This window comes from Salvelinus namaycush, chromosome 3 (assembly GCF_016432855.1).
Source record: "Salvelinus namaycush isolate Seneca chromosome 3, SaNama_1.0, whole genome shotgun sequence".
Lineage (NCBI taxonomy): Eukaryota > Metazoa > Chordata > Actinopteri > Salmoniformes > Salmonidae > Salvelinus > Salvelinus namaycush.
Window position 1 is genome coordinate 36,793,691 of NC_052309.1, and position 232,815 is coordinate 37,026,505.

General features: G+C 43.3%; 7 protein-coding genes across 9 annotated transcripts in view; 2 read left to right on the forward strand and 5 right to left on the reverse strand.

Moving 5' to 3' along the window:
- The window catches only part of ddx10 (DEAD (Asp-Glu-Ala-Asp) box polypeptide 10), a 72,911-nt gene extending 65,380 nt beyond the window's left edge, over positions 1-7,531 (reverse strand). For both annotated transcript variants that reach the window (XM_038976794.1, XM_038976784.1), the window contains exons 1-9: positions 7,222-7,531; positions 6,295-6,355; positions 6,066-6,196; positions 5,773-5,931; positions 5,503-5,623; positions 5,094-5,283; positions 2,577-2,703; positions 2,309-2,471; positions 1,161-1,245 (exon numbers count right to left, since the gene is read on the reverse strand). In XM_038976794.1, coding sequence (XP_038832722.1) covers positions 1,161-1,245; positions 2,309-2,471; positions 2,577-2,703; positions 5,094-5,283; positions 5,503-5,623; positions 5,773-5,931; positions 6,066-6,196; positions 6,295-6,355; positions 7,222-7,437 — 1,253 coding nt within the window. In that variant the 5' untranslated portion in view covers positions 7,438-7,531. The remainder of the gene's footprint in view (positions 1-1,160; positions 1,246-2,308; positions 2,472-2,576; positions 2,704-5,093; positions 5,284-5,502; positions 5,624-5,772; positions 5,932-6,065; positions 6,197-6,294; positions 6,356-7,221) is intronic.
- Positions 7,532-7,738: 207 nt separating this feature from the next.
- Positions 7,739-18,009, reverse strand: zw10 (zw10 kinetochore protein). Its single transcript, XM_038976810.1, has 15 exons — positions 17,838-18,009; positions 13,946-14,080; positions 13,719-13,820; positions 13,266-13,503; positions 12,630-12,782; positions 12,198-12,392; positions 11,754-11,905; positions 11,044-11,226; positions 10,540-10,769; positions 10,334-10,405; positions 10,073-10,242; positions 9,741-9,871; positions 9,109-9,240; positions 8,776-8,978; positions 7,739-8,627 (listed from the first exon to the last, which is right to left on the reverse strand). The coding sequence occupies exons 1-15, from the start codon at positions 17,940-17,942 to the stop codon at positions 8,501-8,503; spliced, it is 2,328 nt and encodes a 775-aa protein (XP_038832738.1). The 5' UTR covers positions 17,943-18,009; the 3' UTR covers positions 7,739-8,500.
- A 3,504-nt stretch (positions 18,010-21,513) lies between these two features.
- Positions 21,514-24,185, reverse strand: LOC120043863 (G protein-activated inward rectifier potassium channel 4-like). The gene is made up of 3 exons (XM_038988467.1): positions 24,075-24,185; positions 21,862-22,651; positions 21,514-21,710 (listed from the first exon to the last, which is right to left on the reverse strand). The coding sequence occupies exons 1-3, from the start codon at positions 24,183-24,185 to the stop codon at positions 21,514-21,516; spliced, it is 1,098 nt and encodes a 365-aa protein (XP_038844395.1).
- A 3,413-nt stretch (positions 24,186-27,598) lies between these two features.
- LOC120043864 (ubiquitin carboxyl-terminal hydrolase 28-like) lies at positions 27,599-44,536 on the reverse strand. Its single transcript, XM_038988469.1, has 18 exons — positions 44,473-44,536; positions 44,055-44,203; positions 41,898-42,025; positions 40,149-40,244; positions 39,586-39,807; positions 38,994-39,178; positions 38,481-38,551; positions 37,966-38,194; positions 35,951-36,319; positions 35,557-35,711; positions 33,635-33,979; positions 31,758-31,853; positions 30,777-30,955; positions 30,471-30,549; positions 29,527-29,606; positions 29,149-29,272; positions 28,596-28,794; positions 27,599-28,326 (listed from the first exon to the last, which is right to left on the reverse strand). Exons 1-18 carry the CDS (start codon positions 44,519-44,521, stop codon positions 28,151-28,153), a joined length of 2,931 nt encoding a protein of 976 aa, XP_038844397.1. The 5' UTR covers positions 44,522-44,536; the 3' UTR covers positions 27,599-28,150.
- Positions 44,537-56,502: 11,966 nt separating this feature from the next.
- Positions 56,503-61,616, forward strand: htr3b (5-hydroxytryptamine (serotonin) receptor 3B). Its single transcript, XM_038988470.1, has 8 exons — positions 56,503-56,697; positions 56,956-57,000; positions 57,998-58,107; positions 58,889-59,058; positions 59,358-59,515; positions 60,300-60,510; positions 60,728-60,937; positions 61,351-61,616. The coding sequence occupies exons 1-8, from the start codon at positions 56,503-56,505 to the stop codon at positions 61,614-61,616; spliced, it is 1,365 nt and encodes a 454-aa protein (XP_038844398.1).
- A 1,884-nt stretch (positions 61,617-63,500) lies between these two features.
- htr3a (5-hydroxytryptamine (serotonin) receptor 3A) lies at positions 63,501-69,888 on the forward strand. The gene is made up of 9 exons (XM_038988471.1): positions 63,501-63,570; positions 63,731-63,894; positions 64,004-64,048; positions 64,272-64,381; positions 64,654-64,823; positions 65,651-65,811; positions 66,697-66,907; positions 68,919-69,155; positions 69,575-69,888. Exons 1-9 carry the CDS (start codon positions 63,501-63,503, stop codon positions 69,886-69,888), a joined length of 1,482 nt encoding a protein of 493 aa, XP_038844399.1.
- A 5,622-nt stretch (positions 69,889-75,510) lies between these two features.
- Positions 75,511-200,590, reverse strand: LOC120031185 (zinc finger and BTB domain-containing protein 16-A-like). Of its 2 annotated transcripts, none has more exons than XM_038976830.1 (7): positions 200,489-200,590; positions 196,050-197,380; positions 147,371-147,468; positions 121,528-121,614; positions 89,651-89,821; positions 83,164-83,331; positions 75,511-80,701 (listed from the first exon to the last, which is right to left on the reverse strand). In XM_038976830.1, the coding sequence occupies exons 2-7, from the start codon at positions 197,285-197,287 to the stop codon at positions 80,472-80,474; spliced, it is 1,992 nt and encodes a 663-aa protein (XP_038832758.1). In that variant the 5' UTR covers positions 197,288-197,380; positions 200,489-200,590; the 3' UTR covers positions 75,511-80,471. The 2 variants fall into 2 exon arrangements, with proteins under 2 accessions (XP_038832758.1, XP_038832752.1); XM_038976824.1 differs by having other exon boundaries at positions 83,164-83,334.
- Between the last annotated feature and the right edge of the window lie 32,225 nt (positions 200,591-232,815).

The following is a 232,815-nucleotide window of genomic DNA, read 5'->3' on the forward strand; positions in this document are numbered from 1 at the left end:
CACTCCAACAGCAGCAGGATCCTGAAAGCCTACAAACATATACAACTGGCTGATTGCAATAAGCCTAGAAAGGATTACCCTTCAGTCCTGTCACGCCACACAAAAGAACCGACACGCAAGAGCTTTGTCAAGGGGTGCAGCAACACAAAAGCAAAAAAAGAGAGAAGAGCTGCACAGAGGTTTTAGCAGCTCACTAATCACCGTGGCAGCGCAGCGGCTCGAAGCACATCCTGTCTGCTTAAGATGCACATTGCTGCTGTCGGAAAGTGTGCTGCACAGAGCTCCGTAGAAGCAAAGCACACTAATGTCCGTTGTTTTCCTGTCTCAGACACACACTCCCTCTCATTTTCACACTGCTGCAATTACCGGGTGTTACCGGTGAGAGATCACACACAGCCCCATGAGTCAGCACTGCAGTTGGGCAAACATGGCCAAAGCTGAGAGATATTCCCCTCACTACTCTACTGCTCCCAAGTGTTATCCAAAGGAAGTTCAGTGTACACAACACTTCAGTTCCAAAAAATACTGTATCAACCTGAGCAAGTTCAGAATCAACATAGCTGGATGCAAGTTCTCTGCTCAAGCTATTTTTTCTCTCTATCAGCACTGCAATGGTACCAACTCACCATTGTACTAGCAGAGAACAATACCACACAGCATCATATGTCACCACAGTAGGTAGCTCTGGATTTTGGAACACATTTGAAAGCCAGTCTGATAAAACGTGTGTCTATAATGACTGTGTGAGGCTGTAGGCTTCAGGGAGAGGTAGTATGAGAGGTGGAACATACAACAACACTGCCATCTAGTGAGTAGGTCAACCAACTGTTGAGAGGAGAGATTGTGAGATGATGCGATAGGATAATGGCTTAACTATGAAGGAACCTTCAACTGTTGCACACTGTACAATAGCTGTAATGGTGGCTTGTTGTGGGCACATTTGTGTAAATGGCAGTGTCCCTGTAAGATTCAGTAGTACTACACGGTGATAACTTCACTCTAGTACTACTGTTGGAGAAACACAGTATTTCCAGGAGGTATGTATAGACTCACTCTGCGTATACAATGAAAACATGCCCTTAAAGGAGACGATGCATAGACTGCAAACACACAGTCAATGTCTTTCCTTTTACTCTAGGTCCAGTTAAGGGGGTTATTACCTGGCGGTTCGTCCCACTCTGTGGATGTATGTGTTGGCGTCCTCTGGACAGTCAAACTGCAACACCCAGTTCACGGCAGGGAAGTCTACAAAGTGGGAGGAGAAAACGGAATGATTATTGTTCACCACAAGCAACAACCTTTTGGCTCTAGTGTCAGAGCAGTACATATTTATCTCATTTTAGGGTTTGTGTTTGATCCAGCCAGTCTGTAGAGTATCATCTCTGTCCCTATTAACTAGAGAGATCCAGCCAGTCTGTAGAGTATCATCTCTGTCCCTATTAACTAGAGAGATCCAGCCAGTCTGTAGAGTAGCATCTCTGTCCCTATTAACTAGAGAGATCCAGCCAGTCTGTAGAGTAGCATCTCTGTCCCTATTAACTAGAGAGATCCAGCCAGTCTGTAGAGTAGCATCTCTGTCCCTACTGACTAGAGAGATCCAGCCAGTCTGTAGAGTAGCATCTCTGTCCCTACTGACTAGAGAGATCCAGCCAGTCTGTAGAGTAGCATCTCTGTCCCTACTGACTAGAGAGATCCAGCCAGTCTGTAGAGTATCATCTCTGTCCCTATTGACTAGAGAGATCCAGCCAGTCTGTAGAGTATCATCTCTGTCCCTATTGACTAGAGAGATCCAGCCAGTCTGTAGAGTATCATCTCTGTCCCTATTGACTAGAGAGATCCAGCCAGTCTGTAGAGTATCATCTCTGTCCCTATTGACTAGAGAGATCCAGCCAGTCTGTAGAGTATCATCTCTGTCCCTATTAACTAGAGAGATCCAGCCAGTCTGTAGAGTATCATCTCTGTCCCTATTGACTAGAGAGATCCAGCCAGTCTGTAGAGTATCATCTCTGTCCCTATTAACTAGAGAGATCCAGCCAGTCTGTAGAGTAGCATCTCTGTCCCTATTGACTAGAGATATCCAGCCAGTCTGTAGAGTAGCATCTCTGTCCCTATTAACTAGAGAGATCCAGCCAGTCTGTAGAGTAGCATCTCTGTCCCTACTGACTAGAGAGATCCAGCCAGTCTGTAGAGTAGCATCTCTGTCCCTACTGACTAGAGAGATCCAGCCAGTCTGTAGAGTAGCATCTCTGTCCCTTCTGACTAGAGAGATCCAGCCAGTCTGTAGAGTAGGCTGCTGATGTGTTAGTACCTAGGCCTCTGGCTGCAATGTCTGTGGCGAAGAGCACAGCGTTCTTCTTCTTGATGAAGTCATTGTAGACCTCCACCCTCTTCATCTGCTGTTGCTTCCCATGCAGGGCCAGGATGGGCATGCCTGGACGCAGCCGACAGAACACCCGGAACAGGTATTGCACCTACGGAGGGAGAGAGAGGCGTCATGTTTGCAGCCAAGACAACGACTAGACCGTGAAGCGCTAAGCCTAATGGAGGAACGTTTGCAAAAACTAGCGAAGCCTCGCCTCTTTGCAACAGGCGAAGAAGACGATGACTTTCTTCTGCAGGTGGCTCCTGATGAAGGAGAAGAGCATGTTGACTTTCTGGTGCAGCTCACACACAACGTAGTTCTGCTCCAGCGTGGCCGGCGTACTGCATGGGGACACAGAAACATGTAGTCTTTTAATTGGTCTCTTTCAGGTTGTTTGTGTTATACTTCAACTTGTTGCTACTGAGGACAGAGAACTACGGAATTGTGTGCCTTAAAAGAAAGTTTAAAGCTGGGGTTGCATTTGATTGTACAGCAGACCTGGGTTCAAAAAGGCAAGAATTTAAATAATTTCAAAAACTTCAGTTGTGCTTGACTGAACTTGCCTTTTGCAATGAGCCAATAGGAAAGTCCCAAAAGTGCAAACCTCACCCACGGCAACCTGGCACTCCAGGCAGGCTAAAGCAAACTCACAAGTATTTGAATTTTCAAATAGTAGGCTATATCCAAGGCATGTCTGTTGTGCAGTGCTCCTGCTTTGCTCCTAACAGGTTTCAGGTCAAATGTGGTTTAAAACACTGACGTGCACTGAAGAGCCCTGATAAGGCTGCATCAGAGGAAGCAAAGAGTTCTCTTTCATCTCTCCCGTACAACAAAACAGCTTCAACATCGAGGACAAAGCCATAAAAGCATAAACACTAAACCAGCCTATCAGCAAAGACTCATCGAAAAAGAAATGCAGCTGGAGCAAAAAGCAGGAGCATAAAACAAGAGTAATATGACTTTAAAAAAGTGTCAGCTGGTGCCTCTAAACCTGAATTGAAGTTGCTGACATTTAGATAAAAACAGTCTATGTTAACGGTCGACCCAATTAGCATGCGAGCCTGAAAGTGGGAGAGAATCCACCCTATTAAATCAGCACCTGGCTGCACAGTGGCATGTCATTATTTAGTAGTGCTAAAGACTTCAGAGCCTCCATGACAGCACTCGTATTTGTAGCATTTACCGGCCCACTTTTACCTCCCCTGAATTCATACCACATACTGGATGTCAGTTTGTCCAAACACACGACATGACCAAAAGTATGTGGACACCTGCTCGATTAACATCTCATTCCAAAATCATGGGCATTAATATGGAGTTGGTCCCCCCTTTCTTGCTATAACAGCCTCCACTCTTCTGGGAAGGCTTTCCACTAGCTGTTGGAACATTGCTGCGGGGACTCGCTTCCATTCAGCCACGAGCATTAGTGAGGTCGGGCACTGATGTTGGGCGATTAGGTCTGGCTCGAAGTAGGCGGTCCAATTTATCCCGAAAGTGTTCGATGAGGTTGCGGTTAGGTCTCTGTTCAGGCCAGTCAAGTTCTTCCACACCGATCTCGACAAACCATTTCTGTATGGACCTCGATTTGTGCACGGGGGCATTGTCACGCTGAAACAGTAAAATGGCCTTCCCCAAACTGTTGCCACAAATGTGGAAGCACAGAATCGTCTAGAACATCATTCTATGGTGTAAAGTTAAGATTTCCCTTCAGTGGAATTAAGGGACTTAGCCCGGACCATAAAAACAGCCCCAGACCATTATTCCTCCACCAAACTTTACAGTTGGTACTAGGCATTGGGATAGGTAGCGTTCTCCTGGCATCCGCCAAACCCAGATTAGTCCATCGGACTGCCAGATGGTGAGGCGCGATTCATCACTCAAGATAACAATGCCCCAGACAATTTCCAATGCCCCAGAGTTCATTGTAGGCGAGCTTTACACCACTCAAGCGTACACTTGGCATTGAGCATGGTGATCTTAGGCTTGTGTGCGGCTGCTCGGCCATTGAAACCCATTTCATGAAGCTCCCGACGAACAGTTCTTGTGCTGATGTTGCTTCCAGAGGCAGTTTGGAACTCGGTAGTGATGTTGCAACCGAGGACAGGCAATTTTTACGCGTAAGCACTCAGCGATCCCGTTCTGTGAGCTTGTGTGGCCTACCACTTCACAGCTGAGCCGTTGTTGATCCTAGAAGTTTCCACTACACAACAACAGCACTTACAGTTGACTGGGCCAGCAGGGCAGAAATTTGACGAACTGACTTGCTGGAAAGGTGGCATCCTATGACAGTGACTCGTTGAAAGTCACTGAGAGCTTAAATAAGGCCATTCTACTGCCAACATTTGTCTATGGAGATTGCGTGGCTGTGTGATTGATTGTACACAACTGTCAGCAACGGGTGTGGCTGAAATAGCAAAATCCACTAATTTGAAGGGGTGTCCACACACACTATATATACAAAAGTATAAGCAATCAATGTAAGCTCCCTGCAATCGCTGAGTAATAACATTCACATGACCTACCAGTGGCTTAGGAGACTAACTGAAATCCCAACAGAATTCAGACATCACCCTGCACAATCATTTTTAACTGAGATATCATGTTTAATTTCCAGAGTTCATAGAAATCCAAGTGATGTTAACACCAACTGACAGATTTGTAAATGCTAAGAGTCTATAGACACAGGACTATAGTGGCGTTGTTGTTGTGTGTGATATAATAGAGCCCCTACCTGAACTTGGCCTTCTCGTGCACCCAGACGTACTCTGGGTCTTTGAGGCTGAGGCGGGCCAGGTCTTTCACTGACTTGGTCTGTGTGGCTGAGAACAGCAGTGTCTGACGGGTCTTGGGGAGGTTCTCCACTATGGCGTTGATAGTGTCAGCAAAACCCATGTCCAAGATACGATCCGCCTCATCCAAAACTAAAAATAATTAAAATCACATGATGTCAACCACGTCAGAAATCCATCATTTTTACCAACGATCTGACTACAGATCAAAACAAACAGAGCTACTAAAGCAAAGTTGTTTAACATTAACAGTAAGAATGTAAAATGCCCATAAACAACTTTTAGCTCATACCACAGTGAAACTATTTTTATGACGGCCTAGTAGCTAAGGGGTAACTCTGCCGTATGTACCTAGCATGTGCAGATCGGAGGCGTGGAACGCAGCAGTCTCGTCCATGTGCTGGAGCAGGCGTCCTGGCGTGCAGATGATGATGTTGGTGCGGTGGATCTTCTCAGACTCATTTTTCAGGTCCTACAAAAAAAAAACATACCACAGAGATTACACTCTGGAATCCAACATAATAACCGGGCACAAACCTTTCATTTCAAACAACACCAACAGGTGTCAAAACCAACATGAAATGAACTGCCAATACCGGCACTTGAAAGTAAATAAAGTACCTTTCCGCCAATGATGAGGCCGGCAGAGAAATCGTGGTTCTTGCCCACTTTACGGAGTACTTCGAAGGTCTGATAGGCCAGCTCTCGTGTCGGGGAGATGACGAGGGCCCCCAGGCCATCCATGGCTGTCCACTGCTGACGATACAAACACTCCAATACCTGGAAATAACACCAACACGTGTGAACAGCAATGACACATCAATAGCCCCAAATAATGAATGCACACTGCATCTGCCTTCATATCAGCTCGCAATATTGCACAGACATACAGTAGAAAACAATTGGGTACTCACAGGAATGATAAAGGCCAGTGTTTTTCCAGAGCCAGTCTTTGCAGCACCCAGAACATCTTTACCTTGCAACGCAAAGCCAATGGTCTGTCTCTGTATTTCTGTGGGCTGACGATACTGTGCTTCCATCAGACCTGGAGTAAACAACAAAACTGTCAATGGCATAACAATGGCATGTTGGTCCATATTGCATGGCACAGTCAAGGTCATTTCATAACCAATTGATATTTACCTCGCAGGGTATTCTTTGAGATGGGGAAATCTGAAAACCTCTCAGCATCCTTGGCATTTATCTAGATGACAAAGGTGTTAGTTTATCACACACACACACACACCCTGAAGAGTAATATGATGAAATCATTGTCAAGAGAAATAATTTAGCTAGCATTACAATAGAAACGTTATCTAGCCTAGGACATCGTAAAATGTCTTACGGGACAGGAGATTGCTTTGATTAGACTGAAAACGTGATAGCTTATTTGCAGTCCTAGTAGTACCGTTTGTGGCGATACTTTCCATTGCCTGTACAGCATAGCCATGCAGATTTACATAGAAAAAACCTAAACGTCACTTGTCAGTCATCAATATTGAACACAATTATTTGGGCGGCAGGTAGCCAAGTGGTTAGATCGAATCCCCGAGCAGACAAGGTAAAAACATCTGTCGTTCTGCCCCTGAACAAGGCAGTTACGGAGATAGGCCGTAATTGTACATAAGAATTTGTTCCTAACTGACTTGCCTAGTTAAATAAAAATAAATAACTTAAGGAATGTACACAAGACAGAAGTACATGCACGCGATTCATAACATTAGTCTAGCATGTGTTTACATGGATGGTTTTGCGCATGTGATAGAAATTATAACAGTAACGTTACTGGCAGTACATATCTTTGGTAACGTTACTGGCACTCAAAAATCGAGCAAATAATTTCCTGTGGATATTTTACCTCAAATTTCGAACAGCTAAAGGACCAACCGCACAGACAACCACTAAATTGTATTTTACTCAACATTCCGACCTGTGAAGAAACTTGCGTTTTTACAGTGCTTTGTTTCAGACTAATGTCATACCATGAATTGGTATCGGTCTGATTTATTAGGCAATTATCTAGCCATCTAGCCTCGCCCAACTTCGCAGGCTAAAACAAACGTTGCTTACCTCGTTATATTTGTTGACAAGCCTTTGAATACCTTCTTTCTCCACCTGCCATTCAGGTTTCCTTTTCTGTCTTTTCTCTTGTTTAACTCGTGTTTTCGTCTTGTTGTATTTCTTCTTCCATCGCTCGAAGTTCTTCACAGGATCAATAGTGTCGGTTGGGTTTTTCTTTCCCATTTTTTTATTGGAGGACACGTTTGGTCGTTTGCCCTTCTCCATGGTTAAATAAATCAATTCAAGGATGTTTTAAAAATGAATATTTGGTGGTTCAGCTAAACCGCATGTAAACGCTGGCGCACAAGCATGTAGACGCATAAATATGACGTCAACGCAAACCGGAAATTTCCACATGGGACGTAGTTCAACGAAAACTGGGGTTTATTTATTACGCCGGAAACAGTTTACGCCAAACGCTGTTGAATTCCATTTTTTTCTTAAACGGAAGTTGTAGTTCAGTCGTGTCTCTTCAAAAAAAATATGAGTCTGGAATAAATTGAAAGGAACGCAGACTTCACTCCACTTCAGAGCATGGAATAATCAATAATTTATAGATACTATTTGGATTGGAATTACAATGAGTAGAAACCATCAAATGTAAATTTACTACAACTTCCACTGACTAACACAACAGTTTGTCACGCTGATGAGCGTTGAGTAAATTATTTGTTGCAACATTTTTGCAACAGACGAAAAGTGTTTCAACTTAATCAGCATAATGAATACTACCCTAGTTTGTTGAATTTGATAGGAAAGTATAATTTATCGCATAACTAAAATATACATGAACTGATAGATGTACCGGTTGCTCCATGTAGCTACCAGCACTTCAACCATATTCCTGCATTATCAACTAGTAATGTAATTTCTAAGTACACTACAAAATAATTCCAAGCTAGAAACATAAATAGTAAACATTTGGATTATCATGGTTGAAGAGACATGTAGAAATGTCCCATCTGATCTTTTCAGTTCACATAGTGCTCATTCAGAATGCAGTTTCAGGTACAAATAACTTTATGAAATATTGGAGAAAGAAAACAGTTTCATGAAAGGCAATAGCCCTAGCCTTTTGCAGTAATGTGGTAGAGCTTGTCCTCATTGCATTAATGGCTTTGCTGAAAGTAGAAGCGTTATTGCAATTTTAAAACAGCAATTTATATGCCACAGTTATCGTATACAATGGCATATATTGCATTTAAGTTCACAACTAGGCATTAAGATATTAATGAACACTTTTTGCTGTAAAGGAAAGTGCTGCGCATATTCGGGTCATCTGTTGGAATCAAGAGTCTTTGATTTTGCTGAGAGCCACCGCCCGCCTCTCAGTGTTCTGGAACAAAGCTCGGATCAGGCTCTTCATCTCGGAACTACAGAACTCCAGTGCCAGAGGCCCTTTGCCCTCGGCCCACCTTCAGACAGGAAACAAAGACAAGTCAGAGTACTCAGTGGTATACCAATAAAACAACGACAACCACAATTCCAAAAGTGTACACATTTTTTTATTATGATGAAAATGAAATCGCTTTAATGGTGATTTGAGAAGCTCCTTTTTTGTACCTGTCGACTATCTCCTGCAGGTTAGCTCGCAGCACTATGACCAGCTCCTTGAAGGCGATCCACTTTGTCACGTACACGGATACCTCCTCCTGGTACTTCTTGTTCTTGCTCTCCTCAGGCAGAGGAATGAACACCAGGGGTCCTTCTTCGATAATAGTCTGACAGAGGATGTGTAGGTGCTCCCCATCTTCAGTGGAGATGTCCTAGAGGAGCAAATTGCATAGAAACCATAGGATGAGGGAGACCACTCATTCAACCAAGATGAACAATATGTGCCCTCTGTAAAATCATGGTGAAAACAAGCCACATTATCAAATAAGAACCTGCCCTCACCTCCAGCGTCATGATTTTGGCAATCAGCTCTGAGATGGCAGTGTTGAGTAGAGTCCCCATGGCTTTACAGTATATGTTGACTGGTAGAACGTCTTGCCAGACTGTGCCCAGCCTCTTCAGCTGATGGATGACCTGCAAATGAAACAAGTCATTTTCAGTGATGGAACAGTGACCACATCCTGTAAGAATTGTAACTGTGCATTTGATACAAGCCAAGCATTTCTAACTTTTGATCTGAAGCTTAAAGGGAGAATTCAGCCAAAAGTTGTTAGGGGCAAATTCCTCTTACCTTGAGTTGTCTTGTAGGCCAGTAGTGACAACATCCACAATAATCCGTTGTTTACTTTTGCCACAGGCATGAGTTAGTATAATTAGCATTGTCCCAACAATTGATGGCCTCCTGCTATGCTAATCATGCTTCCTTCAAAGTTTGACCAAAACATACATTTCCCCTGAACTATCCCTTTAACTGATGCTTAACTCACCATTCTAGAATGTCTGGCTGATAGTTGCCATTTGAGACAACTTCTTTGAAAATACTGGAGATCTAATGCCATATTTGTGGCTACAGTCATCATATGGACAATTGTAGATCTCTTTCAGCTATATTGCTGGTTCACTTGAACACCGACCTGCCTGACGGCCTTGCTGGCTGCGGAGTAGTTCTCCTCGTCATCCAGGTTGGAGAAGTTGCGTGCAGTGGAGAGACGCTCCAGCATCTCTGCTCTCTGGACATTCAGCTGGGCCAGGAAGCACTGAGCGCCTGGGGAACACAGCTAGAGTCAGATAGCTAGAAATGTACATTCTCCTTTCACCAAAACCGGAGTTGGGATGTCTCAAATCTCCCTGGTCTCATCATCCTTTTTGGAAATAAAAACAACAGCAGTTCAACCACCACAAAAGCCCATCAAGAGTGTAGCCATTCTAATGCTGGGCAAGCCATGGGACACGCTCATTCTCTTACCCAGTTTCCTGAAGCCGGGCACCAGGTCCACGAAGGTGGCAGCGCCTTCGCTGAGGGGGTCAGGCAGGTGTGGCCTGAACTGGTGCCCGAGGGTGAGCAGGTGGTGGGCGATGTACATGCAGTTGTTGTGCTGGATGGCTGCCAGGTTGGGGAACTTGAGTAGGTTCCCTCTGGAGAGCAGAGACACAGAGAGAAGTCAGTGAGACAGACGGTCTCGGGGGGGAAATGCTAATATAGTAGAAATTAACTGAATATACTCACTTATGGTATGTAGGCACAACATCATAGAACAGCTGGAATATATTCCGCACCGTGAAGAACAGTTGGGTAGCACTTCGAGGGACAAATGAGGGGGGAAAAAAGTAAAGTGTCATCTTCGCAAAACTAAAAACTTCAGGGAAACACTGGGCCAAAGCTGAAGAGTTAATATTATGTCATCATGTGCAGTGGGTAACATGAGAGCGTACCATTGGCTAGAGCTGCCCACGGCCTCGGACAGCGTGTGCAGGGCCAGCTCCATCAGCTGCTGCACCGACTCGCTGATGCGACACACAGGCAGGCACAGAGTCAGTGCACCCAGCTGCTTCTCGTTCTCCAACTGGGGCGCCTCAAGCTTCTTGGCCTTCTGCTTGCCCTTGTTGTCTCCAGAGCCTGGGCTGGGCAGCTTGGGGACCGAGAGCTTAGAATCTGGTGTGATCTGTTGGCAGGAAGTGATGTTAGAAGTACAGTCAAGTCCATCCTCTGTGCATTTACCTGCAGTGCAAGATGCAAAGCAGTTCACCTGTCCTAGTTGTGTTTATTTTCTCTGGGTATCTGTAGGTTCTGATTTAGTGCATAAATTCACATGTTGCAGTGGCAAGAAACCACATACTGTACATCGGGAGTCATCTGTGTGGCTATTGACTGTGTACCTAATAAATAGAAACCACACAGATAAGACCATGGATAGACTGTAGGAGAACATCACACACTTTGACGGTGTTGTGCATCTCAGAAGTCATCAGCTTGCGTGCCGCCACAATCACGTCTTTGCATTTCTTGCTGGCAAAGTGGCAGTTGATGTCCCGGGCGTACTTGAGCAGCTCGGTGGCATCTCCTCTGAGGTACTGCATCTCCTTCAGGGACTTCTCAAACTCCTCAGTCTCTTTGATCACCTGGGGGTGAGAAAGTACAGGGTGGTATGAATGACAAAATGAAAAGTGTCCTTTCTAGCACGTCTTTGCAGCTAATGTTCTTTACATAGTCTATATCAAGTTATTCATTTGAAAAATATAGTTATTTGTATCTCTTTGATAAAACCAACAGGAACAAACTGCATTGCTTCATCAATTCTGACCTTTTACATGGCAAAATGCAAAGATTGTCTAATTTGTCACATATCTGCTGACGAGGGGAAAAAAGTTTGTTGACGTGTGGCTTGATTGAACCATTTTATGCAGTAAATGTGGAGATTGGTTGAAATGGCAAGCCCTCTTTTTGTACTGCTGTAATGGGTTAGTTTTATGTAATAATATTGCGAGGATTTTGCTATTTTATGTGGAAAGTGTGGTCATTGGTCAAATTTACAAGCCTTTGCATAATATGCGGGGAATTGTTGATTTTGCTAGAAAAATTCTGATCTCAGAATCCTGGAGACTGATAAGGGTCTATTCGGAGTACTTGGTTAGCCTTTGATACATACCACACTGTACTGTTCAAGCTGACTGCTATTGGTTGGGATGGAGTGCAGGAGGCACTCATGGATGATGCAGTGAGACATCTCCTGCCATACCAGGTCTCCCAGTATGACAGACACTTTTCTCTCGCCAACTGATACATCTGCAACGGATACGTCTGCAAAGCAAAACAAAAGAGACGCATCGTTATAGTGCCAATGGCACGGCTCTAAAATGGCGGCTGGCATATCAACTCGTTTCATATTTGCTGTGACCAAAGGATATTCTTTTGTTAAATTGAAACTCAATAATCCTTCTAAACAAGAGACCATGGGCCAGTTTCCCAGATACAGATTAAGCCTAGTCTTGGGACTAAAAAGCATGACCAATGGAGATTCTCCATTGAAATACTGTAGCTTTTTAGTCTCGGACTAGGCTTAATCTGTGTGTGGGAAACCAGGAGTGCCTACCTAGCAGGTGTGTGTGTAGGGTCTTGAGTACCACCAGGACTTTGGTGTAGACCTGCGAGGGACTTGGGTGCTCCTCGGAGGTCTCGGCACACTGGAGAGAGAGTATGGTGCCCTCGCCTTGCTGCTCAGACACCTCCACATTCAGAGAGGGGTACGTGATCAGGGGCTTCAGCAGGTACTTCAGCAGCACCTGGCCTAGAGCGGAGAGAGGCTGGCTGTCTCATGATGGACTAACAGGATGCTATGGAAGCAGCCTCACAGTGTATGTACAGAACAGAGGCGGTCCACATTATTAAAACTCAATAGTCCGATTAATACAAACAGAAAATAATCCTTATTCAAATAATAGGGGGTATTTCACAAGGTGGTTTCAACTTCAATAAAATGTGGTCAGCTTTACAGTAAAAAAATTGATTGGCCACTGGGTCTTACTGAAGAGTTTGATCTTGTGTTGAAGTTCCCCTTGGATGGCCAGGGCCTGGAGGACACAGGAAAGCAAAGGGGGAGGGCTCTGCTGGGGCTCCTTGGTCCCGCCTAGGGTCAGCTGGAGCTCCATCTTCAGGAACGACTTCATCCCCGTCGACTCTGAGGACAGATGGACACACAATCAGTGTCTGTGGTGGCATAACACGGTACCACTGTTCACCTGAGTTAACATGAATCAAGCAGGGCTGGGAATTGCCAGGGACCTCAAGACACGATATTATCCCAATAGTTAGGTGCCGATACGATATGTATTTCGATTCGATATTGTGATTTTATTGTGATTCGATGTTCCAAACATATTGCTCACCATATGTCTACTGTATAGGGACAAGAGAGCCATGAGAAACCAGTTTTGATCAGTCATGGAAATAAATGACTGGCTTCTTATTTAAAAAGAAGATGGAGAACAAGCTATGCAGGTACAGCCAACTAACGAAAAAATTATATTGGATATTGTCGAAACGATACTATATAATCGCATATAATCACATCGCATGGTCAATAAATTAAGCCGTGTGCTTAAGAGGCCAAGCATCAGACCAGCCCCCCCCCCCCCACAATGCCTGGAAGAGTCTTTTTTACCTTTGGAAGGAGGCAGTTTCCAGACAGCCAGTCTCTTCCACTCATCCCCCAGATGGTAGATGAGGTTCTCCCTCTGGACAGTGAGCTCTGAGCTGAGGGCTCTCAGCAGGGGCAGCTCAGAGCCTTTCCATGCCTTCAGAGCGTCTGCACTGTGCCGGGCCTTTTCTAACTGCTTGGCCGAAATGACATAATTCTTCTCCAGTAGGGCTTTGTGAAACTCCTCCATTGCAATGTGAAACTAAATCGACAACAGAAAAACATGTAAATATGCTTTGACATTTACCAATATTATTGATGATCATCCCAAATTCGTGTCTCGGGCCAGGTACACAAGGACAGAACCCAAGTGCTAAATCTGTGCATTATTATAAATAACATTCAGTTTAAACAGGGCCATGTGTAGATATCAGTGGGGACCAGGTTAGAGTTACAGTTGGGAGGGATGTAGGCTACCTCTTCTAGGTGCCTGAGCATGGAAATGACAGTAGTGTTTCTCTCCAGCTGCTGCTTCAGCTTGGCATGTTCAGTCACAGCTGTATGTAGATTATTCTGCACCTGTATACACACACACACAGTCAACAGTAGATCTCTGCCAACTGTCAATCAAATAAACACCTCCAAAAACACAAGGCGAACCATGACCATGACACAATGACCCATGAGTAGTTAGTGAAGCTTACCTCTGTCTCAATGCAGCTTTTGAGGATGTCAATTTCTTTAGAGACCTCTTCGGCCTGTCCCATAAGTGCCTCTGCCCCCTGCATGCTAGGTAGGAACTCATTGTACCTCTTGTTAATAATGTCACATACCTCTTCCTATGGGAGAAACGCAGATGGTGAGATTGAGGGAAAGAATCAAAGCGTAAGGCAAAGACGAGAAGAGTCAAAGCTATACAACATTGCATAAATATACCCCTGGTAAAAAGAGGCACAATACATTATTTTTCCATTTGGGCAGAGTACGTAGGCACGACCATGACATGTCATTCAACACTGAACAGTGGTGTCTAGGTAGAATGGTCACAAGTGATCAAAAGTTGTATAATGTGCAAGAGTAAACTAGTAACCTAGCTTCTTACTAAGCTAACTTGTTCAGAACACAGGCGCTAGCATAGCTAGCTAGGTAGGTACAGCTACTTCTGACATGATCCTCATCTGTAACGTTATAGCTACTAGTTTGTAGCTAGCTAGTAACTTTAGTGTAGTCAACTAGACGTGTGTCGTGAACAACATTAGCGTGAGCAACAGTGGAATCGGTGGTTCGCCTTCAAAATAAAAGCTGGTGTTGAGGATATATTGGCACGGGTGTTACGCTCGAGACAAATAATGATTTACATTTTCATTAAAATTATTTTGATTAATTTATCCATAATATTTAATCTTTCCACAAGATATAGTCCCGACACAAATCTAGGGTTGCTACCCAAGCCGGCTGGTCGTTGGTTCTTTCAGTTCGGTTGCCAGAGACATGACCCAGTCTTTTTCTTCTGTATCTATGGATGCGACCCAGTTGTTCGTTCTAAATGTTCCATTGCCATACTTGCTGCCAACATTCTTATCCCACCTTGCTTGCTAGCTAGCCAACTACGACTAACTTACAGTCACGTCAAAACAGTGCAGCCCGAATAACAGCAAAGTAGCTGTACTTGCGTTTGTTAAAAGCTGTTTTCTATTGACATTTATTTTGATATATCCATAACAATGAGCTAATGATGCCCGATTTCGCCTGGCAAAGAAAATGTGCTCTCTCGTCAGGACAGTGTTGTTCAGAGGATCTGTCTAGCCAACACAATCACTTCAAACTGAAGTTGGAAAGACAGCAAACTAGCTGCATTTAAATGTGTTTGTATTGTAATGAAACAGGCAGGGAGCAGGCCTCGAACCCTCGACCTTCTAGCCCAAAGTCCAGCGAGCTATCGACTGTGCCCCAAAAGCATGCTCAAGCTGCAGAGTCGATATCCGCGTTTATAAACCCAGGGTCGTTACAGTATATATCCCTAAAAAAATTGCCAGCTGATTCATGATTTCAACGCTGAGAAAAGCTGCCTGTCTGTCTCGTCCGGACACGTTCATTACTATGGGACAGCTGGAGATCGAATTTCAATATTGAAACAATGTTGCAAATGTCAGAGACTGACAGCAAGGTTTATATAAATCTCCGCTATTGAAAATCAAATGCTAGTCTAAAAGAAATGGGAGATAATGTCTAGATGCTTTCTATAGTGGAGATCAAGTTCATAAATTGCCTGGCTGGGCTGATGAGACAACGCATTGCCCAGTGAGATGGAAGAGAGTAAAAAAATGTCATAGTTTTAGCTGGTGGTAACTTGTGGAATAGACACTGGATGGAATGCAGTTATAATCAATCAGCATCCAGTATTAGACCCACCGTTGTATAATGCTAAACAAGTAGGGTTTGGCTTGGTTATTCAAATGGTCGTTAGTTCGATTACTTTAGTGTATACATTTTTTGGAAGGAAAAACAATAGGACTATTTTAACAATTTAGCTTTGTCTAAAATGAAATAAAAGTATATATGTGACATTGCTACATAACCTACAAGAATAGGCCATGACGTACCACATTCTAATAAAACAGTTTGACAGTTTTTATGAGTACAACTCAACAAGCGTGTGCCTTGTTGTTATTGTCGGTCAATCATAGTGGTGAGGTTGGATATTTAATTTTAGTAGTAAATAGAGAGAGAAAAAATATGGGTTTAAGTTGGCTGACGGAGTAGGCTACAATTATCCACCAACAGGTAGGCTGTTTTTTAATATGAATGGAGTTGTTGTAGACAAGGACGGGGAATGCAGCAAAATAGCCTCAATTAGCTAGCCTTGCTACGTTAGCTGGATAACTTAGCTAGCTACTGCTCTGCATTTCAGGAATCAAAGTAGCAAGTAACCCTGGTGCACTGTTAAATTATTTACCCATTTAAACAATTTGTTTTTGGATGAAAGCTGTTTTTGTAATGCCCTCAATGGCTTTCATGTGTTTCAAACATGAGCTTGTCCGAGGTGTGATTCCTCGACTCTTTGCCCGTCGAGTCCCGGTGTCAACTCCCATTTCTGTGTGTCAAGCTTCTGTATTTTTGCAACGGAGGTAACTAGTTGCCATAGTCTACTTCGAGTGGGTGGCTGTTGATGTCCTAGGTCAGGGTTCTCCAACCCTGTTCATGAGAGCTACCTTCCTGTAGGTTTTTTGCTCCAACCCGTTGTAACTAACCTGATTCAGTTTATCAACCAGCTAATTTTTGAATCAGATGAGCTAGATTATGGTTGGAGTGAAAACCTACATGATGGTAGTTATCCACGAACAGGGTTGGAGAGCCCTGTCCTAGGCAAATAATCAAAGCAAGGCATCCGCTAAACGTTTTGGAAATGACAAATACACTTTCTCATCCACAAAACGCATCTCAAGTGCAAATATGGTTCAGCAGCATTGTTATTAGGAAGGACCTACCATGTATCGATAAAATAGTGATTATGATCACACTTCAATTTAAATATTATGGGGACACCTATACATTTGGCAGCCAATTACGAGTTACCAGTGTAGTCTAGAGAGGACATTGAAATATATTCACGCATACAATAAAACCCAGGCTTCTGTCATAAGAGTCAATCCAACTTGAAAAAATTAATGACGGGGCAGTTTGGAAAAACTGAATCCTGTGTGAATCGTCCTCTGGAATAACACACATATTTGGATAACAATTACAAAACCAACCTCTCTAGTAATAGCCTACCCATCTGAATAGGGCTATAATATGGCAAATAATAGGCTTATCTGCGTAGAAAAATATTATAGTTCCTACACATCACCTATAGTCAAAATAGGCCTTTTATAGGCTAAGTTAATGAGCAACATCGTGCTCATGTCAGTACTCTAAAACGCAAACGTAGTCTTACGAGTAGGATTCTGCAATAATGACGTGGAGTGTATATGTGTGCGCATTCATTTTAGCGTGTTTTGGGAGTCGAGCAGGAGTTGACAGCAACCACAGTAGTCGGAGTTGACTGTGCACGACTACGGAAGTGTTGGACTGGATGACAGTTTCTATCCATTGCAGCGCTGCGATTGGTTTCCAAATATTCTGGGGCGGGGCTTAGCGAAGGGTCAATTGTGGCATGATTCGATTATTTTTATACGTTTGCATCGGTTTCAATGGGGACTTTTATTTTGAAGACAACCCGCCGATTCCAGAATTTCCACTATGTTGTTCGCGCTAATGTAATGTTGTTCACCACACAATGGGACACCTAGCTGCCACCAATAAGGCTGTTGGCATCTAGCTAACGATAGTTAGCAATTGGCTAGCAGCTAACGTTAGTTAGCTAGGCTAACATTAGTTACTTAAGACAGCCAATCGGGGTAGTTAGCTAGATGAGGCTAGCTAGCATAGCAATTTAGCAAGACTGTTTCGAACGATGAAACCAAAAGTTTTAAACGAGTTCGAACGATAAAATCACATGTTATATACAATGAGCTAGATAGCTTTGTGTTAAAGTTAGCCGAATGTTTTGATTATTTCGCGGGCTAGGTAACGTTAGCTAAATCGCTTGCTTACCTTAGTTTCTTCAACTTTCCGTGACAGCTTGCTTATTTTACCATTGAGATCTTCTTTTTCAAGTTTACCAGAACTAGCAAGGACTTCTGTCACGAAAGATGCCATAGTTGGAGAACAGCTGGCTGGCTTGCACCAAAATCCTTCAGGGCTGTGTGCAGGTTGAAGAAGCCCGCTCACAATAACCAATCAAATCTGCGTTCCACTTCGTTATACGCCCAGCCTAGACGAGGGTTTCCCAAACTCGGTCCTGTCCTGTTGTCCCCCCCCCCAGGATTCACGTTTTTTTTGCCCTAGCACTCCACAGCCGACTGAAATAACCAACTCATTATCAAGCTTTGATTATTTATTTTTTTCAATTGGGGGGGGGGTGTAAAGGCTGTTCTGAGGGCAAAAAGGGCTTAGTAGAATGCACAAGGTGCAATTTCGAAATTGGGTAGTGCATCTTCAGTTTTCCTGTTGTCATGTTAGTCATTACATACCCATCTATAACTTGTCAGAAATGTCCAGATCAACTAGCCCATGTCAGCGAATGTTTTTTTTTAACCTAGGTTTTGTTGTAATGTTTGATTTACTCGAATACACAGACATGGCAAAATTTATAGAATTGCAAGAAAATGAGCTTTAAAACTGCAAAAATGTCTCCAACAAGAGGGATGTGAACAGTTTGTGTCATGAACAGTGCTTGTGCCCATAGAAATACACACGCACGAGATTCCTCAATGCTGGAAGGGGGGCCTGAGTGAAGAAGTTTAGGAACCCCTTGTCTAGACTAGGGCAGAAATATTTCCAAAACTTCAACTACCAAATAATGCTTCCCCTTATGTGAAAGGACTAATATCATGACTTGAGAGTGGAAATGCATTTTGAGTAGAAGTTATACTGAACCAAAAAAGCAATACTGAACAATACCATGGTCCATAGCATGTCAAGTTACAGTATGTACAGTAACATTTACCTTTATTTAACTAGGCAAGTCAGTTAAGAACAAATTCTTATTTTTAATGACGGCCTAGGAACTTGTTCAGGGGCAGAACAACAGATTTTTACCTTGTCAGCTCGGGGATTTGATCTGGCAACCTATCAGTTACTAGTCCAACGCTCGAACCACTAGGCTACCTGCCGCCCCAACATCATGGTATTGTTCAGTTATTTGTTGGTAAGACAACTGACAATGTTGCTACGTGCAACAAAAATAGGAAATTGGAGGGCTGCTGGTCTGATCCCAGCTATGAATCACTACTGTTGTGCCCTTGAGCAAGGCAAAATGGCTGTCCATCCAGAGGCCATCTCCAAGGCAAATGGCTCTCCAACCAGGGGTGCTGCACCATGACTGACTGACCCTGTGCATGTCGGGACTGGGAGTGTTAGAAAAAAAGAGTATGTTCGAATCAAATTGACAATAAATGATCTATTCTAATCTATTGATAAATCAGCAACTACAGTAGATAATTGGAGTAGAGTTGTACTCTCAAAGGGAGGGCCATTTATGTGATAAAAGCAGCGTTTGGCGTATTTCACAACTTTTTCTTGGATATACAGAGCTGGAACCTATTATAAACTATAAATCACGAGTCCCTTTATGTGAAAGGACAAAAATCCAAGTTTAATGTGTCAAAAGGCAACCATATTTGAAAACTCTGTGGGAGAACACATTTCAAGGCACTGTATAGGACTGATATGTGTAATGCATTTGCATCAAGGATAGAGTACATATAATATAGAAACAGATTAACGACACTGACATCCTTCAAATGTATCACATTTTGAATCATAATGGCCATATCACTACATCATCATGCATTCATAATCACCATGAAAATACACTTGACTACAAATAAGGAACACAATATTTGTGCAGTACTTAGCACATTGTGATTTAAAACAAACAGACTGAAGATGTAACAAGCATTCAAAACAACAAAACTGACAAAAACAAGAGGGGAGCAGGAGCAACCCCTGTAGTGATTGGCGCCATAATTCTATGATTTAGGAGGTAGCAGTTAACACATAACTACAACTATCCATTATAAACCATAAACTAGACACACAGATAAATAAACAGTATTGTAAACTAACAAAGCATGGAGTCATGGCTGCATACTCATTTCTACACTTAACCAGGATTGGATAACTTCTTTGTAAATCACCCACATGAATGCTGTCACTCAACAAAGTTCAAATTCTGGTTAAGGGTGTACAGTGTATTCGGAAATTATTCAGACCCCTTCCCTTTTTCTACATTTTGTTACGTTATAGCATTATTCTAAAATTGATTAAATAAAAAGAAATCATCCATCTACACACAATACCCCATGACAGAGCGAAAACAGGTTTTTAGAAATTTTTGCAAATGTATTAAAAATAAAACACAACTATTCAGACCCTTTGCTATGAGACTCGAAATTGAGCTCAGGTGCATCCTGTTTCCATTGATCATCCTTGAGATGTTTCTATAACTTGGTTGGAGTCCACCCGCGACATGATTTGTAAAGGCACACACCTGTCTATATAAGTTCCCACAGTTGACATTGCATGTCAGAGCAAAAACCAAGCCATGAAATCAAAGGAATTGTGCGTAGAGCTCCGAGACAGGATTGTGTCGAAGGCACAGATCTAGGGAAGGGTACCAAAACCTTTCTGCAGCATTGAAGGTCCCCAAGAACACAGTGGCCTCCATCATTCTTAAAGTTAAGAATTGGATAACACCAATACTCTTCCTGGAGCTGGCCGCCCGGCCAAACTGAGCAATCAGGGGAGAAGGGCCTTGAAAACCAAGATTAAACTCTTTGGCCTGAATGCCAAGCGTCACGTCTGGAAGAAACATGGCACCATCCCTACAGTGAAGCATGGTGGTGGCAGCATTATGCTGTGGGGATGTTTTTCAGCAGCAGGGACTGGGAGACTAGTCAGGATCGAGGGAAAGATGAACGGTGCAAAGTACAGAGAGATCATTGATGAAAACCTGCTCCATACCTCTCAGGACCTCAGACTGGGGTGAAGGTTCACCTTCCAACAGGACAACGACCCTAAGCACACAGCCAAGACAACTCAGGAGTGGCTTCGGGACAAGTCTCTGAATGTCCTTGAGTGGCCCAGCTAGAGCCCGAACTTGAACCCGATCGAACATCTCTGGAGATACCTGAAAATAGCTATGCTGCGACGCTCTCCATCCAACCTGACAGAGCTTGAGAGGATCCGCAGAGAAAAATGAGAGGATCCGCAGAGAAAAATGGGAGAAACTCCCCAAATACAGGTGTGCCAAGCTTGTAGCGTCATACCCAAGAAGACTCTAGGCTGTAATCTTTTGGCTACTTCAACAAAGTACTGAGTAAAGGGTCTGAATACTTATGTAAATGTGATATTTACAAATTTACCCAAAAAACTTTTGCTTTGTCATTATGGGGTAGTGTGTGTAGATTGAGGGAAAACATTTTAAAAATAAATTTTAGAATAAGGCTGTTACGTAACAAAATGTGGAAAAAGTCAAGGGGTCTGAATACTTTCCGAACGCACTGTAGATTAGCATGTCAATGTGTAATTCTTGGAGAATGTTTGTCCACAATATTAGAGACAACAGGAAAGTTCATTTTAAGGAGGGAAACCTAGGCATTCACAAGTATGGGCCTTGAAATTCCATTAATACAAGGGCTGTTTGCTCAGTGTGTATAGTCCTGATCTAAAATAGGACCTCGTCTTCTTTTTCATCACTCTTCTCTTTAGCACTAAGGGTGAGGGTATGTACTGGGAAGGTTTTATCAAATACACTATGGTCCACCCGGTAAGACCCTTTTTCCAGAGACATGCAGGATTCAAATCTGTGGCCCCACAGAATCTCCTCCTCAGTATAGGAGGTTCTGGCTTGGCATGTCATACCTACAACACAAAGGAGACAGCACAGCAAGGCAATTATGAAACGTTTAATCTTTACACATCTAGCTCTTATGCTACAGTCACAGACATGAAGACATTAAAACTTGTTCAAATGATTTTAGATATCACATTCTAACATTCAAAGCCAACCAACCTGATGCCTCCACGATTCCCTCCAGAATGATGATGATCTCAAATCTCTCCCTTGTCAGACGCTCAGCCCCTATTTCCCAGAAGGGACTGCTTTCATTGATGACATGGGTGATGGTCTGAGGCTCGACCAACAGAAGCCTGTCTCCTCCGGTATCGTAGCCCAGGTTGATCTCGGACTGCTCCAGCGGTATGAACTCCCCTTCCTTGGTCTGTCTGGACTTAATAAGCTTGGCTCGAATCTTGGCGTCCACCATGTGACTCGCCCTCAGGTCTCCAATGCGGAAGAGAAGGCAGAGTTTCTCATCACGCTCCGATATGACACAGTGTTTGCTGAAGATCAGAGTCTGGGCCCTTTTCTGAGGCCTGGAGATTTTGACGAACATGCAGCCGACCATGAGGGCGTCAATGATTGAGCCAATGATAGACTGGGCCATGAGGAGAACCACTCCCTCCATGCAGTTGGCCGTCACCAATCTGGAGCCGTAGCCAATGGTCCTCTGGCTCTCCACCGACAGAAGCAGGGCGGAGATGAAACTGTCCACGTTCTCGAAGCACGGCTGCCATTGCGGGTCGTGGACGTGGGCCACGTCGTCCCGCAGCCAGGCGTCTAGGAAATAGATCTCTGCGAAGGCCACCCACGTAACAATGTAGCACATGGTAAAGACAAAGAGGAACCAGCGGTACTTCAGGTCCACCAGAGTGGTGAAGATGTCCGAGAGGAAACGGCTCTTGTCCTCGATGGGGCCCAGGTTCACTTGGCACTTCCCGTCTTTGGTGACGTAGCGTTGACGCTGCTTGTTGGCGGTACCGTAATTTGACCTCCCTTCACCTAGAAGTTTGCAGCGCGGCTTGTGGGGCTTGTTCTCACCACTTGTGCCTTGGTTGGGGCTATGGGTGCTATCAAAGGGGCCATCAGAAGGAGCGCCTGAGTACCACCTGGAGCTGAAGCGCTTGAGGTGGCGTCTGCGGTGAGCATGGTGAGCAGTGGCAGGCTCCTCTGGCTCCTCAGTGGGAATGATGTACTGGCCGGTGTCTACCTCCCGGCTGATCAATCCTGCAACAACCCTATGGGGGGCTGGGCTCTTGGGATGTGACTGGGGGGATGCAGAGGGGACTGGGTGGGGTGGGAGAGCTGGGATGTTATTTGTGCTGGGGAAGAGAGAGGCTCTTCTGGAGTGGAGCATCTTCACGGCCATGTTGGTTTTTGCTACAACCTAAAAACAAATATACATATACTGTATATTAATTGACTGACTCGTACATTACATACATGATCTACAATGTATTTGTGATGGAAACAGAGTGTCCAGTGTACACACAACCCACTGAACAATATCCCAAAACACAAATGAACGAAATTGACTCTGCAATAGGTACCTTCTTTGGATATGGGGTAAAGCGCGTTGACTCTGGGGGTGGTCTAGGGAGATATGCCAGGAGATGTCTGGCTGTGAGAACCTTTGCTGGGGGAATGGAGTTCCTGCGAGGGGCAATTCTCATAGGACTCCTGTAGTCTCCATTATGGGGCTCGTGTAATGTCACCCTGCTGCACATCATGGTGGAAACCATCACAGAGACTACTGTAGATTCCTGTGCTCTGTGTGGCAGCTGAGCTGCCGAGGGCTCAAGAAGTTGATTTCGTGTTCCTGTTGAAGCAATAGAATCTGATTGAGAGGTGTCACACAAATAACCACCACTACAGAGGAAAGAGGAGACTAAATTAAACTCTTCCACCAGGCAATACTGGTTGAACTTACCTCCTTCTGTCCTGATAATTTACAGTCATACGCTGTATGTCAAAGTTGAGGAATTGCTAGAACGTTAAATCCAGCTGTGGGTCAGTGGGTGTATGACAGATCTCTGATACGGAGGGACTTCTTCCACCAGATGGTTACCTCTCCCTCAGTATAATTTCTTACATCATTCCTCCCCCTCTCATCCCACCCCGATGACCTTTCAGATCATTCTAATGTGACGTGCGTTGTGTGATATCATCGGTCTCTGCTGGATCTAATTAAACATCCAGGATTATGACTAATCCCTTTAAATTAATCTGGGAACAACCAAGTAGCATGGTGATGGATTTTGAGGAGATTACGGTCTTACTCTTAGTTACGAGGGTTTAGGTAATTGTTTTTCCCCAGATGTGGTCAAATAAACCCTGGGCAAGTCTCTATTATTTCTTGTGGTCACTGTTACTGTTTGTGTTGTCACTCTCTCCTCTACTGGTCCGCCAAACAGCTCGTAGCAGCAGACGTGCTGCGCTGCGTGTAGGATTTTGGAACACGTCAATATCGACTCTGACTCCAGAATGCAGTAGACCATGAACTGCCCAAGGCATTGTAATCAACAGCGCAAATTAAGGCTTGCACTCCAAATGATGTAGAGGAAAATCTAGAGATGTATAATAAACCCTTATCTGTAGAATAGTTGAGATGCTACATTTATGATGTGTCGCTAACATCTTCTTCATAAGTGTTGATTTTACACGGATGGGGCTTCACCAATTCTGAGATGTGTGGCCCATTACTAAAAGTTACATAATACTGTAAAAAAAAAAATAACTTTGCTTTTTTTAGTTGTAACCTTACAACAACCTCCATATAACCAGACCAACACGAGAAGGAATTAGCTAGAACAACCAGGGAAACTATAAAAATACAAACAGAGGAGGAAAGTAGAGGATGGAGGTATGTATGTCTGTACATTAAGGAGAGTCATCACAACTGCCAAAAGAAAAAAACAACCAACTAAACCATACCTGAATAGAGATGCTAGTATTTGTTCTCAGTTTCAGATCATCTTCCACATGAGATATAACGAGCAGCTATCAACAAAAAAAAGAAGCAGGATATCTTTTTGAGTGGTAAAGCTGGTGCTGTGGTGCCTCTCCGGTGATGTCAAGGCGAACTGGCAGGGCGCCTGCTGTCCAGCTGCGGACCAGAATTCCATTATCTTGGCCTTGATGGATTTCGCCTTTGCGTTGTCTTGCTGAAATGTTCTTACTCTTTCAAATGACTGCTTGATACACACAGGATACATTGTGGGCTAGGTTAGGAATGCTCTGTTGCATGTGTACCTAAGTTATATAGGTATGCACGTCAGCTTTGAAATATGTTTTGCACATCGTTAATGTAGACATTAGGCCGATACCGATGTTGGCATTTTTAGCTAATATCGCCGATTCCGACATGTTCACCAATATATCTGCATCCCTAAAATAAAGGTTACATGTAATCAGTTACATGTAAGGGATGACAAAAAACGGCAACTGTAATCTTTTACCAGCTAAAATATTGTAATCAGATTATAAATACTTTTGAAAAACTAGATCACTTTTAAATTCAGAAAGGATGTTTGTGGGAAAAAATCTTTGACACTTCTCAGTTCTCTCAATGACTATCAAATCAGCATTGAAAAAAAGGCACAACTTTAAGTTTGTTCCACCTGAGAGAGTCTGACCACAATCAGAGACCACTATGATGACACACCAAATGGGTTTGATGGATCGCAGGAAAAGAGCATGAATAGACTTTTGTAGGCTACAGTCCAAGCTATGTCTTCCAAAAGATTATCCAACTTGAATAAATGCTTGGAGGTAAGGATGACAGCAGTGGTGTAGTCTACGGGGATACGGATATCACTTATTATTGATATCTACTGGAAACATGGCCGAAAACAAACAGTGTAGCTATTCCCTCCGCAAGGCAATCAAACAAGCTAAGCGTCAGTATAGAGACAAAGTAGAATTGCAATTCAACAGCTCAGACACAAGAGGTATGTGTCAGGGTCAACAGTCAATCACAGATTACAAAAAGAAAACCAGCCCCGTCGCGGACCAGGATGTCTTGCTCCCAGACAGACTACATAACTTATTTGCTCGCTTTGAGGACAATACAGTGCCACTGACACGGCCCGCTACCAAAACCTGCGGACTCTCCTTCACTGCAGCCGACGTGAGTAAAACATTTAAACGTGTTAACCCTCGCAAGGCTGCAGGCCCAGATGGCATCCCCAGCCGCGTCCTCAGAGCATGCGCAGACCAGCTGGCTGGTGTGTTTACGGACATATTCAATCAATCCTTATCCCAGTCTGCTGTTCCCACATGCTTCAAGAGGGCCACCATTGTTCCTGTTCCCAAGAAAGCTAAGGTAACTGAGCTAAACGACTACCGCCCCGTAGCACTCACTTCCGTCATCATAAAGTGCTTTGAGAGACTAGTCAAGGACCATATCACCTCCACCCTACCTGACACCCTAGACCCACTCCAATTTGCTTACCGCCCCAATAGGTCCACAGACGACACAATCGCAACCACACTGCACACTGCCCTAACCCATCTGGACAAGAGGAATACCTATGAGAATGCTGTTCATCGACTACAGCTCAGCATTTAACACCATAGTACCCTCCAAACTCGTCATCAAGCTCGAGACCCTGGGTCTCGACCCCGCACGGTGCAACTGGGTACTGGACTTCCTGACGGGCCGCCCCCAGGTGGTGAGGGTACCCCGCTGATCCGCTGATCCTCAACACTGGGGCCCCACAAGGGTACGTTCTGAGCCCTCTCCTGTACGCCCTGTTCACCCACGACTGCGTGGCCATGCATGCCTCCAACTCAATCACCAAGTTTGCGGACGACACTACAGTGGTAGGCTTGATTACCAACAACGACGAGACGGCCTACAGGGAGGAGGTGAGGGCCCTCGGAGTGTGGTGTCAGGAAAATAACCTCACACTCAACGTCAACAAAACAAAGGAGATGATTGTGGACTTCAGGAAACAGAGGGAGCACCCCCCTATCCACATCGACGGGACAGTAGTGGAGAGGGTAGTAAGTTAAGTTCCTCGGCGTACACACCACGGACAAACTGAATTGGTCCACCCACACAGACAGAGTTGTGAAGGCGGCGCAGCAGCGCCTCTTCAACCTCAGGAGGCTGAAGAAATTCGGGTTGTCACCAAAAGCACTCACAAACTTGAAATGAACTAAGCTCATGAGGCATTTATACAACTTTCACACTCAAAATATTTCTCCAATGTTTGTAAACATTATAAATGTAAACAAACACTGCCTCATAACATGGTTAAAACAAGCAAGATAACGCTGGAGTGGCTTCGGGACAAGTCTCTGAATGTCCTTGAGTGGCCCAGCCAGAGCCCGGACTTGAATCCAATCGAACATCTCTGGAGAGATCTGAAAATAGCTGCAGCAACTCTCCCCATCCAACCTGACAGAGCTTGAGAGGATCTGCAGAGAAGAATGGAAGAAACTCCCAAATAAAGGTGTGCCAAGCTTGTAGCGTTATACCCAAGAAGACTCAAGGTTGTAATCGCTGCCAAAGGTCCTTCAACAAAGTACTGAGTAAAGGACTGAATACTTATGTAAATGTGATATCAGTTTTTATTTGTAATACATTTACAAAAAATAAATAAACGTTTTTTGCTATGCCATTATGGGCTATTGTGTGTAAATTGATGAGGGAAATAAACGATTTAACAAAATGTGGAAAAAGTCAAGGTCTGAATACTTTCCGAATGCACTGTACAATACATACTGTACGTTTTAAGTTGGATGCTAGATCCAATGTACAGTGTTCATTCAATTATTGACAGTGTTTTCTCTGTGTGTGGAAGGGTGACGAGGGGTGTTATAAGGTGAAAGACAGAAATATAGATTGAAAAATGGGTCAGGCACAAAAGAAGACTTGAGAGCAAATCAAGGAGAAAAGAAGAACAGAAAGTTTGAAAGTTTATTGAGCGTCAATACAGTTTTCAAGAAGTGGAAAACAGGAGTGGAAGGAAAGGCTTACATATATAAACAGGAAAATACAAAACAAGACAAAGGAAGCTGAATTTCTAAACACCTAAATCTTCAAGAGCCTGTTGTTCACTGCAATCCTAATGTATCATGGTACATGTAAAATATCTAACAAACAATAAAAAATACTCTTATTTCTTGTGTTTTCACTTTCTTAAAACATACCTAAATAGGTTCAAAGCAATACCTTATTAATGTATAATAAAGACATTTCTCTCTCCTCTTGATGTGTCTGAGTATCATATGACCATATAAACTCTGCCTCAAGTCACTCAGAATCTACTTACTGTTCTGATTTAGAAAAATATGGCAAAAGCACATTAAAAGGTAATATAAAAAAACTACTTTGCACTACTATGCAAAAATCCAGTGTTTGTCAACTCTACATGAGGATAAAACATTAGCGATCGTCGGCTAGCGTACCTGTCCTGACCATTAATCTCAGAAGCTGACCTCTGACCCCTTGGTCTTACTTGACAGAGACCACGGAGGTGTTGGTGATAGACTCCATGATGGCGGCCAGGCGGCTGCACAGGTCGTGGGGCACTTTGGAGCGCACCGTTGGTGGATCTTTTAAGACCACCCTCTCTGTTGAGCAGTCCAGAACCCTGGGCAGAAACTCACCCAGCTTTAACTGTAGGGAGTCTGAGAATGAGAGGAAGGGGGGAGAGGAAGAGAAAAACAGAGCTTCCATAAGAGGAGTAAAATACAGTTAAGATGTGTGATAAATTAGATGAGGAAAATGTGCTACAGAGAGATTTAAAAAAAAATTATAAGCCTTATAATAACGCAATTATACCTCTCAGTAAAGTGTTACTGAAATCTGCAAATGACAGCAGTGTTGATGTAGATAAACATTTAGCACAGCTTGGATAAAGCCCAGTAAGAACCTCTTCCCCTCCCTCTGTCCTCACCATCCAGGTCCACTTCCAGGTAGGAGCACCAGTGGCTGCGGATAGCCTCCATTGTGTCCAGGTCCTCCTGGCTGACCATGTCCGGCCGGCTCATCAGGTGCATGCAGGGGATAACCGCCTCGTTCATGATGATCAGGCCCTCCTCCACGCCGCTCACCTCGCCGCTCCTGAACAGGGTGGCCGCATTGTCATTCAATTCCTAAGAAGAGGGCAGAAGGGGGAGGGACAGGGGATATGCATATGCAGTGTCACTACAGAGTCTTTTTGGATAAGAGCATATGCAAAATGACCAAACTATAGCCAAATAAAAATGTCTAGAGATAAGTGGTCTATATACAGACAAAGTGTTAATATACTATATAGCAGGGCTATTTAACTCCAGCCCTGTGAAACTTTCACTCACACTGAAGTTTACCCTTCTTATTCTCCATTTTATTAACCTTTAATACATCTTGATTTTTATATTCCCAACTGACAATATCAGTCTCATGTCCCAAATCTTTTCAAACCAGGTCTTTCACAGTGATGCATCTGCATCATCAGTAGCACTCACTTTGAGACATCTCCTCCTGTAAAGTGCAATAAGTGACTGCTCCACTCCTCTCTTCTCCCCTCTTCTCAGTAGCATGGTGTTGTCTTTGTAGGCGTGGTTGAGGTAATTCAGCGCCTCGCTCACCCTGGTGGAACACAATGATATCACGCCACGTCAGCCAGTCAGCCCACTGATGACATCACATCAGACAGTCAGCCCACTCACTCACTCACTCACTCACTCACTCACTCACTCACTCACTCACTCACTCACTCACTCACTCACTCACTCACTCACTCACTCACTCACTCACTCACTCACTCACTCACTCACTCACTCAAACCACCATACAGGCTGATCACGTAGGGGCAGAGCCCCGGTCGCCATGACAACACCTACTTTCCATGCTGGTACTGTTCCAAGCCCGTCAGCAGGTAGACAAACACTGTCCGGAACAGGCTGTAGTCATCATGCCATTGCTGAGGAGAAGAGCACACAGACACAATCAATGCAAGTTTGGTCTGATTTCCAATGGAGAAAAAAGCCTACCTAGAGTCTTGGTATAAATCCATCCATCAAGGCCTGTGTAATGTAGGTTTATGCTCAAATAAGCATTTTATAGTGTTTAGCTCAAATTATCCACATGTGTAATGACACAAAGCAACCAGTAATCACTGATCATCTTAGATTATGTATGATTGTTGGAACAAACTGCTTAACAGTGGGGACAACATTTTGGAACATCACAGGTAATGATCATTCATACTATATTCAACCATTTTTATGCCAGTAAAAATGTGTATGCTGGCGACATGATGATCGGTGCCTGGCTGCCAATTTTCAACTAAAAATGAACTCCAATAACCAGAAAAATATTAAATCTACTTTTTGCACAGAGTGAGAAGTTCCCGCGCCATTATAGCGAGAAGTTCCCGCGCCATTATAGCTGCCGGACATCTTGCATTTTCCAAAATCTTTGCTTGAAGTAGTCATTTCTAAGCTCCGCAGCCACATGTAGAAGAATGACAGCGTGTCACACAGTGTGACTCAAACAACACAAACAAAGATCTATACACATGCCAGAGGCATTTCTTACTCGGTACAAAAAGTGGATTTAATATTTTTCGGAATATTCTCTAGTTATCCGAGTTCCACCTGCAACTGAAAGACAAATGCCTTCCAAATCAAGAATAAAGAAAGTATCAGCAGTAAAGGTTGGTTGAAAGTAAGTTTACTATGCTTTCAATAGACCATCTGATCAACCTCCAGTACAAGCTAGCTTAGCTATGCTGCTGGAGGTTGGATCTAGATTGGCTAAGGGAAACCTAGCTATTGACACATACCATATATTCCTCCATATCCATATCCTCTGGCTTGATGAGGCGTAGTTTGGCGCGGGCCTCTCTCATGATACTGATGGACCTACACAGGAAGTGATGATTTGCCCCACAGAAATATACTTATGAATAATACTGTCAACTTGATGATAATGTTCATGAAATGCTTTTTAATTGTTCAACAAATAATTGTAAAAATAGCAGCAACAAGCTGAATTGCATGTACAACTTACAATGAAATGACAAAACATGAACACATTTTAGTTTTTAAATATACATTTCATTGCATGTCAGAGAGGGGTGCTGACTGACCTGTCGTCGAAGCTGAGGTTGCGGTCGGTGAAGCCATCCAGCAGGGTCCTCTCGATGACGCGATTGGGCGCCTGGTTCTGGAAGAAGTAGACCAGGGCATGGTGCAGGCGTGGGTCCTGCTGGGCAGTGGTCTCCTCCTGGGACAACTCAAACAGACGGGAGTACTCCTCCTGGAACGCCTGAGGAGAGGGGTGTGAGAGATGTTAGAGCCCACTGGGCATAGACGTCATCTCAACGTATAGTTTTGATTTAAATTTGGTTGAGTTGTCAACTCATCCAGTGTTATATAATGGCCTTTTTCCCTCCATTCAGATTACTACCTCTCACTTTTGGTTATTTGAAAATGAAATTATCTCCAAAATATCGCTATTTTTATATAACAAGCAATAGAAAGTTGGTTGCATTTTCAGTTTAATCCACCAGAAAAAGACAGAACAAATATTACAACAAATATTATGGTTAAACTGAAATATACTAATTGATAAAAAAACATTTTTGAAAAACATTTATAAAAATTGTATAATCTTCGTAAACTATATCATAAATAGGACTGGTGGAGTTATGTCACACATGCAGTTAACAAAAAAATGTCTTCTCTATCCAAAATTACAAACAACTAATTGCAGCATTACCACAAAAATGAGGAAGGCAAGTGGAAAGGGGAGAAGGTAAGGAACTTGTCTGTCGGCCCTGCATTAAAGGCCAGAATTGGCTAAAGAAAATTGTGAGAAATAAAAAAGAATACCAGTTTCATTTAAGGACCAAACAATTGACAGCTGCGCCATACAGGTTGCAAAAGATTTGATGTACCGATTCCATGGCACATGGTTTATGAACTGTAAAATATACTGTCCGTGAAATTATGTCTGCCAAGACTCTATCTCTCCCCTTTATGTACATACATATGTCTCTACAAGAGGAGACTGACAGAATATTTACAAGTATAGCATGGTAGAAGGACATAGACACAAACTACTTTACCTTGATGAGGCCAGCCTCAGGGCCTTCATTGTCAAATGCCTGTCTGGCTTTGGCTATGGCCATAATGATTCCCTGCATAGCTGGAGTGAGCATCCTCTGAAACACAGAACCACAGAGAAGTACAAAGAATGGGCATTAGAGCGAGGCCATGCACAAATAAACTACTATAGCAATGATGCACCTTTCAGGGAGTCATGTATGCTGTATCCATTAATTGGATTGATGCAAACAATCATATTATAATTTGAAGCAACAATCAAAAGAGTGGCATGGCCCAAAATGTATCCAAATGATTTTCTAACCAATAATCAATAGAAGTCATCGACCACGGAACAGCATGCTTTCAATGTATTGGAGTTGGATTTATATATGTACAGTGCCTTCGGAAGGTATTCAGACCCCTTGACTTTTTCAACATTGTTACATTACACCCTTGTTCTAAAATGGATTAAATAAAAAATATTCCTCAGCAATCTACACACAATACCCCATAATGACAAAGCGAAAACAGGTTTTTATATATTTTTAAACTGTCTTAAATATTAAAAAAACAGAAATACATTATTTACATAAGTATTCAGACCCTTTGCTATGAGACTAAATTTAGCTCGGGTACATCCTGTTTCCATTGATCATCCTTGAGATGTTTCTACAACTTGATTAGAGTCCACCTGTGCTAAATTCAATTAATTGGACATGATTTGGAAAGGCACACCTGTCTATATAGGGTCCCACAGTTGACAGTACATGTCAGAGCAAAAACCAAACCATGAGGTCCAAGAAATTGTCCGTAGAGCTCTGAGACAGGATTGTGTGGAGGCACAGATCTGGTGAAGGGCAACAAAACATTTCTGCAGCATTGAAGGTCCCCAAGAACAAAGTGGCCTCCATCATTCTTAAATGGAAGAAGTTTGGAACCACCAAGACTCTTCCTAGAGCTGGCCGCCAGGCCAAACTGAGCAATCAGGGGAGAAGGGCCTTTATGGTTGTCCAGAAGGACAACCATCTCTGCAGCACTCCACCAATCAGGCCGTTATGGTAGAGCGGCCAGACGGAAGCCACTCCTCAGTAAAAGGTACATGGCAGCCCGCTTGGAGTTTGCCAAAAGGCACCTAAAGACTCAGACCATGAGAAACAAGATTCTCTGGTCTGATGAAGCCAAGATTGAACTCTTTGGCCTGAATGCCAAGTGTCACATCTGGAGGAAACCTGGCATCATCCCTACGGTGAAGCATGGTGGTGGCAGTATCATGCTGTTGGGAGGTTTTTCAGCTGCAGGGACTGGAGACTAGTCAGGATCGAGGCAAAGATGAACAGAGCAAAGTACAGAGAGGAATCTTGACGATAACCTGCTCCAGAGTGCTCACAACCTCAGACTGGGGAGAAGGTTCACCTTCCAACGGGACAACGACCCTAAGCACAAGTGACAAGACAATGCAGGAGTGGCTTCGGGACAAGTCTCTGAATGTCCTTGAGTGGCCCAGCCAGAGCCCGGACTTGAACCCGATCTAACATCTATGGAGAGACCTGAAAACAGCTGTGCAGCGACGCTCCCCATCAAATCTGACAGAGCTTGAGAGGATCTGCAGAGGAGAATGGGAGAAACTCCCCAAATACAGGTGTGCCAAGCTTGTAGCGTCATACCCAAGAAGACTTGATGCTGTAATCATTGCCAAAGGTGTTTCAACAAAGTACTATGTAAAAGGTCTGAATACTTATGTAAATTTAATATTTCAAAAAAAATGTTTAACTGTTTTTGCTTTTCATTATGAGGTATAGTGTGTAGATTGACTAGGGGAATGTGGAAAAGTCAAGGGGTCTGAATACTATCTTAAGGCAGTGTATTTATTTAAATTACGTATGGAGCGACTCTCTACCTCTTCATTGTAGCCGTCATTGTCAGCCTGCACCAGGATCCTGCCCACGTTGGGGATCTCCACCTCCGACACCACGATCTCTGGTTGCTGCTGCCGGCGTCTGGTCGCCGGCGGGGCGTCCTGACCATCCTCGCCGTCTGCCTGGGTGTCGGGTGCTGCCGCAGCTTCCGCCCCTGCCTCTCTGACCCCAGTCTCGCTGTCGGTCTCAGAGGTGAACTCTGTGGAGGGGTCAGGGGTCACAGCTGCAGTCTGGGCCTGGCCATTCATCTCTGCTGCAGGGCTGGGAGACTGTGGTGGGGGGAGCTGCTGGGCATATGAAGTTGACATTAAGTTAGATAGATCAAGTTAGCTGGTTAATGCCAAGTCTAAGGCATATAGAGACCTAACATGCATACTTGTCTGGTACTTGTCTGATAATAAAAAAAGGTGTCACCTCTCCCAAACAAAAATTATTATGCTTACACAATAAAAAGCTTAATTGCAGCATATATAATTTAAATTAAATAAAATGATTTTTCTGACTGTATCCCCTTTTGATTGACAAACTGAGTCGTAAAATGTACATTTACTGTGCATTAACATAGTTGGATTATTAAAATAATGGAATGACCATAAACAAAACCAAAAGCACTTCACTACATTGGGATCCATTCAGGACTATATACATTGACCACTAGAGGTCGCATCTACACCATTTATGAATAAGTTTGCCGTTTGCGCAGGCAGGTAGTCTGTCCGGCAAGCAATGGAATGTGACACACGCCAAGCGGATTAAAGTTATATTTAACATAAGGCGGGTAAAATCTAGACATAACATTCAGATACTGATACTACTTGGACAACTTTCTACCAAAAATTAGACAACACAGAGCAACCGCAATATCACGATGGATCCTTGTCAACAGGGAATACACCCATTCTGTTTCATACACATTTCACAAAATTCTGCTGTTACGCAATGTTGACAACAGCCACATCATCAGCATTCACACCAGCATTCTCATAACATTTCACAGGCCTGAAAAAGAGCATCGGTCCAAGCAATCAACCAACCTACGGCTTGGCGGCAGGTAGCCTAGTGGTTAGAGAGTTGGGCCAGTAACCGAAAGGTTGCTGGATCGAATCCCCGAGCTGACAAGGTAAAAATCTGTCGTTCTGCCCCTGAGCAAACCCACTGTTCCCCGGGCGCCAAAGACGTGGATGTCGATTATGGCAGCCCCCCGCACCTAGGGATCCCCCTTTCCCTTGTAATACGCCAGAACTCTCTCCAACCAACCGTATAGTAAGAGAAATAAAAAGCTCCTGTTCTACTTAGACTGGCCACAGCTCCTGTGTCCTCTTGACAGTGTCCGCAAGAACCCCCAGTGGTAAACCAACTGACTGTGTGGAATGCTGCTGGGATGACCGGGGGAGGGGTGCGCAGTGACTGACTGCTAAGGCCATATCGCCTCCAGGGAGGATGTGGGGAAAGGCACTTTGGCCAAACAGTTGGAAGATAATGGGGTATACTAACTACAGAAGCTGTTTAGTCACAACACATCTAGCATGAAAATGGCATACTGAAACAAAAATTAAGCTCACAAGTACAATCTCACAAAAGACGAGAGTGCCGGAGGTTAGCCTAGTGGTAAACACAGCTGCCTTTGGACTACACATAGCCACTGTCTAAAAGATAAACAATAACTCTGAGAATAACACACTCCTCCTTCTTTCTTATATGTTGTTTATATAAAACTGAACCCATGGGTCACCCTAATGTCATGACTCGCTCCAAAAACATGCAGAAGCTATCACTATGCAACAGGGTAGTAAGAGATATAGGCCTAGGTCTATATGTGTACGTGGCCTAGATAAGAGTATGTGACCGATATTCAATTGGTGCTCAGATGACAACCCCAGACCCCTCTTTTCACCCTGCCCACTTGACTGTGTTCCTGCCCCTCCTTGTCCTCGCTGGTATGTTGGCAGGGCTCTGGCGTGACAGTGACAGCCTGGTGGTCGCTCTCCTCTGGGCTGCTGCCAGCGTTCTCCAGGGACACAGGTACTGGGGACTGGGGCTGGCTTGTTGGGACAGGCTCTGAAACAGTACAAGGACCATGAATGGAACAGGCAACAATAGTCAGAACAGATCTGAAATATTTGCTAGTGCTTAATTGAACAATTGAATTGAATACATTTGATACATTTTATGAAGAGGGAAATTGATTAGTCCCCATCGGTAGACAGACAGGGACAATAGGGCTTGGCCAAATGTGGTGACCATATCATTCAGTATCTGACTAAAAGACAAGGACAAAAACCAACAAACACCGCCACCCTCAAAGAGCATTATCATGTAACCCTGCCATATAAATTGATGTCCAGACTGACTTTCAGATTCCACTGCCGGTTTAACAGCCGACTCTGCCTCTGGTTCCTGTCCCTGCTCCCCAGTGGGTTCCTGGGCAGGTCCAGGTTGGGGGACTGGTTCTGCTGCCTCGTCTTTTTTTTTACTGGGAACACGAGTGGAGGTGGAGGCTGCTGTGGGAGCGGCCGGATCCTGCTGTGGCGGCTGGTAAAACTGCTCTTCCCACTCCCTGAGCTCTTGCTGGAACCAGCGGTTGTCCTCGCGCACGTAGCGCCCGAGGTTGGGTGGCAGAGAGTCCATGCCCTGCATGACCTGGCCCGTCTCGTCATCTGTGTCTTCTGTGGACAGAAATATCATAAATATAAACAACATCACAATGAGCTAACTGTTCACATTCAATAGAAACATAAACTAAGCAGCATATCCTGAAAAGACAAGCAAAACACACTAAAAAACATTATGGAAAAAAACACCTGTTCAGGCTATGAATTGGATATTCATGAATGTATTTATTTATACATCCTGAGCAACAGTTACAGTGTGCACAGATATAGCAGGTATACAGTATAGGTGTGGCCAGATATACAGGGCATTCAGACAGTATTCAGACCCCTGGACTTTTTCCACATTTTGTTACATTACAGCCTTATTCTAAAATTGATAATAAAAAATGTAAAAAATCCTCATAAATCTAAACACAACACCCCATAATGACAAAGCAAATTTCTTTTAGATTTAATTGTAAATATATATCTATATATATAAATAATATATCACATTTACATAAGTATTCAGACCCTTCGCTCAATACTTTGTTGAAGCACTTTTGGCAGTGGTTACAGCCTCGAGTCTTCTTGGGTATGAAGTTACAAGGTTGGCACACCTGTATTTGGGGAGTTACACATTCTTCGCTGCAGATCCTCTCAAGCTCTGTCGGGTTGGATGGGGAGCGTTGCTGCACAGCTATTTTCAGGTCTCTCCAGAGATGTTCGATCGGGTTCAAGTCCGGGCTCTAGCTGGGCCACTCAAGGACATTCAGAGACTTGTCCCGAAGCCACTCCTGCCATTGTCTTGGCTGTGTGCTTAGGGTCGTTGTCCTGTTGGAAGGTGAACCTTCACCCCAGTCGGAGGTCCTGAACAGGTTTTTATCAAGATTTCTCTCTGTACTTTGCTCTGTTCATCTTTGCCTCGACCCTGACTCCCAGTCCCTGCCGCTGAAAAACATCCATACAGCATGATACTGCCACCACCATGCTTCACCGTAGGGATGGTGCCAGGTTTCCTCCAGACTTGATGCTGGGCATTCAGGCCAAAGAGTTCAATCTTAGTTTCATCAGATCAGAGAATCTTGTTTCTCATGGTCTGAGATTCTTTAGGTTCCTTTTACTGAGGAGGGGTTTCCTTCTGGCCACTAGCACTCTATATCTGTTTTTTATTTTTTAATACATTTGCAAACATTTCTAAACCTGTTTTTGCTTCAACATTATAGGGTATTGTGTGTAGATTGCTGAAGATTTTTTTTATTTAATACATTTTAGAATAAGGCTGTAACAAAATGTGGGAAAAGTCAAGGGGTCTGAATACTTTCCGAAGGCGCCATATATAAACAGCACTGTGACATGTCGACTTGCACATGTTGACACACAAACATTTCCGACATTGCAGTCCAAAGTCATTTAGCTGAGCATGACTGGCCTCATGTTTTTGGTCCCTGGCATACATCGCTAGTTCAGTTTGTGGTCATACACACATCCTTCAAAAATGAAGGTGCTGGCCTAAGGAAGGATACCTGAAGAGAACAGAAAGGCCTGCACACTGAATTTGCTCCCAATTACCACCTTTATTGACAACGTTTCGATCCAACACGGATCTTCTTCAGGTCAAACGGACTGAGTGCTCACTTCACAATATACTGTACATAAAAATGTTCACCTTGCAAACATAACTCGTTTCTCAGGAGAATGGGGAGGAGGGATACAGGTACCTGCAATTAGGTGAGGCAGCCTGTCGTCGATATACATGAGGCAGTAGGCGCTGGCGTTGGTCATGCCTCCGTACGAGTCCCTGACCAGCTCCTCCCAGGAGGACTCGCTGACGATGACGTCGTTGTACTTCATCCAGCACTGGTTGCTGTGGTCGTAGATATAGGCCCAGTAGTGGCCAGCCAAGGCTTGGCCCTCGTGGACGAGGACAGCGTGAAGCCTGTACGGAACCTTCACACACATCAAAACAAGAGAAACTTTCTGTATTGGCATGTGCACACATCAAACAAGAGATTAGGACTAGAAAAGTAAAGTTTTAGCACAAACCGTGAATCATTATAGTCTCTTGTGACAGAGCGGTAACATAATGCCAAATCGAGTACCTGACAAGATTTGGTTCTGGGTTCCGAGATGAACCATTATGCAATGCTTGTGACACATGTTCAATCTAACAAAGTTCTATTAGTGTATCACATGCTTTAACCTGACATGGACTGTCAGATAGATGGGAACTTACCTGACACAGACGGTTATCCGAGTACATGCCCTCCAGCGCTTGGCTGACCCTGTCGATGCTGGCCTTTAGCTCTGAGCACCGAGACACAGACACACAGATCAATGCAGTGCACCTGGGGCCGGGCCAGACACACACACACACTCTAGAGTAGACACTCTGGGATAAGTGACTGACAGCTAGGGTAGGCTGTCTGCTCATGATATACATCCAAATGAAGAATTATCACAAGATATGTACAGCAAATGAGTATTACCACATATAGCATCAAATCATGTTTAAACAGGTAAACATGCCCTCATGGAAGAGAATCTCGCAATCACTACAGAGCTATCACAGAAATGAAGTGCTATTTGCATGTGAAAATGTCACAGGATGTAGAAGATCCATTGTTCACACTTTGCCCGTGCTATGCATATCTTACCGAGAGTGGCTGTAATAGACAACAAAACATTTCAACTTGAACCCAATTGCAGAGAGGTTATCATTAGTGAATCCAGGTGTAAGTGACCGTACCGTTCATGTTGTTCTCCATCTCTGTCCTCCAGCGCTGCAGGCAGGTCTTGACGAAGCGCAGCTCCTCCTCCGTCACACTGTGGGGGGCGGGGTGAGGTGGGGCGTCCATGGGGGGTCTGCACTGGGTGAAGGGCTTGTAGATGGGCATCCTCTGGCTAAATGAGGGCTTCTGCTGACAGGTGGAGCTGTCGGACGGGCCTGCGTCTCCTGGCTCATGACACTGACTGAGGAGACCCACAGAGGAAAGGCAAGATGTCAACAAATGGGGTTGGCATACAGTGAAAACAGAGTGGGTGATGTACATAGGCTAACAGGTAAAACATTACAGGGGTGATTTGGTAAATCTCATATCTGAAATCATTTTAATATTTCCCATCATTTTTTACTAGGAGTTTCAAATGTATTCATTGATTTTCAATTATCCCCTGAATTGACTGACTTCACATTGACATTCTAGGTAGGAACACATCAAAGTGTTTACTCTGTGACTACAGCTGGCACTACAGTTACATTGACTAATAAGGAGTACCGGTAAGTCGTGACAGGACTAGATATCGTGTAAGCACTAGAAACTTTCACATGCACACATAGCCTTGACAATTGAGACAGTTGTCCCAGAGGTCCTTGCCTGGTATCGTCAGGGTTGGCATCTGTGTGCTGGGGGTTGCTGCTGGGGGGAGTGGGGGAAGAGGCAGCCAGCCTCGTGTCTTCAGCAGGGGACACACTGGTGGGCTTAGTGCAGGCGAACTCCAACATGTACTGTAACATGTCTGCCAGGGGATAGTTTGTCGGCCCGGAGCCATAGTTTCTGTAGCTGGAAACAGAAGGAGACAAAAAGTTGAACTCATGGTAAATTGGTGACAAACAGATTTCATCAAAAAAACATGTCAGTCATGATTCACGAGCAGGACATTTCCTACGTGAATCAAAATACTCATATTAGAGAAACACTGTGTGTACGTCAGTTTTTCTACTAACTCATGGTTTATTCACTCTCAGTGGACACATTTGGAGGTATCCATCCTGGTGCAGTCATCAGTGAATTCAATAAAAAATGATTAGCTAAAAGAGCACAGTTGTCCTCCAAAATGTGTATTGGCGTGTACCTGATGTGTCACACTGCTTTACAAACAGTAAACTCAATAGTAAACTCACCATTCCAGTTTCTGCTGCAGGACCGTGAGATGCTCCTTCAGGCGCTTCACCTCTCCTCTCCTGTTGTGGGTATTCTCATTGTTCTTGTGAAGGTATCTGTTTGCATACAGTAAACTTAGTTTACCACAACAAGAGTTTATTTGACTCTGATTCCCCAATTACAGTATCACCATTACAATGCAATACAATTCTCAGTCTACTGTAAATGCATGCTGATACTCAATATATATTGAAGAGTTTCTATCCAAAACGCTATATTTCCATTTTCAGAAACGATGGTAAATGAGCTTTTATTTAAATGATATATGAAAGAGATTGGTGTGTTTTTTCACTATCTAATCATGGCATGAGGTTGTTCAATGACAGTTATGAATTTGTTTAAAATCTAATCACTTGATGGTTTAATTTCAGAGAAACATGTTTTTGCAAAACGCTATATATTCCGCCTCACTCTCAGAAAAATAAAGTAGTACTGCTAGGTTTTACACAGTCAAATGTAACAAATAACTACTTAAAAAAAATATAAAGAACTTGATAAATGACATCAATAATTAAACAAATAAAATAATAATCAATATAATAATATGAGATCTGTTTGTAAAACACTGACATTTTAGTCATTTAGCAGATGCTCTTATTCAGAGTGACTTACAGTTAGTGCATTCATCTTAAAGATAGCGAGGTGAAACAACCTCCATACAGTATATCACATACCGTGGCATTTTGGAAATAAACTCTTCATATGAATATATATGTTTAGATACATATTATAACACATATACACTACCGATCAAAAGTTTTAGAACACCCACTCATTCAAGGGTTTTTCTTTATATTTACTATTTTCTACATTGTTGAATAATAGTGAAGACATCAAAACTTTTAAATATCACATATGGAATAATGTAGTGTTAAACAAATCAAAATAGAGTTTCAATATAAAGCCATCCTTTGCCTTGATGACGGATTTGCACACTATTGGCATTCTCTCAACCAGCTTCATGAGGTAGTCTCCTGGAATGCATTTCAATTAACAGGTGTGCCTTGTTAAAAGTTAATTTGTGTAATTTCTTTCCTTCTTAATGCGTTTGAGCCAATCTACAATAGTTTGAGCCTGTGTTGTGACAAGGTAGGGGTGATATACAGAAGATAGCCCTATTTGGAAAAAGACCAAGTCCATATTATGTCAAGAACACCTCAAATAAGCAAAGAGAAACGACAATCCATCATTACTTTAAGACATGAAGGTCAGTCAATACGGAAAATTTCAAAAACATTGAACGTTTCTTCAAGTGCAGTCGCAAAAACCATCAAGCGCTATGATGAATCTGGCTCTCATGAGGACCACCACAGGAATGGAAGACCCAGAGTTACCTCTGCTGCAGAGGATAAGATCATTAGAGTTACCAGCCTCAGAAATTGCAGCCCAAATAAATGCTTCACAGAGTTCAAGTAACAGACACATCTCAAAATCAACTGTTCAGAGGACACTGCGTGAATCAGGCTTCCATGGTCGAATTACTGCAAAGAAACCACTACAAAAGGACACCAATAATAAGAAGAGACTTGCTTGGGCCAAGAAATATGAGCAATGGACATTAGACCGGTGGGAATCTGTCGTTTGGTCTGATGAGTCCAAATTTGAGATTTTTGGTTCAAACCGCAGTGTCTTTGTGAGATGTTCTAAAACTTTTGACGGGTAGTGTACACAGTTTTAGCTTTTTCACAAATGAATATCAAGCAGCTCACCTGTCCATATAAATGATTTGTGGGAACTCCAGTTTCTTGTGAATCTTCTCTGGGCGTCCTAACGACTGGTTGAACTCAAACCTGGACAGTTCAAAGGTCAACACTGGTGGTAACTTTGAGAACCATCTCTGGAATAGAGAGAATTCCCATCCACATGAATATTCCCATATACTGTACATTTCTATGTATATCTACACTACCATTCAAAAGTTTGGGGTCACTTAGAAATGTCTCTGTTTTTGAAAGAATTATTTTTTAAATTGTCCATTAAAATAACATCAAATTGATCAGAAATACAGCGTAGACATTGTTAATGTTGTAAATTACTATTGTAGCTGGAAACGGCAGATTTTTTATGGAATATGTACATAGGCGTACTGAGTAGAGGTCGACCGATTATGATTTTTCAACGTCGATACCGATTATTGGAGGACCAAAAAAAGCCGATACCGATTAATCGGCCGATTTTTAAAATGTATTTGTAATAATGACAAATACAACAATACTGAATGAACACTTATTTTAACTTAATATAATACATCAATGAAATCAATTTAGCCTCAAATAAATAATGAAACATGTTCAATTTGGTTTAAATAATGCAAAAACAAAGTGTTGGAGAAGAAAGTAACAGTGCAATATGTGCCATGTAAAAAAGCTTCCTTGCTCAGAACATGAGAACATATGAAAGCTGGTGGTTCCTTTAAACATGAGTCTTCAATATTCCTAGGTAAGAAGTTTTAGGTTGTAGTTATTATAGGAATTATAGGACTATTTCTCTCTATATGATCTGTATTTCATATACCTTTGACTATTGGATGTTCTTATAGGCACTTTAGTATTGCCAGTGTAACAGTATAGCTTCCTGGGCTCGAACCAGGAACACATCGACAACAGCCACCCTCGAAGCAGCGTTACCCATTATCAGCAACCATCACTCCTGTGTTCCAATGGCACGTTGTGTTAGCTAATCCAAGTTTATTATTTTAAAAGGTTAATTGATCATTAGAAAACCCTTTTGCAATTATGTTAGCACAGCTGAAAATTGTTGTGCTGATTAAGGAAGCAATAAAACTTTCCTTCTTTAGACTAGTTAAGTATCTGGAGCATCAGCATTTGTGGGTTTGATTACAGGCTCAAAATGGACAGAAACAAAGACCTTTCTTCTGAAACTCGTCAGTCTATTCTTGTTCAGAGAAATTATAGCTATTCCATGCGACTCCGAGATGCTGGCCTTCTAGGCAGAGTTCCTCTGTCCAGTGTCTGTGTTCTTTTGCCCATCTTAATATTTTATTTTATTTTTATTGGCCAGTCTGAGATATGGCTTTTTCTTTGCAACTCTACCTAGAAGGCCAGCATCCCGGAGTCGCTTCTTCACTGTTGACGTTGAGACTGGTGTTTTGCGGGTACTATTTAATGAAGCTGCCAGTTGAGGACTTGTGAGGTGTTTGTTTCTCAAACTAGGCACTCTAATGTACTTGTCCTCTTGCTCATTTGTGCACTGGGGCCTCCCACTCCTCTTTCTATTCTGTTAGAGCCAGTTTGCGCTGTTCTGTGAAGGGAGTAGTACACAGCGTTGTACGAGATCTTCAGTTTCTTGGCAATTTCTCGCACGGAATAGCCTTCATTTCTCAGAACAAGAATAGACTGGCCATTTTGAGCCTGTAATCGAAACCACAAATGCTGATGCTCCAGATACTCAACTAGTCTAAAGAAGGCCAGTTGTATTGCTTCTTTAATCAGGACAACCGTTTTCAGCTGTGCTAACATAATTGCAAAAGGATTTTCTAATGATCAATTAGCCTTTTAAAATGATAAACTTGGATTAGCTAACACAACGTGCCATTGGAACACAGGAGTGATGGTTGCTGATAATGGGCCTCTGTAAGCCTATGTAGATATTCCATTTTAAAAAATCTGCCGTTTCCAGCTACAATAGTCATTTACAACCTTAACAATGTCTACACTGTATTTCTTATCAATTTTATGTTATTTTAAATGGGCTTTGTTTTGTTGCTTTTCTTTCAAAAACAAGGACATTTCTAAGTGACCCCAAACTTTTGAACAGTAGTGTATATTACATTAACATTTAGATTTGGCTTAAAACTCACAACAACATTCAAAGTAAACATAAAGCTAGGAATTTGGTATGCTCACCTTGCTGCCAGATGAAATGGTTTGATCCGGATGGAGGGCTTCAATCTCCCCCTCTACCATGGCACCTTCCAAACATTCCTCCAAGTTGTTGAAACCGTTCACTTGTAAGGGGTACTGGCCAAACTGCTCGATGTTGGATAAGGTCTTACCTAAACATGGTCAAACATCAATATGAATTGACAGAAAAAATACTGATGGCATAAGAAGGGTGAGGAGTTTTCTTCACGATGGGACCACAGGAAAATCTCTGGGGCCTAGTTAAAGGCTATATCAGGTTATGACAAAAGTCATAGCCCTTGATATGGAAAAGAGTCATAGCCTAATAACTTGAGTTTTTCCTGATCAGCTCATGTGATCAGGAAATACTTGAGGCTCCATAGTATGTATAACCAAAATTAAATGTCCATTCTATCCTTACCCTTATGTGTTCTCTCTGCCACAAATGTCCCATAGAAAAGCTGAACCATTGGATTTTCTTTTTTATCTTCCAGGCTGCTGAAGATAAGATGTCACGTTCAAGCAACTCAATATCTGATGTACTGTACTTCAATACAGAGATAATACCGATACAGGATTTTATGGAATGTCAATGTCACATACACTAGTTGAACCAACTACAACAACAACAATACTGTAGCTATGGCATCTTAGTTAGCTATGACAATATGTACTTTAAGTGCTCTCGTACAGCGCTGCCTGTTAGGGATCAAATCCTTGACTTACTTTCCATTGGCAGCCAGCTGAAAGGCATCTTCAAGCCAGTCAAGGAGTTTGTGGGTGAACTCACTCACATCCTAGAATGAACACGTATATACAGTAGTTGTTGTAAAGTCGTGGCAATGACCCAAGTGTGTGTGTGTGTACGCATTGACACAAGTTTGTGTGTGCGCGTGCATGTACCTGTTGGGCCTCAGTGTGTACCTGTTGGGCCTCACTGGATCTGAAAGCCTCTCTCAAAAGCTCGACGGCAGCAGACGGGTCCACAAACCTGCGAGTGGAGCCCACCATGAGAGCAAAGAGACAGCGCAGCTCCTGCATGAAGGCTATGTTCCTCTTGTCCTGAGAACACAGGCATATGTTAGGCTTCTCTCACTTCACAGAGCTGCAATGGAAAACCTGCATAACACTTTACAGTTTTCAACAATATCTCTACATGCAAAGGGGTTGTTCAGCCCAACTTTCATGAGCAAATATAAACTCTTAAAAATGTATATACATTTGTATAACATTTGTTTATACCATGTACACTGTTTATAAATGGTATATCAATGCTTATTCAAGGAAGTTAGTACCAGCCAGCCCTCCACTGACTCTTCAGTCTCTGGGATCCAAAGGTTCCCTACTCTATTCCTCGGGGCTCCTGGCCCTCCATTGGACACTCACCGAGTGGCTCTTACACTTCTCCAGGATTCGCTCAGACAGGCAGTAGTTGAGTACCAATCTGCGGAACACGGGCAGGTGGAACAGGGACTGAAATAACAAAATGAGATTGGTCACCTTTCCTTAACACCGTCTTTTCATTTGTAAAATGTAACTGTCGAGGATACTTAAGGAGGTTTTAACACACAAGAGTCACAGTTAAGCAAACAAAAGAAAATGCCACTGAGAATAATATAACTGTTTTGTGTGATATGGGGAGATGGTGATTTTCCTCTCATAACAAGACAAATCAATGTGATTGTTTTCTATTTATATAAATTAGTGACATGATGCTTCCTTGATGCTGGGGAGCTGTAGTATGTTTTATTGCTAAGTCTTAACTCTGTGTAACATATACAACACAAAATAATGGAGCATTACGTGCAGTTTCGAAGCGACAACAATATACCAGAGTTTTTGATCGCATTATGCCTATGTGTCTTCTCAACTTTCTCGTTTCCCAGAAACCCAATTACAGCTTATCACAATCTTACTGGAAAGCGTACCACACCAGATACCACAGAAATATGAGTACACAGCCACATGGAGGTCATTTAGTGAGTCTCAATCAAACTTTCTATGACCAAATTGTGATGAAAATAGTCAAAAAAAAGCGCAAACAAGCACAATCAACAGAAAATGTCATCCGGGTTTGCTAAAGAAAAGGTTGGATTTAGAATGCAACTATTTCAAACAACTTCCCAGCCACTCAAAATGTGTGCATTCCTTCCTATCCCTTGATGATATTCCTATCCCCTGATGATATTTCCTCTGGGTTTTTAGTGCTTTTTCGATGTGACCCATATCTGAATGAAATTAAGACAAATGAGCATTCCCATTCGGCCTAATCTACCGATATAAACTAATTTCAGTCCAGGCTACAGAGTTCATCGCCTGCTCTATCATCACAACACTGCACTATTTAATTACCCTTGCAGTCTATCAATATCAATGAAGGCTTGAATTTCAGCGGGGCCACCTGATAGGCCCAGCTAAATTCAGTCTGGAATGGACACTTAATAGTATTAGAGCAGCAAGAAGCTTCTGCGTCAGGAAAGTAAAAACCCCACCACTGCACCTCATCTTTCCCCATCCTCCTGGTATTACCGATAACTCAATTAGCACAATATGGCTTGATTGTGTGGCAACTGGTTGAAAATAGATGTTCTGAAATGTTTGGTTTCAGTTGAGAGAGCAGGGGGAGAAGTCAGGTAATATCTCTTGACAGAAGTCAACATCATTCAGCGAATTGGACACAAACAAACGTGTTAGGGGCCTTCTCTCCTAGTTGTAATATTTTGAACCAAGTCACACGAAAAGTTTTGAAAGGTTTCAGAAAACAGAGAGAAGTTGTACACATGACCACCACATAAACACCACTTAGGAGGTGGTGGAGAAAGTCAAGGTCGTATTACAGAGACCAGAGGAGTCCTAGAGATTCTGCAGACCAACACAAAATTAAAATACAACCTTTACTGTACGATATCAACCTTGGTAATTGTCTCAAGAGGCTTCAAATGAAGGTTGACAATTACCAACTCCCCAAAGTTCCAAACTTGACAACCATATAACCTTTACATAATGCAAATGCTTGTTAACAGCCAAGGGAAGAAGCTCATAGGAAACAAAAACAGGTGTGTAAGAGAGAGACAGAGACCGAAAGAGAGAGTCACAGCCAGGGCCGACTGGTGATATAACAGGTGGGCCTAAATGGCACAGCATTAAGATCCACAGCACAAACCCAGAATTTTCCACTAAAATTGTTATCCTGTTCATATTGGGGTTCTCATCTCACTGGCACAATTCTCTTTTACTTGTGCATATATTTTGTGTATATTTTGCAGTGCAAGCTCGAGAGCAGACTCTCTTAATAACTTTTTGTGAATACTGTGTGTTATCTCACCTGTATGACGGCACTGAACCAGCAGGTGTTGCCCATGTTGTGGATGCCCACAGGCCACTCATCCTGGCGGATCCAGTCTGCAGGGCTGCAGCTCTCTCCCTGGGCCTCGCAGTACTTCCTCTTCACTCGTGCAGCCCTGTCCTCCACACTGGCGTCCAGTGCCCTGGTACACACCAAAACATGTCACTCATCAACTGTAGGCAATGGTCTGATTGAGTTACACCTGGGTTGTGTTCATTGGGCACCAAATGGAAGAAAACTGACTCAAATGGGGAGGGAGTACATGAACTTGTCCAATAAGAAATGCTCATTTTTGTTTTCTGTTACGAAACGTTTTCTGTTGCGTGCCCCTATGAACAGGACCCTGGTATTTCACTGTCATCCTTTTTCGTTTACGTTATTTATTGCTCATACCACTGTGTTCACTTCAGATATGATCACTTTTTAATTGAGAGATTACTTAACTGGTGACTTTGTTCAGCAAGAAAACAGCAAGCTAAGGGGCGATAGTGAGGTACTGGACTACAATACCACTACTATACCTGTTGAGCTCTATCTCCTCAGCCTGGGATTCTTGCAAGCTGAGCTCGATGGCTGTCTGAAGGTCATCTTTAGGTGGAGCCCCTGAGGACATTTTAGAATGAGTCACAACACAAAGCATAGATTTTATGTATTCAACATCAGATATCAGTTTGCATTGGGAAACAAATAATATTTTTTGTTTATCACCAGACCCTCAGCATTTTTCTCCTTTCCTTCCCAAATTCCGGCCTACTTTTCTGGGTCTCCCTGTTGGCTTCTGTGTCTGCGGTCTCCTCAGTCCCCTGGCCCTCCTCTGGAGGCTGTGTGGTCAGCAGTCCAACAGCATGGCTGATGTCCCCCTGGCTGACCTGGTATCAGAGAGTGGGCATTACAATGGGACCTTTCCAAGAACTATAGCTCTACCCTGGCCTTGTGCCAGTCGGTTTCTGATAACTCTGACTAAAGACATAGCAGCTAAAGCAGAGATAAACCGTCACCTTAAGTTTCACCTCTACGTGACTGAGTCCTTCTAAAGGATCTGTTCCAATGGGGACAGAGAGAAATAGGTTATCTAAAGAGTCATAAGCCTGGTGAGGGAGCCAGCTGATAAAGATGGCCGGGACAATGGACACTATTTTACCATTTAAGCAGGTAAGTCACTGAGAACTCATTTGCAATAACAACCTGAAATCTTCATAGCTCATATGTACAATATGCAGGTTCTCTTTTCAACTAGTTCATACTCATTGACTAATGGTGTAAGCATGACATCTCACAGTTGTAATCTTAGACACTAATTCAGGGGCGTCAAACATATGGTAAACAAAGAGTGTATTCAAGAGCATGTGTTTCAACTGATGGAGGGCACAACACAAAAAAGTGTTTTTAGATAATCTACGTTTAAGGCAAGAAATTATCAAATAGTTTGACAACCCTGTTCATAAGCTTTTAAATGATAACAAACAACTATCTTTTCCAGTGACGAAGACATGGATGTATCATGGTATGGTATGCAAAATGGGTCAACTTTGAGCACATTTACCTCCTGAATGTATTGGCATTCAGGTCCAAAAAGTCACTTTCTGACTACTTCTTCCATGGGCAAACATGTATGGAAAGTTATTTTTAAATCAAAAGGGATGGAGGAAACCTGGCACCATCCCTACGGTGAAGCATGGTGGGGGCAGCGGCAGGGGCTGGGAGACTAGTCAGGATCGAGGAAAAGATGAACAGAGAAAAGTACAGAGAGATCCTTGATGAAAACCTGCTTCAGAGTGCTCAGGACCTCAGACTGGGGTGAAGCTTCACCTTCCAACAGGACAACGACCCTAAGCACACAGCCAAGACAATGCAGGAGTGGCTTCAGGACAAGTCTCAATGTCCTTGAGTGGCCCAGCCAGAGCCCGGACTTGAACCCGATCTAACATCTCTGGAGAGACCTGAAAATAGCTGTGCAGTGACGCTCCCCATCCAACCTGACAGAGCTTGAGAGGATCTGCAGCGAAGAATGTGAGAAACTCCCCAAATACAGGTGTGCCAACCTTGTAACGTCATACCCAAGAAGACTCGAGGCTGTAACCGCTGCCAAAGGTGCTTCAACAAATTACAGAGCAAAGGGTCTGAATACTTATGTAAATGTGATATATATTTTTTTATAAATATATCTACATTCACAAAAAAATATAAAAAACATTTTTTGCTTTGTCATTATGAGGTATTGTGTGTAAACTGATGAGAAAAAAAGCAATTTAATACATTTTAGAATAAGGTTATAACGTGGAATGTGGAAAAAGTCAAGGGGTCTGAATACTTTCCGAATGCACTGTATACAGTACCGGTCAAAAGTTTGGGCACACCTACTCATTCAAGGGTTTTTCTTTACTTTTACTATTTTCTACATTGTAGAATAATAGTGAAGACATTAGAACTATGAAATAACACATATGGAATCATGTAGTAACCAAAAAAGTGTTAAACAAATCAAAATATATTTTAGATTCTTCAAAGTAGCCACCTTTTGCCTTAACAGCTTTGCACACTCTTGGCATTCCCTTCACCTGGAATGCTCTTCCAACAGTCTTGAAGGAGTTTCCACATATGATGAGCACTTTTTGGCTGCTTTTCCTTCACTCTGCGGTTGAACTCATCCCAAACCATCTCAATTGAGTTGAGGTCAGGTGATTGTAGAGGCCAGGTCATCTGATGCAGCACTCTATCACTCTCCTTCTTGGTCAAATAGCCTGGAGGTATGTTGGGTCATTGTCCTGTTGAAAAACAAATGATTGGCCTCCCGGGTGGCGCAGTGGTCTAGGGCACTGCATCGCAGTGCTAACTGCGCCACCAGAGTCTCTGGGTTCGCGCCCAGGCTCTGTCGCAGCCGGCCGCGACCGGGAGGTCCGTGGGGCGACGCACAATTGGCATAGCGTCGTCCGGGTTAGGGAGGGTTTGGCCGGTAGGGATATCCTTGTCTCATCGCGCTCCAGCGACTCCTGTGGCGGGCCGGGCGCAGTGCGCGCCAACCAAGGGGGCCAGGTACACGGTGTTTCCTCCGACACATTGGTGCGGCTGGCTTCCGGGTTGGAGGCGCGCTGTGTTAAGAAGCAGTACGGCTGGTTGGGTTGTGCTTCGGAGGACGCATGGCTTTCGACCTTCGTCTCTCCCGAGCCCGTACGGGAGTTGTAGCGATGAGACAAGGTAGTAATTACTAGCGATTGGATACCACGAAAATTGGGGAGAAAATGGGATAAAATATTTAAAAAAAAAAAAAAAAAAAAAAAAAAGATTGCCCCACTAAGCGCAAACCAGATGGGATGGCATATCACTTCAGAATGCTGTGGTAGCCATGCTGGTTAAGAGTGCCTTGAATTAAAAATTATTTACAGACAGTGTCACCAGCAAAGCACCCCCACACCATTACGCCTCCATGCTTCACGGTGGGAACCACACATGCGGAGATCATCCATTCACCTACTCTGCGTCTCACAAAGACACAGCGGTTTGAACCAAAAATCTCAAATTTGGACTCATCAAACAAAAGGACAGATTTCCACCGGTCTAATGTCCATTTCTCGTGTTTCTTGGCCCAAGCAAATCTCTTCTTCTTATTGGTGGCCTTATTGGTGGCCGTTTCTTTTCAGCAATCTGACAATGAAGGCCTGATTCACGCAGTCTCCTATGAACAGTTGATGTTGAGATGTGTCTGTTACTTGAACTCTGTGAGGGTTTAATTTGTGCTGCAATTTCTGAGGCTCGTAACTCTAATGAACTTATCCTCTTCAGCAGAGGTAACTCTGGGTCTTCCATTCCTGTGGCGGTCCTCATGAGAGCCAGTTTCATCATTGCGCTTGATGGTTTTTGCGACTCCACTTGAAGAAACTTTTAAAGATTTTAAAATGTTTCATATTGACTGACCGTCATGTCTTAAAGTAATGATGGACTGTCATTTCTCTTTGCTTATTTGAGCTGTTCTTGACATAATACGGACTTGGTCTTTTACCAAATAGGGTTATCTTCTGTATACCATCCCTACATTGTCACAACACAACTGATTGTTTCAAACAGAAGGTTTTGGGTAGTCTTTCTGTCAACCCAGAAGATAGTTATCATGATCGCTAACTGGCTCCTCGAAGAGAATGATAGACAAACGCATGCACCACACAGACATACAGGGGCAATATTGCTGGAAATTAATTGGTAGATAACGTTACCTTTGGCTTTTTAAGCCAATTGAGGATATTAGGGGTGGGATAATGTCAATGTGGATTTGATGGTATGCAGAGAATGTGAGCGGAGTGGAGCTGGAGTGGAATGAGGAGCAGATTTTTTTTTATATTGGCCCGTTGGCCTTCACTCCAATTTCGCTTCTTTGCCACTCAGTCACAAGCTTTGGGCATGCTCTGCCCACCATTTTCATTTCCTTTTTAATTAGGCATATTATGTTGTATTTATTTAGCCTATCCCACCACTAAAGTGCAGACTTATTGATACGAGTCGAGAAATAGGTCACACAGCCTGTGTAATTGATAGCAAGACAAAGAATGAGCCCATGCAGCAGCATCGGAGACGTTTTGATTTTTATACAGGATATTGTTAACAAAAGAGTTTGTAACAGTGCTATAGTTGTCTACCAACTGTAAAATGTGAGTCAAAAGTATGTGATCAAACAATCAGAGAAAAAGCAAGTTTTTTTTTTTTATAACAACCACTGCATTTCATCAGCTAGGTCCTTGTTTAATAGCCTACGACATGTTGAAGCTTCTTATGATAGCCTACATCAAAGCCAAATGGTACATAGTCACAAAAGTAGATGGGGTGTTTGTTAAATTAACTTTTTAAACACACAATGAATGGAGGGAATTTGGAGGAGCAGTTCTTTTCCCTGTGACGTCTGACTGATCTTTTGCCAAGCAGGGGAAAGGATTTTGAGCGATGCGCAAAGACCGCTCCATGAGCGATGAGTGAGGTTTCCGACTGGTCCACTCCACTCACATACTCTGATAGTATAGGAGCTTGAAGTATCTGATACTTGAATGATTTGTTTATCACAGTTTGTGGTGGAACGTGAAAAAGACATGCACTTTCAGAATTGTTCGGCGAGCTACTCATAGGCGGGCTAGCTCACAATCCAACTGTTGGAGACCCCTGCTGTGGATAAATCAACTGTCCAGTAGTAGGTGCTGCCCATCCTTAACCATGGAAACGCATGTCTTTAAATTAAAATCTATGTATTTTTCTTATAGTAATTGTCATTGTTTTTTTTTTACAAGTCAACAAATAAAAAACTGTGAAACCTATAAGGAAAGCATTTCTTTTGTAGAGGTTACATTCTCAGATTATACACTTTCTTATAATACTCATAGATGACTCGTTATTCATATATTTTGTCTCACATATATCATACCATATCTTCATAGGGAATTCACCACAATCATGTATTCAATTGTGTATGTAATTTAAGGCATATAAGTCACATAGACAAATACACCATTGACATATAAGAAAAAACATATTCTTACCAGATCCTTATTAGATTTTGTACAAATAATGTTCTTCGGCCATACAAGATTTTTATTTGATTTGTATGATTATTTTCCATATGGGCAGTGCCAGGTTGAGGGAACAAAGAAATATGATTTGTGCGGATTTCATTTCTAGTCCATATTTCGAGGTCAATTTTCAACTGGAGTAGTGTTGTTGGAAGTAAATAGGAGTCTATGTGAGGCTATATATTCCACCACGTACTCTAACCCAATGTTTCCCGAACCGGTCCTGGCCCTGCACATATTTGATCTATTCCAACACTAAAACACCTGATTAGTTGTCTAGTTGAATCAGGTGTGCTAGTGGATTAGATAAAAAATGTAGAACAGCTGAGGGTCACAAGGATCAGTTCGGGAAACATTGCCCAAAACAATTACAAGTACTACATGAATGGGATGGAACCAACTAAAATGTTGCTATGCCCATTGTTTGCCAGTTTGCAAGATCAGATAAGTCTCACATAAGTCCACAGCCTGGTAAATATGTTCAACATCATTCACTCATAGTGTACAGGAGTCATGATCCATTTATACCTAATACAATATAACTTAAAGTATCCTTAACCAGCCATAGCTGAGGTTTTGAAATGATACACCAGAACAGTAGTGGCTAAACAGTTAAAATTATATATATATGTGTGTGTGTCAGCTGAGAGGCATGAGGCTATATAAAGCCCCCCCCCCCAATAGCAGCAGGTGGAAATGTCAGGGTAACAGTGTGGCAGACATATATGGAGAGCTGTGGTCTTGGTCAGCCTCTATTTTGGGCCCTGAAATGATAGCTAGGGTTTAAGTGACAACGGCAGTGGATGTTTTTCCTGACATACACAAAAAGCCACTTGAACCTTTAATTGGGGGGGAGGGGGGGGGGGGGGGGGGGGGGGGGAACACAGTTATGTCAAGCTATAAATGGGGGCTATAAATGGGCTAGAGACATGTTGATTAATTACTAGCCAAATAGTGGACCAACTCACTAAAACTCTATCCCAAATGCCATAAATCTTATCATGTACTTTGTGAAACGTAATGTGTAATTTGCCTGGCCTTGCATTCCACTGTTACAAAATAGAATAAATAACCAATAGATACAGTGAGCAAATTAGTGTGAAACACAACAAATGGGAATTGTTTATGATGAAACATAATGAGTTGAAGCTGGTGGGGTTTTGTTCGGTTAGTAGGACACTAGCAGACTAAACTCCACTCCATGGTGAAGTTCATCATAAACTTTCTTCACCATGGAATGGAGTTTAGTACGCTAGTAGGATACAGGTATATTCCAAAACGATGTGTAGGCTATGCATGTTGTTAGTGCTTTTGACAGACTACCTTTCGCTAATTACAGTTATTGCAAAGATTTATGACAATAACATAACTATTTTTCCACCTGGTTGTTGTGATACGTTGAACGAGACGCCATTTCAAACATATTTGTAGGTCAGACAGAATACTTTGTGACAACAGTTTAGAAACAAATAGAATCTCCCACACTTGAGATAAGTTGAAACAAATGTGTCATTCACTGTTTCACAAAGGAATAAGGTCGTGTCGTGATATTATTTAGTGGCTATCTACACAGAAAATGTAGGATGTATCTCTTTTGGTTAGTTAACGATCTCATGCAAGGTTGAAGTTTTTTGAAATGTCACTTGTTGCATTTTCATTCCACTCCGTTACTTAGTGCTCACCGAATTCGTTGTTTTCCCCATGTTCACTCTGTTGTTCAACTCTCATGGCAGAAAAGGCCGAATGTCTCGTTTATTTCCCCCAAATGCCTACACTTCGGATTTAAAAAAAAGTCCATCTCTCAAACAGCCACACCCAAGCAGAGCTGAGAAGAGGGTATTCGCCTGTCCAAAAAACGGGCGCGCGCAACCAACGTGGGTGCGCGCGGTTACGGCAATGGACAAATATCCTTCAGACAAATTATTGATACATCATTACAAGGATAAATAAACGTTAGCCTAAACTGTTTTGAAGTATGTGCACCTACTGTATAGGCAAGGGGGGGTTCTTCCAAGGAATCTTTAGTTGAAGCTCATTTACTGCATTTCTACTTAATTTTAAAACTCTAAAATGCTATTTGGAGAAGAGAAAAAACAAGCAAAAATGACCCCAGACATAAAAAATGACACCAGACATCATCCCCTTGGCTGCTGTAGCTTCATTCACCTCATTCGACAAGGGACATAACATTCTACAAACTCTACTTTAGTAAATCAATCAGCAGTTATGTAACTAGCCATCTACAGCCATCTTTCACCTCTGCACTGCCTCAATACCAAAGGAGTGGGTCTGCCTCACTCCTTAAAAAAAGTATCAACTTACCATGTTAATAGAAAATCAATACAGATGCCACTCAAACTTTCCCACACAGGTCCATTTACTGTTGAAAGCGAGTAAAGAAGAGACATCTTAAACTATCCAGAATACATTTTAGAACGAAAAGAAACAGAAAGAAAGGAAAATTACTTTGAAGATCATCTGACATTACAACATTTTGAAGGGGAGATTTAGGTGTATAAAACTGATTGGGGATCTGCAACTGGTTGCTCAACATGATATCTATTCTCTGGCTTCTACTAAGCTCAGGTAAGATTTACTCACACAGTTTTCCTCTTCTACAATTAGTTTTGGATTAAATATCCATAATGATGAATTAAATACAAAACATTAAAGACCAGTTTACCAGTCAGTGCTATTAAGAATTGTCTACATGAAACAAGCAACTTTACATTTAAAGATGATTGACATGTTAATGAGACAGTGGACCTAGTAACGGTTTTCAAATACATTTTTAGCTTAAATCTTTACTCTGTCGGAGTGTGTTTTATTATAATGCTATTTGTTATTTTATTGCAAATGTATGACTTAATGCAACCCTTCTTTGAGCTTCCTATCCTGTAAATCCAATTGTATGATCACAGACAGTCCATCCGTTTGAATCTCAGGGTTTTAACCAACTCTGAAACTAGGGTTGCAAAATTCCGATAATTTCCTCAAAATTCCCAGAAATCCTGGCTGGAGGATTCCTGGATTTCCTGTTTATTCCTTCCTGATTCCAGGAATATTCCAACTGGGATTTCTGGAAAACCTGGGAATTTGGGGAAAGTTACTGGAATTTTGCAACCCAATCTGAAAATATGTTTTATTTAATAATAATATGTTTCTTCATTATGTTTAATATACATGTTTTTCATTCTTAGTAGTGGAGTTAACCATTGTGGAGACATGTCACAATGTCTGTAAACATAGCACATTGAATTAATGGTCTTAAATTAACATTTTTGACACAATAATCATGTTGAGAATAGATTAATACCGTACATTTTCAGGTAGACTTTTGTCATATACAAGATGGACAGGGTTTGCGTTTTATTTGATAGAAATAGGGTTGCTCAATTTAGTTAACTTTCCCAGAAATCCCAGTTGGAAGATTCCTGGAAACGGGAGGGAATAAGCAGGAAATTCTGAATGCTCCTACCAGGATTTCTGGAAAACCTGGACATTTTTGAAAAACTATAGAACATTTTGTAACCCTATATATCAATGAGTTGAATTTCATATGATTGATTTACTACTTGACTTCCATTCAGCCCCTCTAGCTGAACAGGTAGCAGATAAACCCAAGAGGTCTGCTCTGAACCAGCTCACCAGGACCCTCCTGCGTAAATACGACTGTGGAGTGAGACCTGTTCAGAACTGGACCAGACCCACACTCATCCACATAGACCTCATACTGCAGTCGGTCCTTGATGTGGTAAAGAAAAATAACTCTATACGGCCTTATCTAAATCCTTCATTATTTAAATATAAAATACAATACAATTACCTGCCATGCTTCTGGTAATATGTAACACAAGAAATGAAAACATTGTCAAAATTATCGATTTTTATTTTTGTGTGAAATGTTAATCTTGTTTCAATAAATACATTTTGACCATTTGTATCTAAACATTTCAATAATCTGCCCAAACAATTTACACACAAAAATATAATACAAATCTACTTTTTACAGGATGGAAAGACCCAGCAAGTAACCACAAGCATTTGGTACCGGCAGGTTGGTATGAATTGTCTTCTTCTATTGGTGTTAATGATAGTCCCAAACGGTTTTGCTTGTCAGCAATCAAGTCTTCAAGATACTGTATGTAACTTTCAAAACATATAAATACGTATTTTGAAAGTTACATATATTAAAAACTTGATTGCTGACAAGCAAAACCGTTTGGTACTATATCAACAATGGACTAATGAAACAAATACCAAAAGATAGTTTTTGGGTGGAATTTTCCTTCAAGGACTGGGGAGTTTTTCAGGATAAAAGAAGAAATGGAATGGAGCTAAGCATAGGCAGAATCCTAGAGGAAAACCTGGTTCAGTCTGCTTTCCATCAGACACAGAGATGAATTCACCTTTCAGCAGGACAATAACCTAAAACACAAGGCCAAATCTACACTTGAGTTGCTTACCAAGAAGACAGTGAATATTCTCAAGTGGTTGAGTCACAGTTTTGACTTAAATTTGATTGAAAATATATGGCAAAACTTGAAAATGGTTGTCTAGCAATGACCAACAACCAATTTGACAGAGCTTGAAGAATTTTGAAAACAATAACGGGCAAATATTGTACAATCCAGGTGTGCAAAGATCTTAGAGACTTACCCAGAAAGACTCACAGCTGTTGTAATCACTGCCAAAGATGACTCTAACATGTATTTGAATACTTACGTAAATTAGATATTTCTGTATTTCATTTTCAATACATTTGCAAACATTTCTAAACACATGTTTTCAGTTTGCTATTATGGGGTAGTGTGTAGATGGGTGAGAGAAAAATTCAGGCTATAACACAAAATAAGTCAAGGGGTATGAATACTTTCTGAAGGCACTGTATAACATGTCTGTCTGGAAGACAGGGAGCCTGCTTCAACAAATGCAACTTCAACCTTGTTTGGCATGCAACAATTGCGTTGTTGAATGCCAAAACAGTCATGCACCCATCTGTCATGTACTTCATATGAATGGTCTTGTGATGCGTTTCCCGTTTGTGATGTCAGATCTGGACCGATGAGTTCCTGGTGTGGGACCCCGAGGAGTTTGACGGGATCACTGAGATCTCCCTGTCCTCTGACGCTATATGGGTGCCCGATCTCATCATCAGTGAATTGTAAGATTTGACACTGTATGTATTCCTGTTCAAATTACATAACATGTCATTGGATTACTCAATACCCTCAGACTCTTCTCAGAAATGTTAAATATTTGGCCTTTTACTTTAAAATGACAGACAAGTGTGCTGACCCTAACATGCTGACCACTCGTGCGTTGAAAAATACATTTACACATACATGTTATTAAATCATTGCATCCAGGCGCTAAAATAGAACTTGGTTCTATTAGTGATGCTTGATGCACTGCAAGTCCCACCTCTCCCATCTCCTCACCCATGTGGGTTATTGAAAGATGAACTGAGGTCCACACTCCAGTCGGTGGTGGTAATGCACCTTAGAGTTGGTTGCCAACCACCATATAAAGTCCAATGAAGAAGAATAAGCCTGAAGGAGGAGGGATTACTAGAAACAAACTCGGTTTACCCTTTTATATGTGGATTAATAGAGTAGAGGACCTTGTGCATTTCAGGCAAAATAACAACCCAATGTTTATATCCCAGGACAAATTGGCTAGCAACAGCAAGCTAGTTAGCTAAATTACCATACATGTTTGCTTTTCGACCTGTCCCCAAATTAATATAGTTGGTTCAGAGTTTGTTTTCATATTTCAACCTGCGTGTCCTGATTGCGTCTGGTGTGGATGGACAAAATTAACATGCACACAATGGCGCACACGCGGTCTGGTCAGCATGTTGGGGTCAGTGTCTCATGTTCAACATACTGTAAGCAGCTGGAACTCCCATCTTACCCATAAGTCTGTGGTCTTCCCCCTGTTAGTGTGGATGTAGGGGAGTCCCCTGCCATCCCCTATGTGTATGTCAACTCGTCCGGGATGGTGAAGAACAACAAACCCATCCAGGTGGTGTCTGCATGTGACCTGGAGCTGTACGCCTTCCCCTTCGATAAGCAGAACTGCACTCTGACTTTCCGCAGCTGGCTTCACTCAGGTTAGCCTAGAGAGATGTAAACATGCTAACGTAGCTACCCAGTCAAATGACTACACATCTGGATCTGCACAGATGGATGACGTGGCAGTAACACACAATTAGAAGTGCAAAATAGTAATGGAATATCTTTTCATAGACAAAATGCATGCATTAGGCTACCATACATACAGTATTTAGTAAATTACAGTAGTTAATCATTTGATATAAATATCAAATCAATAGCAGGTCATATTGACTGAGTGTCATTAAGGCTTGTGTCCTTAAACTCCGTCCCTTGACCTTTACCATTGTGTATGCAGTGAATGAGGTGAACCTGACACTGTGGAGGAGTGCGGAGGAGATCGCAAATGATCAGAAGTCGTTTATGGACGATGGTGAGTGGGAGCTGTTGTCTGTACCCTCCCGCTACTGGCATCTCCGCCTGGACGACAGAGACTACGCCCACATCCAGTTCAACGTGTGTGCCTACCTTTTAACAGTCATTTAAATAATACAAATATGACCTATACGTCTAGTGCCATCTATATCGATTTACACAGCAATGCATATCCAGCCAGTCGGTAAATATAACATATGTGAATAGGTGTGATAGTGGGATTTTCTAAACGGTTTGATGTCTATGCAACAAAAAAGTACACACTTCTCTTGTAGGGAGAATGTGACTGTACAATGACAATTAAAGCAGATTGAGTAGCGACAGTCGTTTTTTCCCCATCCCATCCTCCTTGTCCTCCTGCTGTGAGGAAGTTAAAGGGATCAGCCAGGGCTTCACAGACGGGATTAAGCGCTAATGCTAATAGATGAGGCTGAGGCGCGTCCAGCATGCTGAGAGAGAGAGGCACCATAATGAGGCTGTCTCTGTGGCAGCTGATCAATGGCCGTCTTGTTCTGCCAGAGAAATGGGCTCTTGGCCCTGCGCAGGTGGGTCTGCGAAGATAGGCTAGGCAAGGCTGCTGTTCTACATTCAGCTCAGGAGGGCACTTAATGATGGAGTGTCTATCCAGCAGGGCTGGTTGGGTTACATTTACACTATGGCTCATTGTAAAAGTGGTTGTTGAGGGGATTTGTGTGTTTTTGGGCACCCGGAGGAGAATAGGAGGGTAATACTATCGAATAGAGTTTTCTTGTGGGTTCAGTTGAGGAAAGTGAGTTGAAATCAATCAAAGTCAAATTCGCTCACTCTTTCCCGCTCTCACTTTTTCCCGCTCTCTCTCTTCATCTTGCTCCCCCCCACTGGTCAGGTGTTGATCCGCCGGCGCCCCCTGCTGTACGTGGTGAGTCTGCTCATCCCCAGCATCTTCCTCATGGTGGTGGACATCATCAGCTTCTATCTGCCGCCCAACAGTGGCACCCGTATCACCTTTAAGACCAGCATCCTCCTGGGCTACACTGTCTTCAGGGTCAACCTGATGAACGAGATGCCTGCCACCACCATCAGAACACCACTCATAGGTATCCTACACCAGCTCCTTTCCTCATCTTTGTTTTGAACTTTCTCTAATATTGTTTGACACACCAAGCATGCCATTCATACCCAGCCATGGCCAATGCTTTGTGAAATGTCTTGAGACATATTTATGAAGACATCTTGAGACATGTCTTGGGGAAAAAAGAAGACTTGTCCTTTTCTAACAGATGTTGTTGATGTTTGGTGTTCTCCATCCTACAGGTGTGTTCTTTGCGGTCTGCATGGCGCTGCTTGTGCTGAATTTATCCATCTCCATCTTTGTGGTGAAGCTCCTCCACCACAACGAGAAGGAGGTCAAGGAGATGTCAGTGTCCGCCTGCCTCCTCGACAAGTACGGCTCGTCCAGCCAGACCTTCCTCGAAAGCAACTTCACCTCTGTCAAAACGCTGGTCGACGTGGATCAGTGTGGGGGTGAGAGGGAGGCTGTGTTGTTGAGAAGCTTTGTATTTCTAGGTCATAGGACATAAGAGAGTGACTAGGTATGAGAAACAAACACTTAGCAGGTGGTTGTTTTCCTAACTTATCACAGATTTATTTACCTCAGATTTCTGATTCTCTTTCATTTGTAATGGCCAGCTCTGACACGTTTACATGTTGACAACATCTCTAGCTTCCTCTGTGTTAACATCAAATGAATCATATACATTATACATCTTTACAGTATGTCTACACATACACCTAATCATTTACCTTGATAAGTTTGCGATGTAGCAGCAAAATCTTGTCTTTGGGGAAAAAATAGATCTGTTCTCTTTGGACATTAATTTGTCCAACCCCATCATCACCCTTTATCACCCCACTTACAGTTCATGTTGTCCCTCCAGGCTATGAGTTTGACCTGGCTCCAGAGGAGGACCTACTGTCCCTGAGTGAGCTCCAGGAGAGTGCTCCACAGCTGGAGAGGCTGCTCCAGGAGGTGGTGGCCCTGCGACTTTACCTGCAAGAAGGGGAGAGTGACGATTCGGCCCAGGCCGACTGGGTGGCCCTCTGCTGCAAGGTGGACATCCTTCTTTTCCGAGTCTACCTGCTCATCCTGGTCGTCTACGCCAGCACTCTGCTGTTACTGTGGGCCAGCTGGAGCTCTGCATGAGGAGAGGAGGAATTGTTGTTCAAGTGTTATCGGCATGAGGAGAAAACATTTTATTGCAGAAAAATTAATATTTTTAAGTCTTTTTAGGGTTATTGATGAGGGCGACGTGATCCCTTTTCTCCCCCTTTCTTTTGATACTGTAGCTAGAAGCTATTGAGTGAACACTGTATTCCCATGTACAATTGGAAGATGGTGCCCATAAATCAATATGGGCTGATCTATTAACATATTCCTTCAACTGAAGATCTTCATAAAAAGATATCTTACTCCTATTCTCCGGGCACGTTCCGTAACGTCAATGTGATGTTATTCCACATTAACTTGAATCACCATAATCCCCTGAAACTCGTACCAAATCAATAAAGCACATTCAAAGCTTAGGCAACTGCATTCCCTGTTGGCTCACTGATAGTCATAAAAAGACACATGAGCTACTCATAAAACCCTTGGCTGGGAACAATCTTTGTAAATAGAATTTTCACTTGAACAGCAGACATTTTTCTTTGAGCAGATCACATTACAACCGGTTGTATGGCCACCCCTGAGTTGAGGAGAGAAATGAATAATGGTTATTGTTTGCTGTAATGTTATGTTGTACATTCATACTTGTGATGTAACTTCTTATTCCCCATCATATCAAGCAAGTCCTGTTGCAAGTTTTTTTTAAATCAACTGTGGCTCTTGGTTTGATTGTTTATCCTGTTTTTAGCTGGTGTTATACAGGGATATAGATGTTTTAGAATCATATCAAAGCCTCCAGCCAGTACAGTGAGTAAATGTTTATTGCCAAGAAAATGGCTAATTTGCTCTTAATACACCTGTACGCTTTTAACATAGCCTGCAATGTTAATCCTTAATAAAAGAGACTACATATTTTCAAGTGTTGTTGTGTGTGTCATAAATGGACATTATTTTTCCAATAGTATTATCTCGTCCAATCACATAATAAAAGTCATAAATTCAATGTTGTTGTAGATTTCAGTACATGTTTCCCCTAATTAAAAGCATGAGCTGGCGCACACCCAGAGAAAATGATTTAGTGTAATGTCATTACCCTGAAGAAGGCACAGTGATGCTGAAATGTTGGCGTTTTACCCAATAAATTACTGGGAGTTATATATACGTGTACGACTCTCTATTTTTTTTTATAGCTTACAGTACGTATTTCCCCAACATACACAGTTTAAGATATCAACTGATTTAAATGATAGGCTAACCTAATGAACAAAATGATGTCTAACATCAGTATCAAATGTCAGTTCGGTCTTGTTAGTGAGAGAAGAGAAAACCGATCTGCACTTGACCTCCCATATGCCAATGTTGAGAAGCAAGCTCAAGAGAAAATAGGCCTATAATTTTCTGTATGTTCAGGAAATCAATGTCTTAACGCAGTTGTAGGTTACATACAACTAGATCATAGACTTGGCCTACATCATACTGTGTTTGGAATTTTATAGAGATCAATAATTTCCCCACGGTATGAAAGATATTGAGGATTGAGTTGAAGGAAAAATGCCAATATCCCACATGAAACTTGATCCGGACAGAGACATCTGGCTACACGATCAGATACTGTAAATAGTATGATTGCTCGGAGTTATCTGCTCAGGGTAGGTGGTGACATAACCACCACTGATTCCAATCCCCATCATCAAATTAACGATGGACACACCCTCATATTCATAGTTACATCAGCTGGCTAAACCAGCCTTATCCAGAATTCAGGAAACATAATTGAACTAATATATGATACAGTAGACACTGGGCTACAGTCAACAATCCTGAATATGGGTCTCGGGCGGCGCCAGTTGACCGCTACATCTCAAAGCTGAGCGCTGCTCATTATTGGCAAGCTTAAGGCGGTGAAGTGAAACTTTGGTCACAATGAGAGTTTCAGCACTCTGGACAGCGCTGGTCTTGCTTCTGATTCAAGGCACCGCGAGAGCCTGCACAGGTAAATCATTCCATATAGGCTGTGGCGTTTTTGACGGAGGTTGCTATTTTCTATAGGCTAACACAACATAATAATTGTACAACCCTTAATATGTTGCATTTCAGTGGATAGCATTATGTTTAAATCCGTATGTTGTAACAATGTGTTTTACTGGTTTTAGTCAAGAAACTGAGCAATAATACCGGACGCTTTGCCAATGCCACCTTGGTACGTCTCTCCGAATACTTGAGTGCTGGGTACAAGAAGGGTGTGCGACCCGTGCGTAACTGGCGAAATTGCACAATGGTGGCCATCGACCTTATGGTGTACTCTATCCTCAGTGTGGTATGTCGTATAAATCACATAGTAGAAGAGTTCAGTATACTGAGCTAATAGTGTGTAGCCTTTGTAGATCTTCACTATTTCCTCTGTGTGCTGCTGTGTTTTACAACAGGATGAGAAGAACCAGGTTCTGACAACATATATATGGTACAGGCAGGTAAGACATAACTATTTGTAACAGTAAAATAACTATTTAAACTAATGGATTTTGTTGAAAAAGTTTCCAAGCATTTAAAACATTCCTAAAAATACAGCAGAACTAGTTATAAGCCGTTATACAATACTTATTAATTCATTAATGAATTATTAATACTAGACCATGCTTATTGCGCTTATGCTATAACTCTGTATCAGGAAATAATGCTATAAGTCTTTATCAGGAATGGACAGACGAATTCTTGGTATGGAACCCAGAGGACTTTGATGATGTGAATCAAATGTCCATACCGACTGCGAATGTGTGGGTGCCTGACATACTAATCAACGAGTTGTAAGTAGCCTACAGTGTTTCGTTATTGTGGTGGTAGGACAACGCATGAGGCCATACAGATAACATCATTTTAGTCAAATAAAATTCTGTATAAAAGAGTATAATTTATCTTCTGATGTAAACTGACAAAATTTGATACTTTGATAAAGCATTACAAAAGTAAAGTGTAAAGTGTGAGTTAGCCTACGCTAAAATATTAGTTGTTTGAATCAGCCACAAACATATTTTTCGCATCTTTTTGCTTTGAGTTGTTGTGTTTCGTAATCTCTCAGTGTGGATGTGGGGAAGTCTCCGGACATTCCCTATGTGTACGTGACCCATTATGGACTAGTGCGCAACTACAAGCCTATCCAGGTGGTGACCGCCTGCACTCTCAACATCTACAACTTCCCCTTCGACGTCCAGAACTGCAGCCTGACCTTTCAGAGCTGGCTCCATACCCGTAAGACATGTATTATTTAGTTGTATAGTAATTTGCATGTGAGGTAAGGCTTTTCAACTGCACATACAGCAGTGGTGGGAAAAGTACCCGATTGTCATACTCGAGTAAAAGTAAAGATATCTTAATAGAAAATGACTCAAGTAAAAGTGAATGTCACCCAGTAAAATACTACTTGAGTAAAATACAAAGTATTTGGTTTAAAATATACTTAAGGACCAAAAGTAAATTGAATTGCAAAAAATAGACTTATGTATCAAAAGTAAAAGTATAAATCGTTGCACATTCCTTATATTAAGCAAACCAGACGGCACAATGTTCTTATTTTTTTGTAGTTTATGGATAGCCAGCGGCCGACGCCAACACTTTGAGTCAAGGAAAATGTATGGAGTAAAAACTACATTATTTTCATGTAGTGAAGTAAAAGTAAAAGTTGTCAAAAATATAAATAGTAAAGTACAGATACCCCCCAAAACTACTTAAGTAGTACTTTAAAGTATTTTTACTTAAGTACTGTAGACAACTGCACATAAGTACCAGGTAAGAATGCCCTTTCATGCCCTCACTCAGTCTTAGTCCTCTATTGTTTTGTTACTTCCATCTTGATAGTTTCTGGAATTAGGAAGAACAGATGTAATTTGTCTTCTACTTTTGTTTCAAAATAACCTCAATATAAATGTCTTCTATGTCATCAGTGCCAGATGCTACGTACCATTTTCACCCCGCTAAAAAACGACAAAATAATCTGTGGCAGGGTACAGTTGATAATGTCCATTACATAATATACATTGATCTGAACCCACTGGTCTCTGTCTCCTCTGTGTCTGTAGTTAATGACATTGATCTCAAACTGATGAGGAGCGCAGAGGAACTCAAGGTGGACAAGAGTGTCTTCATGAACCAGGGGGAGTGGGAGCTGCTACATGTCCTGTCTAAATACAAGCGCTTCAGTCTGGACAACATTGACTCCTATGCAGAGATGAAGTTCAATGTGAGTGTGCATAATATAATCATTCATTACCTTGTATATATGTATTCAAGACAGGTTATGGAAATATATTATTTGGCAATGACTGACCTAGTCAAGTAGAAGAATGGTTAGGGTTGCAACATTTTTGTTGCAAAAAACTTTCCCCAAATTCCCAGGTTTTCCATAAATCCTGGTTTTTGTGCTTATTCCCTCCTGATTCCAGGAATCTTCCAACCAGGATTTCTGGAAAACCTGGGAATTTGGGGAAAGTTTTCTTGCAACCCTGTGCGTGATGATTAAATAAATGGCAATAGTTAAAAGAGCACAATATAGGGTTGGCAAAGATCACCACATCAATTTAGCAAGTATCTACACCTGTTAAAATTATATTCAGTATGGTATACTTTTGAATTATTCAAAACCCCCTCAACACCTACATGTACACAATATCTTCGCTTAATCCATTTATTCAAAGCCAACTGAACCTGACAGAAAGGCAAGACCTTCAGTGAGAAGATATACTAGATACTATAATATAGAACTATATGAGGATATTTACTTTGACCTCTACTGCAAGAGGCTTTATTATAACATCTTGAGCTGCATTAAATATGTATTGAGAATGGCTGTTTTTCTTATGCGTCATAAAAAGAAAACAGGCTTACTTTTCTGAAAATTAACAAAAGTATATGACTGAGGATCTATAGGTGATCTATAGAGTCTGCACTCCCACCTCACTTTCAGGGTCATTGCTAGAACTTGTGGGTATATTGTTGTCTACCATCAAAACATTGTTCTGCCAGATATCTGTAACTACTATAGATGTGGAAGTGCGTACATACCTATTCATGACTAATTTATGTTAATTACTGCTCTATTGATGATGATCATGATGAACGTCATCAGGTGGTGATCCGACGCAGACCTCTGTTCTACACTGTGAACCTGCTGCTGCCCAGCATCTTCCTGATGGTGATGGACCTGGTGGGCTTCTATCTCCCTCCGGACAGTGGAGAGAGGGTGTCCTTCAAGATCACACTGCTTCTGGGCTACTCCGTCTTCCTCATCATTGTCTCTGACACGCTGCCCGCCACCGCCATCGGGACGCCGCTCATAGGTCAGATAGAGAAATGCACAGTGGTGCAAAAAGTACCCAATTGTCATACTTGAGTAAAAGCAAGGATATCTTAAAGTCCCAGTGCAGTCAAAAACATGATTTACCTGTGTTTTATATACATTTCCATACTATGAGTTTGGAATAATACCCTGAAATTGTGAAAAGGATGATAATGCCCTTTGAGTGTAAGAGCTGTTTGAAAAGCCTGAAATGTCAGCCTGTTTTGGTGGGAGGACATTTTGGCCTTCCACGATGATATCACCATGCGGTAAATTAGTTATTAGACCAATAAGAAAGAGTTTCAAACCTCTCTGCCAATAACGGCAAATTTTCTGTTTTCCCCACTCAAATTCTTGCTTGAGAATTTGCTCTTAGAAGCTATTTGTTTCTTTTTTACCATTTTAATTGAAAACAATCACAGTAGCTAGGTTTCCATCCAGTTGGAGATTGACTTTCATGCAAATATTCGAAAATCTGCATAAAGAAAATCTGCACATTTTCCCACCAGTGGCGTTTCCACCGAACAAACTTGTGGATAAATCAGTGCGTGATGACGTAGAGCACACAAAATGTAATTTTTCGTTTTCTTGTACCGAATAAAAATCGAAAGTTCAATGTGTTTCCATCGCCTTTTCAACTCAACTGATAGTTTTGTCACAAAAACGGTTGCGTTAAATAGCAAATGTGCCTACTTTGGTGTTACGTACGCTCTAGGCAACAGTTCGCAGATACAGTGCGGTTAGGCTGTGCGGGTAGGCTAGTATACATGATGAGAGTATTATGGATAATAGTGAGAATATTTGTATTTGTCAAATGGCAGTCAAGCATCAATCTTCATGTCACCAGAATAAGACCCTTGATATTTATTGGAAATGAGCATCAAGTTCATCACCTTCCACTTTCACCACCTAGTGAAGTTCATCACTTATTTAAATCTGTAGATTAATAAACTGCATGGTTTCCCCGAGCCATAGTTGGAGGACCACACAACAAATCATCTCGTGACTCCAAGTTTACTTTGGTATAATGGTTATTATGTCAATATTTGCGCATGAAGGCATTTCCACAACCATTTCTCGCATAAGTAATTTTTTACAGACAAAAAGATCCCACCATGTCGGACAAACAAATTATCTGTCTGTATTTAAAAAATTGGACCGAAACTTCCGGTTTCCATCACAGCTGTCCTGATTCTTTTTTTTTACGGTATGACTTTACTCGCATAAAAACTGCAGATGGACACGTGGTTAGTAAGGTACTTCATTGTTAACCAGAAATGATTTGATGTTGAGATAAAAACAGCTGCATTGGAACTTTAATAGAAAATGACTCAAGTGAAAGCCACCCAATAAAATACAACTTGAGTAAAAGTGTAAAATTATTTGGTTTTAAATATACTTAAGCATCAAAAGTAAACGCTATAAATCCTTTCAAATATATTAAGCAAACCAGACGGTATGATTTTCTTGTTTTGTTGTTGTTTACAGATAGCCAGGGGCCCACTCCAACATAATTTACAAATGAAGCATTTGTGTTTAGTGAGTCCGTCATTTCAGAGGCAGTAGGGATGACCACATGTTCTCTAGATAAGTTCATGAATTTGATAATTTCCTCTCCTGCTAAGCATTTGAAATTAAACAAGTACTTTTGGGTGTCAGGGAAAATCTATGGGAGCAAAAAGTACATATTTTCTTTAGAAATGTATTGGGGTAAAAGAAATATATAAAAAAAATATAACTAGTAAAGTACAGATACCACCCCAAAAAATACTTGAGTAGTACTTTGAAGTATTTTTTTACACCACTGGAAATGCAGCTGGTGCATTATTGGCTCAGATTTGTCATTAAGGTTGGGATTGCAAGCTTGAGTAAGTGGTGAAGGACTAATGTTTGTTGGGGCCCTGGTCAAAAGGCCCTGATCAAAAGTAGTGTACTACATAGGGAATAGGATGCAATTTGGGCTGTACATTGCAGTGTGCAGAGGTAATATCGATCTTTCCTTCTCTCTCTAGGTGTATACTTTGTAGTGTGCATGGCCCTGTTGGTGATCAGCCTGACAGAGACGGTGTTGATAGTGCGACTGGTGCATAAGCAGGACCTGCAGCCCCACGTACCCCAGTGGCTCAAACACTTGGTACTGGAGCGGGCCACAGTCCTCCTCTGCATCCGCAACAAACACAGCCTGTGCTCCATGCTGTCCAGGGACTCCGACCATCTGGGCCACTACAAAGAGAACAACATCAGCCCAGGTAATTCATCTACAGGAGGGTTGGGTAGGAAGAAGGGTATGAAAGAAGGGGCAGGAAGGAAGGAAGGGAAGGAGAAAGGAAGGGAGGGAGAGGGACAAGAAAGACCTGGGCAGTAGATCATGGTGAGCTGAAGGATCTAAGGCACTATAGAATTCTCTCTCTCAGCAGTATTCATTGATTGAAAAAAATGCAGCAGCATTACGACACCTATCGTAGAGCGAGAAAAGGATACAAATATACATTTACAGTTTTGTTTTCCCACTTTGGAAATAGTCAATATACGGTAAAATGTCTGTCTTTTTGAGCCAATATATACATTTAGCTCCACAAGCTCAACACAACATTGGATACTCAAAATACAAATAAATCGTGTTATATGACCCCCCCCCCTCACTCTCTCCCTGTGTGACCCCTTGCAGCTCGATGCAACCACCACCACCACCTTCACCACACCTGTGAGAGCGGCCGTGGTGGCGGGGACATCATGGAGCGGGGTCTGGGGGGCCTGTCTGTGGTGCGTGACAACACGCCGCCCGTCATGGACAACATCCTGCAGGAAATCTCATCTATCCGCGGCTTCCTGGAGAAGAGGGACGAGTCCCGGGACATCGCCAAGGAGTGGCTGCAGGTGGGCTACGTGCTGGACGTGCTGCTCTTCAGGGTCTACCTGGTGGCCATGCTGGCCTACAGCATCACCCTGGGGACCCTCTGGTCCGTGTGGCAGTATGCCTGAGGGCCTCACAGTGGAGGAGGGCCTGACGGTGAAGGTGGAGGGCCTTACTGTGGAGAAGGGGACATAGAGGGCTAAAGCGTGCCTGATACAAAGCGTTTTATTGAGGTCGATCTATTCAGTTGAGCCTCATGGTGGAGGTAAAGTAGGGGGTCGTTTGAGTCTGGGGTAATTCTTGGGAGTAGAGGAACGAGGGGAAAGATGATAGATTGGATGATGGTATAGTTTACACTCATTTCCCTTAGCCAGTTGCCCCTTTCTAATACTGTCTATCTTACTGCTCTGTGTATTGTTTGGGTCTTGATTACCTAGGAAAGGCCTAAAGAACTGTTGAAAAAGTTCAGATATTGTATCCTTTGTCAGCGTACAGGTGTATTTATATTTGTTTATTTGGATCCGCAGCTTTTGCAGACACAGCTACTCTTTCCGGGGTCCAGAAAAAACACAACACATGACAAGTAACAAAACACTGATAGACAAGGACAGTCACACACATTTAAAATACAACGAAATACACACAATACAACTACAAAATAAAGTATGCTAGTTTATATGGCACAATATTTCATGCATTATTCACTTTTTTTCAAAATCATCTACTAATGTGCACCAACAGCTGTATTGATGTGAAGGAAACCATATCTTAATAATAGTCGACATGGTGCCATGCACATAAAATAAATAAATATGCCATACCTTAGATTTTGTATGTCCAATAATGTGTAATATAGTTGGGGAGCAATGAGCTCTAAGCATATTTCATAATGTTTTTTTATATCTCTTCAAGCTTTATTTACTTATGGAGGAGAGGTTTTGCGATTTGCTTGCATTTGCTTTTAAATGGCATAGTCTGTATATTCCAAGATCAACTTCACTCCTTCAGTTAAATAGTGTTAATATTGTTAATAAAATATACGAAACATATAACATGCTGTTGATCACATTTAAATAAATAAAGGATATTAACTTGTGCTAAAGTAACTGCAATACTCGTTCACCTGGTGTTCACTCTGACATTATGAAAAGTGTGACTATTAAAGTTAATTGAATTATGTTCCTTATATGCAACATTGCCTTTAAAAGCTGCTTGGTCTACAAGCACGATTGGATTGAATCCCGTCTGTGTCATCATTATATCGGGATACAATGATGACAGACGGGATTCAATCCAATTGCCCTTGTAGGCCAAACAGATTTTAAAGGCAATGTTACCACGTTCTCCCCCTTGCGGAGATCGCATTCAAGGAAAACGCTGCAGATGTCGGCTCAATTGGAAATGACCTTTAACATGTCAAGTGGGCTATAGCGTGGTTTTGAATTGAATCCTGGCCACAGTTTGTTTGTAGCTTTTCCGTTGAAGGTCTGAATTTCCTTAATACGGCCAATGTCCACATTTAAGTGATGGGAGGTGAAAATAAAGTAATTGTCCACTTTATGTGGACATTGTCGGTTAGGGTTTAAGGCGCCATAGAGGTGACTACAATACACCACACTAACCACAGGGTGGCACAGTAGTTCTCTGCCCCGCACTAACCTCCCCCATGCTCTAGTCCAGCGGTGGTATGGGTATTATTAATCCCTCCCAGGGATGGCCCTAGCCCGCAGACTGACACTAATGTACTAATCGTAAAGATTTTGGCCTTACTGGAAAATGCACTCGGCGGGTGTGCCCTGATAGGATAAATGCCATTGACACCCTACATAATTAAAGCCTAAAACTGTTCCACAGTTAATGGTAGCATCGATCCCAATACAATCAATGAGGATCCAGGCTGCAGCAGGGACTGGGTCTGTGCCTGACGGGGCCTTTTAGTTCAGTACTCTGCCTGGCTGGCTGATACAGACAGAGGAAAACGACTCTGTGCTTGTCACTCAATAGACAGTTAAAGATGTACTCATAAAATGGTTTAGGGATACAGTTGGCTGTTTAATTCCCCATGGGGGTTGATTTTTAGCTATAAAGAAGTTTATCAGTGTGAAGCTTGGATAAGAACATCTCTTAAATGTCTGATATGTATAAATTGTGTTTTATTGACTCCTGCTATCACTGTTCTTTATTATGCAATTCTAAAACAAATGACAGTTAACATTCCAAAATGGCAATAAAAAACACAGAAAATCTTATGAGTATTGCCATAAATAAGCATGATCTCAAACTTTTAACAGCTTGTCTATTTTTGGGAAACTAATTCAGCTAAAACCAAATAGGGTGGACTGGGGCTGCACAATTCTGGTAACTATCAATTTTACACAAATCCTGTTGGGAGAATTCCAGATTTCCTGATTATTCCCTCCTGATTCCGGGAATCTTCCAACTGGGATATCTTTCAAACTTTTTTATTTTAAATTTTTTAGAAAGTTAACCAAATGTTTTATCCCTACATCTGACTTTAGCCTACCATCTATACAAATATACGATAGTACACCAAATCAACACTAGAGGGACCTATTACCAGCATTAACCAGTACTACCCCTAAGGAGTTGCAGGAACACACACAGAGGGACAAGTCATTTTTACACCAGTGTTACTAAAACAATGCAACAGGTAAGTTAGTTCATAAGACAACTCCAAATTGCAATGAAGCTATAGACCTCTCGTTCTGTTATCATCTCCATAAAGAAGAACATCTTCTTTAAATAAACTACAAATAAAATCCTGAGATGATGCCAAAACTACAAATTATAAAAATTGAGGCCTCACAATTTTTTGTCATGCATTATAACTTCATATTGTGGCCATTGAACAGAACTTTTTAATCCTCATCCAACACATTCACCAACCAGTTCAGTGACTACAAAATTCATGCAAAACTAGATCTACCACAACAGCAACAACATGAACGACACAGAACAGTTCAGTTCCATGTTGCTCAGGTCGCTTGCTGTATTACAGTAAATTTACAGCGGCGGTCATATTGTTTGGCTCTCTCCTCTCCGAGGCTGGATCAATGCCTGGGGTAGGGGGGAGGTTAACGCCTACAGGCCAGGCTTAGCTGAGAAAACAATCCCAGTGATTTGGACAAGACTGTTTGCCCTCCATTCAACAGACCTACTGTCTGAACCCTTCTCTATCCATTCGATCATATTGGTGTCAAAGAGCACATAAAGATGGGACCCCTGGCCCCACACACACACACACAAAGCCCCGCCCCCTCCCGGGGTCACATGGGCCCAATCAACCAACATCCCCACTCTGCTCTGTTTCTAATAGAGAGCAGAGTGGGGATGTTGGTTGATTGGGCTCATGTGACCCGGGATCAAACCAAACTCATGGTGTCCTGTTCATGAAGGAACATAATCAGCAACAGCTGATCGTTTCCCACTCTGTCCTTCTTTCCCTAAATCACCAAATACCCTTAAAACAACCAAGATAGCCCAACTTGCCACATTGGGTTTGATATGCAGAGGCCGTTGGAGGAGGGAGTGGATAGCAAAAGAGAGGTACCTCATTAGCGGATCCTTCTGAAGGGAAAGGTCAGGGCATGCATATGCTGCCCATATTCCTCAAAGCATGCTGGGAAGGGAGAGGGCTGCCAGCTATAATGGGGAGTCGAAGGAGAACCTCTGGTCTCTTGTTTGCGCCGAAACAGACGGCGAGTTCTCCTGGCTTTATTAACCTGGTTAGGTCAGCTATAAGGAAGTTGAAAGAAGCGCTCACATCTCTGGGAGGAGAAACAATGGTGACCCCTATTATGCAGGTTGCTATAATACTGTAATACTATATATTATAATACCTGTCTAATGAGCACAGCACTTTGAAATAATAATGTTGAAGTGAATGTGATGGTAGTGGTTTGGAAAATAAGGATGTCTAAGTCTGTTCTGTGGTGTTTGGAGTGTCTAGACAAGTTGCTCATCAGTCTGTTGTGGCGCTGCTCTGAGGTGTAATGTTGTCTGTCCAGTTGGCCCACCCAAACCTTTCAAAGCAACGTGGTTCCAAATAAACAGAGTGAGACAGTTGGGGAAGGAAGAACGATAGAAAGAGGAAAATAGAGCGAGATGGTCCTGTATGGCTCAGTTGGTAAAGCATGGCGCTTGCAAATGCCAGGATTGTTGGTTTGATTCCCGGGGCCACCCATACGTAAAATGTATACGCGCATGACTGTTAGTCGCTTTGGATAAAACCGTCCGATAAACGGCATATACATAAAGAACAATATTATATATTCGAGAGAGAGGAAGATGGATAGAAAGTGAGCTGCGTCATAAGGACTAAAGCCCAGCTAGAAAGGGCAGCTCAGTTTGGTTAATGCCATGTTTGTATCTCTTCCTACAAGCAGAAAAGCAGAACCATTTGTGTCTCGCCTCGTTTCCCCTCTAGCAACGATCAGGGCGGCAGGGCGGCAGCAATAATGGCTTGCGCCCTGCATATCTAATGATAGCATTTATGACCTCATAATGGGAGAGGAATATAGGACAGACATGGTTGGTGAGTCAAGCACCGACACGTTCGGTTCCATTTCAACAGACTACTGTCTCTGTTAGAAAATGTCTATCTGGTCATTCAACATGCGGAACACATCCACCCATGGCACTACTGTCTGCTAACTGGTAGATGTATTCCAGACACAACACTGGCCATGTTCTTACTCAAGAGGCTTTTCGCTACAGCTCAACAGCAGGGGATGCTGCTGTGACCAACACAAATGACCTCTTCAGATGCAGTGTAACATGGCTTCGCATCAGCCTCCTGTAGTGGATCATCTAGTCAGTGCTGCACTTAACAGCCCACTCACACTATATCCAACAGAGCTCCGGTAGTGGAGAGCCATTTCAAAGCAGCCACAGGGAATATAGGGACACTAGTCAAAGAAGTGGCAGCTGCGGCATATTACTCAATTTATTGGACTTGATTTAATACCTTCTGCTTCGCAAGGCTTTTCTAGCATTAGGGGACTTAAGTGACTAAAGGCATATAAGACCTGGGCAGTGAGTACAATATGTGTCTTCCCCATCACCAGTGTAATATGGCACTACCTCCGTAGCCCAACTGACTTATTCAAATCACCGTAATTCCAGTTCCTCTGGTGCTCTTAAAGAAATTGACAAAAGGGGTGACTGAGGGGTGAGGATCAAGACCAATATTTTTTTGGTGTGCAGAAAAGTGGGATGTGTAGAAGAGGAGAGAAGTGTTGAATGAGAAAAGCTACTGCATTCAGATGTGAGAGGAGGTGAAGCTGGGCAGAATCTCACGGGGGAAAGTCTATGCATCTTAATTTTTCAGCCGCAGCATCAGTCTTCCAAGAGACTTCATGGTTGTTACCCGTTTACAGAGATGCTTTTGAAAGCCCGGCGGCCGACGCTCTTGGAACTCTCTGGAATGGAAAACAGTGAAAGTGACGACGTACACTCCAAAGCAACACACACACACAGACAGATGCACTCACATACTCACAAACACACAAAAGAGCACACATGTAGACAGCCAGACAGACACTCACAGTTCTGCATAACAAAACATACCTGCAGTATGGCTCTCCAACATGCTGTGTATTCTGTAAACCTGTAATTATTCTTAGCATCAACAACGTATGGTAGGCCCCTGAAGAGTCCACATAGTATATCAGGAATGGGTCACCCAGAAAGAGAAGGGAAGCACCACATTAGAAAACAGGCAGACAAACTCAAGTCGATTTTTTATTTATTTTCTAACTGCAGATTGAAGGTATACAACTGAACATTGTTATTTTTCATATGAGACTCATAAATAAAAATACAAAAAATGTTCACTACAAAACAATCTACTGTTAGTAGGATGTAAAAAATATTATCTTTCACTATCGAAGGCACAAAATGTACTTAGTGACAACATGGAGAAGAAAACCTGCAGCATTTAATCTCTTTTATTTTTTTATTTTTTTTACACTCCATCAGAGAACACTGAAATGTTACAAAGAGATGTGTCTGATCCTAAACTGAAAGAAAAACCACTCTAAATCAACAGACAGATGCTGGGATCCGTGGCACAACTCACACATGGGAAGCAGGATCACAGACACAGCACGTCGCTGGAAAAGACAAAGGACCTTTGCAAAGCTCTAATGCAAATGAAATCATTTTTATACAAATGACAACAAAAAAAGAGAAAAATAAAATAATAATTGGGCACCTTCTAAGATTAGGCTAAGGTTAGGTGCTGAGGTAGACGAAAACTATAACAATTCAAATCATAAAAACACAATTTTCTTAATACAGAGCAACTCGACTGGCACTTGTGCTGTCACAACAAGGAAGAAAGAAACAAAATCACAGACAAGCCAGAGAAAGACAGAGAGAAAGCTTTGTTACATAAAAAGCTTTGTAATGCTTGGTCCGACAGGGCAATTGGTCCTCAGTGCCAATATAAAAAAGACAATGTTTTGGTGCTTTGTTACTCAAACAGTTTAGTTTAGACCTCAAATGGCACATGCATGGCAACACTGCATAAAATGGCTACTCGTTCTAGAACACCACACTGAAACACAGAGTGCCTACTCCAGGGATGCCATGATTTCATACAGCTTTAAAAATATATTTTTTAAATGCAAATTTCGAAAAACAAGTACTTAATCACAGAAAAGTGGTAATGTTAAGCTGGGGCAACACTATGGTTTTGACAAGCTGCCAAAGTGGTTGGAAGGACATCAACTGCTCAGCAAACCTGTTGCTGACAACAAAATATTATCAATGAAAAAACATACTTTGACTTTGATTTCCAAAATGAACAGGCAAATGTCCTTCAGAACAGATTGAAAAAGAAAAATGCATACTATTTCCATGGCCCGGGACTGTTCTGTCATCTTTAAATCTTATACTGACATGCTTCATTGTCTGTATTTTATGGACATTTTTCTTCCTTGCTTTTTGTGCGTAAACGAGTTACATTGCTTTTGAGTGTCAATTACAGACGAAAAACAAAAAACTAAACATCAAAAGGTGGTTTGCCCACTACCAATTTTAGGCTAAAGCAGTCCTAGATGACAGCTCCTTTTTGATTCTAAATCAGAAAATCAGGTCATCTCTATTCGTCATGACATCCCTAGAGTGCTGGAGACACCATTTATTATCTTCTGAAAGTACAGAAACTAAGCAGATATAGATGGACATTTTTGTTGAACAATTTCCATTTTAGGCACAAAGATATTACAGAAACATCAGAGTAACATTGAGGGAAGAACTATATCAATACCAATGTATTTTCTTTCAACATGTCGAGAGAAAAGTAGCAGAGCATTGTTTTTATTTTGTATCTGATCTGATTAGTGCATTTTTCATTAATACACGCACGCGGATACACACTTTCATTTATGCGCACACACACACACACACACACACAAAAAAGTATAAAACATTCAGACAAAAATAAGAGCATGTGATTGAATACCTCTAGTCATTGAAGTGTGATGTGATCGTTTCAGGCTCTCTGGCCTGCCACTCTGAATGGTGACTGAAGTTATTATTATAGTGGATGAAAATTGGACGAGGGAAACCCCTCAGCTCACAGTGTTGGAGAATCAGTGGCAAGACAACCATGGGCCACTATGACCATGTCATCCTTTTTTTGTCACTTCAAGTACAAAAACTAAATGTTGGCAATAAAATTGTGAGTGACGTGTACTAATTGATCGACGGCAGCATCCCAGCCATCCATTTTGAATGATCTCTTTTATTTTTTTTGGCAGATTTAGTCCTTCACCTACAATGCATTGACATCCAGAAAGCAACACTTACTACAACATGTTCACACATACACACACACACACACACACGCACACACACACGTCCAACATTACCAAAGAGGAGCAAGGCAAAAGATTCAAAACCAGAGGAAAAAAACTAGGTAAAAAAAAAAGAAATACAAATATTTGCCCTGCTGAAACTCTCGACAAATGGAAAGGGACTGACACCGAATACAAAAATATCACAATTTTTATATATCAAACTGCCTCTGTTGGCTCTTGTTCAGGAATACACTCCTTTGAGAGAAATTGTTGACCAAGAGGATCTCTTTTTTTCTAACCTTCCTTTCTTCTTTGATTACCACTTGCAGTCCCAATTGTCCAGGGCACACTACATCGCTGTGTACATGACCTTCTTTTTTTCACATTACAAAACTACAATTCTATTCACATATTTTCAAGTTTAATGCTTTTTTAAACTCTCTTATAAGTACTATTTCTTCTTCTACTGCGTTCATCCCTCTTACCCCATACCTTAAAATCTCTTCTCTGCTCTTAAGATTACTGTAAGGGGGGGACGGACGCGGACTGTAAGAGAAGAATAAACACTTGTTTAATTTTCATTTTTTTCTAACAATATCTACCATCTCTTACCCTTTATATAAATGTCACTTACAGATGTGAAAAGACAATAAATCAACACTTGAAAGCATGAGATGAAGTTGCAATGATGCAATAATGCAAAACACACAGAAAATAAATGTGCTTTTGCAAAAATTTAAACAAAACAACTTAGAGGTAGCTTTTAAACAATGACCGACCCCACCAGCTTTTCAACAAGCAAGGTTCATAAAAAAATACCAAGTTTGGTAACAATAATGCACAAAAATACACAACAATAAAAATCTCTTTTCACCGTGGCACTTAATTTTCGCGTACACATTGCTTTGTCACATCTCCCTCGCGTAACAACGCAGCTTTCGGACACACACACACCAAAAAAACAATTAAAAAACAACACAAGAAATAAAAACACAAGCACATGAGGTCACAAAAAAACGAGGTAATTCAAGTACAATGTGCTGAGCTAAATCAAGACATAATAGGAAACAGAGACAAAGCGAAGGAACAAAACCATATATAAAGAGTTGACTTATTCTGTATTCTTACTGGTCGCCCCCTGGGCTGGGCAGGCCATGTCTCGTCCAATCAGTGAAGCCCCCCACCCCCCTCTCCCGCTAATCATTCAGATATGTGATTACCATGGTAACACTGAACTGACAGTGGTGCTCATAATGTCTTCATTATGCTGCCATATGAACAGATATAATGCTTGTCGTAACAGGTTCCGACAACTTATGACAACATATTTTACACTTATGACAACTGATATAGCACTGTTACAATTACGCATGAAACACAATTTTCCACCTGGTGTTACATGTATGGTTTCACGCGACATAACAGTATATATGTCCTGTTATAACAAGTGCCATATCTCCTTATAATTGCATTATGAAGGCATTACGAACACCCCTTGGAGCAATCCACAGCAGCCTTTGTCATTTTGGTCTCCATCACAATGGCATATAGAGATTATGAGATTATTAATGTGAGAAAATAGTTAAATGTTATGAGTCAGTCCATGTACTAAATCTTAGTGTAATTGATGATAATCTGGTTAAACGTATATTAATATCAGTCCAGTATCTATAGCGGGAAAAAAAATGTAACATCCCCAGTTAATGCTGTATAGAGATTTATGGTTTAAGAGATAAAAGAACAGCGGCTTCGCAGCGAGCAAACCCCTCAAAAATATATCTGATATAAACATCAAACAGAGACTGTCGTCGTAATGTGTCTTTACCTGTGCAATGAAGCTATGATAAACTATGATGCGGAGCCAAAGATACCGAGATGAAAAAAGTGACAGTCAAGGTTCGACTCTCGAGAGGCTCCGTTGAAACCCGACCGATATGGGAATATCATCCTCTGTTCATCTCCCTTGCTGTACAAAAGACAACCCTCTGCGTGGGTACGAAGGTGTTGTGCCCCAATCAAATTCAACTTCGCTTCTGCTGATGCAGTACAACAAATGGTGCTATTTTTCCATAGGGCTGGCTGAAATGTGCCACATGGTCTGGCCCTTAGGCTCTGATTCTCGGGGGCTATCTGAATGGCACTACGCCACTATAGGGGTCTAAGTGCTCTGTGCCACCAGGTCTGAATACTCCATTTTGGAGCACTCTGGTAAACAATGGGATGGGTAGGGGCCAACTGCGACATGTTCCTCAAGCAGAACATGACTTGGTGTCCAATCTAATCCAATCAAATCAGGAGGGGATCTGTAGTACTGTGTCATGGAAACGAGAGCATTGACCCACCCAAGTTACAGTAGGATACAATTCCATTCCAGAAAAGGTGAGGGTGTCAAAACTACATTTAGGGATAACCAGTGGTCAAAATGATGGGGAGGTGTGGGTTCAGATAGCCTTTGAGAATCAGTTCAGTTCCAGGTGTGGCTTGGGTGACATCTCTCAAGTCTGTGGGTATACTTAAGGAGAACTCCATCAACGCACCGATGGGTTCTGTGTTAGGCAGTTTGACAACTCGAAACAAAACATACATAGATGTACTGAACGACATATGAATTTTAAGGGGAAATGTCCTCTCGGTCAGAACCACAGTTTTCCTCCGCCTAGCCCAGCCCTTTTCCTCACTGTGTCCACATTTGCCCTCTGCTCATTCGCTCTCTTCGCATTCAAAAACCGCCTGTGCTTCCAGCTCATGGATTTTCTCGCTTGACTTCTTCGCCACAGGCCTCGTCCTCCTCCTCCTTCTCCTCATCCTCCATCCTCCCCTTCCTTCCTCAGCCCCATCCTCCTCCTCTGCCCGTCTTCCTTCCCCCGGGCTGTCGTCTGGAGGCCTCAGACGTAGCAGAGGTACAGGTAGGTCTTCTCTATCCTCCAGTCTGGGGGGACGTCTTCGGGCTTGTGGCCCTTCATGTGCTTCTGCATGGCCGAGAGGCTGGGGCAGTACTCAAGGCAGATGGTGCATTGGTAGGGCGACGCGCCGTTGTGGGTGCGCAGGTGTTTGATCATGGCCGAGTAGTCCCTGGATCGCTGGTGGCACAGCTTGCACTCAAACGGCTTCTCACCTGGGGAGGGTGACGACAACAACAACGTCAACAAGAACAACGTCAGGCTGAGGAAGGGAACTCTATATGACATTGTACACTGAGTGTACAAAACATTAAGAACACCTGCTTTTTCCATGACAGACTGACCAGGTGAATCCAGGTGAAAGCTATGATCCCTTATTGATGTCACTTGTTAAATCCACTTCAATCAGTGTAGATGAAGGGGAGGACAGATTAAAATAGGATTTTTGAGACATGGATTGTGTATGTGTGCAATTCAGAGGTTGAATGGGCAAGACAAAAACATTTACGCGCTTTTTAACGGGGTATGGTAGTACTGCAGGTGCCAAGCGCACCGGTTTGAGTGTGCCAAGAACTGCAACGCTGCTGGGTTTTTCACACACAACAGTTTCCGGTGGGTATTAAGAATGGTCCACCACCCAAAGGACATCCAGCCAACTAGACAACTGTGGGAAGCATTGGAGTCAACATGGGCCAGCATCCCTGTGGAACGCTTTCAACACCTTGTAGAGTCCATGCGCTGACGAATTGAGGCTGTTCTGAGGGCAAAGGGGCGTGTACTGTTTAGTATACATTTACAAGGGAGACTTGAAGTATCAACTATCTTTTAGAGCTTCCTACACTTTTGCTAGCAGGAAGATAAACATATCTAGTGGTCTCAATTAGCAATGACTATCATGTCTATAAAAACCCCACGACCAAATTGAAAAGTGTATGTCATCGTGGATAATGGTATTTCATATAGTGCTGCTGTGCAGAAATGGCTTTAGAATCAATCTCTCAACTGCCCCTATAATGTGCTTTACAAACCAACCCCCTGCATTCAATTATACGGATGTACATTTTGTCACATCTAAATGGCTAACACTTCAATTACAAAAGGACCTATGACATTTTGAAACGCCAAATCACAACTTCAATTTGATTACATTTGAATCTCGGCGGTTCCAAAACCGCTACATTCCTGTGCATGTGATATTCAGGACCAGAACTCCTAAACGTGCAAATGACTAGAGTGATGGCGAGGAATAATCCCCAGCGCTCAATCCGACAGGCGCAAATTAGACATGTAAATGCCGACCTTTACCAATGGCATTTGAAATGAGGTGTCGCATGTGATCGGGGCCGTGAACGACGCCAACGCTCGTGCCACGTTACAGAGAGAGAGGCTTCTTGTTGCTGGCTGCCGATGGATATCTCTCTGATGTGTGTCGCTGCATCTACTCTCATACTTTTCTTTTTTCGACGCATTGGACCTGTCCCCCGTGGGAAGGGGGTCAAGGTTGTGTTTACCCGCCTATGCAAATAGCCACGCCAAGATGACTGTCATTACGGGGCGTGCTGCCTGCAGAGGCCTCACACGTCAGCAGTGTCGACAATAACCACACTGTAAACAGGGTCGCCTCAGATAACCGGGCAATAATGAATTGCAAATGAGGCTTGGTATTGATCTGCAATTGACAGGTGGGACTCGGGAAGGGGGAAGGAGGGTGGGAGGTTGCCAATGTCGATGATTCATCAAGCGGCTCCCTTTTGTGCGCCGTGGCCTTTGACTGTGAGCTTGTCACTAGCTCTTGTTATCTCCAGTGCGCTCCGGCTCACCGCAAACGAAGGCCCCTGGCCCCCACAAAAGGGGAAAGGGGGGTGGGAGAGAAAAAGCCAATTATTTGACAGGCTGCCTTGATAGTGCGGCTTAACAGCTGGCTTATTGAATGGAAGACGGGGGGTGAGTTTTGGTGGGGGGTTGGAGCGGGTAAAGCTTTGGCTCAACAGCAGCCCTCGGAGGGTAGGTTGTGTGTGTGTGTGTGTGTGTGTGTGTGTGTGCCCTCATCGTGGCAACCTGAGAAATCCAGAGTAACAGCACATGTCCCTAATCCTAATGTCTGGGGATGTAAATTCAGCCAACACAAGAGTGACAAGTCCCTGAGACTGACTGACACCTGGTTGACACCTTTATGGAGCTGTAAAGGCCTGGTATCAATTTGGAGGCTCCTCACCAAGGTTCTGTTTCCTGGCCCTTGGAATCATTCATAAAAACAGTCTGCTTATAGTATGCCTTGTAAAAGCAGCAATCTAGTGTACACATTCTACTACACACATTGATCCCAGCCCTTCTTAATGCCCAGTATAACACTATTGAACACATACATTAGATTGCCAATTTTACATACACGTGCCCTCCTTCTGTGTTACAGCACTGAACTCAATCCGTTACGGAGCCGAGGCGGATCTCTAGTGTCTTGACTTAGTGTCCAGTGGGAACTACTGGTAGAAACTATTAGTATAGTACACTAACTCTATTCGTTGAAAGCTCTCCTGTGTATCATAGCTGACATTTTCCCACTGTAACAGAGCTGACATTTTTATCCGTGTTACAAAGCTGACATTCTATTGGCATATTTCCAGTGTAATGGAGTGGATTTTCCTGTCCATTGTGAACCTAACAATGCATACAGTACCTGTGTGCACACGGTAGTGGGTCTCCAGCTGGTGCTTGAGGCTGAACTTCTTCCCACAGCCGTTACATTCGTAGGGCTTTTCCCCGGTGTGGATGCGCTTGTGGCCCTTCAGAGTGCTCTCGTCACGGAAGCAGCTCCCGCAGAACTCGCACTCATATGGATGGTCACCTGCTGAACACGGGGGACAAGGGAAGGGAAAACATTTATTGGAGTCCACTCATATCTTTGTGTTACGGCTGCAAATAGACAAAAAATGTAAATGCCAAAAAATAATTAGACAAATATGTCAATGGACATACAGAAATAATAGAATTACAAGTGGTTTTCTATTCAATGCGAAGATGAATCACGTGACAAATCACACTGAGCTATCAGCGGCAGAACTCAAACATTCTTATTAACACTAACGAGATAGCACCCCTCTTTTTTCCAGTCCACTCTCAAGTTCTCTCTTTTTGTAGGTCAAATTAGAATACTGTACCCTTGCCGCCCTGGTGCCACTCGTGTAATTGGTATTCAGATGTCAATAATCAGGGATATTATGATATGCGGGGGCTCTCTCCAGCGCTCGGCTACTAATTGCTTTCCTGTGTCTGACTAGCAGCCTCCCATACATCATTCGCTCCCCACTACAGATGCGCCACGCTGCCAGGCGTGTAATGTTCTTGATATTTAATGCATTTCACTCAGCCGCTGAAGGTTTAAGTCATCGCCAATGACCTACGCGTTTCATTATCTGGCTGTCCGAGCGGCACCGTGCCTAGGAATAAATTGCATTTCTCGTTATGTACTGTCATGCTCTGGCACCCATCACCCCCGTTAAGAGACAATGTCAATTTCCTCCAGCACGTATTTTCATTGGAGACGCACCCTTAAATGCTATTCACTTTTGGACGTGGCGGCTGTTTGGGGGGGGATGTGACACCCGGCGAGTTTGACGCTTTCGGGTTGAGGGGATCATTTTGAAAGGGAGGGCAGTGACAAAAAATACAGCGAAAAAGTGAGAGATAGAGAGAAAGAGGGAGAATCAAGAGTGGAGGGATGAAGAGAGAAGGGGGAGGGTAAAAATCAATAAAAGTGACAGTCTTTATTTGTCTGCATGAAGTTATCAGTGGCTCCCGCTGTAAGACATTGTGCTCTTTCTAGCGTTTCAGTAGCTGCAGAGATCACAATCCATCACAGAGCGCGGCGGGGCCCGTGCGACGCTACAGGAATAATAATGGAGCTGAGATTCACCTGCCTTTAATTAGAAGCAGGCTGAGCCCCAACCAGACCAATCCGGAGGAGAGCATGCTAATGCTCAGTGCACAGACTACGGAAGGTTATTTACCTTCAAATGCACATAGGCAATGTGTTATAAGTCATACACTACATATATAACTAACACTTCAAAATGTCATTCTTATTAGCAGGGGAGCGGACTTCATTGCTTCCCTCTGAAAAAAGTCAATGTTTGACATGAATAAAAATGCCATAATCACATTGTGTTGTGCAATCCAAATGCCAGGCAGGACTTAATTTTGTCAGGAATCCATTAGCTCCCGGGCACTGGAGATGCAGCATCGTAAATCAGAAGTCTCTCTCTCTCTCTCTTTCAATGCCTGTTGGGATCTAAGACACAATGCCTGGGGTCTAATGACAGCGAGGGGGCACAGATGAGGACCCAGCACACCGAGGCAGAACCGTGGTATGGGAGTGGACCCTTGGGTACCCCGGGCACTGCCACCTGCGTTTCCATGCCCCCTGGGGGTGCTGGCGCGGACAGTGTACCTGCTGCCTCGACACCTGCTGCCTAGCCCCCCTCTCCCCAGGCCCTGGCCAGGGCAGGTTCATTATGCTATAAGCGGCTGTAAATCAGGAGGCTCTGTCACTGCCAGGGCCATCTCTCTCTCTCCTTCTCCCTCTCTAGCCTGGCGCTATCAAACAGCTGCAAACACAAAACACCCTGCTGCAAATGGGCCCCTAGTTAAAAAACAAGCGGCCGCTGCACAACAACGGAATATTAACGAGGGCCTGGGCCGCAGCACGCGTCTGCAAGCACGGATGGGAGGGAGGATGGAGGGAGTGAGGAAGGACAGAGGAGGCTGCCATGACTGCCATCATTATGAGCCCCCATTGTACAACAGTGAGTCTGTGTGTGTGTGTGCAGCCTCTCGTTTCAGGGACAGTGTGATGGAGGGAGAGAGGTGAAGTAAGAGGGAGAGGGATAGACAGCGTATCAAAGAGAATGAAAATGGGGAGGGACAAATGAAGAGAGACAAAGAGGAAGAAGTGAGAGGGAAATAGGGAGGAGAGAGAGAGACTGTGGGGTTAGCCTACCCTTCTCCAGGGAATAAATCATTGGGAGATTGATACACTCACTGTAATAAGCATCATTAAATCGGTTGCCTCTCTCTGTCCTCAATACTGAATCAATGTCAAAACAGTAGGTGACATCAGCGAAGCTGCTTTCTAAAGCAATCAGTTTTCCCGAAACAACCTCTGTATCAAGCATGCTAATACTGTGTATATTGTACTCGCTCTAGTTATTGTGCTTGCAGCTGCGAGGTAGAAGGCAGAAGACATGAGGGAGATGACGATGGTCTTGTTGGAAAAGGGCAGCCAACAGATGGACTTCTTGACTATTGCGCTCTTCCAACAAGTAACCTACTACTGCGTAGTACACACAGAAACATGAACGAGATTATTATATCATCAAAGGGCAAATATATTTAAGAATTGCCAGTTATTTCCATTTTCTGGAAATTAGGACTTATTTTTGGCGACATGCGTCTTGCCGACTTTTTAATCCCTTGACAAAGGCCCCCACATAATATTAAACGGGTGCTTGCGACTGGCTCATTGTAATTTAATACACGCCTACGGAGGATCAGGTTCAAAGCAGCGAGACACTGCTGCCTCACTGCCCGTGTCTGGCTGCAGCTGCCGAGATGGGGATTGGGATGACATTTCAGCAAGTCGTGCGTGGGGACCATCCGCGTGTCCTCTCTCGATGTTTGCAGTGAAAGCAGAGTAGCAGACACACGGGTACAGTATACAGGACCGCCCCGTCTTGTCACTCGCGCTAAAATGCAGCGCCTCGGCTTGTAAATAGGCCGGCTGCGCTCATCTCGCCGCATTCATTTCAATTATTTATCCGTGAGACTGTGAGCTAGATCAGCTCTGACAGTGAGGCTGTTATTTAAGGTCGCAGAGAGAAAAAAAGGGATGCGAGAGAGAGCGGCCATCCTTTGCAAGCGAAATGGGATTCATTTCCATGTTCTCATATTCTGTCAAGGTAACAGGGGCTTCTCCCTGAATCACCTCATCCATCAGGCTATTTCACTCTCCAGCCTTGTCCTATCACAACATATAGTATTAACATGGCCTTTCCTCACTAACAAACCAGCCTTGAGGTAAATAGCAGCTCTGTTTGATCATGGCATATATTCATTCAGCAAATGACCAGATCACCCTGTTTGTTCAGCCAGCCATGCCAATAGTATACTAGCCTACTAGGAAGTAGAAAGTGTCTTTTTGAGCCGGGATAACATGATTCCTTCTAGGAAGAAAACTTGAAGTGGGTTAGATAGGCCTAAATAGGAAACAATGTTCCGCAGTCAGAGCCATGAACATGTTGCCGTGTGACACGTGCTGTTGCCCTGCAGGCTCCACACAGTTTAAACCCAGGTTGACGTTTATTGGGATGAATCCTGTCCTGGCGCCAGGCCTGAGCGATTTCCACTCGATCGGCCACAGCAAACTAAAAATTTCCTATATCGTAAAAATGTATGAAACCAAATTTAGATTTTTTTTTCTTAATACACTGCTCAAAAAAATAAAGGGAACACTTAAACAACACAATGTAACTCCAAGTCAATCACACTTCTGTGAAATCAAACTGTCCACTTAGGAAGCAACACTGATTGACAATAAATTTCACATGCTGTTGTGCAAATGGAATAGACAAAAGGTGGAAATTATAGGCAATTAGCAAGACACCCCCAATAAAGGAGTGATTCTGCAGGTGGTGACCACAGACCACTTCTCAGTTCCTATGCTTCCTGGCTGATGTTTTGGTCATTATTGAATGCTGGCGGTGCTCTCACTCTAGTGGTAGCATGAGACGAAGTCTACAACCCACACAAGTGGCTCAGGTAGTGCAGCTCATCCAGGATGGCACATCAATGCGAGCTGTGGCAAGAAGGTTTGCTGTGTCTGTCAGCGTAGTGTCCAGAGCATGGAGGTGCTACCAGGAGACAGGCCAGTACATCAGGAGACGTGGAGGAGGCCGTAGGAGGGCAACAACCCAGCAGCAGGACCGCTACCTCCACCTTTGTGCAAGGAGGAGCACTGCCAGAGCCCTGCAAAATGACCTCCAGCAGGCCACAAATGTGCATGTGTCAGCATATGGTCTCACAAGGGCTCTGAGGATCTCATCTCGGTACCTAATGGCAGTCAGGCTACCTCTGGCGAGCACATGGAGGGCTGTGCGGCCCCACAAAGAAATGCCACCTCACACCATGACTGACCCACCGCCAAACCGGTCATGCTGGAGGATGTTGCAGGCAGCAGAACGTTCTCCACGGCGTCTCCAGACTCTGTCACGTCTGTCACATGTGCTCATGTGCTCAGTGTGAACCTGCTTTCATCTGTGAAGAGCACAGGGCGCCAGTGGCGAATTTGCCAATCTTGGTGTTCTCTGGCAAATGCCAAACGTCCTGCACGGTGTTGGGCTGTAAGCACAACCCCCACCTGTGGACGTCGGGCCCTCATACCATCCTCATGGAGTCTGTTTCTGACCGTTTGAGCAGACACATGCACATTTGTGGCCTGCTGGAGGTCATTTTGCAGGGCTCTGGCAGTGCTCCTCCTTGCACAAAGGTGGAGGTAGCGGTCCTGCTGCTGGGTTGTTGCCCTCCTACGGCCTCCTCCACGTCTCCTGATGTACTGGCCTGTCTCCTGGTAGCGCCTCCATGCTCTGGACACTACGCTGACAGACACAGCAAACCTTCTTGCCACAGCTCGCATTGATGTGCCATCCTGGATGAGCTGCACTACCTGAGCCACTTGTGTGGGTTGTAGACTCCGTCTCATGCTACCACTAGAGTGAGAGCACCGCCAGCATTCAATAATGACCAAAACATCAGCCAGGAAGCATAGGAACTGAGAAGTGGTCTGTGGTCACCACCTGCAGAATCACTCCTTTATTGGGGGTGTCTTGCTAATTGCCTATAATTTCCACCTTTTGTCTATTCCATTTGCACAACAGCATGTGAAATTTATTGTCAATCAGTGTTGCTTCCTAAGTGGACAGTTTGATTTCACAGAAGTGTGATTGACTTGGAGTTACATTGTGTTGTTTAAGTGTTCCCTTTATTTTTTTGAGCAGTGTATAAAGTTAGGCATAAAGTTAGCAGGGTGGTTAAAGTTAGGGTTAAGGTATAAAATAATATTTTATGACTGTGGCAGTGCCAGCTAGTGACTACCCTACAGAGCTGCCTCCAGTACATGAGTCATCCCAATAAATGCCAACCTGCATCTCTAGACTGATAATACTGCATTGTGTTCTTCTTTCTGTTGGGCTACTGAGCCATCGCTACTTGTCAAATATACTGTCACCCATGTCTGTTAACGGGACAGCTCATCACGCCTTCATAAGAAATATGGATCCCTTTACAGCTGATGACCTGAGGGGATTGTTTTGACAACCTTTTCCCTGTACGTCGTTAGCAAGTCTATGGCTTGCTTTCACCTGGTTTGGGATATATGGTGCCCTACTAGACATAATTGGTTGCCACAACATAGCCAAATTATCTTGTCACATCGTAAAAGTCTAATTATTACCTTTCCCAACATCACAACAATAGCTAGGTTTCCATCCAATTTGACAGATTTTCATGCAAATATTAAAACATCTGTTTAAAAAAATGCAATTTTCACACCAGAGGTTTGTTTCCATCAAACAGACTTGTTGCGGACAAAAAGCAGTGCATGATGACGTAATGCACATAAAAAGCACTTTGTCGTATAACTTTTAATTGACCAAATAGAAAAAGGTAATATGGTTCCATCCATATTTGATCAATATTTTCGCATTAAAGCGTTTCCACCACAATTGCTGCAGAATTAATTTGACACAAAAAGCTCCCCACCATGTCGAACGAACAAATTGTCTATTCACATTTGTGAAATTGTACCGACACTTCCTGTTTCCATAACAGCTGTCGTGATTTTTCCTTTTCACACGACATGACTTTACTCACATAACAAGGTTGGATGGAAACGTGATTATTGCACAAGGTAATGTCGACCAACCTTCCCACAATCGTTCTGCAATGTTGTGTGACGGTGTCCTGTTGTTAGTAGGATAGTCTGAGAAGGAGTTGGAGTTTACTGTTTATTGCAGGGGAACATGAGTGGCCTACAGCTGTGTGTCCTAGTGCTCTAGGATAGATGGGGACTTGACATGGCTGTTACTAAACGGTATTCTGCCACTGCCACTGACCTGTGTGCGAGCGCAGGTGGCGTTTGAGTGCGGTGTGGCTGGGGAAGGTGCGATTGCACTCGCTGCAGATGTAGCTGCGCACGCCGGCGTGGACCTCCATGTGCTGCTGCAGCGCCGGCTGCGTCTGGAAACGCTTCCCGCACAGCAGACAGAAGATGGCCATGTCCAAACCTGAAGGAGAGGGAGGAGAGGGTGAGTTTTCTTTAGTCATTTAGTCTGGTTTATAGATTTACTTGAGCAGGAGATACTTTTGAGCGCAATCTGACAGAATATCACATGTTGACAGTCACGTAGCCAAGTTATACATCATTTCTGGAACAAGTCAAAAAGTAATAAAGGCATCTCTTTGTTCTATGGATTTTCAACATTATTGTTCATTGTACAATGTGGTACATTTCTTGAGATCTGTCTAGTCTTTTTTTAAGGAAAGACGTATCCTAAACCAAAGGAGGTGTCTGTCATTGTAAAACACCACTGGGAAAAGCACAGCAGGCTTGAACATTTCAATTGTGATCCCTTACCACAAGAGGTCAGTACCAAGATGAGAGCAATGACAACCAAGGTGAGCAGTGTGACAACAGACAGGCTAAGGACTGTGTTAGACTGGGTGCCGTCAACACAATGGGATGTGCAATGGCCCTGTTTCTCATGCTTGGTGCACTTTAATATGTCCCTCATAGAACACACTGTGAGGATATGCTTTCACAATCTTTTTAAGCAAACCATTTTTAATCACATAAAAACGTTTGAAGATGTGCTTAATACTTCAGTTGAGTCTCGAGTCCAACAAGTAGCATTCATTTTTCTCCAGCACAGGCAAACAGGAATACAGCAAGCACAAACGTGCACGCACACACTCTCTTCACACTTTTTCAATTACCAGACTGGGGAAAACTCTGGGGAAAGAGTGAGTGTTTAGAGCTCAGCTTCTATTTCATCAGTCAATAACGCATCTTTGGGGCAAAGCTGCCACTAATTTAAAAATCTATGAGGAGCGGCAGCCTCATGTTCATAAACGCACCAGAGACAGCCCTCCCCCTGGATCAATCACTGTCTTGCCTCCACACTCGGGAGAGAACAAGGAGGGGGGGAACAAGAGGGAGCAGGGGGAGAGAGGTAGAAAGGAAAGATGAGGAAAAGGTAGTGAGAGGAAATATCAAGCAGCCATGTGCACGGTGAAGAGATCAATGGGGTAGAGGGAGAGAACAGAGGGAGAAAGAGGGAGAAAAACAACAAGAGAATAAAACAGGGCCTGTCTTTAAATCTTCTCATAGTGAGGCCATAAAGGCACTTCCGTGCTAATAAATACTTCTTCCCCCCAACTTCTTATTCTCCTTCTTCCTCTTCTTCTTCTTTTATCAATGAAAGAGGGGCCATTGATTGGGGCCGATTGTCGCTGGTATCCCGCCAGGACTTGAGGCACTTAAGGTGGCTTGATTGACAGGGCTGCCTCACTCCTTCTCCCTATATCCCTATCCCCCTCTCTGTAATTTAACAACTCAGGGTGCTCTGGAGACAACACAGAGGGCGGAGCATGACCGCTACCTCAGGGCTACCGCACATAAACAATTAATGTCCAAAACTAAGAGTTGAAGTATGAAAATGGTTTGAGTAGTTTTGGGGGCAAACAGAAACAGGGCGATTGAGAGAATGAGAGAAGTGGAAGGGGGAGAGAGAGAGAGAGAGGGGGGGGGGAAGTAGAGGGACGGGAGAGCGAGAGAGAATGAGGGGAAGGTAGGGGGAAGGGACAGAGCGCGAGAGAGAGTGACAGGATGGGGGGAGGGTGGGGTGGGAGGGAAAGCTGTGCAGGAATGTAAGAGGTTAGCATGCCTTTGACCTGGGTATGGGATGAGGTGAGGTCTGGACATGGTGGAAGGAAAAACTAAAACCTCCACGCTGACTGGAGCTCCCATTTAACCCCACCAGATCTGGGTTGAACTACTATTCGAAATAATTTCAAATACTTTAGCTGCGCCCGATTGAGCTTGCGTGTTGCAATGAAACAAATTAAAAAGTCCCAAAAGCACAAACCCCCAAAATACTTTGAGCACTTAATCAAACGCTCAAAGTATGTAGCTTTTTTAATAGTACTTGAACCCAGGTCTGAACCAACTACTCTCATTCCTAACTACTACTAGGATTCCCATTCCCACACAGGAGGTTACCTGATTCCCACCACACAATAATAACACTTCTATGGCCGTAAAACGCAGACCTGTTTAATGCTTTTAAGTGAATGGCACACAGGACTACTGTGTAGGAGAGAGTGTATGCACGCACATGACCGTGTGTATGTAAGTGTGTGTGTGTGTGTGCATTAATCCTGATGGCACTGCTCTTGTAGACTGCCCTTTTACCTCTGATATTCCGTCACACACAGACGCACTAGTTCAGTACAATAACCTGTACTCACTTCTTTGCCTGCGCTTTCCAGCACCACAGTAGTATATGCCCTACAACACATACTGTAGACATTCATACACATTTACATAATGGTGCAGCAGTCTTTCTGAGAAGAACTGTGTTTACCGTGCCATTGTGCAAACCAGATGGCAGCTGCAATCTTGGGGTCAGAGAAAATGTGAGGGTCGTTGCCTCTTCATTAAGACCATACGAGACATGGGTTACAAGTGATCAATATTAACTACAGTATATACTGTACTAATCAAAGTAATTAAAAAGCACTTTCTTTTTCAAAACATACAAGCTTTCAGAGTACTACGTCTGTCATTTTTAAGCGGTTTGCCATTTGATACAGCATTTGAACCCATGACGACTAAATAATAACCAATCCTCTATTCCGCTTGGTAGAAAAGAGGAAAGGACATAAGAGGGCACAGAGAGCGAGACAGAGACAGAAAAAGAAAGAGAGAGAGAGAGAGAGGGGGGGGGGGGATTGAGGAAGAGAGAGCGAGAGGGGTACAGACAGAGGTGAACAGGGCCTCCAGTGTGTCATGGAAGCGCATTTGTGCTGATTAGCGTTAGCTGGAATTAAGTGCTACAAAGTGAGGCAGCCGGTCCAGTCTGAGGGGGTTGGTGTAGGCGATGGGGTGGGGGGGTTAGAAGCAGCAGTGGCAAGGTGAAGGGCTGACGGATGAAGGGAGGCACAGAGATAAAAAAGGAAGGTGGGAGTGGAGGAGAAAAGTAGTTGACCCGGGAGGTCTATTACAGTGTAAAATTGAGTCGGCCCAAAGTGACACCTGAAAAGAGGTGGTGGTGGAGGAAGAGGAGAAGGGGGTCTCACTCCCACTCTGGAATAACTTACCTCCTCTCTCTCGTTCTTACTCTGTCTATTTATTAAGGCCTGGCCACAGTACATTGGGGAGGGGGCTCTACTCTCGTCTGGATGCTAGGCAAGCGGTATCTTAATGGCCCTGGAGTGGCAAGCGCCGTTATTTAAGCAGGGACGGACAGGGCCTTTAATGGAGAGGAATACTCCTGGAGAGCAGGGTGACATGCCCGGGAAAGGTAGGCCTACAGCCAGAGGAGAGAATAGCTACAGGCCTGCATGCTGGTAGTGGTGGTGGGGCTTGATGCTGTCTGCCATGGCCATTCCTCTGTGGAAGGGAAGTGATGTAGGTAGAAGTGCCCTTGTGATGAAAACCAAAGTGATTTAACTGTAGATGAATCCCTATGCTTTTTATGAATTCTGCCAACACCTCTTTCAGAAATAAAATGTCTTATTTTTTGCTTTGCAATAAAACGAAAGTATTACTATCAACAGTTTTACTACGGAGTGTCTAGCTTGCTGTTAGAACATGACAATGTATGAGTCATACAGTAGGTGTGAGCGAGTACTGAAGTCACTGTCAATTAGCTTCTTTCAGCTCAGCCTGGCTCTCTCCCGCTGCTCTGTCTACCACCTCAGCCGTCTGTCTGCTAGCTGGGTTCTCTTTACCTGTTGCTTTTCAATGAGTCGCTGAAACATTCACTGTTGAATCATGGGAATTGTAGGAGAATCGATTATTCAGTAGAGCCACAAAGCCCTGCTTCCACGGTTTGTGTAAGGACTGGACAATGTATCATACGATGGTGTGTGTGTATGTAACAGAGACTGACTGTGTGTAAGAGTAAATTACTGTGTGTGTGTGAGGAAGAGACGGAGAGAGAGCACACACACAAGGTTGTATTTACGTCAACCTTTCTGTCTCATTTAACCCAAACAAAGAGGGAGACGTGAGCCTAATATGATGGAGAGAGACTTTTACGACCGTGTTTCACGGCATATTAAATGCCACTGCTGCACAAACCTGGGTCCACACTTATCTAGTCAAAAACCATTGGTGTGACCAGCATATTACACCAAGTTTGAATAATAACAATAACAACACAGCTGTGATCACCATTACCACTTCGGATGTCCTGGAGCTATGGGCATTGGTCAGGCGTCATTTCGTCACTCATAGGTTGCTTCTCTAGTACCTAGTGCTTGAGGAGGTACTAAAAGTCAACCAGCTGTGTCTGTGTGTAGTGCAGTGTGTGAGAGTGTGAGAGAGAGTTGTCCCTGCCTTCAGAAGAAATCCCCCCCCAAAAAGCTACACTCACAGGCAGACTTGGCTTCGACTGCCATCTACTTTCACATCTTCCCTTGGTGTGAGCTAAACGGCCACGAGCACTAGGTATTTCTAGTCTATGTATCTGAAGCAGTCCTCCTGTTCTTGTCAGTACCACACCTAAATGGATGGTGACTGCTGTCTTGTCCATGGGTGTGTTAGGGTACTAAGCACCACAGGGTTAATGAAGCAGAGAGGTCTAGGGACCTGAACACGGGCGTCAAATCACAGGCCATTAGATCAGGGTTAAGGATCCACAGCCCTGCCTTTTACGCCCTCTTCTCCCTCTCATCAATATGCTCCAGCATTTAGCAGGATCCTGCATGTACAACAACAACGTCTGCCTCTTGACTAGTACTTTCAAAAATAACACGCGCAACAGCAGCAATGGGTGTCGCTGGTAAGAAACGTGTCACACGTGAATTATTCCCCTTGATGAATGAGGAATTAATGTGTAAATAACTACATAAAGTGGGTGTGTGGTGGGGGCGGGCGGGCGGGCTTGAAGAGAAGAGTGTGTGTTTGCGCTGTGAGAGAGGTTGGGCCTGACAGCAGGGGGGGAGTCAGAGGGGGCAGCTGTGGAGGGACAGGTGGGGGTGGCGTGGCGTGAGGGGGCAAGGGTGTGCACCCGGAGAGGGGAGCTCTTGGCAGCCCCTGCTGGGCCCGGGGGGACAATGGGTGCTGGCAGGGTCCGCTGAGGGGGACAATACCGCCAGTGGACTGCCAAGACCCACACCCCGAGCTGCAGTGTTGGGGGATGTAGCTACCAAACATATCATTCCTCCTATTCGACACATTGAAGGTCTTGAAGAGAATGACAAAGGTAGAATCTCCATACCAGTTCAACACAGAGACCCATTTTCTCCACTACGCCCCGTGAGGTGCAACGCCGCATTGAAAGCCTCCATGACCTTTTCACATCCACGGTAACCTGACGCATGGTGAAAACCAACCACTGAGGGGTCTTGTGTCTGAGACAGGCAAAGCGGAAGGAGAGGATAAACACCACCTCTGTCCCTCTTGCCTATAGGGCTCTGGTCAAAAGTAGTGCACAATTTAGGGCTTAGTGTTCCATTTGGGACATACCCTCTGTCTCACCTCAGTCACCCACACAGATCATAGTCATATTTGGACTGTGGGGCTGTGAGGCCTCAGTAGGCGAGGTGGGTCGAGTGGAATCAGTGACCAGAGGGACACTGTGAGGTAAACGCTGTCTACTGTCCAGCTCCCAGCAGCCTCTATCTCTGAGGCCAAACAAGGCACTATGGGGGCACTGGCAACATGCAGCAACACAACAAATGTCACTGAGAAAGGTTAGTGACACACAGAGGTTCTGAACTGTGGAGAGGTAATTGATGCTAATTGATAATATTATTTTTTCCCCTAATGAGAGTACAATGCGCTCATGTACCTTCTGTTGAGTGAGAATTGTTTCTTTCTAAACTCACGTCCGGCGTGAACCGGTTGTGTTAAAGAGCCTGGTATGTGCTCACACGTGCACGCACGCATACGCCTGGAGGAAAAGAGCAGAGCCATCTAATCCCTGAGAGTGGCCTGGCATATCAGAGGCACCAGGCCTGGACCCCGGACAACAGGTCTTGACCGCAATACAGAGAAGAGAGAGGGAAAGAAAGGAGAGCAGAATGGAGAAACACAGAGAGAGAAAGAGAAAAAGAGCGAGCCGCACAGGCTAATTAATTCAAAACGCCTCACTGGCTTTGATAAGAAACGCAAGAAAAGAGCCTCGATTAATTTTTTATTGATCTAACGGGAGAGAGGGTGAGAAAGAGATAGAGGAGGGAGAGAGAGTAAAATAGAGAGACCGAGGATTACATCTACATGCAATTAATAAATATCCATTGTCGGAATATAATGATCTGTGGAATATAGACATCCAATCAAATGATCGGCTGGCTGTATTTACAATCATAAGATATGGTTTCTCTAACACACAATCGAACACGATGTTTATATAATACATACAAGACCTTAAAAGGAACCTGGCGTCGAATAAAACCCTCATTATTCTCCCGAGCTCAAAAACACCACACAGTGTAACCAACAAACCTGGGGAAAATACCGTGTCCTGCATACAAAACACAATTTTCGCAGTGCCGTGCGCCACCATCCATGCCAATAGTGAGTGATAATTCACATCAGAGTGTCATGGAGCGGGCATCGCGAGATGAACCGTTCTCTGGTTAGATTAATACCACCAGATGCAGACTAGATGCAGCTTTCCATGTTGTCTGTTGTCTGTAGCTTGTGAGGTGTGGAGACACTTAGTTGCTTCCATGTTATTTTGTTTTGTTGCTTTTTTGTGCCATTGCTTTTTCTGGGTGCTACGTGTTGCTTGTCCTATGTTGCTCTGAACGGGCTCACTGCTCATTGTTTGTTTGTTTGTATTGTTATTGTAATTGTTTTTAGTAACCTGCCCGGGGACTGCGGGTGAAAATTTGCCGGCTGGCTAAAACCAGCACTTTTACTGAAACGTTGATTAAATATTCACTGTCCCTGTAAAAATGAACTCAAACTCAGATGCCATATTAATTACCCAGAGATACCACACTGCATGGTCAACGAAATGGACATTTGAGCTTCAAGGGAAACATCTCTATTCTGGGAAAATTCATCACTTGGAAATATCTGATGGTCCTCCTCACAAGATACAGTAGGCAAGGTTTTTGATATGTTTATGGTACAGGTTTTTCATATATTTATCAATCAAGAGCCTTAACCAATATTCAGACTGACTGGAAACAGTAAACTGCAGATGTTTGATGTTGACATACCGACTGGGTTTTGTCTGGCATCTATTTAGGAATGTACATAATGGTCTGTTCCGGGCCATACCACCTTCCCTACGTATATGCAAGGGGTGTCACTCTAGTTTAGATGGCGGGCCTCTTGATTAATCTGCCCTGCGCTGCCGAAAAGCTCTTAAAGATCATAAATGGCGTACGGACAGAATTTACAACATCAGCAGGCCGTTCAGCAGAGAAAGAGGTGTTGGGGGGGGGAGACGAAGACAAACAAACAAAGAACGGGCGCCGTGCGCCTTTGTAAGAGAATATAATTTACAGTGCACAGCCGGCCCTTGCCTTTGGTCCTGCGGATAGTTTACAAAGCAGAGGACCGTGCTCGTTCGCCCTCGCTTCCTCACCCCCTCCTCCTCCGACGCCTCTGTCTTCCAATCCCACAAATCCGATTTAATCAGACAACTTGCGCAGTGTGGTTCGAAGTAAGAAAAAGGATAATTAGTAAACAGAGAGCTACTCGGCAGCTTCATTGGCATTCGCACAGAGTTACTGTGTCGCATTTAAAATGCAGTCTGATGAAGTCTACAAAATCAAACCATTTGTTACTCCTATTGAGGAGGCTTCAGGCCAATGGCAATTAAATTGGAATTAGTGCGGGGGAATGAGATACGGCAGATTCATACCAAGGAGGGGGAAACTGTCTGGATGATGTCTGGAGCGTGCTCAAGTTTACAGTGGCCAAGGCTTGGATTGTAAATAATGTGGTTTCCGCTTGATCTCTTTCTCGTTCTCCCTTTCTGCCATGACCGCCTTTGTCACCATACCCCACGTCATTCCTCTTCTTGTTTGCTTTTTTGTCCTTCTGTTTAGGTTCTGAGTAAATTCACCCATGTTTATCATGGTCTTATTTTCTATATACAAATAAACAAGCCCATGAGGAATTATTCCTGAGAAATACACATGCAGGGTACTAAATCCTATGTTGACAGCAATACAGACGCATTACATCATCACACAGGGATGGAACCAGATCAGCAGGCTGCCACTCAGATTTGGGTTGACAGGTTTATCATACTCACTGATAATCATATGAGTCTAGCGCGTGTGTGTGTGTGTGTGTGCACACACTTGAATAGGAATTGGAGCGCATGTGCATGTATGTATTTGTATGTTTTTACTTTGCATGTGAACGCATCTGTGTATCTGCGAACCAAACAGCTTGTGTATACTGTGCATGTGCACGTCTGCTTTGAATGAGAGAGAGCGAGAGCGAGAGCGAGAGCGAGAGAGAGAGCAAGAGAGCAAGAGAGAGAGAGAGAGAGATGCCATTTGCTGTGCCACAGCTGATTGGGCACAGTGGTAATGGGATGGGGCTAACGGTGGGCGAGAGGGAGCACGCTGGCCAGCGAGGGAGGCTGGGGGCGGAGAGGGGACAGAGGGGGGAGCGAGAGATGGGAGATAAATGGAGTGCAAATGATAGGGAACAGCTCCTGCAGTAGAGCTGGCTTCCCCAGTGCTCGCCTCGCCTGGCCGTGGTAACCGGGCCAATGGTTGCCAAGGGTGTCGGTGGTCACAGTCCCCTCATTGGCCACGAGCGACGGGCATTTACAATGTAGGGTGTTGTTCAGGGGGATGGCCAGAAGGGGTCGAGGTGGATGATTGGTCAAAATGAGTGGTTGTAAAGTGTCTGGTCTATCATAAAGGGGGACATCTATACATGTAATCAATGTGATGGGTTTTACATTTATTTCAAGGCCAAATTAAACACATTTTTGTAAAATATGAATATATATTTTTTAACAATTAGACAATTGCACTTGTATATCTTAAATAACTATACTACTTCGTAGTCACTTCTATAACGAAGGTTACATACATACACTGAGTATACAAAATATTAGGAATATGACTGACTGACCAAGTGAATCCAGGTGAAAGCTCTGATCCCTTATTGATGTCACTTGTTAAATCCACTTTAAATCAGCGTAGATGAAGGGGAGGAGACGCGTTAAAGAAGGATTTTTATTGCGACATGGATTGTGCATGTTTGCCATACACAGGGTGAATGGGTAAGACAAAATATTTAAGTGCCTTTGAACGGGGTATGGTAGTAGGTGTCAGGCGCACCGTTTGTATCAAGAACTGCAACACTTACGGGTTTTTCACGCTCAACAGTTTCCTGTGTGTATCAAGAATGGTCCACCACCCAAAGGACAACTCAATATTAGGAAGGTGCTTGGTACAAACTCGCCTGATTCAACTCATTGAGGGCTTGATGATTAGTTGACAAGTTGAATCAGGTGTGCTTGTCCAGGGCTACAAAAAAAGGTGTCATGTTTGAGGGTACTGGAGGACTGGGATTGGGAAACACTGCTGTAGGTTGATGCCAATACCAAAGAACATGACTGGAAATACAAAGGATTTCCAACAATGAAAATAAATGACACCGCTCACTCAGATGACAAACTGCCACAGTGAAAAGAGATTTGCACAGACAAGTCATTTGTATGTCCTGTGGTTTTCCGCTTAAAATGCTAAATTGTCTGTCCCTTTGTTTGCTTACTGATGAAGCTTCACATTTGATCGCATTCCTTTTCCCCCTCTTCTTTTTACACTTACAGGAATTGGAGACCTGCACCTCGTAAATGGTTCCTAGGAAATGTATTCAGTTGACGTAATAGTAAAATTGTAGACTATCCTTTTGTTGGAGAAAACACTGTCAAAAAATATTTTGAAACCAAAAAAAGGATGTATTGTATATCCTTAAAAATGCAATGTGTTATTACAGATTCAATAGAGCAGGGGTTCCCAAACTTGATCCTGGGCCATTACACTCACCCTCCTCCCGGGTGCACATTTTGGTTTGAACCCAAGCACTACACAGCTGATTCAAATAATCAAAGCTTGGTGACGAGTTGGTCATTTGTATCAGCTGTGTAGTGCTAGGGAATAAACTAAAACGTGCCCCTGCATAGAATACAGTGCCTACAAAAGCGATATGTTTAGAATGGGCACCTGTACTTCTCCATGACCCTAGGGGACTGAGGTGTCTTGAGACATCATGTGATCCGAGATCAACTGAGCTCTACATCCCACCATGAGAAACTGATGTAGAGAGTGCGAAAGACAGACAAACGGGAGAAAGCACAAGCATGCTCCAGAGAAATAGAAAGACAAAGGGAAAAAATAAGAGAGAGGGAAAGCAAGACAAATATAGGAACACACTGTCCATAGAGAGAGAGAGAGAGAGACAGACAGAGAGATGTAGGAAACTCCACTCTGAGGGGCAAGTGACAGATCTATCACCTTTCTGTCTGGGAGCCATCCAGTTTGTCTGACTGTGTATATGGGAGTGCCACCAACGTGACAACTCATCGGCCCCCACCGTCTAACACACCCCTCATTTCCTCTCACTGTACCCTCTCACCATCAACCCCAGTGTCTCCAGTCCACACATTAACAATCCTACATTCAATTCTAGATAGTTCAACTACAAACCAACCAATTATTTTCTCCACTTTCAGCCCCTGTAGTGATGTGTGTGATTTTGTACATAGCCCAGTAGCTTCACAACCGATCAGTGGTTCACCCATTCACCCTTCTCCACTACCCCAACACCCCGCAGTGAGAGATTTTGCTGTAATCCATACAAATGAAGGGCTGGGGGACAAAAATCCCCCCTGTTGGTCTCTGCTGTAGTCATTAACAGGTTTCAAGTGCAAGAAAAGCCACATTCCCATTGCTTCTTTTCCCCATTCCATTGCCTTTTTCCCTTGGTATGACTGGTTGATAATGTGGCTGGGAGTGGAGCAGAGCACCCCCCCATCCCTGCATTGGAATTCACTTTCTGCATCTTCCCATGATTTATTCCCAGTGGCCATCTGGACAGTGGACAGACAATGTGGCCAGGGCTCTGAATGACCGGCCGTATTAGTCATAGGCTCTTAGGCTCGACCTCTTACGTCCCTAATCTTTATACTTTTGGTATTTTGCTGTGGCCAAATGACCGGAGCTAGGCCCCCTCCCCTTATCCCTCCCTCCCTTCTCTCTTTTTCTCACTTGGCGCTGACACGGTCTTTCCCAGTGGACAAAAGGCTTTCAGCGCCTCTCTACTGTCACCCCCCTCCCTCCTACTCCTCCCCCTTCAACCTCTAGTCCAATCTGACAGGAACGGGAGTTTGTTTTGTTTTCTGAGACGTCGGGGGAAACAAGAGAAAAGGGGACTAAAGCTGCACGGCTACAAAAAAATGGGGGGTTAGGGTGATGGTGGTGAGCTGGTGTGGGAGGGAGATCCCATGGGTGCAAAAAAAGGTAAAGCTAATCATATCTGAATGCGATGGGAGAAGCATGGCCGAATGACTTATAAAGATAAAGGTATTAGGTATAATAGGGATGGCATGCTTCTCCCCCAGCTTAATGTAGGCCTTTGTGGGTCCTAGGGTGCTACAAGTATCCCTTTTGTTGGCGCTTCGGTTAAGGGCAATGTACATTTCAAACCTCGCGGCCCAGGGAATGAATGCTGCCTCGAGACAACTGGCTAGCCCAAGTGAAAGCTGTGTTTGTATAACTGCAAAAATGCCTAAATAGACAAAGGAACAGTAATCAACGTGCCTTCCATAATTTGGGAGCCCTTGACCGTATGGTGGAGCGCTCTGTTCGCGTGTGAGCGTTTTTGGCGTAAACAACCGAATGAAAATGTGAAATGCAAGGATCATCGGATCCATTTTGTTTGCCATTTGTCTCCAGACTGCAGTTAAAGCGCAAACAGACTTCTTTGTTCCACACACAGGGTCAAATGGAGCACTCAGGGGAAAAAGCCAGCACCTCCCTTGGTCAGACAAACAAAAACTATGTATATGTGATGTCTGATTACTGGAATAGGGGATACAGCACTGCATCTACCAAGCCAATCCATAGGCTCAATACAGCCATGACATTTCATCTTAACAATGGGAACACTCCAAGTGTCTAATATTCAAACTCCATAACCCTGTTGTACTGAACAGCAACAGAGAAAAGGCAAACAAGCTATAGCGAGAGAAAGCAAGATATGGAGTGAGCGAAACAGAGTGCGAGAGTCCGCGTGAGAGAGAGGGAGTGAAACAGACACACAAAGAGCGCAAGCGAGAGATGGAGTGAGTGAAACAGAGAGACCGAGAGAGAATGAGAAAAGAGAGAGGGATGCATTGGTCCGAGCCCCTGCCCTGTCTCTCCCAACAGTTTTCTGTCAACTGTTGGGAGAGACAGGGCAGGGGTTGACCATCTCAATTAGGTCGGGCCATTTTACTAATGATCTCTGAAACATGTTGATTTAGAGAGCGGTACAGCCCTGACCTTGAAGCCAAACAGCAAACAGCACAGCGCTCAACAAGTCTTTGTGAGGGAAGAAAATACTTTATTTATAGATCAGCTGAGTGTCGATCAAGCCGCAGCATCAGGAAGAGGGCCCCTTGGAGGTGGGGTGGGTGGGGGGGCCTGGGGAGCGCTTTTGAAGAACTAATACAGCATTCTGCCTCAATCTCTCCAACCACCCTTTTAATTCCATTAGAAAGGAAATTGATTTGGGTTGGCTCTTAGCGGCCACAGAAGACCAGTAGCTCTCTCGCTCTCTCTCTCTTACACACACACGTACGTAGCGGAGCCTACGCACACACACACTATCAGGTGGAAATGGTCGACGGAAAAACTAAATCATTTAAGTGGGTTAGCCAGGAAGATGTGAATGTATTCGTTATTTTCAAAACTACATTTGGCGTTATGGGACGAAGGCGGAGGAGAGGCAGTCGAGATAGAGCCCAAGGCTTTCAAAGCTGATGTGCGTACATTATCTATAATCAATACGCCTTTAGAGGGACTCGGAAGAAGAAAAAGCATGCGCGCGTACACGCACACAGTCCGTTAAGGGTTCCCTCCTTTCATTTGTGTGAAATCTAATGAATGTACTTCTTCATATTAGTGGAGACACTCATCGTTGTTTATCCCTGGGAGATAACACCTGTCAGTCTGACAAAACGCTGGGAATTCATCTAAAAACAGATGTTACTATCAAAACATCTCATCTACAACCATCCATCTCAAGTCAGCACAGGCCTTCGGCATGAGTGACGTCAGTCTGGCAAGCATTTTGGCTCATAGTGACTGACGAGCTCTATGTATAACTGTAACTAAGAACAAGTCTGACTTTACTTGTCCTTCTACTGTAGGCTATAAAAGTACATCTGGGCCGATATGGACCAAAATACATATTGCAAAATCCATATCGCGATAAATTGACTAAATTGAAGCGATAATGATAAATCGAACGATGTGCACAACAGTTTTTTAAAAATACAAACAAATCCATGACCTCCCGAGTGGTGCAGTGGTCTAAGGCACTGCGACCGGGAAACCTATGGGACTCCTGTGGCGGGCCGGGCGCAGCGGTTGCCAGGTGCACGGTGTTTCCTCCGACACATTGGTGCGGCTGGCTTCCGGATTAAGTGGGCATTGTGTCAAGAAGCAGTGTGGCTTGGTTGGGTTGTGATTCGGAGGACGCACGGCTCTCAACCTTTGCCTCTCCCGAGTCCGTAAGTGAGTTGCAGCGAAGAGACAAGACTGTAACTAAGAATCGGATACCACGAAATTTGGGAGAAAACGGTATAATTTAAAAAATCCACTAGTTTGATGGTTATTGACACCCATATTAGCAAACTTATTTAATTTCAAACTTCACATTTAGCTAGAGAGGATACTAACGATGTCACGACCGTCGTCAGGGTGGAAATGACCGGACCAAGGTGCAGCGTGGTAAGTGTACATTTTCCTTTATTTATGTAAATATGATATGTAATATAATTTTGACTTCATTTCATATCAATTTGATGATTGATCAGAAGTAAGGATCTCAGTTGAGAGTTCATCAGATTGTTGGAAAGGTTTTGAGATATGTTTATTAAAAAAGGATACGTTGTTATTGTTGCATTAAGCTGTGATTTATAATTCATTCAAGGACAACCTTTGCACCTTGAATGGCAAGTAATGGTAATTATAGTATAGAAACCAACAACTGTCCAGAGGCATTAGTCTCAGTATGTGTGTGTGTGTGTGTGTGATCTGAGCGTCAGTAGGGCTAGACGGACAATCATGCTTCCTGCCTATCACGACAATGTGAACAGGCAAGGATCTCATACCAACATACCCACGAGTCTCTCAATGGGCTGCCTAATAGAGACCCGAATTATCATGCATAGCATAACTTGACAAACATAGGCTTGGTGGAAGTGCACTTTAAATCAATATCGCCAGCCAGATTTTATCAGAAATGGTATTATAGCCGATTAAGATCTTCTCTTCACTGTGAAGTTACAAGGCTGTCGACCCCACATTCAAAAGGTAGTTCAATTAGTAATTTGCAGCGCAGAGCGTCTGGCAGCCCAGAGTAAAGAGGCATGTTTCAAAGGGATATCAAAGTGAGCCGAGAGACTCGGCGAGGCAAAGAAACCCTAACAAGAACGTTACAGCTTTGTATCCAAGTGAGCAACAAGTATGGTCCTATAGAACGGATAATGCCATCATAGGCCTGGAGTTCACAGGGGCAGTTTCTGAGAAACCTGTGTATGTAATCCTCATGCATTGCCTACACACTTAAAAAGTGAACATGCACTATATATACAAAAGTATGTGGACACCTCTTCAAATTAGTAGATTCGGCTATTTCAGCCACACTTGTTGCTGACAGGTGTATAAAACCGAGCACACAGCCATGCAATCTCCATAGACAAACATTGGCAGTAGAATGGCATTACTGAAGAGCTTAGTGATTTTCAACATGGCACTGTCATAGGATGCCACCTTTCCAACAAGCCAGTTAGTCGAATTTCTGCCCTGCTAGAGCTGCCCCGGTCAACTGTAAGTGCTGATATTGTGAAATGGAAACGTCTAGGAGCAACAACGGCTCGGCCGTGAAATGGTAGGCCACACAAGCTCACAGAACGGGGTTGCAACACTCTCTACCAAGTTCCAAACTGCCTCTGGAAGCAACGTCAGCACAATAACTGTTGATCGGGAGCTACATGAAATGGGTTTCCATGGCCCGAGCAGCCGCACAAAAGCTTAAACCATGCGCAATGCCAAGCGTCGGCTGGAGTGGTGTAAAGCTCACCGCCAATGGACTCTGGAGCAGTGGAAACGCGTTCTCTGGAGTGATGAATCACGCTTTACCATTTGGCAGTCCGTTGGACGAATCTGGGTTTGGCAGATGCTAGGAAAACACTACCTGCCCGAATGCATAGTGCAAACTGTAAAGTTTGGTGGAGGAGGAATAATGGTATGGGGCTGTTTTTCATTGTTCGCGCTAGGCCCCTTAGTTCCACTGAATGGAAATCTTAACGCTACAGCATACAATGACATTCCAGATGACTTTGTGCTTCCAACTTTGGGGCAACAGTTTGGGGAATACCCTTTCCTACTTTCAGCATGACAATGCCCCCGTGCACAAAGCGAGGTCCATACAGAAATGGTTTGTTGAGATCAGTGTGGAAAAACTTGACTGGCCTGCACAGAGCCCTGACCTCAACCCCATCGAACACATTTGGGATGAATTGGAACGCCGACTGCGAGCCAGGCCTAATGGTCCAACATCAGTGCCCGACCTCACTAATGCTCTTGTGGCTGAATGGAAGCAACATCTAGTAGAAAGCCTTCCCAGAAGAGTGGAGGCTGTTATAGCAGCAAAGGGAGGGCCAAGCTCCATATTAATACCAATGATTTTGGAATGAGATGTTCGATGTGTCCACATCATTTTGGTCATGTAGTGTCTATATAGGCCATGGGCTTCTAAGAATGCCAATGGCAAGTCTGAATGCAGACTACTAGTGACAATGATAAAAGGCACTATAATACATTATAAATACTGTGTCTTCCGATGGTTCATTGATGTGTGCTAATGGATGGAAAATAAGGCCTAAATTAAAATAATTATCTATTATAAGGACCATCATTGTCATTCTCCTGAGGTATGGGATATGTCTGGTGTTGCCCTAGATTGCCTAAAAGCAGATAAACAATCCAATTCAATAAATTGGTCCTGCAGGAGAATTATGAGAGGGAGATTAGTGGGAGATAATCATCTAACTGTAATGATAGCCGCAATTGCACAAAAATGGACAATAAATTCATTTGTGAATTAAAAAATCACAGATAAACTGAAAGGAAAGAGAGGAAAAACCCTACGGATATTGTACTGTCTGCATGCAGTTCACCAAACTGCCTCTGAACACCAGGTGGAGCTCTTCTGACTCGACCACCCCACTGTGTTCGCAGTGCCTCGACTCTCTGCTCCACAAGTGAAGCGAGTGCAGGCAGGGGGAAGACCTCAAATGACCTCACAGAGTTGGAACAGGCTCCAGAAATCCTGGATTTTAATTTTTCCACTTTCCTACAGCTGTAATGTGTGTACAATAAAGATACAGATCAGGGGCTGAAGATTAGCCTATAGAAAGTAGGTTCGGGGAGGGTCAGGAGTTTGTTGCGCTGCACTAAAAGTCACTGAAGGGGATAGGAAAATAACAGATTATTCCAGTCAATGAGTGAGAGTTGCTACTCTACCAAAGCCTCAAAACATAGAGAAATGGGGATAATTGAATCTGCCTTGTATTGGAAACATCGCTCAGACAGCAATATTGGCGAAACAGCTCAAAGCCCAACCTCAGAGATGTGTACAGCAGATATTATGATATCAATGTATTCAGTGTTTTTACAGAGTGACTCAACCACCTAACCTGTCGCTCTGACGTTTCAGTCTCTCCCTCCTACCTTCTCCGTCACCTCTCAGCGAAATGGTATATCGCTATGTGCAGTCACAGTCAGTCAGTGATACCTTGAGAGTCCACTCAGACAACCACAGTGTGGGCATCCCCTCTATCCCCCTCTGCAGTCGGTAGTCTCTTCTCCCTGTGGGCCGTAGATCATCCCCGACAGACCCCAGGAAATTACAGCGTGGAGAGGAGAGGAACTTATCGCGAGGCCAGAGTGGCCGTTATAAATCGCCACACTTTTCAGGGAGTTTGCAGGCACCTTGTAGTAGTGGTCTGCTTGGATAAAAACCCGACACAGACGTACACCATACACCACCATACACCAACATACAGATATGAGCCAAAGGGGCAAATGCAAACCCAGATGCAGTTATGCACAAACACTGACACACATACAAAAAAGTGAGACACCAAAACAGACACTCTGTCCTCACACATTGAAATAAATGTCTCTGAAAGTATTAAACACACATGCATATCAATTAACTGCAAAAGGTTCAGGATAACACAACTTTTTAGAAAAACACAAATTAGAAGGGAATGAGTGAAACGTTTAACTGAATACCTAATCTTTCACTAAAAAGGGAACCTAACCAGTAAGTGGACAGACCTTGCATTCTGGTGTGAACGGTTATTTTTTTAAGACTTGTGCCCTTTCACCTGGCCCCGAGCCCTAGCCTGGGGTTAAAGTATAATCCAGGTCCTGTGACTACAAAGGCTGGCCCCTGAGGGTCAAGGATTGGCACATTTTTTGAATTGCACTGTCATCTTGAGCCCCGACCGACTGCACATCAAAGGATTACATGGCCAGGCCTCTTCCTTCCACTTGTGTTAAGACAGCAAATTGCCAAACCAATTCCGCCTTCTTCTCTAAAGCATTAAATAAATTGGACTTGCTTTTGGAGAGGAACATTTTGCTTGCGTGAGGAGAGTATGATCTCAGAGAACTTTCAGAATAAACCGCTATCAAATTAAATGGAGATCCGACTATTGGAAATTCACAAAGTTTGTTTTGAGATGTTTTATGTCAGCTCTTATCTTTGAAAATATTCATCTTAAAAGACTAAGGCTCAATATCGTTGCTGCTAAAACGTTCCATAACAGTTTTTGTGCTTTTTTAACAAACGCATTTAACGGCCTCGTAACTCAGCCTTAAATTCCACATTTTGTTTTATAGATTTTCTGTCAATACCGTTTAAAAGAAAAGCACCCTTTGAATTTAAGACCAATTCGCTCGGTTTAAGAGCGGCTTAAATTGATGTTCCCCCCTCCCCCATTTTCACAGGGTGAAGAAGAAGATAAAGAAGAAGAGGGAGAAAAAAATGTTTTTTGTGAGGCTTCTCTCCTGGCGCGCAACTGTACAAAAGGAAGCAGATTTGCGGAGGAGATGAACCCTGACCCCTAAGCCGCTGAAAGGTCCACAAAGGCCCAAATACCACCTAATCAATCACATTCCAGGAGCAGTGGTCAGCGGGCCGTGTGGCCGGACTGTAAACGGACACTGGGCCCTGGAAGGGGGCCTCTAGACTGAACCCCCCACCACCACTTCACTCCAGCCCTCGGAATTCCATGGTGGTGGTGGTGGTGGGTGGGTGGGGGGGGGGGGGGGGGGGGGGGGGGGGGGCTGTTTATCTCTCCCTCCTGGCTGGGGGATCAATTGGGGCCAGAGTGGACACACCAACAGGCAGTCATAGTCTAGAAATGAAACTAAACACAGTGAGCCACTAGCTAACACCCTCTAATTTCCCAAGACAAACTGACCAAACTAGACGGACCAGAATTACACTAAACCGAGATAATTAGCCAAACTAACTTAGAGCACAGTCTTCAAATAATTTTTTTTCTCTTACTTTCCCTATTTCTTCTTTGATGCTGTGGATTCCAGATGAAGTAAAAAATAAAAGGAAAAGGAGCAGAGACATATAGGAGTTGAAACTGAACCAAACGAGGCTATATTGAATTAAGAACCCAGATCAAAGGTTTACCAGTAATGACAAGCCCCACAAAATTGCTAATTAAATGTACAGCATTCTAGAGGAATGGATAATCAGGTAGAAGCGCTGACTCACTCACAAAGCCAACACCTGTGCAAATAGACAAAGCCCTTATCCAGCCAGTTTGGAAATCCTAACACCAGAATAACCATCTGACAACATTCTTGACACAGAAAAAACACAATTTCACCTACACACACAGAAAATGTACCCCTCCCCTTCCTTTTCAGGAATTAACACTGAGCCGACTCAGTTTCTGAGCCTTATCTAGCTTTAGCGCCATTTCATTTTGTGGGGTTTCTGTGACTTGTTAAAGGCCTGACCAGGTTCCATCTATCAAAACAATCCTGCTCCTCTGAAATCTTCTATTAACTGATAAGAACCAGGCCCTCCATGGGAGTAATGGGTCCCACCTGAGTTCCCACTTCGCACTGTCATCCGCCATCGAGGGAAAACTAGTCCCTTCCTCTGAGGTACAATGCCTCCACATTCCACTCTTTTTTCTGCTTCCGTTTCTGTCACTGTTTAAAAAAAAAAAAGCAGTCCACAGCATTTCTGTGAGAGATTTAGGCTATGATCCTGAGTCACTCCAGTCACACAGCATTTTGTCAGACTTTGACAAACGCCAGCATACTGTAAGTGACAGCAATACCCATAATTCCGAGTCACAGTAATATGATTTAATAGGAAAAGCACAAGCTCATCTGGCTTGAAGAGTGGCCCATCTCACTGAGTCTATGGGCCTAATGCCAACACAGAGTAGAGATTTACCGAGGTTAAGCCACCATAATCAATATGACACTGTTAAGTGCACTTTGATTGTGCAGTGCACATTGGAGATGGACATTCTACATACCTTGGTGCTCCCCCTGGTTTACAGCCGAGCATTCTCCAAGCCTAAACTGCCTTTTGAATGTCATTGTTCCGGGGACATTAACTTTTATATGATTTGATGAGATGTACAAAGAGAGGATGCGGCGGCCATCTTAATTTGTATTGCTCCTCGCGCCATTAGAGTCCAGTCGATTGGCCGAGGGGAGCTAAGGTTTGTGTAATCACACACACCACACACCATCCTTTCACACAACACAGGTAGCGAGCGACGGTGAGCGGCTAAATTGGCCAGTGTGAAACTCATGTCACTAGGCAACCAGATCTGATGGTTCCTTTGTGCGGGGTGAAAGGTTGGAAGTGCTCACACTAATCTCCCCGCTTCACAATTAAATAACAGAAGAGCCATTTCAAACCCTTCTCCTCTTTCTGTGGCGACAACAAAAAAAGAAAGCAAGTCAACCCCCATCTCTCCTCTACCAATTCCTTCTGTGCTAATCGAAAGGTATTTGCACTGTAAATTAAAAGTGGCCTCTCGCGTCACTGTGTTTTTACACGATGAAGCACTTCTAAAGATGTCCGCAAACGGCTCAAATCTAATTATGCAGGAAAATTTACTCCCAATACTGCTGTGGACAAAAGGGCCTTGGCTATAAAGCCCCCACGCCACAAGGTTAATATGTGGTAGGAATATTTCAAGGTGGGAAACCGAGACAAATAGGAAGACAGCCAGGCTACAGTGTTGTGAATGTTAAATCTGGGGGAGTTAATGCGTGTTGGAGACAGGATGGGCTGCTGGGGTCATATTGTAACGTGCTGAGAGACATCTCTGAGAGCGAGGGGGTTTGGCGTCCAGATTGCCCAGCTTCTCCAGCTTCCTGCTGGCTTTCTTTTACGGAGTGTGAATCGCCGAACCTCCGGGAGTCCATAATCTCCCCTACGAAACGTTTTATTTCCCCCTCCGGACGCGCGCTGCAGTCTCTCGCCAACAATGTGCCATAAAGCCCGCTCGCACTGATGGATTCTCCCCGACTGCTCCGCCAAACGGATTCTGATATCCAAATTTGATGCCAGACCCCCCCCCCCCCCCCCCCTTCTACAACAGGCTCTTCCTTCACTACCCCCAAAACTGTGTTGTTCCCCATGTTCCCGTGGCGATGCCACCACGACACCTTCTAAGCCGTGACCCAGAGGCTAGAGAACGGAGAGGCCCAGTTGGGTACTTCTCACTGGCTGGGGTAGGCAGTGGAAGGAAGCTGTGTCGGTGCACACTCACACACACTGCCCCTCGCATAGACTCCTCAAAATGCACGAGGCACAGTCAATAAACGCACAACTCATTGTGGGAATTTACACTTGGCCTAAAGGCTAAACATTCCTGCCACGGCGGATGATTACTTCTGGGTGTTGGCCTGCCGCCGTCCCACCGCATGGTATCTATCAGGCCGGCTGAGCATCCCTACGCCTGGAAAACTCATTTATATCCTATCAGGGGAAAAAATTTGTTTGGAGAGGGGAGCAGAGAGAAAAAACAGGGAGAAGAAGAAGAGACTGTAGTCTAGGTCTGCACTTGATTTAATTTGGTCACTGATACTGACTCAGACCACTTGTACACTTCTTATTTTGGGAAGTGAGTGAGCGAGATGGAGGAGAAAAAAAAGTTATGTCTAGGAGAGCGGAGAGAAGAGGAGCGTTGAGTTTAAGGCCTTTTAGGGCTGCAGAAGAGGTTGATAGATCCACTATTAAAATATGTATTTGTTTATTTGGATCCCCATTAGCTTTTGCAGAAGCAGCCTCTACTCCTCCTGGGGTCCAGAAAAAACACAACACACTGGTACACTGATAGACAAAGACAGTCACACAAATTTCAAATACAACGATATTCAAACAAAATAAAGAATACAAAAAAAACCTGTGTGTGTTAGAGTGTGTGTGTGTCCCCTCCCAGTCCCCGCCGTTCCAAGAGACGTTTCACCTTTTTTTAAAGGTAATACAGCTGTTTGCTTGAGTAATTGGAGATGGAAGGGAGTGCCATGCGACCATGGCTCTGTATAATACAGTGCGTTGCTGTGAATTCGTTTTGGACTTGGGGACTGTGGAGAGACCCCTGGTGGCATGTATTGTGAGGTATGTATGGGTGTCTGAGCTGAATGTTATTTGATTAGGCAGACAATCTGGAATTTTCATTACAGTAATACTTCTCATAAAAACTAGAAGAAAAGCAGTTCATCTCCTCAACCTGGAAAGACTGGCCTGCATGTTGTTGATGTTAGTTCTGTATATGTGTAACAGGGTTAGTTATGTTTTCACTTGACACTGCAGAAATAGGTATTCGATGTTTATGTATTCCTATTGGTTGGTTGAATTTACATATCAGTAAGGTGTTATGCCATTGGTCATACATGCAGATAGAGGGAGACCGCAAACTGATATTGACAGGCAAGCGGTACAGTAGGTCACGCTCTGAAACGTCTATTTTCATATCTACAATGTACATGTTCTGATGTGTATATATTTATGTTTTAGTCATTTAGACAACTCTTATCCAGAGCGACTTACAGGAGCAATTAGGGTTAAGTGCCTTGCTCAAAGGCATATCAACATTTTTCACCTAGTTGGTTAGGGGATTCGAACCAGCGACCTGCGGTTACTGGCCAAACGCTCTTAACCACTAGACAACGTGTGTGCTACCTGTAAAATATTGTGGGCATCCTGGGATGTGTTTCGTATGTTATTGCAGTAAGAGATGAGTTAGCATGCATGCTCTAATTGTAGTGGTCACATTAGCTCCCTGCTAATTCACTTATTTCCATGCTAACAGACCAATCAAAAATCTACAGCCATCAACATACGGTTGTCCTGCACATCTAATGTGCTTCCTTGTGTCTATTGTCAGGTACTTACGTTTGTTGTATTTTGTACTATTTTTGTCACTGTGATGTTTGATTACAAAAGGACCAGTCTGATATTGACATGCAAGTGAATAAACATCAGTCAACTGGGCTTGCTGGCTGGACAGAGTTACAAAGTACAATCACATCTGTTACACTAGTGACGAGACTTTGCGTCTTTGCTGGACATCTGTTACATTTGCAGTTACGGGCAAGACGTACTGCTCTCTTTTGAGCCAGTTGCAGCTTTACAGGGTCTTCCTTTGTGGGGACAAGACCAGAGCCTGAACAACTAGTACATTTGATGTGTCAAAAAACACAGAACTATTTTTTAGAACAGACATACCTAACCCATCTTCACAACAACTTTGTCAATATGACTTGACTATGATATTTGACCATCCAATGTTATACCAAGGAGTTTATTAATTTTCATTCAACCTTTATTTAACCAGGCAAGTCAGATAAGAACAAATTCTTATTTACAATGACGACCTACCCCAGCCAAACCCTAACCCGGACGACGCTGGGCCAATTGTGCTCCGTCCTATGGGACTCCCAATCACGGCCGGTTGTGATACAGCCTGGAATCGAACCAGGGTCTGTAGTGACACCTCTAGCACTGAGATGAAATGCCTTAGACAACTGCACCACTCGGGAGCAAATGAAAAGTTCAGCTTCCTCAACTTGCTCAATGGTCACACACTTTTTACACAATTCCAGATGAAGTTTAGGTCTTTGAGACTGTTTTGAACCAAATACAATGCTTTTAGTTGTAGATGTATTTAAGTGCATTATTAAATCACCCATTCTGGTACTGACTAACTCCTTATTTAGAATGTCAGTGACCTCACTGGCTTTGGGTGCTGACATGTAGAGAGTGGAATCATCTGCATGCATAGTCATTCTAGCATCTTGTAAGACCGGTGTCAAGTCATTTATAAAAATAGAGAAGGGTAATGGCCCAAGGCAACTGCAATTACACAGATTCTGAATGACAGTCAGCTGAAAGATTTCTTTAACTGCACTTGAGCAAATGTTACCCATGCTGCATAGCACAACTATTTTAACTGGGACAGTGGGAGGTTTGGGTTTCAATGCTTGGCCTATGTCACCTGTTAAACTTCTCCCGCAAAGTCAAATGACCCTGATGTATTCTCACTCGCTTTCAGTCTTTTCACTTATCAAGAGCTTTCACACAGGATGATGACTGAAAAAAGACTGGGCAAAACTAGAGAAGGTGAAAACAAAATGGGAATGGTTGAGTTCTGATGACCAGTAACATCAAAAGGAGATTCTCCTCTTTCAGTCTCCTCTTTCAATCAGAAGGGGGTCGGTCTGGGTGAGCCCATTCTTGTGGTATATTTAGGAGATACAGTATCCCTTCCTCTGAACCCTGTGACCTTCGGTGGGAACTAGGCATCACCTGGGAGGAAGGACCATCAAGGGGACCAATCCCAGCCTCTCTACAGTGACGGACAGTTTAGCCGTCCCATCAACTGTCACTCCAGGTCTCACAAGGACACATCTCAGCATTACACCTGGTGACCTAACAGGGGACAAATACTTTTACATCAGCCATAAGTGTCCTTGCAATTCATAGTGGTTTAAAAGGACACAAAAATCTACATAATACATACACAGTACACTTATGACAACTATGCCTCAATAGGGTACTAAGAAGGGACAAAGACATTTGCTACAAGTGCACTCCAATGTGGTTTACAATACGATATCTGCGTCGACCCTGAGTGCCCTCCAAGGGCATTCAGCAGTCAGACAGACAAATGGGTAATCTGCTGGAGTGAAGGACAGCTTGCTCAATAATGAATGGCTAGTGAAATATTGTGGCTAGCGTCTAGCCATGCTCATCAGCATTACTGCGCACACGATGACCGCAGCAGGGGGGCCTTCATGATGCTAACGCGACAAAAAATGAAACGTTACCCAATAACCTTCAAGTACCTCTAGTTACCATTTCTAGATGGTTTGTGCTGAATAAACGTGGTTAATGTTGGTGTGGTAATACATCTATTTATTCAACCTTGATTTCCACATAAACACACCAGAATTTAAGATCTTTCAGGCAAACAGAAACGCTTCATACCAAGGCTATGTGGGGATCACACGCACACACTATTCATTGTGGCTCTAATGCTCACTGACAACTTAATAACGTCACAATTAACTAAACGCTAAACAGACGCTCCCATTCGCCTAATGTGATTGAGATAATCAACACTTTTGACGTGACCCCTGTGCACCGGTGGCAATGGTCCAATTTAGGAGAGTCACGTGAGAGGGGTGTGTGTGGGGACTGATTGGAAGGCCACCAGTGTGAACATTTTCAGATGTGGGAGAGAAAAACAAAGTGGGGGTGGGAGGGAAAGCAAGAGAAAGAAGGAAAGAGGCCTCATTGCTTATTTTCTCCCTGTGCCATAACACAGGCGTGTTGTCCTCCCTTTTCTCTCGCTCACTGTCCAAACTATTTCTGTCTTGAGAAAGAAACTGTTTACTCTGTGGCCCGGTCGCTGGAGTCACGCCGTGTTCCCACCGGCTAAACCCACTGTTGCCTCTCCAAAATGTTTAGCATATTTTCCCTGTAACACAAGACTTAAAAAGGGAGCGGAGGAAAAGGGGGAGAGAGGGATAGAAAAGGAGGGGTAGTCCCTTCCATTATTTAGGGATTTTCACTGAGGAGCGGTCAGAGGGCTTGTCTATAAACAGGACTACCACCATCTCATGGAAAACACGTTGCTTGGCCTCCCGAGTGTTGCAGTGGTCTAAGGCACTGCATCACAGTGTTAGCTGTGCCACTAGAGATTCTGGGTTCGAGTCCAGGCTCTGTCACGGCCGGCCGCGACCCGGGAGACCCATGGGGCAGCGCACAATTGGCCCAGCGTCGTCCGGGTTAGGGGACGGTTTGGCCGGCAGGGGTGTCCTTGTCCCAATCGTGCACTAGCAACTCCTGTGGTGGGCCGGGTGCAGTGCACGCTTACACGGTCGCCAGGTGCACTGCGTTTCCTCTGACACATTGGTGCGGCTGGCTTCTGGTTTAAGTGGGCATTGTGTCAAGAAGCAGTGCGGCTTTGGATTGTGTTTGAGGATGCACAGCTCTCGCGACCTTTGCCTCTCCCGAGTCCGTACAGGAGTTGCAGCGATGAGACAAGACTAACGATCAATTGGATTACCACGAAATTGGGGAGAAAACAGGGTAAAACCCCCCCACCTTGCTTCGCTTTCAAACTTGGACGAAATCAGATGAGCTTCCAATGCCAGGTGACATTCAGATAATTTGCATGATCGGCAAGAGCGTCCAATTCTAGAGGGGGGCAAAAACTGACAGTGCAGATGTAGATGCATTGATGGCACTCATATTACGTCATCAAGCTCAAAAGTCACATCAGGACATGGAATCTCTCTCCTCCTAGTTCAAACCATTAAGATGGGTCTTGTGTGAGAGGGGTGTGTCTCATGTGAGAGGGGGTGTGTCGTTCAAGCGTGTTGCTAAATGATCAATGTCAGGTGCTATAATGTGATTCCACCAGTGACTTGTGAGGTGGAGATGGAACCCTCCGGAGCTATATGAGAAGTGATATACAGTGCCTTCGGAAAGTATTTAGACCCTTGAATTTTTCATTTTGTTACGTTACAGCCTAATTCTAAAATTGATTAAATAAAACAAATTCAACAGCAATGTACACACAATACCCCATGATGACAAAGTGAAAACAGGTTGAGAATTTTTTGCATTTTTATTTTAAAAAATTAAACAGAAATTCCTTATAAGTATTCAGATCCTTCGCTATGACACTCAAAATTGAGCTCAGGTGTATCTTGTTTCCATTGATCATCCTTGAGATGCTTCTACAACTTGACTGAATTCCACCTGTGGTAAATTCAATTGATTGGACATGATTTGGAAAAGCACACACCTGTCTATATAAGTTCCCACAGTTGACATTGCAGAGCAAAAACCAAGCCATGAGGTCGAAGGAATTGTCCGTAGAGCTCCGAGACAGGATTGTGTCGAGGCACAGATCTGGGGAAGGGTACCAAAACATTTCTGCAGCATTGAAGGTCCCCAAGAACACAGTGGCCTCCATCATTCTTAAATGGAAGAAATTTGGAACCATCAAGACTCTTACTGAGGAGTGGCTCTAGGAAAAGGCACATGACAACCTGCTTGGAGTTTGCCAAAAGGCACCTAAAGACTCTCAGACCATGAGAAACAAAATTCTCTAGTCTGATGAAACAAAGATTGGACTATTTGGCCTGAATGTCTGAAGGAAACCTTGCACCATCCCTACAGTGAAGCATGGTGGTGGCAGCATCATGCTGTGGGGAGGTTTTTCAGCAGCAAGGAGACTAGTCAGGATCGAGGCAAAGATGAACGGAGCAAAGTACAGCGAGATCCTTGATGAAAACCTGCTCCAGAGCACTCACAAGCTCAGACTGGGGCAAAGGTTCACCTTCCAACAGGACAACAACCCTAAGCACACAGCCAAGACAACACAGGAGTGTATTCCGAACAAGTCTCTGAAAGTCCTTGAGTGGCCCAGCCAGAGCCCGGACTTGAACCCGATCGAACATCTCTGGAGAGACCTGAAAATAGCTGTGCAGCAATGCTCCTCATCCAGCCTGACAGAGTTTGAGAAGATCTGCAGAGAAGAATGGGAGAAACTCCCCAAATACAGGTGTGCCAACCTTTTATATATCCTGCCTGGTTGGCCCTGTCCGGGGGTATCGTCAGACGTGGCCACAGTGTCTCCCGACTCCTGTCTCAATGTCCAGTATTTAAGCTGCCACAGTTTGTGTCGGGGGGCTAGGAGTATGACTCCTTGACTCCTTGATGACTCCTTGCTATCCCCAGTGCATGTGGTCGTGCTGCTGCTCCAGTTTCAACTGTTCTGCCTGCGGTTATGGAACCCTGATCTGTATATCGGATGTGGTACCTTGTCCCGGACCTGCTGTTTCTAACTCTGAATGCTCGGCTATGAAAAATCAACTGACATTTACTCCTGAGGTGCTGATCTGTTGCACCCTCTACAACCACTGTGATTATTATTATTTGACCCTGCTGGTCATCTATGAACGTTTGAACATCTTGGCCATGTACTGTTATAATCGCCACCCGGCACAGCCAGAAGAGAACTGGCCACCCCTCAGAGCCTGGTTCGTCTCTAGGTTTCTTCCTAGGTTCTGGCCTTTTTAGGCAGTTTTTCCTAGCCACCGTGCTTCTACACCTGCATTGTTTGCTGTTTGGGGTTTTAGGCTGAGTTTCTGTATAGCACTTTGTGACATCGGCTGATGTAAAAAGGGCTTCATAAATACATTTGATTGATTGAAATTTGATAGTAGTGTCATACCCAAGACGACTCGAGGCTGTAATCGCTACCGAAGGTGCTTCAACAAAGTACTGAGTAAAGGGTCTGAATACTTATGTAAATATGATGTTTCAGTTTTACATTTTTTATAAATTAGCAGACATTTCTTAAAACCTGTTTTTGCTTCGTCATTATGGGTATTGTGTGTAGATTGATGGGGTGGCACAGTGGTCTAGGGCACTGCATCGCAGCGCTAGCTGCGCCACCAGAGACTCTGGGTTCGCGCCCAGGCTCTGTCGCAGCCGGCCGCGACCGGGAGGTCCGTGGGGCGACGCACAATTTGCCTAGCGTCGTCCGGGTTAGGGAGGGTTTGGCCGGTAGGGATATCCTTGTCTCATCGCGCACCAGCGACCCCTGTGGCGGGCCGGGCGCAATGCGCGCTAACCAAGGGAGCCAGGTGCACGGTGTTTCCTCCGACACATTGGTGCGGCTGGCTTCCGGGTTGGAGGCGCGCTGTGTTAAGAAGCAGTGCGGCTTGGTTGGGTTTTGTTTCGGAGGATGCATGGCTTTCGACCTTCGTCTCTCCCGAGCCCGTACGGGAGTTGTAGCGATGAGACAAGATAGTAATTACTAACAATTACTAACAATTACTATTACTACCACGAAAAGGGGGTAAAATTTTTAAAAATAAATAAAAAATAAAATAAAAAAATGAGGTAAGCCAGACCAGGGCAGTGCAGTGGAGTAACCTACTGCGTGAACACATACATTCATGTGTTCATACCGTGCATGTTCTGAGTAATGTACATGCATGCACAGGGATACATACCAAGTAACGCTAAATATAAAGCCTGTTTCACAAGCAGTGTGAGTCTGAACGGTTGAAGAAGCACCGTGGCAGCTGATACTTCTGACGTCAACTGGCCAGAAGGGATGCCACAATAGTGCCCATTGAAAGAGCAGCATTACCCAGAAATGGGCATGACTTCAGGGCCAAATATTGTCATTTGAGAACAACAACCCTTGCTGCCAAGCAGCCGCTCAGATAACATCTGGCTTTGATGGTCAACAATGTTTTCCCCTCCTATGTTTTCCTCTGTCTGGTGTTCGACCCCTGTACAAAAACGTGTTTAATAAAAGTGTTTTATATTTAATTATTATTACAGTCATTACAAAGGAAAATAATAGGTCTCCAATTGCACAATAACTAATATTATCTTTATATAATAATATTTTTTATTTCAAGTCTTTCATCCAATGTTTAGAGTGTACAGCGCACATGTGAAAAACAGACAGTTTGACAGAGTATTTCAGATGCGGGGGGGGGGGGGGGGGGGGTGAAGGCGCTATGACTGCACGAGGGGAACAAGCGAGAACAGGCCTTCGCTCTCTGCCCTTCTGTACGCTCTCTGTCAGCCTGCACTGCCAGCAGGGATCTGAGACCCGGACGTTTACGACGCCACGTAAAACTCTGGTCATCCTAAACACCACCTCCATGTCGACGTTCATTAACTATTTACATAGCGGGTGCGACACAGTCACACAACCACCGGACTGTGGACCGAGGGGGTAGAAGGTGAGTGGAGAGGAAGAAATCTCTAGCTGTTAAGTAACAGTTTGTTTTCTCTGGGGTTGGATGGACACAGCAGCTCTCAGAGGAGCACTTTTCTTACTATGAAAAAGGTGTATATTACATCTCATTGTGAACTTTGTGTCATTCAAACATTTCTGTATAGCAGCATGAGAGTAAACAGAACAGAGTGATTCCTCACTGTTCACTCACCTCTCAATCTCACCTTACATGAGTCATGCTTACTGGAAACGTTGTTCTAAACGGTTTCAAGTATGAATAATCCCCTTCCTGACAGTGTACAGTAAGTTATGTATTGCCACACAGGCATACACAGAACCGCACACAAACAGAATAAGGTGACAACCCATTTTCCAGAGCTAGTAAACTGAGTAAAGCTAAGCATATGGGTGAGCATATTGAGGGATGGAGCCGGCGTATCAGCCTAGCCATGCGTTACAGCACATTTTAAAATATAAGCCTGGCGGGCCTCGAGGGAGACTGGCCTCACTGCTGTTCCAATACCTGGCAGTTAGACAAGTCGTGCTGCCCATTTTTCTAGACCAGACTGGAATGCTATATTTAGAGCTGCCTTCCTTTCTACTGGTATGCCTGTCCAATCATTAGCCTTGTTTAACCCCTCTTCACTCCGGGACCCTCGATTGGTCAAGGCCGCTCCGGAGGCCCCAGCCGCTGTCAAATAGGGGGCCTGCTCAAGTGGGGCTAGCCCTGAGACACGAGTGTCAAAAAATGCGGGGCCAACAAGATTGCTCCGGAAAGTTGTTCAAGTCAGGCTTGGATGAGACGTGTCAATGACTCCATGATACTGGGTGTCACATAGTCCATCCTGATTCTGTTTGGGTATTTTTCTACTGCAGTACACAGAGGAGCTCCCCCCATTTTGAATACAAAACAGAGCATGACTTCCCTGCAGGTTGAGTAACATCAACCTAACAATGGCTAACTCTCAATGAATTAGAGTACAACAAAACTATATCTACTGAAAAAGTTTTCATTTGAGGAAAAAAAGGAAGAGATAAATGTATCACTTGGGAAGACTTTGAGGTTGATATAGTGACAGGAGAACATTGCTTGGATCACATTACCAGTCCATAGTCCTGAAAGAGGATGGCTTGTTGTTTGGCCAGTCACATAAGTGTGGAGTGATAGAATGGCTGTAACCCAGTAAACCGCGGGTCACACACATCAATGCTACACACACCAGAGGTTGTGACCCATCTGACACACTCCGGAGTCCAACATTCACAACACACCTAGTCACCCTTCCCACAGTATCAAGCAGCGGTGGATCAACACACTGTGAGTGGAGGGAAACCCGAGTCGGCCATATATGAGTGAGTGATCTTTGGAATCTGCTGGAAAGACGTCGCCATCCTCATCCTCCTGTCGCTGATACGCTGATTAACAAGACTGGCTTGCCAAGTGAAAGGCACTCCCCCACCGTCCAGTCCCGTACTGATTACCATTGCTTTATTAAAAGGCCTGATATGATCCAGTCCCATCCAGCTAGCCAGTGGACGGTAGGTCCCAGGTCTGGGTGTCTCTTCCCTTCCCCCTCTCTGGCATCCAGGCTGTGTCATCAGGCTGAGGGAGCCCGTGTGCCAGGGAAGATTCCAGACCCTCACCTTCCACTGCGGCGCGAGCCAGCCGGCTTATAACCATAACTCAGGGGGGTTCGGCTTTATGCCAGAAGCCATGCATGTGGATATGTTCACCGCTGGGTCTTTCTGCTTCGGTCAGCGGCAAGCGCCATAATACATCACCTATTGTAAACTCACGGTGGTGTAAAAACAACTAAGACTTAATAATGAGTCAACTATCATTAAGGTCAACTAGCATATGACGTTACTCAATATGCTTCAGACCATTTAGGCACACTAAAATTCATGTTTTTTTGGCCATATTTATAGCCATCAATCGGACCCGTTTCGCCTGAATTGGTTCAAACTTTAAGCTCAAGAGCGTACTGTAGACACTTGCACAACAGACACAGAAATAGATGGTGTACAAGACCATGGTGGGAGTGGAGCAACTGTTTCAAAGAGATCACAATCTCCCTAACACAGAGTGATGGGGGAACATGGCCCGTACATGTGTAAAGCCTTATTGAAGCAGAAGCGGGGGGCTGTGTTCTTACATGTGTGGATCTGTCTGTGAGCCTCCAGAGCATCCTCCTTCTGGAACTGGGCTCCACACTGGTCACAGACAATGGCCTTCTCACCAGCTGCAACACAGGAGAGGAGACAGGAGGGTGTCAAATATGGATGGATGTTTATAGACCGTATGGACAGTATATGAATAGAAAAGGTGTGTACAGCAGTAGTTATATAGGATGACATAATATGGTTCCTACAGTGTAGTTGGCCTAACTGTACTTGCGTAGTACAGCATGTGTGGTAGTACTACATAGCCTTCGGAACAGCCATACCATTTTTGTGTAGTGAAAACATGTATTTAAATTAACAAACTGATACTGCCAAGAGCAGAGCAGTGTGCATGTTTTCTTTTAAAGATATCATAAAAAACAATTCCCACACACCTGCAACAAGCAAACTCAGATGTATAAGTGATGTTCCTATTTTTGAAAATTGGTATTGACATAGTACTAAATATTACATGAGCCATTGTGTCTGAGCAGCTTTATTAGTGCAATATGGGAACATGTGCCAACGTTGGGCCTCTTCGCTTCACACTGCACTTCTTCAATCCAATTCAGTTCAATAAACGTGATTTATTCCCCAGCCAGGGGCAATAACAAAATAATGTTTATTGAATTGAACTGTATGAGTGCAGCATGAGGAGCGGAGGTATTTATCAAAACACAAACAGGGGGTGCTATGGGAGCACGTCAAGGCTCGCTAACTCGCTGTCCTGCTCCACCCAGATATCAAACAGGTGTGTTCGGTGTTCCTGTGTGGTCCTGATCCCAGGACAATGAGAACCCTAAACCAGACCTTGGCTGTTCTGTTCTTGGCATTGTCTCCAAGGGTTACGACACCCTCCGGCGGCAGCAGCAGCAAATCAAAACAGGAAGTTAATTCTCATAACTTTTTTTGGTCTCCGAGATGGAGAGAAACTGGGTGTAGGTTTCGCAACACTATTACAAAACAGCTACACTGTTAGTCTGAGGAAGACAAGTTACACCGAGGCATGATGGACAAGATGGAGTTGTACATTTGCCAGTTACTTATGTAACTTATGGAACTGTTCGAGTTATTGTACTAGACCTTAACTGTCAATTCACACACTCACAGCACAAGGCATTAGTTCCTATAGCCATTTCTTCAACAGAAATATGGACTTCAGTAGAAAAAAAACTTGCCAAAGTAATACCCTTGATTTTCTGCATGTTTTAAGGCAACGTATGGCCAGGGATGTTTAATGCAGAGTTGAACATATGGCACAATTTGTCCGTTAAAAGATACTTAACCTTTGGAGAGGGAACCGTGTTCAGGTGAGATAGACAGAATATCACATTTTAAATTTGCATTAATAAAAATCAGCTCCCCCTGCTTCTTCCAGAGCCCAATGGAGATTATTGGATATTATAGGGTCAGGAGTCTTTCCTGGTTGGGTCACATAGTCTATAACACAGGTAGGCAATTAGATTCAGCTGCTGGACAATTTGAGGATGGTCTGGAGGCAGGAACTTAATTATAATAATTTGTAAAATGACCATAATTAAGGCCAAAAATAGATTATTTTCAAATACAATAATTTCATACCTTGATTACATTGAGACATGATGTTTATTTTATTTGCGGGAATACTTTAAAATTAAAATCCTTTTCAGCTGAATTCTTAGAGATTTGAGTGTCTTTTGACCAAAAATTCAAATACAAAAAAAAAAAAAAAATCTGAAAAATAAATGTATTATTTAGGCCGGTTTTGGCCCGCCGTTCGCCTGTTGCCGACCACTGGTCTAGAAAAACTCCTGGCCCTAGCATTGACTATAATGCTTTTTTGACTGCTAGTTTCATTCAACGTACTGTAACCATGAGCAGTCCTCACTAAAAGGGGCCATGAGCCAATTCAGTCTTTACCTGGGGGGATCCAGCACAGCGCAGGCTTAGTTAACCGGGGCCCCACAAATGGCGCAACACTAACCGCTCCCCAGGGAGGCTGAAGTGTACACCCGGCACATGGACATAAATCCTTAGAGGAAGTGGCGGCGTGACGCCCGTGTCTCTATGTGGACAAAACCTCTGTGGCACCTCATTGGTGTGGGTCATTACTGTCTGAGTGGGGAGGAGGACTGATAGAGGGGTCACAGCACCCAGTCAGCCAGCCACCCAGCTGGCAGGCAGGACCTGTTCAGAGGGCCACTGAAAAACCCTAACCCAAATTAAAGTGATACATTTTCATCCCCTTTCCTACTTATTTTTTTATCAATAGAAGGCATCTCGTAGCCAGACAGAGGAGAGGTGAGAGAAAAACTCATGCCTGGCACAGTGCCCCCCCCCCCCCCCCCTCTCCCCGACCCTCTGCCCCGGGTAGTGCAGTGGAAGCACCAACTCTGCGGCTCAAAATAACTGCCTGCCTCTCCAGAGAGAGAAAGAAAGAAGTGGCTATAAAATAATTGTTCTCTAACAACCCCCGCTTCCTCCCTCCTTGGCCTCCCTCCTTCAAGTTGCCACAACCGGGCCCTAACCTGACATAATGGGCCTTGCACAACTGTTGCTTCGAATAACCCAGGGAAAAGGAGGGGGAGTGGTGGTTTGTGCCACGTGCCACTGAAGGACCCTTTTTGCTTCCTCCTCTGTAATATTGCACAACATATTTTGGCAGCGGGATTTTTGTGTTTCAAAAGAAACAGAACACTTTGTTTATGGCCTTGCGTGGCAGCCGCGGCGAGAGGAAGCTGCCTTCTCCTTAGGGAGATGGGATATGCAAAAAAACACATTTCCAATTCAAACAGGCATATAATACACACTTGTACATGTGTGAAATAGGACAAATATAAGCACCTACCAAATTATTATTATCAAAACAAAGTCACGGCACAGATTGGAGGGAGGTGGGGGGGTAGTGGGGGAACTCGAGCTGAGTGAAGAGTGGTCGCGGTGGGAGGGCTACAGTGTGCGTTTGTGTAAGGGGGGGTTACCCCTGATTGGAAGTGCCAGTAGCCCACCCCACGGTGTGTCTGTGCTAACCCAATCTAACGGAGCTCATCCGCGCCGCACCACACACACAGCCTGCCCTCAATGTGATCGCATAACCATGCCATTCAACGGCACTTCTCAGACAGAAGATGCAGTTTGTTCCTTTTGTGGAGAGGCAGAGAGAGCACGAGAGAGAGAGAGAGAGAGAAAGGGGGCAGATCGAATGAGAGAGAGAGAGGGAGGGATATTCGAGCAGACAAACACAGAAACCAACAAAAACACAGCCTGGCTGTTCGGTGAGCCTACACAAATGGGTTATGCAAGACAGTAAACTGGGTGCAAAAAAAAAAAAAAAATTACACACATCCGTCAGAACAATGAGTACAGACACCGCGCTCTCCTTTTTTCCTCTCTCCCTCTCCTCTCCCTTCAGCGGTAACGAGCTGTGCTGTACAGTTTTATTTACACTACCCTCTTATCAGTCACAGAACAGTACGGAGACTGCCAATTGGAAAGGACAGCCCAGAACTGTGTGTTCCCTCGCTCAAGTAGATGTGTACCGCAGGCAGCACATTTTTTATCAACCAAGACAAAAATCCTGGGCCGCAGCCAGGATTCCTCTCAAAACACACACACACACACAGTGTGTTACGCACACACGAGAGTATTACGCACGCACAGACACAACACACATAGACCAAGGGCACACAGCACTGACTAACAAACATATACAGTAATTTATACAAATAGACATACAGCTACCCATAGACACGTGCAGCACAGACACAGACAGACAGACCCACAGACAAAATACTCGGAATTACACAATTGTGTAAGCAAACACTGTACAGTAGATAAGATAAAACTGTTTTCCCCCTTGCAAATCCTGACCATAAGGACATGGGAGAGCGGTTAGCTGGTTTACAATGATATTGTTATCAGCAGGGGGGAAAACAGAAATAAAAAGAGAAAATCTTCAGGCCACATGACAGTTTTATGGTCTACTGCTCAGAACGAGGATGTCTAGAGACGAGGAAAGCAGACAAATATTGACTTGCCGAATGTGAGGGCGTGTGCGTGCACACAGACACACACCAAAGCAGTCTCTGAATTCAAACCCTCAAAATGGATGCGCTTCAGCACAATCAGTCACCCTTGTTTATTGCTGCTCAATCTCTTAATCCATTTTGCCTGCAAACCAATTTGTCTGTCCAGTAGGTCACAGACAGGCTTTTTTCTTCCTCGCCCTCTCTGTTGCTCGCTCTTTCCTCTGTATAATAAAGCTATTTTCAGTGCTCTTGCCCTGGGGAGACCAGGGGCATCTCAGTCCACATAACGCCCCCCCTCCTGACGTCAGTCAGAGCCTTGTTCAGGCAGTACACTAGTCTGGGCCTCAGCCTTGTCTGGGCCTTTGAAGGCCGGATTGCCTGCCTGCTTGTCTTAGCAGCCACACTAACTCACATCCTCCCTACCAGGACAACTATCCAACCACTCAAGAAACAAAAATAAACAAATCCTTCCAGCCCACCAAACTACTAGGGCCGGGACGATACTAGTATCGTGATACTTGTTAGTAAAGAAACAAAACACGAAGCGGATTTAACTTAGTTCGGAAAACAGCCCAAACGTTGGAAACAAAACATCATTATGTTGTCATCCAGAGTCAATTATTTATTTTCCGAGCTATAGCACACTATATTTTACATACAGCAGGTTTTTGAAAAGCTGTGTGTTCATTTTTGCCATGGAAAAATATTATGATACTGGTATCACAACCCTACAAACTACCTTTCACTCTTTCTCCCCAACACCTTCCCTCTCTCTGCCACAGAGGTGAAAGTTTCCATGTGTTCTCCGGCTTTACCTACTCCCCATTTTTTTCGGAAGGGGGTCGCTGGACGTTCTTAAGTTATGACATGTTGGCGTGTTCCCCCTCGGTCCGGTGCGCTCGGACACAAAGGCCTCTTAAAGCTTTGGGGAGGAAACATGAGCCGGGCCGGGGAGCGGAGAGAGGACCCACTGGGGCTTTGCTGGTGTGAAGTGGCAGGAAATGAGGACGGGACCTCCTGAAGTCAGTCCGGCTGGCTGCCCCTGTTCCCCCTCTGCTCCCTCCAACACAGGGGCCATTCCTCAAGGAAGACTTCCATTCCTCAAGGCAAAGAGGCCTGATTTGAATAGCCTTGGTCTCCACAATAGAGGGAGACCAACTCCTAATGTGGAGGTCAGGCCAGTTTGGGCCAGCTGTCCTCAAAAGCGACCGTTGGAATGACAGAAACAAAATGGCTTGTTAGGGTAAGACAGCTTTCATTTGAATGGTTTGATGAGAGTGGATGCAGTTCTCCCTTTGCACTCAAACCAAGTTAATTGAACCAACACAGACAGGCCACTGGTGCGTAATGCAGGCCTAAATGTACACCAATGTACTGAAAAAGTACCATCCACAGTTCACAAATGGTAGCCATGGTTAGTGGGGGACCGTTTCTATATCAAACATCTCTAGACCCAGAGCTAGTCACCGTGTCACTCCCCTGGCCCGGGAAGGTCATGGAATGTTCCAGGACATAAACACTTCTTTGAACTGTTGGAGCTGAGCGATAACCTTTGGATTTGGGTCTTGGCGAGTGGACGGGAGGCGGCAGATTTTTTCCATATGAACCTGAGAGTCTGACCATGAGGTGAACCCTCGCCCCCCATGACTATTGCAGGACACAGAAAACCCGCTGGATACAGCAATTGACATGTCTTTACAGTGCTGTAAATGCCTTTATTGCTTAGGAGAAATGGATGGAAGGCTGGGGGGAAGTAAGGCGTTTTCGGTTGTCATTTGCCAGCTTTTATATTTGGCCTGGGGAAAAAGATGACTGTGTGAAGCCGGTTCCAACAGATGCCTCTAGATGCCTTTTAACAGTACCAGTCAAAAGTAACGGCCAATGTAAAAGAGTCCAGCCACTAAAAAGCAACCAAAGACAGGGCAACCTGGTATTCAAATGTAACAAAAGACAACAAGCTGTGGCCATAAAAGACATTCATGTGGTGCTGCTGTATTTGAGCCAGTATCGCAAAGTTGGCATGAACAATTGGTTCAGAAGCCGTAGAAATGCTGCACAGTTCCTGACAAATGGGTGCTACAGTGTCTGCAGTGAAACAAAATGGTCACAGGGCTAGAAAGGGGAAACTGAAATGATGGCAGAGCCTGCTGCATACGCGCTCTCTCCACAGGTCAATAACCTGTAAAGATTTAGCATTTAGGGCCCATTATTTCCTGCTTTCAAGTCACACGTTGTCAAAGGAACTACTGGGTTTATTAAGGCCAGAGTAGAGTTAGGATGCCTGGGGGGTGGGGGCAGTAGGCAACAATTACCTCTGGGACAGTAAATGCGACAGGAAAAAGGAGGGAAGACGGACAGAAATGTTTAACAGAAGACTTTAAAAATGCACAAACCCAAGATGGTAATAATCCCTTTTCAATGGGATTGTGAGAGTTTCCGTAATACATTGCCAATAGCAAGGGGACTCTATGTACCTGAAGATTTGTTGGTGACAGCTGAACATCACTAATACAGATTATCCCTTGAAGATGAGAACAGTCTGAAATATGTGGACATCTGAAGTGCCAACTAGGAGCACATGGTCGCAGAGCCAACAGAAACAAACTGCTGATATGGCCAAGCAGAGATAATAGGAAATCCAAAAACCAAAACAACTGGAAATGTGGAAAACATGCAGCGTTTAACTGCACTCAGGTGCACTGATTTACATACTTGTTTATTTCGTTTGCATCCAAAATGATTTTTCACCCAGTTAAAAACGCACATAAAGTTTTATTGCCTACGAGTTCAAACGGAATGTGATATAAATTATACAAATTCCAAAAGTAAAAGTTTTGAGTGAAAATACTTCACCTTAAATAGTCTAAAAACCTTCATCTTTGGCCAAGATGTCTGCCAAATGACAAAAGGAGTTTGCTGCTTGCTCTTTCCATTATGTCATTTGTTTTTCTGAGTGAGGGGGGACTGAGCCATAATATTTCCTAGCAAGAAGTGGAAAAGGGGAAAAAGTAGGGCGAGAGAAAGCGAGAAAAAAGAAAGTCAATTCCATAAACATTTTTTTCTTCACAAAAGTGGACAGCGTGACGGGCCATTAACTTCCTCACTAAAACTTTTTACAATGTCCTGCCACACATTCCAGATCTGCTGCCCTCTTCCTCTGAAGCAGCTCCTAGTCAGTCACTCTGCAGTGCACCACAGGACCCAGATATAGTAACGATAGAACCGACACTCGAGAAGTGACAGGCCATTGGCCGAGAGCCAACAAAGGCCAAGAATCAGCTGGGCAAAAATAGGCCAAGCTGCCACTGTACAGTCCTTTCTATACTGAACAAAAATATAAACATGCAACAATTAACAATTTTACTGAGTTCAGTTCATATAAGGAAATCAGTCAATTGAAATAAATTAATTAGGCACCTAATCTCTAGATTTCATATTACTGGGCAGGGGACCAGCCATGGGTGGGCCTGGCTCCCAAGTGGGTGGGTCTATGCCACTGGGGAGCCAAGCCCAGCCATTCAGAATTGTTTTTTTCCCCACAAAAGGGCTTTATTACAAACAGAAATACTCCTCGGTTTCATCAGCTGTCCAGGTGGCTGGTTTCAGACGATCCCGCAGGTGAAGGGGCGGAAGTAGAGGTCCTGGGCTGGAGTGGTTACACATGGTCTGCGGTTGAGAGGCTAGTTGGACGTACTGCCAATTTCTCCAAAACGACATTGGAGGCAGCTTATGGTAGAGAAATGAACATTCAATTCAACAGCTCTGGTGGACTCCCTCAAAACTTGAGACATCTGTGGCATTGTGTTGTGTGACAAAACAGCATATTTGAGCATCCTTTTATTGTCCCAAGCACAAGGTGCACCTGTTTAATGATCATGCTCTTTAATCAGCTTTTTGATATGCCACACCTGTCAGATGAATAGATTATCTTGGCAAAGGACAGGGATGTAAAAAGAATTGTGCACAACATTTGAGAGAAATAATCATTTTGTGCATATAGAACATTTCTGGGATCTTTTATTTCAGCTCATGAAACATGAGACCAACACTTTACATGTTGCGTTTATATTTATGTTCAGTATAGTTCATCTATAACTACATTTTTGACACCTGAAGGGATAGTATAGTAGCTCCTTTGACTGTGCTCAGACTTGAAAGGCACTACTGGCTAGACGGCTCATCAATTTAACAGAGAGCAGAAGCATCTCCTCTGAGAGGCTTCCTGAGCCCCAAAACGACAGACAGTTTACTCCAGTCAAAAATAGTCCTCCCTCTGCCTGACCACCAAGATTAGTATTCCGGGGCCATTTAATAGTTTGCAACAGTTAGAACATAATATCCACACTCTGCTTTTATGCTGCACCTCCTAGTGGAATTAGTAGCATAAAAGCAAGCCTTGTGTGTCCTGGCTACTTCCAGATGGCTTTGGGAGTGCTTTTATCTTTTTTTCCCCCTCTCTTTCACTTTCTCTCTCTCCCTTTTTTTTCATACATGAAAGCACCGTCTGCGGATCTTTGCTTAGCGGGTTGATTGTCTCTTCATCCCGAAGAAAAAATAAATTCTTAGAGTATTTCAGGAGGGAGTCTCTTCCATAAATGGGATTCATAGCTTTCTAATCTGTGCTGAGAAATTGATCTAAAACTTTCCCAGAGCTATCGTCCAACTTACATAATGCAATAAAGGCCATGCCTTGGAGGATATTTACTTTCATGGCCATTTACGTGGCAAACAAATCACGCTTTCTTTTCCTCGGTTGGCATTGTGGTAGCGTATGACAGAGTTTATTTCCGTCACAAAATGGCCCACAAAGATTAAATCCGACTCGTATATTTTTTAGGGGGGAATGTTGCGACAAGACCAATCTGGCCAATTATGCAAGTGTCGTCAGTGTCATACCATGTTTATAGATTATTTCTTATTTATGAAAATCTACCAAGAACATATTGTATTGATAGTAAGCTTAGGTCTTAAACATAGAACATTTCTGCATACAACAGAATGCTATGTGCTTGATAGCAATGACAACTATGTGCAAAATATAATTTTTACATGGTTAACGGATTGTCACATAATTGAAGGGTGCAGACTCAATGACGTCTGGAATGGTGGTCAGGTCTGACATGGCACATTTCCCTAATACCATTACACAAACACAAAAGCCATGCATTTGCTGTGGTGACAGCTAATAGAAAGACTAAAGTGCATGGTTGTGGGATCATTTTAGGACACGCGACAGTGCTCTCCCACACTCACTGGAACCTGCTTAAACACCCAGACTGCCTCGGTAAAAAAAAAAAAGAAAAAGTTTGCCTGCACTGTCAAACTCGACTGGCCCAGCTCTGCCGGTGCCAACAAATTCCTCTCCTAATTTCAGTCACAGATAAACATTAGATAATCTTATAGCCACTGCAATGTATGATACATGGTTATGTCATTAGAACAACAACGTCAGTGTTCTTCTGCTGAGCCAGATAGAGATTCAGTGGCATTTCATGATAAGGGCTGATTTTTATCCTTCCCAGATTTGTTTTCCTTTTCTGAGAAAATCCTTCTAATTGAGATATTTTGATGCGGGTGTGACGTAGTCTGATTAGTCAGGTCACACGTTCTCTCACTCTGCCCATTTACAATTTACACCAAGGTTGGTCGTACTCTCTCCAGCCAACTCTGTCCTCTGGGTGAGTAGGTTAATCAGTTGGTTATTATTTTTTGATATGTAGTCAACACAGGCAGCCACAGACTCATTAACAGTGATCATTCAGACTGTTTAATATACAGACAGTTCGTCGGACTAACATGTATGGTTACTAACTGAAGCTACAACTAGGCTTGGGCAGTATACTGTACACCAGGGCATTTTTAAATACACAGGGTATGATTTTCAATACAAATGGTTTTGAATATTTGTATGTTTAAATAAACACACATGCACGCACACACGTGCACGCACACTATGTGTAACCCCAGTCAGATGTCCCCCCAGCGTGTGGGTGTGCATGCGTGTCTGCGGCTTTCTGGGCGATGAAAGGGAGTGGGCTCTGGGCCTGACAAAAACACCAATCCATACTGGCCACAGGCTCCTCTCCAATCTATTTCTGCTCAGCTGGTTTTAAATGAAGTTATTATGACTCATTAAAATGCCCGCAAGCTTGTGGAAGTCGGCCAATTACGATTTAAATTTAGCCTCTCTCACAACCAAGCGCGCTCCCCCCACTCCTCCCTCCCCTAACCCCCCTCCAGTACACTTCTCTGGCTCTTTTATTGCATTGCTATCCCTCCCTCCCTCCCTTTTTGCCTGTTCCAACAACACATCACTGCTTTTCAACCACAGATTTACAGCTGGTATCAATTCCTTGATCTTTGAACACAAACAGAACCCAATACACAAACAAGTAATTTCTGCCCGGAGACATGCAAACAAATACACACAACTTCAAAAAGGGGAGACAACTTGAGTTACGTTGTTTCCTTATGCCTGCAGATCCAAAAATGTTACTGTGAATAAAAAATATCTAACAAAAATAGTCGCCCCTCAATTGCATATACTTTCGGCCCAAAACGTTATGCGTGTTGCTGGCTTCCTTGCAAGTATTTTTCTGACTCTAATCATGACTGCTTCACATCACTTCCTGAATATTGACTTCCATGTCTTGTTATTAATGGGACGAGGTTGACATTTAGGGGATCAGTGTTGATGCTATCATTCTATTTCGTAATTCTTTATTGCATTCCTCAGAACTTGCTTAGTGATAAGAATGATTATCTCTACCAATAAAGCAATACATGGCTGTGTCATTCTGACAGATCTATAGTGCCTGCCATTCCCTGTTTGGGCCTTAAGCCCATGTCAAGGATCTTCCACTGAAAAGGGACTCCAAAAATAAAATGCAAACCATGCAATGAAGTTCACCTGATCCTTGTACAGCCCCTTGAGCAACGTTCACCATTCTGGGAATGAGGTGCACTTCTTTTCAAACAGCCCTCCCCAACCCCAACACAGCATGGTGAACCTAACACATGTGTTCTCCCTTGTAGACGTGCTTCTGTGCCTTCTCCCCCTCTCTGAAGTGTGTGTCGAGGTGTATGTGTGTGTTTTCTGCCATATCACTTGTTTCTTTTCAGCATAACAAATTAATCGAAACCCCCCTTTCCTTTCCAGTGAGTGACACCCACCCACCCCCTTTCCTCCCGTCTCTGACAGGAGCTGCTCAGAGGGAGAAAAAAAAAGAATGAACCATATCCAACATTCTATGGGCTGTGTTCTGTTTTAGAAAGGCACACAGTGTACTGTGCAGCTCATAAAACTCTAAAACATCCTCCAGACGCTGCCGCAATCACCCTCCATCAAAACACTCACTGCACTCACCCTCCACACAAAACACACCATCTCGCATACAAAAATAAGAGCCGGCATCGAGCTGAATACCAAATCAGCCCATTAGAGCACAGGGGCACTCGCTACTTAGCAACCAAAGGGATTTAAAGCTGCAATACCCTGACAACAAAGGAGTAAGGGAGTAAGATCAAGGTCTTTTTTCTACATGGGTATTATGGGCTAGTTGGGAGCTTCCTTTTGGGTTTTCTTTTTAGCACCAGAGATGTTTCTTTAACTAGGTGATGGTTAACGGACAAGGCGATTTTGAATATCCTATTGAATCTTATGAATAAGGTGTCTTGTCGCCGAGGTAATTCGATGGGGGCTACTTGTGAAGTTGAAAGTGGTAAAAGCATCGTAAATCATTAAGTATCAATACGACTCAATCTCGTGTTAAGATCTGAAGCCGGGCCATATGTGTTTTGTAGTACTAGACATAATTATATGAACGGTACAATGAACGCCGAGAGAGACTCGTTTAGTAAGAAAAGTCATAAAAACACACAAGGTCAGATATTGAATGACTGGCACTCAAGTACCATATAATAGTAGGTTATTGAAACAGGATCCAATTTAGACAACATTCAGTAGTAATTAGTGGTTTACTATAATGATACAAACACTGTAGCACCTCACCTACTGGGGGAATAGTCTAGAAGCTTAAGAGAATGAAGAGAGATGGCCTTAAGGGACAAGCAAACTAAACTGGGCCATCCAGTTCCGTCATAGTGTAATGACAGATGACTAACAGTCAAAGGCGTCACCTCCCATTGTGTACAGTACAGTCAAATCAAATGTATTTATAAAGCCCTTATTACATCAGCAGATGTCACAAAGTGCTTATACAGAAACCCGGCCTAAAACCCCAAACAGCAAGCAATGTAGATGTAGGCCATCCTTGTCACATACTGTACAGCCTAGATAGACCATCCCTCTTCCAGAGGCTTATAGAGTGCAGCCAGGTAGATACATTGAGTTCTGGCTAAAATGGGGGCAGTTTACTGAAAGAACACTATTTCCTGCAGTCAAGTCTCATTTCAGGTGGATGGAGGTCTTAACTGGTTGCCTCCTGCCTCTGTGTGTGTGTGTGTGTGTGTGTGTGTGTGTGTGTGTGGGGGGGGGGGGGGGGGGGGGGGGGCTGACTGGAAGCGCTTTTTGATGAGGAGAGAAGTTGCCGGACAATTACTGAGGCCATTATAGCCAGGGACCCAATCGTCTCTTCTGGACCTTTGTAATGGAGGCAGATTTATGCCCCAAATAATTCAAGTGTTGTTTTTAAATAGGGGTTTAATGTACATCAACAGGTCAGGGAAAGTATTATGGGTTTAAACCACCAGAGAGGAGTTAGGGCACACGGCCAAACAGAAGCTTGGCCCATTTATCCATGCCGTCTGTCATCCTGTGCTAATGTACTGGAGGGAGGGAGGAGGGGAGGGAGGGAGTGGGGGCGGTGAGCTATGGTGTCAGCTGTTGTGAAAAATATACACGTAAATCACAGGGCATTTTCTTTTCTCCTTTTTCCCCCCAAAACTTTTAATAGAGCTTTTCCTCCACAACCCCCCCCCCCCCCCCCCCCCTCCCTGTCCTGATTCACAAGGCCTTTCACTATTTTGGAATATGTGGCTTGGAAGGCAGTCAAGTTCCATTAATTTCTGGTTTGGGTACAGTATGTTCTTGGACACATCTGCGAGTGATCATAAACACGCTGGAATGCTGGCAGAACATCCAGACCTGCCGGCACAACCATGATGTCATCACTGTGAGGGAAGAGCTGGAGTGGGGCCAAGAAAGCTCCGCCGAGCCGCTCCACTATACTCTACTCCTCGCTCGCTCTCTGTTCTGCTCCCACGGCAGTGAGACAGATGAGAGAGAGAAAGAAAGAAAGAAAAAAAGAGAAAGAAAGAAAGAGAGAAAGAAAGAAAGTGAGGCAGAGAGAGAAAAAGAGCAACACTTTCACCTGGGCTTTTCTCTTCATCCCCCCTACTTTCTCTTTCCCTCTCCCCAGCACTCGTTTTTCTAAATACCTCACATTTTTCAATGTCTTAATGCTTTAGCCATTTATATGGCGCGCACAAAGAAGTGGGAGCAGGTGTCAGTCAGGTGCACTGAGAGTTAACTAGCAGATTATGTCAGGGTTGACATGAGGTGGGCTGCAGGAAAGAGGGGGAGGTCCAAGATCTTGGCTCGTGGCTCCTCTGCTCTGTAATGGCAAACCAATAGAGGTGTGCAGTTTGATATTTAGAGTCAGCTCAAGGTTTTTTAGGTTGCCAGAGTGTTAACTTTTAACACTGTAACCCAAGTAAGGGTTAGAGCAGGAAGACCGACAGAAAAGACAATGCAATACTAACAATGGGAGCAGAAGAATCCCCCCAGGGCTGATACCGTGGGACAAACAGTGAGCCATCGCAGAAATATCTGGCAACCCCAAAAAAGGTGACTGTCCTTCCTGGCTGTGGCTGGCTGGCTAACCGAGTTTGAAACCAGCAAAACAAGCTTTGGAGACATTTTGAAGTGTCAGTGAGGGGGGATAATATGTCAGAGTGAAAATAACAGTACACACACGTAACCTCAGAGTGCAGGAGTCAAGCTGTACTGTCATGTTCCAGCAGACATGACACCCTTTTCCTGATAGTCCACCGGCAGTAATATCCCCCATGTGATCCTGGCTGGGTCTCGCCGTCTGGACGTAATGTGCCTTTGTGTGTCTGTATTAGAGGCAGTGTGTGTTTCTGAGTGCATGCGTGTGTATTTGCGGAGTGTGTGTGTGCGTGGCGAGGGAGGGGGCCTGCTGCCGGACGAGACTACTCCCTAGCCTAGCTCAGACGGCTGAGCTAATGAAGTCAAGCGAGGTCCAGAGCTGGGTCCCCCTGGAGAATAGAGCCCAGACTTAATCAGGCCGGGGCGGCCAGGACGGGCCTGCTAATGACACAGCCCTGGGAGTCTGGACGGCGTGCACACGTGGCCCTGTGTGTGTCTGTCTACTGTATGTAATTTAATCTAGTTTCTGTGTGTGCATGTGTGTGCGCACAGCATGCCTGTCCATTAAAACATTCAATCATCTATCTCAGTACAAGTTCAGTTGGCTTTGCAAGCCAAAGCTCATATAGGGTTTCATTTCTGCTACTTCACAGCCTATACAGTTGGTTAATCTGTGAACTCTTGGCTGTTACTGTAAACAGAGGATTAGAGCTTTTGAATCTAGAAAAGACGTTGAGATAAAAACTTGCTTTGATGGTGCATTATTTCCGCTCACTGAGCCTGAACAGCCATGGTTTGGAGAAGAGGAATAATTACATCATATAAAGCATCCATGTGCTTTACAAAATGTAACTATAAATCATCTAAGTCTGTGGGCCAACTGGTACCAAGACTATTCCACAACACTCTACCAACAGGGATACCAGGGCATCTCACATCACACCTCCCTAAAGGGCCTGAGTTTCTCCCTTCCCTGTTCCCAAACAGCCAAGTCACTGTTCATCCAGGCCACTCTGCCTTCCCCTCGCGGGCTCCCAGGACGCAAACCTTAACTTGGGGAGAAACACAGGCACACGCCACTCCTTTATTGGGCCCACCGAGGCCCACTCATCAGCTTACCGTATCGGTGCTAGACATCCACCAGACTCCTCTTACATTCAACAGTTACCCCCCTCTCTCTGATGGCTCAACCACCGCCACGGCAAACACTAACTGCTCGACAGACAATAATACATTTAAAAATCCCCACTCATAACAAACACTAGAAAAAAAACTGGCACAAGACTCACTGTACATACTGTACCCTCGGCTGTGGCAGGCAGCCCAGACTGGCGAGCTGCCAAGTCCCCGATAAAACAAGCACACAGAGGGAGAGAGAGAGACACAGACAGACAGAGAGAGAGAAAGGGAGAGAGAAGAGAATGTGAGTGAGACAGGCTGCACTTGCGGACTGGAGCAGGGAGGGGAGGGGCAGCGACGGCTGAAAAGGTAAACATCCCCACACAGTACACTGTGCATACCAACAAGCATTCCTCCTCCTCCTCCCTCCCGCCTTCCATCTCTCTTTCACTCTCTGTCTGTATGTCTGAGGCTAGGTGAACGGTGGGGGCTGGTTTTGGGGGGGGGGGGGGGGGGGGGGGGCAGATACAGGGACCTGTGAGCTGTCATTTCAGAGAGAGAGATGATAAAAATCAAGACACGCACTGAGGTCGGGATGGAAAAGAAGTTGAAAGTCTGAGGCAAAAAAAATATCAAAGGGCCTCGGCTCGTCGCTCGTCTCTCCCTAACCGTCGCTGTCTTGATAGAAGCGCCTGTCTGCTTTACGCCAGACCAAAGCTCCAATGAGTCAACACTGACATGTACACAGCACAGGTTGGCATTGTGCGTCAAGCCAGCCAGCCCTGCGAAAGTTTCAGCGCTTGAGCTAAAAATACACTGCCCACATCCTTCACTCACTTTTCATTGTTGAGGGGAATCATTTCTTGCGGTTCTTCCTAGAGTTTCAAATGTGTGTGAAAAGGCAGGCAGACGGTTGTTTGCCATTTCCTTTTTTAGCTTGCCACTCATTGACAACTTCAATGAATTACAGAGTATTTCTGGAGGGTGGCCAAGAATTTGTCAGGTCAGAGTATTTACCTACTCACCTGTTGAAAGCAGTCAGCTTTATCATTCAGTAACAGCTCTGATAATGATTGGACCAATGATCTCCTGAATGACTTGGTTAATTATGATGCTAGACCAGATCTGGACTCAATCAGGATGGGGAAACTAAGGCCAACCAGGTCTGCCTTTACTCTGCAGCCTAGGTGCTAAAGACTTGTTTCCACAGACACCAGGGAGCTAAGCGAGCCATAGTAAAACCCTCTTTTGAAGTCTTCTCCAGTCTTTCTCTGAGGCAAGGAGAAGCGGCTGAGCCCGGGATTACCCGACTCATTTTAAAACTTCCACATTCCCCTAAGGATTGCTTGATTGCACGCACAGTCTTACTGTCGCAGCAGGAGTTGCCTGAGGTGGCAGTGTACAATACAAACTCTGCTGAATTTCAGAGAGATGAAGAAACTCAACGTTGTGTCATGGGATTTTGGCTCCAGGATCTGAGAAACTGGGGAGGCTGGGAGAATGTGTTGGGGTCTCCGACCTGCAGTGTGTTTATTACACTGTTGTAGTCATAAATGTCACAGCCAGCTTTAATACAGACATACTTTTTATTATGGATGTCAAACAAGAGCTGTATTTGTGGTCTTTCCGACTAGCGAATGTGTAGTAGTGGGGATTTGGAAAGGGATTCTAAAATAAACATAATATATTTCCTTAAAGCTGTATTTTTACATGCTGAGTCGTGCACAGAGCCAATTCACCGGCACAGCGTGAGGTGTCATTCATCTCCCCGCCGCAACATGGCGGGAGAGCCACCTCAGCGACAAATCAAAACGTGTGTTGCTACATCCTGGGGTCCCAGACTCCGGCATTAATTGCGTGATACTAATTTGTTTGTTCAAAACCCCTTTGAAATATGACTGAGGGAGAACAAACAACGGTGACATGACATCTCTCATTTACATATAATAGGAGAGAAACGAACAACACTTGACTGACTGACTGTTGTGTTTCCAGTGTGGAAGGAACATCATGTGGTCGTATGTGGAAACATATGTAAATCAAATTAAATGTTATTTGTCACATGCGCCGAATACAACAGGTGTAGGTAAACCTTACAGTGAAATGTTTACTTACAAGCCCTTAACGAACAATGCAGTTTTAAGAAAATATCCCCCCCCAAAAAAGAGTAAGAGATAAGAAAAAATTATAATTAAAGAGCAGCAGTAAATGACAAGTGGGGCTATATAAGGGGGCACCGGTGTCAAGGTAATATGTACATGTAGGTAGAGTTATTAAAGTGACTATGCATAGATAATAACAGTGTAGCAGCAGTGTAGAGAGAGGGGGGGGGAAACAATGCAAATAGTCTGGGTAGCCATTTGATTAGATGTTCAGGAGTCTTACGGCTTGGCTTGGGGGTAGAAGCTGTTTAGAAGCCTCTTGAACCTAGACTTAGCGTGCCGACCTAGACTACCGCTTGAGGGGCAGTAGCAGAGAGAACAGTCTATGACTAGGGTGGCTGGAGTCCCATATGTCGTGTGGGTGGGCAGGAGGTTGGATCAGGCCAACACGTGGAGGGGTAAGGGGAAACCTACACAACAGGGAACCCAGTCCAATGGCTTTTACAGACCGTGTATAAACCATCTGCACTTAAGGCCCTAGGAAGAGAGGAGTCCAATAAAGAAAAAAGCCCAACTGCACTAAGTAGGCCCTGAATCCACAGGCTGTCCGTGGCCAGTGTCAGCCTGGCTGGATCAATAGCTGCTGTGTGTTGAATTACATGGCTTTTAGATGGCTAATGCCATGGCCCAGGCACTAAACCAATGGGGCCAGAATCTCCACTGAATGTTGATTTAAAACCACTGCAGCCCGATGTAAATCCAGAAATATATATCTCATGTTATGGGTCTTTATCAGTTCATTAAATCATATCCGTGAGTACTACACTGAACACAAATATGAACGCAACATGCAAAGTGTTGGTCCCATGTTTCATGAGTTGAAATAAAAGATCCCAAAAATGTTCCACACACACAAAAAGCTTATTTCTCTCCTGTTAGTGATCATTTCTTCTTTGCCAAGATAATCCATCCACCCTACAGGTGTGGCATATCAAGAAGCTGATTAAACAGCATGATCATTGCACCTTGTGCTGGGAACAATAAAAAGCCACTCTATAATTTGCAGTTGTGTCACACAACACAATGCCACAGTTATCTCAAGTTTAGGGAGCGTGCAATTGGCATGCTAATTGCAGAAATGTTCACCAGAGCTGCTGCCAGAGAATGTAATGTTCATTTCTCAACCATGAGCCTCCTCTAATGTAGTTTTAGGGAATTTGGCAGTACGTCCAACTGGCCTCACAACCGCAGACCATGTGTAAGCATGCCAGCCCAGGACCTCCACATCTGGCTTCTTTACCTGTGGGATCATGAGACCAGCCACCCGGACAGCTGATGAAACTGGGGGTTTGCACAACTGAATCATTTCCGCACAAACTGTCAGAAACCGTCCCAGAGAAGCTCATCTGCGTGCTCGTCGTCCTCACCAGGTTCTTGACCTGACTGCAGTTCGGCATTGTAATCGACTTCAGTGGCCAAATTATCAACTTTGATGGCCACTGGCACACTGGAGAAGTGTGCTCGTCACGGATCAATCCAAATTCCAACTGTACCAGGCAGATGGCAGACAGCATGTATGGCATCGTGTGGGCGAGCGGTTTGCTAATGTCAACGTTGTGAACAGAGTGCCCCATGGTGACGGTGGGGTTATGTTATGGGCATGTATAAGCTAAGGAAAATGAACACAATTGGATTTTATTGACGGGAATTTGAATGCGTAGAGATACCTGAGACACATTGTCTTGCCATTCATCCACCACCAAATGTTTTAACATAATGCACAGCCCCATGTCGCAAGAATCTGTACAGAATTCCTGGAAGTTGAAAATGTCCCAGTTCGGGGGTGCGGTTTCAACATGGCTACGTAAAGACATGTTCTGAGGCCTCTCCACTAAGGAGAGGCCTCAGAACTAAGGAGAGGCCTCAGAACTAAGGAGAGGCCTCAGAACTAAGGAGAGGCCTCAGAACTAAGGAGAGGCCTCAGAACTAAGGAGAGGCCTCAGAACTAAGGAGAGGCCTCAGAAGCATAAACGTTTTAACCTTTTAACTATCAAAATGGGGTGGCATTCTTGGACATGTCTGGAACCTGGAAAACAAGATGAAACGGTAAACAAGAAGACACGAAGACTAGTAACAAGATGGCGGATGCTAACGTTATGGAGATGCTAGTCACCATCCACGCAGAAATGGTTACACTACGTTCTGACTTCATGACCAAATTTTGTTCCTTTGTGTCAAGTCTAGGAGCTGAAATTATAACAGAAGTCCAGTCAGATATGGCAACACTACATATAACTATCACGACACAAACCCAAACAATTAAGGATATGGAAACGTTGTTGACTGACATCGATAAGCGGCTTACTGAATTGGAGACCAAAACTGACGCGCTTACATCCGAGAACGTGAAGCTAAAGGTTAGTCTAGATGAAAAGGAAAATCGTTCCCGGACGCAGAACAAACTCAGCAAAAAAAGAAACGCCCTCTCACTGTCAACGGCCCTAGCCCTCACTCCGATCCAACAGGTCCCAGACGTGCTCAATGGGATTGAGATCCAGGCTCCTCGCTGGCCATGGCAGAACACTGACATTCCTGTCTTGCAGGAAATCACTCACAGAACAAGCAGTATGGCTGGTGGCATTGTCATGCTGGAGAGTCATGTCAGGATAAGCCTGCAGGAAGGGTACCACATGAGGGAGGAGGATGTCTTCCCTGTAACACAGAGCGTTGAGATTTGCCTGCAGTGACAACAAGCTCAGTCCGATGATGCTGTGACACACCGCCCCAGACCATGACGGACCGTCCACCTCCAAATCGATCCTGCTCCAGGGTACAGACCTCGGTGTAACGCTCATTCCTTCGACGATAAACGCGAATCCGACCATCACCCCATGTGAGACAAAACCGCGACTCGTCAGTGAAGAGCACTTTTTGCCAGTCCTGTCTGGTCCAGCGACGGTGGGTTTGTGCCCATAGGCGACGTTGTTGCCGGTGATGTTTGGCGAGGACGTGCCTTTACAACAGGCCTACAAGCCCTCAGTCCAGCCGCTCTCAGCCTATTGCAGATAGTCTGAGCACTAATGGAGGGATTGTGTGTTCCTGGTGTAACTTGGGCAGTTGTTGTTGCCATCCTGTACCGGTCTCGCAGGTGTGATGTTCGGATGTACCGATCCTGTGCAGGTGTTGTTACATGTGGTCTGCCACTGCAAGGACGATCAGCTATCCGTCCTGTCTCCCTGTAGCGCTGTCTTAGGCGTCTCACAGTACGGACATTGCAATTTATTGCCCTGGCCACATCTGCAGTCCTCATGCCTCCTTGCAGCATGCCTAAGGCACATTCACACAGATGAGCAGGGACCCTGGGCATCTTTCTTTTGGTGTTTTTCCAGAGTCAGTAGAAAAGCATCTTTAGTGTCCTAAGTTTTCATAACTGTGACCTTAATTGCCTACCGTCTGTAAGCTGTTAGTGTCTTAACGACTGTTCCACAGGTGCATGTTCATTAATTGTTTATGGTTCATTGAACAAGCATGGGAAACAGTGTTTAAACCCTTTACAATGAAGATATGTGAAGTTATTTACATTTTTATGAAATTTCTTTGAAAGACAGGGTCCTGAAAAAGGGATTTCTTTTTTTGCTGAATTTACATGTGGTCGGAATCCCAGAAGGGACGGAAGGGCGCAATCCTATGGAGTTCATGGCCTCTTTTCTGCAAGACGTCCTCGGCAGAGAGACTTTTGACAGGCCTCCAGTCATCGACAGGGAGCATCGCACTCTAGCGGCAAAACCACAGCCCGGTCGCCCACCCAAAGCAATGCTGGTCCGCCTACATTACTTCCAGACCAAAGAGAAAATTATTCAGACATCCCACGAAAGAGGACAGCTGAACTACAATGGCAAGCGGATCCATATCTTCCCAGATTACTCGGCAGACCTGGCAAGACGCAGAGCTGCTTACAAAGATGTGAAAGCCCAACTTCACAAGGCAGGAGTCAGATTTGGGCTGATACACCCGGCTAAACTGAGGATTACTTTCCAGGGAGCTAGCCAAACATTTGACGACCCCCAGTCTGCACTCACCTTCTACCAGAACAATATCCACTCAGCAGCACAGAACCCAGATCCGTGAAGGCTGCTAGGTATGTTATTAGGGTGCACACATGGTCAGCTTATGGATGTGAACGTGACTAACTTTTATTTGCCCTTTTTGGCCAGTCCATGCACTGTATATAGATGGCTGACTACCTCGGGATGGAACCGTCTACCATGCCATACAAAGTAATCGCTAATAAGCGTTAGTGTGTAATGTAACTAAGCTTTTCATTTACAGAACTGAGGTTCTTTTCCATTTTTCCATTAATGAATAAGTCAAAGCCAAATGACGTTCCTGTTAATTTGCTCCTTTAGTTGGGCCTCAAGGTAGGCAAAGGGGCATAATTATTAGTCTATATTCATTTATTTTAGGCATGCGATTTATATTTTTTTAATTTTATTACAGTATATAGGCTAGGCTACATGTGACTATGGTGTGTGTTCAGCACGTGCATATGAGTGCAATAGTGATAATGCTTAGGACAATTTAAAATATTAGGCTATTCATTTTTCATCCACATGTCCATAGATCTATGTTAATTCGCCTTTATTCAACATAGGACAGGGTGAAACTTATATTTTTTCTTAAAAACACTTAATGTGCTTCCTGTTAGTAGTAGATTCATCTGGTTTAGTAGACGTATGGAGAGAGCTAAATCCTAATGTCAGAGACTATACTTTCTACTTTAGACCCCATAATTCATATTCTAGATTGAACTATTTTTTAGGCCCTCTACTTACATGCATATTGTCCAGTCATGTGCTATTGGTTCTATAGTCATTTCTGACCATGCCCCAGTGTATATAGATATTGAAATTGGCAAAACAATCCCCAAAAACAAGATGTCTCTGCTTAACAATGAAGGATTCTGCTCTGTGATCAAAGATAAATTATCACATTACTGTCTCGACAATCAACTCTCTCCTATCTCAGCTGCAACTATCTGGGATGCTGCTAAATAAACTATAAGGGGTCATATCATTTCCCAAGCCTCTACCATCAAGCAGCTTAGAATGGAAAATAGGGAAAAATTGGAGGCTGTAAAGCATTTAGAACTTCTTCATAATCAACCACCAACCCAGGTGAACTGGAATTCACTAGCTTGTGCTAAGGCCAAACTCAATTTAGAGCATACAAAGCATGTAAAAAAAACTGTTGATTTTTACCAAGCAAAAATATTATGAGTTTGGTAACAGTCTGAGCCGTCTACTTGCACACCAACTTAAAAAATAACAGATTGAACGATTGATTAAGTCTATATGGATGGCAGATGGCTCCACTTCTTATGATCCATTGCTTATCAATAATAAGTTTTGCGACTTCTATAAATCTCTTTATACTTCACTATGTACAAGATCGAACAATGAAATTACAAAATATCTGATTAAGATCCCCCCCGAGTGTTGCAGCCGTCTAAGGCACTGCATCTCAGTGAGAGAGGCATCACTACAGACCCTGGTTTGATTCCAGGCTGTATCACAACCGGCAGTGATTGGGAATCCCATAGGGCGGCGCACAATTGGACCAGCACTGTCTGGGTTAGGGTTTGGCCGGGGTAGGTCGTCATTGTAAATAAGAATGTGTTCTTAACTTGCCTAGTTAAATAAATAGATAAATAAATAACACACACAAGTTTGGGGTCACTTAGAAAAGCACCTTTTTTGTCCATTAAAATAACAAATTGATCAGAAATACAGTGTAGACATTGTTAATGTTGTAAATGACCATTGTAGCTGGAAACAGCAAATTTATGGAATATCTACATAGGCGTACAGAGGCCCATTTTCAGCAACCATCATTCCTGTGTTCCAATGGCACGTTGTGTTTGCTAATCCAAGTTTATCATTTTAAAAGGCTAATTGATCATTAGAAAACCCTTTTGCAATTATGTTAGCACAGCTGAAAACTGTTGATCTGATTAAAGAAGCAATAAAACTGGCCTTCTTTAGACTAGTTGAGTATCTGGAGCATCAGCATTTGTGGGATCGATTACAGGCTCAAAATGGCCAGAAACAAATACATTTTTTTCTGAAACTCGTCAGTCTATTCTTGTTCTGAAAAATGAAGGCTATTCCATGCGAGAAATTGTTAAGAAACTGAAGATCTCGTACAACGCTGTGTACTACTCCCTTCAAAGAACAGGGCAAACTGTCTCTAACCAGAATAGAAAAAGGAGTGGGATTTTTCAGTACACAATACACTCTTAGCTTTGAAAGATGCAAGGAGGTATTTGCAGATTCCAGACCATATCCCTCTGGTCACCGATTGCCCTTAATTCAGACCCCCCTCCCCCCAAAAAAGGAGTATTGAACTTCTGGACTGACCTTTCGCCTTTATTTACTCAGGACACTCTTAAATCGTTTCAACAGATAAAAACTGAGTTTGACATTCCCAACAAAAATGTGTTTAAGTACCTACAACTTGGATACTTCATAGAGGGTCAGAAGAAAGTCGATATACTACGTTTTCAAATTACTGAAGGTTGAAAAACTATTTGAGAATCCTACTGTTCGGAGAGTTTTAATCTCCGACATTCTATTTTATTGAACAGAAGTGCTTCATCCTATGACGCGTTGAGGCATGTTTGGGAGAGAGACATTGGACATGCATTTGGTGAGGAAGAATGGGCTTCTAACTGCGAAAGGGTCTACCCCAAATGCACCTCCATAAGCATACAATAACTACATTTCAAATGTTTTCATAGAACCTACTTTACACCTGTCTGCCTTCACAAAATGTTTCCCAATGCATCACAGTTACGTTTCAAATGTAAACAGGATACTGGCACCTTCATGCACATTTTTTTGGTACTGTAGCAGAATCCAGTCTTATTGGAATGATATTCATTTACACATCAAGAAGATTTGCAATTTGCAATTGATCTTTTCCTCTACTTAGATTGTAAATGTTGCGTTTGACCCGGACTCTGAACGTTTGTTCAATACCCTTGTTTACTTAGCCTAAAAATGTATAGTGTTATTATGGTCCACGCCTGATGTACCATCTGCGAGAATGTGTCTTTCTCAAGCTTCTGCTATTATACCCCTAGAGACGCTTACCTTTGATTTACACTAAAGTCTGATACATTTTGGAAAATCTGGTCTCCATTGTGGTCCTATGTAGAAAACCTCCCATAAATGCCCCATGTTATAATTGTGATGTTTGTATATATTTTTTTCTCAATTTTATGACTGCCTTTTTGTGTAATGTTTTGCTGTATCCTTATTCCTTTTATTGCACTTTGTGTGGTTGTCTATGGAAAATAACATTCTCCTAATAAGATGATTACAAAAAAGAAAATGTCCCAGTTCTTCCATGGCCTGCATACTCGCTACATGTCACCATTGAGCATGTTTGGGATGCTCTGGATCAACGTGTACGACAGCGTGTTCCAGTTCCCGACAATATCTAGCAACTTCGCACAGCCATTGAAGAGTAGCAGTACAACATTCCACAGGCCACAATCAACAGCCTGATCAACTCTATGTGAAGGAGAAGTGTAGCGCTGCATGAGGCAAATGGTGGTCACACCAGATACTGACTGGTTTTCTGACCCAAGCCCCTATTGTTTTTTAAAAGGTATTTGCATATCTGTATTCCCAGTCATATGAAATCCATAGATTAGTACCTAATGAATTGATTTCAATTGACTGATTTCTTTATATGAACTGTAAAATTGTTGCGTTTATATTTTTGTTCAGTGTAGTTATCCCATTTCAATATCAAGCCTGTACACAGCCAATACTCGAGTCGATATTCACACAATAATAAGAAATTCCCCTCGACCACGCCCACAAATTAGGAAAAAAACAAAACATTCTATCCCATTAATCCCCAGTGTAAAAGACCCAACTTCGTCGTATATTTTTTGTAAGACAGAAATAACAAAAGATGCCGAGAAGCTGCTGTGGTGTTCAATGTACCATGTAACCAGGTCAAAAATCTCAACCTACGGTTCGCAATGCTCCGACTTAAGGACATAGAGCCTGCGCGAAAAGCACTGTGGCTTCCGGCTACTTGGCGTGAGAAATTGTGGGGACCTGGTGTCCAGGTAGGCTACACGTAGCTATGTATAGTCCGTTTAACTCCACTCACTACTTGCATCTGTATAATCTGTTTTTTGGTGATGTTGGTCTTGGCTAGCTTAATGTTCCGGTTGGTAGCTAGCACTCACATCATGAAAAGGGGCATGAGGGAGGTTCTACAATATTACGTAACGAGAACACTCGGGAGCAGGCGATGTTGAAAAGTAATCTTTAGACATGTACTTTTCTTGAATGAAGTTTTGTAACTGACTTAAACAAACACACAACAAGAAAATTCTAGTTTTTGCTGTGAGCCATTGGGGTAACGTTGGCGTTGTGGTAGGAACCCATGGGTTGTTTTCCACCAAAGCGGACTGGGCCGCAATGTTCTATTCAATACCGACTGGGACTATATCAAATTCTATAAGGTCATGTTCTAATATAGTGTAGAATGTAAACAAAAAAAGTAAAATTGTTTTGCTATGCATTGTTAAAATAGGGTATCACAGTGTATTACACAGTATTAAACACAGGATGAAAAATCTCTACATGTACAGTATTGTTTTTGTAAATACATGCAGTATAGATACACATTCATAGACAAATATCTATACAGACACACAAGTGTTGATTCTTACCTGAGTGAGACAGCAAGTGCATCCTAAGGCGTAGGCTGTCCAGGAAGCGTTTCCCACACAGCTCACATCCATAGGTCTTCATACCGCTGTGCAGCTTCCTGTAAAGACGAGGGAGAAGCGTATCTTCAGGACACTATCTGGATTTTACAGTCAATATCAAAATCAGACAGAGAGATACATTCATGAATGAAACCTGTGAATTGCCATTCAGCTGCATACATCACTGTTCACAGTGTTGCTCACAATGATATCCTTGTATTGTCAAACACTTTGCTTCTCAGATACTGTTAAGACAGCGTCACCGACCATGAATCAGTACATCAAAGCATAACACTAAACGGAGCTCGACCTTATTCCAGCTATAAATCACTAACTGTTATTCCACTGGAGGTGTTATTGTGGCAAGCATGCACGCCTGTCATAGAATTGAAGCACATTGGATGGATTAGGTCCTATAAAGTGGACTATGATTTACACAGAGAGACGTACAAGGGAAGCCGGTTTACAATATGAGCCTTTATTATACCATGCCAGTTTTGAGTCCCCTTGTCAATTCCTATTATTTTGGACCGTTATGGGAATGGCTCCTTTATCGCTCAGTCAAAATGGCCACCACCTGAAGGAAAACGTGTTGGTGCAGGGCTACATGGTTGTGGCCCAGAAGGTCAAGCCTAAACTAAGGGTCACTATTTAATTACACAGAAAAGGAAAATGGGGGTTAGATAACTATGCAACCTTGGACAACCTATGGGAAGATTTCAGTTTGGCGATGTGGTAGGAACCTTGACAACTCAATCTGTTGCAAAATCCTCAAACACCCCAGGGGCAGATCCAAAATTAGCTTTTGTTCAGATGTATCTAAATCTGTTCTGAAGCAATTAAAGGACACAGATTGGCAAACAATTGCCATTTTTGCAGATAGCCTCGCTAAGCCCCTCGAGAACTTCACACACACACACACACACACACACACTGTAGTTTGGCCATGTTATCTTTAAGACATATTGCATCCTTCAAGGAAGAGATAAGCAGATCAAGAATGGCTTGACAGTCCACACACACAGAACGACTTCAAACAATGCCGCGCTTAAGAACACAACGCTCAGAGAGAATACTCAGGTCACCACCCCCCCATAAAATATACAAACATTCACCCCTAGCAGGTATGCCCTTTTATTGTTTTATTGATGTTCTTGCCTAAGTGGGTCTCGCCGGAGCACACTGACCGGCTCAAAGACCGCTGGCAATTTGTTAAAAATGGTAAGCCAAATGTATTTTTATTAGCATGCTTACAGCATTCCAGAATTGTTACCAGAGAAGTAATTATCTCATTGTTTGCACCTCGGCGCCAACTGTTGTACGTCTCAGAATGGGAAACAAAAGACATATGTTCCGGTTCTCACATTTCTATTCGTGCACAATTAAACTAAAGTCACCAAACTGTCGAAAGCTGAGAGAAAATGGTATGTAAAAAAGGATGTGAGTGAGAACTATGCACCAAAATAGTTTTCCTTTTTATGTTCAGGTGAGGAGCGGTTTTGTGTCGAGTGCATTGTACGCCTGAATGAAGTGATAATCAGAGCACTTCAAGCTGAATTGTCTCAGTATCAAATCAGACGACGGAAACAATTGTCTTAGTGTGCGAGTTCTCAGGGAAACAATACCCTTGATAAGGAGATCTGAACTTCGTAAACTTGACACAGCGATCCATCTTCGCGTCTCACAAAAGAGCAGAGGATGTTTGGGGAGTAAAATGACAATTGATTGATGTCATACGCCAAATCAAAATTGATTTACAGCTCCTGCTGCAAACGAGAGCAAGCCATCTGTGACAATGGTGGCAAGAATTATTAAGCAAGGAAGTCTGGTGTGACTTCAATTAAGATTAATTGATGGAAAAACGTTTTGAGGACCGAGTTTAAGGAGGGAGAGTGAAAAATCACAAATCAAAATCAACAAAAGGAAAAGGGGAGGGGGGGCGAGAGAGAGAGTGAGAAAAAGACTAGAAACCTTACAAAATCCTGATGGCTGGTTTAACAAGAGTAGGATTTGTGGAAAGACCTCGGCAAACAAAAGGAAGAATGAGGCAGCAAAGCCCTTTGGCAAGCTGTAAGTAATTAAAAAGGCCTGTAAACGTCTCCAAAAATAAAAGGGCACTTCAAAACGCAATGGCGGGCGAGCGGCTGTGGCAGGAGGGGAGCTGGGAAAAGACCAGGGGTCTGCGCACCTTGGGGACACTGAGTGATGCACACAAACACAACGTCTTAGGCCTTTTGTTGTGGACCCTCAATCTGGCCATTGTCCCCTGGTACAGAAAGCTGATGAAGAGTAGATGGACTTATTAAGGGGACTGCAAGGGGCTGGAGAGAGGGGAGCATGTGTACCGACTCAACCTTATATGCATGGAGGCCAGGGAGGTGTTGGAAACGGGAGACTTCTGTCCATCTGGAGGGGAGAGATAGAGATGGAGCTGAATCTAACAGAGGACTGGCTTGTCTAAAGCAGAGAGGAACCTGATGGTGTTTCTACTAGACAGACAGAGGCAGACAGAATGACAGTGGTTTATAGGGCTCTATATATTTAGCATACTAGGGAATAGTTGCAACATGCTACGTCTAGTCTTCGCTATAGGGCTTAAGGAGTTTTGTGTTTAAAACCAAATTAGGCTGGGCAATTGAGAATGCTCATCCAGGGCTATTGCAATTGTTACGGAATAATCACTATTGTGGCATTTCTATTTGGAAAGCTGAGAATACCTACAGTTGAAGTCAGAAGTTTACATACACCTTAGCCAAATACATTTAAACTCAGTTTATCACAATTCCTGACATTTAATCCTAGTAAAGATTCCCTGTCTTAGGTCAGTTAGGATCACCACTTTATTTTAAGAATGTGAAATGTCAAAATAATAGCAGAGAGAATTATTTATTTCAGCTGTTATTTATTTCATCACATTCCCAGTGGGTCAGAAGTTTACATACACTCAATTAGTATTTGGTAGCATTGCATTTAAATTGTTTAACTTGGGTCAAACATTTCGGGTAGCCTTCCACAAGCTTCCCACAATAAGTTGGGTGAATTTTGGCCCATTCCTCCTGACAGAGCTGGTGTAACGGGGTCAGGTTTGTAGGCTTCCTTGCTCGCACACGCTTTTTCAGTTCTGCCCACAAATTTTCTATAGGATTGAGGTCAGGGCTTTGTGATGGCCACTCCAATACCTTGACCTTGTTGTCCTTAAAACATTTTTGCCACAACTTTGGAAGTATGCTTGGGGTCATTGTCCATTTGGAAGACCCATTTGCGACCAAGCTTTAACTTCCTGACTGATGTCTTGAGATGTTGCTTCAATATATCCTCTGAATTTTCCACCCTCATGATGACATCTATTTTGTGAAGTGCACCAGTCCCTCCTGCAGCAAAGCACCCCCACAACACGATGCTGCCACCCCCGTGCTTCATGGTTGGGATGGTGTTCTTCGGCTTGCGAGCTTCCCCCTTTTTCCTCCAAACATGACGATGGTCATTATGGCCAAACAGTTCTATTTTTGTTTCATCAGACCAGAGGACATTTCTCTAAAAAGTACAATCTTTGTCCCCATGTGGAGTTGCAAACCGTAGTCTGGCTTTTTTATGGCGGTTTTGGAGTGGCTTCTTTGCTGAGCGGCCTTTCAGGTTATGTCGATAAAGGACTCATTTTACTGTGGATATAGATACTTTTGTACCGGTTTCCTCTAGCATCTTCACAAGGTCCTTTGCTGTTCTGGGATTGATTTGCAATTTTCGCAACAAAGTACATTCATCTTTAGGAGACAGCACGCATCTCCTTCCTGAGCGGTATGATGGCTGCGCGGTCCCATGGTGTTCATACTTGCGTACTATTGTTTGTACAGATGAACGTGGTACCTTCAGGCGTTTGGAAATTGCTCCCAAGGATGAACCTGACTTGTGGAGGTCTACAATTTTTCTTCTGAGGTCTTGGCTGATTTCTTTTGATTTTCCCATGATGTCAAGCAAAGAGGCACTGAGTTTGAAGGTAGGCCTTGAAATACATCCACAGGTACACCTCGAACTGACTCAAATTATGTCAATTAGCCTATCAGAAGCTTCTAAAGCCATGACATCATTTTCTGGAATTTTCCAAGCTGTTTAAAGGCACAATGTATGTAAACTTCTGACCCATGACGTTTTTATGCTCTAAAGTAGCGGATCGGACTAACACGTAGATCAAGTTGTAGGGTTTTGTTAATATTTGCTGTGTTCTGTACATGAAAATGTTTAAAATGTGTATTTTGACACGTTTGCCTAATCACTTGTCTTGATAAGAATTATGGATAGTTTTAATGATCTAAGGAAAATAGTTGTATTGAACATTGTCTGGAACTGTGATACAGTGAATTATAAGTGAAATAATCTGTCTGTAAACAATTGTTGGAAGAATTACGTGTGTTATGCACAAAGTAGATGTCCTAACCGACTTGTCAAAACTATAGTTTGTTAACAAGAAATTTGTGGAGTGGTTGAAAAACTAGTTTTAATGACTCCAACCTAAGTGTATGTAAACTTCCAACTTCAACTGTACACAATGTAATGTTATCTGCCCCAAATAAAAAATTGCATGCACCGTAGCATGACAAATGAACACTGCTAAGATTCAAAACTACTTTGAATGAAACCACACCCTCCCGCCGCAAAAAGTTAATGGCAGAGAGCCACACAATGTTAACATTACCATTAACTTTGTGTTTTTTTATGGGAGCATTTCTTTTTACAGCTACTTAATTTTACAGGCGGCAGAAACTCAGAGTGACCCTTGCTGGTGATTTAGCGCAGCGTTAGTCAGCAGCCTGGCAGCCCATCCTTGGGACTTGTGCTAACAGCCTCCTGTCTCGGTGCTGGTGGCAGGTCCATTAGCCTGGATAAAAAGCAGTTGATTTGGGGGTGGGTGGCGGTGGACGGAGGCGGAAAGCCGAAACGACCAAGCAATTATTACAAGTTCCACTTTCTGACCAAAGGAGCTCTGACCCCTCCACCAGATGTATCTGCACAAAAGACCCTCGCCCTCCCGCCACCCTCCCTTTCCTCTCCATGTGTGAACTGTGGCAGCTCCCAGTCCCCTCAGGACTCCCTCCCTCCCTATGTGCACACACACACACACACACACACACACACACACACACACACACACACACACACACACACACACACACACACACACACACACACACACACACACACACACACACACACACACACACACACACCAACCCCCCTCTCTCAGGACATGAGGGGGTGGTAGTGTATGTGTGTGTATACGTGTGTGTGGGGGGGGAGGGGGTTAGGGGGGGCTCGTTTGAAACAGACTGACTGTAGTCATTAAGGAAGCTGACATAAAAAAAACTCTCAAGCCATTTACTCAGTTAATAAGCGACTTTGTCCAGCAGTCAGTTTTGACAACGGCAATAAATAAAAAATGTATGTAAACAAAACATACGCTGAACACCTCATTTCGGCGCTGGAGTGGTGCGCGGGCTCGTAAATCAGGGAAGTGATTGAAACGGGAGTAGATTACAGGCCTGTGTTATTGAGCTGTTACAGCGTGCCTCGTATAAACCTGAACATTTTCACTCGCCAGTGGACCACGTTGGCTCTACATCATAGCCGGGAGTTCTCCTGTCCGGGGACGGCCCTCAACGCAGGGGTCTCTGCTAGATGACGCCATAAAAAAATTAAACTGAAACAAGCTTCAGTAACACCACTAAAACAACTACTCAACTGAACTGCCACAACAACAAAAACAACAGTTTATTCAACCGCTTAACCAAACAGATGACTAATCTAATAATAATCTACGCCTTCAGTATGGAAACATTCTGGAAGTGCATTAAAGATAGCAAGTCCTTCAAATCTTTATATTCCTGGATGGAGTCGACAAAGGCTTTCCTACTATTGCACATCGGCGTGTTAATATTAACGTTACACGTCAGCTCATCAAAACAAAGAGTCCAATCAAAAGAAATGAACCGAATACAAAAAGAAACTTGACTGCTGCGCTTACGCCTTACAGCTACTTCAAAACATCTCTCCGCCGAAACATTGCCCTCCTCCTTTATCGCCTTTCATCTTTCCAATCCTTTTCTATCCTCCTTCTCGACGGCAATCTTAAAACAACTTGAGATGATACTTGGCATACAGGCGAGGGGGCAAATGATGGAGAGAACAGAGGAGAGGAAAAGACGAGACGGCATTGGAAAAGGAGGAGAAAGAGGCACGTGTATAGATTGGGGCAGGGTCACCATAAAATAAATGATAAATTGTAGAGTGAGTGTTTGTCCTCAATGTGCCTGGAAATGGAGAGGCTGAGTGGCCTATCTGGGGGAGCCAGTCCCATTAGTCTCCTTCTCTGGGGGGGTCCCTCACTCGGGGCCCTAAGAAGCACGCACGCCATCCGTCCCATGTGCACACACAGTCAGATTAAGGTATTTGTCAAAAGAGGGGGCCAACAATGTGGCAGAGAGAACAGAGAGGGAGGGAGAGAAAGAGGGAGGAAGAAGGGGAGCTCAAGCTGTCCGTCTATTTGCCTCACTAGCTGCTTTTTAATAGAGATCTCAGTCAGGTGTCGACACCGCTCTGCCAAAACATTTGCATAATGATGATGAATCTTAATTGACAGAGTGGCATTTGCACTTTTTTGAGTTCTTCCACCGAGCTATCCTTTAGTGGTGGCTAAGGTTAGCTGTTCCTTGCCTCATATACACAAGGGGAAAAACAACCATCTATGATATTAAAGAAACCAGACATTGTTGCATCCAGAGGCTGATATAACAACATGTGGGAGGGGGAGCACTTGTGAACAAAACTGTAATAACGCAAGTGACGGCTAGATGACACATCGGTAGATGATCCTAATGCAGCCATAAGTGGCTACGAGATGCCTCTGGCTCTGCCAGCGGTTTTTATTTTGGTATTCTTTCCCCGAGCTCCAGAGCCGTGCGGTGAGGCGAGGGTCTTTTTTCCACAGGCGTTTCCAGCCCATTAGGACCAGGCGAGCCACGCAGATGACGACCATCAGACAGCGTGAGGGGGAGATTGGAGCACGATAATACAAAGGGATAAATAAAAATATAAAAAAAGAGAAAACAGGGATACAGAAAAACAAACAAAACGAACGCCATCACAGCTCGGGCCCTATTTTAATGGCATTCATAAAAACAAATGCCACATCCATTTCTTATTAGCCCAGAGCCGTCCTACACATGTCAATGACTAGCCCCCTTTCCCCCCGCTGCGAGACGTTCATATGAATTCCCAGCCACACTCACACATGCTGCAAGCTACGTGCTAAGCATAGACAAGTAGCAGGCAGGCTGGAAGAGGAGAGGGAAAGAGGAAAAAGAGAGAGAGCCACTGCCTTTCATCCCTGGTACAGAGGCGTTATTTATAATACCCAAAGATTACCACCCCCAAATTTGCCTGGGGGTACAGAGATAGATACAGCAAGACAATATTCTTGAGGTAAAAAGGCAAATATATTAAATTAAATGAATTTACAAGGGAGGGTGGGAGGCTGGGGGGAGCATAATAGCGCGGCATTAAGGGAGATGTCTGTTGAATGTCAAAAGGATATTCATTTCCATAATGGCCCAATGTTATCAATTGAATTATTGCCTGTAATATCAGCGTTAGTGGTCGACTCAAAACCAACCGCACTAATCAATTCCCATTCACACTCTGCCATCATTATCACGGTCTATGTCATCATTACAGACCCAAACCCGTGGCTCTAACATGGCTTCTGCTGGGAGATTGGTTAAATAATCACCGTGTTGACTGGCTCGCTGCTGTTCGGTGCCTCTCGTCGTGAAAGAGAGTGGTTCTCGAGCAGCAGTCCCAGACAGTGGAGGTGTATTGGTGGTGGGGGAGAGCGAGACTGCAGGCGTTGAACAATGCTCAATTATGTCGTCCAGGGGAACGCGACACAGCGCTCCTTTCATTATCCCTGGCTGAAGCCTCTTTTCTGTGTAGTCAACAGGCAGAACTGGAGTATTAGCCACACACATTGGCTCTGTACAGGGCCCCGACTTAGGACCGCCACTCCTAGTAGCCATACCTGGGCAGAGAGACATCGTTTCCGCCTAATCCCAGGCTTTATACCTGTATCTCCGCCAAGCTTAGAAGCTGGGTTCCACCCCATCTTTTTCTCTCAAGAATTTACCTTCTGAAGGTATACTATAGGTTGTTCACCCATAAAATTATTATTTCAGTCAATGTTCATATAAATATGTCGCTCAATAGAGAATTGCATCAGAAAAGCAATAGTCCAAACCCTATGCCTCTACCATGTATGGTTCAAAAGTTAGTTAATTTACTCAGAGAATTTAGCATGATTAGTGAAAAGAACGTCATTACGGCCATGGTCAAAAACTGGTTGCTGTTTAATAGAACTCCGTCACTACTCTGCAGGCAGAATGGCACAAACGTCAAATGTCAACTGACAAGCTAGGTAGTGGCTGCAGGATTGCGTGCGATAACAGGGACTTTTTAAAAATGAAATCTGCAGAATACAAAACAAAGAATTTAGCCAATATACGATGAACAAAAATATAAATGTAACATGCAACAATTTCAAAGATTTACAGTTCATATAAGGAAATTAGTAAATCGAAATAAATTCATTCGGCCCTAATCAATGGATTTCATATGACTGGGAATACAGATATGCATCTGTTGGTCACAGATACCTTAAATAAAAAGGTATGGGTGTGGTTCAGAAAACCAGTCAGTATCTGGTGTGACCACCATTTGCCTCACGCTGTACAACACTTATCTTTCACAGAGTTGCTCAGGCTGTTAATTGTGGCCTGTGGAATGTTGTCCCACTCTTCAATGGCTGTGCGAAGTTGTTGGATATTGGCGGGTACTGGAACACACGTCGATCCAGAGCATACCAAACATACTCAATGGGTGACATGTCTGGTGAGTATGCATGCCATGGAAGAACTGGGACATTTTAAGCTTCCAGGAATTGTGTCCAGATCCTTGCGAAATGGGGTTGTGCATTATCATGTTGAAACATGTGATGGCGGCAGATGAATGGAGCGGCGGATGAATGGCACGACAATGGGCCTCAGGATCTCATCACGCATCTCTGTGCATTCAAATCGCAATCAATAAAATGCAATTGTGTTCATTGTCGTTGACATCAGCAAACCGCTCGCCCACACAATGCCATAGACGCTGTCTGCCATCTGCACGACACAGTTGAAACTGGGATTCCCAGCGGCCATCGAAGGTGAGCATTTTCCTACTGAAGTTGGTTACGATGCCGAACTGCAGTCTGGTCAAGACCCTGGTGAGGACGACGAGCATGCTGATGAGCTTCCCGAGACGGTTTATGACAGTTTGTGCAGAATTTCTTCGGTTGTTGAAACACTCAGTTTCATCAGCTGTCTGGGTGGCTGGTCTCAGACAATCCCACAGGTGAATAAGCATGATGTGGAGGTTCTGGGCTGGCGTGGTTACACGTGTTCTGCGGTTGTGAGGTTGGTTGGACATACTGCCAAATTCTCGAACTACAGTTTATGCGAGAGAAAAGAATATCACATTTTCTGGCAACAGATCTGGTTAACATTCCTGCAGTCAGCATGATAATTGCACGCTCCCTCAAAACTTGAGACAACTGTGGCATTGCGTTGTGTGACAAAACTGCACATTTTAGTGGACCTTTTATTGTCCCCAGCACAAGGTGCACCTGTGTAATGATCACACTGTTTAATCATCTTCTTGATATGCCACACCTGTCAAGTGGATGGATTATTTTGTCAAAAGGGAAATGCTAACTAACAGGGATGTAAACAAATTTGCAGACCAAATTTGAGACATTTCTGGGATCTTTTATTTCAGCTCATGGAACAACACTTTACATGTTGCGTTTATATTTTTGTTCAGTGTATATGTATATACATTACCAGTCAAAAGTTTGGACACCTACTATACTCATTCAAGGGTTTTTCCTTTATTTTTACTATTTTCCACATTGTAGAATAATAGTGAAGACATCAAAACTATGAAATACCACATACGGAATCGTGTAGTAACCAAAAAAGTGTTAAACAAATCAAAATATATTTTAAATGTGAGATTCTTCAAAGTAGCCACCCTTTGCCTTGATGACAGCTTTGCACACTCTTGGCATTTTCTCAACCAGTTTCATGAGGTAGTCACCTGGAATGCATTTCAATTAACAGGTGTGCCTTGTTAAAAGTAAATTTGTGGAATTTCTTTCCTTCCTAATGCGTTTGAGCCAATCAGTTGTGTTGTGACAAGGTAGGGGTGATATACAGAATATGGCCCTATTTGTAAAAGTCCATATAATGGAAAGAACAGCTCAAATAAGCAAAGCGAAACGACAGTCCATCATTACTTTAAGACATGAAGGTCAGTTAATACGGGAACATTTAGAACTTTTAAAGTTTCTTCAAGTGCAGTCGCAAAAACCATCAAGCGCTGTGAGGAAACTGGCTCTCATGAGGACCACCACAGGAAAGGAAGACCCAGAGTTGCCTCTGCTGCAGAGGATAAGTAAGGGTTATTAGCCTCAGAAAGAGAGTTACCAGCCTCAGAAATTGCAGCCCAAATAAATCCTTCAGAGTTCAAGTAACAGACACATCTCAACATCAGTTGTTAAGAAGAGACTGCGTGAATCAGGCCTTAAAGGTCGAATTGCTGCAAAGAAACCAGTAACGGACACCAATAATAAGAGACTTGCTTGGGCCAAGAAACACAAGCAATGGACATTAGACCGGTGGACATCTGTCCTGAGGTCTGAGGAGTCCAAATTGGAGATTTTTAGTTCCATTCACTGTGTCTTTATGAGACGCAGAGTAGATGAACAGATGATATCCGCATGTGTGGTTCCCACAGTGAAGCATGGAGGAGGTGGTGTGATGGTGTGGGGATACTTTGCTGGTGACACCGTCTGTGATTTGATTAGAATTAAAAAAGGCACACTTAACCAGCATGGCTACCACAGCATTCTGCAGCGATAAGCCATCCCATCTGGTTTGCGCTTAGCGGGATTATCATTCGTTTTTAAATAGGACAATGACCCAACACAACACCTCCAGGCTGTGTAAGGGCTAGTTGACCAAGAAGGAGAGTGATGGAGTGCTACATCAGATGATCTGGCCTCCACAAATCACCCAACCTCAACCCAATTCAGATGTTTTGGGTTGAGTTGGACCACAGAGTTGTTCTGGGATTAATTTGCACTTTTCGCAACAAAGTACGTTCATCTCTAGGAGACAGAACTCGTCTCCTTCCTGAGCGGTATGACGGCTGCGTGGTTCCATGGTGTTCATACTTGTGTACTATTGTTTGTACAGATGAACGTGGTACCTTCAGGCATTTGGAAATTGCTCCCAAGGATGAACCAGACTTGTGGAGGTCTACAATTTGTTTTCTGAGGTCTTGGCTGATTTCTTTTGATTTCCCCATGATGTCAAGCAAAGAGGCACTGAATTTTAAGGTAGGCCTTGAAATACATCCACAGGTACACCTCCAATTGACTCAAATGGAGGTCAGAAGCTTCTGAAGCCATGACATCATTTTCTGGAATTTTCCAAGCTGTTTTAAGGCACAGTCAACTTAGTGTATGAAAACTTCTGACCCACTGGAATTGTGATACAGTGAATTATAAGTGAAATAATCTGTCTGTAAACAATTGTTGGAAAAATTACTTGTGTCATGCACAAAGTAGATGTCCTAACCGACTTGCCAAAACTATAGTTTGTTAACAAGAATTTGTGGAGTGGTTGAAAAACGAGTTTTAATGACTCCAACCTAAGTGTATGTAAACTTCCGACTTCAACTGTATATCCTCCCCAAAGAAAATCGGTTCCAATTTTTATGGTGTGATTCGTTCCCTTTACGTCGCCATAGAAACGGCCCCTCAACGTTGATTGACCAGGGTTAGAGCAATAGAAAGCCACTTATCTGGTGACGAAAGTGACGAGGGTATCAAGTTGATTTTGATTGGTCCAAAGAGCGGAAACACCTTCAAAATGTTACCACCTCCCAACACAGAAAATGGAGATACAACCAACAACTGAGCGGTCTAAACTAGCAATGGTCACAACAAACTAATGTTCTTATTTAATCAACACTGTTAAGTACAAGCATATTAAGGTTGTAATATTGTAGAGAACAATCTGATGATTAACTGTGTGTGATTCATAATGACATAGGGCACCCTCTTGAATTTAACCGTATTTTACCACATTCTAGAGCAGTGAGTGAACACCCTATATACTATTTATTTTTGTATTTTATTTAACCTTTATTTAACTAGGTAAGTCAGTTAAGAAAATAATCTTATTTACAATGACGGCCTACCAAAAGGCAAAAGGCATCCTGCGGGGGTCGGGGGCTTGGGATAATTTTTTAAAAGTAAATAAATACAATATAAATATAGGACAAAAAACACATCACAACAAGAGAGACAACACTACATAAAGAGAGACCTAGGACAACAACATAGCAAGGCAGCAATACATGACAACACTGCATGGTAGCAACACAACATAACAACAACAACATAGCAAGGCAGCAATACATGACAACACTGCATGGTAGCAACACAACATGACAACAACAACATAGCAAGGCAGCAATACATGACAACACTGCATGGTAGCAACACAACATGACAACAACAACATAGCAAGGCAGCAATACATGACAACACTGCATGGTAGCAACACAACATGACAACAACAACATAGCAAGGCAGCAATACATGACAACACTGCATGGTAGCAACACAACATAACAACAACAACATAGCAAGGCAGCAATACATGACAACACTGCATGGTAGCAACACAACATGACAACAACAACATAGCAAGGCAGCAATACATGACAACACTGCATGGTAGCAACACAACATGACAACAACAACATAGCAAGGCAGCAATACATGACAACACTGCATGGTAGCAACACAACATGACAACAACAACATAGCAAGGCAGCAATACATGACAACACTGCATGGTAGCAACACAACATGACAACAACAACATAGCAAGGCAGCAATACATGACAACACTGCATGGTAGCAACACAACATGATAACAACAACATAGCAAGGCAGCAATACATGACAACACTGCATGGTAGCAACACAACATGACAACAACAACATAGCAAGGCAGCAATACATGACAACACTGCATGGTAGCAACACAACATGACAACAACAACATAGCAAGGCAGCAATACATGACAACACTGCATGGTAGCAACACAACATAACAACAACAACATAGCAAGGCAGCAATACATGACAACACTGCATGGTAGCAACACAACATAACAACAACATAGCAAGGCAGCAATACATGACAACACTGCATGGTAGCAACACAACATAACAACAACAACATAGCAAGGCAGCAATACATGACAACACTGCATGGTAGCAACACAACATGACAACACTGCATGGTAGCAACACAACATAACAACAACATAGCAAGGCAGCAATACATGACAACACTGCATGGTAGCAACACAACATGAGAACAACAACATAGCAAGGCAGCAATACATGACAACACTGCATGGTAGCAACACAACATAACAACAACAACATAGCAAGGCAGCAATACATGACAACACTGCATGGTAGCAACACAACATAACAACATAGCAAGGCAGCAATACATGACAACACTGCATGGTAGCAACACAACATGACAACAACAACATAGCAAGGCAGCAATACATGACAACACTGCATGGTAGCAACACAACATAACAACAACAACATAGCAAGGCAGCAATACATGACAACACTGCATGGTAGCAACACAACATAACAACAACAACATAGCAAGGCAGCAATACATGACAACACTGCATGGTAGCAACACAACATAACAACAACAACATAGCAAGGCAGCAATACATGACAACACTGCATGGTAGCAACACAACATAACAACAACAACATAGCAAGGCAGCAATACATGACAACACTGCATGGTAGCAACACAACATAACAACAACAACATAGCAAGGCAGCAATACATGACAACACTGCATGGTAGCAACACAACATGACAACAACAACATAGCAAGGCAGCAATACATGACAACACTGCATGGTAGCAACACAACATGACAACAACATAGCAAGGCAGCAATACATGACAACACTGCATGGTAGCAACACAACATGACAACAACAACATAGCAAGGCAGCAATACATGACAACACTGCATGGTAGCAACACAACATAAAAACAACAACATAGCAAGGCAGCAATACATGACAACACTGCATGGTAGCAACACAACATGACAACAACAACATAGCAAGGCAGCAATACATGACAACACTGCATGGTAGCAACACAACATAACAACAACATAGCAAGGCAGCAATACATGACAACACTGCATGGTAGCAACACAACATAACAACAACAACATAGCAAGGCAGCAATACACGGTAGCAACACAACATAACAACAACAACATAGCAAGGCAGCAATACATGACAACACTGCATGGTAGCAACACAACATAACAACAACAACATAGCAAGGCAGCAATACATGACAACACTGCATGGTAGCAACACAACATAACAACAACAACATAGCAAGGCAGCAATACATGACAACACTGCATGGTAGCAACACAACATGACAACAACAAGGCTTGATTCGATTTAATCATAATTGAAAGGATTTTTGAAAGAGAAAAAGTGAACATTCAAATAGTTGCAGTTGTCATTATGAGTACTGGTTGAAAATACATGCGTGAAACAGAGACCTGTGTTCACAAATTAACACCAGGATTTGACATTCCCTGACACATGAGGATAATAGCCTTGTCATTTAATCAAGGCCTCAACGCAGTGGTTCAACACAACGAGATGGAATGAAGAAAACAACGGCATATGCGAGAGATCACACAGACATCTATATCTGCATGCCCACCTGATTTTTGGGCTAAATACTGTAAAATAGCAATGACAGCTATACCCCCCCCCTTTCTGTTTAGTCTCAAAAGCAACCAGAATCTTCCTCGGCGCCCGCCATCTGAAAATAGACGTTGTCTTTTTCTATGTCGCAGTTTGTTATGTTCTTGTTTTCTTCCGTTCCCATTTCTTGATCCTTCAGATCTGAGAGGTTAGTGGCGTGCTAGAGCTAGTGCAGTGCGGCGGGAGCGGGGCCCGAGCTATAAAAAGACCCAGAGTCTTCCCTCTGCCATGCATTATTCATGGGCATCACCTTCCATCAAGTGGTAGAAACCTCAAGGATGTCTAACTTTAGGTTGTGTGTTTGAAAAAGGGGAAGACAAGAGGAGCCAGGCTGAGGCAACGTTCCCTCTGTGCTGCTGATGTGTATAATTTATTCCCGGTTCAGATGACATCAAATACTTGTACCCTCTTGAGTGTTGCAGTTTGCATCTACGATGCTTAAGGGAAAGAGAGAGATGTTTTATCTTCCCTCCCGCTCTCCCTCTCGTCTTTCTAGCTCAGTCGTAACGAGCGCCAGCACCTGTTACATCCATAAAGATGACATTCAACAACAACAACCTGTACAACGCAGCAGAGTGCTCCGAAAAACAAGCTCGCTAAACGGCGAGACAAACTTTTGGGACAGACCTATGGAGCAATCACGAGCAACGTTGTTGTTCAGGCTACGCTATTCCACAGATGCTGTTTATGGTTTGCTACATTCCATTCGGATAGATCAGTTCATATCAGTGTCAGAACCGGTGTATGACACTCACTGTAAACAGTTGTTTGTCTATCGTGTTTTCTGGTGCACCGGAGCGAGAGAGACTAGCGCAGACCAGTATGACAAGGAGGCCATTATTTCAAACTTTTGGCTGCAACTCTCAAAATATTATGCAATGCCTTCTGGATTGATTTACTGTAGACCTCTGTGTAGCCCAGAGTTGAGCGCATTTTAAGAAAGCATATAGCGGGGCAGTGCCGAACTTAATACCACAAAGGCAGCCATTATTTGCAACAAAAAAAGCTGAATGTATCTTAAGAGACCATTCTTGGAAAACAGCTTTTACAAAGGTCAATTTGGTAGGTCATATTTTGATATTTGAGATGTCCAGGGCAGATTGTTTTGACGCAGCTGACCTCGGTAACAGTGTGTGTGGTAAATATTATGCCCTCTCGTTGCTGTGCCTCGTGGTCGCTCAGGGAGGTTCAGGTGGCAGTGGCACAGTCGTGGCGAAATGCTAGGTATCTGCACTGTCATTCCCCGCACGTCCGCTTTCCAAGAGCGCCCGCGAGGTCCCAAATAGCCCCAGCCAGAGCACACAGAGGCTGCAGTAAACAAGTCCCTCTAGTCTGGGCAGGGAGGAGGGAGTGGGGTGGAATGAAATCCAGTGACCGCTACGTGCAGAGTCACCGCTCACCACCAATCACCCACTACTGGAAGCCCTTTATGACACGAGTCGACAGACGACGAAAAACAGTCAGCGAAAAGACCTGCGACAGTCAGCCAGCCAGTCAGCGCAGGTCAATGCCAGGAGTGTCAGCCAGATTGAATTTATGCTATTCCATACTGACCTACATTCATATGTGAGGGGGCCATTGAAATATAAGTTAATGACGCCGTGTCCGGTGACATTCTGTGTGGCACAAAGGGGGTGCTTTAGCTCTGTTTGGCTGGATAATGTGGCGGCGCATGGTGTCTGTTAAACTGCATTAGTTATAATATGAGCAGAACCATTTGGGCCATTTCACTCTGGGTGGCAAGGACTAAGTAGCTCTTTGGGAGAGAGAGAAGGAAAAAAATATGGGAAAACTGCTGACAGCTTTTTGGCCGGAGGGGCGGAATTCTGAAATGCCTCTGTATGACAGGCCAGGGTCATTCCCTAGTCAGGGAGCAGACTTTTCCTCACCCTGTGTTTCTAAGAAATGACTTTGAGGACTGTGGGGGGGAGGGGGGCGTTGCTACCCCGAACCCTCTCACTGTCTAGGGGGGTAACTCATCCCCAGTCTAAGCAGCATGGTAGAGGGGAGGGGTGAGGTGTGTGTGTGGGGGGGGGGGGGGGGGGGGGTTCTGCTGGAGGGAGGGAAAGGGCAAGAGGGAGAAGCGTGAGGAGAAATCGATACGGCTGCTGTGAGTCACTCGCCACTGTGCCTTTTGGCCGGGCGTGGAGGCAGCAGTGGGGGGGGGGGGGGGGGGGGGGAAATCAAAACGGACGCCTTTACAAAACTAATAACTATCAGTGTGGCTGCCCTCCAGACAGACGTGTCAGTCGGTTGTGCTCTGATAGAGAGAGCCAGGCACAGGCACAGGCACAGCAGGCCAGGACAGAGCTGTAGCAGAGCAGGTTGGAGCACACAGGGCTGGGAGCACCACTGGCTGGGCTGCCTGGTAACAACACAAACTGCCACAGGGCCTGATAAGTGGGGGGCTGAAGTATTAAAGGCAATGGGAAGACACGACCAGGTAAATGGAGAAAGTGTGGGAGTATTTCTGTGCTTTTAGATAAAAGCAGATTCAGAGCAAGGCTATTCTGTATGACTAGGGGATGTTCTGATGGCAACTGAAAAGTCCATTATAACGTGCATTGTAGAAGAGGATTTTTATAAATCCTAATTTAGGGACATTAACAACTCCCTCAATTCCGATTCATTTGATCAAAAATCTGTCCCACAGTTCCTTATGTGAATGAAGAAAACAACAGTTTTCTCCTGAGGAAATGACAGAAGCGACACGAGGGCAGTATATTTTCCTAGCCACTCGAACAGAGTTGGAGTCTCCAAATGTCCTTGGGGTTGGTTAAATATCTGCCAGCTGGGGCATTTTTTATTTTGTGTGTCGTCGTGAAAGAAAGAACAGAGCCCGATCTTGAATCAATCATATGTACAATGAATCCAATAAGCATGACGGGAGAATGCACCTGGGGTCCTTGGGCGACGGCTGGCTGTGGTGGTGCCCGCTTGAGCGGCCACTCCATTCCCGCTGCTCTGTGTCACGTCTTTCAACAGATGCCACGTTACAGAATAGGTAATTAATAGCACAGTGGGCCAGCTTGTCTGAATCTCTCTCTCACACACACACACACACACACACACACACGGCCACAATATGTCTCCATTTGCCTCCCAGGAGCAGCGGGCCCTGGCCACTTTACTGTAGGCCACGCTTCACCTAATTATGCCAATCAAACAGAGGTTCAGTGGGAGGGGTTGGGCCAGGGGGAAGAGCGAGGTGGGCTAGACTGTCGATTTTCATTCACACAGCCCTCGCTCATGCCTCTTTTACACAATTTGCAAGAGCGGAGAAGGTTTTACATATTGATATTGACCCGTGCGATGGCAGAGAGGTGCCTCGTACACAGCTTCATCCGCTAAACGTCGGCTTGGTCGTTGCTGGCCACAATTGCCCTTGTCAAAACTCAAATCTGCTTGGTTTACCAGCCATGAGCACCAAGCCACAAACCCCAGTTGCAGAGGTTTCACCACCAGCTTTCCTTTGCCTAGATTGTTTTTATTCTTCCCCGCCACCAATGACAGAAGGCTATTTGAAGAGGGTAACATATCTGTGAGGAACTATTTTGCCTCTGCCTTTACTGTTATTCTCGAAGGCAATTTGTATTCATCTAGAATTTTCCATAGTGAAAGATATTCTCAGTTTCTTCAAAGTGTTGCATAATTCTCCAATATTCATAGCACAATGGCTCCAGCCGCCTCAGTATCTCCCCTCAGGGTGCCGATCAGATTTAAACAGTTGTATTTAGTGCTGGCCAGACTCTGGGGAGGGCACCAAGGCCACATGATGCTTTAGTGGGCTGCTAACGTGGCGGCTGTGTTTTAGCACTGATAGACCCCCGCTGCATTTAAATCAGCATCTTAACAAACATGTTCCCAACCTCCCCTCCTCTGCTGGAGAGAGAGAGAAATGTTACCTGAGACAAGCAATTTACCTTTTTTGTTGTTTGCCTGACCTAGAGAAAACAATTTCAAAGGGTCTTCCTGCGGTCTTAACAGCTTCGCTTGAACAGGTAGGCACCAGGCCGCCTTTTTTCCCTCAGAAGATGAATTGGCGAGCTGTCTACTTCAGACAGGGCGAGTAGTTGTGTTTCTGTAATGGGACACTGGAAGTGTCTTTGATTAATGAAAGAGCGATACTGAGCTGTTAGGGAACCCAGCGCACTGAGAGAGCGATTGAGCGGCGGATACGTGCCGACAGATGCCGGATCCCGGTGAGAAGGGGGTTGGGGGATGAGGAGGAGTCCGGATATGTTTCTCTCTCCATTGTGGGGGCCCGAGTCGCACAGAGAAATGGGTGTCAAAATGGGTGTCAGACACATTTCTCCAGCCTCAATGAGAAGTTGTAATTGAGGCTCCCTCTCACTGATAACGACCAGAGTGTTTGGTGACTGATACAGAACACAAACCAGTACAGCCTCAATGGACGTGGACATTGTTCCATTTCATAGACCAATTCTCATTGGGAGACCTTAAAGCCCAAATGAAAAAGGAATACATTTTTCCCAAAAGCACAACTAAGGGAAGCAATGACAGTGCTGCTGAGAGCTTGACAATGATTTAGAAGTAATTTTTTTTAACATATTGTCCATTTTGTAAGCCAAGTACGAGATGTTCTACCACTTGGTTGTCTAAAAATGTTTTGTTCCATCTCTCATTTTGACTTTCCGCCCGTCTGGGATAAGTCACAAACCTCAGGGAGAAAAAAAATACATGATTTTACAAAAACATGCTTTTTAACAAAAGCACACAGAGCTGGAAAGGTTCATATTTACAGAAATGCCCAACAATGTTAAGGTTAGAATACAAGAACACTGTATTTTCCTGTCTGCTGCCAAGTGGCTATTCCTCAGAGAAAATAAAAATGAAACAAACAATTATCTTCTGGGAACAGCTGAATGTCCGCTCAAGTGGCATTTCTCCTGCCCAAATATTGCATTTATAAATAACTTTTGTTACAAATAATTCATTTATGAAAATAAAGACTGATGTAATGGAACAAGCTCATTGATAGAGACCACACATTGCAAGACAGCTGCAAATAATGGTCGCTTCTAACAAAGCCTGGTTGTTGTTTGTAGTTTTGCTAATACACATTTATTGGCCAATGGTATTATTACTATTTTAAAAGGCAAGAACATCTTTTATTGAGCTGATTAGTTTGCCTGGGATTTTTGTTGTTGTTGACATGTCTGGAGAACACATTATGATGAAGGGGTTTTCCTGTGAGAAGGCACTTATTAACCCTCTGGAGCATCACGTCATGCCAAAATGTTCCAAGATGGGTTTTCTTTTGTGTTGGGGTGTTTCTCTCTCACCCCAACCCCCCCTCTTCTTTCTTTTGGCGCATAGGACCTCGATTGGATTATTTTGGGGGGCACGGAAGAAAGGATGTTTATGTTGGCCTTGTTTCTAGGCGGCGAGCCCTCCAGAGGGAGTGCATTCTTCACCCAAAGCATGACTAAAGGTATGTGAACCATCTGGACAAAGCCACTGGCCACAATGGCCCTACACAGCCCAGTCCCATGGCCAGGCCCGGGCTCACACAGTGGCCTTTCATTGAGTGGGCCCAGCACCTAGATATCCATCTGCTCCTGTGGGGTCAACCATTTGCACTGTTATCCAGTCAGTGTGTGTGTGTGTGTGTGTGTGTGTGCGCGAACGTGCGAGTATGCGCGCACCCTGGTCCTTTTCCTGGCCCAAGAGGGTGAATAGGGCCATTTGTGAGTGTGTGTGTGGAGTGGTGTGATGCCGTGACTCTGTAAATCAATAAACAACCCACTGGTCAGTTATGAACAATGCACAAAAGCAATGTGAGAAGTCTGACCTAATGTTTAAAAGTGCAAACACACTTAAAAACACCTCACACGCGCAGAATACACCTAGAAGAAAATGTACCACTTGAAATTCATTCCAGGAATGCTCATTAGAGGCAACACCTGGCTCTCATGGAACGTCATGTGAGCCAATCATTACTGTGCACATCTGTAGGGAATAGGGATGCTTGGACTATACTCTGACAGTGGGATCTATACTATTCTCTATGAACAAGCTTGATGCCTGCTATAATGTCTGAGTCGTCCTGGGCAATGTGCCTGACTAGATAACACAGGAGGAGGGAGCAGCTGATGCTAATAAAGAAGCCAAATTTGATAATCACCTGAGACAGTCAATTTGCTAATAAGGGATTCTAATTAATTCATCAATGTGCATTTCGGCCGGCAGTATTGTCAAGAGCAGTCAAGTGCCGTTTGCGCTCTCTCCCCTCTCTGTTATTGTCTTCAACGCAAGAGTAGCTCAAAACGTTGATATCAATTTCGCTCAGCGCATGAGAGAATTGTGTTTGTGGAGAAAGACAACAATTAAAGTTCAAGTGGGCTTACCACCAGACGCGTGGCTCTATCGGTCTTAACTGATGGATAGCGGTTGCACTGTTAAGGATGTATATAATAGGCAACTTACTGCGCGTTGGGGGAGTAATGAAGCTGCCATTGGCCACACGTGATGGTAATACATCATAGTACAGGAAAATAACAACTTGCATACATTCAGGGTGAAAGTTTAAACAGGAAGAATAAACTGAGATCATAACATGTTCCATATCGCAGAGATGAGCCAGTGGTTTTAAAAACAGATCTCATAAAACAACAAGGACCAAATTAATTAATTTCACTTTTAATTTGTTATGAAAATGTATAATTGCATACCTATCCTTCTGACATGCTATAATCTGCATGAAAACAATTATAATAGAAGAGCTGGCTTATTTCAATTTAAGATCCTCAGACGCAGTAATTATAAACTAAGCTGAGAGAGGCCCATTCAGCTTATCAATGGATTACACTCCCCGTCGGTATTGTCCATTCTATGTGGACAATATGCCCATTCTATGCGTTCAGGTCAGGGTTGAGGCTTAGGTAAACTGAACGCTGTGGTGGTCATGTCGAAGGCAGTAGTGCCCTCTGGGCTGAAACTTAGCCACCCCTCTCCCCTTCAGGAAACCAACGGGTTAAAATGAGTCAGGGCGGGAGGGAGAGAGAGAAAGAGAAGGGTGGGAGAAGAGCTCACCCACAGAGGGGGCTAAGTAAGTACAAATGCTGACGAAGGAGTGAGCGGACGGACGCATAAAGCCCCTTTTTACTCCCCTTTTATTCCTGTGACCTAAAGAGACCTCCACCACACAGGGTAAAACACACATTTAAATACATTCATGTTATTTTGATGTTGATGTCATTATCTATATTTGTTTAATAGTGAAATAACAGGCAAATATATCAGAAGTGAATGTATAGATGAGTACTGATTATTTATTTATCCAATAAAAAAATAAAACAAGTCTGATTTTAATACAAATAAAACAGAACAGCTATTACCACCTACACCTACTGTAGGGAGTGTCTGTATCCTAAATTGTTCAAATGTTATTGGGTCATGGACAAGACGCCAATTTTTTTTTCCATTGCTGGAGTTGGAGGGGGAAGGAATTTATGGAGGGGAGGGCTGGGGGTCAGAGGTGAACCCTAGCATTCAACAGTCAGCCTAAAAGCCAGAGATAAGAGCTGAAAGCATCCTGTGTGTGCCTGATACCAGCCCCTGGGCAAACAGATACAGTAAGAGCTTGACCAACTGGAATCCTCCACTCTCTTAGGGGCCAGAGTTTCGAGCTCTTCTTAAAGTCAAACTGGGTCAGGGAGGGAGAAGTCAGGGATTGGCCAGAGTGGTCAGTCATTCATCAGCCATGCCCTAATGGTCCAGGCTTTATTGTTACTATAAATTATCTTTGTCACAGGGAAAATAGCCACAAGCGGACAACGCAAGGCAGGCATCCATTTCGAACATGTCAATTGGATCTAAATAAGGGGTCGTGGGGGTCGTCCGGACACTCACCACTCCCTGAGAGCCTGTTTGGGTATCGGCTCCAGCGTTTACTTATCTTCGGTGTGCATGACAGTACAGAACAAGGGCCGGGGTCTTTGGGATTTTTTGGGGGGTGGGGGTAGAGGGCAGGTGGTGACAAGGCCTTGTCTTTTGAGCTGACAACTGAGCGTGCCACATCCCTTAACCCTAACGCACACTATCTGGCACCAGCCAAATACCAGAATCAATCTCACTTCACTCAGGTGGTTTGGCACTGTTGTTGGTTTCCGCTGAGGAATGGTAAGCATGTTTGTGGCGGAGTGAATAGTCAGAAACTGATCTTTCCAGAGGTCACCTGGACTTTTAGGAATTACTTCATGTATTTACAAGTTGACTGACATTTAAAGATTGCGCAGTAGACCGCAATTAATCAGTGTTGAACAGTGACCTCAAATATATTCATGAAGTATGGAAATACTACAGTCATGCACCCAGTGATCTCTAGTATGCTATGTGACATCCGTTTCTACACCGGCTAACAATACAAAAGGAGAGCGGGTCTTCTTTTCTTTCACTACCCTTTCCTTATTTCCACCCTGCCTGCTTGCCGAAGGCTCGTCAGCAGCTTCTCCTCTCCACAGCTCTAGCATGGCACGACGTCGCTGACACAGGAAGTGGTTGGTCACACTGACATACAGTATGTGTCACACACAAACAGAGGCACGCACATAAGCACACGCACAATTATTATAGTCGAATGTCTATTAACAGTGGGCTTTTCTCAAAGCAGGTCTATTCTTGGAACAAAACACAATAATTGATTCGAAAAGGGATGAATTCTTACGACCGAACCACACTGGAAAAATAAATCCTCCTCAAGACTGCATTTCCAAGCCAATTGTTGTATTAAATTGACACTACACCGCATTCCTCCGCAAAATGGACCATGTTCAGCTGGTGTTTGCTGGCGAGTCCACTGCCGTGTTTCAATAACAGAAATACAACAGTAAATTGTTCCGGCGTCTTTAGAAGCATTGAAATGAGATCCTTTCAAGACGTCTCTTGCTTGTTTCCTGTTGGCAACATCCTGGCCACCAAACAAAAGCAACTGAGGCAGAGAACGGTGGCTGGCATTGGAACATAACAATATCCCTATTTAATTAGCTCCGTTACAAAGAGGAGCTTGCTGTTGTCGTCACTGTTGTAAAGGTATACATTAGTGGACCAGCACAAATACACTCCACTGCCTAAGCCCAGGCAATATACAGCTCTGTATCCTCCAACCGGGGAGTAGAATCAATGTACGTTAGATACCTTGACCTGGTAAGACATGACAAGTATGAAAATATTGTTAAAAACACGTTTTTGGAGAACTATGACCACAGAGCTGTGATGTAGGCCTGTGTCCCTAAAACAGACTCTGTCTCCATTGATAACACCAGTGGAGCAAAATGTCACCTACATTTCCCTCTGAAAATATTCAGACTGACTTTTTCCCCAAAAATTCTTTACAGCCTTATTCTAAAATTGATAAATTGTTTTCCCCCTCATCAATCCACACACAATACCCCATAGAATGTTTTGCAAATTTAAAACAAATAAACTGAAATATTACATTTACTTAAGTATTCAGACCCTTTACGCAGTACTTTGTTGAAACACCTTTGGCAGCGATTACAGCATCGAGTCTTCTTGGGTATGACGCTACAAGCTTGGCACACCTGCATTTGGGGAGTTTCTCCCATTCTTCTCTGCAGATCCTCTCAAGCTCTGTCGGCTTGGATGGGGAGAGTTGCTGCACAGCTATTTTCAGGTCTCTCCAGATATGTTAGATCGGGTTCAAGTCCGGGCTCTGGCTGGGCCACTCAAGGACATTGAGACTTGTCCCGAAGCCACTCCTGCATTGTCTTGGCTGTGTGCTTAAGGTCGTTGTCCTGTTGGAAGGTGAACCTTCACCCCAGTCTGAGGTCCTGAGCGCTCTGGAGAAGGTTTTCATCAAGGTTCTTTCTGTACTTTGCTCTGTTCATCTTATCCCAGTCCCTGCCGCTGAAAACCATCCCCACAGCATGATGCTGCCACCACCAAAGAGTTCAATCTTGGTTTCATCAGAACAGAGAATTGTGTTTCTCATGGTCTGAGAGTATTTAGGTGCTTTTGGCAAACTTCAAGTGGGCTGTCACTTGAGGAGTGGCTTCCTTCTGGCAACTATCACAAAGGCCTGATTGGTGGATTGCTGCAGAGATGGTTGTCCTTCTGGAAGGTTCTCCCATCTCCACAGAGGAACTCTGGAGATTTATCAGAGTGACCATTGGATTCTTGGTCACCTCCCTGACCAAGGCCCTCCCCAGATTGCTCAGTTTGGCAGAGCGAGCGGCCAGCTCTCGGGAAGAGTCTTGGTGGTTCCAAACTTGTTCCATTGAAGAATGATGGAGGCCACTGTGTTCTTGGGGACCTTCAATGCTGCAGAAATGTTTTGGTACCCTTCCCCAGATCTGTGCCTTTAAACAATCCTGTCTTGGAGCTCTACGGACAATTCCTTCAACCTCAAGGCTTGTTTTTGCTCTGACATGCACTGTCAACTTATAGACAGGTGTGTGCTTTTCCAAATCATGTTCAAATCAATTGAATTTACCACAGGTGGACTCCAATCAAGTTGCAGAAACATCTTAAGGATGATCAATGGAAACAGGATGCACCTGAGCTCAATTTCAAGTCTCATAGCAAAGGGTCTGAATACTTATGTAAATAAGGTATTTTTTTATAGATTAGCAAAGAACTATTTTTGCTTTGTCAAAATAAGGTATTGTGTGTAGATTGCTGAGGATTATTATTATTATTTTTCATCCATTTTAGAATAAGGCTGTAACTTAACAAAATGTGGAAAAAGTGAAGGGGTCTGAATACTTAAATGTCTCTCTCTCTCGGGGAGTGTTCGCTTGAACCAGAGTAAACACACCGAGAAGCGTCAGGCCAGGGAGATAGGCCCAGGAGATTAGGGCTGGCTGCGCCACAAGAGCCCACCAGAGAAAAGAGAGAATGCCCAAAGCTGTAGAACTACCACTACATTTCCTTCACTCAATGAACTAAACAAAACTTCTCCCATTATGGTTAACTCCCCGAAATATTCTCAGAAAAAAGTGCAAAAATCGCTGGAAATTCATGACGATATTTTATATGATACTCTACAGAACTTCCTAGTGCAAGAATGGTTTATTTTGTCTGACAATGGGGAAGACAACTGAGAGGGTTAATAGAGAGCTACAGAGCTCCACAGTTCAATCTTCACTATTCTCCATGAACTAATCATTTTCTAAAGCCCAGAGTGGAGATTTGAATACAGCCTAATAAGTCTTTGGATGGATGATACATTACTATTTCACAGTAAATTATGCATATCATTTATATAAACATAATTATATTACAGTTGAAGTCGGAAGTTTACATAGACCTTAGCCAAATACATTTAAACTCAGTTTTTCACAATTCCTGACATTAATTCCTAGTAAAAATTCCCCTTCTTTAGGTGTTAGCTTTCTTTTAAGAAAGTGAAATGTCAGAATAATAATTTGGTAGCATTGCCTTTACATTGTTTAACTTGGGTCAAACGTTTCGGGTAGCCTTCCACAAGCTTCCCACAATACGTTGGGTGAATTTTGGCCCATTCCTCCTGACAGAGCTGGTGTAACTGAGTCAGGTTTGTAGGCCTCCTTGCTCGCAAAAGCTTTTTCCGTTCTGCCCACAAATTTTCTATAGGATTGAGGTCAGCGCTTTGTGATGGCCACTCCAATACCTTGACTTTGTTGTCCTTAATCCATTTTGACACAACTTTGGAAGTATGCTTGGGGTCATTGTCCATTTGGAAGACCCATTTGCGACCAAGCTTTAACTTCCTGACTGATGTCTTGAGATGTTGCTTCAATATATCCTCTGCATTTTCCATCCTCATGATGCCATCTACTTTGTGAAGTGCACCAGTCCCTCCTGCAGCAAAGCACCCCCACAACATGATGCTGCCACCCCCGTGCGTCACGGTTGGGATGGTGTTCTTCGGCTTGCGTCACCATGTGCAGTTGCAAACCGTAGTCTGTCTTTTTTATGGCGGTTTTGGAGCAGTGGCTTCTTCCTTGGTGAGCGGCCTTTCAGGTTATGTAGATATAGGACTTATTTCACTGTGGATATAGATACTTCTGTACCTGTTTCCTCCAGCATCTTCACAAGGTCCTTTGCTGTTGTTCTGGGATTGATTTGCACTTTTCACACCAAAGTACGTTCAACCCTAGGAGACAGAACGCGTCTCCTTCCTGAGCGGTATGACGGCTGCGTGGTCCCATGGTGTTCATACTTGCGTACTATTGTTTGTACAGATGAACGTGGTACCTTCAGGCATTTGGAAATTGCTCCCAAGGATGAACCAGACTTGTTGGAAGTCTACAATTTTTTTCTCAGTTCTTGGCTGATTTCTTTTGATTTTCCCATGATGTCAAGCAAAGAGGCACTGAGTTTGAAGGTAAGGCCTTGAAATACATCCACAGGTACACCTCCAACTGACTCAAATGATGTCAATTAGCCTATCAAAAGCTTCTAAAGCCATGACATCATTTTCTGGAATTTTCCAAGCTGTTTAAAGGCACAGTCAACTTAGTGCATGTAAACTTCTGATCCACTGGAATTGTGATACAGTGAAATAATAAGTGAAATAATCTGTCTGTAAACAATTGTTGGAAAAATGACTTGTGTCATGCACAAAGTAGATGTCCTAACCGACTTGCCAAAACTATAGTTTGTTAACAAGAAATTTGTGGAGGGGTTGAACGACTAGTTTTAATGACTCCAATCTAAGTGTATGTAAACTTCCGACTTCAACTAATTATTCAGAAAATAATATATGTGGATCCACCACCCTTTTTGTGCCTTTCATTTAAAACAATGAAAACGTGTAAAGAGCCATCGAAATGAACAGATACATTAACTACAGAATCTGCAACATCAGTTCCTATAACCTGTGACTGCAATAGGCACTGGGGAGTGGAGACGGACAGATGCGAAGAGAGGGAAATCCAGGTGGGTTTCGCTCGTCCACACCTGTTCCAACTCAGTGGCCTTGTGGTTAGAGTATATGCCCTGAGATTAGAAGGTTGGGAGTTCAATCCCTGGCTGAGTAATACCATAGACTGTAAAAATGGGACCTGATGCTTTTCTGCTGGGCACTCAACATTCACTCTATCAGTCCTGAGATTCCAGCAAAAATTTGACAATTAGTTGCATTCATGAGTTTTATTGAGCAAAAACCTGATAAAAATGTATATATACACAAATGCTGTAAGTTCAGAAATTGTTTGCTGACTGGGAAATGAACTAGTCAGTGACAACTTTGGAGTTTGGAGTTTGTGACAGCAACTATGTGAGCTTATTACAGTATTATAGACACTATGTCCTGGGAATCCAACGGTACAAAACAGAAGTCTGTAACTCAGACACACAATGTTTAAAAGGGGCTAGTCCAAAAGGCACCGGCGTTATGGTGGGACTCATTGGGTTAAGGAGATTTGGGGTAAAGCCGTGCGATAGACTAGCATCCTGTCCAGGTGGTGTACTTGTACATCAAGCTGCCTCACACTACAGAAACAGGAGGAGATAAGACCAGGAGCCTATGAGCCATTCCAGCTCCCACAAGCCAAGGCCTGTGCAAGGCTACTTACAACTGTTCACAAGTGTCGCTGGGTGCTAATGGCATGATTAGCATGAAATGAGAGGTTCATTTGTATCGTGTAAGCCCACTCACAGCCGCTTTAACCAGGGGCACCCAAAAAGGGCCTCTTGAAGTTCTCAAAGCAGATACAAGACTGACTGGTTGTTTTGACTATGCTCTAATGATAACTGCATTGGGAAACATCATTTATTTGATTATTACACATTTACTTTGTAGACAAGCAAGACTCACATTCAATGTCTAAACACCTCAAGAAATGCCCAAAAGCAAATCAATCCAAAACTTTCACCTTATGTTTCATATATCCGCTAAAGTTCCTGTGAGAAACGCAGATACTTGTTGCAGCTAAACGCAGTCTCAACACCTTTTCTCAGTATTGTTTTTTTCTAAAGCCTTAGTTCTATTCTAGGCCTTTGCACTGTAGAATAGTGTTGACACACCAAGCCCAAGCCAGAGGTAATGTATTCAGATTGCTCCCAGGTCCACAAAACCTGCCTGGTGTGTCTCTTCTGAGGACTTTGTTCATCCCCCATAATTGTACTCAAGTAACAGAGTGTGTGTGTTCGTGAAAGAGTGCAGAGTGTGTGTGTGAGTGTGCGTTCACTTTCAATGAACTAGAACTGATCGTTAAAATGACAAATTCTTGGTTAACGTGCAACTTCAAATGTTAGAGATAAGATTAAGTGTAGTTGAACTCACATCTCATTACTGGGTATTGATCGTTCAGCAAATGATGGTTTATTATATTAAGCCATCAATAACTACTTATGCCAATCACGTGTGCTTTTCAAAATTTGCCTGATGGACTAATTGAGCAATAGGTAGCTACTGATCTTATAACAGCAGGCAACAGAAAATGTGACCACTTTTGTCTGAATGGATGTTCTACTTCAACATCATATACATCATTGAATGGAAGGAATGATGGTCAAGATCACTACTCTAGTTTTCAATAGAGGTAAACATTGGCTCACAGAGTTTGACTCAGAGCTCCAGTGCAAGAGTGAGTTATTACACATATAACAGGTAGTAGAGCAACAGCTATTCTCTGTGGGCAGAGACTGTCCTAGAAAAGAGAGACCTCTATCATGTGGACAAGGGAGCTGGAAAATGTGGCAGCAGAAATTGGCTGGGGATAAGACGACACTTTCCCTCCCTCCCTCTCCCCCAGTCTCTCTTTCTCTTCCACTCCTCTGCCATGTCCCTCATGCCCAGGTGCAATCAATTTCCCCCTGGCATGTGCCAACTCCGAACTGGCATAACATCATCGCGCACCAGAGATATGCCATTGTAAGAAGTGGTTGGGGAAGGGGGCGTCAAAACAACATCTTTCAGACGTTACAGCTCTTAGGTCAAGACAACAGTTGCTTCAGTCGTTTAATAATAAATCTGTCTGAACAGCCTGTAATAATTCATATGACGCATCACTGAAACACGAAAAATGCAGATCGTATACTACAGTCACCCTACAGCGCTGATGTTTACAGTTTAATATCTGTGGTGCAGGAAAATAAAGTTGGCATTTTGCTTTTCCTGTCTGCTTAATTGGCATCGTTAATGACCTTTCTGAATTAATTACAGGCCCATAAAATAAGTATTTTTGGACAACAAATAGCTTATAAAAGTCTTACTAGCATTTCTATGGCTTTTACTTGGTTTTATGTAGGCCTAGAATGCATGTGTAATGCTGAGTTCGAGTCAGTTCGTTAGAAGTTTGCGTTCTACTCCCACCGAAAAGACTTCAGATCAACGATCCAGCAAAAGTGAACGCCCAAAATGTTCCCTAAAAATACTTAGGGAAATGGTTTCATCATGTACAGAAGCATTATGAAATAAACTGCATCTGCTCTCGTGTTGTTACAGTATGCGTGTTATGAACCCAAGTGTAGATGAATAATGTCATAATACTGTAGATCTGAACTCTTCAATGAGGAAGGTAATGCATATCAATGGAGTTATAAAATCCTCCTGCCCATGTAGGATCAATCCTCCTGCCCATGTAGGATCAATTCTCCCTCCTTGGGTTCAGAAGCATCTTTTCTCCCCATCATCTCCCCTAGAGATGCTTGTTATTGAGGTGGAGACAATACTTGGAGTATGGCTTGTCAAACCACGATGTCTAAGAGCCTTTCCGAAACCCAGACACGCACAGTCACATGCAGTCTCCAGAGATGCTATTCAGAGAGTGCAGACTGTGCTGCGTGGCTACTGTATGTGACGTTTGATATCGTCAGTTAGGCTTTGAAGTAGCTCAGCCCCACGGTTTGTTTCTCCCAATGTTGCGAAAGATCATTAATCGAAAACTGACCCCCTTTGTTGCCGTTTGTCCTCAAACAAACGGTTAGCATTTTTTATTTGACCCCGTGTGTGTGTGTGTGCGCGCGCGCGCGCGTGCGTGCGTGCGTGTGTGTGAAGTGCGCACACATGCGTGTGTTGGGCACCTTTGGGAGTGCTTCCATCGTCACACACTCAAGGCTCCTGACTGATGGAGAGGTCGCAGGATTTTATTGGGATATATGTTGACAGAGGCAGAGTGAGCACGGACGTGTTGATGTGACCAGCGTGATGCCCATGCAGCCTGTGACTCACTGTGAGACTACAGCCAGTAGTTGTTGATTTGAGTTTCGTAAGAAAAGTACTTTTATTTGTTTTCAACTGGAATGGTCAATGTGCTTTTAAACAACCAACCCTCACCTCTGTCACACCTTTCAACATGAGTTTGCTTTGTGTCCATGTATATGCATGTGGAGGATTAAACACAAACAGATACATGCACGTCAACACACATACACTCGGCTACAATAAAATAACAAAAAAAGGGTCTTCCCACGAGGGAAACGGGCACAATCAAAGAGATCACACCAAGAGATGAACAGCTGTCTGGCTCGAGACTTTAGTTTTACCCCAGTCCCTCTGCACTCTTTGTTTGTACACCGTGTGCAAATGTACGCATTGGAAATGCATATTGGGATAACAGTAGAGATTAATACAAGCACAGATAACAAAAATAATGTTTTCAACCAGTGAATGCGTTCGAAAAATGGAAGCAACAACATGCGTGGGTAATGTCTCGCCAAGGTACTGAAGAATAGTAAATATTCCCATCTGCTCTGCGGATAAAAGCAGCCTTCCTCTCCCGTCTAGGAGCCAAAATCGTCAACCGTCAAAAATCAGAGAGCCATTTTGAAAACACCATGTGTAAATACACATTTACAGTACATGCACACACTAGTGTTTTTTCAGACGCTCTGAATAACACCAAAAAAAGGTTTGAGGCCATGGACCGCCAATTTTAACATTCTCTTCGTGGTTTCTCTTTTTTTTTTGTGAGGTGGGGTGGGGGCAGTGGTGGTGGTGTTGAGGCAATCTGGGTCTCAAGACATCTAAGGTTCACAATTTGTTCCAGTGCCACTATTAATGTGTTGAAGGAGCGGGCTCGGCGGGGGGTCGAGGGCTGGCTCAAAGGGCCCTCTTCTCGGTGTGGAAAAGCGAACACACTGAACAAAGGTGGGGGTCGGGACCTTGAGGCCATGTGAAAGCTGTACCTCCCCGGACTCGGAATGCTTCTGCAGACACACTGGCCGCGCTGTGCTGGCCTTTGGGGTTGCAATAGGGAGGCAGGCCTCCGTCGCATTTGTTATGGTTCACGGCGAGGAAAATGTCACCACTCCCAACTCGGAAGGAGGAAGAAAAGAATGGAGCCCTGTGAAGCTGGGTGTCGACCAAACAACAACAATAACAATAACGACAAAAAACAATGACGCCGAGCGAAGAAGACAGAAATGTGGGCACTAGATATTCGTTCATAAGGCTCTCGCTCCCCCCCTCACACACACTACTGTGGGCTTTGGATCTCCTCAATGATATGTCAAGGGTATTTGGAGAGAAAGACTAAGAGAGGCAGAGAGACATTGTAATGCAAACCCCCTTTCTTCACATTGCAGCTGGGTCTCTGATCCACTACATTCAGCCAGACTTTTTCAAAATGTCACGGTGACTTTCATGTGCCACACGAGGGGTTTTGATGTAAACGCCCGTCTCGTTCTCATGGGTCACCAGATCAGTTAGACGAATAACTACTCCGGTTTACAACAAATAGCTGACATATGCATTTGTCCTGTTCAAGGCAACATTCAGCTCCAACAAAAGCGATAACGATAATCACAACATGAATGATATATAACCTTTCTAATCAAACACCATATTAAACTTTTTTCCCTCATATCTGAAAAGGCATTATCAAAATACTCTAAATACCCAATACAAAAAGTATAGTCTAGCTGCAGATCAAAGAAATGACATATTCAACAGGCCAAGACTCACATCTGTTCAAGATGGAAATGGATTCTGTTTGATATTTCTCTATGACCGCAGGCAAAATCTCTTTATTTTTTGAATGTGCTGTTTTATATTTAATTTAAGGCCGGTTGTTGTAGACATGCTACTAAAATACTGAAGAATAAATATCAAATGTTACTGAAAAATACGTATTTCATGTCACATTAATATTGTCTTATGGTTTCCATGGCCTTAATCTGTGACATTGTAAAATTTGGTATGTACTGTATTACATTTCTGCATGCAAAGGGTGTGTATTCTCTCCCATTTACGGTGGTTCAATGTGCTATTCAATTCACTATGGTGTGTGTGTGCGAGCGCACGTCTGTCTGTCAATAACCTACTTGCATTCAGTTGGATTTTTTAAAGCAGTGTGTGTTTGTTCTCTTCTCGTGGTAAATACAAAAGGTTTATTTTTAACCATTCCACCACGGTGGACAACAGTGACCGACTGACAGCTAGAGAATGAAGTTGAGCCACTACTTCATCACAATTGTGGGATAGAGAAGAGCATGTCGAGACAAAGAGAGGAAGGGAGAGAGAGAGAGAGAGCAGAGGGCAGGAGACCCAGTATCTCTACCATTACAGGGCAGAAACCCCTTCTGTTACAACTCTATTTCAACTGACCAGTCCACATAGAAACTATACTACCCAGGTAAGGCAATGCTGCGGTGAAATTGGTGGGAAAAAGTTGGTAGAATGTTAATGATGGTTTGGCATGCTGAATTTGGTAGGAAATAGGGTTGCCAAAAATTGTGAGAGGAGAAGGACTGAAATAATATATTCAGCGCATCTGTTTGCAGAAAGATTAACATTTATTGTATATTCCTGGTTAATTTGCAAGAATAACATCAAATATATCAATTTAGTTCATTTCAAAATGTCATATTTTGACACTACATGATCAGTGCCACAATTCAAGACTATTTAATATCAAAGCAGCTCATAAAATCTCCAAACCACAATGAAATTCTGCCCACTCGGCATTCAGCGAAATGAGGTCATTCCGTTTTTGGGACATTCCTCTGAATATCAGCGGCAGCCATATTGTCATTGTTCATATTGTCACGGTTATGAAGGAAATAAAACGGTTCTCTTATTCGCTCACTCACTGGTGTTCAGTCATCCAAATTCAATGACTCTGTCAAACTCGGCTTGGGTTGAGGAGAGGACTGACGAGGAGAGGACTGACCAGTTGGATGGCAGGCCTCTTTGTGTTCTTAAGGACAATGGGGTGAGAAGTGGGGGTTAACCCAGACCCCAGGACCTCCCCTGCCCTCAACCCCTCCCCGTTAAGGCCCAGGCCAGGCAACCTCTGACCCTAGGGTCATTGTGTCCCTAAAAATAATAAAATCTGTTCCGACAGACTTTAGTTATTCATATTGTACGGCCATTCCTGTCTTTCTTCACCAAGCATCCGTTTCTCATCGCCGACGGTGAAAGCAAGATTATGCCAAGATTAGAGGATTCTCCTGGCAGATGGTGCCTTTTTCCCCCTTGCTCAGAGCTCGGGTGACTTTCCATTTCTTTGTAAATAAAAAAAAATGTAATAAAAAAAAAAATAGGCCTGCCTCGCCAAAGAGGATTTGATAATTGAGTCCTATAAAATTGTATATGATATTGATGCACCAGTATTGGGATTAGGCCAAATAAACATATCAAGTACACTGAAATCAAACTGCTGGGCGAAATTCCAGCAGTGGAGTAGGATTATTTAAGCACAAGCTGTGCAAAGTTACTAATGCTTTTAGTTTTTTAATATCTTGATTGTGTAGTGAGTTTATTCTTATGCATGGTATCAACAATGACACATACAGAGAATTAGGTTACCTGCTACAGTCAAATATTTGTACATTTATTGTACTACAGTGGCTCAAAAAGGTTGCTTAAGTAATGTAGCGCGGAGTTGGGGTGTTCACAAGGTATAAAATTGTACTTGCCTAAATAACACCCTGACAACAAAAAGCTCCCTCCATTGTTGTGAGCATTAATCTGCTCGTCTCTCAGAGGTGGCTGACAGACAGTAAAGGCGTCCGCATGCTTCCCATCCAAAACAGTTCGTGGGTATATTATGACAACATGTTTTTGTTCGTTTTGGTCTTCAGTACGGGTTTTTTCGGCAGTTCACGCACAATTTTTTCTCTCGAGGCAAGCCGAAGTTCAGAAGCATTAGTCTATGCCCCTTCGTCGGTGATTGGTCAACAGTAGGGATTCTTCAATGAAGTGTTTGTTGTCATTCAACGATAGACTCGTTCTCATGCACAGCCACAAGATGGACAAAGCACCATCGCTTACTTTTTGTTTTTGTTGTTTTTGTTTTTCAAGTTAAGGTATTTTAAGGGAGAATGCGAGCACACTCGTTCGGTTCTACAATACTATCCGAGTTCGGCTAGGTGCCAGCCGAACTGAAGCATGCGGAAACCTTAAGGTCCCCATCTTTTTCATCCACGCTGCACTTTTCCTCACGCCCACCACAGACGCACTGTTATTGTTCTAAAACTTTGCCTGAGTGACAAAATGATTTGCTGATCAATAAAAATACCCCTTCTCTATGAAGCAGCATCCACTGGAAGTCGGCCAGCCCCCAAATACATCCCCACCCCCAATGCTCTTTGACCTTATCGGAGGCCTGACTTAGCAAAAACAGTGGTCCTCCCACGAGGCCTGTGCAGGTTCCTATTTCACTCGGGCAATGAAAGGGACTACTGTAAATAAATGGGGGCCTGTTTGACCCTGCCTTTGTCTGGGCCGAGACCCCTGCATCCACTCTACTGTAACAGAGCCCACCTCTCACAATAGTGGCTCTCATGGCTCTAAGACCCCCAGCCTTCTGCCTCTACACCCACTGAGGGCAGGATTAGGAAAAAAAAGAGCGCCCCTGTCAGATTCACCAACCCGCGACTCCAAGGGTGTCCCCCCCCAGCTTAGACACTTTAGCCTTTGTCCTCTGGCCCCCTGTGCAGGACCAGGGACTGGGAGAGAATGGGACACACAAAACCCTGGGACCCTCCGTCTCAGGATATGAGCAATAGGCCAGATCAAATTGATAGATCCAAACAAGGGAAATAACTTTACTATTTGATTTTCCTTTGCACGAGGCTCTGAAGATTAACTACGTCAGATGGAGAAAAAAAGTGTATAAACTGATCGAATAAATCACACACACAAATACATATGGAAATACAGTATTTAAATCCCTAGAGTAGTTGCTCTTATACAATAAGATACTAAAAGTGACAAGAAAAAAACGAAAAAAACTGGCCACTATGGCAGATCGGTATTGTTGATGGTGAAACTCTTTCACAGTCCTGTCTCTTTTTCGACCAGTGTGTGTGTGTGTGTGTGTGTGTGTGTGTGTATAGAGTAGAGTGTAAAGTGGTGGTGTGGGGGGCGTCAGGTCAGAGGCTAAGTCAAATATTTCCCCACTCTGAGGTATGTGAGGGGATGCAGGAAGCTGAGGGCCCGAGATAAGGTGTGACGTGGCGATAAGGACCCAAGCACCTGTTAGGGAGTCCAGCTCCTCGTGTGCTGCAGCCATAGACAATGCACCAGATGCCAGTAAGAAAAAAAGAAAGAAACTCTGGGTCGCTCTGAGAGAGGACGCCAGAGTGAACCCGGAGACAGAGAATCAATGGGCGTCTCCTTAGCTGGAAGGTCAAAGCAGGAGCATGGGGGTGTAAAACTGCTGGCTGGACAAGCAAACCCTTATTTGGAAGGGAGGCGTGTGGGGTGGAGGGGGGGTGGGGAGGAGATCCAGGCCTATTTTACACTATGCTTAATGGCGTTCGACGAGACCTGACAGCATCATCAGTAACTTCCTGGCCGAGACAGGAGTGGCAGAAATGATGCCGTTTGACTCATGACATGTCAGAGCCTCCTGCTTTGGTGATCCGTCCAGGAAATGGAATGGCTTTTTTCCGCATTTGAGGACCACAGACACAAAACAATCCCGATCTGATTAAAAAAAAAAGAAAGACCTTGGGGGGAAACTGACAGCAAGATCGTAAACAAGAAAAAGAGTTTGATACACCTACTAATACAAATAATATGAGATTTAATAGCATAAACCAACTCATATAAATCATCTCTAAATGTAAATTTCATCCAACCTAAAGGATCATCAAATAATACAAACTGTACAGTATAAACCTGTCAAACATCACTCATTGCAGGAGAGATCCAACATTTCATTGCCATATTAAGATCATCTCCTTCGACTGACTCCAGCTGACATGGGGCCTCGCCAAGGGCCATTCTATCCATCCTCAGCTCTCTGCCACTGCTAATCTCTCTGGACGTCTTCGGTCAGCAAATACATAAATCAATTATGGTTTTAAGCTTGATGCCATGATTTACCCAACTGATCCCCCCTGGATTACAGTAAGGCTTAAAATGTGTCTCGAGCTAAACCCTTCTGGACCGCACTCGGCGTTCCCTGCTAGTAGCAGTCGGAAAGAGGGGCAGACATAATGTATACCTTAAAATGCGGTGTTAAGAGCCATTGAAAACCGAGAAAAAAATGTCAAAGTGGCTCCAAGAGCTAAGAGGGTTAACTGTGTGACCAAATGTGACCAAACAGACGGTCAACAAAACCACAAGAAAATAAACTTCAACAAAAAATTGCCAGGCAGGAATGCAGACTGGCAAAAAGCTGTCCAACAACCTGCCTGATTAGATTTGTGTGTCTATTATGGGACATAACCTGGCTTGGGTCCTGAGAGGAGGGAGATGGCCGAGTAGTAAACAGGACCTATGTGGTGCCGTCCAGCCTACCGCACAACCCAGTCCCCTACCTGAGTGCTCCTTTATGATGGGAGTTTTATGACCCCCTTCTTAGCACGCTCGTATCACTCCATTGGGGCCCCTTGCCAATCTCTGGCACCCCATTCAGGAGGCAACAAAGAGGCTAATTAGAGTCTCTCTCGGTGGAAGCCCGCGGAGGGCTCCGATTTGATACTTCCAGAGGAGGCTAGGAGCCGCGGCGGCCGCATTCACACAGGCCTTGTGCACGCTTGGGTTGGCCCTTTGGCTCGGGACCCCGCTCATTGTTCCCCAGCGCTCGGCAGCGCGTTAGAACCACCGAGGGGGAACCGACACGTCTTCTTTCATGTGGCGGGACCCGGCAAGGAGATGCTAATGGGATATCGACAGGATTAAAACACCGGCGTTCAGGTCCAGAGAAGGGGGGTGGAGAGGTTCAGGTCCAGAGAAGGGGGGTGGAGAGGTTCAGGTCCAGAGAAGGGGGTGGAGTGGTTCAGGTCCAGAGGGGAGGGGCAGAGGGAGCGGCTCTATGAACATGAAATTAAAACCGGGCTTTCAGGTGGATCATTGTAATTCAATTGGTTTTTAATGGGAAAGTTGCTTGTGCTTAGTTACAGTAAGAAAGAAAATCTGTGAGCACAAGAGTCGTAAAGTGGTAAATAGAATTAAAATAACACCAAAATGGGTTTTCAAAATTCAAGGAAAAACTAAAAAACTAAACATATTCTCTTCAAGAGCCAATGACAGAATATAATCATAGAAAAGTGTTTAACATTTTATCTCCACAAGTGTTTCAGGCAGACATCAGTGTAGCTGCGCTACGTGGAGAGAGAAAGCCATCAGGAAGGTAGGCCAGATAATAAAATGTACATGTCACTTGATAACTGGCTGTAACTGCTAACCACTGGTGTGTTTCCACTCTCACCAAGGCAGGTAGGCAAGCATAGAGGAGCGTGGGCTGTCCCCAGCAAGTTCCTCCCTCTGACCACAAGCTCCCCAGAAGGACAAAAGATAGGGGCCTCGGCTCGCACGTTTCATAACAGCCTGCCTGACCACGAGGCCAGGCGCCGCGCTCTCAGCACTAGCCAGGTTTAGCCACGCAGAAACAGGTGAGGCAGAGCTGAGGTTGGGCCAAGAAAACAGACACTAATGTTACACAACAGCCCTCCTCTCGGTTCTTATCTCTGTCTGTCCAATGTTCGGTTGATTCCCCATTGCCATGGCCACGGTCTTTCTTCTCCCCGGGTCCAAAAAACGGCTATTTCAGATGTTAGGCGAGAGGTGTTGTGCCACCTGGCTCTGTACCGAGTCTGCACCACGCTCTCCCGCCTGTAATCCGGCCATCTCCAGTTGCAGCGGTAAGATAACAGGAGCCAAAGCACTGAAGAAAGGAGGAGGCTTGCGCAACAGTAGCGAGTCTATGCACCCGACGCCAAACGATGCTTATCTGGTTAATAAGCTGTGTGATCTGGTTCTTCTTTTTTGGGGTGATATATATTAGATTTTTACTGTATTTAGTTGGTTAAAATCAAAGGGTGTTTATGTTGTTGAATCTGTGTACGACATTAATTCATCAATTATTTAAAAAATAACTGCATAAGGTGATGACGGTATGAGTGGATTCTCAAATCCGATAGCGATGAATTTTTTTGGGGGGGGAAAGCGCTCCTTCTGATAGAGAACATGCCTCTGTGATAATCTGTCGCTGTAGTCAGGGGTGTGCAGCCCATCCACATGATGTAACCCAGTGTTAAGTCTTTAATCGATACATCTCCCGGCATGACAGTGCGGACAGAGCACAGATCTGAGATCAGAGAGATGGCGGTGTAAATCTTTACAGTTCAACCAGGGCCTTTTAGAACCTGTCTATAATTGGGCGTCAGCCAGCTGCCTCGGCTCGGGTCTGCTCTACTGCAGCGGCTGGCCAGCCAATAGCTTATCCTCAGATGCATAAACAAACACTGACACCAGACACTACATCAACAAGGCATCAAGACTGAGACTATGAAGAAGAGTTAGTCCGGGAGGACAACCTAACGCTTCATGTCTCACCCGTCCTCAAATTTGGTCTGTTCTGGAAGACGAGGATCTTCCGGGCACATGTGCCCTTTTCAAAAAGCTTTTGTGGTGCTGTTTGGTTATTACCCTATGATGTACTACTGTACCTGTGTAGAGTGCTCTCCAGGGGAGTTCGCTCACAGATTTTAAATGGGGGGATAATCCTGCTCCATGTAATGGATGTTCCTCTGCCAGTTTAGCTTGCAATAAAAAGCTTCTACATTGAGCCAAGCTTAGGTAATGAATCTGTACTTTCTTTCCCACCATAATGCAGACTATGACAAAGCACCCACAACACAATGAGGAAAAAAAGAGCGCTCACTGACACACAAAAGCCTATCAATACAATCTGGTAAAATAACTAAATCCCATAGAAACAATATGTTAATTTAATTTGTATCTGGGCCCACAGATTGGGGATGGAATAGGTCATCTTGACCGTTGGTGTTAAGGTTTAAGCCTAAAGCAGCCTTGTGGTTCTTGGTGGTGGATATGATATCAGGTGTGCTTCACCTTATAGGGCAACTTCTGACGTGCACCCCTCTCTGTCCCTCTCCCAACTCCCTACACATCATTTCAGCATGCAGGTTGTGTGTTATATCCTGCGACAACGCTATGGCCGTTATCAGGCCCTATCTGCTCTTGGTTTACTGAAGAGGAGCACGCGTGGTTATCAGTCCTCCTGATATGCACAGATAAGGCCCCAGACTCCTGTTTAAACACTAGGGACCCTGGGTATTAGAACCATGCCGACTGCGTTTGACTATGCCCTCTCCACCCACTTCGCCACGACGGAGGACAACCGAGGAAATTGAATATCCGAGTCAGTTGTTGAGGAATAGGCTTCTCTATGTCAAAGATGGCCGACGAGAGGTGGACAATCGTTGACAGGGGTTCATTCATACACTGTGTGGCTTGGATATGAAAGAGATGGTTCAAACATTGACGGTTAGTTATGTTTAACAGCTATATTCTGAAAGGGTTCTGGAGGGGGCATTCTTGTTTGGTTGTAAGTACATTAGAGGCCAGGCATCTGCATGATAATGGGTGTTAAGTGAAAGAGATAAACCCAAGGCTATGGCTCTTTGAATAGGAGGCTGTGTTTGGAATATCAAGCAGAGTTGTCTTCCTTAGAGTTAGTCCCTGTACGATTAATTTATTTGTCTAATAAATCACTCAGCCTTGCCAGATGATTATTTGCTTATCACGGGGTTACTAAAATATTGCTGTAATCCAGTCTCCCTAAAGCCACGAGTACACTCACCCAGACTTCCTTCAAGAAATAAATCTGAGCCTGTCAAATATGTCCCGGCTTTGGAGAAAGGGAAAAAAACCCGCAGTTGTTGTTGTTGTGGTGAGATGGAGCTTTGATTTGGCCCCTGTAGGAAACCTGGGGCGATTGAAAAACAAACACAGCCCTTCATTTACCAATCCCTCACTCATAAATCTCCGGGAGATATCAATACATGACTCTGGGGGGCTACTTCAAGGGATACCACCTCGCTCCATTTGTGGAGCCAATCCACATCTCATCCAGTTGTTGAGGCTTTACGATAGAACCCAGGGCCTGGGCGAATGAATGGAGCAGGCTAAATTATACAGGAAGCAAGCACTTACTGATGCATTCATTCTAACACACACACACACTCTCTCTTGTGCACACACACGCACAAAGGACCTGTGCCACGTCTGGAAACAATTATGGCCGGTTAACTTGACCTGTTTGCACCAAATGAACTCCCAGACTGAAATATTTTTCACGTTTGTAACTGGAGATGGCAGCAACCCTGGCACAAGGCTGATGGGATATAATCTGTAATTAGTCAACCAGAACCATTGCTCTGTGTGCTGCGAGCTGTCAACAATCAAAGCTTCTGACAAATCTTTAGAAAACACAAACACGTAGGTCTATCAACTGGGGAACCACGATTCCTGTCAATTGCGCCAACATAAAAAAAAAAGAAGTAATCGGATGAAAGTATGTACAGGTTTGTTGATAATAAACAGGAGGGAATCAGAAAATCATATTAAATCAAATCATGACTCATAATTCTGGCAATTTATCCTTATAAATTAGAGCCATGAGAAGATAGGGATCTGCATATATTTAAAGGCAGACATTTTCTGGATACAACGGCAATTCGTTATACACGGATGATAAAACAGGCGATGCTTGACGCAATGTTTGACTTTATACTTCAAATGTCTGAAGTCTGTTTGAGGAAGCTTTAGAACAAGGCTTACAATATTTAGGGATGTCATGGAACATCTACTAATCTAAATGAACCCATTAGTATTCTGTTGGGGCAGCCAACAGATCAATGCATGAAATGGTTTGGAAATCTCTTTTGATCCTAGATTTCCCATCTCTTACACAACCAGGGATGGTCACATTGATAAAACTTTTGAAAAACAGGCAACCTCACCACTCAATTTCTCCAGGCAAAAAGACGTATCCTGAAAATTTTACGTCCTTTGACGTAAAAACACACTCCAGCTTTCACATTAAATAAGCATTCAATAGATCTTACCTAAACCTGAAGGACATTCAGGATAAATTGTGATTTATTAAAGACAACCATTGGTTTTAACACCGCAAAATGAAATTGTTTGCCATTTTGTTCACACTAACCCAAGTTATTTCATGGCAAATAAATCCCAAAACACTAACGTTTTTGTTTATTATAGCTTACAAAGGCTCTATTCAATTCCTCATTCATTTTAAGGACAGTGGGTGAAGGTACACAAGGCCATCTCTCTAAACAAGTAATTCTGTATTTCTTCCAAAATTCATGAAAATAATATAGAGTAACTGAGACGGAATACACTCAAATCTGCCAATTAGATAGACTGATTTAACAAAAGCTTCGGCCATGCTGTAGACATACCAATATTTTGGTAGGGGCTGCTGAAACAGAATCCTCACGTGAACCTTAACCGTGGCGCATTCCATCTGATTAGCACAAACATTTCAAGCTGAGCAGGTCCACTCAAGGTAAAAGAGGCCGGCAGAAGAAAGAAAAACATTCTGACGGTGCATGTAGTAGTGATGCAATTAAATTCCAGGAAGTGCTCTCTTTCGTTCTCTATTGGCAGCCAATTTAACTTGGACACATTCAGAGTTATTGCATTACATAAACTTAATGTACAGTAACAACAATGTTCAGCAGAGCACAAAAATTATAGAAACAACAAAAGATAGTTGTACAAGATCAGGGTACTACTAGGTAAAAACTTTTCAGCACAACAAGTATGAGTCATCTTGATTTTGGAATCTTTAAAATGTCATCCGACTCTTTTATGTTGCGTAAAAGCCTGGAGTTTCAAACATGACCTAGGACCTGTAAACTCACCAGGGGCACCCGCTCCCCTCCCATTCCTTGTCTCAGTATAATCTTAAGCAACTGGAAATGTGAGCTCTCAATCAATTCTCACACACTGAGTCAAACCCAAAATCGGCAATTCCACTGTAACGGAATTGTGCTGTGCAAACTTGTGAAACATAGACATCTATGATATGGTCCTATGATTACTTCAGATTTGGTCCGGTCTGGACAAGACCAAATCTGAACTAATCATGGATGTCTATGTTTGGGCCAAATGAAAGCCGGTCCAGACGTCTGTGGAAGTTGAAATCAAAGTTGGTCCGGAGCGGACCAAAAATCAACATCTGTTGACGTTGAAATCAAGGCCAGGGCGGACTGACCAAATTTCAACTACTTTTCTATGTCAATTACATCCAGTGCTCAGTGGTTGAGGATGCTGGTTACAGTAAATGGAAAGAGAGGGGGCTCGTGGGTAAGTATCAGTAAGAGCCAGGAGGTGACATTAATTGGAGAGCGAGAGAGGAAGGAAAGAGAGAGGGATTGGTTGTCCCGATTTTTCATACTCTTGCTTTGACTACCAGACAAAGAGAAAGAAAACGGTTATCAGCTGAACATAACAGTATGCCAGCGGAAGGTAGGACAGTAGCAGGTGACCCAACTGTGGTTTGTGACTACAATGGGAAATCATTGTAGCCAATTCAATTGCAGAAATTTAGGTTGATTCTTTTCGGAAATTCTGTTACCGATTTGGCACAAGAATTTAGAGTTTTATTACTTAAATCATTCATAAACAAAATTGATATCGGTAAAAACACTAACTAATTTATAGATCTACCTTTCCTTTTGTGAACTTTCATTATCCTCCCTCATGAGGGAGAGAATTTCTTAAAAAGATGTGGGTTTTCATAAGAGAATTTCAAGGCACAAGGCAATGTTTCTTAAACTTACAGAAGGCAAATCATTTCTCCAAAACTAAATATAAAAGTGTTGATATGAGTTGGCACAGGTCTTTACTTCAACATTGTGTTTTGATGTATTTCTAATACATTTTAAGACTAAGACTTTTCTAAGACCCCTTTTCTATGTTTGACAAGAAATCAAAGCCTTTGCTTATTCCCAAGTTTTGGGATTGAAAAATGTATATATGCCTTATTTACTCATTAATATAGACTCGTTCGCACCCAATTTGACATTCTCCTATGATCTTCATAAGATGGTGCTCATTGGTCCTTTTACATGGAAATGACCAATTCCAAATCCTACAAGCTTCATGAGGTGTTGGGCTATGTGTGAGAGTGGCAGGCCATTAGCAGAAACGGAGTGTTTCTTAAAAAGTAGACAATGACCTATTTCCCAAATTTCGAGACACTAGTACAGTTCCTTGACAGTTTTGGAAGTTGAGCAACATTTCTCATGTGCAGACAACAGCACGCTGACCGGTCTACAACAGGATTTGAACAGCGGTGCACACCTGGCGTGGATTTACTTGCTGTATACCTCTCAAATCCCCCAACCCTCCCCCTCCTTTGCAGTCCTACATACACACTACTACTATTACTACCACCCCCGCCCTCTGGCTATGCTGACGAGAAGCAGAGGCCAGCCGAGCGGCCGAAAGGTTAGGCTGCAGAGGTCAGGGCTCGGGTCCTGTGCACAGCCCTCATTTCCTGGGCTGGACAGTCTGCACCACTTATAAAGCTAATAAGGCCCTCCTTGTCCCCCCGGTGGCTGGGGGCCCCAAACTCTCAATCACTGGCCACACCACAGGGGTCAGGGGTGGGCTGAGATGGGTGTGAGGAAGGGGGGGAGGCTGCTTCCCATTAGCTGGCCCCCCTCACCAGGTGCGACTAATGGGCTCAGCCAGCGCCACGGCAGGACAGCTCGCTAGTCACCCGGACAGGCCTGGAAGTCATCAGGGGAGAGGACCTCAGCCTCGGTCGCCAACCACAGACTTGATGGTTTCAGAGAGAGCGACAACAATGTTGTCTTGATAGCCTACTTCAAACTTAAAAAGGGATTCACCTGTACTTTTGTATATGTTTTGGCCAGTAGTTCTGAAAGTAGAGCTCACAAGCCAAAAGTGGCCCCTGAAAATTGCATACTGTGTCACATATGTGCACCAGGCCATTGCTCTCTCTCACTCTCCTGGTGGGCATCATCTGCATCTTGATAGCTGCCACTCATATGTTGACGGGCTGAAGCTCATTGGTTGAACTCAAATTGCTAGAGGGCTGGTCCATGTGGGGGAACATTTTTGGGAAATAGGGCAGCACAACTTCCAGAAAAACAGTAACTTTCAAACTAGGGATTTTGTGGCTAATTGAGGTAAGACTGTAATTCTGCTCATAGATTATGCATGTATGAACTACACATTGACACATCCAGCCCAAAGCGTAGGAAGTTGAAATACTTAGTTGCCAAAGTTCCAGAGCATGTCTTTAAAAATCATATGAAAGCAAATATTTAAGTGTCATGTAGTAGCAGCAACAAGCAACCTGGTGGCATAGACGGGTTAGCTGACAACACCACAAAAACGATGTGCGCAATTCAAAGGGTCAAAACGACGTGTGTTATGGTTCTGGATGGCCAGATAGCTAGCAACAATAACAAGAAACTGCGTGAGGTGAACCGTAAGTGGCTCATTTCAGCTTGTTTGATCTTGTTCTTGATACCATGTTTTGATTAGAGGTGTTTTGACTGATGTTACGTCTACGCTAATATGGCAAAAATTTGCTAGCTAACCAACAACTGTAACGATGTATTTGAGAAACAAGTGCTCATTGTGCAACTTTGTTTACAGTGAACATTGGAGTTGAAATATAGTTTGCATGTTATCAACAATCTAAGCCAACCCCGTCTGTCTTTCCCCATAGTTACGCACTAGTCGGTTTTGTTGCTAAACAACCAACCCGTCTATTGAGTTACAATGCCTAAAGGACAATTACACCAATTTTCAATCTCATTTTCATTATCTCCAGCACAATACCAGTATCTACATAAGTGAAAACGGCGCAATTATACATTTGACATAAACATATATAAAGTTAACATTTTTTACGATGACCGTCAGACACTACAGAGACTCGCGGTGATGTGGGGAGCAAGAAAATACCCTGCCTCTGGGCTAGAAACTCCGTTTTGACATGTAGACACTGGTATGGTGCTGGAGATAATGAATGAGATTGAAAAGTGACGGAATTGCCCTTTAAAGTACCTACATTATTGACTTTAGTACCCAAGTTTGAAAAAGTAACTCGTACCCAACTCTGGGTGAAAATTGACAACCATAAAATCCAATGCAAATACCAGTAGTCTAATGGAAAATATGCTACTCATTTCCATGAAACTTCACTTTTTTCTACCTTTGGTTACAAAAATGTAACCAAAAAAACTATGAATTTAACCATTTCTAGTGAAAAGGCATATTCATTGGTTAAATTCTTCTGAGGAATGTATCATCAAAGCAGGCGATCTTGACCACAAGAAGCTAACCTGACATTTATTTATTGCATCAGAATTCAACTTTTTCTCTTGGCCGAGAAAAATATCTAAATGAGGGGTAAAATCTCAAACGTTTATATTTGCAGTGCCTTTAGAAAGTATTTCTGGGTAAGTCTCTAAGAACTTTCCACACCTGGATTGTGGAACATTTGTTCTGTCAAATCGGTTGTTGATCGTTGCTAGACAACTAACTTGCCCACTCTGGGACATTCACTGTCTTCTTGGTAACAACTCCAGTGTAGATTTGGCCTTGTGTTTCAGGTCATTGTCCTGCTGAAAGAGAAATTATTCTCCCAGTGTCTGGTGTAAAGCAACCTGGTTCAGTCTTTCCTTTAGGATTTTGCCTGTGCTTAACTCCATGCCGTTTCTTTTTAATCCGCAAAAACTCCCCCAGTCCTTAACGCTTAAAAGCATACCCATAACATGATGCTTTCCACCATTATGCTTGAAAATATGGAGTGGTACTCAGTAAGGTGTTGTATTTGGCCCAAACATAACAGTTTGTATTCAGAACAAAAATCTATTGCTTTGCCATATTGTTTGTTGTATTACTTTAGTGCCTTGTTGCAAACAGGATGCATGTTTTGGAATATTTGTATTCTCTACAGCCTTCCTTCTTTTCACTCTGTCAATTAGGTTAGTATTGTGGAGTAACTACAAAGTTGATCCATCCTCAGTTCTCCTATTACAGCCATTAAACACTGCAACTGTTTTAAAGTCACCATTGGCTTCATTGTGAAATCCCTAAGCGGTTTCCTTCCACTCCAGCAACTGAGTTAGGAAGGACATCTGTATCTTTGTAGTGACTGGGTGTATTGATACACATTATTTTTACCCATCTACCAATAGGTGCCCTTCTTGGAAAACTTCCCTGGTTTTTGTGGTTGAATCTGTGTTTGAAATTCACTGCTCGACTGAGGGACCTTACAGATAATTGTATGTGTGGGATACAGAGATGAGGTAGACATTCAAAAATCATGTTAAGCAATATTTTTGCATACAGAGTGAGTCCATGCAAATTATCACATGACTAGTTCAGCACATTTTTAGGCTTTCCATAACAAAAGAGGTTGAACATTTATTGACTCAAGACATTTCAGCTTTTTACTTTAAATTAATTTGTAAAACTTTCAAAAAACATAATTACACTTTAAATTCAGGATTTTTACAACAAAATGTGTAAAATGTTGAGGGGTGTGAATACTTTCTGAAGGCACTGTAATTCATGGATATTAGCTTAATAGTCATCTAGCTTGTTAGCTCTAGTTTAGATCCCTGTAATATGGATATCTTCCATACACGATGCGCCCATTAGGGTGTACCGCCACTAAAACTCGATACTTGTAAATTCTGTAATGCTTTCCTTGTACCAATGTCTGTCCTGTTTAACTGCATGCTTTTCTTTGGATGTTGAAATCCATAGTTTTTATAAAAACTGCACCTTTTAATTCACTGTTTCCAACAGAGTCGGAAGTTAAGCGTGCACTACCACTTGATACTTAAAAAATATCCATTATTTAATTCTTACTGTGTACCTGTGCTTGTCCTGATTATTAGTTGTCAGTTGGATTTGGAATCCACCGTTTTTGATAATTTGCCTTCTATGCATCCCTTGCGAAAACTAAAAACTCTGCCATGCAATGATTTACAAAAACAATACAGATTTCAGCACCCAAAGAAAAAGCTTGTTACACAGGACAAACATTAGTACAAGGAAAGCCTTAAAGAATTACATTTTTTTACAGGTATTAACTGATAGTGTCTCGATGTAGTCTGTGGTACATTCCGCCGACACGGAGTTGAGTTTACTAAGCTGCTAGCTAGCTAGTACATGCAAAAAAACAAACATTTTCAACAGAAAAAAAGGACTCAAACTTTTGTTAAGTAGATTCCTGAATTATGAAAGGTAGAAAAATGTAGACCTATATTTTATGTACGTATATCAGTAAACTTAAATGAAGTAACTGTATGCAAAATTTTATTCTATTTTATCATTGATTTGAAGAAAAAGTTTTTGGCAAAGATCAACAAGTTTACAAATGTTAATAGAACCAAACCAGTGAGAAAATTTTACAAAGTTGACCTTACCGGTGTTGCTCCACAGCTTCGTTGTCTGGTAGCTCTGCGCCACACACGTTGCAGCGTTCGTGCTGGTTTCTGCCGTCTGGCTTCATACCAGCAGCCAGCTCCCCCAGCTTGTTGAAGAACTCCCTCTGGATGAAGCTCTGGGGCAGAAGTCCCCCGTAGGCACTGAAGTCCATGGACATGGCCAGGGCAGGGGACATGTGGAGAGAAGAGGCCATGGAGGCCGGCATGGATCGCATAACTTCGTTTTTATGATTGGGAGGCAGAGAGTACAGGGAGGTCAGCTGTTTCTCGGTCATCCCTGTCATGCCCGCCATGGCTTCTAGACCCATTTGGCCACCATCTGCTTGCGGGTCACCCATGCCATCCTCCCGGACGTAGTGCAGCTCGCGGGCACTTGTGATCACGCTGCTCCTGGTCGGGGTCCCTGGGCCATCACGGTTCTTGTCCAACTCGCTGCTCCTCTCACCATTGCTGGAGGCGCTGGACTCCATGGTTCTGGGGCTCTCGTGGCCTCCGCCTTCATCCACTTGCATCATCTCCGTCTTGATCTCGGTCATCAGTTGGCGGTGGGAGTTGCCGTGAGTCAGGTGCTCTCCCCCGAAGCCCTGCTGCAGGAGGGACTGGCCGATGCTCATCAGGCTGTCCACGGCAGCTTTGGTTGGGCTCATGGTTGAGAGCCCAAAGGATGTGGAGACGGAGGGGCTCTGGTCCAGGGCAGAGGCTTGCTGGGTGGCTGAAAGGTAGCTCCCCTCCATGGAATGCTTCTTAGCGTTCTTCCCTCCTTGCCGGCCCTTGCGCTCGTCTTCTTCCTCCGTGCCGCCATCGTTCATATTGGCCTCCGTGTCATTATCATCCGAGGACTGGATGGTCTCCAGGATCTTGAGACATTGCTCCTCCAGGTACTCGATTTCTAGGATCTCTGCTGCGTACAGCAGGTCGTCCAGGTCTTCCACTTTGGCCTGGAGTGTGGCAGTGTAGGCGTACTCCAGGATCTGCTGGAAGGTCTTTGGTGAAAGGAAGTCCAGGGTGTAATGCTGGCTGTTGCGGTGAAACAGAATCTCAAACATCTTGCTGGTGCAGGCCAACACGGTTCTGTGAGCATGGAACTCCTGGCTGTCCACCATGATGACCACGTCGCAGAGGGTCCCTGCCAGACGCATCTGGTTGGCCTTCTGCAGCAGGACCGTGGGGTGGTTGGGGTTCTGGAGGTGGATCATACCCATTTTAGTCAAATCCATAACGTCGCTGAGATCCGCCAGGCCAACTCATGAGGCTCGCTTTCCCTCCTCAGCAGTTTCTTCACTTATCTTTGTAAACAAGATAAAGTCAATCTGGAGAGAGAACAAGATAAGCATATCAGAATATTTTAGGAAAATACTTTATAATATATGAAAACAACTGTTGGCGTCTCAACTATATATCATATTTGGTCCTAGCCCAATAAACTTCAAATAACTGTGGTAGATAAGATCACAGATCAATATTTAAACCTACACTTTTATATAAAAAATCCAAACAGTTCTGCAGTGTTAAGTTAAAACAATCAATTGTGGTTGTATGAATTACTGCAGATTATTTGAAAAGCCATTGCAAATTTATTTCAATTAGATAAAGATCAGCAATTTATCCTTCTTTTCTAGACACTTTCAATTCAAATTGTTCTCACCTCTCATCCAAATAGGCTACATTCACATAGCACACTTCACAAAATGAAAACAGGTCTCTGCACATGACACTGAGCTGTTCTGTACATAATAAATACAACTATGGACATACAATTCGTACAATCCCAGTAGGGTTGTATGCAATGGCATCATAGTTGAAATGAGTGGCCATAAGAGCAAATTATCAATATGTAAATAACACAAGTCAAACGCCAAGCAGACCAAATCACCCACTCCTTATTCAACTAAATTAAAATCTTTAAAAAAACACCCCATCTTTTCCCACTCAATGTATAGTTATGTGAAACATGAACAGCAACAAATATGGACCACTGAGAGCCTTGCAACACCCTAGTCTTTGTTAGAATGCGTTGATGCTTGGTTCACAAAGACCATCAACACCCATTCTGAAATGAAATGGCATCTTATTCAGTATTCTTATCACAGAGAAGAGCAGTGAGCACAGAAGGGAGCGAGCAGCGTGCCAGGAATAGTTGGAACAGAGGATGTCGCAAAAAAAGCAAACGCCATGTAGCACCAACAAGATTATATTACAAACGCCAAAGAAACGCACGAGTCATTGCTGTGGACACCTCTTTAACTTGGTTACGTAATATAAATTGCTCTACACGACTACAATTCTATTGTAATCTGATCTGAAAACACAATTTATTAAAAGATGCGCAGGTTTATACTAGGACAGAATAGTTCCATTACTGCTTTTACTTGGAATATACCTGGTTTTAATGTCTATGGAATGTACAGTAGGCTAGGCGATCAATGATTTGAATGCATGTTGGCATGTCATTGCCCGCTCTCACAAAAGATTAGACCACATGAGGAATAACCTGTAATTTAATCATATTAAATTATATAATCATCACCGTTATTACAAATATAAAATGTTATTTCAGTAGCCTATTACAATTAACATGATTACGTAGCTTATACTCATTTAAGGCAAGTCATTTTATAATTTACATTTTCAAATATTCCATTAGAGTTAATCAAGAATCAGAATCAGTAGGCTACAGACTTTTTAAAATTTTCCGAAAGGATATCGATAAAGAGCGCAGAAAAAATCTATTAATTTATGCTAACATTATGCATCCACAATTCCTAAACATGGCTAACAATATACTCAGTGGCTCTCATAAAAATGAAGTCAACAGTTGGCAATCATTGGAAATACTCAATGAAAATTCTATTCAATTTCAGATAGCCTATATTACAGAGCAGTTCAAGACGGTATACATTTGGTATTGATGTGACTGGTGAACGTCCAACAAATGACAACAAATGTTACTTTATGACACGAATAACAATTTATCGCTAATTTATGACCCAGTAAATAGGTCCATGTCTATAGCGATGGGTAATTAGCTTAGTGCCCCAGGTTTACCATAGGAAACAATCGAAAGTTGCCTAATAAGGATATGTAACGTAAAGTCCACACATTGTATGAGGAACTGGATTAAGACAGTGCGTCAAGACGGCGCGTTAATGTCACCAAATAATTTCACGCACTCGTGTGAATAGACACCATTGAAGGGTTAATTATTATTTTCAATCAATAGGCTATGCTGTATTGACAGCATATCAACGCCAACATAACGCAATCATACGAGAACCCTCTTAGGACCAACTGTATCCACGAAGACAGTTGTCTGTCCGAAGCGCGCATCTCTTTAGCATTATGTTCAATGCGTCCTGATGTTTATAAATCTGAGACAATAAAAACCTATGCTCGTAGAAATTGTATCCAAACACATTTTGCTCAAGAACAAACAGTATACTCACACTTCTCTCAACAGAGTCTACTAAAGTACATAAGGTCGAATGAGACCCAAATACATGATCTCAACCGGGACTGGTTGCAACAATGATTCAATTCGCTAGCCTGCTATTCTGATTAGCACACAGGTGGAATCGTTTGATGTGAAATCATTACAGCTTGAGAGCATTTTATTTGGACATGTGATTGAGCTTGGACGAGATAACCCATATCGATAGCAATTCAATTTGCCATTCCATCTATAAACAATGTTCTATTTATTTGCGTCAAGAGGCAATATTTCATTAAGAATCAAGGAATAAGCATCAGTCGACCAGTTATCTATGTGGGTCTCTGGTGTAGGCCTACAATGTACATCAGTCAGTCAATAAAGAGATGGACACAGTTCAGATTATTGTCCTTATGTTCAAGATGATTTGTCATCACCGCTGCACGAGCTCCTCAAGTGCGTCATTTGTTCGCTTTTTAAAACTTCCAGGAATATAAGAGCGGCATAAGGTGTCAGCGTACTGTATTCTCATTTCAACAGAAACACTATTTCCAGAATAAACCACATGGACGAACGTCACCCTGTCTGATTCGCAATGTAAGCCTCAGACCTCACGTTCTCCTGTTGCGATCTCCCGAATACTAAAACAGACAATTACGTCAACCTAACATCTTTACATGGCCAATGAAGCCCAAGTGTTCATGGAAACTTAAACACCTTTCGTCCGCTCAGACTTTTGGCTTTATTTGACAGCTAAACAAATGCAATTTAAAACACTTCCGCGCAAACAGGAATTGATACATCAACTTTCCTTGCCACATTGTAGCGCTATAGGAACTGTAACTTGATGAGGGTTGAAGTGAGGATAGCAAACATACTATTAAAGCATTCACAATGTGAGAGTACACAGTAAAAACAACTGTAAGCATGCAGAGAAGCGGGTCTGTCTGTCACTGTAACATGAAAGCTGCGCGCTTTCATCAGTACTCACCTAAATTGCACGTTTTGATTCCGAATGTGTGGTTATTGGGCTACAGCATAGTAACGCAGTTCACAGTGCCCGCTCTCACACGCACTAACTCCTCTGTTCTTTCGGGTTAGCAAATCAACACAATGGTGACGTCAACGAACCGAGTCACTCTTCCCTCTCTTGAATCCATGCAAACACTGCGAAAGTGAGACACCTAGGGGGCTGCCGATTTTTCTTACGTGTAGGCAGTAGGTGAATTATAGGAACTGATACAATTATCAGTGATGATGATAATATTAGGTTATTGTATTTTTCTTTATTTAACTAGACAAGTCAGTTAAGAACAAATTCTTATTTTCAATGACGGCCTATGATAAGTGCCTTGATCAGGGGCAGAACGAAATATTTTTACTCCGTCAGCTCGGGGATTCGATCTCACAACCGCAGGTTTCTGGCCAAACGCACTTACCACTAGGCTACCTACCTAGTGTAATCTTCGAAAGGTCGAAATCATTATGTTATTAGGTAACCCATATAGTAAGAGAAAATTAACAAGTACATGCAGAATATTGAGGATAATTGTCCAAGAAAGTGTATGAATAATGAATACAAATATATACTGATGAAAAAAAAGATATCTATCTACTTTATCAATTATCAAAATATAACATTTATATTCCGTTTATTTTGCCCCACCAGTGCCACTTGACTACAGCTTGAGTTTTTACAACTTTTTGGCTTGTAGCCAACAGGCGTTGAGCTGTCTACAGTAGGCCTATTGGGAGTTATAAGGTATAGGCTGCTGTATGCCCTAAAACACACTCACTGCTACTGTATCAGTACAATAATAACGACTGAGCCATTGTGTTTTAAACTGCGATGGGAAAACTTGTTTTATACTGTAATAGCCCCTAGGCTATAACTAGTTGAGCTGGATCAAGAAATACCAGTCTGTATGTGTGTTACATAGTATTTGCATTTTAACATGCATAGCCAGGCACACAATAGAGAAGGTGGGAGACACAGTATTTTGCTAATTGTGGTAGCAATATTTTTGTAATTTTCAAACGTTTTCAAATATTTTGTTTATATGAATTGACTACTGCAAGATGCTGCCAAACCCTTATGGGAAGAATGTGGTTGTCATTAACTAAACCAAAATAATAACATATTCTATTATTTACCAAATTGTCAAAATGTCCCCAAAATTGTGTGCAGAAAATAGTTTCTCATTAGTTACATTTAACATCTAGCTAGCATGTTGAATCCCCTCACACAAATCAAGCCACAAGCAACAGGTCTGTCATTTCATACTGACCAATGGTCACATTGCAAAAATATATTAAGATGGAAAACATGAGATAGATGTGGATCGTAAGTAGAGTATTTTAATGTGCAGCGGTGCATGGCGAGTTTTTAGCTTCATCTGTGTGAGGATCACAGAGTGCTTCATCACCTTCGAGCTGCATGCTGTGCTGGCTTACCCATGGATAAAGAAAAAAGGCACTGCCTTAATCTCCATTTAATCCCCATTTTACTGGGGGAAAGGAAATAAAGTGGTAAAGTATAACACTATATTATTATCACTCCACTAAAACAATACAGAGGTTGCTGTTAAATGTTGTTTGTGTAACTCTAATGTGATATGGACTTGCCAGCATATGGTGTGACTGTGTAACTGTCCAAGCAAATGGTCTAGTGGTAATTTAAAGGGATAGTTCACCCACATTACAACATTATATATTGGTTTCCTTAACCTGTAAGGAGTCTATGGAAAAGGTATGACAGCAATCCATGCTTGAGTTTTGTTTACCTAGCCACTGTTTCAAATGCAAACTTTATAGCATTTGTGGCACAAATCCAATACAAGTCAATGGTTTTTACGGTGCATTCGGAAAGTATTCACAGTTTGTTACGTTATAGCCTTATTCTAAAATGTATGAAAATATTTTTTCCCCTCATCATTCTACACACATTACCTCATAATGACAAAGGTACTTTGTTGAAGCACCTTTGACAGCGATTACAGCCTCAAGTCTTTTTGGGTATGACACTACAAGCTGGGCACACCTGCATTTGGTGAGTTTATCCCATTCTTCTCTGCAGATCCTCTCAAGCTATGTCAGGTTGGATGGGGAGCGTCGCTGCACAGCTATTTTCAGGTCTCTCCAGAGATGTACGATCAGGTTCAAGTCTGGGCTCTGGCTGGGCCACTCAAGGACATTCAGAGATTTGTCCTGAAGCTACTCCTGCGTTGTCTTGGCTGTGTGCTTCGGGTCGTTGTCCTGTTGGAAGGTGAACCGTTGCCCCAGTCTGAGGTTCTGAGTCCTCTGAAGCATTCTTTCACCAAGGATCTCTCTGTACTTTGTCTGTTCATCTTTCCCTCGATCTTGACTGAAAAACATCCTCCCAGCATGATGCTGCCATCACCATGCTTCACCGTAAGGATGGTGCCAGGTTTCCTCCAGATGTGATGCTTGGCATTCAGGCTAAAGAGTTCAATCTTGGTTTCATAAGACCAGAGAATGTTATTTCTCATGGTCTGAGAGTCCTTTAGGTGCCTTTTTTCCAACTCCAAGTGGTCTGTCATGTGCCTTTTACCCGAGAGTGGCTTCAATCTGGCAACTATCATAAAGGCCTGATTGGTGGAGTGCTGCAGAGATGGTTGTCCTTCTGGAAGGTTCTCCCATCTCCACATAGGAACTCTGGAGCTTTATCAGAGTGACCATTGGGTTCTTGGTGACCTCCCTGACCAAGGCCATTCTCCCCTAATTGCTCAGTTTTGCCGGGGGGCCAGCTCTAGGAAGAGTATTGGTGGTTCCAAACATCTTCCATTTAAGAATGATGGAGGCCACTGTGTTCTTGGGGACCTTCAATGCTGCAGAAATGTTTTGGTACCCTTCCCCAGATCTGTGCCTCTACACAATCCTGTCTCGAAGCTCTACTGACAATTCCTTCGACCTCATGGCTTGGTTTTTGCTCTGACATGCACTGTCAACTGTGGGACCTTATATAGACAGCTGTGTGCCTTTCCAAATCATGTCCAATAAATTGAATTTACCACAGGTGGACTCCAATCAAATTGTAGAAACATCTCAAGGATGATCAACGGAAACAGGATGTTCAATTCGAGTCTCATAGCAAAGGGTCTGAGTACTTATGTAAATAAGGTATTTCTGTTTTTTTTATTTTTAAAACATTTGCATTATGGGATATTGTGTGTAGATTGATGAGGACAAACATATATTTAATCAGTTTTAGAATAAGGCTGTAACTTAACAAAATGTGGAAAAGGGAAGGGGTCTAAATACTTTCCAAATGCACTGTATATTAGCGTTTTCACACTTCACGGCTAACTGTCCATCTTTAAAAGTCAAATGCAGCCATTTTTATCTCAATATCAAATCATTACTGGGTAACAAGTACCTTACTGTGATTGTTTTTAATAAAAATGGTCTTTTTTTTTTTTAATTGCTTTTTAGCAAAGAGCAATTTCTCAAGCAAGAATTTTGTTAGGACTGTCTGAGAGTGGTCTGAGTGGGGAGGGGAAAACTGAAAACTAGTTGTTATTTGCAGAGAGCTTTGGAACTTTCTTTCTTATTGGTATATTAGCTAATTTGGGCTCCCGAGTGGCTCAACGGTCTAAGGCACTGCATCTCAGTACTAGTGGTGTCACTACAGACCCTGGTTTGATTCCAGGCTGTATCATAACTGGCTGTGATTGGGAGTCCCATAGGGTGGAGCACAGTTGGCCCAGTGTTGTTAGGGTTTGGCCAGGGTAGGCCATCATTGTAAATAAGAATTTGTTCTGAACTGACTTGCCTAGTTAATTATTAAAGGTTAAATAAAATACACTTAAAAAATGTACCTGCCTTGTAATGTCACCAGGCAGGCCACAACACCATCCGACCAAAGCAGGCGGACATTTCAGGTGGTCTTTTCAAACAGCTCCTATACTAAAAGGGCATTATCATAATTTTACAAAATTATTCCAACCTCATAGTGTGGAAATATATATAAAACACAGGAAAATCACATTTTTGACTACACTTGACTTTTATGAACATGGGACAGAGTGTGAATAGTGTGGAAATATATATCTTCTTCAGATAGTCTGGGGGACAAAACCTGAAAGAAAAAAATATCAAATAATCTTGAGACATACCCTTTAACCCTAGTTTGTGTTGATAAATTAATTCATTTTCATTTCACTAGCAGACCGTGGTTGGGGCTTATCTGTGCGATATTGGGGAGTGATAGTGACTTTCCACAGTAATTGCTAGTTTTCTCATTCAAAGTATCGGGTTAATTACGGTGATAAGCCCAAATCCCGGTTGATAAACAGAGATAATCAGAGCAATCAGAATTATTGAACACAGAATAAATACCAGATTTGTCCTGAAGAGAGCACGAGAGGGATTGGCTGTCAAACTAATCACGAGTGTCTGAAATCATTCATTTCCTCGTAGCCATTTCTCTCTTGCATTTGTTTGTCTAGTCAGTATCAATATGGCTGACGAGTGTCAATGTTTCCACCTCAGAAACGGTTTCAGGTGCGCACGCACGCACGCAAGCACGCACACACACACACACACACACACACACACACACACACACACACACACACACACACACACACACACACACACACACACACACACACACACACACACACACACACACACACACTGAGACTGAATGGCCTTTTTTTACACTTTTTTAAATCTGGGGGCTTCTCCGGGACTGGAGCCTGCCTCTCTGACCCCTGACCCCAACCTCTGACCACCAGTGGATTTAGTCCTAAACACATGTGCTGAAGCCAACTACTCTTTCTCAGTGACTCTTCTCTAAAACCAACAACAGTATGAAATCAAAAAATAGTAACGAGCAACATATCTTACATGCATTCATTTAATTTCAAATCAACAAAGATTTTCGTAAAACAAAAATAAATGTTTTCTCTATTTACCAATCTCTATCATGCTACACCATAGTTTCATGTGGAACTTACTTTTAAAACAAGCCTTTCTGGGTTTATGTACAGGGATAGCCTCAAGACTATAACATAACATTGTCTTTGCATTTCACATGAAACGCTTGATGTTGTCCTATATTTAATATTTTTTAACTAGGTAAGTCAGTTAAGAACAAATTCTTATTTACAATGACAACCTAGGAACAGTGGGTTAACTGCCTTGTTCAGGGGCAGAATGACAGATTTTTACCTTGTCAGCTCAGGGATTCGATCTAGCAACCTTTCGGTTTCTGGCCCAACGCTCTAACCACTAGGCTATCTGCCACCCCAAATTGCTCTATAATCATAAAAAACAAACAAAAATCTATAAAAAAAACAACAACACTCAAAATGTATATTTGTTTGTCAAGTTGGTTGCAGAATTCCTTGTAGGCTATTCAAATCAAATCAAATCAAATTGTATTAGTCACATGCGCCGAATACAACAGTGAAATGCTTACTTACAAGCCCCTAACCGACAGTGCAGTTTCACTGTCCTTCCTTTAACAGTGGTCTTCTTCCTTTAGGTTAGGTTAATGGGTGACCTAGGTGTTTTGTTTACCAAGTGCATATTTACCCATCCATTCTAAGGCTTCAGCCTTCACCTGGCTGGTCAGTAGACAAAGTGCCTCAGTTAAGATGATCCCTAATCAATACTGTTCGCCTTGTCAGACCAGAAGAATGGCAGTTGTACAAACAAGGCTGCTTGGTCAGTTTCGGGTGACAAGTATAATGACCTTAGTTGAGGAAGTATAATAATGTTGCTGAAACATGATCAGTGCGTTTTGACAATGTTGGCCACAGGGAAACTATAAAAGCACTCTGGAAAAGTCTGGAAAATAAAAGCCTATTGTCCTCACCCCCAACATTTTCAGAAAGTTTCCGTTCTCTATCACCACTTAGCTAGATCGTCCAAATCTCCCTCTGACCATTAGATAAACTGTCACAATTTGCATGTCATATTTTGTGGAAATAGATATGGGTTAATAAGTAATTAATGAAGTGCTGCAGGCTTGTAGTGAACACACTTCCGTCATCATATGTCTGGATGTGCAAACGTCTGGGCTGAGGCGTGGGGAAAGAACCAATCAGCATTGGCTTAAAAAAACAAATAAAGTCTGAAAAAGACCACAGGTTGACAGTTTGTAATATAAGTGGGTTTGGAAAGAGATCAGAGCATTTATTGACTATATTACTCATAGTGGGATTATGAAAGTTAAACCCTGGATGTAAGTAGACAGTTGCTCAATCCACATAGACATGTAGGCAGATGCCAATGAAAGGCTAGTTCAGTTCAAGACACTATGTTGAGGTGAGAGAGGGTATGTGTGTCTGTGTTCATGTCTGTTTGTGCATGGCTACATGAATGTCCAGTTAGGGGTTAGAACAGTAGATCAGTTTGTCTTCCTGACTGCGACATACCAAGTTGGGTGTTTTCAGTGTTCCATCCAGAGCATGGTATTTCTCTATTTATACCAACACTACATGATGACTCACTACTGCTTTGAACACTGGCTCTCAAGAAGAGATTAGAAAAGAGGAAAGCTAATAATGAAAAGATCATAAACGACATAAAAGGACAGAGAGATAACGTTCTCTAATAGACTCACACTGTCGTCTTCTCGGGTACAGTAAATCCATACCTGTCTCAGGATAGTTTATGTTATCAATGCACTTCTCTGACCAAACTTCTCTGCTTTAAGCGGTCTCACCCACCTAATTAAATAGATAATGTAATGGGTCTCCATGGTCTCACCATCAATCCTCCATCCATGTGAGGGAGGGAGAGGAGGAGACTCAACTGACCCCACACTGTTGTCAAGATTGTACAGCGCCGTAGTTTCAATAACGTTTCTCAAATATGCCTTTCTAATTGAATTCCCCACACTAATTAACCACAGGAAGTGATTTCCTTTGTCTTTGACAGGTGATAGGCAGACAGAGGGACTGGAGAGCACCAAACCCACGCCAAACCCACGCCAAACCCACGCCAAGCCCAGATAATTGCTTCATTAATAATTAACATATTTAAACCCATTTAAACACTTCACTGGTGTTAGCTGAGCTCTTTGGCTGGTTGGACTAAGCCAATCAGGGAACAATAAATGTGCTCTGAGGGGATATAACTCAATCTGCGTTCAAAAAAGATAAATTCTTCTCCCAGGGCTCTCACAGACTGAGGCACTGAGATGTCTTTAGGTTTGACTGTTCGCTAGTACTACAAAGACAACGGTCCAATGGGAGCGCCTCACCAAGGCGATGGTTAGGAATGTGGCCTATCCAATAAATGGGGAGTTTACGGAAGTTCAACCAGAGAGACTGATTAACCATGTGACTAATTAGTCAGCACCATAGCACCCTGATTCAATGCACATCATTTGAAAGGACCCATGCCTTCCCAACTCGAAGCTGTTCTTGTGTTTGTGTTCCAGATAATTCTCATACATATGACATTTACATTTTTGTCATTTAAATCGATTGTGATGACCTGGTTGAACTAACTCAAAAACTGTAAGGACAATGCATTTCTCTTGAAACTTTGCATTATAACTACAGATCTATAACTACAGTTTAACTTTCTTCAACCAAATATGACAGTAAATGGACCAATAGTTTCTTATAGTAGTTATTGTCTTTCAGTGGTGGCATGGGCCTTGTAAGTGCCCGTTAGTGTTCCAATAGACTAATTACTGTTTTAGTGAGAGCGCCACACTAGAATAATGCCCAGAGAGAGGGAGTCAATTAGTAGTTGTTATGATCTACGATAAGCCTGAAAATTAGCCACTTGTTGCATCTGTTGCATGGATGATAATCAAGAAGAGACCAGACATTAATATTCCCACTAAATAAATACACATCTAATCTGATGACATCACAGTAATGGCTAATGGGGTTCAATGTTAAATGGACACAAAAGCGAAAAAATCATCAGAGCTGCTTGTGAAAAAGAACATGCATTTAGAAATGGAGACTAGGTGGCACTTTATTTACAATCCTAATGGAATTGTAATTGTGCTTTATTCACTGATTTACAAAGACACCAAATAGTAATCATTAGGTAATTATCTCGTAATTTAACAATTTAATTTCATAAGGCAGAACTCTTTCTATGATATACACAAAAAATATCCATTGTCATGTGAGGCCAGTTATTTCTGACAGGTAGTCATAGAGACACATCAACAGTACATGCCTGTCGCATCCTGTCCTAGATGAGTTCTTTCTCTTTCTCTGTCCCTCTTGCTCTTTCTCTGTCTCTCTGTCTCTCTGTCTCTCTGTCTCTCTCTCTCTCTCGGTCATTCTCTCTCTCTCCCCTTTACCTCGCCTATACCTTTTTCCAGATGGTCCACCAACCTATTTCGTATCTCAGAGATGCTCCTCTGTTGGCTAATGAGGATTTGAGGGCCTTTCAGGAGTTGGGCTGCCTTTCACAGAAGGAGCCCTGGGTCCCTTGCTTGGTCAAGGGCCCAATGAATACCAAGCCCATTAAAATGCGGATCCCTGGAGTTCTCTTTCAGCGAAAATGTTATAAAATGTATTTCACGTGTATGTTTCCGCCCCATACAAACAATAGGGACCCAATAGAAGGCAAGTTAAATATGCTGCAGTTTGTGTTTGTAAATTATGTGACGTGTCAATATAGCATTGTGTGACACCTACTATCAAACGCACACAGAAATAAATCATAGACATAGTCGTGTTTATCTTGTACATACACTGAGTGTACAAAACATTAGGAACACCTGCTCTTTCCATGACATAGACTGACCAGGTGAAAGCTATGACCCCTTATTGATGTCACTTGTTAAATCCACTTCAATCAGTGTAGATGAAGGGGAGGAGACATGTTAAATAATTATTTTTAAACCTTGAGACAATTAAGCCATGGATTGTGTGTGTGTGCCATTCAGAGAGTGAATTGACAAGACAAAATATTTAAGTGCCTTTGAATTGGGTATGGTAGTAGGTGCCAGGCGTATTGTTTTGAGTGTGTCAAGAACTGCAAAGCTGCTGGGGTTTTCACGCTCAACAGTTTCCCGTGTGTATCAAAAATGGTCCACCACGCTGTGGAACGCTTTCAACGCCTTGTAGAATCCATGCGCAGACAAATTGAGGCTATTCTGAGCGCAAAAGGGGGTGCAACTCAATAAGGTGTTCCTAATGTTTTGTACACTCAGTGTATAACACACACACATGCACAGAGTCACATCTAAGACATCACGCTGACATCTACTTTTAACTGACAAAGTCCTTATTTACAAATCAGTTTGTTATCCACTTGTATTTCCAACTATGATGAAAAACCTGGAGGACAATCAAAGGTCAGAAGTCCATTTCACCACCTCAGCCTCAAGTGTCCCTGAGCGATATCCATGTGGAAAGTTAGAACTATGGAGGCCTGGAGGGTCCATCTATGTGGTCTTTTTCCTTGGACCACTTGAGATAAAGCTTTTCTGTGGGATGTCTTGCATAGCTCCATTCTCTAGGAGTGCATCCACTCTTTCAGCTGGGCAGACCAAGAGAAAGGGGCCAGGGCCAAACTAAGAATGCCCATTAGCCAATGAGTGGTTGGTCGTGGAGTACTGCGCATTCCTCGGTGCTGTGAAAGCAGTAGGTATATGTGTGTGTGTGTCTCTCTGTCCCCCCCCCTCTCTCTCTCGCTCACCCAGTGTAAGAACCCAGCTGTTCCCAGTGGAGCAGAATTCCAAAACTTCCCCAGTGGAGGTAGTCAAGCCCTCTTCTCCATAGTGCTTAACCACTGGACCGATGGCAAACAACAGAGTAATCATATTACAGTGTTCCTGGGAAAGAAGGACAGCTAGCCACAGGGAAGCTCCTTTGGTTAATCCCTGGCTTTGCTCTCTCTCCCTTTTTCATCCCAGCCTTTCAGAACAGTTCTGGAGACGGAGGATCCTTTAACCGCTCAAGGATGTCGGCTCCACTACCCCGGATCCCCCCCCATCCTTAGTCATTCACCTGGATATACAGTAAGAGTACACATACACACTGTCTGTCCAGCGGCACATACAGTATACACTCTTAGGGTTCCAAAAGGGTTGTTCAGCTGTCCCTATAGGAGAACCATTTTTGGTTCCAAGTGGAACCCTTTTGGCCTCCATGTAGAACCCTCTGTGGAAAGGGTTCTACATGGAACCAAAAAGGGTTCTTCAAAGGGTTCTCCTATAGGGACAGCCGAACAACCCTTTTAGGTTCTAGATAGCACCTTTTTTTCTAAGATTGTAGAGGTGACTGATGTTCAATGAACGCTGTGAAAACAAAGATGCGTGTTTGCAGTGACCACTCTGCTGGACTTAATACACATTTTCAACAACTTTTACATTCACATTTACATAAACACTTCTGTACACAAATACACTGTACTGTAAATATATTTTAGGACTGAGCACACCCAAAAACACACGCGCACACACACACAGACAGTGTGCTGTCAGGTCAGGAAGTACTTCTGCAAGACGTTGCCCTCTACATCTCATTTGCCATTATATTTGGGTCCCTTCATCACCTGCGCTCTATTTCTCTACACCCCATTGACTGCACACCACATAGCCTTATTATCAATAATTAATATGCGTGATAAATCACCTCTAATTAAACACATTAGTGGGACACGGGTGTAGATTTACCACCCCTGAACCACATCCAGTGGTATTAAAATGAGCCTGATGCTCATTAAATATACATGAGGAAGCCACTGTCTGAATAATAAACAAAACCCATAATAGAGCCTCTACTGTAACACAGGGGAGATGCAGGGAGGAAGGAGGTGACACTGGAACTTCTCCAGCACTCTGATTGAATTAGACTGTAAGTGATAGTAGAAACTAGGTATCTGTCTAGAATAGAAAAGTATACTAGAATATGGAATAGTTCTTAGTAGCATGTACTCCTCCATATGTTACAATGGAGATATGTATTTTTGCTTGGGTGGAGTTTGGGTCATTGGAAAGTCAATCAAGGGTAGCGTGGGAGAAGTCCCTCAAATATTTACAATGGAAATGTGTCTTTTTGCTCTGCTTGCAAAACTTAAACATATACCATACTTAGGAGGAGTACAACGTCAGTTGCAATGTTGATCCCCTGGAGCTATTTACCTTCTGGGATAGTAGGATGGCTATGATGTACATTGGAGACTCAGGGACTGTGTGTGGGGAGCATATGGATCTCTTTAGTAAACGTGGGACGAGTAAATGCAAAAAAGAGGAAATCAGCTAGCCACCATTAACTTTCTCTCTTAAAAGAGTGCCTTCATAGAATTCATGCCTCCTGCACAATTGATCCACCGGTACCACCAAAGCACCTAGATACAGTACATACTTTACTGTAAGACAAATAGCTTCCTCATTCCTAACCATAACGGTATGTGCAAAATCTACCCTAAGGGGAAGGACAAAACCTTTCCCCTACGTCACATATTCAAAACAGCCAAATGCCATTTGATGTACAAGTTACAGTATGTACATTCTTTGAAGTATGTCACCATCACCAGACATAACTCACCTTGTGTTATCCATATGTTATAGCCACGGGGTGTTACTCAACAGGAGCCATATACTGTATGAATGACTTACGTACTGTTTCCTGAAAGTTGGCCGTGTGATATATGACATGATGTGCCATCCACTACACAGGAGCTGATGTCATGTCACATGTCTGCTGTCGTTCTGAGGCATATGCTGTTTAGTAGTGATTCATAAACCCTTTGTGACAGTGTAGGGACTTTTTAATGCAGTGGGACTGCACACAGACCACTCATGCTTGATGAGAGTATCTGTTTTATGTACCACAACAGCTTATAACAATATCTTATTGACACATTGGTGATCTTTATGTTTGACCTCTTTTGATGGAGGATTTCATGCATGCTGTGAGAGTTTCTGCTGGCTGAATATGCAGTTCTTTGTTGTAGTTGTCATCATACCATCATCATCATCAGCAGCTTGGAATCCAACCCTCCGTGGCCACATCTCAAGACCATGACAAATATAGTAATCATCAAGTAAGCATCCGTTGCTTCTGTTCAATGACACAAATTGCAACTGAATATCCCACCTATAAACAACAATGTTCAAACAGTCAAACTGCGACTCTTACAAAGCAGAGCCGTGAACACAGTGTTTAAAGGAAGCGAGGGTATAATTACACTCCTTTCATGTGTGTACCTGTAGCGTGGCCTTCTCTCCCTCACTCTCTGGCCGGAGCAAGAGAGTGGGCAACAATACTGCCAGCTGCGGCCACACGCTGTGAGCAAAAGCCATTCATTTCGAGAGGACTTTTTGTTCCGACTAGGAAGTGAAGTGGGAAGTTATTTCTTTGAAGAAGCCCCCTGGAATAGTTATGATCAAAAACTGGTAGCCTAAGAATCTGTCTGAACGCACCTGGGATTTTAAGAAAACAGCTCATATCAGAATAACAGTTTGCATAGCATATACAGTTGCCATAATATGGTGGGAAGGTTAGTGTTAGGACATAGACAAACACACTATCCAGGTTACATTTCCACACTCCCGGGAACATTCCCAAAACATTAGCTATGATTCCCATTAAGTTCTAGTTGGGGTTTTATTTAACATTAGGATGATACAAAACATTTTTTTTGATAACACAATCTTTAAAAATAATAATAATTATGCTTTAAATTAAGTATCCTTGTGTTACGTTCCTGACCTGTTTTCTGTTGTTTGGTATGTGTTTATTGGTCAGGGCGTGAGTTTTGGGTGGGCAGTCTATGTTTTCTGTTTCTATGTTGGTTTTGGGTTGCCTGGTATGGCTCTCAATTAGAGGCAGGTGTTTTACGTTTCCTCTGATTGAGAGTCATATTAAGGTAGGTTGTTCTCACTGTTTGTTTGTGGGTGATTGTCGTCCGTGTCAGTGTATGTTCGCACCACACGGGACTGTTTCGTTGTCGTTAGTATATGTAGTCTGTTCCTGTTCGTGCGTTCTTCATGTTTTATGTAAGTTCTCTCGTTCAGGTCTGTCTAATTCGTTTTGTTGTTTTGTAAAATTATCAAGTGTTCTTCGTGTGTTTAGTTTCGTCTTGTTAAATAAAGTTCATTATGTATTCACAACCCGCTGCGCCTTGGTCTACTCTCTCACCGAAAGACGACCGTTACAGAATCACCCACCAAACCCAGATCAAGCAGCGGGTTAACGGACAGCAACGACAGCGCAAGAAGGAGAAATGGACATGGGAGGATGTTTTGGACGGTAAGGGTTGCTACACATGGGAGGAGATCCTGGCTGGAAAGGATCGCCTCCCATGGGAACAGCTGGAGGCAGCTCGGAGAGCGGAGGAAACCGGAGAGAGGAACTGGCGTTATGAGGGGACGCGTCTAGCACGGAAGCCCGAAAAGCCCGTGAGTACTACCCAAAAATTTCTTGGGGGGGGGCTAAGAGGTAGTGGGCCGAGGGCAGGTAGGAGACCTGCGCCCACTTCCCAGGCTAACCGTGGAGAGCGGGAGTACGGGCAGACACCGTGTTACGCAGTAGAGCGCACGGTGTCTCCTGTACGTGTGCATAGCCCGGTGCGGGTTATTCCACCTCCCCGCACTGGTAGGGCTAGAGTGAGCATTGAGCCAAGTGCCATGAAGCCGGCTCAACATATCTGGCCTCCAGTACGTCTCCTCGGGCCGGTGTACATGGCACCAGCCTTACGCATGGTGTCCCCGGTTCGCCAACACAGCCCAGTGCGGGTTATTCCACCTCCCCGCACTGGACGGGCTACGGGGAGCATGCAACCAGGTAAGGTTGGGCAGGCTCAGTGCTCAAGGGAGCCAGTGCGCTTGCACGGTCCGGTATATCCGGCGCCACCTTCCCGCCCCAGCTCAGTACCACCAGTGCCTGCACCACGCAGCAAGCCTCCTGTGCGTCTCCAGAGCCCTGTATGCACTGTTCCTTCTCCCCGCACTCGCCCTGAGGTGCGTGCCCTCAGCCCGGTACCTCCAGTTCCGGCACCACGCACCAGGCCTACTGTGCGCCTCAGCGGGTCAGAGTCGGCCGTCTGCCCAACGCCTTCTGCACTGCCTGTCTGCCCAGCTCCGTCTGAGCCATCCGTCTGCCCAGTGCCATCTGAGCCATCTGTCTGCCCAGCGCCGTCTGAGCCATCTGTCTGCCCAGCGCCGTCTGAGCCATCCGTCTGCCCAGCGCCTTCTGAGCCATCCGTCTGCCCAGCGCCTTCTGAGCCATCCGTCTGCCCAGCGCCTTCTGAGCCGTCCGTCTGCCACGAGCCATTAGAGCCGTCCGTCAGTCAGGAGCCGCTAGAGCCGTCCGTCAGTCAGGAGCCGCCAGAGCCGCCAGCCAGTCAGGAGCCGCCAGAGCCGCCAGCCAGTCAGGAGCCGCCAGAGCCGCCAGCCAGTCAGGAGCCGCCAGAGCCGCCAGCCAGTCAGGAGCCGCCAGAGCCGCCAGCCAGTCAGGAGCCGCCAGAGCCGCCAGCCAGTCAGGAGCCGCCAGAGCCGCCAGCCAGTCAGGAGCCGCCAGAGCCGCCAGCCAGTCAGGAGCTGCCAGAGCCGCCAGCCAGTCATGAGCTGCCCTACAGTCATGAGCTGCCCTTCAGTCATGAGCTGCCCTACAGTCATGAGCTGCCCTACAGTCATCAGCTGCCCTTCAGTCATGAGCTGCCCTTCAGTCATGAGCTGCCCTCCAGTCATGAGCTGCCCTCCAGTCATGAGCTGCCCTCCAGTCATGAGCTGCCCTCCAGTCATGAGCTGCCCTCCAGTCCGGAGCTGCCACTCAGTCCGGAGCTGCCATTAGTACAGAGTTGTCCCTCTGTCCGGAGCTGCCATTAGTACAGAGTTGTCCCTCTGTCCTGAGCTACCTCTGTCCTGAGCTACCTCTCTGTCCTGAGCTACCTCTCTGTCCTGAGCTGTCTCCTCTATGTAGGAGGGGCCTTAGTGAAGGTTCCTGGACCATGGTCGGGGGCGAGGGTCGCCACTCAAAGGACGCTAAGGAGGGGGACAAAGACAGTGGTGGAGTGGTGTCCTCGTCCGCCGCCGGAGCCGCCACCGCGGACAGATGCCCACCCAGACCCTCCCCTTGAGTTGTAGGGGTGCGCCCGGAGTTCGCACCTTGAGGGGGGGGGGTTCTGTCACGTTCCTGACCTGTTTTCTGTTTGGTATGTGTTTATTGGTCAGGGCGTGAGTTTTGGGTGGGCAGTCTATGTTTTCTGTTTCTATGTTGGTTTTGGGTTGCCTGGTATGGCTCTCAATTAGAGGCAGGTGTTTTACGTTTCCTCTGATTGAGAGTCATATTAAGGTAGGTTGTTCTCACTGTTTGTTTGTGGGTGATTGTCGTCCGTGTCAGTGTATGTTCGCACCACACGGGACTGTTTCGTTGTCGTTAGTATATGTAGTCTGTTCCTGTTCGTGCGTTCTTCATGTTTTATGTAAGTTCTCTCGTTCAGGTCTGTCTAATTCGTTTTGTTGTTTTGTAAAATTATCAAGTGTTCTTCGTGTGTTTAGTTTCGTCTTGTTAAATAAAGTTCATTATGTATTCACAACCCGCTGCGCCTTGGTCTACTCTCTCACCGAAAGACGACCGTTACACCTTGGAATGTTCTCCTAACATTCATTAAAATGTTGTACGCATAAAATCTGTAACAACCACCACAGAACATTTCCCAAAAGTTCTCATTAAGCTTCCAGGTAATGTAATAACACAATGTACCAGTAATGCTTTCCCAGCAAACCAAAATTAGTTATGTGAAAGTTCCCAGAACATTCGTTAGGTTGTGGCAAATGTTCTCATAACACAAAAACTGTTCAGTTGTGCTGATGATGATACAATGTTTGTATAAAACATTTACCTGATGATGCAAGAACGTTCCCAGAACACATTTTGTCTGTTCTTCAGAATGTTTTATTAGGTTGTGGGAACAGTCTGGTGGGAACATTGTGGGGACATCACAAAAGATATGTTCCCAAAACACAAACAACTTTCCAGTTGTGCAGATGATTATACAATGTTTATTTTAGGGTATAAAAAAATGCATCTGATGTTACAAGAACATTCCCAGAACACATTTAGTCTGTTCTACAAGTCACATAATAAGTTGCATGGACACACTGTGTGCAATAATTGTGTTTAACATGATTTTTGAATGACCTCATCTCTGTATCCCACACTTACAATTATCTGTAAGCTCCCTCAGTCGAGCAGTGAATTTCAAACACAGATTCAACCATAAAGACCAGGGAGGTTTCCAATGCCTCGCAAAGAAGGGTACCTATTGGTAGATGGGTACAAATAAAACAAATCTGACATTGAATATACATTTGAGCATGGTGAATTTATTAATTACAATTTAGATGGTGTATCAATACACCAAGTCACTAAAAAGACACAGGCGTCCTTCCTATCTCAGTTGCCGGAGAGGAAGGAAACTGCTCAGGGATTTCACAATGAGGCCAATGGTGACTTTAAAACAGTTACAGAGTTTAATGAATGTGATAGGAGAAAAGGGAGGGTGGATCAACGACATTGTAGTTACTCCACAATACTAACCTCAATTGACAGAGTGAAAATAAGGAAGCTTGTACAGAATAAAAATATTCCAAAACATGCATTTGTTTGCAAAACGGCACTAAAGTAATACTGCAAAAAATGTGGTTAAGCAATGAACTTTTTGTCCTGAATACAAAGTGTTAGGTTCGAGTTAAAACCAATACTACACAATACTTGTACCATTCTCCATATTTTCAAGCATAGTCGTGGCTGCATCATCTCATGGGTATGCTTGTAATCGTTAAGGACTGGGGAGTTTTTCAGGATAAAAAAGAAACGGAATGGAGCCAAGCACAGGCAAAATCCTAAAGGAAAACCTGGTTCAGTCTGCTTTCCATCAGACACTGGGAGATGAATTCACCTTTCACCAGGACAATAACATAAAACACAAGGACAAATCTACACTGGAGTTGCTTGCCAAGAAGACAGTGAATGTTCTTGAGTGGCAAAGTTACAGTTTTGACTTAAATCTAAGGCAAGACCTGAAAATGGTTGTCTAGCATTGATCAACAACCAATTTGACAGAGCTTGAAGAATTTAGAAAATATAAAAAATGGGCAAATGTTGCACAATCCAGGTGTGGAAAAGTCTTAGAAACTTACCCAGAAAGACGCACAGCTGGTGCTTCTACAAAGTATTAACTCAAGGGTGTGAATACTTATGCGAATGAAATATTTCTGTATTTAATTTTCAATACATTTTCACTTTGTCATTATGGGGTATTGTGTATAGATGTTTTTGTGTTTTTTTCTCCATCCATTTTGATAAATGTAACAACATTTTGAAGAAGTCTAGGGGTATGAATACTTTCTGAAGGCACTGTATAGTGTGTATATACAGTACAGTCTTGAGATTGCGCACAGAGCCAGTGCAAGATAGGGTCAGCGCAGATAGTCCAGGTAACCAATAATGAACTATTTAGCAGTCTTATGGCTATTTAGCAGCCTTATGGCTTGGGGATAGAAGCTGTCTCGGAGCCAGCTGGTCCGAGAGTCGATGCTCTGGTAGCATTTGCTTGATAGTAGCAGAGTGGACAGTCTATGGCTTGGGTGGCTCGAGCCTTTGGCAATTTTTCGTCCGTTCCTCTGACACCGCCTGATATAGAGGTCCTCGATGGCAGGAAGCTCGACCCCAGTGATGTACTGGGTTGTCTGCACCACCCTCTGTTGTGCTTTGCGGTCTAAGGTGGTGCATTTGCCATTACACGAGGTGATGCAGACAGTCAAGATGCTCTTGATGGTGCGGCTGTAGAACTTTTTGAGGATCCAAGGGCTCATGACAAATCTTTTCATTCTCCTGAACGGGAAGAGGTGCTGTTATGCCCTCTTCATGACTGTGTGGTGTGTGTGGACCATGTTAAGTCCTTAATGATGTTTAACCAGTATGGTTCAGTTTTGTAGTTGTGCATTTGTTGACAAAGTCTGTAGCAGGTTTTTGTGTTGAGTTAGCATGCTAGGAGAGGTTTGCAGCAGTGTTAGTGTGAGTTTCAAGATAGCTGATGGCTCTGGTCAACAGAAATGTTTGGTGTCGCTGTGCCTGCCATGGTAGTACATTTTTTGCAGTTGGTAGTCATAAGCAACTGTAGGGGTGATGAGGTGTTTTGCTCGTGGGCCGGAAACATTTTGTTGACTGTTTTGGCTATGGTTTTAGTAGCTTTTGCTAGTCCTGTTTGCAGGATTATATTTCCCAGTTTGGAGTCTGTAGGAAATGGCACATGCGTTTGTATTAGTGCTACGTTAGTGGCTAACGGTTGCTATGGTTTGTAGCTTTGGTAAATTAGGTTGTGTTAGTGCTCAGCTAGTGGCTAACTGTGGCTATGGTTTGTAGCTTTTGTGCATGGCATGGTGGTTTGGTTTTTGCCTGGTATAAGTGGTTATCTCTGGGGCTTGGAGAGCGTGCATGTATTGGTTGGTTAGCGGTGAGCTAGTGGCTATCAGAACTTTGTCAGTCTATTTATTTTTTGTGTTTGGCGTGGTGATTTTGACTAAGGGGCGTTTGAGTCAGCAGTGTTTCGTGCTAAGGTAGAGGATAGCTGGGGTCTTCTCAAGGTAACGAGGGATCAGTTAGGTCAGGTGGCAAAAATGCTGGAGGTTGCAATAGCAGAGGTGGTGAACACGTTATGGGAAAAGTGGAGTGAGTGCTTGCCACCGGTCTGGTGGTTAGTTTAGTTTATTAGGATCCACATTAGATACGGCACATGCAGCAGTTACTCTTCCTGGGGTCCACATAAAACGTACAGAACAGTAATAGACAAGAACAACATAAGATATTACATTAAATAATAATTTTAAAAAATACAATAAGAGTCATACAGTACCAGTCAAAAGTTTGGACACACCTACTCATTCAATGCTTTATCTTTATTTTTACTACTTTATACATTGTAGAATAATAGTGAAGGCATCAAAATTATGAAATAACACATATGGAATCATGTAGTAACCAAAAAAGTGTTAAACAAATCAAAATATATATTTGAGATTCTTGGCATTATCTCAACCAGCTTCATGAGATAGTCACCTGGAATGCATTTCAGTTAACAGGTGTGCCTTGTTAAATGTTAATTTGTGGAATTTCTTTCCTTCTTAATGCGTTTGAGCCAATCTGTTGTGTTGTGACAAGGTAGGGGTGGTATACAGAAGAAAGCCCTATTTGGTAAAAGACCAAGGCCATATTATGGCAAGAACAGCTCAAATAAGTAAAGAGAAATTACTTTATCATTACTTTAAGACATGAAGGTCAGTCAGTCCGGAAAATGTCAAGAATTTCGAAAGTTTCTTCAAGTCGCAAAAACCATCAAGTGCTATGATGAGACTGGCTCTCATGAGGACCACCACAGGAAAGGAAGACCCAGAGTTGCCTCTGCTGCAGAGGATAACTTCATTAGAGTTAACTGCACCTCAGATTGCAGCCCGAATAAATGCTTCACAGAGTTCAAGTAACAGACACATCTCAACATCAACTGTTCAGAGGAGACTGCATGAATCAGGCCTTCATTTAAAAAATATATTTTTATTTAACCTGGCAAGTCAGTTAAGAACAAATTCTTATTTACAATGGCGGCTTAGGAACAGTGGGTTAACTGCCTTGTTCAGGGGCAGAACGACATATTTTTACCTTGTCAGCTCAGTGGATTCAATCTAGTAACCTTTCAGTTACTGGCCCAACGCCCTAACCACTAGGCTATCTGCCACCCCGGTGTTGAATGGTTGAATTGCTGCAAAGAAACCACTACTAAAGGACACCAATAATAAGAAGAGACTTGCTTGGGCCAAGGAACACGAGGAATGGACACTAGACCGGTGGGAATCTGTCGTTTGGTCTGATGAGTCCAAATTTGAGATTTTTGGTTTGTGAGGCGCATGTGTGGTTCCCACTGTGAAGCATGGAGGAGGAGGTGTGATGGTGCTTTGCTGGTGACACTGTCTGTGATTTATTTAGAATTCAAGGCACACTTAACCAGCATGGCTACCACAGCATTCTGCAGCGATATGCATTCCGTTCTGATTTCCACTTAGTGGGACTATCATTTGTTTTTCAACAGGACAATGACACAAAACACACCTCCAGGCTGTGTAAGGGCTATTTGACGAAGGAGAGGGTTAGAGTGCTGCATCAGATGACCTGGCCTCCCCAATCACCCGACCCAATTGAGGTGGTTTGGGATGAGTTGGACTGCAGAGTGAAGGAAAAGCAGCCAACAAGTGCTCAGCATATGTGGGAACTCCTTCAAAACTATTGGAAAAGCATTCCTCATGAAGCTGGTTGAGAGAATGCTAAGAGTGTGCAAAGCTGTCATCAAGGCAAAGGGTAGCTACTTTGAAGAATCACAAATATAAAATATATTTTGATTTGTTTAACACTTTTTTGCTAACTACATGATTCCATATGTGTTATTTTATAGTTTTGATGTCTTAACTATTATTCTACAATGTAAAAATAATAAAAATAAAGAAAAACCCTTGAATGAGTAGGTGTGTCCAAACTTTTGACTTGTACTATATATAGGAAAGACAGAATAAAAGACAACAATAATACTATTTACACAATATTCATATTCATATTCATATATACAGTACAGTTAAAGTATATCTTTAAAAAGAGGAGAAGCGCTATGATAAAATATGTTTTTTTATATGTTTTTTTTAACGCTAAACTTGCTTTTTGCTTGAATAACCTCAGGTCGCATTCCTCGATGACATGGCTCTATACATAACTGAGTGTCATGCCCTGACTTTAGTTATATTTGTTTTCTTTCTTTTTTGGTTAGGTCAGGGTGTGACAAGGGGTGGTTTGTTTAGTTTTTGTATTGTCTAGGGTTTTTGTCTTGTCTAGGGTTTTTGTTATCTATGGGGATTTTGGATTGTCTAGGGGTTTGTAGGTTTATGGTGGCCTGAGTTGGTTCCCAATCAGAGACAGCTGTTACTCGTTGTTTCTGATTGGGGAGCATATTTAGGTTGACATTTTCCATGTTGGTTTTGTGGGTAGTTTCCTGTTTTGTGTTGCTGCACCTTACAGGACTGTTTCGTTCACTCGCTTTGTTGTTGTTGTTGTTGTTGTTGTTGTTGTTGTTGTTGTTGTTGTTGTTGTTGTTGTTGTTGTTGTTGTTGTTGTTGTTGTTGTTGTTGTCGTCAGTGTTCAGTTTATTTATTACATTTAACATGAACACTTCCCACGCTGCGTTTTGGTCACCTTCTTCTTCAGACGGTCGTTACACTGAGTGACGCATTAAAACTGTTTTTGGTTTGGGTACCATGAAGAAACCCAAAGTGACATGTCTGTTTGAAGTGTATGCAAATAAATTATACAAGTGGTTAGGTGTTTTCAACACACACATTTCTTAAAGACTTGGAGAAGTAGTACATTTTTCCTCATCCTTACCATGAAAGACTATCATGCATGTTGTTGATGTTAGTTCTGTTTGTGAGGTTAAGCACAAGGTGTGCTGCTTTGAAGAAGTGGATGTCGATTAAGGCAGCCCTCCGCACCTCTCTGATTGAGGGATTAGGTTAAATGTGGAAGACACATTTCAGTTGAATGCATTCAGTTGTACAACTGACTAGGTATCCCCCTTCCCTTTCCTTTGTTTTGAGTCTTTCTTTGCTCTACCTGACCATATTACCAGACAGTACCCAAAAAGGGATAAGATCAAAACCTGAACATAAATGCAGAACATCTTTTTAGAACAGATATACCTCTCCCCATCTTCACAACAACTTGGTCAGTTATCATGGTAAAGTCATATTGACAATCTAATGTTACTGATAGGAGTTCAGCTTAAACTTTTTCGATGGTAACACCCTTTATGGACAACTCCAGTAAGGTTTAGGTCTAAGAGAATGCTTCGAACCAAATACAATGATTTTGGTTTTAGATTTACAGTATTTAAGACCAGTTTATTGTTAATTAGACATTCTGACACTAACTCCTTGCTTGCTAAGAGTCTGTGAGCTCACTGGCTGTAGGTGCAGATGTGTACAGTGTGCAAACATAGTCATTTTAGCTTCTTGTAAGACAAGTGGAAAATCATTTGTAAAAAGACGGCCCAAGGCAACTGCCCTGAGGGATACTGCACTGTACATATCTGATGTTAGAGAAGCTTCCATTGAAGAAAACTCTGAGTTCTATTGGATAAGTAACTCTCCAACCACGTGATGGCAGGTAATGTAAAGTCATAAGTGAGCTTTTTCAATAACAAATGATCAATAACAAAAGGCTGTGCTAAAATCTAACAATGTAGCTCCAACTATCATCTTATTATCCATTTATTTTAGCCAATCAGTCATCTGAGTCAGTGCCCTTCCCTATATTTGAGCAGATCTCTTTTTCGTTCTAACTGCAGAGGACTACTGGAGTAATGGATATTTACTATTTTATTTTTTCTATCACTTATGCTATTTTTAGCTGCAGTATATGTAGGCAGTGAGCAAGCTCTTTGTTGTTTCTTGGTCTGGCAGTTGCCTTTGTTATAATGAAACTATTCTCATTCAATCATTTAAATCTATATGGTGTGCAGCGCTGTTTTTTTCCTTCATTTTTACTCGAGTTGCGATTGTTGTTTAGCTTGTAGTACTTTCTGTTCTATATTCCACTTTATCATTGTCTATAGTTTCACTCAATGCTAGGAGGTTAAGAAATAATGTAAAAGCGCAAAGCCTTATTTTTATTTGCCAAACAGCTTAAAACAGATTTATGTTTTTTCCAAGAGTCTCATTCAGTTTCTACCGACGTCAACTTCTGGAGAAGGGCTCCCGAGTGGCGCAGCAGTCTAAGGCATTGCTTCTCAGTGCTAGAGGTGTCACTACAGACCATGGTTTGATCCTGGGCTGTATCACAACCGGCCGTGATTGGGAGTCCCATAGGGCGGTGCACAATTGGCCCAGCGACGTCAGAGTTAGGGTTTGGCCGGTGTGGGCCGTCATTGTAAATAAGAATTTGTTCTTAACTGACTTGCCTAGTTAAATAAAGGTAAAATATATATATAATAAATATGCATACTGAAAGTCAGTAGTTAACTTGTTATGTAAAAAATAGATTTGTATTTGTTCGAACACAACTCTATCCATCAGTTTACAAAGAACAGGCAGCAAACTGATTGGGCGGCTGTTTGAGCAGGCAAACGATGCTTTACTATTTTTAGGTAGTGGAATGACTTTCTCCCACGCCTGTTGACACACACTCCCTTAGGCTTTAGGCTACCATTCACAATAGTTTCCCATCTAGGTTGTCTATACCGGGTGGCTTATCAGTATTGATGGATAACAATCTTTCCCCACCTCTTCCACACAAACTTGACCAAATACAAACCTTCTCTTTTATTATTAGATCTTCAATACACAAATGTTGATGATTCACTGTTCAATGTTGTCATTTCACTTCTCAGTTTGTCCACTTTACTGGTGAAATAGTCATTGAAATGATTGGCTATATCAAAATGTTTTGTTATAAATGATCGATCAACTTCAATGAACGATGGAGATGAATTGGGTTTTTGCTCCAAAGTATTTTCCCATAGTTTTTTAATGTAATTTATCTTGTTTTGGTAACATATTTTTTTTCTCAATTGACATTATGTCAACCAATTAGCTGAGCCGCCTGACTTGCTTGCCACCTTTTATGCATCATTTCTATAAACCAGACAATTCTTCAATTCCTCATCGATCCAGGGGGCTCTAACAATTTGCACGGTTAGTTTCTTAACAGGTGCATGTCTGTCAACAATTGGCAAGAATAGTTTTAGTGGTGCATCTGGATTCTCCTCTTTATATACATTAGACCAACATACATTTTTTACATCTTCAACCAAAGAATCCTAAGAAACGATTTTGTATGATCTCTTATAAATACACTATATATACAGAAGTATGTGGACAACGCTTTCAATTAGTGGATTCGGCTATTTTAGCCACACCCGTTGTTGACAGGTGTATAACATTGAGCACACAGCCACGCAATCACCATAGACAGACATTTACAGTATAATTTCTTTACTGAAGAGCTCAGTGTCAACGTTGCACCGTCATAGGATGCCACCTTTCCAACGAGTCAGTTCATCAAATTTCTGCCCTGCTATAGCTGGCCCGGTCAACTCTAAATGCTGTTATTGTGAAGTGGAAACGTCTAGGAGTAACAATGGCTCAGACCACCGAGTGCTGAAGAGCAACACTCACTACTGAGTTCCAAACTGTCTCTGGAAGCAACGTCAGCACAATAATTGTCCGCCGGGAGCTTCATGAAATGGGTTTCCATGGCCGAGCAGCCGCACACAAGTCTAAGATCACCATGCGCAATACCAAGCGTCGGCTGGTGTGGTGTAAAGCTCGCCGCTATTGAACTCTGGAGCAGTGGAAACGTGTTCACTGGAGCGATAAATCACGCTTCACCATCTGGCAGTCCGACGGACGAATCTGGATTTGGTGGATGCCAGGAGAATGCTACCTGCCCCAATGCATAATGCAAACTGTAAAGTTTGGTTGAGGAGAAATATTGGTCTGGGGCTGTTTTTCATTATTCGGGCTAGGCCCTAGTTCCAGTGAAGAGAAATCTTAACGCTAAAGCATACAATTACATTCTAGACGATTCTGTGCTTCCAACTTTGTAGCAACAGTTTGGGGAAGGCCCTCCTGTTTCAGCATGACAATGCCCCGTGCACAAAGCGCAGTCCATCCAGAAATGGTTTGTCGAGATTGGTGTGGAAGAACTTGACTGGCCTGCACAGAGCCCTAACCTCAACCCCATCAAACACTTTTGGGATAAATTGGAATGCTGCCTGTGAGCCGGACCTAATGGACCAACGTCAGTGCCCGACCTCACTAATGCTCTTGTGGCTGAATGGAAGCAAGTCTCCGCAGCAATGTTCCAACATCTAGTGAAAAGGCTTCCCAGAAGAGTGGATGTTGGGGCAGCAGAAGAGCCTAATGGTAGAGCATTGGGCCAGTGACCGAAAGGTTGCTGGATTGAATCCCTGAGCTGACAAGGTAAAAATCTGTCGTTCTGCCCCTGAACAAGGCAGTTAACCCACTGTTCCCTGGTAGGCCGCCATTGTAAATAAGATTTTGTTCTTAACTGACTTGCCTAGTTAAATAAAGGTTGCATAGCAGCAAAGGGGCGACCAACTCCATATTAATGCCCATGATTTTGGAATGAGATGTTCGACGAGCAGGTGTCCACATACTTTTAGTCATGTTGTGTAACTTTAGGACCCGCCTTTGGTACTTTGGCTTTCCTTGTTATTGGCACATTGTTATGGTCACTACAGCCAATGGGAACTGATATTGCTTTGAAACAAAGCTATGATCAATACAAATGGATTTCACAGATACAACACTATTGGTATACACTCTTCTAAATATGTGTATGTGATCAATAACATTTGATTTAATTTACTTGTTTGAGTGATAACCTGGGTCATGTTACAGGCATTAGTCACAGTAAGAAACGTCCTCTTGCGAGAACAACTACAGTTGTAGTTATCGGAAGTTTACATACACCTTAGCCGAATACATTTAAACTCAGTATTCACAATTCCTGACATTTAATCCTAGTAAAAATTAGGATCACCACTTTATTTTAAGAATGTGAAATGTCAGAATAATAGTAGAGAGAATGATTTATTTCAGCTTTTATTTCTTTCATCACATTCCCAGTGGGTCAGAACTTTACATACACTCAATTAGTATTTGGCAGCATTGCCTTTAAATTGTTTAACTTGGGTCAAACGTTTCAGGTAGCCTTCCACAAGATTCCCACAATAAGTTGGGTGAATTTTGGCCCATTCCTCCTGACAGCTGGTGTAACTGAGTCAGGTTTGTAGGTCTCCTTGCTCGCCCTAGCTTTTTCAGTTCCGCCCACAAAACTTCTATGGGATTGAGGTCAGGGCTTTGTGATAGCCACTCCAATACCTTGACTTTGTTGTCCTTAAGCCATTTTGCCACAACTTTGGAAGTATGGTTGGGGTCATTGTCCATTTGGAAGACCCATTTGCAACCAAGCTTTAACTCCCTGACTGATGTCTTGAGATGTTGCTTCAATATATCCACATAATTTTCCATCCTCATGATACCATCTATTTTGTGAAGTGCACCAGTCCCTCCTGGAAAAAAGCTCCCCCACAACATGATGCTGCCACCCCCGTGCTTCACGGTTGGGATGGTGTTCTCCGGCTTGCAAGCCTCCACCTTTTTCCTCTAAACATAACGATGGTCATTATGGCCAAACGGTTATATTTTTGTTTCATCAGACCAGAGGACATTTCTCCAAAAAGTATGATCTTTGTCCCCATGTGCATCTGCAAACTGTAGTCTGGCTTTTTTCTGGCGGTTTTGGAGCAGTGGCTTCTTCCTTGCTGAGCAGCCTCTCAGGTTATGTCGATATAGGACTCGTTTTACTGTGGATATAGATACTTTTGTACCTGTTTCCTCCAGCATCTTCACAAGGTCCTTTGCTGTTGTTCTGGGATTGATTTGCACCTTTTGCACCAAAGTACATTCACCTCTAGGAGACAGACTGCGTCTCCTTCGTGTTCCCATGGTGTTTATACTTGCATACTATTGTTTGTACAGATGAACGTGGTACCTTCAGGCATTTGGAAATTGCTCCCAAGGATGAACCAGACTTGTGGATGTCTACAATTTCTTGGCTGATTTCTTTTCATTTTCCCATGATGTCAAGGAAAGAGGCACTGAGTTTGAAGGTAGGCCTTGAAATACATCCACAGGTACACCTCCAATTGATTCAAATGATGTCAATTAGCCTATCAGAAGCTTCTAAAGCCATCAAATCAAAATCAAATCAAATGTATTTATATAGCCCTTCTTACATCAGCTGATATATCAAAGTGCTGTACAGAAACTCAGCCTAAAACCCCAAACAGCAAGCAATGCAGGTGCAGAAGCACGGTGGCTAGGAAAAACTCCCTAGAAAGGCCAAAACCTAGGAAGAAACCTAGAGAGGAACCAGGCTATAAGGGGTGGCCAGTCTTCTTCTGGCTGTGACGGGTGGAGACTATAACAGAACATGGCCAAGATGTTCAAATGTTCATAAATGACCAGCATGGTCAAATAATAGTAATCCCAGTGAACAGGTCAGGGTTCCATAGCCACAGGCAGAACAGTTGAAACTGGAGCAGCAGCACGGCCAGGTGGACTGGGGACAACAAGGAGTCATCATGCCAGGTAGTCCTGAGGCATGGTCCTAGGGCTCAGTTCCTCCGAGAGAGAGAAAGAAAGAGAGAAAGAGAGAATTAGAGAGAGCATACTTAAATTCACACAGGACACTGGATAAGACAGGATAAATACTCCAGATATAACAGACTGACCCTAGCCCCCCAACACATAAACTACTGCGGCATAAATACTGGAGCCATGACATCATTTTCTGGAATTTTCCAAGCTGTTTAAAGGCCCAGTCAACTTAGTGTATGTAAACTTCTGACCCAGTGGAATTGTGATACAGTGAGTTATAAGTGAAATAATCTGTCTGTAAACAATTGTTGAAAAAATGACTTGTGTCATGTACAAAGTAGATGTCCTTACCGACTTGCCAAAACTATAGTTTGTTAAAAAGACATTTGTGGAGTGGTTGAAAAACAAGTTTTAATGACTCCAACCTAAGCGTATGTAAACTTCCGACTTCAACTGTAGATGATAACCAGTCAATGTTCAGGTCACCAAGGCAGCAGCTACTCTTCCTGGGTCTGGCAAAATGAAGGCAGTTATACAATTTAAAAAACATTACAATACATTCATAACAGATTTCACAACACACTAAGTGTGTGCCGTCAGGCCCCTACTCCACTACCACATATCTACAACACAAAATCCATGTGTACTTGTGTGTATGCATGTGTCTGCGCCTATGTTTGTGTTGCTTCACTGCTTCAATGCTTTTATTTTTATATTTTTATATTTAGGACTAACTTATTCCTTGCCACCCATTCTGAAACTAACTGCAGCTCTTTGTTAAGTGTTGCAGTCATTTCAGTCGCTGTAGTAGCTGACGTGTACTGTGTTGAGTCATCTGCATACATAGACACACTGGCTTTACTCAAAGCCAGCTTCATGTCATTAGTAAAGATTGAAAAAAGTAAGGGGTCTACACAGCTGCCCTGGGGAATTCCTGATTCTACCTGGATTATGTTTGAGAGGCATCCATTTAAGAACACCATCTATGTTACGTTAGACAGGTAACTCTTTATCTACAATAACATTATCATAGCAGGGAGTGTCAAGCCATAACACATACATTTTTCCAGCAGCAGACTATGATCGATAATGTCAAAAGCCACACTGAATTCTAACAAAACAGCCCCCACAATCGTTTTATCATCAATTTCTCTCAGCCAATCATCAGTCATTTGTGTAAGTGATGTGCTTGTTGAATGTCCTTCCCTATAAGCGTGCTGAAAGTCTGTTATCAATTTGTTACTGTAAAATAGCATTGTATCTGGTCAAACACATTTGTTCCCAAAACTTTACTAAAGGGTTGGTAACAGGCTGATTGGTCAGCTATTTGAGCCAGTAAATTGGGCTTTACTATTCTTAGGTAGCGAATGACTTTTGCTTCCCTCCAGGCCTGAGGGCACACACTTTCTAGTAGGCTTAAATTGAAGATGTGGAAAATAGGAGTGGCAATATCGTCCGCTACCATCCTCAGTCATTTTCCATCCAAGTTGTCAGACCCTGGTGGCTTGTCATTGTGTATAGACAACAATAATTTTTTCACCTCTTCCACACCCACAAAAACAGAATTCAAAATTACTATTCTTGTCTTTCATAATTTGGTCAGATATACTTGGATGTGTTATGTCAACATTTGTTGCTGACATGTCATGCCTAAGTTTGCTAATCTTGCCAATGAACAAAATAATTTAAGTAGTTGGCAATATCAGTCGGTTTTGTGATGAATGAACCATCGGATTCAATGAATGATGGAGCTGAGTTTGCCTTTTTTCCCAAAATTTCATTGAAGGTGCTCCAAAGCTTTTTACTATCATTCTTTATGTCATTTATCTTTGTTTCATAGTGTAGTTTCTTCTTCTTTTTATTCAGTTTAGTCACATGATTTCTCAATTTGCAGTACGTTTGCCAATCGGTTGTGCAGCCAGACTTATTTGCCATTCAATTTGCTTCATCCCTCTCAACCATACAATTTTTCAATTCCTCATCAATCCACTTTAACAGTTTTTACAGTCCTTTTCTTAATGAGTGCATGCTTATTATAACTGGGATAAGCAATTTCATAAATGTGTCAAGTGCAACGTCTGTTTGCTCCTCATTACACACCACGGACCAACAAATATTCTTTACATCAACAACATAGGAATCACTACAAAACATATTGTATAACCTCTTATACACTATATTAGGCCCAGCCTGTTTGAACTTTGGTTTTCCTAGATATGGCTACTATATTGTGATCACTACATTTGATGGATCTGGATACTGCTTTCAAGCACATTTCTGCAGCATTCGTAAAGATGTGGTCAATACTGTTTGTAATTACCCTGGTAGGTTGACGGATAACCTGAACCAGGTTGCAGGCACTGGTTACAGTTTGAAGCTTTTTCTTGAGTGGGCAGCCTGATGAAAGCCAGTCAATATTTAATCTTATATTAAGATTAGGCCCCTTTTTTCTCCACTTCCTGTCTGAATGACGTGCCCAAAGTAAACTGCCTGTAGCTCAGGCCCTGTAGCCAGGATATGCATATAATTGGTACCATTGGAAAGAAAACACTTTGAAGTTTGTAGAAATGTAGGAGAATAATGTAGGAGAATGTTACACAATAGATATGGGGAGAGAAAATCTAAAGAAAAACCAACCAGACATTTTATTATTTTGAGAGACCATCCTCTTAGAAATGCAAGAGAAAGGTCCTATTGAATATATTGCTCCCTATATGCAATTCATATGACTTCCACAGGGTGTCAGCAGTCTATGTTCAAGGTTTCAGGCTTGTAACTTCAAAAACGAATAAGAAATATCAGTTTTAGTAGAAGGACACAGTCTTGGAAATTCGTGTTTGCGCGCGCCATGAAGACATTACACACCTGATAAAATTGGTTTCCTGTTGAACATACTTCTTTCCGAAAGAAATATTATAGTTTGATTACATTTTAGGGTATCTGAGGAGTAAATATAAACATATTATGACTTGTTGAAACAAAGTTTAAGGGTAGATTTTTGGATTCCTTTCTCTGCAAGTTGAACGAGTGCATTACTCAAATCGATGGCGCCAACTAAACAGACTTTTTGGGATATAAAGAAGGATTTTATCTAACAAAACGACACTACATGTTATAGCTGGGACCCTTTGGATGACAAATCAGAGGAAGATTTTCAAAAAGTAAGTGAATATTTAATCGTTATATGTGAATGTATGAAACCTGTACCGGTGGAATAATATTTTGATGTGGGGCGCCATCCTAAAACAATTGCATGGCATGTTTTCGCTGTAATAGGTACTATAAATCGGACAGTGCAGTTAGATTAACAAGAATTTAAGCTTTCAGCTGATATAAGACACTTATATGTACATAAATGTTTAAAATCCATAATATTAATGATTATTTATTTGAAGTCTTCGCCCTCCAGTTTCACCGGAAGTTGTCCCACGGGACACCTAGCCCAAATTAAATCAACCAGAAAATATACCTCTCTGTTGATATCACATACATTATCAAGCATTTCACACATGTTATCCAGATACTGACTGTTAGCACTTGGTGGTCTATGGAAGCTTCCCACAAGAATGGGCTTCAGGTGAGGCAGATGAACCTGTAGCCGTTATTACTTCAATAGTATTTGAAATCCTCTCTAATCTTTACAGGAATGTGGTTCTGAATATAAACAGCAACACCTCTACCAATGGCATTTCTGTATTTTCTGTAAATGTTATAACATTGTATTTCTACCATTGTATCATCAAAGGTATTGTCTATGTGAGTTTCAGAGATAGTCAGAATATGAATGCCATCTGTTATGGGCAGCTCTGAACAGTTAAAACTGGATTTCAAAGAGCTGATTGACTCTCTGCTAGATACTATTAAAAGACCCATCATATCTGGCCCTGTGTCCTCTTTGAATCGTGGCATTGAACGCTTTAGCAGGATTCTTTCTCTTCACAACTGTCTACGTGATTATTGCAGCTTTTGTTGACAATTTTGATACCTTTTGGAAACAAAACACATTTTATTAGGAGGATGGGATCCACCCAAATAATTTGGGTTTCTGGATTCTTTCACAGCATTATAAGGCTACATTGAGACAATGACTTATCAATGACCCAAGCACAGCCCAGCTCAGGGTCATCATAATGCTTTAGCAAATGTATATTATACCAGGGGCATTTGTAGACACAATGTAAGTAACCTAATTTATGTCCCTCTAACTGCCCTGAATGCCTCTGCTGATCCTACAGCTATTGTATGCAGCAATCATGTGCCTATGAACCAGATGTATGCTGTTAGCACTGAGGCGGTGTGCTCTAGTAGGAAGTCCACTGTGTGCAGTTCACCCTGCACTAACATAAATAACATGAGAATATCTACTCCTGCTAAGCTTCCCAGTAAAACAATAAAAACAAGCAAGCATCCCAGAAAAGTGCTCAAAATAGCCCACGTTAACATATGTAGTTTAAGAAACAAGGTTCATGAAATGAATAACTTGCTAGCCCTTCATAATGTCATTAAAACCCAGATGAACTACGGTAGAAATGATGTCCTGGCGTAGTACATTCGGGAGCAGCATAGTAGTGTCATTTACCCGAGCTCCGGGCTCTGTTTTTGCACCAGGAACAGTCACATTTCTTACCATGGAGCTGCCCAAAATCACCGCTGGCAAGAAGGACAAAGAAATTCGCCCACTCCCACGCTTCACAGGATGGTGCAGGCCTCTGACAGATGGAGAAGTCCCTCTCGATCCAAAGTAGGGACAAAAGTTGCCGACGTCAACTTATAAATCGTAGGGGAAGGAGTAAACACAGCAGTCGCAGACACAGGTACCCCCAACCCCCATTTTGTCCCGAAACAAAGCGTAATTGATACAGCTCCTACAGCACTGGAACCATACATTTACTTCTCCAGACAAAGAGGGCTCCATTGGAAAACTAATCTGGGACTAACTTTGTTAGCTTGATGGCTAACGTTAGCAGCTTAGCTAGGTTAGCAGCTCTTTCAAGCAGACTTTAACCTAACAGTTAAGCAGGATTCCGGGACAAGAAATAGCGGTCTTAGCTGTTAAAAGCCAACTGCGTCACGTAATCCATGCAAAAACAAGTTTGTTATTTATGTTTAACAAAATATTGGTTATGTTTCAGTTA

Excerpts from the sequence above, each read along its gene's own strand:
- zw10 (XM_038976810.1), bottom strand. The coding sequence starts at position 17,942 with ATGGCATCTTTCGTGACAGAAGTCCTTGCTAGTTCTGGTAAACTTGAA. Across the intron at positions 14,081-17,837 it reads GGAAAGTTGAAGAAACTAAG|GAAGAGGTATGTGACATTAT; the intron begins GTAAGCAAGCGA and ends TTTCTCCCATAG. Across the intron at positions 8,979-9,108 it reads CCAAAATCATGACGCTGGAG|GACATCTCCACTGAAGATGG; the intron begins GTGAGGGCAGGT and ends TTGCTCCTCTAG.
- LOC120043863 (XM_038988467.1), bottom strand. The coding sequence starts at position 24,185 with ATGGTCTACTGCATTCTGGAGTCAGAGTCGATATTGACGTGTTCCAAA. Across the intron at positions 22,652-24,074 it reads GCGGACCAGTAGAGGAGAGA|CGTCAACGCTACGTCACCAA; the intron begins GTGACAACACAA and ends GCCAACAAGCAG. Across the intron at positions 21,711-21,861 it reads GGGAATCGTGGAGGCATCAG|GTATGACATGCCAAGCCAGA; the intron begins GTTGGTTGGCTT and ends TTTGTGTTGTAG.
- LOC120043864 (XM_038988469.1), bottom strand. The coding sequence starts at position 44,521 with ATGGTTCAGCTTTTCTATGGGACATTTGTGGCAGAGAGAACACATAAG. Across the intron at positions 35,712-35,950 it reads CATGATAATGCTCTTTGAGG|AGCCTGTCCCAACAAGCCAG; the intron begins GTGGCGGTGTTT and ends GTACTGTTTCAG. Across the intron at positions 31,854-33,634 it reads ATGACGGCTACAATGAAGAG|AGGATGCTCACTCCAGCTAT; the intron begins GTAGAGAGTCGC and ends TCTGTGTTTCAG.
- htr3b (XM_038988470.1), top strand. The coding sequence starts at position 56,503 with ATGATTGATTTACTACTTGACTTCCATTCAGCCCCTCTAGCTGAACAG. Across the intron at positions 59,059-59,357 it reads CCGCAGCTGGCTTCACTCAG|TGAATGAGGTGAACCTGACA; the intron begins GTTAGCCTAGAG and ends TTGTGTATGCAG. Across the intron at positions 60,511-60,727 it reads CATCAGAACACCACTCATAG|GTGTGTTCTTTGCGGTCTGC; the intron begins GTATCCTACACC and ends TCCATCCTACAG.
- htr3a (XM_038988471.1), top strand. The coding sequence starts at position 63,501 with ATGAGAGTTTCAGCACTCTGGACAGCGCTGGTCTTGCTTCTGATTCAA. Across the intron at positions 63,895-64,003 it reads TGTACTCTATCCTCAGTGTG|GATGAGAAGAACCAGGTTCT; the intron begins GTATGTCGTATA and ends GTTTTACAACAG. Across the intron at positions 69,156-69,574 it reads AGAGAACAACATCAGCCCAG|CTCGATGCAACCACCACCAC; the intron begins GTAATTCATCTA and ends GACCCCTTGCAG.
- LOC120031185 (XM_038976824.1), bottom strand. The coding sequence starts at position 197,287 with ATGGATTTGACTAAAATGGGTATGATCCACCTCCAGAACCCCAACCAC. Across the intron at positions 121,615-147,370 it reads GCACTTGCTGTCTCACTCAG|CTGGTGAGAAGGCCATTGTC; the intron begins GTAAGAATCAAC and ends CCTGTGTTGCAG. Across the intron at positions 83,335-89,650 it reads CCACCTGCGCTCGCACACAG|CAGGTGACCATCCATATGAG; the intron begins GTCAGTGGCAGT and ends CCCCGTGTTCAG.